Source organism: Acinonyx jubatus, chromosome B2 (assembly GCF_027475565.1).
Source record: "Acinonyx jubatus isolate Ajub_Pintada_27869175 chromosome B2, VMU_Ajub_asm_v1.0, whole genome shotgun sequence".
Classification (NCBI taxonomy): domain Eukaryota; kingdom Metazoa; phylum Chordata; class Mammalia; order Carnivora; family Felidae; genus Acinonyx; species Acinonyx jubatus.
The window spans coordinates 134,559,584-134,818,372 of record NC_069385.1 but is presented as its reverse complement, the minus strand read 5'-3'; the positions used below and the strand labels follow the sequence as shown (position 1 = coordinate 134,818,372).

The 258,789-nt window shown below is 44.4% G+C and overlaps 4 protein-coding genes and 1 long non-coding RNA gene across 23 annotated transcripts; 3 read left to right on the top strand and 2 right to left on the bottom strand.

The window, feature by feature from the left end:
* Positions 1-47,605: 47,605 nt before the first annotated feature.
* Positions 47,606-77,824, top strand: MCUR1 (mitochondrial calcium uniporter regulator 1). Of its 14 annotated transcripts, none has more exons than XM_027040325.2 (9): positions 47,610-48,188; positions 56,103-56,240; positions 59,704-59,807; positions 60,549-60,650; positions 62,157-62,198; positions 63,014-63,085; positions 67,090-67,143; positions 68,443-68,557; positions 76,987-77,824. In XM_027040325.2, the coding sequence occupies exons 1-9, from the start codon at positions 47,756-47,758 to the stop codon at positions 77,040-77,042; spliced, it is 1,116 nt and encodes a 371-aa protein (XP_026896126.1). In that variant the 5' UTR covers positions 47,610-47,755; the 3' UTR covers positions 77,043-77,824. The 14 variants fall into 14 exon arrangements, with proteins under 14 accessions (XP_026896131.1, XP_026896126.1, XP_026896127.1 ...); XM_027040326.2 differs by lacking the exon at positions 76,987-77,824 and adding an exon at positions 68,908-69,706; XM_027040327.2 differs by lacking the exon at positions 76,987-77,824 and adding an exon at positions 73,335-74,729 and having other exon boundaries at positions 47,611-48,188.
* Positions 77,825-118,595: 40,771 nt separating this feature from the next.
* RANBP9 (RAN binding protein 9) lies at positions 118,596-209,035 on the top strand. The gene is made up of 14 exons (XM_053223170.1): positions 118,596-119,449; positions 133,794-133,905; positions 171,283-171,335; positions 172,216-172,383; positions 176,612-176,634; positions 184,375-184,559; positions 187,223-187,335; positions 188,685-188,793; positions 191,291-191,481; positions 192,635-192,779; positions 196,083-196,204; positions 197,864-198,015; positions 204,561-204,672; positions 208,043-209,035. Exons 1-14 carry the CDS (start codon positions 118,867-118,869, stop codon positions 208,171-208,173), a joined length of 2,199 nt encoding a protein of 732 aa, XP_053079145.1. The 5' UTR covers positions 118,596-118,866; the 3' UTR covers positions 208,174-209,035.
* LOC128315692 (uncharacterized) lies at positions 176,641-184,083 on the top strand. The gene is made up of 2 exons (XR_008298736.1): positions 176,641-183,886; positions 183,942-184,083. It is a non-coding gene; the product is annotated as an uncharacterized LOC128315692 (long non-coding RNA).
* A 685-nt stretch (positions 209,036-209,720) lies between the features above and the next one.
* NOL7 (nucleolar protein 7) lies at positions 209,721-214,490 on the bottom strand. Its single transcript, XM_015071357.3, has 8 exons — positions 213,880-214,490; positions 213,725-213,785; positions 213,022-213,080; positions 211,342-211,373; positions 211,020-211,101; positions 210,328-210,449; positions 210,172-210,249; positions 209,721-209,898 (listed from the first exon to the last, which is right to left on the bottom strand). The coding sequence occupies exons 1-8, from the start codon at positions 214,143-214,145 to the stop codon at positions 209,822-209,824; spliced, it is 777 nt and encodes a 258-aa protein (XP_014926843.2). The 5' UTR covers positions 214,146-214,490; the 3' UTR covers positions 209,721-209,821.
* Positions 214,491-217,801: 3,311 nt separating this feature from the next.
* Positions 217,802-257,353, bottom strand: SIRT5 (sirtuin 5). 6 transcript variants are annotated; one of them, XM_015071373.3, is made up of 9 exons: positions 257,207-257,353; positions 250,960-251,109; positions 246,965-247,098; positions 239,787-240,012; positions 236,780-236,867; positions 235,388-235,441; positions 233,247-233,370; positions 231,068-231,183; positions 217,802-218,326 (listed from the first exon to the last, which is right to left on the bottom strand). In XM_015071373.3, the coding sequence occupies exons 2-9, from the start codon at positions 251,072-251,074 to the stop codon at positions 218,251-218,253; spliced, it is 933 nt and encodes a 310-aa protein (XP_014926859.1). In that variant the 5' UTR covers positions 251,075-251,109; positions 257,207-257,353; the 3' UTR covers positions 217,802-218,250. The 6 variants fall into 6 exon arrangements, with proteins under 6 accessions (XP_014926859.1, XP_026896120.1, XP_026896119.1 ...); XM_027040319.2 differs by lacking the exon at positions 257,207-257,353 and adding an exon at positions 256,845-256,982; XM_027040318.2 differs by lacking the exon at positions 257,207-257,353 and adding an exon at positions 256,493-256,625.
* Between the last annotated feature and the right edge of the window lie 1,436 nt (positions 257,354-258,789).

Genomic DNA, 258,789 nt, shown 5'->3' with positions numbered 1-258,789 from the left:
CAAGAGGGAAAGCAGGTACAGGGCAGATAAGTGTGACAGTCAGTGGCAGCACAGGTGGCGAGCCCTCTGTGACAATCTACGGATCAGGCTTTGGGCCACCAAGGAGGTAATTTTCCCAGTGGCTCTCGAGGCAACAAAGGAAGGGAGGTCATTCCAGGTGGAGGAAACCACAGACGCAAGGCTCCGAGATGCTAGCCAGCATATCGCGTTCCAAGACCTCGATTCGGTGTGGCCAGAACTCAGGGTGTTTGTGGGCTCGTGGCAGGAAATGATATTGGGACAGTAGCAAAGAGCAGAGTGTATGGAGCTGTGTAAGGAAAAGTCATTTTCTTTAGTAACACTAAAACCCAGGCTGGTAAAATCTAGCTCTGGAAAAACCTTTCCTGGTGAACAGGACCTCCCAGAGCCTAACTCTGCATCCTTCTGGATTTTCCTGCCCCCTCCACAATTTTTAACCCTCAATATTAACAGTCCTGGGGGACCTTTCTCCTTCCAGCTGAGGAGCTGGGACTTTATCCCCTAGGTGACCACCCACCCACCCCCCACCACACACACACACACACACACCCACACACACACTCTTAAATGCTTTCTGACGTTCTCTATGAGACTGCCTTCCAAAGACCTTAGCAAATATTACAGCTGAATGCGATTAATAATGAAGTGTATTAGAAGTTAAGAGGCCTGCTGGTCCCAGGCCAGGTTCCCATGGATGGATATCCAGTGTCGCCAAGGCCCGGCGCCATTGTTAGCCTCATCAATGACAGCTTGCCGGAGAAAGGCAGGGAGCCAGGAATCCTCTGAGGCGGCCTGCTGTGTGGGCTGTTGGAGACTGTGGAATCACAGGGGGCTTCAGTTAACTCATCTAACGGGAAAGACATTCATTAAAACAGTTTAATTTTAATAAAAACAAAACCCGTAGGCCGGGAGGGGTACTCGGTCCTTTCAGAAACTCACACTATAGAGCAAAGCCTGGGTGGACTTTTTTCTCTCCCGTTTGTTCTGGTCACTTGCCACGTTCCATCAACTCAATCTTTAAAATATTTACGTTTCAACTCCCCACCCCACCCCCACCCGGTTCTGCTCACTTTCCTTTCTATAACCCTAGTAAGGACTTTACTATATAGTATCTGAAATATCCCGATAGCGTCTTAACTGGTCACATGACCTCAGCCTCCCCCACCTTTCGTCGTCTCCCCCCGCCCCCCCCGCCCCGGTGTCGATGGCCTGAGCTTCCCAACACACTGCCGTGCTTTGCTCCTGAACATTCTGTAACTCCCGATTGCCTGTAGAATGACAGCCTTTCCCAACTCTTTTGCTCCCTGTAAGCTGGCACTAACTTATTTTTCCCATGGTGATGCCTAACTACATTGTTTGCATGCCACGGCTAAACTAAAATACAGTGTCTTTCCACAGTGACGAGTTTATTCTGCTCGGCGTGCCCTTTTGTCCCAAACTCCCCAGGTTCAAGGATTACCCACCCTTCAAAGCCCACATCAAATGCCCCCATCCCCATGAGGCAATCTCCCATCCTTTGGGTGGGATAGACTCTCCCGCCCGGGACCCCTCATAGCACGTGACCTTGTATCTCTCTTGTAGAACTTACTACCTTGCCTTTTGTGCTAGAGCGGTGTCTGCATTATGTCAGGAATAAAAACTCCCAAACCACAAAGTTTGGGGTCTCATCTTCAAATCCCATGGACTCCCTTGCGTTGGCACCCTCCCTCCTGACATGGTGTCGTGCCCGCCATTGAGAGTTTGTTGAATTCGCCAAGTACGTCACCAGGGGTCCAATCTCCTGGTCCAGGTGAAACATCCACTGGGGTCATTGCTGAGGCATCACACTTAGCTGCCAAGTGACGGTGCACGGGAAGGGTGTGTCTACCCATTCTGCTTTATATGGGAGGTGGTGGCTGCTTGTTTGGGGGTTGGGGGTGCAGGCAAACTGCAGAGCTGGCAATGTGTAAACTGTGGCCTGGAAATTAACTCATCCCATTGCTCTGACGGGGCCCTCGTTGGCACAAAAGCCCAGCTCTGGAGTTGCGATCTGAACCTCCTTTCCTGTGTCCCTAATTACTCACGCGGGCTTCTTTTGTTGGAGGTTTTTTTTTTCCTCTCTTGGACTTTTGCCCTGTTTAACGGCCCTGAGCACCCTTGCGCTTAGAAACACGTTTGTTTCAGCAGCTTTTACGCCAAAAGGGTTTTATAGGATCACTTTGTTGAAGCACACTTCTAATTTGGTTTTGTTTTCTCTTCAGGGGCTTTATTTGTAACACCGGGATGCGTGGGCACAAAATCGGATGATTAAAATGATGGCAGTCCCAGGGCGCCTGGGTGGCTCAGTCAGTTAAGTGTCAGACTTCGGCTCAGGTCATGATCTCACGGTCCATGAGTTCGAGCCCCGCGTCGGGCTCTGTGCTGACAGCTCAGAGCCTGGAGCCTGCTTCAGATTCTGTGTTTCCCTCTCTCTCTGCCCCTCCCCTGTTCCTGCTCTGTCTCTCTCTGTCTCAAAAATAAACATTAAAAAAAAATTTTTTTTTAAATGATGGCAGTCCCGGGGAGCAGAAAGCTAGCTCTCCCTCGGGGGACACTGGGACACATTCACTGCATGTACCCCGGATGGTTGTCTTGACTGTTCTCACACGGGTGGCAGCAAAACATTACATTATTCAAGCACCTGCGTCTTCGGCCATTTGGACAGCTATGACGGAAGGACCATAGACTGGATGGCACAAACAATAAATGTTCACTCCTCACTTCCTCACTCCTCTGGGAAGTCCAAGGTAGAGGTGGTAATGACTGCATCTTGGGGAGGGCCTGCTTCCTAGTGCATAGACGGCCGTCCTTTGGCTGTAACCTCAGATGGCAGAAGGGGAGATCTCTGCAGGGTCTCTTTTATAAGAGCACTAAATCCCATTCGGGCACCTGGGTGGCTCAGTCTGTTAAACATCTGACTTCAGCTCAGGCCATCCTCTCACAGTCCGTGGGTTCGAGCCCCTTCAGGGGAGCTCTGCTTCTCTCTCTCTCAGCCCCTCATGGGATTCTCCCTCTCTCTCTCAAAAAAAAAAAAAAAGAGAGAGAGAGAGAGAGAGAGCACTAAATGCCATTCATCAAGGTTCCACTGTCATGACCTCATCACCTCCCAAAGGCCCCACCTCCCAACACCATCATACTGGGGATTAGGCTCCAATATATGAATTTTAGCGGGACACAAACGTTCAGACCAAAATACCTTATATCAGGTAGGCTGCTTTCCACTGCAAGGAAAGATATAACTAAGCGTAGTCCAAATAACAGGTGTTCGTTTCACACGAGACATCTGCAGGAGGGCAGTTCTAATACCAACAAGGGACGGGCTCTTGTCGTCTTTCTGCTCTCCCCTCCCAGTAAGCCGGCAATAGCCCCTCTAAGAGCCACAGAAGCCACAGAAAGGCTGCCGTGGCTGCAAACTTCGTATCTTCACACAACTGCCTGCAAACAGGAAGAAGGGGGATGGGACAAAAGGCCTTTCTCATCATCTTTCCCAGAATTCCTTAGCAGCTCAAGTCTTCGTGCGCTGAACTCCGTCACATGCTCATCTCTGGGCCAATCACGGTTAGAAGGAAATTCTAAAGCCATCATTGATGTAGGCCAATGACCTCACGCCCTGCAGCCGGGCACATTGACAGGTGTACAAAGAAAGGGGGCTCCGAGAGGAAGAAAAGGGAGAGGTGGTGGTTAGGCTGACAAGCCACGGTCCCCGCCACGAGCTGCAGAATGCTGTCCATCTGGCTCCATGCCCCTAAGATGCTTTATAGACGGAAATCAGTACCGATGGACGTGCATGAAGGCCTTTCCGCATAGATTAATCCAAACGCAATCAAATAATAGTGATAACCTACTGTTCCTGCTATTTTTGCCATCATCATCGTCGCCGTCGTCATCAAAGGGACGAGGAAGGATAGCTGAATTGAAAAGAGCCCAGACGGTCTCCCTGATTTAAGCTGTGGCTCGCTTTATTATCCTGGACGCTCTCATTACGCAGTTACTGAAAACATTTATCTTGTGTTGACTTCAATTAAGCTGAAAGGCTCTCATTGTGCATTCTTTTCGCGTGCTTCGCTAAGTCAATAGTGGCTTATGTATAATGACCTAGAGGCTTATCCTGAGTTGCGGGGAAATGCCTCTCCATCTGTCCATCGCGGCGCGAGCTTTCATTCAAACGGAGTCACCCAACCTCTGTCACTTCCTGCTAGCCCGATGGCGGCCGCCCTATATCTTTTATCACTGCTTCCTAGGACGCTTCCTTGCATCCTTACTTTTTTTGTTGTTCTTTCTCACCCCAAAGTCACCTCATCTACTTTTCCATGGATTGCTCTTCCCCTCATGTCTGGCATTCACACATTCGCTGCCGTGTTCCTTTGAACGTGCTGCGCTCTACCCCTGCCCGTGGATATATAAGTTCCCCCGGGGGGGGGGGGGGCGGTGCGGTGGGTGACCTTCAGGGTCACAAATCGAATGTAGGGCTACAAATATCAGAGTGCTCTTTGAAACCGTGCTCCATTTTGACCCATTCAAGAGGCAGCGGTGGGGATGAACAGAGCACCTGAGCACTGGAGGGCCAGGGAACTGACAAGACAGCTCAGGCTCAAAGTAAACTCAGAAGAGCATGGGCCAAACTGGCCACCAGCACGGTAAAGAGGCAGGAGGGGCACAAAAGCTGTTGTAGGTCTGTTACAGGCGGCGGACTTAGGGAAATAAGAGGGTGATGCCTGCAAGATAGCTACGAAGAGGAACCACGGTGGGGAATTGGATCATCCACGAGTACAGAAAGCGTTCTGTCATACTCTAGGACTCTCAGCCACTTTAATAGAATGTCGGAGTTTGTCCCTGGTCCCCGTTGCCGGCCGCTAATGGCCCACTGCCTCCCTAGATTTAACAGAGAGGCAGAAGTGGAATCTGGAATACCTAATAGTTTCTCATATAAGAATCACTCTGACTTCGGGCAAGATCTTTCTGTAGATGTAGTCCCCCTGAAATCTTGTAATACATCATGAAAAACGAAACAGGCACTATTTCACGGGCACGCTGGCATATTATTTCGCTTTGCTTCTCATAAATTCCCAAATCCCCAACCAATTTCATCGCCTGTGCCTTCATTTTCTTCTTTCTAACACCCCTCCCCCGCCGTCTATGTGTTCTGACCTACCCTTCCTTCCAGATCCCAAAACAATAAAGTTTGGGGAAAACTGTCCTCCTGTGTTAGGGCCATGGCTCGGATACTGTCCTTGCTAACCCTTTTGCACCTGGATGAGGCCATGGAAAGTCCCAGGCAGGGAGCAGTAGGCGGAGCTTCCAAGCCAGGTCCACTCTAAGTGTGCCCTTTTTCCCCCAAAATATAATACGGGGCAGGGTTTAACGAGGTGATCACACAAAAAGAGTTCCTCTCTCAAAGGCAGAATTCTCATAATTAAGAGCAGATTTGGGTCCCTCTTAGTTCTACCCTAGAGATTCTAGTGCTGCCTCCCAAGAGCTAAGCAACCTTGGCCAAGACCCTTGACCCCCGGTATCTACAGTTAGGTGTCCCTAACTCTAAAATAGGGCAGATTAAAGTACCTACTTCACGAGGGTGTTGTGAGAATTAAAAGAATTAACATGTGCACAGTGCTTAGGAAAGTACCTGGCAAATACATTCTGCGTCATGAGAGGTAGCAGACTATGGGTTCTCTCTCTCTCCCTCTCTTTTTTTAATAGCTGTATTGAGATAGAATTCATATACATACGATTCACCCATTTCAACTATATAATTCCATACAGTATTTACAGAGTTGTGCAACCTTCGCCACAATCAACTGTAGAACTTTTTTATCACTCCATCCTCTTTAGCTATGACCTTTCTACCCCTGACATTCCACCCCAGCCCTAGGCAACCCCTAATCTACTTTCTGTGTCTATAGATTTGCCGTTTCTGTGCAGCTCACATACATGCAATCATTCAACATGGGGGGGGGGGGGTTGTGACTAGCTTCTTTCACTTGGCATAGTGTCCCCAAGATTTATCTACGTTGTAACATGTGTCAGTACTTCATTCCTTATAATTGTTGAATAATATTCCATGGTATGAATAGATCTACTCATCAGTTGGTGGACATTTGGGTTGTTCCCACACCAGGGCTACTATGAACACCGCTGCTCTAAACACCCATGTACAGCTTGTTGTGTGAACAAACATTGTCATTTCCCGTGGATGTAAATCTAGGACCCATCATCACTCTGTGGCTAATTATTCAAGGAACCACCAGACTGTTTTCCAAAGCAGCTGCACATTTTTCATTCCCACCGGTGGTGTGAATGAAGCACAACCTCACCAACGTGTGTTGTTTTCCGCCTTTTTGATTCTAGCCATCCTTCCGGGTGTGAGGCATCATCTCGTTGTGCTTTATGATCCGTATCTCCCTAAGAGCTAATGACGTTGAGCATCTTTGCCATTGATTCTTACAAAATATCTTGTGTTGGTGTTTCAGGAGACCTTATGCCACCAGAGATGTTCTGAGAGCAGATCTGTATCGTAGGTTCCCGTGAGAGTTTGAGAAGATCCAGGTCATCCAACTTGGCCCTTGCAAGATGACGGCACTGTCATGTTCTTAATGTTTTACGAATCAAGGGAAACTAGGAAAATAGGACAGTACATCTTGAGTTCACCAGGTTCCTATTTAGGTTCCGTTTTCGACCCAGCTCTCTTATATGTCTTCTTTCTTTCTTTTTTTTTTTTTTTAATGTTTATTTACTTATTTTGAGAGAAAGACAGAGGTGGGGGGAGGGACAGAGAGAGAGAGAGAGAGAGAGAGAGAGAGAATCCCAAGCAGGCTCCACGTGGAGCTCAACTCGGGGCTCGATTGCACAACCGTAGCCTCGTGACCTGAGCCAAAATCAAGAGGCGGCAGCTTAACTGACTAAACCGCCCAGGCGCCCCAGGCCTCTTTTATTTCTATGAAGACTTTTATTCCAGTGTCTTCCAAAGGCCCCAGTTACCATAATTTGGGCTGTCTCTAATTCTGCTACCTTGGTGTCTTTTTCCTGTGTCTAAGCCTTCCCATTTTATAAAGTCTTCAAGGATATGGAACAATTAGGTCTTTCATAACGCACGTGGAAGTAACCTATACATACTGAGCAAGGTCAAAGTCTTACCACTCCTCAAGAAGGAGTCTTCTTAGGGGCACCGCTGTGGCTCACTCGGTCGAGCATCCGACTCTTAGTTTCTGCTCAAGTCATAATCTCACAGTTCATGGGTTCAAGCCCTCCAGTGGGTTTGTGCTGGCAGCCAGCACAGGGCCTACTTAGGATGAGGAGCGGAGAGAGAATCCCAAGCAAGCTCCATGCTGTCAGCACGGAGCCCAATGCAGGGCTTGAACTCAGGAATGGTGAGATCATGACCTGAGCCAAAACCAAGAGTCAGACGCCGCTCATAATCTCTAATTTATGGAGTGCTTGTGAGTATTATATGAGATATTGTATGTAAAGTATTTGTGCTAGACAGATAAATAAGCACAGAATAGAAGAAAAAAAAATATATATATACATACCTATCAATCAGTTTATGCCTATTTTAAGTTATTCTGTCTAAAATCATCTGCAGGTAGGGGCACCTGGGTGGCTCAGTCGATTGGGCGACTGACTTCACTCAGGTCATGATGTCACAGATTGTGAGTTCGAGCCCCATGTCAGGCTCCGGGCTGACAGCTCAGAGCCTGGAGCCTGCTTCAGATTCTTCGTCTCCCTCTCTCTGCCCCTCTCCCGCTCACGTTCTGTCTCTCTCCTTCAAAAATAAACGTTAAAAAAAAAATTCTTTTTTTAATCATTTGCAGGCTGACTCTCCAACCTCGCGGGGCCGCTGGCGTATATCAGAACTTGCGGGCTGCCCCGGAATACGATTTGCAGGGAGTCTGGGAAAGGGGAGAGAGAGAGAGAGAGAGAGAGAGATGCCAGACCCATAGAGACCAAACGAACAAGGCTGAATTGCCAGAGGAACTTACGTTTCACGACACTTGAGTTGAACGAGCTGAGTTGAAGGAGAAGGCAGGATCAGGGAAACCCCGACTACTGCCCTCCCTGCGTGGCCTTGACAGTTCCTTCAGGGCTACTGGGATTCTTCCCTGAAGCCTCAGAAGAAGAATCAAAGCGGAACAAAGTTCTCTAGGTCTGAAGGGATGGGCCGCATCTCAGACAAGTAAATGAAGCGTCCTCCAGAGATGTGATCTGGAATGGGCTTCCACGTTTCTCCCTTCACTGTGGTTTGACTACACGTGGGCCTACCAGGGACTGGCTAGGGCTGGCGTGTTAGCAAAGTGATCACTTGCTGCCATCTATGGGTAGGACATTAAAAGTGACCGAAGGGGGGGGGGGGGCGCCTGGGTGACTGTTAAGCGTCCGACTTCAGCTCAGCTCATGAACTCCTAGTTCATGGGTTTGAGCCCCACATGGGGCTCTGTGCCGACAGCTCAGAGCCTGGAGCCTGCTTCAGATTCTGTGTCTCCCTCTCTCTCTGCCCCTCCCCCACTCATTCTCTCTCTCTCTCTCTCTCTCGCTCTCTCAAAAATAAACATTAAAAAAAAGAGTATGCATTCAAATGTCATTCTACAGAAAGTAGCAAAGAAGGGTTTTTTTGCTTATTCACTGATTTTCCTAAATGCAGAAATATAAGAGAAAAAAAAAAGATGTAGGATTTCTAACAACCCTACCACAAACATCTGCAAATCTGCCTAAGAACGGTGACTCACAGATGATGCTATTGGTTTGAAAAATGAATTGATTCTGATTCGTCTGGCCCACCCCAGCCTTTAACTGGGAGCAAATTTAAAAAAAAAACAGAGATCAGGGCGCCTGGGTGGCGCAGTCGGTTAAGCGTCCAACTTCAGCCAGGTCACGATCTCGCGGTCCGTGAGTTCGAGCCCCGCGTCAGGCTCTGGGCTGATGGCTCAGAGCCTGGAGCCTGTTTCCGATTCTGTGTCTCCCTCTCTCTCTGCCCCTCCCCCGTTCATGCTCTGTCTCTCTCTGTCCCAAAAATAAATAAATGTTAAAAAAAAAAAAAAAAACAGAGATCAAGTTAGGTTAAGGGATTTTTTTTTTTAATAGCAAAAACTGTCTCTGTTCTAACTAAAAAGAAGCCCATCAAAACCTATCATAGCAAAGGTCTATTTGTCATGGCAACCATTTTAAAATAGTACTTTCTCTCTGGAGCTGGAAACTTCTGCATACAGGGACAAGAAAACAGTTTTTAATGAGAAAAACTCAACTGTGTCCTGAAATATTTATACCAGCTTTGCCATTAGGTATAAAACATTTACCAGTTCTGCCTCCAAACACATCCTTGAAAAAGATAGACACTGTCATCTCTGATTCACCCAGAAAACAGAAACAAAAAAATAAGTTGTTTGGACTTACTTACCTGGTCTGCTAATTTTAGGCAAATTAAAAGTCCAGGGTAGGTGAACAGAACAGGAGAATAAGAAATGGCAACTTTTGTCGAAGAGATTGAGGCAGACACACTGAGCACACCGTTCTTTTTCTTTTTTTTTTAAATTTTTTTTAACATTTATTTATTTTTGAAAGACAGAGCACGAGTTGAGGAAGGGCAGGGAGAGAGAGGGAGACACAGAATCGAAAGCAGGCTCCAGGCTCTGAACTGTCAGCATAAAGCCCGACACGGGGCTCGAACTCATGAGCAGTGAGATCATGACCTGAGCCAAAGTTGGAGGCTTAACCCACTGAGCCACCCAGGTGCCCCGCTGTGCACACTATTCTTAAAGCACAGTCATATTTCTGGTTGATATTCCTATCTCCTAACTAGATGCGAGAACTTTCGAAGCAGAAATAGTATTTTATTTGTCCTTGCATATTCCAAAGCTATTCCTAGTGCCTGGAGTTAAGGCAAAAAATATTTATGGATATCTAGTCAATAAAAATTCATTTTGCAACTACCATGTACCAATCACTGTTCTAGATACTTATTAGATACTGGGTGTCTGGGTGGCTCAGTCAGTGAAGCGTCCGACTTCGGCTCAGTTCATGATCTTACGGTTCGTGAGTTCGAGCCACATCGAGCTCTGTGCTGACAGCTCGGAGCCTGGAGCCTGCTTCGGATTCTGTGTCTCCCTCTCTCTGCTCCTCCCCTGCTCGCACTCTGTCTCTATCTCTCTCAAGAATAAATAAACATGAAAAAATATTTGAAAAAAAAGAGAGAGAGAGGAATAGATACTTATTAGATACTTACTCGAGGCACTATCACAGGTAAAAGGAAACAAGGATGGATGGATTGTAGTGTGTTAAAAACTGGATGTTAACTTTAGCAATGCAAACAGTAGCTAAGGCAGGAGAAATAGTATCTTGCTGAATGAGTAAGTTCAGACAAGATCGTTTAATTTGTTAATATGTTTACCATAGTGTAGCATGCATTACTAAGATGTAACACATAAAGGCTAAATTTTGGTAGGGTGTATCGACTGCATTTGAGTAGATCAAGTGATTGCTTCCAGCTGAGGAAGGTAACATCACCTTCGGAGGAATGGGAATCAATTCTCATCTATTTTGTTTACAGCTGTATCTCTAGCACTTGGAACATTTCTCAGCACAGAAGTCTCAATAAATATCTATGAATGAATATTATTATCCTGCCCTTCTACTAGAGGCATTGTGTGGCATACTTGTGAAAACGAGAGATGGAATGATCCTCCCGAGGTTATTTAACAGGAAACTATTTGAATTCCAACTGCGATCCAAATGCTTGATTTGGATCCCAAGATCTGTCTTTAGACCAGACTGTGTTATGTGCACGAATCTCAGATTCCAGCCTTCTTGACACTAACAAATAAATACACACAAAGAAGCAAATATAGTGAACCCTCAGCCTCTTCACCTCTGAGACCATCTGAAGGGTTCCGTGATAATCGCTGAATTGCATAACCATCCAAACGAGATTGCTCTTCCGTCTGCGAAGGGCCATCAGAGCCCCCCGTGCAATGAATTTCAATTTAAGAAGCTTTATGTCCCGTCTGGAGCAAGAGGATTCACTCCTATTTAAGAGGAAAAGATCATTGTGATTTTAACCTGGTTTTAATGGGAATGACTCAATCCAAATTTTAAAATTTAAATGATGGTTAAATACTGCAAGTCTCAGCACACTGAGAGAGAAGGATCTTGGCAACAATTATTTTCCAAGTCACATTTTTCCAGCAGTCAATGCTCATTAAAAAGAAACCATGTATACGAGAGCTCTCACTACAGCATTGTTTGCAAGTGGAGACAACTTGAAACTAACCCAAATGTCTATCAAAGGAGATGACATAAAGAGATTGTGCTGTGTTCAGACCACGCAGCTATTAGAAAGAATGAAGGAAATGTGCATGTGTCAATGGCACGATATTTAACATCTATGAATAAATGAAGAAAAGCAAGTTGCAAAATGTCATGCATGTTTCCAATACTAACGGTAACAGCACCGGCTCAGCACAGAGTTAGACTCGGGGCTCGATCTCCCAGCTGGGAGATCAGGACCTGAGCCAGAATCAGGAGTTGGATGCTTAACCCACTGAGCCACCCAGACACCTTGGTATTCTGTTATTTGTGGCCCAAACTATTCCTAACAGTTTTGTGCCCCCCCAAAAGGGACCCATTATTATCAAAAGGAGCAATTCTGAATCTCTGTAAATTGATAAAAAAAAAAAAAGAGTCCAATGGTCCTGAACTGTACCTAAATCCTTTTGCCTTCAAAATATAAACGGATTAATGATTTTGGTATACGCATACCCAAAAAATCTGGAAGTATATGGAACAAAACATAGACAGTAATTATCCTAGGAAATAACATGATAGGATAATTTCATGTTCAACCTGATTTATTTCTGCATCGTGTAAAGTGTTTACAATCATCACATATTACTTCTCCAATTTACAAGGATTTCTGTGTCATTTTAAATATGAGCCGGTATAATAAATAAATTGCACATTAATAACCTGAAAGTTTCAAATGAAAGTTTGTGTGTCAGCTGAATGTGGTCCTTTAAGACAGTTCCTGTGTGCTATAAGCATTGTGTCATTTATATTCTTTAATCCACTAATAGTTAATATAGAAAGTCTTTATTCGTAAAGAGGATTCTATTGTAATAGCAGAAAAGTGGAAACACCCAAGTGGTTAACAGGAATAGTTAAATAAACCGCCACTCTCAATAAAATATTACGCAGCCATTTAATAAGAAGCATTAAGACCACGAAATAACATGAAATGCTCACGGTAATGATAATGGTACTAATATTAAGGGTAAGTGGCAAGACACAGAAGTATATATTCAAATGTGTGCAACAGGGCTCTGAATGAATGGAAAATAAAACAGAAATTTACCATCGCTAAGAATAACGTCGTTTCGATCGTGGCAGTCTCATTTATGTTTCTTCCTTACACCTTTTCGTATTTTCCAATTTTCTAGTTAACCACTTACATTTTTAAAAAAAATTTTTAAGCTTATTTATTTATTTTGAGAGAGAGCAGACGAGCACAAGTAGGGGAGGGGCAGAGAGAGGGGGAGAGAATCTCAAGCAGGCCCTGAACCGTCAGCACAGAGCCCAATGTGGGCTCTAACCCATGAACCGTGAGATCATGACCTGAGCCAAGATCAACAGTCAGATGCTTAACTGAATGAGCCACCCAGCCCACCCCCCCACAACCACTTACATTTATAATGGAAAATCATGCAATCTCTCCTGTCGATGGAATGTAGTAGAGAGCAACATTCTCATTACTGACCTGGTGTAGAAATTTATTCACATTTTTCTTTCACTCCACCCTCGGGTTCATTTTAAGGAAAAGAGAGTGCTAATCCTGCAGCTGCCCCTAACTTTCCCTGTGCTGTGGAGCGAACCACCAACCTCTTCACTCAACAGCTATAAAATTAGTCTACTTCACTAGGCTAAATGAGAATTCAAACAATTGATGAAAAATGAAATACCCACAAAAGGAGGTCTATTCTTCTCATGGTTAAGCTTGGCATCACAAGTGATCACCAGGGATTGATACAGGGATCCACAGGTCCACATCAGAAGAGTTGAGTTCGTCACGATTCAGATGCTTAAGCAGTGAATATTCTTTCTGCCAGTGACTTCATTTCTCCATTTTGCAATGTTCTCACTTGTCAAACTAGTGTGTTGAACTAGAGTCTAGATTTCAATCTTACAACTTTCCTAAAATAAAGGGAATAGAAAGTGCCTACTGTGCGCCAGGAACGTATTAGATAGTTACTATTACCTTCATCGGACATGTAAAGAAACAACATACAAAGGGGGTGAGAAAGTTGACCAAGGTGGTGACTGGGCTAAGGTTCAGTCCAGGCTGTTTGAATCCTTCTCTCGAAGATTCCGTAGGGCAGGGAAAAGCGAGGCTCCAGAGGGCTGAATGATTTGCCCAAGGTACTCAGCAGTTTAGCAAGGCAGACCCAGATCTCTTGACGCCGATTAAGAAATTTGCTCTGCCAATCTACCTTGCAGCCAAGGTAGCTTGAAAAACCAATTCTGGCCAAAGCTTTGTAAGAGACATCTCTCTGGGGGAGTAGGGATTATAAACCCAATGGTGGGCGATCCGTAAGAATGCCCTTCCCCCGCTTCCCCTTGTTTCCTGCCTTCAGAGGTAGTCACATCTGGAGCTGTTGTATTATCTGGCAAGCAGCAAGAAAAAGTAACAGGCTAGGGAGAGCAGAGCAGAATGATAGTACCAAGTGTCCTTGAAGACACGCTTGAGCCGTTTCACCAAACTTGGAAATGCTTGCCCCACAAACTTCTTGTTAAGTGAGATAATTACGTGTATCACAGCTTGAGCAACTATTTGTTAGTATTACATTATATTTTTTTTTTTGAGAGAGGGAGAGAGAGAGAGAGAGAGAGAGAGAGAGCATGAACTGAGGAGGGGCAGAGGGAGAGAGAGAATCTTAAGCAGGTTCCAGGCTCAGAGCAGAGCCCCAGTCGGGGCTCGATCTCGCAACTGGGAGATCAGGACCTGAGCCGGAATCAGGAGTTGGACGCTTGACCCACTGAGCCACCCAGGCACCTCAGTCTTATGTTATTTGTGGCCCAAACTATTCCTAACAGTTTTGTGCCCCCCAAAAGGGACCCGTTATTATCAAAAGGAGCACTTCTGAATCTCTGTAAATTGGTAAAAAGGAGTCCAACGGTCCTGAACTGTACCTAAGTCCTTTCGCCTTGAAAACATAAAGGGATTAATGATTTGGACTTTTCCAGGGTCAACAAGCCAGGTACTGTGCTAGACCCTTCATGTGGATTACCTACCTACAGTTCCCTTTCATTGCTCACACAGCAACACTGAAGAGCCTCTCAGGCAGAGAGTGACAAAAGCCTAGTGAGAAGAAATTTGCTCTGCGAAGCAATATATTTTAATAGTGCCTGTAGTGAAATATAATGTGAAGAGAGAACAGCCAAGAGTCTATGTAGTATAGTGACTAAGAATGCAACGGGCTATTCAAGTCTTTTCCTGTTGACCCTGCATTGACAATCAGCACCCAAAGGTAGGACAAAGAGCTGTCAGCACAGAGACCGAGGTGGGGCCCGAACCCACGAACCACGAGATCGTGACCTGAGCCGCAGTGGGACGCTCAACTGGCTGAGCCGGGACTTCCACTTTCTAAAGAGACCTGACCACAATTACATGTCTCTCTGACCTACTGAGGACACAGAACTGGTCCCTGCCACTCTCCACCACCCAGTGCCCCTCCCAAGAGGAGAGGGAATCTCTGAGTAGTCAGAAAGCAGTTTCATGGGAAGGAAGCTTTCTTCTTCACCATCATCCTGAAGCAAAGGGAGAGGATCCTCAAAAGACTCACTGGGATTGAGGGTACCTGCGAGAAAGGGTAGTAAAGAGCATCCCACTTTGGGGTCCAACATCTACATAGAGAAAGAATTTGTTGGTTAAAAATAATTGGGGAAGGGAGGGCACCTGGGTGGCCCAGTCGGTTAAGTGTCCCACTCTTGATTTCAGCTCGGGTCACGATCTCGCCATTCGCGAGATCGAGCCCCAAGTCTGGCTCTGTGCTGACAGCATGTAGCCTGCTTGGGATTCTCTCTCTCCTTCTCCCTCTGCCCTTCCCCCACTCGTGCTCGCTCTCGTGCTCTCTCTCTCTCTCAAAATAAACAAAACTTTAAACATAAACTTTATTTTTTAAAACAAATAAATAAAACAAAAATAAACTTAAAAAAAAATCATTGGAATCCATAGGGGCAACAGAAAGGATTTTTTAATATCAAACCTTCTTAAGGCAGTTATTAAATGATGCACACTATGAGATGAGAACCATATCCAATCTACTATATGGTTAATTTTACCGTTGTTATATATCACGAGTGTGAGTAACAGAGCAGTGCCTGGCTGTAAGCACAGATCCCTCCCTTTAGCAATTGGTAAAATGCACAGGAAGGCATTTCTTTGTTTATCCTCCACCCCTTTTTATTGGCACACTGGTTCCTACACTGTCCCCAGTGGTCTTAGATCATGGCCCTTATTACAAGTGGCAGAAAATTATCAAACTCCTGATAAAATTGGTAACTATTCAGACAGGATTGAAAATTTTCCCTCGCTTATAAAAGCACATATATTTATTACAGATAATTGGAGGAAATAAAAACAAACCAAAAAAAAAAAAAAACCTATAATACGGAATATGACAGGGAGCTTGGGTGGCTCAGTCCGTTAAGCATCTGACTTCAGCTCAGGTCATGAACTTCATGGTTCGTGAGCTGGAGTTCCCCATCGGGTGACATGAGCCCCACTTCAGGTGAGCCCCACTTCTCTCTCTCTCTCCCTCTCTCTCTCTCTGCCCCTTGCTCACTTGTGCCCTCTCTCTCTCTCAAAAAAGAAAAGAAAAAAAAAAGAATATGAGGTCACGTATAATCCTGCCACCCAGGTGAGGCCATTATTAACATTGTCTTGTATTTCCTGCAGGATTGCTTAGTGTGAGTGTTAGTGTGTGTGTGTGTGTGTGTGTGTGTGTGTGTGTGCATGCACACGTGTGTGTCTTAAGTAAAATTGGGATTTACTGTAAACAATTAACTAGTTTTTCTGTTACTGTTATATTATGAACATTTTCTCATGCGATGAACTATTCCTTAAAAATGTGACTCTTAACGACTATAAAGGATTTCACCGTAAAATTGATTTACATTTCTTTTAACCTTTTCCCTATCATTGAGAGTTGATCCATTTCCAATCCTTGGATATTCCAAATAAAGCTCCAACTGCATAGTGCTAAATTAAGATAATTGCAATAATGAGAGTGAGAAGGTAACGTGGAAAAAGACAGAAGCAGTGGGCCAGCCTGCCTCCCACCATTTGGCACAGCAAGGACACAGGAGTGCCCTTCCCCAGAAAGAAGTCAGCCATGAGCCTTTTTCTTATCAGGATCCACTAAACAAAAGAATCCAAACAGCAAAAAGCCTGGCCGTTCAGGCGGTGGCAGGAGCTAAGCAGAGGTACAAACAATCCGACCGGAGCCAACTCTCCAATGTCAGAGAATTGTTCAGTGGAGAGCCACCCCCCGCCCCCCCCCACCAGCTCTCAAAAACAAACAAATCGATTTTAAAATCCTTGAAGCCCAAGACAGCCAGCATTTGGACACAGCCATTCAGCTGGCCTCAAAGGCCAGTCCATGGGAGTCAGAAAAGCAGGGACCACGTTCTTTTGGTGCAATCTTTAGGATTTTTCTATATACAAGATCATGTCATTTTCAAACAGAGACACTTTTACTTCTTCCTTTCTGATCTGAACGACTTTTACCTCTTTTTCTTGCCTGATTGCCCTGGCTAGGACTTCCAGAACCACGTTGAATAGGAGCAGGGAGAGTGGACATCCTTGTCTTGTTTTCTATCTTAGAGTAAGAGTTCCGAACCTTTCACCATTAAATGCCATGTTGGCTTTGAGCTTTTCATATACAGCCTTTATTATGTTGAGGTATGTTTCTTCTATATCCAATTTGTTGAGCTTTTTTTTTTATTCGTGAAAGAATATTGAATACTGTCAAAGGTTTTTTCTGTATCTGTTGAGATAACTATATGATTTTTATTGTTCGTTCTCTTAAGTTGATGAATCATAATTATTGATTTGCATATGTTAAACCATCCTTGAATTGTAGGGATGAGTCCCGCTTGATAATGACGCATGATCCTTTTCATATGCTATTGGATTTAGTTTGCTAGTATTTTGTTGACAATCCTTGCATCTGTTTTCTTCAGGGATATGGCCTGTAGTTTTCTTTTCTTGTAGTGTCCTTATCTGGCTTTGTTAACATCATAATGCTGGCCCCATAAGAAGAGTTTGAGAGTATTCCCTCCTTTTCAATATTTTGGAAGAGTTTGAGAAGGATTGCTGTTCATTTTTCTTTAAATGTTTGGTAGAATTCACCAATGAAACAAGCTGGCCTGAGATCTTTTCCACTGGGAGGAGGATAGCTCTATCATTTAGGTGCTAGGTGATTAAGTGATTCAGGGTACTTTAGCTCGAACGATTCCTAAGCTTCACAATTTTTACTTCAATGAGTACACTTTGGCTAAAGTCTTATTTAGCACAGTTTGTCAATCCAAAGTTGAATTCAGAATTTAAATGTCTACAGGGCTACACAACTTCCTGGCACAGCGCATACAGGACCAGCTGTGACTGGCTAACAATTCATCACAAAATAGCTAACAGCCCTCCAAAATCCAAATATTCACCTGCAAGGCAAGCAGGAGGGCAGGTGCTAGAGATGCTAGAAGCTTCCATGACGACCCAAACAAACACTGGATCCAGGGTCCTCCTGGGCACGTAGTAAGAATTGTAATGTTTTCAAAGTTATGGATCGCTACGTTCTTCCAGGAACACTTGTCAGAAAAGTCCTCAAAGAGGGGCATCAATGTGGGTTTTGAATTCACAAAGCCGCTTCCGAAGTACTCTGAGCTTTTCTGCCATCTACAATGCAAGTGCTAGTCAGAGACGATCCCTCTTGTCATGAAAGAGTTGCCAAATTACCTGGGATTTCACACTCTGAGACTTAAAGACATACCAGCAGAAACATACATGTGCTGGGGCATCTGGGTGGCTCAGCTAGTGAAATGTCCGACTCGATTTTGGCTCAGGTCATGATCTCATGGTTTGTGAGTGCAGCGCAGAGCCTGCTTGGGATGCTCTCTCTCCCTCTCTGCCCTTCCCTGCTTGTATTTTCTCTCAAAAATAAATAAACTTTATTTAAAAAAAAAAAGAAATATACACATGCAATGGTAAGTACAGTAAAACCTTGGTTTGCGAGCATAATTCGTTCTGGAAACATGCTTGTAATCCAAAGCGCTCATATATCAAAATGAATTTCAAGAACCATTGGCTTAGTTGTGACCATGTGACGTTCAGCATCATGTACGACTCGTATGGCAAGACATGGCTCATTTATCAAGTTAACATTTATTAGAAATGTTTGTTCGTCTTGTGGAACACTCACAGAACAAGTTCCTCGCAGTCTAAGGTTTTCCTGTATTTGTATTTTCATTGGGTGAACAGGTCGGTAGTTCAAGAGTCAGTAAAATAGGTGGTCTGTCGGAAAGGAAGCTCAAAAGTTAAAATGGGTCCCACATATTGTGAGCAACGTTATAACTCGAAAATGAACCTAAAGAAATAGAAAGTGTGTTTGTAAAATAGGTCAGAGCAGTTGAAGCATCATCTTATATTCTTTGTTCTACAGTTTTTCTAAGGATTACACAAGTATTATTCTTCAGACTGGTAATACTATCACATCTTTTTTTTTTTTAATGTTTATTTATTTTTGAAGAAGAGAGACAGAGTGTGAGTGGGGGAGGGGCAGAGAGAGAGGGAGACACAGAATCCAAAGCAGGCTCCAGGCTCCGGGCCGTCAGCCCAGAGCCCAACACAGGGCTCGAACTCACAAACCGCGAGATCATGACCTGAGCCGAAGTTGGACGCGTAACCGACTGAGCCACCCAGGCGCCTCGTTTTTTGTTTTTTCGTTTCTTTTGTTTTTTTTACATCTTTCTTTATCAGTGGTGCGTATCATCAGGAGAGAAGTTTTGCAAGCGTACTTAGTTTGAGCAATGCCTAAGCAGAGATGTGAATTTGCGGTATATGCGGGCGGAATAAGTAGATATGTGTCCTGTAACTTGAGGGTCACAGAAATTCATATGTTGAAGTCCTAACTGCCAGTACCTTAGAATGTGACTGTGATTGGAGATGGGGCTTTAAAGAGGTGTTTAGCGTTAAATGAGGTCAGATATGAATGGGTTCTAATCCAAAAGGCCTGGTGTCCTTATCAGAAGAGGCAGAGATACCAGGAATGCACACACACACAGAAGAAAGGCCGGGTGAGGACACAGCTCTGAGAAGGCAGTCATCAACAAGCCAAGAAAAGAGACTTGGAAGAAACCGAACCTTCTAACACCTTGATCTTGGACTTTGAGCTTAAAGAACTGCAAGCAAATAAATTTCTGCTGTTTAAGATACCCGGTCTGTAGTATTTTCTTAGGGTAGCCCAAGCTAGCCAATACAGAAAGCCAGACTTCTTTCTGCCAAACAGCATCTCCATTCTGCCTGAAATTCCATCATCATAAATTCCTTTATATGAGCAGCAACTTATTTCATTTATTCACCAATCGTCATCACCATCATCACCATCATCATCATCACCATCATCACCATCATCATCATCACCATCACCTTGTCTCTGTCAGGCACAATGCTATGCACTAACAATACGATGGGCAGCACGTAAGACACGGCTCCTGCCCTCTTGAAGGATAATAGACAAAAGGGTGATTATAATAACGTGGTAAGTGCAATGATACAGGATGAACACGATCACGGAAGTGCAGATGCGGGGCACTTCATTAGACTGGGGTGGTCCGGGAGGGCTTCTAGAGGAGTAAGAGACATCAGGCTGAGTGGGGGAAGGAATAATCCAGGAATAAAGGTCAGGAAATGAGAATTGATGGTGTATCATTGCACAGCGAAAGGGTGGGAGGGGACACAGTGGTAAGAGAGGAACCTGAGGGGTGGGGGTAGAGAGTGATTGGGTCATCCAAGGAGTTTTCTGTGTGTGTGTTTTAAAATGCTTATTTATTTATTTATTTTGAGAGAGAGAGCAGGGGAGGGGCAGAGCAAGAGGAAGAGAGAGAATCCGAAGCAGGCTCACACACATACCCAGACTCCTACACAAACTCCCCATAGGTGCACACAGACGCCTCACATGCACACACAGCCGCTCTCACACACACATCCTCCCTGCTCACGAACAGACATGCTCATACACACACACGCACACACACACACATGCTCGGACGTCCACACGAGTATCCTCACATGCACACTCAGCCAGAAGGAGGAATTTCAAGGGCTTGCTAGCCAGAAGTAGCTGGACCGCTCAGAGCCTCAAAATCAGTTTTTTACTGTTTTCCATAACTACTATGAATTCAAGTGGGAAGCCAAGGAAACGCCTGTTACTATATAAACTATACTTGGAGAGAAAAAAAATTAGTGACCCAATCAGAATGCACCATCTCAATTTTTTTGAAAGAGAGAGAAAGAGTGAGTGCACACAAGTGGGGAAGGGTCAGAGAGAGAGAATCTCAAGCAGGCTTCACAATGAGCACAGAGCCTGACACGGGGCTGGATCCTGTGACCCTGGGATCATGACGTGAGCTGAAATCAGGAGTCGGACACACAATGGACTGAGCCACCCAGGCGCCCTGCATCATCTCAATTTTAATTTCCAACTAGCAAGGGTCCTGAACCTTTCTCTTTAAAAGTCTCTCCCACGACTAGCCAAACCACCGGCTCTCCCCAGCAGAGAATACATGATAATGCTATTTGTGCCGGGGTGAGGGGGGTGGGGTGGATCCTTCTGGGGCTCTGCTTAAAGGAGCAGTGAGCCAGAGCAATGAGCCAGCATTGCCCAGGAATCAGACTCAGTCTGCTCACTAGGGAGCTGATCCTGTAATACCTCTGGATAACAGGAAAAGTTTTTGAAAACAACATATTTTTATTTTATCACTGTAAATTGCTTCTTTGAAGTTGAGATCCTTTTTATGGTATAAGTAACTCTGTCGCCCCCAGAAATATTTATTGAGGGACTCTAAGTATTGTTCCCTGGGACTTTCTTCCATTCTGGAGCTTATATCCCATTGGAGGGGAGAAGGGGGAGGAGACAAAAATCAAATGAATATGAAAAATGTGCAGTAGGTCAGAGGGTGGTAAGTCCATGATAAAAACTTAGAAGAAAGGGTACAGATAAGTATCTCAGTTCTTCTGGGGTGGTTCTCCATCTTCTTGAGGTATATCTTTTAGAAATTCCCTGAACAAGGATCTGTTGGTGATAAATTCTCAGTGTTTATCAGAATTGTCTATATTTCAGCCTTCTTATTAAAGAATGGCTTTGCAGAGTATGTAGCTCTAGGTTGATAATTATTTTCCTCTAACACTTTCTTTATATTGTTTCCTTCTCCTCTGGCTAAACGCCTCCCCCGCTTCCCTCTTCCCCCCTCCCCCCCTCCCCACTCTTGGTTCCTCCCCTACCAGTCTAAATTTGTTCTTTGTTGTGTGATCCATGGTTTCTCTCCGGCTACTTTAAGAATTTTGTGTTGTCTTGGATGCTTTACAACTTTATTACCATATGTCTAGTTGCAGATTTCCTTTTATTTACCATTCCCAGAAATGTGTCTTCTCAATGATCCCGTTTTCAACTTTGTTAATGTATTCCTTTATTGTTTCTTCATTTTCCGTGTCATTGTTTTCCTCTTCTGAGTTTTGCTTCCTGAATTTTCAGCTTTTCTTTTTAAGATTAAAAATCTCTCATGAAATACCTCTTTAGTTATAGGCTTTCAGCTTAGTATTATTATTATCATTCCATGGTTAATATTTTTAAAATATCTATTGTGCTTTCTTCATTAATTCGTTGCGAGGTGTTTAGAAATGTATTATTTAACTTTCTAAATGTATGGAGTTTTTAGTTGTTCTTGTTGATTTCTAACTTAATTTCACTGTGCTCAGAAAACGTGACCTTTAGGCGCCTGGGTGGCTCAGTCGGTTAAACTCTGACTTTGGCTCAGGTCATGATCTCACTGTTTGTGGGTTCGAGCCCCACATTAGGATCTGTGCTGACAGCTCAGAGCCTGGAGCCTGCTTCGGATTCTGTGTCTAACCTCTCTCTCTGCCCCTCCCCCTCTCATGCTCTCTCTCTCTCTCTCTCTCTCTCTCTCAAAAATAAATAAACATTAAAAAAGAAAAAAAGAAAATGTGATCTTTGAAATTTGTCAAGATGGCCTTTATGGCCCCTTCATGGCCAATTTCTGTGTAAGTGTTCTTGTAAAAAATATTTCTATTCTCCAATTCATGGATGCAAGACTTTATAATGTGTCATAATATTGTTAGTAGTATTTTTGAAATCTTCCGTCCCTATTGATTTACTCTCTTTTGGTCTCCCAGAAGTGAAAGGGGTACATTAATATAGCTCCGTAGGCAGGCGGCTTTGTCCATTTCTCCTAATGGCTTTTTCCTTTGTGTATCAAAGGAAATGAAGCGCACACAACACGAATATTGTTATTTCTTTCCGGTAAATGTTTTATCATGATGAAGAGACCCTCTTTCGGTCTCGTAACCCTTTCTGCCTTAAAGTCTGGTTTTTGGACCAGCTGGCTAGGGCAGCTTTCCTTGCGTGAGTCCTGGAACCCAGCCTCTCCAAGTGCTGATTATACAATAGTTACTGTCCAACGGGGGTCCTTGAACGGACTCTTTAAAGATTCTCGGGACGCAGGGGTCTTGGTGGAGTGTTTCTTCTCGGTAACTGATCATGACTTTGCTCCCAGGAGCTCCGCCCAATTCCCCTCCCCCGCCCCGCCCCCCCCCCCCCCCCCCCCCGCCCAGCCCTAGGGGAGGGCGGGGAAAACGATTGAAAGCTAGTGGTTGTTGACAATGTTTCAGACCCTTCCGGGGATTTCAGATGCGCACATCCTAGTTTCACCTATCCTTGAAGTTGTGCCGCTTGGGCCTCCCGCCGTCCAGGTGTCCCCGCCCCGCCCCCACCGCCACGCCGCTGCACCTGCTCCTGTCCTCACCTGGTCCCGCCACGGTGAGCTGTGAGCCGCTGCGGCCATGGCCCTGGGAGCCGTGGGTGGGCCTCCAGTGCTCAGTGGCCTGTGCTCCGGGGACCACCAAGGGGTGGGACTCCGCACGGCAGTGCGGGGGACCTCCGTTGCCCCGGCGCTCAGAGCTCCTGCTCCAGGAGAGCAGTGCGGAGAATTCCTCCGTGGTGGTCGCTTCTCCTCGACAGTCCTTGCCCTTCCCGGTCGTTGGTGGTCCAGCCACCTACTTCACAGCCTCTTCATTCTCCTGGGACCCCAGAGCCTGGGGGGTAGATAATTAACCCTTGCCTGAGATGTGGCAGGCAGGTGAGCGCCCCCCTCCTCACCAGAAGGGCAGGGCAGGGGGAAGGGATTATTGCCATCATCAACTCCGATCCCCCGGAAGAAAAGCCACCTGCCCTCTCCTCCACCTCTTTATCTCTCTCTCTCTCTCTCTCTCTCACACACACACACACACACACACACACACCCAAGAAAAGAAGATGAACCAGTTTTCCTCTTTTTTCTCGACTTTGCCCCATCAGGACAAAGTCTCTGCCCACAGCTCTAGAGGCTGGAAGTCCCAGATCAAGGGGTCAATGGGTTCTTCTCCTTGCCGGTAAGTGGCCGCTTTCTCCCTGTGTCCTCTCACCGTCTGTCTTCTGTACACAAGCACCCCTTAGGCTGTGGCCACACTAAATACGTGCCAGCCATCTGTTGCCCATATTTAAGCCCCCTTCTCCCCCCGACTCACAAATATTGGTGTGAAGTTCCTTAACTGCTTCATATGGGTTCCATAAACCCGTTTCCAGTGGGTGGAGTGGAGTTTCCACTCCAACATGTGGGAGTTGGGGCTGGGGGGAGGGAGATAAACCCTTCTCTTACAACAGGAGTAGCTCCACTCATGCAAAGAGACTGAGCCACAAGTAGACAGCCGAGACTAAAATGTCCCTGGAATCACCCTCACCGGAAGTAAAGGGAAACCATGAAAGCAGGAGCCTGGGTGCCGGAGTTGGCTGAGCACCCAAGACCTCACCTTGGATTACGCGGGCTCACTGCACATTTTTCTGCCTGATAAGCATTAATGAGAGTTATCTCAGGAAGCATTCCACCAAAGTCAAACTCATAGCAGTTTGGCCCCCAGCGCGATTCCTCCTGGATATTTCTTCCCTACTTTTTGCTTCTTGCTGAACTTCGGGAGCAAAACAGAAGCTTGCCTGTCACACCCATCCCAACACCGTAGCTGAATAGGGTTTGTTTTCCGTGTATCCTCGTGGAGTCTCGTAAAGCACAATGAACGGCTGTGATGCCAATTCACTTCTGCACGGCGATGCATTTTCTAGCTCAATCCGTCTCGTGCTGTTTCTCTCACCCCTGCCAATAGCTACTGGCTTTTTTTACGCAGAGCCTCTCTCAGGCCACCGATCCCAAGTTGATTGGAATCCGCACACCCTCGTGCCAGTTGAAAGGGAAGGGATGCCTCGCATCTATTAGGATGGCTACCACCAAAAAAACTCGGAAAACAACTGGTGTTGACGAGGCTGTGGAGCGATTCGTGAGTTCGAGCCCCGCGTCAGGCTCTGGGCTGACAGCTCAGAGCCTGGCGCCTGCTTCGGATTCCGTGCCTCCCTCTCTGCCCCTCCCCCGTTCATGCTCTGTCTCTCTCTGTCCCAAAAATAAATAGACGCTAAAAAAAAATTAAAAAAAAAAAAGAAGAGAGGAGAAAACGGGGAGTTATTGTTCAGTGGTTACAGAGGGTCAGTTTTACAAGATGGGTAAGAGTGCTGGAAAGGGATAGTCGTGACGGCTGCAGGACAACGTTAATGCACTTAATGTCACCGAGTCGTACACTGAAACATGGTCATGGTGGCAGATTTTATGTTGTGTGTGTTTTTATCATAATGTTTCCACTGAGGAAAAAAAATCAATAATCGAAGATACACATTTTCAAATGGAGTATCTTTTAAAAGAGAAGGAATGAAGTCAAGGATGGGATTGGGGCCAGGAGAGGCAGCAGTATCTGTCAAGCTTTGTTATGTGGCTACAGTTAGAGGTTGCAAGTCAAATGACTTTTTTAGCCTGCAACAAATTACCCTTGTGGGAAGGGTTGTATCAAAACATCAATCACCCCTTTCACAGTTCCAAGGATGATACATCACCCAAGTTTGTCTCTCCTTTTCCTTTGCCTCTTTAAGCACACACATCGGCTTATCCAAACCCATTCACATTCCAATTCTATTACATCCCACTGGATGGCAGGTGCATGTAAACTGGTCAGAACAGGCCATTGTAACACGGAGAGTGAGAGGAAGATGTTTGACCAGCCATTTGTCAGTTGGGTCAAAACATTGCCTTAGAATTAAGAAACATGGTTTTTATGGCTTAGGAATATTTTCTTTCATTTTTTTAATTTTTTTAAGGTTTATTTATTTTTGAGAGAGAGAGTGTGCGTGATCAGGGGAGGAGCAGAGAGAGGGAGACACAGAATCCGAAGCTGGCTCCAGGCTCTGAGCTGTCAGCACAGAGCTCCGTGCAGGGCTTGAACTCACAAACCGTGAGATCGTGACCTGAGCTTGAAGACAACTTTCTGAGAAACTCATTAAACTCATTCTAAAGTCGTCCAAAAATTCATGAGCTGTAAGAATGGTATAATACACAGCAATGAAAAGTAATAAATTAGGACAATATATATTGATCTGAAGGTCTGTCCTAGGTATAATGCTAAGTGGGAAAAGAAAATCAAACTACAAAGTAATAAGACTAGTATGATTCCATTTTTGGAAAAGTCTCAATGCATATGGTATATAAATTATAATTTTTGACCATAGACAACATAGGGAATCTCAAACCTGAATTATAAACCCCTCTATAGCTAACTTCTTTAAAGTAATTAATATTGTCATAACTTTTTTAACCAACAAGAATTTTTTTTTAAGTTTTAATGTGGAAAAGTTTTCCGTGGAATATAATGTAGGCATCAAGCAACTTTTGGACTTATGACATAATATTAAGATGCAAAATAAAGTTACTAAATGCTTGAGCCACTTAGGAAAATAATTAAGTAGATAGATTAAAGAGCCTCTATATTTTCCTTGCCTTGCTTATACAACTCAAAATATTTTCAAAGAGTTCAACCAAATTTAGTGTGTAAATACAGCCAAATTTTCCAAAGACCTATTTTTTGGAGAGGGAAAAAAAAAAAAAACAGATACCAAGGAACCATTTCTTGATTTTGTTGTTTTGGAGGATGGTTCAACTTGCTAGAATTATATTAATTTTGGATACTGTGAGTTTCAGCGATCTGGAGCATTCAAAATGTCCTACCATAGGCAGGACTATGGTAGAATGAATACAATAAATGAAGTATATTAATAAATGAATAAAATAATTGAAGTAGAAGCAGACATAAGAGAATCTCAATTTCTTTACTAACAAGACAGTAAGCAAGGATCAGAAGTATGTAATTATTTTGGAATTATTCAAAATGCACGTGTTTTTTACCCACTTTGTCAATTCTTGAGATTTGCCTCAAATTTTTAAAAAGTTTTTATTTACTTATTTTTGAGAGAGAGCTGGCATGCACAATGGGGGGAGGGACAGAGTGAGGGGGAGAGAGGATCTGAAGCAGGCTGCGTGTGGGACAACAGAGAGCCCCATGTGGGGCTTGAACTCACAAACCGTGAGATCATGACCTGAGCTGAAGGCAGACATTTAACCAACTGAGCCACCCAGATGCCCTGAGATTTGCCTCAAATTTGAGCAAATTAGACTCTGTACTAAAAAAATTAAATTCTGAACAAATTGGTGGTCCCGTTACATCTGTAATTGCTATGTAATCATTTTTTTAAAAATCTCTGAATCAATAAAAGACTAAAAGTTCTCATGTTGTTTGGATTAACAGTAATACTTAAATTTTTTTTATTATATTGGCACAAGAACAGACACTCAGATCAATGGAACAGAATAGAGAACCCAGAAATGGACCCACAAACGTGTGGCCAACTAATCTTGGACAAAGTAGGGAAGAGTATCCGATGGAATAAAGACAGTCTCTTCAGCAAGTGGTGCTGGGAAAAGTGGACAGCGACATGAATGAACTTGGACCACTTTCTTACACCAGACACAAAAATAAACTCAAAATGGATGAAAGACCTCAATGTAAGACAGGAAGCCATCAAAATCCTTGAGGAGAAAGCAGGCAAAACCTCTTTGATCTTGGCCACAGCAATTTCTTACTCAACACATCTCTGGAGGTAAGGGAAACAAAAGCAAAAATGGAACTACTGGGACCTCATCAAAATAAAAAGCTTCTGCACAGCAAAGGAAACAATCAGCAAAACTAAAAGGCAACTGACAGAATGGGAGAAAATATTTGCAAATGACATACCAGGTAAAGGGTTAGTATCCAAAACCTACAAAGAACTTATCAAACTCAACACCCAAAAAACAAATAATCCAGTGATGAAATGGGCGAAAGACATGAATAGACACTTCCCCAAAGAAGACATCCAGATGGCCAACCGACACATGAAAAAATGCTCCACATCACTCATCATCGGGGAAATACAAATCAAAACCACAATGAGATACCACCTTACACCTGTCAGAATGGCTCACATGAACAACTCAGGCAACGACAGATGTTGGCGAGGATGCGGAGAGAGAGGATCTCTTTTGCTTTGCTGGTGGGAATGCAAGCTGGTGCAGCCACTCTGGAAAACAGGATGGAGGTTCCTCAAAAAACTAAAAATAGAACTACCCTACGACCCAGCAATGGCACTACTAGGCATTTATCCAAGGGATACAGGTGTGCTGTTTCGAAGGGACACATGCACCCCCATGTTTATAGCAGCACTATCAACAATAGCCAAAGTCTGGAAAGAGCCCAAATGTCCATCGATGGATGAACAGATGAAGAAGATGTGTGTGTATATATATATATACACACACACACACACACACACACACACACACACACACACAATGGAGTATTACTCAGCAATCAAAAAGAATGAAAGCTTGCCATTTGCAACGACGTGGATGGAACTGGAGGGTATTATGCTAAGTGAAATTAGTCAATCAGAGAAAGACAAAAATCATATGACTTCACTCATATGAGGACTTTAAGAGACAACACAGATGAACATAAGAGAAGGGCAACAAAAATAATATAAAAACAGGGAGGGGGACAAAACAAAAGAGACTCATAAATATGGAGAACAAACTGAGGGTTGCTGGAGGGGTTGTGGGAGGGGGGAATGGGTTAAATGGGTAAGGGTCATTAAGGAATCTGCTGAAATCATTGCTTCACTATATGCTAACTAATTTGGATATAAATTTTAAAAAATAAAAAATTAAATTAAATTAAAAAATGTTTATTATTTATTTTATAAATTATTTCTTATTACTTAAATACTAATGGGAAAATCTTACTGAGCATGAATGTAATAGCAATAATTTTACCTCAAAAATTATAATTAGTGGGGTTTTTTAATGTTTATTTATTTATTTTGAGAGAGAGAGAGATAGACCATGTGTGGGAGAGGGACAGAAAGAGAGAGGGAGAGACAGAATCTCACCTGACAACACAGAGCCCTGACACAGGACTTAATCTCACAAACCATGAGATCAAGAGCTGAGCCAAAATCAAGAGTTGGACACTTAATCAACCGAGCCACCCAGGCACCCCGATAACTGATGGCTTAATAAACTTTATGCTACCTAGAGATATCATATAATCAATTTTTTAAAATAAATGAATTTTATAATAACTATTAAGAAAGCAACATCTCCTGCCTAGAAATGGGGCATAAAATGTCAGTGTGTAAATAAACAAGGACCAGTTCTAAATCCTCCTTTGACAAGCTAGTGGTGCAGAAATGTGTATTAAAGTTAACATTATCCATAATTCCCTAAACCATACTCAAGATAGTGCTGATGACATATATATATCTCTACTCCAAGAAAATGGGTGGCAAGTCCAATGTGAGGAATTTAGATCAATACAAATGAAAAATCTTATAACTTAATAATTACCAATATAATTACACCTCCATGTAGCATTAATCAAAAGCAATATTTTCAGGGGCGCCTGGCTGGTCAGTCAAAAGAACATGCGACTCTCAGGGCGCCTGGGTGGCTCAGTTGGTTAAGCGTCTGACTTGGGCTCAGGTCATGATTTCATGGTTTGTGAGTTCAAGCCCCACGTCAGGGTCTGTGCTGACAGCCTGGAGTCTGCTTCAGATTTTGTCTCTCTCTCTGCTCCTCCCCGCCCCCACCCTCTCAAAAATTAACATAAGAGCATGTGACTCTTGATCTCGGAGTCATGAGTTTGAGCCCCACGTTGGAAATGGCGATTACGTAAACATTTTTTTAAAGAATATAAAATAGTGTGCTGTTAAGCTCTCCCAATTGCTTCAGTTTTAGATAAAAAGTTATCAAAACCCATCTACAAGTAAAGAAAACAGAATGCACTAGAGGAGCAGTTCTTACTCGGGAACTTGTTAAAAACACAAGTTCCTACCCACCCCATCCCTTGACCTGCCGAATCAGAGGGGAGTCGGGTCTGGCGATCTGTTTTTTTAACAAGCTCTCCAGTGATTTGGATGCATGCTACAATTGGGGAACCACTGGGCTAAAAAAAAAAACAATCCAAAATTATTTATTAAAAAACTATCCCATAGGACAATAGCCAAAAACAGCACTTCTCAGCATAGAAACCCGATGGTTGAAAAAAAATGAATAAATTGAATAAATTGTTGGTATTTTCCTAACGCCACACAATACCAAAAGCCGTTGTTGCGTTAGCAGAATACTGGCTTTAATTTGTTGTTTTCGGATTTGAAGTTTCAGAATTTGATCATGTAATGATGTATTCCATCAAATAACGCTATTTGTTTATTAGTAAAGTGATGTGCATATATTCAGTCAACCTAAGCTTGCTCAGCTGTGCAAGGGGTTGTGAGAGAATATTACTCAGCAATTGGAAATTACTTTGAGGACCCATTTAGCTAATCATGCTACTGACCAACTCTTCACCTCCTTTATTTATTTATTTTTTTAATTTTTTTTTCAACGTTTATTTATTTTTTTTGGGACAGAGAGAGACAGAGCATGAACGGGGGAGGGGCAGAGAGAGAGGGAGGCACAGAATCGGAAACAGGCTCCAGGCTCTGAGCCATCAGCCCAGAGCCTGACGCGGGGCTCGAACTCACGGACCGCGAGATCGTGACCTGGCTGAAGTCGGACGCTTAACCAACTGCGCCACCCAAGCGCCCCTCTTCACCTCCTTTAAACCAATGGTCACAACTCTCATACCCCAAGTGGAGGGATACCTCTTTTATGATTAATTGTAACAGCTAGCTAATGACCTCCTACAGCCAGGATTCTTTCATGCTCTCCAAATTTACCCTCGTTTTTTCAAGTTAGAGTTCCCTTCATGTGTTTTCTTTTTTTAATGTTTATTTATTTTTGAGAGAGAGAGAGGTCGAGCTTGAGCGGGGGTGAGGCAGAGAGAGAGGGAGACACAGAATCCGAAGCAGGCTCCAGGCTCCGAGCTGTCAGCACAGAGCCCCACGACGGGCTCGAACTCACAAACCGTGAGATCATGACCTGAGCCGAAGTCGGACGCTTAACGGACTGAGCCACCCAGGCACCCCTACAGATCTCTTGATTTGGACCAGAAAGACACCAGTAAAGTAGTGTCTCCAAAGTTGGAAGAAAATACTAGAACATGAATGATTGTAAAGAATAAGCACTGAAACCTTATTAATGTTTAGCATATGGCTTTGCTCTGCCCCAACTGGGCCCACAGGCGGTAAGATCACGTGCTGTATGTAGTAGGTAAGGGATCATGAAGGAAAAGTAGGATTTCTACCACAACAAGGATTTGTAGCAGCCTCATTCACTTTCAGAGAATTGCTGTGAATTACAGTTTACCCGTGCTAGGTAAGTCAAGTCAAGAATTATCTTATTCGAGGCGCCTGAGTGGCTCGGTCAGTTAAGCCTCCGACTCTTGGTGTCGGCTGGGGTCGTGCTATCACAGTTCATGAGTTCAAGCCCTGCATTGGGTTCTGCACTGACAGTGTGGAGCCTACTTAGAATTCTCCCTCTCTCCCTCTTTCTCTGCTCCTCCCCTGCTCTCATTCTCTCAAAATAAATCAACTTAAGAAAATTACAGTAAGTAAGCTGATCTTTACTTAAGAAGACATCTTTTGTTATGGATAGAATTTGTCATTCCTAAAACCCATGTGTGGGAAGTCCTAACCCCCCCATCTCTCAGGATGTCACCTTACTTGGAGGTAGGGTCTTTACAGAGGTAGCCAAGTCGAAGCGAGGCTATTGGTGTGGGCTGTAATCCAACACGACTGCCATGTGTATTACAAGAACTCTGGACATAGACAAACTCGCAGGGAAGACCATGTAAAGAAGGAGAAGGGAGAAACAGTCCTCTGCCAGCCAAAAAGAAAGGCATAGAATGGATTCTCCCTTACAGCCCCCAGAAGGAACCAACCCTACTGACATCTTGGCTTTAGCTCCAGGCTCCAGACTGTGAGACAACCAATTTCTTTTTATTTAAGCCACTCTGTCTGTGGTATTTTGCTACAGAAGCTTTAGCAAGCTGAAACACCCGCCCACAAGTAAACTTCAGATGAAAGATGCTACTCATGGGGCGCCTGGGGGGGCTCAGTCGGTTAAAGTGTTGGACTCTTGATTTCAGCTCAGGTCGTGATCCCACTGCTCATGAGTTCGAGCCCCGAGTCAGGCTCTGCACTGACAGCACGGAGCTTGCTTGGGATTCTCTCTCTGCCCTTCCTCTACTCACACGTGCACGTGCACTCTCTCTCTCTTTCTCTCAAAATAAATAAATAAACTTTAAAAATTAAAAAAAAAATGCTTTTTAAGACATTAGACCGGGGGCATAACAAGAAAATGACAGAGCTGTTGCTTCCCTTGCACACGGTCTTTATTAGTCATAATTTAAGGTAAAAATAATAATCTTCTAATCAGAGATGACCCCAAAAATGGCCCCTCAAGAAATCAGAATTACCAAAACAATAACAAGAAAGACTTAAAATATGGTTGTTGAAAATTTGGATGATGCTGAGTACTTAAACCTCCAAAACTTCTGAGTCTCCCTCTCCAGGAGAAGCAACCATCCTCCCCGCGTAATGAGGTTGACCCTACCTTGCCTGCTCTCCTGGCAACTGCCCTCCTGCCCCACTCCTCTATCGCACCCCCAAACCCACATGGAGTCGGGCCCCCCGTGCCCCTCGGGAGCCAATTAAGAAGACAGTTCCAGGAAAAACTGAGTCTCACAGCAAAAGGAAAGCCTGGCTTGTGGAGGTTCTGAACCCTTGGGGAGTGAGTGTGGACACAGATCCCCAAGAGACTTATCCTGAAAGGGAAGAGCTCAGTGCTGACGTCATCTATATGGTGACAATCCTTAGCTGCGATTCCTACGCATGATGCCTACAGTCTCTGCCGCTAGGAGGGACTCTCACTGCCTGCCCACGGGCCTGACTAAAACCTGAAGCCAGGGGCAGACTTGACCCAATGAAGCTGAGATGCCAGAAATTCCTCCCTATCACACTGAGGAAGGAACCCGAGGACCCAAGGAGATAGGAATGTGCAATGGATTTGTGCTCACCCGTCCCTGCTGGTGGCCCTCAGTGGGCCCAGAGGATGTGACTTTCATCAGAGCTTTGAGACACAGAAGAGTGAGAGATTGAGAGAGAGAGAGAGAGAGAGGGCCTATCTCCGTGGGAACCTTGATGGAGGCTGTCCTCTGTGTAACACGCATAAATTGAGAGAAGGGTCTGGATTTGGATTCCAGTTCCACACCTCACCAGCTTAGCAGACACTAAACGGCTCCAAGTCTCGGTTTGCTCATCTTTGTTTTTTTTATTTTTTATTTTCTTGAGAGAGACGGAGAGAGAAAGCAGGGGAGGTGCAGAGAGAGAGGGAGAGAGAGAGAAAATCCCAAGCAGGCTCTACGCCCAGCACAAAGCCCCATCTCAGGACCCCGGGATCACGACTGAGCCCGAATCAAGAGTCTGACGCTCAACTGACTCAGTCACGCAGGCGTACTCATCTTTCAACGGGGATAGTGAAACCCTTTGAGGGGGGTGTGTTGACAAATAGTCTCATTTGTTTTCATCAGATACGGTAAGACATGCAGACACAGAGATTATTGTAATGAAGAAAGAAGTTTATACTCACAGAGCCCTAGGAACAGGAGGTATGTCACGCAGGGACACATGGAGAAGCACCAGGGACAGTCAGGGGACAGAAGAGGGGTGAGAAGGGAGAGCATAGCTTAGGGCCTCTGTTGGGGTTTTCACAGGAAGGAGTGGGCAAGGCAGGGTACATATGCTGAGTAAGTTTGGGGCTGGGTAGTTTTTGGTTTTTTCCAAGTAAAACCAATACAATATTTTTAATTTATTTTTTAATATGATTTATTGTCAAGTTGGTTTCCATACAACACCCAGTGCTCATCCCAACAGGTACCCTCCTCCATGCCCATCACCCGCTTTCCCCTCTCCCCCACCCCCCATCCGCCCTCAGTTTATTCTCAGTATCCAAGAGTTTCTTGTGGTTTGCCTCCCTCCCTCTTCGTAACTTTTCTTTTTCCCCCTTCCCTTCCCACATGGTGGGACTGGATAGTTTGAATAATTTCAGCGGGCTCTGGGCTTTAGGAGTGGTCCTTAGTTGACCCATATCTAGCCCTGGAGTGATTTAGGGCAGGGAAAAATTGGCTTAGTGTTTGAGAATTTGATAAAGGAGATGGTTAGAGTGTTGTGGCACCGGTTGGTTTTTATATCCAAGGCAAGCTCGCAGGGGACTTATTTGCTACCTGTAGGAATTAGCTAGCCCTGGGAGGCCCAGGTTGAAGGCCCCACATGCCAGAGCATCAAGAACACGAAAACATAAAAAACCAAAAAACACGTAGTCAATACACAGGGCTACCATGAGATGGAAATGATGCAATCTTTGTAATGTCAAAGAAGAATATATTTTCTTTAAGACAACTAGAGACCAAATCCTGAGCTCGGAGGAGTCCCGTGTTTCTGTCTGGTCTCTGATCCTTGAACCACACAGGTTACTCTTACACTCAGAGGACGTGGCCTCCCTGCAGGCCCTTCTCAGCTCTTTCTTGGCTCTCTGAGGGGGACTTGGGACATTTCCCCATGCCTCTCACTCAGAAAGTCTTCCCTGGCCCTGTGCCGCATCCACTCCGTCCCTGTCACAGCTCATTGTCAGGAGAACCGGCAAGGCCGGCGTGCGGAGGGCACACAGGTGTCCTTCCTGCCCTTTAGAGACTGAATAGACAACCAGACAATGACCAGACCATTTAGAAAAGTCAGACTCTGACCCACAACCTGTAGCACCTGACCAGGAAACCGACCCCTTATCTACAGTGACCAGCCCCGGAAGCAGACCTTCCGGAAGTCGGACCGCACGCAACCTGGGGCAACAATCCGGGAAACCTAACAGTTAGCCCCAAATGGCCAGGACTCGTCTGATAACTGACGGCTTCGCGAAGGTTTGTCCCTGCTTCCAACTCAGGACCAATCAGAGATAACCAAATAGGTATCCCTTTCCAGTCACACAGGAAGCCCCCCCTTGTAGTTACCCTGCCTCCCGCCTCCCGGGGCCAACAGCTTCTGATGAGGACACACCTGAAGCGGATCCTTTTTCTTACTCTCAAGCTTTCTCATGTCCCTGCCTGCCTTTGAGTGTCTTTCAAAATGCAAGTCAGCAAGGCCGACTCTTTCGCTACAGCAAGCTCTGAATAAATCACCTCTGATTTCCTCATGAGGTTGGTCTTTTCCGTACCGCTGATCCCTAAACACATTCAGCTGTATTTCCACACAGCCTCCACCCGCCGGCACGGCAGAGCGGACCAGGAACAGGCTCGGAGCCCGCTCATCCACCTTTGGCCCTTCTTCCAGCTTCCAGACATCTTCAGTTCCTCTGGGGAGGGAAAAACAATATGGCACAGCCAACATTCCTCCACGTCTGCTGTTTTTAGGGTGAATACTATGCTCTGAATGCTTAAACGACAGGCATTCAAAAGCCCAAGACACTTTCAACGACTAACTCTGAGGCAATACTTAAAGGCTACTGTGAAACTCATAAAGCTGAAACTTGGCCCTTGTCTTTATATCGCGACTGTAACACCCCGAAGGAAGACAATTTAGAATTAACAGACTTAAGTGATAGAGCAATCAAGGGCGACGTTTGAGCCTTAACTGTATCCTAACGTGAGCCAACCAACTTTGAAAAATGTGGTCAGGTAACTGAGGACATATAAATGCTAACTGGATAATTGATGGCAGCAAAGAATTCATGCTATTTTTATCACGTATGGTAAGAGTGTTATGTGCGGGTTTTTAAAAAAGAATTATTTTCTTTTAGAAAACAGTGAAATAGGGGCGCCTGGGTGGCTCGGTTAATCAAGTGTCCCTCTTCGGCTCAGGTCACGATCTCACAGTTGGTGAGTTTGAGCCCCACGTCGGGCTCTGTGCAGACAGCTCAAAGCCTAGAGCCTGCTTCAGATCCTTTGTCTCCTTCTCTCTCTGTCCCTCCCCCTTCCCACTCTGTCTGTTTCTCTCTCTCAAAAATAAACAAACATTAAAAAAAATTATATGTTAATCATGCCGTTTTAACCTTGGGGCCTTGCTAACCCAGAGGGACTGCCCCTCCCAGGATTAGCCAAAACCTAGAGACAGTAAATGACTTGCCTGGGAGAGTGCCTTTCAAGTGCAAAGCAGCAATCCAGAGCTCACACATCCCACTACCTTCTTTATCAGACTCACTCCCTCAGGACCAGTATTCCCCTGTGGTAATAGCCCCAGGGCAGGTGCAGACAACTCAGGACAACCCTACCCCCAAAGCCCACTGAAATGATTCCAGGGAGCCAACCCTAAGCCTGCCTACCCTGCCTTCCTGTTCCTCCCCCATAGAAACCACCATAAAGGCTCTGGCCTACATCTTCCCCTCATTCCCTGCTTCCCCTGAATGGCATACCCTACCCTCTTGGAATCTGTGAATAGAACAAATTATCTTTTCAATGGCAGGCATCTCCTTATCAGGATGAACTCACCGTACTTGAATAATAATAAAACCTCCATTTTAAAACAGAAGTCTATTTTGAAACTCAAAAGCTAAGATCTACTTTTATTTTTCTTTATATTGCGACTGTAACAAGTCTTCCTTAAGGGACTGAATTCGGAATGTCCTGTAGCCCGAGCTGGGTGACACAAGCTGAGTAGAAAAAAAACCCCATATCAGCAATTATCCCATGATAATGATAATAATGATAATTATCTTAAGTGCAGAGTAAGCATCCAGGAAATATTGTTGATTACCCAAGTACGTTAAGTAAGCTTTTCTTCGTTAATAGATAAAAATAAATATGCTTTTATTTTCCTCTCCCCCCTGCCACTGATCAAGTGCCCCTAAGTATTTTTGACAGATTGAAATCCATTTTGATCTACTTACTGTTATATTTGTGGGATTCTTCTTCTATCCTCTATACATGGCTTCACTGATGTCTCAGAAGAGAAAATATTTAAACTATGCTTTTGTGAAAATATGTTTATCGAATTTGTGTCGTGCCATTTCTTCCAAAGGAGAAATATTCAAATAAGGAATATTTAAGTTCAAAATAGCTATTCAGATAGATTCATGCAAGATTATTGGTTTTGGAAATTTTTTTTAGCTCCAAAGCTGGCTGAAGAAAGCCATCCAGACATGTTCATTTAGAAATAAGACTTGTATGCTGGAATAAAGGCCTATGTTTACAGATTTAAATATGTACATTTATGTATAATTATGTGAAGTTATAAAGACAAAATATAAAAGTTGTACTGCTGTGATTAAGGAATCTTGCCAATTCCCTAGAAGTGAAAAAGAAAAAAAAGAATGTAAGCATCTTCACTGCATAAAATGTAAAGGGTGTATTAGTTTTCTAGGGCTGTTATAACAAGTACCGCTGAAGCCACAGAAATTAATTCTCTCACAGGTCCAGAGGCTAGAAGTTCAAAATCAAGGTGTTGGCAATGTTGGTAGCCCCCAGAAGCCTTGAGTAAGATCTGTTGCATGCATCTCTCCTAACTTCTAGTGGTTGCCCACAATCCTAAGTGTTCCTTGACTTACAGATATGTCGCTTCAATCTCTGACTTCCCTCCCTCGATGTGTCTTTATTAACATCACCTTCTCTGTGTCTCTCTGTGTCTCTGTGCATTGTGTTTTATGAAGACCCCAGTGATTGGATAAGGACCCACCCTAATCCAGTATGATCCCCTCTTAACCAATTATACCTGCAACGACCCTATTTCCAAATAAGGTCACATTCCAAGGTTCTGGGAAAACATGAATTTTGGGGAGACACTATTCAACCCAACATCAGGCAGAAATATAGATAAGTGAAAATACCTGGAATCACATTCCATAGCATGGAGATAGGGGCTAGGTCTATACCTGGAATACAGTATAAGATGTGGCATTTATCCGTATGATCTAAAATGAAATCAAATTTGGACTCAGATCCATAGCGTCCACTTTTCCACAATTCACCTGCTAAGGACCTCTTCCTCCCACCCTGTTTATCCTAATTTCCAGAAAAAGTAATGAATCATCATTTATGTGGTAGGAATGATACCCAAGCACCAAAGATAGAATGACGAACACAACGTGGCCCCTGACCTCATGGACCTTGCCCTCTAATGCAAGGATGGATGTTAAATTGTTACATATATGGTGGAGGTAACAAAATTGTTGATAAATTGTCATCACTCTGCATAGAGGAGATCCCCAAGACCATGGTCACTAGGAAGACTCATAGAACTCATCACATGGTTGTATTCATGGCTGATTTATTACATCAAAATGAATACCAAGTGCAATCAGCAGAGGAAAAAGGCACACGGGGTGAAGTACAGAGGAAACCAGGCACAGGCTTCCAAGGAATCCCTTTGGAATGACACAGGATATGCTTCATTCCCCTAGCGACAGGCTGTGACCACAGATGTGAAGTCTTGTCTACTGGGGAAGCTCATTAGAGACTCTGTGCCCAGGGTCTTTTTTTTTTTTTTTTAATGTGTATTTATTTATTTGGGGGAGAGAGTGCGTGAGCGAGGCAGGGACTGAGAGAGAATCCCAAACAGACTCCAAGCCATTAAGCGCACAGCCTGATGTGGGGCTCGATCCCACAAACTGTGAGATCATGATCTGAGCCGAGATCAAGAGTGAGTTACTCAACCAACTGAGCCACCCAGGAACCTCGCCCAGGTCTTTTTAGGGACTGATCATGTAGACAGACTCTGCTTGACATGTGCCAAAATTCCAGACACCCAGAAAGAAAGGAGGTGTTCAGCATAAGCCATATTGTTTATACAAACAGCTTAGGCACAGTGAGCTAGTCTTGTCACTTAGCAGTGAGATCCCTCCTGAGATCTAAGTTCCCAGACACCACCCAAGTACCAACCTAGTAAGCAGGACTTTCCAGGGACTATGGTTTAAGCTTGCTCTATTAACTCTTTTCTGCATACCCTGAGACACAGTGGGTCGTGTCCAGGGTCAGCCAAGCTCCCTAAAAGACCCGGATGCCACAGCCCATGGGATCTAAGAGGTCGTTGCCCTGGAGTCCCATCTATCCCACTATGCAGTCACCTTTATCCCTGACAGATTCCCTATTCTTACCTGGAAAAGGCAGCAATGAAAAAGGACAAAATGGAGTAGAAACAGGGAGCAAGGGACTCCTTGTTCTGAGTCCAGCCCAGTTTAGAGGAGCTAATGAATTAAGCAGAAAAGGTAATTGGGAGTGGAGTTGGAGGTGCTCCGGTAAGCCTGCTGGGTCTCTCCTGGGCCTTGCCATGGAGTTGATTTAGTGCACATGTCTCAGACAGGTAATCACGAGCTAGATGAGATGTATTGGTGGTTGTGTGATGATTGATTGTTTTCCTAATATATCATCTTTGAAACAACGTAGCAAAATGGGGCCGATGGCATTATGAGAAATTACACCTGGGACCTAACTATTAGGTCCAAATGGGGTTTGCCATCCTTGAATGTTATTTTGCCTGAGTTTCCAGATGGCAGTTGGGGCTATAGAAGAATTGGTAAATCCCTATGATTTAAAGGACTTGGCCCTGGTTAGGCAGGATTGTATGACCATCAGCCTAGGGCATCTCTGATGAGAAAACTGGGCACTGGGAAAGCCATGCTCACAAAATACGGTCATTCCTGATGGCTTCTGACCTCTTCACTAATATGGATTTTGTGCTTGCCACACTCACCTTAACATTTATACAGTGTATTGCTGGGTCTCATTCTTTCCAGAACTCAAACCCCATAGGTGGTGACACCAGGGCAGTCAGGATCTAGGTAAGCTCCCGGTTACAACTGGCGGAACCTGGAAGTGAATCAATACGCAGAGGCATTGAAATGACATTGATAAGCACTTGGAGGCAGCAGCGAGATTTCCAAGCTTGGTTTTTGTCAATTATCAGAATGAAAAGAAGTAGATTGTAGTATTATTCACTAAGGAGTCAAATGTGCGTGTGTGTGTGTGTGTGTGTGTGTGTGTGTGTGTGTGTGTGTGTATTTTCTTCCTCTGGCAATGTAAAGAAATCTCTCTTCCACTTGTAGAAGAACTGTGAGTTTCCTTCCAGCATTCATTCTCCCTTTCTTTCTGATAGTACTATAACCCCCAGGTTGTAGTGAGGTTAAGGCCACTCCAAATAAAGACTGTATTTCCCAGACTCTCTTTCAGCTAAGGTTGGCGCTTTAACGATGGTTTGGCCAATGGGATGTAAGCAGAAGTAATGTGTCCAACTTCCAGATCACATCCCTAAATGGAAGAGGCACACTCTCTCCTTCTTTTTCTGCCTACTTAGAATGCCAGAATGTTGGTCGTTTATCTTGGCAGATGAGAGCAACGCTCTAGGAGGAGTCAACCAGTTCAACACCACAGAGACACAGAACCCTATACTATTCAATCCCGTTTGTGGGTTTCTGTTTTACATTTATTTATTTTGGAGGGGGGGTGGGCAGAGAGAGAAGGAGACACAGAATGCAAAGCAGGCTCCAGGCTCCAAGCTGTCAGCACAGAGCCCGATGCGGGGCTCAAACTCAAGAACCGCGAGTTCATGACCTGAGCTGAAGTCGGACGCCTAAGTGACCGAGCCACTCGGGCGCCCCATGTGGGTTTCTGTTTTAGATACGGAACCTATACCCTAATAAGCCAATATAGCTAGTGTATGGGGCTTCTCAAGATGCCTTAACAAAATGCCATCGATGGAGTGGCTTAACGAACAGAAAAACAATTGCTTATACACGTGTTTTATATTTTGTTGGTAAGAAAGTATATTTGTCAAGTGTAAGGGAGGAAAAACTATTTTCCCTTCACCCATCTTCTTTTTTTAAGTCTATTTATTTATTTTGAGAGAGAGACAGTGTGTGTGAGTGCGCACACACACACACACACACACACACACACACGGATGAGGGGAAGAGAGAATGGGGAGAGAAAAACCCAAGCAGGCTCCACACCATCAGCACAGAGTCTGATGTGGGGCTTGAACTCAAACCATGAGATCACGACCTGAATCAAAGTGGTATGCTTAACCGACTGAGCCACCCAGGCACCCCTAAATTAATACATTTAATTTAATTTAATTTAATTTAATTTAATTTAATTTAATTTAATGTTCATTTATTTTTGAGAGAGAGACAGCACACAAGTGGGGGAGGGACAAAGAGAAAGATGAGGGGACACAGAATCCAAAGCAGGTTCCAGATTCCGAGCTGTCAGCACAGAATCCCACAGCGGGGCTCAAACTCACAAACCACGAGGTCATGACCTGAGGTGAAGTCGGACACTTGGTCAACTGAGCCACCCAGGTGCCCCCATCTTAAGTTCTTTGGTTGGAGTCCATCAGTTCAACTGCTAAAAGAAAAGATCTACAAGCGAAAACAGACAAGTTCATTCACAAGTACAGAGGGCACACACAGGAGTGGTCAGAGATGAGGAACACATAGGAGTGGTAGAACTTGGGCTTGTACAGCATCTTAGCAAAGAACAATTATTTTGGGGAGAAGTGGTAAGACAAGCAAAAAGCGCTTTGAGCTTCTAGGGGTAGCAACTTGTGAGAAGGCAAATCTAAGGGGCAGTAATGATTAATAAGGGTAGAAAAGGTTTATTATGTAGGTTCCTCTGATTCAACTTCTTGGCTGTTACTGATCTAGAGTTCCCTCTGGGGATTAACTTCTTTCTGGTAGAGAAAGGGGAGGGGACACCTTTACAGACCTATGTCCTATGTGTAGGCAAATAGGGGAAAAGCAGAGAACTTTTCTCGTATCGACTTCCTCTCAATTGCCTTCAGTTCGAAACAGTCCTTATGCCAAAGTGGCATATTTTGGGGTGGCATTTATTCTACTAGCCCTCACAAAAAAGGAGGTTGGAACATGTTTTATTTAACAGGGTCTTAGCTTGATTTATAACTTCTAAATATCTGGATATAGGGGTAATGGGTCTTCATTTGTTCTCTTGCTCTGGTCTCTACACATGTCAGAGGCAGACTACTTATAAAAGTAAGGAAGAGAATGGGTATAGCAAAGACTTAAATGATTCCCAAGAAGAAGGCTTGAGGTCATACAAGTAAATGCAGGAGGAGTAAAAACAGTAACAGTTATTCAAAAGAACAAAATAGATATGGAAAACAAAAGTGATTCAAAATATGGATAGTTATCCCTGAAATAGAAACTCAGCCAGGCACCTGGGTGACTCAGTCAGTTGAGTGCCTGACTTTGGCTCAGGTCATGATCTTGCGGTCTGTGGGTTCAAGCCCCGAGTTGGGATCTGTGCTGACAGCTCAGAGCCTAGAACTTCCTTCAGATTCTGTGTCTCCTTCTCTCTCTGCCCCCACCCCTCCACTCTCTGTCTCTCTCTCTCTCAAAAACAAACATTAAAAAAAATTTTTTTTTAAAAATAGAAACTCAGCCAAGGGATAGGAAAATTATCAAAAATATAGGGAAAAGAAAAGAGAAACTGGTTATGTCTCAACCTTTCCTTCAGTCCTCTAAGTTATCATCATATTGTTCAATGGCAATTGTGCTGTCACGTACCTTTCTTTTTTTTTAAGGTTTTATTTTATTTTATCAAAAAAAATTTTTTTAACATTTATTTATTTTTGAGAGACAGAGTGAGACAGAGTGCTAGCCGGGGAGAGGCAGAGAGGGTGGACACAGAACCCGAAGCAGGCTCCGGGCTGTGGGCCTTCAGCACAGAACCTGACGTGGGGCTCGAACTCACGAACTGCCAAATTAAGATCTGAGCCAAAGTGGGACGCTCAACCGACTGAGCCACCCAGGGGCCCCTAAGGTCTTATTTGATTAGTAATCTCTACACCCAGTGTGAGCCTCCAACCTACAACCTCAAGATGGAGAGTCATATGGTCTACCCTCTCAGCCACCCAGGACCCCTGTCATATACCTTTCTTACTCTACCTTACACATTAGTTTCTTATTGCTCCTCCCTCTTAACTTACTGTTTCCTACCTGATAATATTGTGAGAAGGGCTAATGTAGTTAATATTCTATGTAAAATAAGAACAAATGGGCACAGAATGAGTGTCCAAAGGCCTCTGCGTGGCATAAAGGGCTCAGGTTTGATGGGGGTAACTGACGATACTCAGAGTCACCCTCTGCTTTCGTTTTCAGGGCTATATGCTTCCACTCCAAAATGGCCAGAAATCTGGCTTCCCTAGAAGGGAAGAGGAAGGAAATAGCAAGGAGAACCCCTCTATTTCTGTCAAGTCCCTATCTCAGCACACATTAGAGCTTCTTTCACTGGGGTTTTTGCCTCTTAGGGAAGCACTAAGGAGAAGCATCTTCCCCTTTCCCCACCCCTGCAACCTACTCACACCCTTCTAACTGAAATGAGTTTCTTGTTAACTATGTAAAGTTAGGTCATTGTTTCGGGGCACCAGGGTGGCTCATTCAGTTAAGCGTCCGACTCTTGATCTCAGCTCAGGTGGTAACCTCACAGCTTGTGTCAACAAGCCCTGTGTTGGACTCTGCACTAACAGCACAAAGTCTGCTTGAGATTCTCTCTCTCTGCTTCTCTCTCTCTCTCTCTCTCTCAAAATAAATAAACATTTAAAAAAATAGTTAGGACATCATCTTTTTCTTTTACTTTTTAATCCATCCAAAAATGTCTGTCTTTTAATAGGTGTGCTTAGGCCACAGGCTGGCAAACAATGGTCCCTGGGCCATGTCCAGCCCAGCACCTGTTTTTGAAGAAGAAGAACATGTGATAGAGATTGTATGTGGCCCATAAAGTAAAAAATATTTACTATCTGGGGGGCCTGCGGGTGGCTCAGTCGGTTAAGCGTCCGACTTCAGCTCAGGTCACGATCTCGAGGCCCGTGAGTTCGAGCCCCGCGTTGGACTCTGGGCTGATGGCTCAGAGCCTGGAGCCTGCTTCGGATTCTGTGTCTCCCTCTCTCTCTGCTCCTCCCCCACTCACACCCTGTCTCTGTCTCAAAAATAAATAAACATTTAAAAAAAATTTTTTTAACTGAAGAGAAAAAAACTTTGTTGACCCCTGGTTTAGATCACTTACATTTAATGTGATTATTGATATGTTTAGACTTAGGTCTACCATTGTATTATTTGTGTTTAGTTTGTTCCCTTTGTTTTTTTTTTTTTAAATCTTCTCTTTCCCCTTTCCTGTCTCTTTTTGAGTTATTTGAACACTTTTTATTATGGCATTTTATCTATCGTGTATTTTAACTCTATCTCTTTGGATAATATATTTATGGGTTGCACTAGGCATTATAATATACATATTAACTTTTCTAAGTCTGTTTAGAATCTATTTAGAATTAATATCTAGCACTTGAACTGCAATGTAGAAACCTTACCATCATATAAATACATCATACATTACATATATTATATACATTACATCATATGTGTATAATAATGTACATATACAATATTTAATGGATATCCATACCCATAACCATTAACCATAAACACTGAAAACCCCACCAGACACTCATAATTTTTGCTTTCAACCATTAAACATATGCTAAAGAATAGAGGAGAAGAATAGTCGATTACATTTACCTAAATATTTACTATTTCTATTGCCCTTCTTTCATTCCTGATGTTACAAGCTTCCTTTTGGCATCATTTCCCTTCTACCTAATGAACTTCCTTTAGCAATTCTTTTTGAACAAATCTGCTGGCTAAAAAAAAAAAGAAAGAAAAGAAAAGAAAGAAAAAAATTGTCTTCGTTCTCTTTCATCTAAGAAGAGGTTTATTTCAACTTCATTCCTGATGGAATTTTTGCTGGATATAGAATTCTGGGTTGACAGGATAGGCTGGAAGGATGCCAAAGGGGGAAAAAAATATCCGTGAACTCAGCATCGGCTTGGTGGCACTTTGAATTTTTGCCTTCACTGACCCGTTTGCTACTATTTATTTTTCAGAGTCCTCAAATACCTGCTCTGTGCTTTGTGTCCAGATTTTATAGCTGCACTGAGTTGAAGAGATAGGGTGGGGTGTGCTAACTACATCCCCCCTGGAACCAGAATCCTCTCCTTTGTTATTCTTTGTTATTCTTCCATGAGGGAGAAGAGCTAATCTGAGTAGCAGCCGCTGATCTCCCCTGGTCAATGTTTACTGGTAAATGAGGTCATTACGGTAAAGGTCACACTTAACATGCTCAGCATCTTTGTTTTCTCTTTGACCTGTCATTCATGAGGCTCCTATTATTAGTCGGGATAGGAGACACAAACCCCGCCGTAGCTGGTTTAAACAAAAGCAGTTTGTCGGTTTTTAGAAATAAAAATTTCAGTTTCAGGTTAAGCTAGAACAAGACATTTCTCTTCATCTTGCCGGGCTGTTTTCTCCATAAAGGCTTCGGTCACAGGCCACGTGGTAACCCCAAGAGCTCAAGGTTTAAAACATCCTACACCTAGATATAGACAGAAAATAAGACCTTCTCCTTCCCAATAACTCTTGGAGAAATTCTAGTATCAAAGCTCATTGACTCTTAACTGGTGACATGCCCACGCCTATGGCCTGGAGAGAGGTTGGCCTACCCAAACCACATGGACTGAGCAGGGACCAGCGTCACCCCATGGAAAGCTGAGGTGCTGACACCAAACACAAGAAGGTGCTTTGGAAAGCAAGTAACATGTGTCCCTGCTTTATCTAAGGAAAAATCGTATCCAACCCGTAATTGGTACTGACATTTGCTAGGCTTCAACCCTATACCAGGCACTGTGCTAGGCACTTTACATATGCCACTGCATTTAATACTGACAATAACGGTTTTTAAAACAACATGGAAAGGTACTCTCAGGGGCGCCTGGGTGGTTCAGTGGGTTAAGCGTCAGACTCTTGCTTTCCGGCTCAGGTCATGATGTCATAGTCATGAGATCGAGCCCTGTGTCAGGCTCAGCACTGAGTGTGGAGCCTGCTTGGAATTCTCTCCCTCCCTCTCCCTCTCCCCCCCCCCCCACTTGCATTTTCTCTCTCTCTCTCTCTCTCACTCAAATAATTTTTTTTAATTTTTTTTTTAACGTTTATTTATTTTTGAGACAGAGAGAGACAGAGCATGAACGGGGGAGGGGCAGAGAGAGAGGGAGACACAGAATCGGAGGCAGGCTCCAGGCTCTGAGCCATCAGCCCAGAGCCCGACGCGGGGCTCGAACTCATGGACTCATGGACCGCGAGATCTTGACCTGAGCTGAAGTCGGACGCTTAACCGACTGAGCCACCCAGGCGCCCCGCAAATAATTTTTTTAAAGGTACTCTGGATATCATTATTCATCAGGAAAATGCACATTAAAATCACAATAAGATAGCATTCCATTAAGGACTGAAAATATGAAAAGTTGGCAAGGATATGGAACAACTGAAACTCATCTATTGCTGGTGAGAGTGTAAAGGGGTCTGATTACTCTGGAAAACATTTTGGCATTTTCTGTACAGTTAAATTACACTGAACATATGAATCATCAGTTTGACTCCTAGGTTCTTTCCCAAGAGGATGACGAAGATTTTGTCATTAACCAAACCCTACTCAGGTTCCACAGAACTGCTTTCCAACTAGGCCTGACTTTCAGACTTCCCTGTTCCTCTCTGTATGATCCAATTTCAGCAAAACTCCCGATAAATCAATTCAACCAGGACCTTCCATCCTCCATACCTGATCACCCTGATGGGCTGTCGGCAAGAATCCTGTTAGGTTGGTTTAGCCAGAATCCATCTTCTGATGTTTCCTATCCCCACCCTGCTCTGTGGCTATGAATTCCCGTCTGTCCCTGCTGTGTTTGAAGTTGACCCCAATCGCTCTCCCCCACGGCAAAATTCCACAGTAGTGCTCCCTAGACCTATCAAGATAGCCCCCCACCCTTGAATAAAGTTTTCCTTACTGTGCATTAACAAGTGTCATTGAATAACTTTTCTCCTTTAACAAGGGATAAATGCACATATCCACACAAAGATGTATATAAGAATGTTTATAACAGCCGTATTCATAATAGCCAAAAACTGGAAACAAACCACCACATGCTGTCAATTTATGAACATAAAGGCTGTTGATACACTTTGCTAAACTGCTTTCCCTACCAGTTCTACAAATGTGTAACTCCTACTAACTTCTTATGGAAGTGTCAACTTGCACCTTAACATTTTTAGTTATTTGTATTTTGATAGCTACTTAAACCTTCCTTCCACCTCTTTCAACGCCATATGCACTCTCTTCTCTCTTACCAGCACTTTGTAGCTCTTAAGGCTCATAAAACATGTTTTCCTTCCATCATGTATGTGGACGTGTGTAAGAAAACTCCTGGAGGACAAGGACAACTCATTTTTCTTTCTCTCTCCAAGCCTTGAGCTTTGTGCGTTTCATTCCTTCACTCAGGAAACACCGAGTTCACACAACAGACCGACCTGTAACCGAGACAGGTGCGCTAGGCATTCAAAAAGTTCACTGAACTGAACACCACTAGTGTCAGATATCCTACGCCAGTAGCTCTCCGTTAACATACAAACCCCACGTTTTAAATTCCCCAGATTGTGTACTAATCCGAAAACAAAAGCTCTGAAGTTTATCCTTTAAAATGTATTGACTAAGTAAGCGCCGCTCCCTCGGCCCTGTTAATTCCTTAACGTGCACACCACACGCTGGGGGACTTCGGCCAGAAAAAATGACCAGGGCAGCCTGGTGGTGCGGGGACTTTTCAAGGGATTCTGAAGGGCGCCAGGGTCATTAATTTCTTTGTAAGGACACCAGAACACTGAATATGCAAATCGTGGCAGCCCGGCAGGCAACCCAGATCCCGTAGCGCCCGCCGCCTCCACCCTACTGAGCTGGTCCGGGGCAAGTCACTCTCGCGGTGCCTGGGACCGTGCCCCGCCCCCGGCCCCGCCCCCCTGGCCCCGCCCCGCCTCGGCGCGCGTCCGGAGCCCGGCAGCCCGGCATCCCCGCAGCCCGGCAGGAAAGGGCGGGCCGAGGCCTCCGCCCACGCTCGCTCCTGGCGTCTGACACGGGCCGGCGCCGCGCGAGGGGCGACATGAGCGCGCGCCCGGGCCGGTGACCGCCGTGGCGATGGAGTGTGGCTTCGTCGCGGGCGGGAGGCCGAAGCGCCCTACGGGCCGCCGGCGGCTTCTGCTCTTCCTGCCTTCCGGCCGCTGCGGAAGCCCGGGCGGCCGCGGCGTCCCGGCGCGCCACTGCCTGTCCGCGCTGCCGGGGGCTTTGGGGGCGCTGCGGCCCCGCGCCCCGGCGGCCCGCGGCGGAGCGTCACGTGCCTCCCCGCTGCTCCTCCTCCTGCTCGTGCCCTCCCCGCGCCTGGCCGCAGCCGCCTCCCCGCGCCGGCCCCTCGCGGAGCGGGAGCGCTCGCGCCCGGGGCCCTCCGTGCCCCCGGCCGGTCGCGGCGGCGCTGGGAGGTGCCTGCGGGGCCTCGCCCCGGGCGTCGCCTCGGCCGCGGGCCTCCTCCACCTGTGCCGCGGCCGGGTGGCCCCCGTCGCTTCCTCCAGGAGAGGTGAGGGCCGCGCGGCCGCGGGATGCGGGGGCAGCTCTGGCTTTAACCTCCCGAGCTGGGGCAGGGGGGAGGCTCGGCCACCCACAGGTCGGGTCTGCCGAGGTCGCCGGGCTCCTCTGGGGCGTGGGGACGAAGGTCTGTGCGGTGCCCTGCCCTGGTGACCCGCGGTCGCCTGGCCTTGGCCAGCCGGGAAGAGCCGAATGACGCGGAGTCCCGGGCACCAGGTGTGTGGCGCGCTGTTGGCTCGGGCTGCGGGGAGGATCGCGCGCTGGGCGGGGAGCCGGTGCTCCGGGATGCGGGGAGCCGCCGCGTGGGCGCTGCTGACTCGTGCGTCCTGTCGCGCCTGGGGTGCGGGCGGCTGCGGGGGTCTGCGAAATTATTACCATTTTATTTCCGACTCTCATGGATTTTTTTTTTTTTTTAGATTTACTTATTTTTAAGAGAGACAGTGGGCGGGGGAGGGGCAGGGAGCGAGGGAGACAGAGAATCGGACGCAGGCTCCAGGCTCTGAGCTGTCAGCACAGAGCCCGACTCCCAAGGAACTCACAAACGGTGAGATCTGACCTGAGCCACCCAGGCGCCCCCCCCCCCCGTACCCCCCCTACTCTAACGGATTTATTAACTCCTTAACCACTAGTTGCCTGTTCTGTGTTTAGCACTTTTCTGGGTCCTTGGGATGTATCAATTGACAAAATCTCGGATCTTCACTCTAGCAGAGGAGATGATACGGCTTGATAGCTTTAATTTACACATACACATATAATTTACATATACGTACGTAAATACTGTAGGGGAAAAAAAAACAGAGGTGGTAAGGGTTAGAAGTGAGGGGGGCCTCCAGCTATGGATTTAAATGGGGTTATCAGAATAGGTTTCATTCAGAAAGTGGCATTTGATTAAATTCTGGAAGGTGAGGGCAGTCACTGCCCTGCATAAAGATTAGGGAAGTCTAAAAACAAGCTCAGTTTACTAGGCAGCAAATGGTTGATTATTAGATCCATCATTTGTGGTCATCTTTATTAATTAGCAAAGGGCAAAAATATCACTTTGGGTGGGCTATACGTATGAGTCGGTAGCCATCAGTAACTACACTGATGGGTGTTTGTTTGTTTGTTTATTTATTTATTTATTACGTTTTTCTCAGTAGAAATGCCCTGTGAATGTTGACCGCATCTAAAATTTGAGAATGCCTGTGGCTGGGGGAGAAACTGATTGGGAGAGGAAGAAAGTGAAGGGAGGAAGCTTTATGTATAAAGGGTGGAGAAAGTCGTGAACTCTGTCAGTGTCCTGCAGTAATTCTGAGTTAGAGATGGCTTTGGTCTTTATTTCAGTGCTTTTGCTGCTTGCTTGCTTGCTTGCTTGCTTTTCTTTTTTTTTTTTTTTTTTTGACAGGCTGGTAACTTGTGATTTATTTTCATTTCATAATTCAAGATGCTGGGGCAAAGGGGAAGAGCCTTTTCTCATCAGTTTTCTGAGAGTGTGTCAAGAAGGAGGTCCTATTGGGTTAGTCTCAAAGGATCTCATTCTTCACAGTGAGAACGGATGCCTAACTATAGGGAAACAGACAACACACACTTAAGGAGTGTGTGTGCCCATTAACTAGCAGCATAAGTTTTGGTCCTTTTTGCCTCCAGCCTCATGCTGTGTTCAGTACCAGAGCTACTGGAGACTTAAGGATGTTACGAATAAGAAGTTTGTGCCTGGCTTCCTCCTCTGTTCAAGGCCAACTTTGGGCTGCTTTTGTATGTATTTTTAATATCCTTTTGATAGCCTGATGGTCCCTCCAAAGAATTCCACATGACACTTTAGCATAGCTCCCTTTACTTGCTTCCTGGTTATTGGTAGGAGTTCCCAGTTCTTGGGCCTCACTGTGTTGCCACCATAAAGGAGAAAAAATGAGTCAGAGGTATTCCACATGCCAGAATATTGGTCGTCCTCAGGCTCTGCCCTTTGACAGAAGGCAGGACATGCAGCTTCTGTCAGCAGAGGTTGGCCTGCCAAGTGACAAGTGGCCAGTCCTTTTCTCCACTTTTCAGATGGCAGTACATATTTTGCGACCGAAATAAGTTGTTTTTGGACGAGAAAAAAAAATCTGCGGTATCGAAGTTTGGAATTAGCTCTTGCTTCGAAAGTAGTTGTGATAGTTTATTGTGTGTGTGTGTGTGTGAGAGAGAGAGAGAGAGAGAGAGAGAGAGGTTTTAAATCACACAAGTGATTATTTTTGTTGGTTAAACAAGAAATTCGATACTAGAAAACTCCATCACTCTTCACAAGCCCCCTCTAGACTCCAGTGTTTCCAACTTGCGACCCATGGGACAGTTCAGCACAGTTGAAAGATGGGTGGGGTAACCTCTAGAGAGCCCCGTAAGAGATTCGGTCATTCATTTGTCCACCCCCACTGTTTCTTGAGCTAGGTCTGTTCTGTGTCAGGCAGACATTCGGGGTCTTTTCTCACGGAGGCCACTTTTATCTCAGGACTGGACAGAAAGGATGAAAAAAGACCAGATTTAACTGAACAACTTAATGTAAAAAAGATCATTGGTGAAGAGGTGAAAGGAGTTGATTTCAAATTTTCTTTCTAGACAGTCTCATAATCCAGATCATAGAGTTCCCTTAAAAAATTTCTGGCGGTACCTGGGTGGCTCAGTCGGTTAAAGCATCCAACTCTTAATTTCCATTCAGGTTATGATCTCATGGTTCAGGAGATCGAGCCCCACGTCGGGCTCTGTGCTGACAGTGCAGAGCCTGCTTGGGATTCTTTCTCTCCCTCTCTCTCTGCCCCTCCCCTGCTCACACTCTCTGTCTCAAATAAATAAACATTAAAAGAAAAAAATTATTTCTGGCCTGCAGCATGCCAGGCCTTCTGCTAGATGCTAACAATGCGAACGTGACTAAGACTGGCTGCTCTTGGGATGTTTGGACTAATGGATGATACAGATGTGGGAATAATACAGGGAGTGCTGTGATCGAGCTGTCTGAACTGGGCTGAGAACGCAGATAAGGAGCAATCAAGGCTGCCCCCTGCCCTGGGTGGAACTAGCAGACAGAACCATACAGAGTAGTGTAATGCTCTGCCCGGAACTTAGTATGTGCTTAGCAGATTGTAAAATTAAATGAAAAAGCGTAAAAAGGTTTTGTAAAATTTACCAGTTGAAAAAGGGGGGCAGAGCAGACTTAAGGTTGGAGTACCAAGGTTATGTAGGTGCAGGAAACGGAATAGCTTAAGTGGCTGGAAAGAAAGCTGAAAGGGCAAGTGTGGGCTAAATTAGGACAGGCTCTGTATTTGTATGCTTTGCCAACGCCTTTTTTTTTTTTTTAAGTTTATTTATTTTGAGAGAGAGAAAAAAATACGAGTGGGGGAGGGGCAGAGAGAGAGGGGAATACAGCAGGCCCTGTGCTTACAGCAAAGAGCCCAATGCTCATGGGGCTCACACTCATGAACCATGAGATCATGACCTGGGCCGAAGTCGGACACTTAACCAACTGCACCATCCGGTTGCCCCTTGCCAAGGACCTAATACTGTAGCCTAACAGTTCTCTGAAAGTAAGGGCCTTTTTTTGTTTGTTTAACCCGTAAACTCACACATACATATGATAGCTGTTGCATTTTGTATTTCATCAGTCTGCAAACCGCGCTTGGTACAAAATGATTATTGGATTTCTTGTACCTGATCCCGACTGAGCCTCTTTCCAAGGTGGGAACCACTGCTGTAGCTTACAGACAAGCATCAGATCTGTAGGGTCCTGTCCACGCCACACTTTTGCTTACATGCAGTTTCCTTTGAAATGTTTGGAGGTGAAGGACTGACTATAGGAGCTGATTAGCTGAACTATCTTTCTAGTCACTTAGGGATCTTACTGAGAAAACCTTTGAACTCTGAGTAGTGACTGTTCTTTCTTCTACCACCCTTCTCCAAACCTGGCATCGTAGAAAAGCAAGGACAAATATGAGGCAATATTTTCATACAGCTATGTTTATTACATTTAAATGAAAAGGTTTTTTTTTTTAACTTTTTTAACATTTATTTATTTTTAAGAGACAGAGAGAGACAGAGCATGAGCAGGGGAGGGGTAGAAAGAGAGGGAGACACAGAATCCGAAGCAGGCTCCAGGCTCCAAACTATCAGCACAGAGCCCAACACGGGGCTCGAACTCCAACCGTGAGATCATGACCTGAGCCGAAGTCGGACACTCAACCAATGGAGTCACCCAGGCGCCCCTGAAAGGTTTTTTTTTATATTGTTCATCTCTTTTTTTTTTTTTCTTTTGCTGTCAAAGTGTCTTTTATAGTATGATTGTAATAGTAAGGAGCTATTATGTTTAAATGTCCTTTTTGACAGAATTACTCATTGGCATTGCAATTGTTACATATTTTTTAAAACTATTTTTATGGTTCATGAAATACAAAAGCCAGGGAACCTCAAAACAAGTTTACAAAATGGGTTGGATCTGTGGCTAAATGCACAGAAATTCGTAGAAAAGATAATATACAAATTGTTAGGACACCTGTCTCTAAAGATAGGCTTTTACAGAGACATCACAAAGAATGAAAACTATAGACCAATACCTCTTCTGGATAAAGACACAAAAATCCTCAGCAAAATACGCAACAAATCAAATCCAGCACTATGTAAGAAAGGAGTATACATCATGACAAAAGGGGATTCTGTCCCAGGAACAGCAGGTTCATTTAAGATCTGAAAATCAGTTCACGTACTGCACCGTATTAAAAAAATAAAGAAGAGAAACCACATGATCATCTCAAAAGACAAAGAATTTGACAACATTCAGCACCCCTTCAGATAAAAAGGTGAAAGGCATCTGTGAAAAACCCACAGCTAACATCATACTTAATAGTGAAAGACGAATACTTTCCCACCAAAGATCAGGAGCAAATCACCATCCATCCAACATTGTACTAGAAATTCTGACCCGGTCAAGACAAAAGGCATCCAGATAAGAAGTAAAACTATCACTCTTCATAGATGACATAAAATCTTATACATAGAAAACTCTAAGGAATTTGCTAAAAAAACCATTAGAGCTAATTAACCAGTTCAGCAAGATTGCAGGATACAAGATCAAAATGAAAAATGTGTAAAAAAAAAATCAGTTGCACTACTCTACACTAGAATGAACAATCTGAAAAAAATCTAAAAAACAATACCCTTTATAGTAGCATCAAAAAGAATAAAATACTTAGGGATAAATTTAACATAAAAACCCACAAAACTTATATTCCACATGGTTGAAAATCTGTGTTTAACTTCTGACTTCCTGAAACTTTAACTGGTAATAGCTTGGCCAGAAGCTTTACCTAATAGACAGTTGTGTATAATATAATATTTTGTCTATGACATGTGTTCTATTCCATATAATAGTGTAAGCTAGAGAAAAGAAAATGTTATTAAGGAAATCATAAAGATGGGGAAATACATTTACAGTACTGTACTATAAAAAATCTGTGTATAATCAGACCCATGTGGTTAAAACCTGTGTTCAAGTGTCAGCTCTTTTGTGAAACCTACATAACATTATTAAAAAATTAAAGACATAGGGGTGCCTGGGTGGCTCAGTTGGTTAAGCATCTGACTTTGGCTTAGGTCGTGATCTCACAGTGCGTGGGTCCGAGCCCTGCTTTGGGCTCTATGCTGACAACTCAAAGCCTAGAGCCTGCTTCAGATTCTATGTCTCCCTCTCTCTGCCCCTCTCCCACTCGCACTCTGTCTCTGTCTCAAAAATAAATAAACAGTAAAACCAAAAAAAAAAAAAAAAAAGAAATGGAAAGACATCCTATGTTCATGGATTGAATTTGTACTCCCCCAATTAATATACAGATTTAAAACAATCTCTCTCAAAGTTTCACGTGTCTTTGCAGAAATTGGTAAACTGATCCTAAAATTCATATGGAAATACAAGGGACTCAGAACAGCCAAAGCAATCTGGAAAAAGAACAAAACTAGACGACTCTTCCCTGATATAAAAACTTATACTACAGAGCTACAAGTAGTCAAGAAAATGTGGCATTGGTATAAGGACAAATATAAATCAGTGATATATAATGGAGAACCCAGAGATAAGCTGTTGTATTTTCAGCCAATTGATTTTTGACAAATTCCAAGATAATGCTGAAACAACTGGACATCCACACTCAAAAGAAGTTGAACCCTCATCTCACACCACGTAAAAGTTAAATGGATCAAAGACCTAAATATGAGAGCTGAAATTATAAAACTTTAGGAAAAAAATATAGGTGTAAATTTTTGTGTCCTGGAATTAGCCAGTGGTTTCTAAGATATGACACCAAAAACACAAGGAACAAAAAATAAATAAATTGGATTTCATTAAAATAAAAACCTATTGTGCTTCAAAAGTCACCGTCGATAAAGTGAAAGCCAGCCCACAGAATGGGAGAGAATATTTCCAAATCATATAAATGATAAGGAACTTTTTCTAAAATGTATAAAGAACTCTTAACAACCAACTCAATAATAAAAAGATAACCCAATTTTTTTTTAAATGGACATAGATGTTTCTCCAAGGAAGATATACAAATGGCCACTAAGCACATGAAAAGATGCTCAACATCAGGCATCAGGGAAGTGCAAATGAAAACTACAATGGACTATCCCTATGTTTATTGCAGCATTAGTTACAACAGCCGAATTACGGAAGCAGCCCAAGGGTCCATCGGCTGATGAATGGATAGAGAAGATGTGGTATAGATATACATTGGAATATTATTTAGTCATATAAAGGATAAAACCTTGCCATTTGCAAAGACATGGATAGAGCTAGAGAGTACAATGCTAAGCGAAATAAGTCCTATGATTTCACTCATATTTGGAATTTAAGAAACAAACGGGAAAAAAGGTGAGAGGGATAAGCCAAGAAACAGACTCTTAATCATAGAGAACAAATAAGTAAATACCATAGTTGAAGAGACATCTAAAGAAAATAATAATAAAATTGTAATGGGATACCACTTTTTACCCCCTAGGATGATTGTAATAATAATAAAAAAAAAATTTCACATATTGAGGATGTAGAGAAATTGTATCCGTCAGACACTGCTGTTGGGAATGAAAAATGGCATAGCCACTTTGGAAAATAGCCTGTCATAACCTCATAAGGTTAAACACAGTCACTATATGATGCAACAGTTTGAATCCTGGATATATACCCATGAGAACTGAAAACTGGTTCACACAAAATCTCATACACTAATGTTCCCAGCAGCATCATTCCTAATAGCCAGGAAGTAGAAACAACTCAAACGTCCTTCAACTGATGAGAGATAAGAAAAAAATTGGTATATTCGTGAAACACAATGTGATTCAGCAATAAAAAGGTATAAAAAGTGCATGTAATTACAAGGTGGGTGAACCTTGAAAACCTCACCTCAGTGAAGGAAACCAGTCACAAATACCACATCCCTTATGATCTCTTCCTATGAAATGCCCAGAGTAGGCAAATGCGTAGAGACAGAAAGTAGATAAGGGGTTGTGTGGGGGTCAGGGAGTAGGGAGATTGGGGCATGATAGCTAAAGGGTATAGGGTTTCTTTTTCGGATGATGGAAATGTTCTAGAGTTAACTGTGGAGAAGGTTGCAGAACTCTGTAATTACAGTAAAAATCGCATTGAACACTTGAAATGGGTGAATTGCATAGTATGTGAATTACATCTCAATAAAGCTGTTTAAAAAAAAGAGGGGTGCCTGGCTGGCTCATTCAGAAGAGTGCACGACTCTTGATCTTGGGGTTGTGGGTTTGAGCCCCACTTTAGGTGTAAAGATTACTTTTAAAAAATAAACGTAAAAAAAACCGGGTAGGCTTTTGAGGTATGCCATGTTCTTTCATGGCTTTCCTTTACCACCAGGTCCTGTTTTGAGCTTTATTGTCCTGTCCTTTCTAGAATTAAGCCTGTCTGCTGGAAGCCTGCAGCTGGAACACAGGAGAGATGTGGAGCACAAAAGGAGGGAGTTCACCTCTTGTGGGAACAGGAAGCTCTACTTCGACACCCATGCCTTAGTGTGTTTACTCGAAGAAAATGGTAATCCTTTTGTGCCAAGCTCAATGCCACAGAAAAAAAAAACACTGTAAAATATGACTTCTCATGATCTTATCTAATTTCTCATATTACTCTTTGACTTGTAAGTCTACAGGTAATCTTTTGGTTACTCTGTGTTTTTTAAGTTCTTATTTTTTGCTTAAGGACATTTTCGCTTCATTGGTACAGTTGAGACTTTTCCCACCCGTTTTCTCTCTGTCTGAGAGAAGTGTATTTTAAAAAAATTATTTTAATGTTTATTTATTTTTGAGAGAGAGAGAGAGAGACAGTGTGAGCAGGGGAGGGACAGAGAGAAAGGGAGACCCAGAATCCGAAGCAGGCTCCAGGCTCTGAGCTGTCAGCACAGAGCCTGACGTGGGGCTCGAACTCACAAACTGCGAGATCGTGACCTGAGCTGAAGTCGGACGCTTAACTGACCGAGCCACCCAGGTGCCCCAAGAAGTGTATTTTTTATAACATCATTCTAGAAGTACAGCGTTCTAGATAAAAATTTAGACACAAGTTAGCAAAAGTCAGGAATGGTTCCTGTGACAGCTGTCTGTAGCATAGAAGGGGTAGCTTTATTACTGTGCATGATGTGTGCTTTGAAGACTTTTATGAAATTAAAATTTTCCTGAGCAGCAATTGCTAATAATTCTAACTTGTGGTGTTTTTAAGTAGTCTAATATTTTCCCTTCTTGCTGTTCATTAACATGAAAGGTAGCTCTAACATATATGACATTTACTGAAAGTGCCTTCAGTACATAGGTAACATTCTCTTTTATTTTTTGTTATTATTTTTTAAATGTTTATTTTTGAGAGAGAGAGAGAGAGAGAGTGTAAGTGGAGGAGGGTCAGAGAGAGAGTGGGGACAGAGGATCTGAAGCGGGCTCCAGGCCCTGTGCTGACAGCTGTGAGCCCGATGTGGGGTTCGAACTCACAAACCATGAGATCGTGACCTGGGCTGCAGTCTGACACTTAACTAACTGAGCCACGCAGGCGCCCCACATTCTCTTTTTGTCTCATCTAGACGGACACACCAATTCTCATTCTCTGTACTGTGACCCTTTACTACACTGTGTGGCTGTTTCTCCGGGCTACCCTGTGCTTCACTTGCCCAGGACATGCGATGGTGTGAGTTCTGCTGTGCTTGGGCAGGGGAGTTAGAAGTTCTGGGTTCAAGCTCTGCCCGGGGCCCCGCTGCACAGCCAGGCAGCTCTGTCATTCTTCCCAGTTTCCATCTCTTCATCTCATCGGTAGCGTCAGCACAATAAGAATTCCGAAGATCCTTTTGAGAATTAAAGGAAATACTGTGTACTTGAACGCACTTTGGAGAAACGGTCAAGCACTGTATCATAATTTTCACCACTTTGCTTCTCAGAGTTGAAACATTAGGCCCTTCTTTCACCAAAGTGTCTTTCAGCTCAGAATTTGGAAAAGAAGAGCATAAGTGAGAAGAGGGGCATAAGAATTGTCTTGATAAGCAGAAGGCTTCCTACTTTTTCCTTTTTTGGATGGACCTCGTGTTCTTGCATTGAAAGTAACCCAACTTAAAAAGACACGTTCAAGATAATGGGGAGGTTTCGCTCCACACAGGTGCGTGGGGTTGGTGAGGAAGTGTCACAAATTTTGCTAAGTGGCAGGGTAGCTGCAGTGGCCTCGAGATGGCCTCAGAGCTACGTCCCGCTAACAGGTGCGGTTTACTTCCCCTCCCCCCGCATACAAGTCGATTTAGTTAGTTTTGATAAATAAAAATTGTTCATGTTCAAAGTGTCTTATTCCGATGGATGTACTTCCTGCTTTTCTTGTTTTCAAACCTTGACCCCTGAGTGTTTGCATCTCTCAAGACCGGTGTTGGGAGGTACCCACTGCAGTGTATGTAGGCCACGAGGCCTCTTAGAGGAGCGATATGGGTCCTCGATGCCGTAGGGTGAGGCCCAGAGGGACCCGTCCAGGAACACCCCACCCTCTGTCCTCTTCTCCGCGGCTGTGTCTCCTGCTTGAGAGAAGTTCCGTCCGTCTTGCAGCTTCCCTGACTCTGATGGCGTATTGGTCTGTCCTTCTCACAAAACATTGATTTGTACCTGGTAACCTGGCAGGTTTTTAGGCCTAACTTCTGCTTTTTCTTATCCCTTTCTCCTCCCACAGCTGGCTATAAATTATAAGGTTGTGCAGTTGGTCATCAGCATAAGTTCTCCGGTTTCTCTTTCTCTTTTACTCATCGCTGCCAAACTAATTATATTTAACTGGGAACCTGTCATAAAGTTTCAAAACTTGTGAGACGCATTTTCATTTTCAAAAAATGGGGAAGGCAGAAAAGAAACAACAAAAAAACTGTCTTGAATCCCAATACCCCAGAGCTAAACAGCATTAACATTTTGGTGGGTAACCTTTTAGATGATTTTTCTAAATGTGCATGACCCACGTGTTGAAAATTTGAGGATTTTGAGTAAAGTGAAGGGAGTAGGTCTTTGGAGGTCCTTTTTTGTTTCTTTCAAGTCTTTGCCTTTGGTTTTTAAAAATTTTACTCCCATGCTTCGTCTGATCCAAATTGTATCCGTTATAACTTTATTCAGAGTGCCTTTAATTACAATAATCAGTAGATTCTTCCGTAGTTCTTATGGCTGGAAGTGTTTAATAGAAAAAAAATTACTTTCCAGGGACTTGGTTTTAAGCATTTTTATTAGGATTTCCAATGTGAAATGTAAATTACCGTCTACAGTTATTGGAAACAGTAACACTGCTGAGTTGGATGTTTATATAATTTAATTCAGTATCATTTACTGAGTAGCACCTGGCCCCCTCTCCACAAGTAACCCAAGAGACTTGTAGAGGAAACATAAAAGAATGATTTTGTCTTTTTAACATCAAATAAATTAACAGCTGAATTACTAGTTATCTTTATATGGTCAGTGATTTGACGGATTTATGCAGGTTATAAAACAGTTGAACTTTCTTACTTAGGTAAATTATTCTTTACTAACATGTACATTTTAAAATTCAGGAAAACATGTCATTCTAGAAAATGTAGACGACACAGAGAAAAAGAAAAATTACCTAGGGTCTTTGTTAAATTACAAAAGCAGTAAACTGCATCTGTAATTTTGAGTCTTGCTTTCCTTCCCTTGACCCCACACTTCAGGCTTCCTCTTTGTCATGAGACATTCTCTGGAAACATGATTTTTGACAGCTGGGTGGGATGTTAGAGGACACCAGCCCAACCCTTTATCTTACTTGGGGAAATAGACTCCGATGTGTCCTGCTTGTCCAGAGTGACAGATACATCACAGCCCAGGCTCTGGTCTCCTCACCTCCTGCCACACTGGGCTTTCTGAATTCACTTTCTCCCTTTCTTTGCATTGTCTCCCTTTCTGTGAAGGGTTTTTTTCTGGGTTTGGTTTTGTTTTGTTTTGTTTTCTGACACACGGAGTCTCCAGAGTGTGACTGTCTGTGTGTGTTCGCTTAGGGTTTACCACCCAGCAGGCAGAAATCACTGTCTCTGCGTTGGTCAAGATCACCGATGCCAATATGGAGATCGTCTACAAGGATATGGTCACCAAGATGCAGCAGGTTAGTTGGGGCACTGTAGCAAATTTAAAGTCTGAAGCTGGGATGTTATTTGTGATATATATTTTTGGATAATATTCTATTGAAAAGCATATGGTACTTTTTTTTTAATTTCTTTTTTTAATGTTTATTATTTTGAGAGAGAGAGTCAGAGCACGAGCAGGGGAAGGGCAGAGAGAGGGAGACACGGAATCGGAAGCAGGCTCCAGGCTCCGAGGGGTCAGCACAGAGCCCGAAATGGGGCTCGAACTCACGAACCGTGAGATCGTGACCCGAGCCGAAGTCAGTCACCCAACCCACTGAGCCACCCAGGCACCTCTGAAAAGCATATGGTACTTTTAACCAGTAGTTGAGAGGCGAATGATTCCAGTGGCATAAAAGATATTTATTTGAAGCTCTTTTGTCCACTATTGTAGAATCGTGCTGGAAAACTCACTAGGCTTGAAAACAGACTGTTGCAGTCCACCAACCATACGCAACAAATGGCGATCTGGCCAGCACTGTGGCGGCGTGTTCGTGAGCCCCTGGCCCTCAGACTGCCACCCTTCTAACCGTGGCACGCTTGATGATGATACTGGACTTGGTCTTTACCGTTTTCCTTTCCTCATTAATAGAGCATGGCCTCGCTGCGCTGCTTTTCTCACGTCCGCGTTCTTCTGGTTTCTGGCAAAGATGATACCAGGTAGGAGGCGGACGTCCTAGGCCCGCCCAGGTTATTGATATGTTTTGTTTCTCTCTTCCTAGGAGATCACTGTTCAGCAAATCATGTCTCAGATTGCTAATGTGAAAAAAGATATGGTTATTTTGGAGAAGAGTGAATTTTCAGCCCTCAGAGCAGAAAATGAGGTAACACTGAAGAGCCCTTCATCCTTACAAAATAGTATCGAGACGTTGAGACCCAACACGCAGAGACAAAGTGCACGATAGACGTGTCTTCACCAGGTGCCCGCTACCAGTCAGGTCGAGAAGTAGAATGTTACTGGGACCCCAGAAATCTGCTGACCCCCACCCTGCTAGGAAACCACTAGCCTGGCCTGTGGCACCGTTGGCCAGTTTTGCCTTTTCCAGAACCTCATCCGGGGGGAGCATCCATTGTGGCTTGCAGCAGCAGGTTTTGCTCTTGTCCACTGTCTGTAGGGTCATGTGAATGTGCCACATTATTTTCCTGTGACGTACAGGAGATTGACCCCTGAACAACGTGGGTTGGAACTGAAGAGGTCCACTTACACAGTTCAGTGAATGTGTATCCTGTTCCTTAGGATTTTCTTTACAACATTTCCTGTTCTGGGGCACCTGGGGGGCTCAGTCTGTTCAACTTCCGACTTCAGCTCAGGTCATAATCTCACAGTTGGTGAGTTCGAGCCCCATGTCGGGCTCTGTGCTGACGGCTCAGAGCCTGGAGCCTGCTTCCAATTCTGTGTCTCTCTCTTTCTCTGCCCCTCCCCCTGCTCACACTGTTTCTCCCTCTCTCTCTCTCTCTCTTTCTCTCTTTCTCTCTTTCTCAAAAATAAACATTAAAAGATTTTTAATAACATTACCTTTTCAGTGGCTTACTTTATTGTAAGAAGATAGTATATAATACAGATAACGTGCAAAATATGTGTCATGTTATTGGTAAGGCTTCCAGTCAACAGTAGGCTATTAGTTAAGTTTTGGGGGAGTCAGAAGTTATATGCAGATTTTTAACTGTGTGCGGGTCAGCGCCCCTAACGCCTGCGTTGTTCAAGGGTCAAGTGCATATTAAAATTGTTTCCAAATTTGGGTTCTCTTGACCAAGTGGTGCTGTAAAGAATCCCGTGGTTTGTAAAGTGCGACCCGTGCTGTGTTTGCATCCTTCCTTTTGTTTTCAGTCCTCGTTAGAGTTCCGTAGAGGAAGTCCATTTATTACCGGTTCATCCTAGTCTTGTAAGAAGCCTTCTAGCAAAAGATTCCTTCTTTTGCTAGAAAATGGTAAAGTTTGAAACTCTCACACTTGTCCTTGAAATCAGCTTGTTTGAAGGCAGAATTCGTTCAAAGTTGAAGGAGGTATTAAAGAAAGCAGGGCCTCTGGAGGCAAACATGTATGTTGAAAACAATTGCATTATTGATTTTATGTAACTTTCGAAATGAATTAAAACTGATCTCAAGACAGGCACACGCGTGGTCTTACCCTCCTGGCCTGACAGATTTCTGCTGCGGGGGCTGTGCGGGTCACATTTCATTCTGAATGCGGCGAGGTTCGTGTTCAATGAGAAAAGAATCAGGAAAACTCATGCACATACGTGTCCTGATGTGTGTATTACCAAGTTTTGTGTATTTTTTTTCTAACCTTCTAAGTGTACCCTTGACTTTTTTTTTTTAATGTGTTTTTAGAAAATAAACCTCGAACTACATCGGTTAAAACAACAAGTAATGGTAAGATCCTCACTCCTGCTTTCTTGTTTGCACTTACATAAACGTAGTAATAAATATAATGTCAGAAGCCCTTTAATTCTATGTTAATTATTTGTGTAATATGTCTCAGAAGTACACATTGGAAGATTTAGCTAAGAACATAGTCACGGAATAAGTTAGCGATGTCTGTAACCAAATTCGTTAAGAAAATTGTGTTCTAGGATGAATCGGATGAATTAAGTCATTTTTAGGTTAAAAAAATTCTTAGGTAGCCACTTGGAACCTCTAGATCCTCTTAGAAGAGACTGGCCTTGGAGAATTACCTGTGGTTTTAAATGCTTACTGTGCCAGCCAGAAAAAAAATGATTTTTTTCTTTTTTAAGTGGAAAGGACATGGATGTTAAGGAAGAAAAGGTTCTGGTGAGTGTCAGAAAGAAGGCTTTATTTAAACCAGAATTTAGTATTTTCCTTCTTTGAGCCCAACTCTGCTTTCCAGAGTGGTCCAGGGAATGACTTTTGCCACGAATTCTGTAAAGAGATTACACTGGGAATCTTGAGGTTAAAGGCAACAGTAACCCCCCCTGGACTGACTTGATCATAAAAGGGGATTGTTTGTGTATACGACTGGGGACTCCCAAGACAAGGCTGAGTGCAGCCATGGCTTGGCCAGGGACGGTCCTTCTGTCTCCGTATCTCTGAGAGCCCCTGGCCCCACCCCGTGCCTCAGCCTGTTGGCTCAGGAGAGAACCAGCAGGGTCACCATTCTAGGCTTCGCACCCCAAGGTTCCCCTTTCTCACTGTGGACTTCTTTCTTTCTTTCTTTGCCCTCCTCCTAGGATGAAGTGGTCAAGGTCCGGACAGATACCAAACTAGAGTTCAATCTAGAAAAGAGCAGAGTGAAGGAACTGGTATGTCCTTTCTTTAAAAACCGAGTGCGAATTCATTTCTCCGCAGGATGCGTACTTGGTCAGGTCTGAGTTTATTTACAGCTCAGCAGTGCTGTCACACACTTACCCAGGTATTGTTGGTAGGCAGTTTTCGCTTTAATTCTGTTTTTGGCTTACAGCTTAAATTTGATGCTTTCCAAAATGGCATTAAAATGCAAATTTTGGAGGGATGCCTGGCTAGCTCAGTCCGTAGAGCCTGTGACTCTTGATCTCAGGGACACGAGTCCAGGCCCCACATTGTGTGTAGAGATTACTCAAAATCTTTAAAAAATCTTAAAAAAAAATTTTTTTTTAATTAAAATCTTGGTCAAATCAAGTTTGAATCTTATTTCAGAGAGACTAAATTATGTGTTACTTAAATGTTACCAAAGAAACCAAACTCAATCTCGCTCTATTTAATGTGACTTAAACCTCCACGGGTCCTGATTTCTCAAAAGTTAAGTTGATGATCTGTCTTGAATATTAAATTATTAATATCAAATTCTACACTGAAATTCAGGATTAAAAAAATATTTCCATGTAAGCTTTTTTTTTTAAGTTTATTTTTGAGAGAGACAGAGATGCAGAATCCAAAGCATAGTCTTTTTTTTTTTTTTTAATAAAGACATCTTAATGACTTTATTGCATTGTTTTGAAATACAAATTCTAAATGATTCTTTAAGTTATGTTAAATTGAAACTTTTAATTAGGAAAAGTAGTTGTATACATTTGTTACAAAAAAGATACTAGAGTAAGTAAGCCGACTAGTACTCATACAGCAATTTGTGGGATCACATACGGGGACCCAAGAAAACTGGAAATACAGTTCTGCTGCCCTTGCTTTTTTCAAACACGATGCAGATAAGTACTTTTTCCCCCCTCAGAACTTTCACAGTAATACTTTTTGAAAAGTTTATTATATTATAATCGACATATACAGCATTATATTCATTTCAGGCATACAAGATAATGATTTCATATTTGTATACATTGCAAAACCATCACCACTGTGAATCTAGTCACCATCTCTCACCATACATTGTTACAAAATTTTTTTCTTGCCATGAGAACTTTTACGATCTGTTCTCTTAGCGACTTTGAAATATACACTATAGTACAATTACCTGTAGTCACCATGCCTTACGTTACATCCCAGGACTTACAGTGTTTACGACTGTAAGTCTGTACCTTTTGACCCATTTCACCCACCCTGCAGCTCCCACCTGTGGCAGCCACTAATCTGGTCTCTGTATCTGTTAGCTCAGGTTTTGAGGGGTTTCTTTTTGGTTTGGGGGCAGTTTTTTAGATTCCACATGTAAGAGAGATCATACAGTATTTGTCTTTCTCTTATTTAATCACCCGAGGTCCATCCATGTTGTCCCCAATGGCAGGATTTCCTTCTTTTTATGGCTGAGTAATATTTCATACACACCCATATATACATATACACACACACCACGTTTTCTTTTTTTCTTTTTTCTTTTTTTTTGACGTTTATTTTTGAGAGAGAGAGATTGCACAGGTGGGAGAGAAGCAGAGAGAAAAAGAGGAAGACAGAATCTGAAGCAGGCTCCAGGCTCCAAGCTGTCAACACAGAGCCTGACGTGGGGCTTGAACCCGCGAACTGTGAGATTATGACCTGAGCCAAAGTCAGATGTTCAACCATCTGAGCCACCCAGGCGCCCCATACACACCACATTTTCTTCATTCACCCATCAGCGGACACTTACCTCTTCCACGTCTCAGTGATTGTACATAATGCTTCAGTGAATATGTTCTAATAAAGATACATGTTGAGTTGCCTCTGGCGATTTTTAAACCATCCATCTTCTTCAGGCTTTATTTCAATTTGATAGCAGTAGTTAGGTAGCGTCTTTATTCTTAGGATAATGAGAAATAGGGGGTGCAAAGCATTTTTCACAAACGGAACCGGATACACCTGTAGAAACTGAGTATGCACATTTGTCCATTGACTTCGTGTTTTTCACAGTCTGTAACCAAAATGTGCTGCAATGATAAATGAAGCCAGTACTAAAATGCAAATAGGTACTTAACTTTATTTTAGAACTGTGTCTGGATTTCAAGAGTTGAGCTGAGCCTTGTTGTCCAAAATAATTATTAGGCCCATGTCACCTGTCTTTCTTGTCTTAAAAAACACGTCTCAACCATGAAGATTAAATCACCTCCTCCCACTAAAATAGTTGACAATCATTAGCATACAATTAGTCTCTAGAAGAAGAGAAACTCTTTTAATTACATTTGTCCCTGTGGGTTATGTACCTAGCAGAAAATCTGAATGCACTTGATTTAGCCCATAGCTAACCAGGTGGGGAAGAAATACATCTAGGAGATGGGAAGGTATGGGATTGATAAACATGGGCTAAAGCCAGTGAATTTATGTGATTTATTAGCCCAGCTGAGAAATGGTTCTCAGTAATCCTTAACTTAGAAGACTCTGAAATGCAGGACAACCGTATATACTGTTTCGCAGCTGGCATGGATTCAGTGTGCATTGGGGAAGATGAGTTATTTGACCCTCCCTTTCCTCGTTTAATAAATTTATCATTCTGGGCCGCCTGAATGACTCAGTAGAGCATGCGACCCTTAATCTCAAGGTCATGAGTTTAAGCCCCACATTGGGCGTGGAGCCTACTTAAAAAATAATAGTAATAAAATTAAAGTTATAATGCTGATTCAAAGATATAACTGGTGGCACTTCCAGCCAGTTTCAAAAGCAGTACAGCCTATAAGCTGCTTTGGGGTGCAGGAAGATGGAATCCCATAGAAGTTATTCTAAAATCCATGGCCATGTCAAGATTTAGGCTTTTCTTTTCTGTTTAGTCAAGACTGACTTAGGGAAGACTGGAGCCCAAGGTTTGCAGAAAGATCCAGTCCACCCTGCCCTCTTGTGGTGATTTGATGCATAGCTCTTTCCTTTTCTGAAACCTTGACATACAAAGAGGCGATGAGCAGTCTTTGGTCCTAGGCTATTCCTTGATTTGGGGTTTTGGGTTTTGTTGGTTTTTGGTTTTTTTTTGTCTTCTTTTTCTTTCCTTTTCTTTCTTTTTTTTTTTTTTTTTTTTTTTTTCATTTCTGGGCATCACTGTTTTCATACTCTATCCCCCTGGTATTGCCCGGGGAACATTTTATAGCTAGAACGTTTCTAGATACTAGAGCATTGATTTTCTCTCCTATAACAATGTTAATTTAGTGACGAATTAAAAGCCAATTTTTCACTTAAATTATAGGTTTTCATTAACTCAGTTAAATCCTAATGCCCATTGCTAAGGTGGTATGTCTGAATTTGGTCTCAATGACAACAAAATTGCACTAAATCTTTGCATAAGCATTAATAGCCAAAGGCAAGATACCATTTTGATTCTGGGTAGTGCTAGTCTGTTCCTTTATTAACACTGGATTGTGACAACACCCAAGTGGGTTGTTGTTGTGTAATTAAAACCAACATGTGATGGTTTGTGCATTTCTTGTATCGATGTACTTAAATTGTATCTTTAGGCAGCATGTGCGTCACAGAATAATACTCTTTGAAACTGTTTTTCCCCCAACTTTATAAAACTCCTATCTTTGTCTAAGCCTCAGCTAGTGACCAATTGTGTAATTGTGAAGGGATTGCTCCCAAACTACATCCTTCCCCACTTTTTTCAACCCTCTCACAACCAAGAGGCATCTGACTCAGCAGCCATGCAGATTGGTCCCCTAGTGTGAGGGGCCTAATGACATCACAGCGAAGCGAGCACAGGAGCAGGGGAGAGAGGTAGGGGGTGACAGGGTGATGAAAGGAATCCAGATACTGGAGCAGTGAGTGGCTAGAAATCAGAAAGTTGAGCAAACGCATCTACAGGAGAGGGGCTAGCAGCAGAGGTGATCTCTAGTGTTCTGTGTTCTTGGAAGTACGGAGAATGCAGAAGGAGGAAAGGGAGAAAGGAATAAATCAGAATCTGACCTGGATTACATGTTTGTTTCAGTATTCGTTGAATGAAAGGAAGCTGCTGGAAATGAGGACAGAAATGGTGGCATTGGTAAGACATGAGACTGACTTTCCTTGATGGTTGTGTCCACCTTTGCTTCATCCCACGCATGGTTACTGTCATTCGTGATGTGTCATAGGGAGGATGCACGCAGGCTCAGCGTCCTAGGGGTTTTCTTTTCAGTACACATGAAATCACCACCTGAACCACTTCTAAGTGAACAGTTCGATGGCATTAGGTACATTCACATCATGACACAACCATCACTGCCGTCCATCTGCAGAACTCTTGACCACCTGTAGAACTGAAACCACCTGCTACACGCTAGGTCGCCATTCCCTTCTCCCCTGTTCTACTCTCTGTCTCTATGGATTTGACTACTCTGGGGACCTCATGGAAGTGGAGTCATACGGTGTTTGTCCTTTTGTGACTGGCTGGCTTATTTCACTCAGCACAATGCCCTTAAGTTCATCCGTGTTGTAGCACGTGTCAGAATTGCCCTCCTTTGTAAGGCTGAATAATATCCCATTATATGGACGTGCCACGTTTGGATTATCCTGTCCGTGGACACTTGGGTTGCTGCCGTCTTTTGGCCACTGTGAATAATGCCGCTATGAACGTGGTTGGACACGTACCTGTTGGAGTCCCTGCTTTCAGTTTTTGGGGTATGCACCCAGAAGTGTGGAGCATCCTGGGGATTTTTTTTTTTTTTTTTGCAGTTAATAGAATATTTGATTATCTTAATGAAAGTTTAAATCTCAGTGACTGAAGAATAAGGAGTGGAGATTTTTTATTTTGTTTTTGAACTTAGGGCACGCATTACTTTATTTCCCTCCTATGTTACTTGGGACCTCTGAAACTCACAAGACGCTTCCATCAGAGAATAGAATATTCCTCCAGAATATTTTCTACTCATCCAGGCATTTATTTCCTTACTCATTCCCTGAATTGTTAACCATAAGGAACTACAAGTGATCCTTGAACGATAGAGAGATTAGGGACTCTCCCATGCATCAGAACTCTGCATATAACTTGTGACTCCCCGAGCACTTCACCACCAATAGCCTCCTGTTGACCGGAAGCCTTCCCAGTAACATCAGTAGTCAGTACGTATTCTGTGTGTTGTATGTATTGTATACTGTATTCTTACAATAAAGTAACAGGAATATTAAAGGCCCTGATCAGTGCACATAGTGTGAAGATAGAAGAACAGAGAGCAAAGCCCAGGTCTCCTCAATCTTACCCCAGCTTTCTCTCCGACTGCACCCTGCTGGGGAGGGTCCCTAGGAGGGAGCCATGGGGACAGAGGTATCCCAGCTGGTCTAATGCTGTGACTCTCTGTTTTAAAAGCATGCCCAGCAAGATCGGGCTGTCACCCAGACCGACAGGAAGATAGACACTGAGGTCGCTGGCCTCAAAACCATGCTGGAGTCGCACAAGCTTGATAACATTAAATATTTAGCAGGTAAGCTATTTTGTGTCGAAGTCGTTCAGAACAGCTGAAAATACATAGAATTTAGAAAATAAGTCAAAGATGTGCACTTTGTTGATTCTAACACATTTTTTTCACATTTTAACGTCTCTGAAATTAGAAGGCACCTTACAGTTTGTAATAGATGGATCATCATACCGTAATTTGCCTTTTTTCCCCTTAGTAGCATAGTGACGTGCTTTACGATGGTCAGAATCTTAAATTTTGTAAGTTACTCTCATTGAACAGTCGTTACTTACTTGAAAACTTTTTTAGTGAAATTCAAGACAGAACATTTTATGGATGGAGTAAAAGGCTTTTGAACTGTGATCTCTCTGCTTCAGTTGGTCCCACTCCCTGTGAGGAGCTATTTTGGTTTTGTAATTTTTGAGCCCGAAGAGGAAATGAAGACTCACGTGTGAATATAATTAGCCATCTGTTGCAACTCCGATTTAACGTTTTGGATTAATCAGTATTTCAAGTTTCTAAAGCATTTAGAAGTGGAATTTTGTTCGTGAAGGTTTAAAGGGTGTGTCCCTGTAATATACATGTATTTTGTGACCACAGAATTTCTGTGATTCTCAGCTTTCATTAAAAAGTTTTGTTGAATATGGGATAATTTGTACTTTGAAGATGATGATTTGAAGGAGTGGAGGGGTTTTTTTTGTTTTTTGTTTAACGTTTTTATATTTATTTTTGAGAGCGTGCAAGGAGGGGAGAGGCAGAGAAAGGGGCGGGGGGCACAGAGGAGCCAAAGCAGGGTCCACACTGACAGGAGTGATCCCAATATGGGGCTCAAACTCACGAACCATGAGATCCTGACCCGAGCCAAAGGCAGACGCTCAAGCGCCTCAGCCACCCTGGTGCCCCAAGTAGTGGAGTGTTGTCGTGGGCAGGTGTCTCGTGGAATGTGGCACATTAGCAGACGATCTGAGTTTCTTGCGTTTGTTCATTGTTTTGCTTGGTGGGTAGGTGGATAAACAGCTGTGTTTTCTTAATGAAAAGTTGTTCCTTAAGTAACTGTTAACTAATACTATGTTCGATTTTTTTTTTTTTTTTCTTACAGGGTCTGTATTTACGTGCCTAACAGTAGCTCTGGGATTTTATCGCCTGTGGATGTAATAAAGTGTCTGTTTAAAGAAATCCTTATCGTTCTGCCTTAAGAAAACCGGACTGCTGTCCTTCCCCGCCCCCTCCCCCATTTCCAGATTTTAACCCTGGTTTCGATTTAACATGTATTATTTATTTTATGCAGAGTATGGACATATGACCAAGGAAAGGAGTCAAGAATTTCATAATTGTTCCTTTCGTCTTTTCTGTCTAGTTGGCTTTGTAACGCTGAGCGGTGGTGGACAAAGCGTGGGAGACCCCGCTCAGCTGGACCAGTGAACTTGGTCTAACCTGTGGGACATATCAACAGTAAATATTTGCGTAATTCTCCACAATTTTAAATCTTTTGTCAGAGGACGTGGGGGTCTCCGCGTCTTCACTAAGTGCTGAAGAATCACCGAAACTGAACCAAGAGCACCAAATCCTCTACCTGAGGACCCGGTCCTTCCCATCAGCCAGTCCCCACATTAGGGTAACTGTGTTTCAGGCCCAGTTGTTTGGGGTGTTAATGATTCCCCTCTCCTGTCCATCCAAAGCAGACTCTTCCTCTTCATTTCCATTGTCTTTGTTATTGTCATGGTTATTTTTTACGTGCCTTCCAGCTAGAAAATCTTGTTGCCTAACGAAGTTTTGTAATGGTACTGGGGACTCTCTTTTACCTCCCAGAGTGCTGGGTTTCTCTCCCACCCTCTCACTTAAGTCTCCATGATGTGAGAACCGTAAGGTAACTCCCATTTGTGGCATTGCCTACCTAGAAAATGCGCTAATTCTCGGCGTGGAAGTCTAGTTTGTGCAACACGGTCTCCTTCCTTCTGGTCTTCATCTGCTTTGCATGCAAGAGAACCACTCAGTTCTCCTTCTGCAGCAGTATCTAGATCTTTAGGTAGCAGATGCACTTTTTATACAAGTCTTTCTTTAATGAATATGCTTGGAAGTCAGAGAACCGTCATGCTGGCTCATCGTCCAAACCTGGGTCTATTCCTTTGGTTGTTCAAGACTTTCTTATACCTACCTTACCTCTGGTTTTTAAAACAAAGAAATGCCTACCGACAGGGTCCTTTTAGAGAAGCACGTTCTCATGTTATTTGAATGACTGATGTGGGAGAGGAGAAGCATTTTTAAAAGGAGGACACGGAGACCATGTTTTCCATCTCTCTCCACACGCGTGTGCACACGACCTGGTACGGTGGAGAAGACAAGTGTCGCTCAAACAGGTGGAATAAATCACCCACCATCACTGTTGGCAGACAAATTACCTTTGTCCTTTGGATGTCATTTCGAAACTTCCGGAAGTGTAAATCGTTGTCTTTTTTCAAAACATAGGTTTAGCACAGAGATTCTGAACTCCAAATAAGCATGAAAATCAAGTACTTTGGCATTGGTGGTATCAGTTTCAAAGTGAATGTAATGTAATTGTTTTCAGCTTGATCCAGAATTCTCTCAACTGCTCCATAAACTACCGTGGCAGTACGTTCTTCCCCTTTCAGGGACGGAGCCCCAGAAAATACTGCACATTTAGCAATTGCCTTAATTATTAAAGATTTAAGTAAATGACATCCCATTAAGACCACGTTTGCCACTACTTAATGTAGATACAACTTTCGTAATAAGAACTTGGAGAGAGGGCCTGGAGCGCAGACACTCCTCCAAAATTAAAAGAATCCCCAAGAGGCACAAGCACTGTAGGCAGTTACGTTTCAGAGCAAACAGTAACTCGTGTAGGTTAAAAACAAGTGAGGTGACCTTACTTCCCGGTAAAATATGTTTTTAAGTGGCATTCAGTGGGGTGACACTCTTTCATCTGCCAGAAAGTACTCCAAGTGCCATCCCCACTGTTTGCAGTAGTGGGCTGTGTCAGGCCCTGGATCCGGGGCCTTGGATTTTGCTCTGCCGTCATTTGCAGCACAGGACAGCCTCCCCATCCCCGCAACCTTGGGAACAACCAACTCGCCTTTGGGTGGCTCAGGTTGCGTGCGTCCGTGGAGGTTACAAGGGTTCGGGACCGTGTTCTCTTTGTTTGGTCAGAGGTCTTCTATGGGAAAAGCATATGGGCCAGAAATACAAGCATGCCCTCCCCTCTGCTGGCTGGCCCAGGCTTCTGAGAGCAGCGTGACGGTTCCCTGAACTAGCCTGGCTCAGAGGGATTCAGATCACTTGGGGATTTAGGCCTTCGCCTAATTTCTAATCTCAGAAGGGGGAGGATCCCCGGCCCAACTCGCAGGGAGCCCGTGTCCGGGCCCTGGGGAGTTAACCAGAGCTGAGAGCTGCCAACACGCCCCTGTGGGTACAGGTGCCTGAGCTATGCATGCCCAAGGCAGGGCATCGAACGGACAGGCTCCGTCTCCTTCGAGGCTGCCTCTGCATTCCTGCCTCCTCCCCCCTGCCCTGTTTTTTTTTTTGTTTTTTTTTTTTAAAGAACCTAAACTCCAAATCGACTCCTTTCCTGCTCCATTAGTAAGCAAAACCTGCCTGTCTGTACGGTTCTTTCCAGGAAATAGCAGTTTGGTCTCGGGGCCGTTCTTACCCCTTCGGCCGGTTTTCCAGCTTCGTCTCTAACAGAACCAAATCCAAATGTATTCATTTTTTCCCTCAAGTACGCCAAGGACCTCAGTTGAGAAGTCAAGTTCGAGAAGAAAGGCTTGACTCAAACCAGACATCTCGCTGGAATTTGTCTCGGGAACACTCTAAAAATAAACACCCTGAGCCACAGCGAGCATGTCCCTGCCTGGGTTGGCCCCGGCTCAGCTCGTGCCCTTCCCTTTGTAGCTGCCCTTAGTGACAGGAGCCTCGCTTCTGTGTCTCTCGGCCTCCTCCCCGTCCCCGCCTCTGCCTGTGCACTAACCATGTCAGCACCGGCCCAGCATTTCTCTTCCGCCCCACCATGCTCCGTCGAACCTGTCGCCGTCCTTTGCGAACGAATCTAGAACCCCCGTCTAGGAAACTTCGGCCTTAACGTACGTGTATCAGATTTGCAGCTTTTCTGACGCTGGAGCAAGAACGTGTTAAGCGGAAGCTATTCCTTCTGTATTCTCTGTGTTTGGGAACGTCGAGCCTTTCGTTGCGCTTCAATTTTGAAAATACCTGTCCTGCTGAAGATTTACACTCCCGTTCCTCTGATTGTAACCCAAATCATTTATTAACCTTTTCGTCACTCAAGCAAACACTCAATTCCATTTTATTGTAGAGTGGGCATAATATCTTTATTGTCTAAAGTAAGATATGTGATTGTTTCTGTGTGCCTACTTCTCATTCAGATTTTTCAATGAATGGAGAAGAACTAGAGCAGCCTGTGTCTGCACTGTATTTTAACTGTTACTCCCTCCAATTGTATAGGGTAATGGTGTATTACAAGAAAATCTAATACCCCCAAGATTGGGTTTGTATAGATGACAACCTGGGAAGTGCTTATTTGATTTACAAAATAAATTTTTTTATTATTCCAAAGAATCCGCATGCTTGTGTAAAACCCTTTACTTGTTTGAGGGGAAATGAGGTTTTCAAGCTCAAGTTTGAGAAGTATGAGTGTTAGGAATCCAAATCAGGCTAGCCTGAGCAAGAAGGAATCTGCCCTTTTAGCTCACAGGATCAAAGCTCAGGAGGGGCGAGACTCCAATGCCATCAGACCTCCTCTCTGCACCTCTTACCTCCCCTTTCTCTCCAGGTGGGCAAAACTCTCTCAGACCAGCTTCCTGGTGAAGAACCGGAAAGGCCCAGCACACGCCCCGAGGCTTGGTGATTGGAGAGCTCATTCCACTGGGACAAAGCCCGGAAGAACGTATCCAAAGCCTGCGGCCAAGGTGGCAGCCGAGCAGGAGGGTGCAGGGAGGGGTGCTGTGGTTCCTTGGGGCAGCTCCTTCCCTGGAGACCCGCTGGGCAAGCGTCCCAGCTCTGGAAGAGGGAGCTCTTCGCGAGTCACTGTGCAGGCAACCTTCAGTGTAACCGCGTCTGCATGCGAGGAAAGCAGACACCTTGGGAAAGCGGACCAGTGAAATAGCTGAGAAATTAATGTTAGGTACCTTTCATGGTCTCCAACCAGAAATCTACCAACGGTAGAGAGTCAAATAAACTGGACTTGAGGATGAGCCTTAAAGTTGCTAAAAAGCCTCCAATGATTTGCAGACTCGGCCTCCGTGTTTACAAAGCAGGTAAGGGGCGTCCATCCACCTGGTCCTGCTCTCACATGCACACAGTGCGGCAAAACGAAAGCCTTGGCTTTGCCTCCGGACTTTGATGTCCTCCAAAATAACGTTGCGTCGAAGGATGGCATTTTCCAGAAACAGCTTTCTTTCTGGAATCGAAGACTCCGCCTTTCCCCAGCCGAGCTCTGCCACGCATCGTACAGCCAGTGGCGTCTACCTTAATTCCGCAGCTTCCACGCGAGGGTCACAGACTGTGGGAGGCTGGGAGCTTTCGCAGGGGCCACCGCCACCCACAAGGATGTGGGCATCTGCACCTTAACGTCAACAGCTTTGGGTCGCCTCTTACATGTTACAAGTACGCGCACAACTATTTCTAGGCCAGCACTCTCAGGAGGAAGGAGTTGAGGCTGGGTTGGGTTTTTTTTAATGTTTATTCATTTTTGAGAGACAGAGAGAGACAGAGCATGAGTGGGGAAAGGGCAGAGAGAGGGAGACAGAATCCGAAGCAGGCTCCAGGCTCCGAGCTGTCAGCACAGAGCCCGACACGGGGCTCAAACTCACCGCAAGATCATGACCTGACCAGAAGTCAGATGCTCAACCGACCGAGCCACCCAGTTGCCCCGAGGCCTGGGTGTTTTATAAGGTCCTAATTTATATTTTTCTGTCCGTTTCATCCTCCCCGTCCCCTATCAGTTCATGATTTGGAAGCTTAGGATCGGCCCAGGGAGCTGCACTCCCAGTTGTAGCTCGGGCACTTCACTGTCTCTGGAAGATATTACGGTTCTTCCATGGCCACCTGAGAGCCCACGACGTCCGTCCTCCCAGGAGAGAAGAAACAGCTGCTGAGTGGCACCGTGTCCCTTACTGCACGAAAGCCAGCGTCTGTGCCCAACACGGAAGCATTTTTTTACTATTTCTTTTTTATAGTAGTTTGTGGTGTGTGAGCCTCACGTCATTCTGAGAGGCGGTGTCTCTGTGGTACCCGTGAAAAGGGGTGATGAGACGTCACGGAGAAAGGATGGAAACCTGCGGGACCAAGGTATTCAGCGAACCCATGAGAGCACTTACGAGTATTATTTTTTTACGTCGTAGCGATCGGGTGCTTTCAACGGCAAGTAACGTAAAACAAACAGTGGCTTATGCCAGATGACTTTTATAGCTTAATTGAGTCTAGAAATACAGGTGATCCTCAGGGTTGGGTTGGCATGTCAGTGTTGCCTTTGAGGATCCAGCTGTTCTCATCTTTGCATTCTTCCCTTCCTCTGTATGTTAGGCCTTCAGCTTCAGCCTTGGGGTTACGTGATCACAATATGGCTGCCACAGCTCCGGGCCTCATATCCGCAGGTGGCAGCATGCAGAACAAGAGAGAGAGCTCCAAAAGGGCTCTTCTCATAGGTGTCTCGCCTTTTAGTCAAGGCGAAAAGTGTTTTGCCTTTGCAGCCCTTCCGGTGGGAGGCGGACAAGGAAGAAGGAAGCTGGCAGTGGTTGTCGGCTTGGCATTCACAGCGTTGGTTAAGCGTGCGAGTGACACGGCCTGCACACTTAAAGAGAAGGAGATAATCGCTTCAAATGGACAAATTCACACGCAGACATATTTCTCAAAGCTCTTCCCCAATCTGCAGGGTTATAGATCCTCAGCTTTGCAGTATTATTTAGCAAAGCATGGCGTAACCCAGATACTGCTCCCTTCCCCTTAAAAAGAGCAGGGTAGGGGGGCCTGGGTGACTCAGTCAGTTGAGCGTCAGACTTTTGATTTCGGCTCGGGTCATGACCCCTGGGTCATGGGATCAAGCCCCACATCAGGCTCTGTGCTGAGCATGGGGCCTGCTGAAGGTTCTCTCTCTCCTCCGGCCCCTCTTCCCCACTGCTGTCTCTCTCTCTCTCTCAAAATTAGAGGGGCGCTTGAGTGGCTCAGTCAGTTGGACATCCAACTTCAGCTCAAGGCATGGTCTTGCGGCTCACGAGTTCCAGCCCCACGTCAGGCTCGTTGCTGTCAGCGTGGAACCCACGTCAGGTCCTATCTCCCTCTCTCTCTGTCCCTCCCCAGCTCCTGCTTTCTCTCTGTTTAAAAATAAATAAAAGCATTAAAAAAAAACCTTTTTTTTTAAGAAAGAAAAGTCCCTTGCATGTTAAAAAAAATTTAAATTAAAATTAGAAACAGAAAGATCAGGGTAGACTTCCAACAGGCATTGGACCCCTGGCGTCCTGAGGTTTATTTTTGCCTCGGTTGCCTTACGCTGCATGGCGAAGGCATGTGTCCCCCACTCCATTTGTCCTCCTCTGTTCCCAGCTTTCTGGCTTCTTCTTTTCTGACTCTCTCCTCTAAGAATAACTCAAAACACATATACTTGATCTGCAATTCGCAGGTTTGAGGGAAACATGTAAAAAAATCAGTCGACACCCGGTAGAAGTCAGGGTCGGCTATGGCACGCTTGGTGGCCATCAGGCTTGTTAAGGGGGTGGTGGACCCAGAAGGCATCGCCTTCTCCGCTGAATGTGGTGTCCTCTGTGGGATGCTGCAAATCACTGGCGTATCCAATCCCTTCACTCGGACCCTGGACAGGTGCCCCTGCAGAAAGTCTGCTTCCGAGGTGCGAGTACAATTAAGAAACAAGGTCAGCGTGCGTGAGAACCAAACAGCGGTTGAATGGAGCACGGCCGGTAACTTCCGAGTCTTCACCATTAATATTTATGCGAATGCCTCCCGTTGGTTATGAGCACTGCGCGTGCTAATAGACCAAAGAGTAGCAAGCCCTCAAAGGTTAAGAAAACTCTAAGGGAAAAAGTTTAAGGTTGAGAGAAGTCCATTAACTTCTTCCTGCCAATGAATAAACCCATGATTGTTTTGTTTTGTTTTAGCGGCAGAGGATCACGGTGTGGTTGCTCAACACCCGTTTTTCTAAGCAGATAATTTCAAAACCACTAATGCGATGAGTCAGGAGCCCTGGGTTCAGCTCCCCAGCTTGCCACTTGCCATGCTCCTGGGAAAACCATCTAAGCTTGCCAAGCCACGGTTCCCACATTTCTGCAGTAACAGCAGGAACAGTAACGAGAATGGGAATGATTATGGAGCATTTGTTTACCATATTCCAGGCACATTTCGAACGTCTTTCCGTGCTCGTTTAATCTTCATCACGTCCCTATGAAGTAAGCGCTGAAATAATCTCTTTACAGATGAGGAAATCAAGGCAGAGACCGTCGAAGTAATGTGCCCACCAGCGCCCAGCTAAGACGTGGTGACTCCAGGTTCAGACCCAAGCATTCTGACTCAAAGGAATACCTTTCCCTCGCCATCTCCCCAGAGTGCCAAGACACCAACACATACCAGGACAGGTTTATTTTTTAATGTTTTATTTTTGTTTTTAAATTTTTTAGTTTCTATTTGAGAGACGGAGAGAGAGTGACAGAGCACCAGCAGGGGAGGGGCAGAGAGCTGGAGACAGAATCCAAAGCAGGCTCCAAGCTGCGAGCCGTCAGCGCAGAGCCCGACGTGGGGCTCCAACTCACGAGCAGTCAGATCATGACCTGAGCCAAAGTCGAACGCATAACCGACTGAGCCACCCAGGTGCCCCCCATTGTTTTATTTATTTTTGAGAGAGAGCACACGTGAACGGGGGAAGGGCAGAGAGAGAAGGGGACAGAGGATCTGAAGCAGGTTCCACGCTGACAGCACAGAGCCCGGTGTAGGGCTCAGACCCACAAACCATGAGATCGTGACCTGAGCCGAAGTCGGACGCTCAACAGACTGAGCCACTCAGGCACCTGAGTCAGATGAATTTATTGAGAAAGATGTGGGGTCTTAGCAAAAAACAATAATTGCTTGAACAGCTAGGGTATAGATTGTAGAAGGTACGTACATAGATCATAGCAGGAATCCAGAAACTTCAAGGAAATGAGCATAAGCTGTGAAGGATTCTACTCTGCCTGCCCCTCGCATAAATCCCAGAGTGACTGTGAATGTTCCTCATTTTATTTGGGGGTTTTTGTATTAAAGGATTGATGTTGACATGAAGGCCACTGTCTAAGCCTTAGATTTATTCAAAGTTTAGGCCTTAAATAATTACTTACTATTTAGTTTAATGCCCTTTTTTTTGGTGGATCATTAAGTAGGGTATTTCATTTTTTTTTAAGTTTATTTATTTTGAGAGAGATGGCGGGGGCGGGGGGGGGGGTGCAGAGAGATAAGGAAAGAGAGAGTCCCAAGCAGGCTTTGCACCTGCAAAACCGACCTGGGGCTCAGACTCCTAAATCGTGAGATCATGACCTGAGCCGAAATCAAGAGTCAGACGCTCAACCGACTGAGCCACTCAGGAGCCCCATTTTAAGATTTTATTTTTAAGTAATCTCTACGCCCAGTGTGCAGCTCGAAACCATAACCCCAAGATCAAGAGTCGCACGCTCCCCTGACTGAGCCAGCCAGGCACCCCTAGAATATTTCGTTCTTAATCAACGAAGTCAACCATCTATCTGTAGCACTACGTGAGAAAAAATATATATATTATATAAAATATATAATACATACCATATATATATATATATATATATATATATATATATATATATTCAGTCACTTTTCAAAAGTTTTCCAGAAAGCCGGGCTACCCAAATCCTGACAGGGCCCTTGGAAGCATTCGCCTCTTTTCCAAATTCTGTTTCATTTGCACAAAACCCCTCTTGCCTGCTCTCAGCTTTCCATGGAAACTATGTATCTCCTGCTCTTCTCAAAGCTGGGCCTCAGATCTCAGAGAGATGAGAGGGAGAAGGGGCACACGGGAAGGGCACACTGGCTTTTCATCCCACCTTCTTGTGGGTTAAAAAAGTTACATTAAGAATAGGGGCACCTGGGTGGCTCCGTTGGTTAAGCAAAAGAAGGTCATGATCTCAGGGCTGGTGAGTTCCAGCCTCGCCTGGAGCTCTGTGCTGACAGCTCAGAGCCTGGAGCCTGCTTCCGATTCTGCGCCGCCCCCGCCCTTCCCAGCTCACACTGTGTCTCTGTATCTCTCGAAAATAAATAAACATTTTTTTAAAGTTATTTAAGCATAAAAGGTGTGCACACACACAGACATTTCACCGGAATAAGCAAATCCATAGAGACAGAACCTAGACTGGGAGTTGCCTAAGGCGGAGGGGTGGGGGTGGGGTGGAAAGGGTGAGTGCAAAGGGTACAAGGTTTCTTTTTGGGGTGATGCAAATGTTCTAAACATGGATTATGGTGATGGCTGCACAACTCTGTGAATATACGGAGGACACACTTTAAATCCGTAAATTGTATGTCGAACTCATTGAAACTGGTTTTTATTTTTAATTTTTTTTTTAACATTTATTTATTTTTGAGACAGAGAGAGACAGAGCGTGAGCAGGGGGAGGGGCAGAGAGAGAGGGAGACACAGAATCCGAAACAGGCTCTAGGCTCCAAGCGGTCAGCACAGAGCCCGACGCAGGGCTCGAACTCACGGACCGTGAGATCATGACCTGAGCCGAAGTCGGACGCCTAACCGACCAAGCCACCCAGGCGCCCCGAAACTGGTTTTGAGAAAAAACATGTCCATTCTACCCCTTCAACTTTCGGATGAAGAACCAAAGCCAGAAAATTGTGCAGTCTGCCACGTGGGTCACACGGCTGGTTACTGGAGATCCTCCCACTCTCAACCCCCCCCCCCCCCCCCCCCCCGCCACCCAGGGACCCCGCGGGGGCCAAGTCCTCCTGCGGTGCCCTCCCTGTGTGCCACATGACTCCTGATCAGTCTCCCAAGAAGATGCTTTGGTTACCGATAAATCCTAAATTAAGTTTTTTATTAAGGTTCAGTGATAACTAAAACGAACTAACCTAGGGCACCCCTCTACTTCAAGTGTTTTACAAGGGCAGAGCCGTCTCCTGGTCTGCACCGGGAGAGAAACCGAGCTTGTCCGTGGTGAGTGCGTTGGTCTCCCCGGGGCCGCACAGCAGGCACCCCCAGGGAGGGGTCGGGCCTTCTGGCCTCTCATCCCCAGGGGCCAGCGTCGTGCCTGGGGCAGCCCAGGCGGGCGGAGGCCACCCATCCTGAGCACAGGCCTTTCTTCCAGGGAGTGAGTCAGCCTGCGGCCTGAAGGGGGCGCTACGAATGGCCGGAAGGCCCAGAGGGTTAGCCATCCAAGGAGCCTAGACCCCCGCGCTCCGCAGAAAACTCCTCCCCCGGGACCTCCGCGGTGCTCTCCCCACGCCCCCGACTCCGAACTCGTGCCGACCGAGGTAGGCAAGTCAAGATTCCCCAGCCGTGACCGGTCTTCTCAGACTTCCAGTATCTTCTGAGACGGGACGTCCCGTTCTGCTCCTCCTGTCCCTTGTCTGAAACTAGGAGACTCTCTTCCTCCCCAGACCACAGTCCTGAGGCTACAGCACGTGAGTCCTGGGGCTCAGGGCACACAGGGCCCCAGTACCTGATGCTTGCGGAATGATAAAGGTTAGGGAAGAGGCCTCCCCCTGAAGGAGGCCTTAAAACTAAGGAGTCATTAAAACTAAGAGGGTTAGAGGCGCCTGGGTGGTTCAGTCCGTTGAGTATCCGGCTTCGTCTCAGGTCATGATCTTGCAGTTTGTGAGTTCGGGGCCACATCGGGCTCTCTGCTGTCAGTGCAGAGTCAGCTTCGGATCCTCTCCGCCTCTCTCTCTCAAAATAAATAAATAAACATTTTTTAAAAAAGTAAGACGGGTTTAGCAAGAAGGGGAACCAACTGTCTTTTTTTTTTTTTTTAATCTTGCTCATTCTCATTCACCACCAACGTGGCCCCGAATCTCCATCATTCTTTGTGACAACTTACCTCCTCCAGGAAGCCACCTGGATCGACCCCATTCTTCTTTCTCTGTGTTCCTCGCCATTCGCGTCCTGTGTCAAGGTTGGAAGCACAGCCTCCAGAGCCAGGCTGCTTCCCTTTGAATCCCTTGACGTTGGGGAAATGACCCCAGCTCTCAGTGCCTCAGGTTCCTTATCAGTAAAATAGGGATAATAATAGTACGCAAGTCATAGGGTCATTACGAGGATTAAATCGGTTTACGTGCATCGCCACCCAATGCCTAGAAACCGTTTTGGGAGTCGGTGCATTTTCTCATCTGCATTTCCTGCTTAGTGAACATGTGGACTTACAGTTGTTTCTAAGCGCTCCTGGAAGGACTGTCCCCTAACCGATGTCCTTTCCCAGTGATGAAACGACGCCGTGCACACAGCGGAGTGTTCACTAAACGCTTGCTCTCTGCTTCCCGGCGCAATCTGTTTCAAACGTAGAGAACATTCGCTGGAAATTTTGTCAAAGCGGATCTGCCCGTATTTTAAACCCCGGGTGATTGTTGGAGGCAAGAATCGTCGCCTTTTGTGTTTTCCCTTGGAAGTGTCCTTTGCAAGCTGCAGCCACCCTGGTACCTCGGAAGGGCCCCGAACTGGGCTTCAGGGTTACAGGTAAAAATTAGCCACCTCGCTCTCGCAGGGGGTGCCCGGAGATGCAGGGATGGGGCAGGAGTGGATGAAGCTGGCCTGCGATTGGGGACCACCGCGGAGGGGAATAGAGGCAACAACCTCCCCCCCCCCCCCCCGCCCCGCCATCAAATGTTGGCATCTCCGAAGGGCGCACAGAGCCTGGGGTTCCCCGAGGTTGTAAAAATCCCAAATCCATGTCACCGCATATGTCTTCTCTGCGAGGTCTGCTGCTGCTACATTTGAGCTGTGTTGACAACTGGAATCTTCCAGATTGTTCCTTTTGTGATTATAAACTGTCTTTGGAGTAGCGTGATGTGGGCGGATGCAGTTTATAGAACTACTTGGACCAATCAGCCTGTTCCCCAAAGGAACGCTTGTCTTACCCTCTCCCAGCGTCTTCCTTGCAAAACAACATAGCCTGATGATCTGTTTTGGGGGAAAGGAGAGGAGAAAGGACATCATTCAATTTAAGGACATGAGGAAATACCCGAGCACAGACCACACCTGAGTTGAATTGGGCAGGAATTCTCTTTTATGCGACCACCCCCCCCCCCCCCCGCCCTGGACCTTTCCCCCATTCCATGGTATCTCTTCTTCTGTGAGACGCCCACTGCCTTCGTGTATTCTCAGTGCCCCAACCCACCAAAAATAAACCCAGAAACCTCTCCCCTCGGGAAGAGAGCAAATCTCAGCCCTTCGTTATGAGGGTGGGCTTTGACAGCACAGAGACCTGGGTTCAAACCCCAGCCTTTCTGCTTCCTAGGGGTCTGAGCTCCTGCAAATCAGCCTGCCTGTCCCACATAAACCACAGATCATAACACTCACAGTGCTTTTAGCCACAAGTAACCAGAAAGCCAACCCAAATGGGTTTAACCAGTGAGGAAATCGATTGACCCCCATCCGGCCCTAATAATGGAAAGTTCCAAGGTGCAACAGGCTGACTGAACCCCGCTATCAGGGACCCAAGGTTCTTTCTGCTTCTCTGCGTTCCATCCTCGGGATCAGCCGCATCTTAAACCTGGCTCCCTTCACAGAGTGGCAGCCAGGGCAGAGGAAACCACCCCCTTGACCACAGGCTAATGACTAGCACGAAGGGAATGCTATGCACTGAGTGCCTCAGGCCTGGTTCCGTAAACCAGTTACTAGCAAGGCATGGACAGGATTACCATGGTTGGTATGCAGTGGTTGTCAAACTTGAGCGTACATCGGGGTGGCGGGAAGGACTTACAAAAACACAGATAACCGGGCCTCAGTGTCAGCGTTTCTGATTCTGTAGGTCAAGAGAAGAGCCTGAGACTTTGCCTTTCTAACAAGTTCTGGGGTGCCACAGAAGCCTCCAGATCACGCTCTGAAAACCACTAACGTAGTCAGATCAGGGGTACCCCTAGACTCGGGCCAAATGCCCCAGATTGCATGGTAAGGAAGGGGTGACATGGACGTTGGAGAATTAGCTGTGATACTCAGAATCTTGGAGAGTCAGTGTTTCAGTCATCTGTCGCTGAATAACAGACATCCCAAAACTTAGCAGCATGAAACACCAACTTATTATTATTTTCAATGGTTCTGTGGGTTGAGCGGTCTCGTCTGGGCAATTTTCACTTAGGGTCTCACATGCGTTTGTAATCAGATGTCAGTTGGGGGCCGAATCCTCTGAAAACTATGTTGAGCTGGCATGGAAATGGCTTCTTGGCTCCCATGTCTGGAATGTATATGGCTGGGATCGCTGAGGGCTGGCCAGCACCTGTGTCCCCTCCGCCACTCCACATGACTTGCTTGGGCTTCCTTACAACATGGCTTCCGGAGACTTGGATTTCTCATATGGCGATTGACTTTCCCCAGAATGACCATTCCAAGAGACCAAGGCAGGAGCTGTGAGGCTCCTCCCGATCTAGCCTCAGAGACCACACAGTATGCCTTCCTCCCCCCACCAAGCCCACCCCCCAATTCTACTGGTTACATGGGAGGCACAGAGCCAGCCCAGATTCAAAGGAAGGGCACCACACAAGGGCATGTATATATAGAGGCAGGATCACCGAGGGCTCATCCTGGGGACCAGCTACCACGGGAATTAAAGGAGATCATTCATGGAAAGTCTTGAGTATGAATATAGCATTTACCATCAATAAGAGTTCAGGAAATGAGCATTATAATAATTGCTGTTCCATGCAGGGGGTTCTGCTTATTACACTTTCTATGTTGTTGAGGAATTTAAGGCTTTCTCAACTAGGAAAGGATTTTCAGGCAGTAGCCAGCAGGTGAAGCAGTATTTTCTTGGAGTGTGATCCTTCCAGGTCTCCCGAACCAGACGTACAAAGTCACTATTTCCTTAACCAGGAGAAAGACTACACTCCCAAGTGTATCTGCTATATGATGGAAATGTTCCTTTTCTGTTGGCTTCCATGTGGTTTCTATTTTATTAAAGTTTATTTATTTATTTCAAGAGAGAGAGTGGGGGAGGAGCGGAGAGAGAGGGGAAGAGAGAGAATCCCAGGCAGGCTCCATGCGGCCAGCGCGGAGCCTAACGCAGGGCTCGAACTCACGAACCGTGAGATCACAACCTGAGCTGAAACCAAGAGTCGGTCGCTTAACTGGCTGAGCCACCCAGGTGCCCCAGGTTCCTATTTAAAAAAATTTTTTTAATGTTTATTTATTTTTGAGACAGAGACAGAGCATGAATGGGGGAGCATCAGAGAGAGAGGGAGACACAAAATCTGAAACAGGCTCCAGGCTCTGAGCTGTCAGCACAGAGCCCAACGCGGGGCTCGGACTCACGGACCGCGAGATCGTGACCTGAGCCGAAGTCGGACGCTTAACCGACTGGGCCACCCAGGCGCCCCTCCAGGCTCCTATTTTAGAATGCTGGCTTTCGATGAGAGATTTTTACCCAGACTCCTGTAGATTGGCTGACTTGACTAAAAATTATGACAGCTCTTGTGTTCTGTATCGGTACTTAGGTAAAACCTAGTCCTCCAGTGTCCCCGTTCCCATGTCACTTATGGAAAGTCACTAGGATGACAACGACTCAAGTCACTCTGTATCACTCCCACCAGCCGCCTCTATTCCGAAGCCAAACACGCCTTGCCAATTTGAGCGATTCTGAGCACGACTGAGTTTCAGAATGGCCTCAGAGAGAGGATGGGTTTTCTTATTTCTACCAAAGATGCACACATACGTCTTAGCTTTATACTTGCTGGTGCTTTTTTCCTTTCCTTTGGAGTGAGAGCGAGTTGGGGCTTTACTCAACCGCATGATGGAGAGAAACTTGAGGGGCTTTTGGCTTGTGTGTGTTAGGGGTGGGGAGGAGCTGGTTCATCCCAATCTGGACGAATCTACTGCTGCTGCGGAGGGAGAAGCACGGAGAGCTTCTAGAGTGTCTGTCTGTCGGCCAATGTACCCGAGCAGCCCTGCCAAGGTCTGATGTGTTTGGACTTGAGCTTGACGGGGAAGGTTGCACAAAGGCAAGTTCCTGGGATTTGTTCTGCCGTCTGAGTGGGCTGGGTGTTCTCACGGGGCTATTTCCGTACAAAAAGCTGTCTGGAACCATCTGAGAATCCACTCACCGCCGCGGTTTACTGGAATATACCTTCTAGTCACTCTGTTGCATCATTTCCCCTCCATTTTGTGCTTAAGAGGACGACTGCGTGTGTACATGTGGATGTCCGTGTGAGTGTGTGTGTTCCAAAGTTATGTTACCATGGAGAGTTATTTGGAAAAGCTTTCTTACCAACCGTTTCAGCCGAACGTATGAAAGTGCATTTCAAAAATCAAAGCTCCTCTTAATGTGCATAGACTCTGTTGGGAAGGACACGCAAAAAAAGTGGTAATCTTTGTTGCTGCTGGAGAAGGGAACTGGGGGGTCAGTGTGCTGAGGGAGGCTTAGTCTTCATTGTGTGCTAGTTAATTTTATTTTACCATGAGCATGTAATATTTTTTAAAAATGAACACTAGAGTTGTCGGGTTATTTTTTTTCTAATGTTTATTTTATTTTTGAGGGAGAGACAGAGCTTGCGCGAGCAGGGGAGGGGCAGAGAGAGAGGGCGAGAGAGAATCCAAGCTGGCTCCTCACTGCCAGCACAGAGCCTGACTCAGGGCCGGACCCCACGCACCGTGAGATCATGACCTGAGCCAAAGTCAACAGTCCGACGCTTACCTGACTGAGCCACCGAGGCGCCCCGAACGCAAGAGTTAAATGCCAAAGCTTCTCCTGGGAACCATTCGCTGGACTCAATCGTCCCTCTTGACTCCTGCACTCAGCTCCCCAAGAGGAAACTGGGAATCCTTGAGCCATCGTGGGCTGAATATGAAGAAGGAATCTGCCTTCTTGGACGCACACTGCACATTCTCCAGGACACCCTTCGCCTCTTTAGCCGTTGGAATGGATAAAGTATGTGGAGAGGGCACAATGTCTGTCAGATTCAATAATGACTTCGGACACATTCTGCCTGGCGGTATTCCAGAGAAAACACAGCGGGTGGTGAGTGGGGCAGCCCGCTGAGTGCAGGGTGCTAGGCATACCTGGAGTGACCTGCCAGGCCAGCACGAAACAGCTCGTCCAAGTTGTGCAGGGAAGCTCTGTACCTGGTCACATAGAGGAACACTGAACACCTTCATGATGTGTCTACCCACGTTTTGATTTCCTCACAGACGATGGCTCAGGCTTCAGAAGTTATGGCGACCTTACTGTGTATTTTTATATTCTCTTTGCTGAGCTAATGACCTGCTTCCAAGCCAAGAGTACAAATGGCAAGTGGACAGCCCAATATTTCCTCTCCCGTCCTCGCCCTACTGGCAGTCCATTAACATAACGCGTGTCCACACAGCCCCTCTCGTTGGCACCGTGCGTGCGGCTTGGGCTAGCCGAGTCGCACCAGATAGAGCCTGCTCATTGGAAAGCATTAGCCAACTCAAGAGGGAGGAAAAAAGAATAAAAAAGAAAAACACTGCCCATCATAAAAATAACTTGAGAATTGCGCAACCCGCCAGCATGGGTCATTTGTGTTGAACTTGCTTTCAGCGCTCTGTTAAAGGTACCACACCCTACCAGCGAAGAGATTACTCCCTTCCTTTCGAGCAGCAAAATAATGGGAACTAGAAAAGCTTCTGTGAATTTGGCAAGGCTTCGTATACACAGGTTTCCATGAGGTCGGGCAAGAGCCAGGATGGTGTTCGGTATATGTTAGTGCTCCCTGTTCATTAAAGGCTGCCTTTCGGAGCTAAAGCCATGGTTTTCTAGACGTGAGATTCTGCCCCGACCCGGTGCACTCGGCTGACGGTGTGGATTTTGCAGCGCAGGTTATTGTTGTCTTGTTTCAATATGCTTGAAATCATCATGGCACTTCACGGAGCGCTAATGTTTTCCCAAGGGAAATACTATGTTTTTGCACGCAGAGCTACCCAGACTCAGAGTTTCCTCCCGAGGACATTGTGCTATTCCACGGAACACAATAGGGCAGATGTTTCAGAGGATTTCAGTGCGGTCGGGAGAAGTTTGCTGACTGCCAGCTGCGTGCCAGACATTTTCATATGTCTTCACGTGTTGTTGACAGCCACCAAGCGAGGCTGATGTCGTTGTGCTTTCCCGGGTGGGGAAGCTAAAGCACAGAGGAATGAAGGACCAGCACAAGGGTGTCCCGCTGTAAGCGACAGCTGGGATGTACACCCAGACCCTCCTGGCCCCAACGCAAACACCCTTTCCTACGGCAGTGACACTGCCTTTCAATGCCCCCTTTGACACTGAAGATTAAGGTGTGGCCCAAAGTTTGGACATGGCTTTCAGGGAGGCTCTGCCAGACCACGGGTGGGACGTTGATGACAATGGGGACTTGGGCTTCCAGGGGGAGGTTCCAGTATTGAAGAGCACAAGGGCATCCAGAGAGCGAGAGGCGGGATTCCTGCTAATCAAATAGCAGATATCTAGGGACTAGACTGTAAGGGCAGGATCATATCTCCAGAAGGACTGACGAGGAGATGATGAGGCAGACCCTACATCGTGGAGGAGACGATGGGAGCCACGAAAACATCGACTCAGAATCAAAGGGATCAAAGGGGTCAAGATGGAGACCCACCATGCTGGACTTCAGTCCCAGAGGATGTAACAATGGCCAATGACTAGCATCAGACGGTCAGAGCACGACCAGCACCAGCCTGACTTGGTGCCGAGGCTCTACTAGGCGGCAGGGGCCGTGGGAGTAATAGTGGACAAAGTAGGTGGAGTCCCTGCCCTCGTGAGCTGGTGATGGGTGCCCGGGGTCTGTATTAGGGTGTACTCTTGGGTTCAACTTGTGGAAGGGAAGGGGGGAGGGAGCAAGACGGGCAGAAGACGAGCTGTCTCCGGCGGGGAGTTTTGAAGATAGGACGACCCTCCAGAGCCGCGCACCCTGGGGGAGGCGGCTGGGCCCTGGCCCCCCCCCCCCAGGTCATTGAGCCGTGGCTGCCCCTGGAAAGGGCTGGGGTGGGCAGCTCTCCTTCCCGGGGCGCCTGAAGGCTATCGACCAGCAGCACTACCTGCCATGAGCCCGTGATGGGAGCAAAGTGAGTAAGAGGGCGGTGGCAGAAAACGAGTTCGGAGAGGCGTCAGGGGGCCAGCTTGTGCGGACCTCGGGGACCTTCGTCCACCATTGGACGGGCTTTCGTTCCACCATTGGCGGTCTTGAGAAAGGCATGCCGAGCTCTAATTCACATTTTAACCTGATCGCTCCTGTAGCTAAGGGGAACAGACTGTGGAGAAGCAAAGGGGAAGGAGGAAGACTTGTGTGAGTCTGGAATTCAAAGGAAAGGTCCCAACTGAAACATGAATTTGGTAGCTTTCTTGATGCATTTATTTATTTATGTATTTATTTATTTGAGAGAGAGAGAGAGAGAGAGAGAGAGCACACGAGCAGGGGAAGGGAGCAGACAGGGAGAGAGAGAGAGAGAGAGAGAGAGAGAGAGAGGCTCCACACGCAACACAGAGCCTGATGTGGGGCTCGGTCCCACGACCCTGGGATCATGACCTGAGCCGAAATCAAGACTCCAACGCTCAACCGACCGAGCCACCCAGGTGCCCCTTTCGTGATGCATTTAAAGCCACGTGACCCCAGCTACCCCTTGGGAGTGAATGCAGAGAGTGGAGAGAAGAAGTCTGAGGATTGAGTTCCAGAAGATTCTGCTGGCTGGGGGCCGGAGATAGGAGGAGGACTCAGCAAAGAGAGACAAGCGAGGCTGCAGGAACTGCGTGAGGGAGCAGCGGTCCCGAGGCCAAGTAAAGAAAAGGTTCCACCTCGGAGAAGAATCAGCTGCTGAGAGGTCGAGCAGGAGAGAAGGAGCAGGACCCGTTAGACCCGGCGAGCGCCCTGGACAAGAGCAGTTTCAGATGCTCTTGGTGGTGGTGGGGTGAAAGCCTGATTGAACTGCCTTCAAGAGATAACAGGCGGAGGGGAATTGGACACAACCAGTACAAACAACTTTCTGAAGAGTTCTGTTAGAGGAGCAGAGAGGGGCGCACGGGGGGCTCAGTCAGTTGAGCGTCCAACTCCTGGTTTCCGCTCGGGTCATGATCTCGTGGTTCGTGGGTTCCCTGCTGACAGCATGGAGCCTGCTCAGGATTCTCTCTCCCTTTCCCTCTGCCCTTCCCCTGCCCATGCTCTCTCTCTCTCTCAAAAAAATAAAAATAAATTTTAAAAGGAAAGAAAGAGAAGCAGAGAAATGGGGCAGTAGCATGGATGCCTTCAGGGTCAGGAGAAGGCCAGTGAGCCTCGGGTCCCCCGAAAACAGTTCCGGAGTCTGGGCCGGGTGGAATCCGTGGGTGAGCACCCAGAGGCCCACCTGAAGGCTGGAGATTACAGGGTTTGGGGCTGAGGAGGCCATGCAAATCCTGATGTGATGAGTAGAGGGAAGGAGAACAGAGCATTTCAGATGTGCCTTTTTCTACACTGTCCTCCTACGGACGCTGAGAAGTTGGATATGGATTGAACTTTTGGAAAACTTGGTCTTGTTTTAACTACTTGGGGGAAATTACTTAGAGGAAACCAGTGGTGATTTTTTAAAAATGCTGAAAAAATGTTTAGTATTTTTGGGGGAGAGACAGAGTGTAAGCGGGGGAGGGGCAGAGAGAGAGAGAGAGAGAGAGAGAGAGGCCCAGAATCTGAAGCAGGCTCCGGGCTCTGAGCTGTCAGCACAGAGCCCGACACAGGGCTTGAACCCATGATCCGTGAGATCGTGTCCCGAGCCGAAGTTGGATGCTTAACCGACTGAGCCACCCAGGCGCCCCAGCAGTGATTTCTTCGTGTGGGAGATCCTCTCCGAGTATAACCGTGTTATGAGAATTTCCATGTATCAGTTTTTCCAAAAACCGGGTACACCTATAATCGCACTTTGGGTTCTTGGCTACATCGAGGATGAAACTGAATGTAATTATATCACATTTTCTTCAAAGGCTCTTAAAAAAAAAAAAAAACTGAGGCTGTCACAATAGGACTGTGAGATTATAGAATAGCATGCAGTTGTTGTTTTTTTTAATTTTTTTTTCAACGTTTATTTATTTTTGGGACAGAGAGAGACAGAGCATGAACGGGGGAGGGGCAGAGAGAGAGGGAGACACAGAATCGGAAGCAGGCTCCAGGCTACGAGCCATCAGCCCAGAGCCTGACGCGGGGCTCGAGCTCACGGACCGCGAGATCGTGACCTGGCTGAAGTCGGACGCTTAACCGACTGCGCCACCCAGGCACCCCTAGTTTTTAAAAACTAAAACAGGGAGCAAGAAAGTTACTTTCCAGATGCCACAGAGTAAGCCTGGCCAAGCCTGGCAGGGGGACAAGAAAACAGCACTTCTGGGCCAGGCCCGTTGTCCTCAGGACCCAAGGGAGATCGGTAGGCATCAGGAGCCACAAGGCTTTAGGGAGGGCTTTAAAAGTTAAAGGACCAGCATCTGATACGAACAGGACCCTGGATAGCAGCACGGGGCAGGGGGACAGAAATTCCCGCCTTGGAAAGGCTGCAGGGCAGGGAAGGGGTAACAGCTCGGGCTCACACTGAGGAGGTGCCCAGCCTGTGTTTGGAGATTCAAGGCTGCAAGGTGTCCCCATGAAGACGCCTCGAAGACGAGCAGGCCCCCTCGGGGCCTTTGCTGTGTGGTCTCTCTGCTTGGAGGACTCGGCCCTCTCCGCCATCCCCAGCCGACTCTTACACAACCTTGAGATCTATCTCATCTGAAACCTGTCGAAGTTTCCTGACTCCCTTCCCCCAACTTTCTTTTGTTTCTTTTCTCGTGCAGCTGCGGTCCCCTGGCTTCCCCTTCGTTGCTAGGTGTTGGTGCACCTGCTGCCCTGCTTCTCTCACTCCCCACCCCCTACCCGGGCTCTGATTTCCTGGTTCTCCTTGGATTAAAAGCAAGCCCAACCCACCCCACCCCCCGGCCCCAACCAGTCTGTTCACACAGTGCTTTCTCCAGCTGCTCTCCTCTGGTTCAGGCTGCCCACGTGAGGTCAGTCCCGCCTGTTTTATGGGACAGGGCTTTTCAGCAAGAGCCATATCCAGCTCTTGAAGAGACGCCCTCCTGCTCGCTAGTCATGCTGGGGAAAATGTTCCGCTCTCCTGACCAAATAGTGACTACCAAAGGTTTTCCTGCAGATACATATTCTGGATAATCACCGAGCACCACTTTGATTCCCATAGAATTCGCCGAGACTTCCCATGGCTGCATGGAGATCTTCCTGTGGAGGATTTCAGGAACCCTGTTTTTGTTTTTTGTTTTTTAATGTTTTATTTATTCTTGAGATAGAGAGACAGAGCATGAGCGGGGGAGGAGCAGAGCAAGAGAGGGACACAGAATCCGAAGCAGGCTCCAGGCTCTGAGCCATCAGCACAGAGCCCGACGCGGGGCTCGAGCTCACGGACCGTTAGATGACCTGAGCCCAAGTCGGACGCTCAACCGACTGAGCCACCCAGGCGCCCCTCAGGAACCCTGTTTTGATGAGGTTCTTTCTAAAGCACCGGCAGAGAACGAATATAGGAGAGGACTCCATAGTCACACATCATTCACTATTTCAGATATTCAGATGGAAAGGGGAGGACCCCGGATGCTAAGGTGTCCCCGTTCTGAGGCTTCATGCTTTCCCTGTGTGTGATCAGGACAAGATAACAGGCGGTGTACCTTCGTGAGTGTGCCCTTCGTGAGACACCAAGCAAGGGCCCCCAGCTTCCCCTGGGCTCTACACTTCTGTCACGTTTTCCTTCTCCCAAAGACAAATGTGGCTTAGACACTTCAGACCCTACTCACCAAAGACTTTCTGTGGCTTTGGGTTATGGTCCTGAGGCTGCTTCCTGGAATGCCAAGGAACCCTAGATTGCCCTTACCCACCAAGCCCTCAAGCCCCTGTTTGCTCCCGGGCTCAAAAATGCCAGCTTCCCTCAAGCCATCCTTCGTTTCCTCTTCGAGAACAATACCAGCCACAGGTATAAAAACTGGTGAGGATGCCCTTGCTGTTCCTGGGGAATTAAGACGTCTGACCCTTGCCTCTGTGGATACAAATTAGACAAATCTTAACCTCTGGTATTCATACACATCTGAGAAAGGACTGCGATCCAGATATATTTCTTTAAAAACTCCTACAAATCGATAAGGAGGCAGACATCCAATTTTTTTTTAATGGGCAAAAGATTTAAGCAAACATCTCAGAAAAGGAGATACACAATTAGCAAATGAAAAATGCCCAACATTTCTATTTACCGGAGAAAGAAAATTAAAGCCACAATAAGATACCACTACACATCCCCCCCTGAAATGGCTACAGTTTTAAAAACTGACACCACCAAATGTCGGCCAGGACGTAGAGCGACCGAACTCTCACACAAGCTCTGGTGGAAAACAAAACAGCACATCCGAGTTGGAAGACCGTTTGGCCATTTTTCACAAAGCTGCCCTAACCACACGACCCAGCAAGTCTACTCCTGCTTGGTTTTTCTTACCCAAGAGAATTGAAAATATATGTCCGCCCAAGGGCTTGTGCCTGAGCGTTTATAGAAGCTTGGTGCGTAATAGCAAGGCAAGACGAAGTCGTGCATAACCAAAATGTCTATGCCAGCAAGTGACTAGATAAACAAATTTTGGTCAAGTCACATAACAGAACACCTCTCAGCAATGAAAGGGAACAAATTGGTCGTGTCCATGACGTGGGTGAATTTCAGAAACACGACACTCGGGGAAAGAAACCAAATACCCAAGAACATATACTGTGTGATGCCATTTTTATGAAATTCTAGAAACGCGGAAAAAACCTATAATGACAAAAACGTTCTCAACCTCATACACAATAAAAAAAAAAAAAGCAAAACCACAATGAGGTGTGGTTTTGTTTTGTTTTTTTTTAATCTGCAGGGCTGCAAAAATATGTGCTTTGAGCAAAGTACAAATCTAGATTAAAGGTCAGTGACAGAGTTTGGGGACTGACTGCAAAGGACCACGAGAGAACATTTTGCGGCGACAGAAATGTTCTATGTTTTGATTAGGGAGTGACTACCCAAGAGGACACGTTTGTCAATATCCCACAAAATGTGCACTTAAAATGGGGATTTTTATTGTATATAAATTATACTTCATCCAAGGGGATAGGGGGTTACCACTTAATAGGTACAGAGTTCCAGCTGGGGATAGCGGGGAAGTTCTGCTTTTTCATGGCGGTGATGGATGTCATTTTTAATGTAAATTTTATTTTATTATTTAAAAATTTCTCTTAATGTTTATTTATTTTTGAGAGAGAGAGAGTCAGAGTGTGAGTAGGGAGCGGCAGAGAGAGAGGGAGACACAGGATCCGAAGCAGGCTCCAGGCTGCGAGCTGTGGGCACAGAGCCCGACGCGGGGCTCGAACCCACGCCCCGTGAGATTATGCCCTGAGCCCAGGTCGGACGCTCGACCGCCTGAGCCACCCAGGCGCCCCTCTTCATGTAAACTTTTAAACAGTGTGAACATACGTAATGCCACAGGACCATACGCTTGAAAATGGTTGCAATGGTGATTTTTTTGCATTGTGTGTGTTTCACCGCAATAAAAGAATTCTGCCTCGTTAATGTCAATTTTACAAAAACGGAAGAGGGTGTTTCAAAGAGCAGCCTGGAAGTGCGCTGTCTGGAAATGGATATGTAAAGTCTGGAAGAGTCTTACAGGACCTACTGGGTGCTAGCCGGATGTGAGATGCCCCTGGGCCGTCGGAGAAGATGGTGGAGGCGGCCATGGGGCAGAAAAAGAACTGAGATGCAAAGCCAGACCTGTAGCTCCTGCTGGGCTCCCTGTGTGGCCGGAGAGTGTCGCTTGTCCTTCTTCAGCTTGGGCCGCCTCCCCCATAAGGCGTGGGGGCTGGGCTGGCTTGTGCCCAACGTCCGGCCTGGGGCTGACGCTGTTTTTATAGCCACTAGGGATTTCCTCCCCCTACAGAAGGGGAGATCCATAGCTTAAGTCACACAGACCTAAACGTGTGCTTTAAAGAAGTGAGCAGTATTCACATTCATAATCATAATTACGATTACATAACATTATACAACAATTATTGTTTGTCTTAAAGAAGTCGTGCCAGCTTTTTTTTCCCAATTAACTTTTACTAAGCACTCGCGTTTTGTGTCCAGGCCTCTCCCTCCGCGCCCTCCCTCCTTTTCGTTCTCTCTCTCTCTCTCTCTCTCTCTCTCTTTCTTTGTCCCTCCCTCCCCCACCCCACCCCTCAGGGCCCTCCCTCCCTTTCTGTCTTTTCCCTTCTTGTGACTCAAAAACCTGCCTATCAACACTCCCCCAAACCTGTTCTACAAAGGTCACGGTGACCTACTTCCTCATTGCTCATTCCAAAACACTCTTAAACCTTCATCCTTCCTGAGCTCTTGGCCAAGCTTGACACTGTGGGTCCCTCCCAGCTGAGAGAACTCGGGACCTGTCAGAGCTGCCCCATCCTGCCGCGCGCGTCCCCAGCCTCCTCTTTTTTTCTCTTTACCCCTTCCGGGACCTGCAGACGTTTTCCTTTCTGCCGAGGGCCAGATAGCAAATACTTCAGGCCTAGCAGGCCATAAGCTCTCTATGGCACATTTCCTGGTTTTGGATTGTTAGTTGGTGTCTCAAAACCCTTTAGAATGTCAAAGCCATGCACCTGTCGCATGGGGTGCCCGCCACCCTGCGTGGGTTTCTGCCCACTGCCCCCACTCCAGCACCCACCTGTAACCCCGTGGCCTCACGTGACAGCCTAGGAGTTCCATCTTTTCCCAAGACGGGGAAGGGGGTTAAGGATGCCCCATTTTCTGCACTCCAAGAAAGCTGGTGGCTGCAGGAGAAAGGGCAAGGTCAAAGGGCCTGCACAGGTGATTCACAAAATAACAACTGTTGATGGCTTTGAAGCATATTAACGTTCTCAACCTCAAACACGATGAAAGAAAGGCAAAGTGAAACCACGACGAGATGTGCATTTTTTGATCCTGTACAACAACACAAATGAAAGAGTAATCACGAACTGTAAGATCATGACCTGAGCTGAAGTCGGACACTCAATGACTGAGCCACCCAGGGGCCCCAAGCATCATCCTTTCGGGTGGGTGATTTAGCCACGCATCGATCAAAATACAAAATGCACTTATCTTTTGACCCAAGAGGTCCATTTATACATAGTTGCGTGCAAAGGCAGGCTGGAGGGTGTGCTTGTGGTATGTCACTGCCTGTATAAACGGGGCAGGGGTAACGCATGCGTATACGATACGTTGAGATGTTAGAGCTCGGCAGAAAGCAGAAAGCTGGGAGTCAAGGGTGGAGGAGGAACAAACCTTTGCACTGTGTATCTTTTTGTATCATTAGAGTATTTTTATCTTATGCATACAGTATTTTCACCAAAATGAGCCATAATTGCATGATGGATGGATGGATGGATGGATGGATGGATAGGAAGGGAATATCTTATAAACAAAGACAGAGGAATCGTTGAGGTAGAAGGGACCTTAAGGTCATCTACACCAATGCCATCATCTGTTGATGAAGACGCTGAGTGCCGAGCAGGTCTGTGACTCTTCCGAGAGCTACTGTTGCTGACTGAACTAGAACTTGAGCCCAGGCTGCTAGTTCTCGGTCCAGCACTGGTCCCTTTAGCTACAACACACTGCATCCCATCTCTTAGATGACACTTTGATGCAGGAAATCTAGCTACATAATTTGAACTTGAGGAAGAAATAACAATATTTATAAAATTGATCATTTGCAACGTATCTTCATGGGGAAGAAAGGGCCCGTTCTTGTATTTTAAAATTGCCAAAGTATTAGACACTTTGGCATCTATAGAACTGGTAGAAAATTTAAATAATGCACACATGTCTAGGGTTGTTTCCACAACAAACATTCCACCCCTCCCCTGTCATGTGGCAGCCACAAGTGATTTGCATAGGATCAACCCCACTCTCAGCTGCAGGGGACACCCTCATTGATCTAAGCAGGATTCTTTGCCATAGTGGTTTATTTAGAGAATATAGGCCCAAGCCAATTAGCACTTGCCATTCCTCTGGCCCCAGGGGTTCGTTCAGGGTTGATCCAACTGGTATTGAACCTGAAGACTTTTGCTGAGAATTAGGAGACAAGAACACATCTCTGCTTCCAGGTACTGTGGGGATGCATATGTGACGTTTGGACCTGCTGCAGCCTTTTTGCCACCATGAGGGAATCTTGTTTATGAATGCAGCAGACACAACTGAAAGCAGAGTACAAAGATGGAAAGAAACCAACTCCTTGAAGACGTTATTAAGTTACCAAATCACACCAATCCTGGCCTTGTTAAGCCATCAAATCACACCAGACCTCCGAATTTTCCAGAGGCCTGAGTAAATATTCCCCTGTAGTATTTAAGTTAATTGGAGTTAGGCTTTCTGTTACTTATGAAGTGAAGAGACCTGAATGATACATGTTTGTTTTTTTTTTCCAACGTTTTTTATTTATTTTTGGGACAGAGAGAGACAGAGCATGAACGGGGGAGGGGCAGAGAGAGAGGGAGACACAGAATCGGAAACAGGCTCCAGGTTCCGAGCCATCAGCCCAGAGCCTGACGCGGGGCTCGAACTCACGGACCGCGAGATCGTGACCTGGCTGAAGTCGGACGCTTAACCGACTGCGCCACCCAGGCGCCCCAGTGAATGATACATGTTTAAAGGAGTCCCCCTAATTCCACATTTAAGGAATAACTAGCATAAACAACCTGTTGTATGTCCTTTTTCTCAAACTGCTCTGCGGGGGCGGCTTGTCGCAGCAGGATATGTCCCTTACCCACCCCCCCCCCCCACACACGCGCGTGCGCGCTCACACATATAGTTGGTTTAAAAAAAATCCATTTTATTGCTCATGCTATTTTACAACTTGCTTTTTTTCTACTCAATAAAATGACGCGAGAAGTTTCCCTACCTGTACAAACCAAACTACCTGTTTGCTGCAGGGTATCCCATGGTATGGCTGTAACACGTATCAAGACGTCTTTCTAATTTTAGAACCTTAGGTTTAGACTCTATAGCACAATAATGCATCCTCATGCAGGTGTGAGGCACGTTAAAGAGAGTGACTTCATGTGTGGGCTCTGGAATCAGATTGCCTGGATGTAAATCCTGGTTTCGCTAGTTACTCACTGTGAAAACTTACTTTCTCTCAACCTCAGTTTCTCGGAAAATGGAGGTGATTGTAGGTCATCTTGTGAAGCAAAGGAAATTGTTCATGTAACGCGCTTGGCATGGGATCTGGCATGCAGTAGGTGCTCACGTAAGGCTAGCTGTTGTCATTGTCACCGGAATGAATCTCTACAATTGCGCTTTCTGGACACAAGCTTAGTTACCTTTTAAATTGTGATAGATGCTGCCAGTTGCACTCCAGAAATAAATCAAGTTCTCCTTTCTCCCACAGTGCCTTTCACCCCCACCTTGACCAACACTAAATCTTTTTCTTCTTTTTCTTTTAATTTTTGTTTTTACATGTATTTATTTTTGAAAGACAGAGACAGAGCATGAGCTGGGGGGGGGGGGGGACAGAGAGAGAAGGAGACACAGGACCCGAGGCAGGCTCCAGGCTCCGAGCTGTCGGCACAGAGCGCGAGGCTGGGCTCGAATTCACGAACTGTGAGATCATGACCTGAGTGCAAGTCAGACGCTTAACCGACTGAGCCACCCAGGCGGCCCCGCACTGGGTATTTTTCATTTTTGTCAATCCGGTGAGCAAAAAAGTTATTCATTGCTGTTTTAATTTGCACGTCTTGATCAGTAGCAAGCCCTTTCATTGTTTATCAGCCATTTGCATTAATACATGAATTGCTTGCGTATTTAGGATACTAAACCTTAGTCTACTATGCACGATATAAATATTTTATTCTGGTCTGTCCTATGTCTTTTAATATCTTTGGTTTCTTAGAAGTTTATTGTTTTTAAGTTTATTCGGAGAGAGAGAGACACACACACACACACAGCATGAGTAGGGGAGAGGCAGAGAGAGAGAGAGAGAGAGAGAGAGAGAATCCCAAGCAGGCTCCACACTGCCAGTGCAGAGCCCGATGCAGGGCTCGAACTCACCAAACAGTGAGATCATGATCTGAGCCAAAACCAAGAGTTGGACCCTCAACCGACTGGGCCACCCAGGCGCCCCAGAAGTTTATATTTTTTATGTAGTCAAATCTGTCCTTTTTTTTTTTTTTTCTTATGGCTTGTGGATTGTGTCTTTTTAGGAAGGTTTTTACTTAGAATTTTTGATACGCATTTGGCTTTTCTATTTAGAGCAGGATAGCATTAGCTTTGGGATTTTTTTTTTTCCTGGAGAAGATTGGGCCTCTTGGACATTATTATAAACTATTAATTCCTTGGTCTGAGAGAGGCCGTTCAGGACACCCAACCTACAGCAGGCTTTCTGAGCTGAGCAAGGGGGTCTCTGGCCTTCAGTTAGTTTAATATTTACTGAGCACGGTGGTGAGCGGTGGCATCCCAGAATGGTACAGGATATAGAAATGATATAGTTCCTGCCCTGGAGGTGCCTCCAGGGTGATGGAGGAAAGGGGCATAGAAGCAGATCACTTCAGTCTTTCTCCCATGCTGATCAACAGTCCTCGCCACCCTCACAAAACATTTAAATACAAGCAGTGATACGGACGCTATTGCTTCACTTAGTGTTACGGAATTCTTCAAAAAAAAAAAAATGGGGGGCACCTGGGTGGCTCAGTCGGTTGAGCATCCAACTTCGGCTCAGGGCATGATCTCACGGTCCGTGAGTTCGAGCCCCGCGTCGGGCTCTGGGCTGACGGCTCAGAGCCTGGAGCCTGTTTCCGATCCTGTGTCTCCCTCTCTCTCTGACCCTCCCCCGTTCATGCTCTGTCTCTCTCTGTCTCAAAAATAAATAAAAACATTACAAAAAAATTAAAAAAAAATGGTTCCAAGAAATTATGATCTAAGATTCCACAACGAGCAAAGCATCACCTTGTACGAGACCCAAATGCAAAAGGCAGGGGTAGGGGAGGCCACGTGAACAAGGATCAGGTCCTCGGACTCTCAGCTGGGCTGTGCAGGGGACATGCCACATGACTCAGAGAACTCCCTACACCTTTGGGCTTGGTTCTTTCCCGGTTGGCTTTTAGGGTCTTGGGGTGAGAGGCGTTTGGGGAAAAGGAGGGCGAGGAAAGGCAGAGGTGCGTAAGGGTTGTTTTGCTGTTGTTTCATTTTGGTTTTAAAATCAAACCTTTAGATGGAAACCCTTCAGATGAAACTTACACTTGGTTTTTACAAAGCGCTTTGCAATCCACTCCAGCCTCATCGTGACTCTCTTCCGCATATGGCCCTGTGCTCTCTAGTCTCTGCAGGGCCTTTGGACATGCCTCGCTGGCCTTCCTCCCATTTCTACTTCGCTCACTGGGATGATTTGTGTCGTAACTTCCAGTACCTCGGAAGGGGACCTTATCTGGAGATAGGGCACTGCCCGTGTCATTAGTTAAATTAGGATGAGGTCATACTGGAGTGGGGTGGCCCCTAAGCCACGAGGACTCAGTCCTTATGGAAAGGGAGAAATTTGGACACAGAGCCGTGAGGAGAGGGCCACGGGAAGACAGAAGTCACAAGCGACGAAAATAACCAGAGACTGCCTGTAAACCCCCTGAAGCTAGGAGAGACGCGATGCAAAGTGAAAAAACCTGGCTTACAAACTGTCTTCACATGTAATCACTTGAATTAATTTGGATGCCGTTGACATAATGGTAATTTTGTAGACATTCAATTATATATGCATTTGATATTGATATTGTCATTCCCTTTCGATATTTTGGTCATGATACTTTTTTTTCCCCAGAACTCAAACATTTTCATCGCTCCCGAGAAAGCTTGCAGGCCTGAAGCTCCTGCTTGTGGAACCCAGCGAACACCCCTTAACATCTGGAGCTTGTTTCAGCCACAGAATCTGGCACCTGCTGGGTAACTGTTATTCCCTTGTGTTTTTCTTTTTCTTTTCTTTTTATTTTTGTTATGTTTATTTGTTTTTGAGAGAGAGAGAGAGAGAGCGTGAGCAGGGGAGGGGCAGAGAGAGAGGGAGGCACAGAATCCGAAGCAGGCTCCAGGCTCTGAGCTGTCAGCACAGAGCCCGACACAGGGCTTGAACTCATGAACCACAAGATCATGACCTGAGCCAAAGTCAGGCACCTAACTGACTGAGCCACCCAGGCGCCCCTGCCCTATGTTTTTCTTAAAAGGCTATAAATTCCTCGAGTACCAATCTCTACCTTATTTCTCTTTGTGACTATGTCTAACACGCGGCTTCTGTCCAGCAAGACTCATTTAATGAACAAATAAGCGATTATGTTTACAAATTCCATTTTTAAAACTTAGTGGGGCAGCAATTAGTGTTTCTACTTTATTATTTTTTTAATATTTATTTGTGGGGGGCGGGGCAGAGAGAAAGGGAGAGAGAGAGAATCCCACACAGGCTCCACATGTCAGCATAGAGCCCAATGCCGGACTCGATCTCACGAACCACAAGATCATGACTTGAGCCGACATCAAGAGTCAGGATGCTCAACCAACTGAGCCACCCAGATGCCTCTCGTGTTTCTATCTGAAAGCTCAAATGCAAGGAATAGCTAAACATGAAACAAAGAAAAACCCAGGACATTTTTTTTTTATAGTTGAGGATATTTACATATGAGGACATTATGAGGACAAAGCCACATTTTATATCGTGAGGACAAAACCATTGTCATTTTGTTATTCCTAAGGGATAGGAGCGGAGGCTAACTGTTGGTAAGTAATCTAAGTGCAGTTGCAACTCTTGGCTTTTCTTGGTTCCAGGAGATGAGTCTTGTCTTGGGTTCAACTCAAGGGTTTAGAGCAGGTGCTAGAGAGAAAATTCCAGGCAGGAGAAAACAATGGGCCGACATCATAGGGGTGGGAATGAGTGCCCTCTGGCAAGAAGCGGGCATGTGGGGAAGAGGAAGACAAAGAAGAAAACGCTGACAGTTGTCTCTGGAATAATAATGATGCTGCTACCGAGACCATAGGCAGGCAGGCAAGCAGGTGTTTGCTGGGCGTTTTCTAGTGCCCAAACCAGTGGGGAGTGCTTGCGGGCCTGGGTCCTTCTACCCTCCTGACGGCTATCATTCTGCCCACTACACTGATAAAGAAACTGAGGTTTAAAGGGGTTAATCTGAGGTGAGGGGGAAGGTCCTACAGTTGGTGATGGCAGAACTGGGATTGAGAGCCCCTGTGGCCCCAGGACCTGACTCCTCCGAACGACCCCGCCTCTGTGTCCATCCATATGTTGTGTGCCCCTGGAGGGCAGAAGTTTTGTTTCCTTCTTGTATGATGGGTGGGTTTTCTGGATTTTCTTAATGGGAGAATATATTAATCACTTACCAAACCAGGGATTTTGATTGAGGAAAGCACGTTATACTCTCCAAGCTCATTTCTCCTGTTGTGCCGTGCAATATTTATTTGAGGGCAATAATCCCTTGAATCAAGACCTATTCTGGGGGCACCTGGGTGACTCAGTGGGTTAAGTGTCTGACTCTTGATTTCGGCTCAGGTCATGATCTCACGGTTCATGAGTTCAAGCCCCGCATAGGGCTCCATGCCGACAGAGTGGAGCCTGCTTGGGATTCTCATTTTCCCCTCTCTCTGCCCCTCCCCTGCTCTCTCGCTCTCTCTCTCTCTCTCTCTCTCTCAAAATAAAGAAACATTAAAAAAAAAGACCTATTCTGTTAAAATCATCGAATACTTAAACAGTGTTTCTTCGGCACTTGGCACAATTTCACTTGATCCGTGTCTGTCAGCTCATGGAATCCTCTCCAGAACCCTCCAAGCAGGTCAGCAGCCCACAACCATGCAGGCTGTGACCGGTGCCCCCAACCCTACACAGCTCTCAGCCTGCACAACCTGTGGTGACCCTGCCTATAACCCTTTATATACCCATTTTACAGGTGAAGAAACTGAGGCATGGAGATGTTCAGAGAAACTTTCTTAGTTCAGGGTTTAATCAAACTCACGCTAATTACAGAATACTCTATTCAAAGCTTGATAAGATAAAAATGCATTGGTCAACCCAATTGCGAGGTGGGGGGAGTGTGGAATGGGGGTAGAATTTACATGACGTGGCAAGTGTATAAGAGAATCATTTCTAAGAAATTAGATCTCGTGCATTAAATTACATCAAACCAACTAAAGTACTACCAGAAGTCGAGCCAGAAAGCAATCATGTCCCCCTAACGAATCCCGACGTCTCATTTGCAGTCAAGAACCGTTACGGTACTAAAATTCTTAAAACTGAAAAAGAGGCTGGGCTGGCTTTATTCAGTCAATTAAGCATGCCCCCTTACGAGCCTATTAACTAGCTAGACATTTATTTGCTAAACAATTTCTTAAATTTCTCCAAGACTTCACCATATTCCAAAAAGAACACAATTGCCTCTCAGAATTGAGTTCAACTTGGTAAGGTTTCACTATACTTTTACTTTACTCAGTTAAAGACTGAGTTTGGAAGGTCACAGGCAAGAGTTTCAAGAGAAAAACGTTTCTAAACTGACAAAATAACTCTTAAGCCAATAAGATAGGATGGAACCTGGTTTGTGGCCAATTTAATACAGATTTTTGTGTGTGCCTAGTTTCTAGAATAAACTGCTCCGTTAAAAAAAACAACAACAAAGTCCACAGAATTCTAAGTAAAGTTTACCTATGCATATATTAACATTTATTATTGTTATCAAACAGGCACTAAGTGTTGCCTGTGAGTGGTTAGACGCCAGTCCCCTGAGGCTCCGACGTGCCCAAGAACCCTTCATGGATCTCGGTGCCTTGCAGATCTGATCCATTAGGTCTGGGGTGGGGTCTGTGAACCCGCATATTTAAAATCTCCCAGGTGAAGACGATGCTGAAGAGTCTAGAACTCAGACTTTGGGAGCCAGATAGTTGGAGCTGGGTCCAAATTCTAACTCTGCCACTTCTTAGATCTGTGTCCTGGGGCGAGGCAACTCACCTCTCTGCGCCTTAGTTTCCTCATCTGCAAAATGGGGCGATGACAACCGTATATACATCATAGGGGTGTGGCAAAAGTCAGATGATCCAGTAAGAGTAAAGCAGAAAAACACGACTGGCATTTATGCTACATGTGTGGTTTACAACTTGCTTTTTGTACTGGGCATCTTTTTACATCAGTAGAATAATAATAGGCTCATCTTTTTACATCTTTTTAACCCATTCTTCCTAACAGTTATATGGTATTTCATGATTGGATGTATCTTGATTTGCTTCATTCCAATGGATTTTTTCCGCCTATTTTTAAAATTGTGGTCAAATATACCTGACAAAATCGACCATTTTAACCATTTTTCAGTGGACATTTCAGGGGTATGAGGTGCAGTCACACGATTGTGCAGCCATCACCACCATCCATGTCCAGAACATTCCATCATCCTACGCCGAAATCCCATATCCATTATCTCCATGATCTCTGGCACCTGACAATCTCTAGTCTACTTTCTCTCTCTATGAAGTTGCCTAATCTAGGTTCCTCACTTAAGTGGAATCATACAATATCTGTCCTTTTGTGTCTCCCGTGGATTTTGAAGGGCAAAAATCTTGCAGTTTGTCCTCTGAATCCTGAGATCTCTGAGCTTCAGGTCATCCCCCTCCACAGCCCAAGCAGGAATTAGGTCAGAGCCGCTGAACTTCTGTGACGTGCAGCCAGCCTCTGGAGGCTTCTGGCTCGGCAACGAACAAAACTCATCGTCACCTTTCTTCTCTCAGGGTCTACCTTGGGCCAGAAAGGTACTGAAGACCGCAGAGTGTCCCGTGGGGTTGGGAACATGCCCTCCGTTTTGCAGACGCAGAAACGGAAGGTCAGAGAGGCTCCCTGACCCGTCTGTTGCAAGTCGGGGCTGTTTAGGGACAGAAGTGGGTTATAGGTAGGTCTGACTCCACCGTTCGAGCCCTTTCCCACCACGTACCCAGCCCGGCAAGTGAAAAAGCAATTGTTGGTGGTGTTGTTCAACAACCGTCTGATTAAATGCAGGTGGAACTTAAACGAAGCAAGCCCGATAACTGAACACGCAGATGTTTAGCCAAAATAACTGGAGGTAGTGGCTCACCGAAAGAATTCGACGCAGAACGTCTCTTGAGCATAAATAAGCTGCCCAGCTTCCCAGGTGGGGAACGTTTCCAACAGGTGTTGAGTTGGCCAGTCGATTTACACCCTCTGCTGCTGTCCAGCTTCCTTTCCGTGGGGTCTCTTCCTAATCCTGAGAGTATGTCGATTTCGAATGGTAGTCTAGTCGCTCAAAGGGCAAGGGCAAGGGCAACCTCAACGGGCCGTTCCTTACAGGGCTAACCCGGGTCCTCAGACGCTGCCGCCTTTCCCTTCAGTGTTTCAGGAGAACCAAGAAGCCTCAGAGGCAACCACTGTGGTCCCTGCCACACATAAGGACCTCAAAATGCTCCTTCGATCTCCTCAGCTAGCCCCCTGGCCAACGAAATGGGCCAGCGGTGCAGGTGTGTGTATCCGATTGCTTTCTAGAACGAGACTCAAATGTTCCGCTTAAGAAAAGAAAAAACACACCTAATTTTAAGTTTGGTGGGAAAACCCTCTACCAGTGGCCAGAACCACGGCATCTAAAAATAGCATCTCTATCTCCTCCGAGGTGTCTCTTGTCCCTTGTTTTTGCCAAGAAGAAAGAGCGCTGTTTACGTGTCGCCGCACCCTCTTCACGTGCTCCCAGCTGGGGATCCTCTTCACCAGGCTCACATGTTGCTCTGGCAGCCTGCACGCATTCTTTCGTGCTTCCACCCCTTAAAGGAGCCGTGTCCAGCCGAGCGGATCTGGGACTGTCAGCCCAGCGGCGGCGGTGAGGGGCGTACCGCGTGTTGGGATCGCATGAGCTTCCGCTTTGGGGCTGTGTCGCCTCGCTGGGTCTTAGATCAGGGCGATTAGCGAAGGCTTGATGATGCACCACCCCACGATGCACACCCCAAAGCCAGCCACTGGGGTACCTTTCATTGTGCACCCCAGCACGCAAAAAATAAAAAATAAATAAAAACCCACAAATAGATAACAGTAATACCCACGAGGACTCTTGGAAGGGGTACTGGTCAGAAGGCCAAGATTTGCCAGGTCTGATGCTTTTTAGTGACTTTGGTCAAGCTAGCGAACCTTCTGTGATGATGGCTAACATCTACTCCCTCCACAGTTACTAGGGGTTTTATTATCGGACAGACCCTCTGAGTTATGTGATAAATAAGCTTGAAATTTCAGTCACCTGTAGCTGCATCCACTGAGTAGCTCCGAAGGATCTACAAGAAGCAACCCCCTTAAACAACGGGGCCGTGACACAACAGACTGAGGGTACACGTCCCACTCGGAAATTGATCTTACTGCTTTCTTTCGCAGCCGAGGAAGCCGCCTTTCTTAACTCAGACTCTGTATCAGAAGAACATCTCACCCTTTGCTCCCTCTCTTCAACTGGTTCGTGAATATAACTGGGCATCCGCGTTCAGGGAGACTCCTCTAAACTGTGGGGCTTGTGTTACGTACAGGATCCAGAAAAACAGGGGTGTAAATAAGCAATGCCTCGGCCTTTATATGGATGTCACTGGCCATCCATTTGGAGTCGGGGAGATACAACGCACATGGCTTCTGGGGCCCGCGTATTCTGGAGAATTGTGGTTACTGTATGCGCTAAGTTATAATTCAGTCCATGTTTATTGAACGTTTCAACGCTGAGCGTGCCTTCTACTCAAGACACTGAACTAAACAAGAGGATAAGAGATGAACCACCTAGTGGCTGCTTTTCGAGGTAAGTTCCCATCTGTCCCCCTCCAGCCCAGTTTCTTTTTTTTAATTTTCATAATGTCGATTTTTTAGAGAAAGAGACACAGAGAGACGCAGAGCTAGCAGGGAAGGAGCAGAGAGAGAGGGAGACACAGAATCTGAAGCAGGCTCCAGGCTTCGAACTGCCAGCACAGAGCCCGATGTGGGGCTTGACCCCACGAACCGCGAGATCGTGACCTGAGCCACAGTCGGACACTCAACCGACCGAGCCACCCAGGCGCCCCTCCAGCCTGATTTCATGTGCCTACACAGAGTGGCTGCTTTCAATCACTCACCAAGCATGTGCTAGGCACAGTGAAGTACATCTTTAAGGAACTCACTCTCTAGTTCGGGAGAAAAGACACGTGTACATGAAAGAGCTAGCGATCAATACGAGGTCCTATAGAATCAAGCGTTAGAATGTGGTGACAAAGACGTGAGTATGGGTTGGAATTTTAAAAGGGGATAAAATGGCTGGAATCCAGTTAGTGAGGGTCTTTGTGGAAGAAGGAAGCTTGGGAGTTGGCCCTCGAGTGAAGAATTGAACTAATGCAAAGGACAGAAAAGTGAGCCTTGCAGACTGGAAAACAGACGAGCTCGAACAAAGCACAGAAGTAGAATGAGAGAGCTGTGCCTGCTTGTTTCTCTTTGTCCTTTTCTTGCTGCCGCTTCGCCCATTAGAGCTCCTTCCACTCCAGCTAATAGGCTGCAAATTTATAGAAGAGTCACTTGCGTCTTACGCCATCCGTTCAGGGAATGTTTTGTACCTACTCTCCCAACTTTGGAAGGAGGGGAGGATGAACTGCATTTCACGAGGAAAAAAATGGAATCATGAAAGGGAGATGTGCTCTTCTCCTTCCTTTCCCTTCCCTTTCATCCCAGATGGTTCAGACCTGAAGCGTTGGAGGGGGCGGGACATCCATGGTGCGGGGGGAGAGGGTTAGCGGTGGTGTGTCAGATCTTAAGCAAGGTGAAGAGGGCCAGCATGCAAAGGGGAGGTAGGGCCTCTGAGGGTGAGAGGGCATCCACATACAGGGTGGCTCCATGTGTGCGTCAGGGTGTGAGCACGATGACGGAGGCATCCTCACGTGAGGGCAGCCGGACACAGGATATCGGGGCCCGAGTAGAGAGGAAAGCATCTGTAATGGAGAAGGAGTGGCAGAAGACGTAAGGAACGGATCAGATATATAGAGGTTTCTCACCGTCGGGAAAAGAGAGTTACAGATACGGAAAGGAAGAAAACGAAAATGAACGGTGTGATGTTACATTGGAAGTAGGTGAAATAGTATGAAGCATGGCTTGCAGGACAGAATAGGTAGATGGATAGACTAGATGGATGGACGGACAGAGCGATAGATGGAAATATAAACAAAGACGTGCATATGCATATACGTACTGTGGCAGGTGGACGACAAGATAGCCCCCTTGCCTCTATCACTTAATAAGGTGATCGTAGTAGCAAGCTCTTAAGATAATCCCCAGTGATCCACACTTCCTGGTATTCATGCCTTTGTGTAATTCCCTCCCCTTAAGTGTGGCAGGACCTATGACCTGCTTCTAACCAATTCAATACGGCAAATAGGATGTCGTTCCTGTGCTTATGTTACGTAAGATTGTAATGCCCGTCTTGCTTGGAGACTCTCTCTCCCTTGCTGGCTTTGATGAGGCAAGCGGCTGTGTTTTCAGTGGTTCTGTAGAGAAGCCCACAGGGCAAGGAACTGAGGGCAACCTCCAGCCAACAGCCACTGGGAAACTGAGGCTCTCTGCCACCACATGAGCTGAGAAGGGGGTCCTTCCCCAACCGAACCTGCAGATAAGATCACAACCCCAAACAGACATTTCGTGACACCCTTAAGCAAAGGAGTTGGCTAATCCATGCCAGGATTCCTGACCTCAGAAACTGTGAGATAATAACTGGGTGTTGGTTTAAGTTGCTAAGTTTGTGAAATTTGTTACGCAGCAATCGATAACTAGTTATGTGTAGTGCATGTACCTTAGCTTTCACTGAGAAGGCTTAAGGACAACAGCACTCCAATAGCAATACATATACCTAGTGCCCAGATTTTCTTCCAACGTCATTTCCAACTACAAGGAACCATGGCTTCTTGGAGAAATGGCTCATTCCAAGGCTGTAGTGTGGAAGGTACAAGACGAGTCTGGAGCATCATCTTGTGCTGGAGAGTAAGAAAATGCTCAAAGAATGACAGAGATGTGTCAAAAGGACCCACTAGCCAAACCACGGGTACTTTGAGCATCAAAATAAATGATAATAGTGGTGATTTATGAACCGATTGAATAAATAGGAAGTCATGTGTTGATAGATACATAAATAACTTTGTGAATTAAAAGTTTGATAAGGAATGAGACATTTAGTTCATTTATTTTTTATTTTTTTTATTGCTGAGTGATGTTCCATGGTATGGATATACTACCTTTGATTTATCTGTTCATCCATTGATGGGCATCTGGGTTGTTTCTACCTTCTGGCTATATTATGAATAATGCTGTATGCATACCTGTGTACAGACTTTTGTGTGGACATGTTTTCATTCCTCTTGGGTGTATACATAGCAGTAGAATCGCTGGGTCATATGGTAACTCTATGCGTAACTAACCTTTTGGGGAACCACCATACTGTTTTTCACAGGGGCCGCCCCATTTTACATTCCCGCCAGCAGGGTGTGAGGGTTCTGACTTCTCCACGTTCTTGCCAACACTGGCTGTACACTTACTACATGTAATCTGGGCATCGTAATCAAGCTGTGAAAAACTTCCTTCTGAGAATGGAAACCACGAGGTGCTCGTAAAGACCTGGAATCGAAGATTTTGAAACTAGCCCGTGTGTAGCACTGGGAAGTACTTAAGGAGAACATACTGGATGTGGGGCATTATAACAGGAAGTGGGCTCTTTGAAGGGGTTTCTCCTGCTTGTGTTAAGTAAATGGGGCACCTGTGACTCAGATTTCCCTGGCAAGCCGGGAAGTGTATCAGGCTCTTTAGATCTCGTTCTACAGGCAGGGTAGCGTGACTGAAAAAACTAATGTCCCCAATCACCGATGGTAGGTAGGTGGAGGCAAATAACAACACTTTTTGGCTTCTCAGTGAACCAGGCAGATGGGAGACGGCAGAGCACATCCAGGACATCTATAATTGGCCCCGAATGTCTGGCTCTGAGCTCAGGGTTGCCTTTAGGCCACTAACTGGTGACCCACTAACCAGATCTGACCCACAGAGAGATGTTTTGCCTGGCCCGTGTACTGTTTCAAACATTACGATTCGAATTTCTTTACACTCTCCATCTGTGACAGTCCCCACGGCTCCGTATGGTTTTAAACCTAACCTGGGTGACTCTTCTACATGATCCGTCTGGCTCCTGGAGGTATCTGGATGTGCACATCCTGTTTAGATGGTGCCTGAGTCATATGGTTAAAGCCTGGGTAAGTCATTGAGTAAAATATCACTGCCGTCATCACAAAGCAAACAGTCACGTCTCTACAGTGCATCATCAGCAAGAAGTAGTTATTAAGCAGAAAATTGTGCAACACGCGACATAGAGAACAAAAAATAGATGTGACCTGTGTCTACCAGGACCTTACAGACTAAAATAAACCACTCGGACACAGACGGACATTCATGCGGCCAACAGAGAGTGGAAAAAGGCATGCAGGCCACGAAAATAAACACGGTGTGAGGTCAGCACTGAGCGTGGCAGCACAAACTCACAACTGTGCGGTTGCTCCCACAGGCATCCTAAAAACAGATTTCTCTACAAAACACACTCTTCTTAGATCATTCCTACTGAAAGTTGAAAGTGTTTGCTGATGAGGTCTTCCTCATAGGATTTGCAAGACGTGAATTTCCAGCCTTTCGGGAATGCAAACATGCTTGTTTGTTTGCTTTCTTTCAGCGAGTTCTCTTCTGGCAGGTGTATTCGTTGCAATGATCACCCGTGGGGCACCTGGGAGACTCAGCCGGTGAAGTGTCTGACTCTTGATTTTGGCCCAGGTCGTGATCTCACGGTCCGTGAGTTCGAGTCCCATGTCGGGCTCTGCACTGACAGTGCAGAGCCTGCTTGGGATTCTCTCCTTCCCTCTCTCTCTCTGCCCCTTCCCTACTCATGCATGCGCTCTCTCGCTCTCTCTCTCTCTCTCTCAACAAATAAATAAACATTAAAAAAATGTGGGGCGCCTGGGTGGCTCAGTATGTTAAGTGTCTGACTTTGGCTCAGGTCACGATGTCACGGTTCATGGGTTCGAGCCCCATGTCGGGCTCTGTGCTGACCGCTCGGAGCCTGGAGCCTGCTTCCGATTCTGTGTCTCCCTCTCTCTCTCTGTCCCTCCCTGGCTCATGCTCTGTCTCTCTCTTTCAAAAATAAAATAAACATTAAAAAAAGAAAAGAAATGATCAGTCGTGTGATTAGAAATGTAGCTTGGAGCAGAGCACACACATCCCTAAATGCGATTACTACCCTGACCAGTATCTATCACCAGCCGGTTCACCCATCTCAGGCTGCTGGGAGCACTAGCTGCCAGTGGTTCACGTTACATCCTTCTCCAGAGAACTGCCCTTGCCTGAAGGGAGTCTCCTAGCCCAGAGATGCCAGGATGTTATGCTCCCCCAGGGAGGGAGGTGGTCAGCTAATGAGGGCTGAATACAAGTTATAAAAGTCCTGGACTCTTGCCCGAGATGGGGCAATCCTGCAGCATCGCACACACTTCAGAGCTCCCTGTGGGGTCAGGCAGAAGCCAGACTTCGCTGGACACTCATCTTTGCCTGGCTTCTTCCCCTGCCCTCTCCTGCTCCCCTTATTCTCTCACAGATGTCACTTGAGAGCACTGTCTCAAAAACCACGTGCATCGGAAATCCCATCTCACCGAACAGAGAGAAAAGAGACTAACATAAGAATAGACTCTTAGATATAAAGAACAGACTGGTGGTTACCAGAGGGGAGGTGGGGGGACCATCGGTGAAATAAAGGGGATTAAGAATACACTTATCATGGGGCGCCTGGGTGGCTCGGTCGGTTGGGCATCTGACTTCAGCTCAGGTCATGATCCCACAGTTCGTGAGTTCGAGCCCCACATCCGGCTCTGTGCTGACGGCTCAGAGCCTGGAGCCTGCTTCGGATTCTGTGTCTCCCTCTCTCTCTGCCCCTCCCCTGCTCGCTCTCTGTCTCTCAACAATATATAAATGTTAAAAAAAAAAAATTAAAAAAAAAAGAATACACTTATCATGATGAGCAGTGAGTAGTATATAGAATCGCTGAATCACTACATTGCACATACACCTGAACTAATAGAACACTGTACGTTAATTATACTGGGATTAAAAAAATAAATAAAAAACAAAGAAACCCCATCTCAGGTTCAGCTTCTAGGAAACGTGAAATAGGACAACTGACCTGTCCTACAAAGTTATCCTTATGGGGTCAGATTTTTCAAGAGTCGTTAAAGCATGATACACATGACATTAGGCATCTCATGGTTAAAAAGTAACAGCTCTGAGCTGGGGCAGCCAAGGTGACCCTCTAATAGTGTCCTCAAGGCCGTTTTACGGCATTTATGCTTCTGACCCATGGAAGAGCCATTTCAGTTCATACCCCAGCCATAAAATTACTTTTCCATCAAACCAAAGTGCTTATAACCCCTTCCTTTACTGGAACTCAGAACCCGGAGAGAGAGGAGAGAGACAGAGAGAGAGAGAAATGAGGCTAAGCTATAAAATTATGAAGACAAGTAGTGAGCTTAGATTTGCCTTCTGGAGATAGACAATTAACATGACACGTGAGCTCTGAATCGTATGGCAAAGTACATTCCAGTAGGAAGCACTGCAATTTTGATGGGGGAAATGTGTTAATGGATCACTCTGGCTTCCACAGCACCCGGTATACTTAATCTTCTTAACGACTTGGTACAACTTTTCCCCCCAGAACCTAATAAGTTTGAAGTATATGTGTGCATGAGTTTCCTAGGCTGCTGTAACAAATGACTGCAAACTTGGCGTCTTAAAGCAAAAGAAGTTTATGGGGCGCCTGGGTGTCTCAGTTGGTTAAGTGTCTGACTCTTGATCTCGGCTCAGATCAGGATCTCACAGTTCGTGAGTTCAAGTCCCGCATGGGGCTCTACGCGGGCAGCACGGAGCCTGCTTGGGGTTCTCTCACCCTTTCTCTCTGCCCCTCCCCTACTCGTGCTGTCTCTCTCTCTCTCTCTGTCTCGCAAAATAAATAAAAATTAAAAAAAAAAAAAAACAAAAACAACCCAGAGTTTATTCTCCTATAGTTCTGGAGGCCAGAAGTCCAGAGATCAAGGCACGGACAGGGCTGTACTCTGTCCATCTCTGTAAGGGAAGATCCAGGCTTTGCCTGGTGGATGTTGGCATTCCCTTTCCCCTCCTCCGTCTTCACATGGCCTTCTGACTGTGTGCGTCTTCTCCTCATGGGTCTGTCTGAAATCTCCCTCTGCCTCTCTCACAAGGACATTTGCCATTGGATTTAGGGCCCTCCATAATAATCCAGGCATTACTTCATTACGTCCTTAATCATATCTGCAAAGAGCCTCTTTCCAAATAAGGTCACGTTCACAGGTTCACAGATGGACATCTTTTGGGGTGCTATGTTGGGGTCAACTACAGAGTGTGTGTTTGTGTGTGCACAGCCGCACCAAGATAGAGAGGGCCGTGCACCGTTGAGGAATCTAACCAGGGCAGCACTTACGCACCGTACTCAACTCTGAACGCCCACAGTCTCGGCTCTTTAGAAGCAGCCCGGAAGACTCTTGACGAAATTCAGGTTCATAATTTTGCCCAGCACAGATTGCATCACATGTGCGATGAGGTGAGAGCACTACATGGAAATAGGAACTTGGTCATTGAGTAGTCACCCAACACCCACATGTTAGTGCAGCTTTTCTGTGCTCTAACCATGTCGATGATTCTCATTATGCTTAGTGTGTTTTATAGGGTGGCATGCTATGCTACGGTGGGATTTGGAGTGTAAGGATTTAGAAAGGTCTTTGATCTTTTAAGAATGCTGAAGGTCATGGTGCGCCCGGGTGGTTCAGTTGGTGAAGCGTCTGACTTTGGCTCAGGTCATGATCTCACAGTTTGTGGGTTCGAGCCCCGCGTCGGGCTCTGTGTTGACAGCTCGGAGCCTGGAGCCTGCTTCGGATTCTGCGTCTCCCTCTCTCTCTGTCCCTCCCCTGCTCACACTGTTTCTCTGTCTCTCTCTCTCAAAAAAAAAAACAACAAAAAAAAAACAAAAAAAACCCAAAAGACAAAAAACCAAGCATTTAAAAAAAATGCTGAAGATCAATTGTCTATGGGAAATTTTCGGATAGTGGCACAAAGCATATGTCAGGGGCTCAGACAGTTGGTGACAGCAGGAGACAGGCCAGTAATTCCCAGCTAAGGCCACTCCTTTAAATAACTGCTATCTATTTATATAAGTTAAATATTTGTAAAGTAAACTGATTTCAGCTGAGGCAGAAAACTACTAAAGAAGTATTTGAAACCGTTTACGCTGCTTTTTAAAATACAGATGTTCTATAAAATATTTTAAAAAACGAAAAAGGAAAAAGGGGGCTCCTGGTTGGCTCAGTTGGTAGAGCGTGCGACTCTTGATCTCAGGGTTGTAAGCTCGAGCCCCACAATGGGTGTAGAGATTACTTAAAAATAAAACCCTTAGGGGTGCCTGGGTGGCTCGGTAGGTTGAGTGTCTGACTTTGGCTCAGGCCATGATCTCACGGTTCCTGAGTTCGAGCCCCACACTGGGTCTCTGCCATCAGCCTGTCAGTGCAGAGCCTACTTCGGATCCTCTGTCTCCCCCTGTCTCTCTGTCCCTCCCCTGCTTGTGCTCTCTCTCTCTCTCTCTCTCTCAAAAAATAAATACAACATTAAAAAAGAAATCTTTTGAGAAAATACAGATGTTCTGACATCTTTGAAATATTATGATTTTAAAAAGCCTCACATATTGCCTGGCATATTTTTCCTCGCATATCATTAAAGGCACTTCAGGAAAACAAACAAAAAAGTTTAAGAAATTAATTACTGAGCATAAAGTGATATACAGCCGTGATGAAGGAAACAGTGAATTGCAAAATAAATTGCCTCACTAAATTACTTTCTTCTTGTATTTAGATTGCAAATTACACCTTGCACCTTCTTTGAGGGCCATTACAATAAAAAAAAATATGTGCATTAATTATGTCTGTGTGGTAACCTAGGTACAAAGAAACTTGGATCGAAGAATTAATTCATTTTACTGACAACAATGGGTTGGCTGGAGAATTACTTTTCCTGGGATATTAGAAAAATAGCCATAGTGCTTTCTGTCTCTATTACAGCACTTTTCCTACTCAACCTGAAAAATTGGTTATGTAAAAGCAATGTTCTTTCGCACACAACGACAAACTCCTCGAAGTCAAGGACACACCTCCCCTCTCCTTTGCTAGAAATGCCCATGTGCTGCTTAGCGCTGTGTATTGTATGTAATAGATACCCAATAAATGATGGCTGCAATGCAGCCCATATCCCAGGAAGATAGGGGGCTAACCCACAGTTGCAGGCAAGTTATAGACCTCAGGGATGTTTGGCACTTTGGGGAACTATCTACCATTGCCCTTTGAGGACCCATCTTTCTTTCTTTCTTTTATTTTTTCCTCGCCTATTTTTTCTGTTTTTGTCTTTTGTCTTCCTTTCACCTGTCTCTTTCCTCCTAACTATTTGCCAAACTCCAGATGTTGAGATTTAAACCCCCAATGTGATGGAATTTGGAGGTGGGGCATTCGGGACATCATTATGTCACGAGGGTGGAGCCCACGTGAATGGGACCAGGTGCCCTTATAAAAAAGATCCCAGAGCACTCCCTAGCCCTTTCGGCCAGGTGAGGACGCACAGAGAAGATAGCCGTCTATGAACCAGGAAGAGGACCCTGGCCAGCCACTAAATCTTCAGGTGCTTTGATCTTGGACTTCCCCGTCTCCAGAACTGTGATCAGTAGACGTTGGGTGTTTATAGGCCACCTGGTCTGTGGTATTTTATTCTAGGACCCCAAACGGACCAAACCAGCATGCCTTGGGCTGCCTGCATGATCTAGCATCCAATAGGCTTTTCCTAGGCTCGCAGGTGCATTGTCTGGACCTCAGGGAAATTCTGGGGCAGGCTTCTCATTTTATGATTCCATCAAGAACCTGATCGCCCCTACTCAATAGCACTGAGGGAGACGGTGCAGAGGAAGTAAGTTCCAGATCAGAGCTTTACAGCAAGTTTTGCTCCCTGCTGATATGCCACCTTGCATGTGCTTTTGTGGCACTACCAGGAAATAGAGGGGACGCAGAAATCAACACGGAGGGAAGAGATGCGAGTTTTGACAAAGGAAGGAGGAGCTCCGGGAGACTAGAAAAAGTAGAAGGAAAAATTAAGAGGGAACTCAGATTGATAATAGATTAACTTCTGAGCTCAGCTTCTCTGAGCCAAAATTGCAATTTTTGTTCAAATCCTTCTAGAACCGATTAATAAAACATGTAGTTTCCTCTACATTTAATAACTTTTGGGTTTTCACATTTGTGTTATTAATGAACACTGAATTGTAACTGTTCTAGTCATGCATGAATATGAAATGGTGCATTTGTGTTATTCCAAGTGATTTTGCGGACCCTTTTCACCCCGAACCCTCAGCCGTAGGAATCCTACCTCTGGGTTTGCGATCATAGCCAGCACCACCTTCCTGGCCTGGCCAAGACAGCATACAAATCCTCCTCATATTAGGTTTTGTCTACCTCGCCTTGGACTCTGAAGTCTCTGTTCATCCCCTAGAATCATCCCCTCCCCTTGAATGCGGGCTGCACCTAGTGACCTAGAGTGACTTATGTACTTAGCGACTTACTTTGAAAAAACAGATCATGGCAAAAATGATGGGGTGGAACTTCTGTGATTAGGTAGGTTACAAAAGACTGACTTCTGTCTTGCTGCTCTCTGCTTTCTTGGCTTGCACACTTTGATGACACAAGCTGTTTTATTGGAGAGGCCCATGGGCCAAGTTACTGAGGGCCACTTCTGGCCAATAGCCAGCAGGGAACTGAGGCTCTTTAGTCCAATGGCCTCAAGGAACTGAATCCTGCCATCAACCAGGTGGGTGAGCTTAGGAGTAGAGCCTTTCCCAGTCAAACCTTGGGATGAGGGTCGCCCAGCTGACACCTTGACTGCCCCTGAGAGACTCTCACGCAGAGGACTCTGTTAAGTTGGGCCAGATTCCTGACCCACTAAAACTATGTTATATGTTGTTACTTTAAGCCGCTAACTTTGTGGGTAATTTGCCAAGCAGCAGTAGATAACCAGTACAGACCCTGAAGCCATACTCTGGATCACGGCATACTTGGCCGTCACATTTTCCAGTACCTAGAAGGATACTGTCACGGATATTTCCTGAAACTGGCTGGCCAGTGTCTGACCCTCTTTCCTAGTCCTGGGAAATCTTTAACTCTGGGCATCAGTGGCCCTTTTTCCACTAGGGCAGTGTGTTCTAACGTTTTTCATGTCATGCCAGGCATAGAAAATGAATACGAGAGGCGCCTGGGTGGTTCAGGCGGTTGAGCGTCCGACTTTGGCTCAGGTCACGATCTCACAGCTCGTGAGTTCGAGCCCCGTGACGGCTCAGAGCCTAGAGCCTGCTTCCGATTCTGCGTCTCCCTCTCTCCATCCCTTGCTTGCTCACACTCTGTCTCTGTCTCAATAATAAACATTTAACATTTTTTTTAAAAAAAGAAAATGAATATGAGGTGTAAAGTACTCCATGAATGCATGAGGCTGCTCAAGGCCGGGAAAGACCAGCTCTGTGGGCTCCAGGCGTTCAAGGGCTACCCTCTATAACCCACCCATAGAATAAGCTGGGAATCTCTGCTCACAGGGAGCCCCTGGTATGATCATGCCACCTAGGCTTTGCCAACTTTGAAATTTGAGTGAGTGATGAGCAGATTGGAGGTCAGAGAGATGAGAGTCCAGGCAGTGGAGGTGGCATCTGATGGTGGCTGCTGTGACCAGTGGTGGGGCCCTGGCCTGACTACCTTTGGCCTTTGTTTTCAGGCTTGTGTCAATTCTGAGAACCATCCGATATCTTTCCAGTAAATTCTTTCTGCTTAAGAGAGCCGAACTGGCTCCCTCAGCAGAGAGACCCACATCAATATTATTGCCATACATGGCAAAGGCTGAAAACAGGGGCCAAACGTGGTGGACAAGTTCAAGGCTAATGGATTTTTACCACATATACCTCTATGTACAAGCCGAATGTTTTCATAATTAAAATTGACTTTTAATCATGTATGATAATTACCCATTACAGAAACATCTTGTGATTTTTTTTTTTTTTTCCTTCAACTCTTTTTGGTAACAATTGGGTCCGGGTATGATTATTGGGTAGTCATTTCCCACGTAGCACATCATAATCTCTTTTCCAGGTCTTCAAAACCATATTTTTAAGGGGCCATATATTTATTTCGCACTATGCCCGTGCAAGAGGCCTGGAGGGAGGTCTGAAACTGGGCCCTTAAAGTGCATTGGCTTGGAAAAAGTCATCAAACAATAGGTTACAATGATCAGAAATTTTCATTAAAGAACCAGAGGGCATCAAGTTGTCTGGGTAATTGAGGGAGAAATTAGACTTGAATGACTTTATTCGTTCTGGCCAGACATTAGGGGCCTTCAATTAAATCACCATTTACCTACCCTCTTCAAGACAAAATAAATACTTCTCTATTCAGCAAACTATTCGTTCCTTGCATATTTGGACAAACAATTACCACCACAATATCTTTGCAAGCAAACAAAATACCAGAATTTACATCATGTCGTTTACACGTGTTGAGATGGATTTTGCCAGCTAAGGAAAGGATAACCCAAACAAAGGGAAGCGAGGAAAACAAAATAGTAATGCTAGGATGGGTCAGAGAGCAACACTTGGCAAGTTGTGCCAAATTAGTCGACCAAGCAAAGCACTCTATTGGGAATTGCAAAGTAGGAAGTCCTATTTTTGACTCTGCTGACCTCGGTGAATATTTCCTTGTTTTAAAAATGTGCATAATTCTTTGCTACCTAACAAAGAGGCCTGTTATGAAAATTAACGAGTCTATAAAATGTTTTGACGTCTCTAGAAGCCCTTTCTAAATCCACACTATAATCTTGTATTCATGTAGTTTGTGTTCCTGCTCTTTGTAGATATGCCAGTCTTTATTAGTATTCCTGTGCCACCTTCTACCACTCCAAGTTCACTTTAAGTCCTCATAAAATTAATTAATCAAATGACCACTATTTTAAGTGGGAGACTTTGCCTTCAGAAATGGTTTCCAGTCCCCACATGCTAAACGCTGAGGTATTAAGTCCCGTGCAGAATAAAGAGCAAGTAGGTTCACGGAGAGGGAGGCGGCGGACAGGGACCTCGCCCCGTCCGGGGCAAGCTCGGCCGGCAGAGCCCGGGCAGCCCGTGGGCAGTCTCGGGACTGCTCACCTCGGGGACCCAGCGGGGCCCCCAGAGCCCGAGCCTCTCCGTTCGTCCCGGGAGCCCGCGGGCCGGGCTCGCGGCGGCCCCAGCCGGGCTCGATTACTTTCGCCTGGGCGAGAAGCAGCACCGCCGCTCCAGCGGGAACCCTACGGGGGGGGTGGGGGGGGGGAGGTGGGGCGACGACAACAAAAAGAAGTAAAGTAGGAGGAGATTCTCCCGGGAGGGCCGGGGCGGAGGGGGGGGGGGAGGCGGCGGGCTCGTGGGAGGAGGCAGGGACCGGCAGAGGGACCCCGCGCCGGTAGCCCCGCGCCCCGCCGGGGAGAAGCGCTCCGCCGCCCCCGCCGCGCGCCTCGCCGCCCCCCCCGCCTCCCACTCCCGCGGCCCGCGCGCCGGGACCCCCGCGAGCCCGCCCCTCGCCGCCCGCGCTCCCCCCGCCCCTCGCGCCTCCGTCCCCGCCCCCTCGCCCAGCGCCGCCCGCGCGCAGCGTCTCGCGCCGGCCCGGCCCGCCCGCCGGGAAACAGCCGCGAGAGCAGCGGCCGCGGCGGCCGCCACCGCGCCTTCTGCGCCCGCGCTCACGCTTCGCCCCCGCCCTCGGCGCCGCGTCCCGGGCCCGCGCCCCGGCCAACGTTCTCTCGGGGCCTCCCCCGGCCCGCCGCCCGCTCCCCCGTCTCCGAGCCCCCCAACCGCCGAGCTCTTCCCTCGGCGCGCGGCCCGCCGCCTGCTTCCGGGGCGGGCGGACTGGGCGCCTGGTGCCGGCGGCCGCAGCGACAGCGCCCCCGGGAAGCAGAGGAGGAAGGAGAGAAGAGGTGGAGGTGGCCGCAGGCTGAGTCGCGGCCGGGATGTCCGGGCAGCCGCCGCCGCCACCGCCGCCGCCGCAACAACAACAGCAGCAGCAGCTGCCGCCGCCACCGCCGGCGGCCGTGGCCCCCGTCTCCGGAGTCGTCCTGCCGGCGCCCCCGGCCGTCAGCGCCGGCTCCTCTCCGGCCGGCTCGCCCGGCGGCGGCGCGGGCGGCGGCGGCGGCTTGGGGGCCGCGGCGGCCGCCCTGCTCCTCCACCCGCCGCCGCCGCCGCCGCCCCCCGCCACCGCGGCCCCGCCGCCGCCGCCGCCGCCCCCGCCGCCGCCGCCCGCCTCGGCGGCCGCCCCCACCAGCGCGCCCCCCGCGCCCCCGGGCCTCGCCGCGGGCCCCGGCCCGGCCGGAGGCGGCCCGGCCGCAGCCCTGGCGGCGGGCAGCAGCGCCGCGGCCCCCTTCCCGCACGGGGACTCGGCCCTGAACGAGCAGGAGAAGGAGCTGCAGCGGCGGCTGAAGCGCCTCTACCCGGCGGTGGACGAGCAGGAGACGCCGCTGCCGCGATCCTGGAGCCCGAAGGACAAGTTCAGCTACATCGGCCTCTCTCAGAACAACCTGCGGGTGCACTACAAAGGTACTGGGCGTGTGTCGTCGTGCGGTGGGAGTGGGGCCGCTGACCCGACGTGTCCTGCCGCCGCCGCAGCCGACTCTCGACCCGCCCCCGGGCCCTCCGAGGTGACTCGCCGCCCGTTCGCGGCTGCGAGGGTGGGACCGGGGTCGCGGGGAACGGGCGAGATTGTTGGGCAAGGCAGGTGAGTAGCGTGTCCCTAGGTGTAATGGAGCCGGTGATCCTAGGCCAGGAGTGGGACACCTTGAGGGAATCCAGGATGACAGGACATAACTCGCTTTCCGATTTCCCTTGAAGAGAAATCTTAGGGCTTGGGTGGAGGAATCCACGGACCCGGAGTTGGGTTACATTGTTCTCCAAGTGGTGGTGATGGGGTCAGGCGTTCTCTTCTTACGTGGGGGGGGGGGGGGGGTGGACAGGCACGATCCTGAGGTATGATTTCTAATTAAGGGAGATCAGGGATATATAGGGGGAGGGGTAATCAGTGGAGGATTTTGTCCAAAATTAGGCCAGAGCTTGTCTACAGGGACAAAAGGGCAAGGGCCCCAAGTTTGCCATCAGTGTTTCTTACTCAGAGCAACTGGGAGGGGAAGAGGTGAAGCTCAAAAGTAGGTGTTTTCTTAGGGGAGTAGAAACCTACCACTAGTGATTGGAAATGCCCTATATTTATGTGCTCGTGTTATATGAAGTCTAATTGAAAACGGATATTTAAAAATGTTATATAGCATTTTAAAGAAAACGGCTTTACGTTTTACACCTGCAGTTAAAAAAAAAAAAAAAAACAACAGCAGCCTTAGGCTTGTCCCCTCCTCCCTTACCTATCTGTTAAAACAAAGCTTTAAGCAGATCAGTTTTATATGAAATTATCAATTGCTCTGACAATTCTTGAAACGTAGCAGCCTAAACGAATAGCATGCGTCAAGTTTACTTGTCGGGAGAAAACAAAACCTAACGTGTGTCTGTCTGGAAGCAAATCCAGTTTTTAGGCCCCAAACCTGAAGCAAGAGCTTTTACATTTCAAAGCAGCCTCGTTTTGATTGGCTACAAAGGAAGGGGCTTCATCAGATCCTAGTGACAGGGGATGTAGAGGGTATAAACAGTTTTTGTGGATAAATTCCTGAAGTACACAGGACTAAAATGGGAGAAGAACCTTGATAAATAAGTTACTGTTTGATCAGAAAGGAGAATGGCGGCAGAAATCTAGCAAATGGTTTGGCTGGAAAGAATCACGCACAAAAATAGGCCTTGTTGCACATTCCTTCTTTTTCTCCATAGATCCACAGAAGTACTTTCCGTTTTAAATATTATGTTCCTTATTCTAAATGGCTGGAAACGACCTTTGCTTTCTTTTTAAGTTAGGACATTTCGTTAATGCTCTGTGAAGGCTGTTATTTAATTTTGCGTTTTAATTCGTGTGAGCCGTGCTGTGCTGTGAAGTGTTTACTTCTGATCTGGCTACCGGAAAGCTTTTTGTTAGACTTGACAAAACTTTATCTTAAATTTCTGGTTGATGGTTAATAGTTAGCTTATAAAATCAGAGGCAAGCGATATGGAAAATTATTGAACAAAGAATCCTACCTTTCTTGAGTCCCGCAGTCATTTGTGATTTTAGGCATGTTCCAGGACAGGGCCTCAGTTTCTTCCTCTGAGAGTTGAGTGAGTTGAGCTGGATGGTAAGGAAATTTCCAGCTCCGAATTTCCATGAGATCTAGGATTTCTGATTAGAGTCTCTTTAGCACTGTAACATGCCTCGATTAGTTTTACTGACTCCTTTTACGTAAAATTGATGATTTGGGTCAGAGAAAAGTGCATGCTTGTGTGAAATTGGTTGGAGTTTGGAATATTTATGATACTGCTGTCTCCCATTATTTTTCCTGTTGGCCTCTTATTACTTTTTTGTTGTGTAATACTAAGATTCACTTTCTGGAAACTTCACTCTTTTATAAACACAAGGCATTATTTCTGGAAGAACAGATTTTGTTGTTTGTCATCTTTTTTCTTTTCTGTCTCTCTCTCCCCTTTGTCTCTCCCTTCCCCCTTGTCACAGTCTCCCCCCCCCCCCCCCCCACTGCCTCTTCCTCTTGTCTTGTTATTTTAATGTGTGTGAGGTTTTGTGTTGTTTTTTTTTTTTTCCTGTTGTTTTTCTGTGTGCCTTCTGAGTGGACCACACCAAAGTACTGGGCAACTCTGTCCCAGTAAGAAGGGAAGGGAGCAAAGGGGGAGTGTCATAGGTATGGAGGATAAAATATTGAAGTCACCAAATTGGAAGAGTGAGTTTTATTTGACATATCATTGGGCTGCTTTGATTTGGACCGAAGCATTTTTCGCACCCTTTTAGCATGAAAACCACTGTTGATAAAATATTTTTGCATGTAATGGAATTTGAAAAGATGGGTGTTATTTTCCAGAAGGATAAGGATTTTTCTTACCTTTGAAATAGAAATACGTTGGCTTCTTTTGCTCTGAACCATGCTCAGTTTTTAAGATGTTATTCTTCTGAGTCGGAATTACTGTTTTGGAAGCCATATGGTTCCTTAAATGATTTGAAGGGATTCATGTTAAACAATGCCAGACATGCAGACAAAGTTGATCGGATTGCAGTGGAATAGCAGGGTGTGTGTACTGTGTGGTAAAATTTTAAAAAAGACCCTTTGCTTAGCAGTCACACACCAACTGGCGAAACACTCAGGCATAGCCCCTTTTATTTTTAAAACTCTCGTCAGCCTTGAATAAGTACGAATGTGACAAGCTTAGACTCCCTTATAATGAGAACTTTATTCCAACTTAAAGCATTTTAATGCATATGACAATTGGATTCAATTAGTCCTAAATGCTTCAGTTACAGATTGCATTTTTATATTTGTGAAGTTATCCCATTTGGATACTTTACAAAGCTTTTTAATACACACAAGTGTCTTAGTCGACTTGGACAAGGTAGTGGAATTCTCAATTTCAGATCTGAGAGAGTGGCAGCACCTGGAGGCTAGGTGTTCCCAATCACAAGTAAGCCAGGCCTGGAAACTAGTTTTCACCAGCTCTAAATTTAGTGCTCTTTCCAACCCTCCAGTATTGCCTCTTTCAATATGTATGAGTTTTAGTTATCTCTAGTAGATATAATCCAGTGATCACATTTAGAACTTTTTGAGGACCAGTTGACGTTAAAAGTACTTCCTCCAGGGAAAAAAAAAACGTGGTCTGGAACACACTAATGCCTTGGAAAAGTCCAGATGCTTTGATTATAGCAATTTATGGCAGCTTAGAAAAAAGGCAGGATAAGTGAAAGTTGGAAATGATAGGTAGCTATGAACTAGTGAATTGCTCTTTTTGATTGAGGCATTATTAACAGCATCTAATGAAATAGCTTGACTTTCTGGTGTGCCTCCTATCCCTCTCAGTATCCCTGGTCATCAGGCCTTTGACACTTCTGAAATTTAATTACTCACTGAATTCTTTTGTGCTTCTTCAGGCTGAAGAAATATCTTTATGATATTTGCTTGCCTACCAATACGAATGTCTTTCAGGACTTATGGGGATGATAGAAAAATGTTCCCTAATATCAAAGAATTAAAAAACCAAGCTGAGCTTTTCCCAGGGATCTCTTTGCCAGTATTAGGGAAACTGAGCTTTACAAATGGTAGTTGAGGGGCGCTTGGGTGTCTCAGTCAGTTAAGCGTCCGACTTCGGCTCAGGTCATGATCTCACGGTTCATAAGTTCGAGCCCCACGTCGGGCTCTGTGCTGACAGCTCGGAGCCTGGAGCCTGCTTCAGATTCTGTGTCTTCCTCTCTCTCTGCTCCTCCCCTGCTCTCTCTCTTTCTCTCTCTCTCTCTCTCAAAAATAAACATTAAAACAATTTTTTAAAAATGGTAGTTTATAACTACAACAATTAAGTGAACCTAATAATCACACTCATAGAAAAGTAGTAGTAATGGCATTCATTGAGCAGTTCCTATGGTGCAGATATTCTGCTAGACAGTTTGTGTTTATGCCCTGCTCTCTGTTCATTCATTTATTCAACAAGCTTTTATTTATTTATTTATTAAAAAAATTTTTTTTAACATTTATTTATTATTGAGAGACAGAGAGAGACAGAGCACGAGCAGGGGAGGGGCAGAGAGAGAGGGAGACACAGAATCCCAAGCAGGCTCCAGGCTCTGAATGGTCAGCACAGAGCCTGACGCAGGGCTCGAACTCACACTGTGAGATCATGACCTGAGCCGAAGTAGGATGCCCAACCAACAAGCTTTTAAGTGAATGTTTACTTTGTACCAAGTTCTAGGCACTCCAAGGTGATAAGATAATGTCTTTGAAAGCACGTGTAAAACACTCAAGGGTAGTATGGGAAGTGCTAGAGTCCTGCGGAAGAGTGGAGGGGCATCGACCCCTGGCTGATACTGGGAGTGATAAAGTTGGTGAGTCAGGGACAGCTTTTGGGAGGCATGAGGCCAGTGGTCAGTCTGGAAAGATGAGGAAAATAGGAGAAGGGGCGTTAGGAGTGAAAATGCATAACTAAGAGCCCAGAGGAGAGAGTTACCCTGTATGTTCGGATTGACCAGCAGGTTTGGTTTGTTGGAATTGAAGAGTGTGTGACAAGTAGCAGCTGGGAAAAGATCATGAGAGGCCTTTGGAATATTTTACCAAGCTTAGATCTTCTTCTCTAGGACATGAGGAATCTTCAAAGGATTTTTTTTTTTAATTTTTTCTTTTAATATCTTTGAGAGAGAGAGAGAAAGAGAGAAAATGAAAGTGTGGGGGAGGCGGGGCAGAGAGGGAGACACAGAATGCGAAGCAGGCTCCAGGCCCCGAGCTGTCAGCACAGAGCCTGATGCGGGGCTCAAACACACGAACTGTGAGATCCGGACCTGGGCTGAAGTCAGACCTTTACCCGACTGAGCCACCCAGGTGCCCTTCAAGGGACTTTATTTATTTATTTTTTTAATGTTTTATTTATTTTTGAGACAGAGCGTGAGCACGGGAGGGGCAGAGAGAGAGACACAGAATCGGAAGCAGACTCCAGGCTCCGAGCTGTCAGCACAGAGCCCGACGCGGGGCTCGAAATCATGAACCGTGAGATCATGACCCGAGCCGAAGTCGGACGCTTAACCGACTGAGCCACCCAGGCGCCCCAAGGTGCCCTTCAAAGGACTTTAACTAGGAAGTGACTGGCTCATATTTTCATTTTTGTCATACAACCAATTGGAAGATAGATTTAAGGAGTACAGGGCTGAAAAGAGCAAATTCATTTAGATGATTGTTTGGCAGACAGACCATAAGAAAGGCCTAGAACTTGGTCAGTGGTAGGATGGAAGAAAACCAGATTGGTGATATGTTTTAGAGTAACACTGATAGGAAGTGATGGAATGATGGAGACAGAAATCAAGGGTGACACTTGGGTTCCTAGCTCTGTTAGGTTCTTGCAAAGAACCAGGAATCAAATAATGATTGCAAGGAAGTATTGCAGTGTATTTGGAGATAAGTAGGACTGGGAATCTTAGTCATATGATCTGACTTCATGGCAACCAGCAGAACCCAGAGACACCTTACAAAGAGAGCAGGAACAGATCTTCTGGAGTTAAGGTGGCTCCAAGTCACTGCAGTGGCTGGAGTTCATGACTTTTCGTTTTATTCCAGTGCCAAAGAGACTCAGCTACAGTTTCTAGTTTCTGGTTGTTTTCTTCTCTTTTCCCTGCTGACTGGTTTATCCTTTCCTTCCTATTTCAGATTCCTGAGGGACTTAGCAGATTGGCTTAGCTAATTGCCATCATTCTTAGTTGGGCGCAGCTTTTCGTTGTGTGCTGTGGTGTGAATGGGTGGCCTTCACGTCAGGTGCTAACCTGTGTTGAGTCAGCTGTAGAGGTGAGAGGGTACTGATGAAATACAGAACACCCTCCGGGCATAAGGAGAGTCGGGGCCCCACTTGCCGTAGGGATGGTGTCTGAGGCCCTTTCTCCTAGGAAGGGTGGACGCACACGGTAACTGACCTGAGCTTGGGAGAGAGGTCTAGGTCGTGACTGATCTGGGAGTCACCTCTAGGTGGTGGTTGAAACCCAGAGAGGGAGCAGATAAAGTGAAAACAGTGGGCTAAAGATGGAACCCTGAGCAATACCAACATTAAAAGACCGGGTGGAGTCCAAGAAGGAATAGGTGAGAGGTACCTGAACAGGGCAGAGTGTGGTGTCCCAGAAGCCGAGCAGAGGACTATGAGAAATGAGGAAGTGACCTCAAGTGTCAGGTGCAACAGACAGGCTCAGTGAGACAGGCAAAGTTTTCCACTGGATTTGGAAATTAGATCATTGTGACCTGAGGAGAGCAGTTTGAATTTAGTGTTGGGGGGCGACGATCAGAGTAAATAGTAGGGACCAAGCAGAGGGGATAGTGAATATAGATTACTCTTGAGAAAATAAGTGAAGAAACCTGGAGGAGGATGGAGGTTAAGGCAGGATTTTTTGTTGTTGTTGTTTAAATGGTGGATGGTGGAGTTACATCGTGCCTGGTGATTAGTGTCTAACACCAGCATAGAAGATGAAAATCCACATAATCAAAATTATCCCTGAACACTCCATTGGAAGGTACTGTGTTCGAGACTATTGTATCATTTCCAAGTAAGTCTCGTTTTTGCTTGGCGGTGTGGGTAAAACTGAAGTGACGTGAAGTTGGATGAGAGCGTGGCGTTAGTCGAATGTACGGAGTCCCAGTAAATGTCATGTCCAAATTTAATGGACCTTTTGACAAAGTTACTGTCAATGGTACTTGCTTTTATTACCTTAAAAAAAAAAAAAGTTCATTATACTTACTACCAACCCCAGTGCATTACTGACCATGATGTGGCACCGAAGCACGGGGAATTCTGGGGACACCGCCTTTACAGATTGAGAGGAAGGAGAGTGACGAGGGGAAGGGGGAAGAAGAGCTTGGGAGGCTGACGCCGCTGGGCTGCGGGAAGGAGGGCGGTTCTGGAGCACAGCGCAGTCCCGAAGAAGAGAGGACATCCCACTCCCCTGAGACTCCCCCGATGGGGGGGAGAGGTGAGGATTGCTGTGGACGCCAACCAGTTTGTAATAGGAGAGTGGGGACGAGAACATGACCGTGCACTTAGCAGAGTCCCAGTGTACGAAAAAGGAGGCGAGGCGATTTGCTCGCCTCGGTAAAGTGGGTGGTGACCTTAAAGTGGGTGATGAGAATGTGGACCGGCCATCGAGGGGAAGGGGGCACAGGCCAACTAAAGCTTTCTCAGTACACCGTAGACAGCGGTGGGAGAGCCCAGCCGACGTCATTCCTTCATAGTGGTGGCTGTGTGTGAGGTTGTTGGACTTGACTTGGTAGAGGCCAACTGCCCCCGGCAGGAGGAGGGAAGTGGATTATAATATTGATCTAAGGCTGTGGTTTTGCTGGTTGCCTGTGGCGGAAGGATAGGCGTGGGAGAGAAATCAACGATATTTGAGAGCTTTTGAGTGATTACCACGTAGCCCGTCCCGGAAGAGGAGAGATGGGGCGGAGCAGAGCACAGCGGGGGGAGCAGGGCTCAGGGAACGGGAGTTGGGAGTTCCCGTTGATCCCTTGATGTTGAAGAGGAGTGTGGACCAGGAATGTTTAGGAAGGGGAGAGCAGAGGGAGTTGTGTCCTAGAGGAAGATACAGGCATTGCAGCTACTGTGCCAAAATTGTGTTCCTGGAAAAACCTTAGGTTTTCCACAAAATTGGGCACTGAAGGTAACGGGGCTTATGGGAAAAATAGGGCTGGGGCAGACTACTTGAAACCTGTGGAACTTTGTAACCAGAGCCCCACAAAAATAACGGCCTACTAAAACAGAAGCCCGGTTAAATTTCTGCTGGCGTTTGTGTCTGGCATCACAGGCTGCAGCCTGGAGCCCTTGGGTTTGGGCTTCCTTCTTAGAGAGGTAAGCGGTTGACAGCCGTCCGATCAAAAATAAAAATCTGATTCAGGGTTTAGCTCTTTTCAAATCCCCGCCCCCCCCCCCCCCCCCCTTCCAAACAAAGGAAGAACATACAAACTCGAGCTGTTAGGATGGCTGAAGTCCAAAGAAAACCTGACAATGCCAGTTGCTGGTGAGGACGCAAGAGCAACGGGGGCTTGCGTCCTGCCGGCCGGGAGCGCGAAGTGATGCGGCCGCTCTGCACAGCGTTGGGTGGTGTCTAACAAAGCTAAATGTAGCTTCACCAGCAGTTGAGCTCCTACCCAGCTGACTTGAAAACTTGGCCCACACAGAAAGCCGCATGTGAACGTTCGAGCGACTTCTCCCATAATTGCCCCAAAGGGGAAGCAGCCAAGAGGTCTTTGAGGAGGTGAATGGGTGAACTGTGGTACATCCATACAATAGAATGTTATTCAGTGATGAAAAGAAATGAGCTGTCCTTCCGAGCAAAGGCACATATGGATCTGAAATTCGTATTGCTAAGTGAAAGAGGCCAGTCTGAAAAGATTACGTGCTGTATGATTTCACTTACCTGACCTTCTGGAAAAGGCAGAAGTAAAGAGATAGTAAAAAGATAAGTAAGTGGTTGTCAGGGGTGTGAGGGGAGGGGAGTGGGGGGCTGGGCAAAGCACAGGGGGTTTCTAGGGCGGTGAAAGCACGTTACGGTAACGGTGGACACATCTCGCTGTGTATTTATCAAACCCACAGAACTTTACGGCCATAAAGAGTGCACTTTAATGTCTGTACATTTCAAAAAAAAAATGTATTAGGAGAGGGGGGAAATCCCAGGATAAAACGCAGAATGTGACAAACCGGTCTAACTGTATTACAAATCCATGGAATAGCCTTGGAGAAGAGGGGGAAAGGAGCTGCCCCAGGTAACTTTGGAAACCGATCGTCTGTAAACGTAAAGGTAAAAGAAACTACAAAAGCACTGAACTTTTACTGATCAAGTTGTGTCCCGTGGGGATATGGATTAACAATTCAGACGCTATTATACATGTACTGGAACTGCACAGTTAAATGGATGGCGGACGGTGGGAGCTAAGTTTCTTACTGTTGGGGTGGAATTTTACAGATGAGCAGAGAGAGAAGGTTGGAATGATCTGTGTGGTAATAAACTTGGAGACCTCAGCGTGACCTCATGTTTGGTTTAATACAAACACAGATGATTACATATAGAAACGTAGATACATGCAGGGTGTGTGTGTGTATGTGTGCATATGTATACATGTACGCATGTACATGTAAGGGTTTAGTATACATCCATATATTTCCCTGCTCTTGTCAACGAGCAAGCCTAAAAGCAGTGACACCCCAGTAACAAGGAGCACACCTGGTAGCTCAATCTTGGGTTCTGATGCTATTTGCCAGTGAAAGGAGCGAGCCCCAGGGCTCCTTGGAGAATGGCTGATTCTAGGACTAGGGTGGGAAAATACACAAGATGAGCCGCCAGAGTCTTCTAGGGCCAGAAAATAGCAAACAGCAAGAAGCGACATAATGGAGGTATGTCAGGGGAGCCAAACGAAAAAGCTCCCAGAGCCTGGGCAGTTTGAGCAGCAAAACAAAGTAGTAGTGAATTATAACACAGAGTATAAAGTAAATATGCAAGAGACGCATGAGTCCATACCGATATAAACAAAGAGGGAGTATCTTCGTACTTTTTGATCAGTGTCGCGCTTGGATTTTTCCCCAGATGGCTTAATGCCGTTGCAGGTGTAGCTGTTCCTGAGGCCACTGAACACTGGACACCGTAGGAATGCACTTGTAGAGGGCCCCAGGTTTTTTGACTTAAGAGTTTTTTGCATGTTGCTAGGCTTTGCTCTTTAATTCATTATTGTACTGGGAAAAGCTGTGTTATGAACTAAATGACTTCTTTATTGTGCTGACATCATTCCTGTATTTATCAAGTACGTGTGAGCTAATTTGTATTCAAGAAACGTGTTTTGTAGCAGAACACACGTCGTTAGAATTTACTGTTTCTGAGGCGGAATAGTTTCAGGTGCTGTCAGAATCCAGAGTGTGGCTCCAGGAAGGAATGATTGGAGTTAGAGTAGGAGGAGGTCAGTGGAAGTAAAGAGGCCCGGGAATTAAAATGTGAGAACAATAAGATAATCACGAGTAAGTGTGGAGCGTGTAAGTGTATGGGACGAACACGTGTTGCTAGGAGGGCACAGAAGAAGGAGGTTAGACCCAGTCAGGCTAGAGGAAGAGTAATTGAGGAAGAAAACGTTGAGCGGAGAGCTAAGGGGTGAGCTGCTGTAACTAGGTGAGGAGGAAGGGGAGAGCTTTCCAGTTAGGGGGAATGGTTTGGGTGAAGACTGGTCAGGCCAGTGTGGCCGGTGCTGGAAGGCGGTGGAAAGTGCTGGGGGGGGGGGGGGGCGGGCCAGATCGACAGAGTTTTCAGGCAGTGGTGTGTATCTTTTTCCTGGCTGAACGGGAGGCTGGTGAGAAGGAGTGTTAGCGGTGTGAGGGGATAGTGGCACTAGGAAGACTGATTGATATTTCCCGAAAGGCAGTTGACTGCACGTTGGGAGAGCGGAGGGGGGTGAGAGGTGGGCTTAATTCAAAACTTTGTCCTTGTAGTTAAAAGGAATCGACAGGTTGTGAAATGAAAGAGCTAACCTTACGGTTTTGAAGCAGTAACTGTACTTTGTCTCTGAATCCTATAGAAAACACGTGACGCAGAAGACTTTGTGGGTTTAAAAGTTTATCCTTTCGTAGTGTGAAGTAGTGTTGTCTGGTCACGACAGAATTTAAGGTAACAAGCTTCCTGCCGATGAGCAATTACTAGAAATAGGCCCTTCGCTATTGATATTACGAGTCTTACCTAGGAGACAGTACGACTCCTTTAGTCTGACATCGCAACTTTTGCCTAGGTCTTTCCATTGAAGTTTAATTTAATTTAAAAATGAGACCAAAACTTTTAACATTTAAGGAATTTTTCTACAGCGTCTAAATAGAACATAATATAATAGAACCTGGAAGATTGATGATTGTGTAGTTTACAGTTATTTTTGTATAAGAGGAAAATGTAGGGCATTTAAAAAAATTTTTTTTAACGTTTATTTATTTTTGAGACAGAGAGAGAGAGACAGAGCATGAACGGGGGAGGGGCAGAGAGAGAGGGAGACGCAGAATTGGAAGCAGGCTCCAGGCTCTGAGCCACCAGCCCAGAGCCCAACGCGGGGCTCGAACTCACGGACCACAAGATCGTGACCTGACCTGAAGTCGGACACTTAACCAACTGAGCCACCCAGGCGCCCCAGGGCATTTTAATTCATATATGGATTTAACACACGACTCTACTAATTAGGGGCAAGTTATACAACCTCTGTAAGAGTTTCTCTATTTTTACTTTATGTATGTATGTATGTATGTATGTATGTATGTATGTTTTCGGGGTGGGGGCTGAGAGGGGAGAGAGAGAATCCCAAGCAGGCTTCGTGCTGTCAGCATGTGACAGTGTGGGGCTGGGTCTCATGAACCGTGAGGCCATGACCTGAGCTGAAATCAGGAGTCAGGTGCTCAACTGACTGAGCCACCCAGGTGCCCCACAGTTTCTCCATTTTTAAAGTGAGGTTAAATGATACCTGTTTCACAGATGTTGAAGGAGAAAATCTATACCAAAGCACCTAATTCTTTGGGAGGTTGTTCACCCTCAAATACTAATTTTCTTTCTCTTTTCCCATAGAAGTAGCAAGAATAGGAGCTAGGAATACAAGTGAAGTGATCCCAGGATGCTCATTGAACCCTTCCTGTGGGTTCGGAGCTCACACTGGATCAGACCTCTTGAATTTAAATCCCAGCACAAATCCTGGTCTGGAATTCTCACACAGCAGTATGATCTTGGGCGAGTTTCTTCATCTTCCCTTAATTTCCTCAACTGTGAAATGATAATAAATAGTACCTACTTCAGAAGTTGTTTTGAACACTAAACGAGTGAACAAAGATGGTACTCTTTGAGAAGTGCCTGTCACATAACACTAAATGTATGTTGACTATTGTCATTTATTATCATCATCATCATCATTATTTTTTAAGTTTATTGTGAGACACAGCAGGAGCAGGGGAGGGGCAGAGAGAGAGGGAGAGAGAGGATCCCAAGCAGTCTCCACAGTGTCAGCACAGAGCCCGATATGGAGCTCAAACTCCAGGACCGTGAGATCATGACCTGAGCCGCAACCAAGAGTGTGATTGCTTAACCGACTGAGTCCCTGATTATTATTATTAAATATATACCTTGCGACTACTTTATCCCTCAAAGTTTTGGTCACTTCTCTTCCAGAAAACCAAAACTAAAAGTAAAAGTTGATTCAGGACTCCAGGGTTAATCAGGGTAGGGTTTCTTTAGATTTTTTTTTTTTAACTGTCTGAATTTTAAAAGTTCATTTAGTTCACCCTACCATTTCCCAGGCAACTCAATTATTTGAACACATTCTTACTGAAAAACAAGTTTTGCTGAAACCATAATTTATTAAATGTCTCTTTAAGAATTGACTGGTATTCTACAGATTGATGTGTTTTGTTTTGTTTTGTTTTCCTTCTGCCTAGCTCGATGTAAATCTATTAGCTAACATATGTTAAAGCAGTTTTAGGGGCTTCCATTTTTATCTTCCTCACCAATTTTATCACCTCTCAGTGGTCACCACTTTCGCCCATAACGTACATACTTAAGAGCTCTGTGGACACAGGTTTTCATGGTAACAGGAGTGTCTGAGATCACTCAGTTTCTTTTGGGCCATGTGAACACATGCTAGTTTGCTTTGCTAGTGTAAGCTTACCTGTTTAATGATGTAATTTGATTAAGGTGTATGTATGGTAAGGGAAGCTGTCTCATTGGTGCATGAGGGTTATTGTATAGCTAAGAGAGAATTTTCTGTTTGAAGAAGACATTTAGTTTTGAAACATGGTACATTTGAGAACGGGAAGTTTGCAACCCATGAAGGTCATATTATAGTGTGACTAAAGGGTAATGACCTAAGTTTGTACTGGGGGAAACATATTTAACACCGAAAAAGAATTTAGAGTGTTGTTTCTCAGTCCTTTTGGGGATTGTGGAGAATTGTTTCACTCTTGAGTACTTTCTGCCATCAACTTATGTTTTTCTTCTTGTGTGATTTTTTGGGCATATCTTGCTCAGTTGATTTTGTTCACATGCTAGCTTTAGGCTAATTTGTGTCTTGGGCAAGGGACAGGGGAGGCGATTGTGAGGGAAGGAAATCCTCCTGGATTAGAATTGAGGAATTGCTATTTTAAAAAGTTTAAAAGCCATTAGCTAACAGATTCCCTAAAGATTTCAGCAGTGGTATGGTGTTAGATTCCTTTCTTTAAAAAGAGAGAAAGAAAATACAACTAGAGTTTAGATATACTTCTCAGTAGGCTGTAACTGACCAAAGAAATTTTATGGATCAGACTTTGTATAGAATGAATGGTAAGAGTATGTCAAAGAACAGACTTGTAAATTCTTTTTTTTTTCTTTTTAATGTTTATTTAGAGAGAGAGGACGCATGTGTGCACACATGAAGTGGGGAGCCAGGTAGCGGCAGAGAGAAAATCCCAAGCAGGCTCTCTACGCTCAGTGTGGAGCCCCACACAGGGCTTCATCTCATGACCCATGAGATCATGACCTGAGCTGAAATCAGGAGATCACCCAGGTGCCCAAAACTTGTAAATTCTTCAAATAAGAAAGCTGCTCTGCCAAGTCCAATCTAATTATATAAAACTTCACTTAAAACTAATACTCTGTGAGGGGCTCCTGGGTGGCTCAGTCGGTTAAGTGTCCGACTTCGGCTCAGGTCACGATCTCGCAGTCCATGAGTGTGAGCCCTGCATCGAGCTCTGTGCTGACAGCTAAGAGCATGGAACCTACTTCAGATTGTGTCTCCCTCCCTCTCTGCCCCTCCCCTGCTCATGTTCTGTGTGTGTCTCTCTCTCAATCTGTCTCTCTCTCGTCTCTCAAAAATAAACAAACATTAAAAAAAAAAAAGAATTTAAATAAAATAATACTTTATGATATAGATGCTTCTGGTTTAAAAAATAGACCACTTGACAAAAGAGTGGGAATAGTATAAATTATATGCAATTTGGATCTAATAAAATTTCATCTTTTTCAAATGCAGCCTTTTTTTCTCTTAAAATATAGTCTACCCTAAAATATTTAGTTTGGTAGGTTCTATGTATTCAGATTCTTAAAGTGTATTAAATCTAGTAATAGTGTGAAAAGTCCCGGGGCTAACTTGGGCTGTTTTGCATATTGCTTTGCGATAGTAAATGTTTCACTAAGTCTTTATATGTACTGATGGGAGCAGAAACGTATATATCGTTCTAAAAACTGTATTTTTCCTGAATTGCTTAAGATTTTTGTTGAATATCTCATTTGAGGTGTTTTTCTCCCCCCTTCCTGTGTCCTGTGCAGGTCATGGTAAAACCCCCAAAGATGCAGCGTCTGTTCGTGCCACGCACCCAATACCAGCAGCCTGTGGGATCTATTATTTTGAAGTAAAAATTGTCAGTAAGGGAAGAGATGGGTAAGTGTAAATTTTGGTGGGATGAACTGTTGGCTGTTCTTGCATAATTATTTTGCCTTGATTTATAATAATTGTGATGTAACTGGAAAACGGGGATCTTGGAAGTTTTGGTAATCGGTCAAGTAGGATCTGAACGTTCCACTGTAGCAGGTTGGATGTAGTTCTAGTTCTGTTTAAATACTGGTTGAAGCTAATACCTGAGTTGGTGAAATAACAAAGTTTCTCTGGTGGGTTTGTCATTAAGTTGGAGAATTGGAATTAAACGACAGAGAGACAGTGACTCATTTTCCATGCCTTGCCTTACACTGCCTTTGTCTGAATTCTGTTGAGAATTTAAATCTTCCCAGAGCTAGTTATCCAAGGCCGAACGGTGATTCATAGGTATTTTATGGGGGTTAGGAGTTTAACTTTTGGGTTTAGATCAGGGAAGTGTATGTTTATATGCTCTCAGCTGGAGGTGATTGGCAGGGATTAGGATGTGGTGGAACGGCCTCCAAATGAGAACTCCCCGTAGATCCTGGAGGCAACTTTGATAGCATTGCTTTTCAACTTGGGATCAGTGTGTTCTGTGTGTGTATACATTAGAGTCACTTACGGCACTATTGGAAACGTAGTAGCTTGGGCCTTATCCTAAAAGTTCCTAAATCACTATTTTCAGAAGCAGAGCTTAGGCAAGATGGGCATTCTGAGTAAGCTTTGCAGGAAATTTTGGTGCCTATCTCTGATTAAGAACTAATTACCTTGAATCATTGGATCTATCCTCTGGTATTTCCGGATAACTTCATTGTGGTACCAGAGGTCCCTTTAAAAAAAAAAAAAGAATTTTTTTTTTTAATGTTTATTTTTGAGAGAGAGAGAGCACGAGTAGGGAAGGGGCAGAGAGAGAGGGCGACACAGGATCTGAAGCAGGCTCCAGGCTCTGAGCTGTCAACACAGAACCCGATGCTGGGCTTGAACTCAGGAACTGTGAGATTGTGACCTGAGTTGAAGTCAGACGCTCAACCTATTTAGCCACCCAGGCACCGCCCCCCCCCCCCAATTTTTTTAAGTGTATTTCTTTATTTTGAGAGAGAGAGAAAGCACAAGCGGGGGAGGGGCCCAGAAATCCTTTAAAGCATCCAGAGTCATTTGTCCGACTACCAAGATAAACTTGCTAAGTTGACCTGTATTTGAAGTGAATCATTTAACCTCTTAGTGCTTCTTATGTGTTTAACTGACAAAATAAGTATGTTTAATAGATTATTCCTCTTTATTTGTGGAATAATTTCATTGTCAACAATATGGGAAGTAGAAAGTGAAACTTTGGAATTCATGATAACTTCTTATTTAACTGCCTCAGTTTCCCCAGGGTGATCAGGGCAAAGATAAAATCAGAGAAGCCACAGATAAAGTGGTTGAGAGACCCCAGATCGAAATAGGCACATGATTATAATCATTTTTTACTCAGCTGCTGCATACTCAGTAAGCCAATTGTGTTTTTACTTCAGATTATACCATCAACCTCATTAATGCTGGTGTCGCTCACAGTGATTCCCAGGATTCTCTTTACCTTTTCTTTTTATTTTTTTTTATAATTTTTTTTAACATTTATTTATTATTGAGAGACAGAGAGACACAGAATGGGAGCAGGGGAGGGGCAGAAAGAGGGGGAGACACAGAATCCCAAGCAGGCTCCAGGCTCTGAGCTGTCAGCACAGGGCCCAACACGGGGCTCAAATTCATGAGCTGTGAGATCACGACCTGAGCTGAAGTCGGTCGCCTGACCGATTGACCCACCCAGGCGCCCTTCTCTTTACCTTTTCATTCTCCATATTCTGTCTCTTTGCATGATCTTGACCTTATATTTTCATGGCTGCAAGTGCCCTGACGAGTCTCAACTTTAAAGCTGCCCCTCATGTTTTTTTTCCCTCGAGCCCCAGCCCCATATATCTGACCCGGTGTTTGCATGTGAGTGTCCCACACACGTTCCAGGTTAGCTTGGTCAGTGGTGTCACTCGTGCTGGAAACTTGAGAACTTCCTGACTCTTAACTGACTCTGTGCATCTCTACGGCCTCCGCCTTAAGTCAGCTTCCCTCGTTTGTCCCCTAAATTACCGAGGTGGCTGGTTCACCGGTCTTACTTCAGTCTGTGACTGTTGTCAGTGTTCTTTCAGACACAGTTGTGCCTGTCCCCTTTGGGAGATTGTTTGGTGAGCTTGTTGCTTGGAGGATAAAATCTAAAACTTCTTAGCAGGGTCCTTCGTGGTGTGACTTAACTCCTTTTGTAGTTTTTCAGTCTCATCTCTTTGCTGCTGGGATCCTCATTCATTTTTTTTCCTCTCTTTTTAAAATTAGGTGATTTTTACATGTAGTAAAATTGATCATTTTTAGTGTGCACGTCTGTGAATTTTGACAGGTGTGGATAGTCGTGTACCCACCACCACAGTCAATATACAAGTGGCCTTAGAATGACACAGGTTTGACCTGCATGGGTGTACTTTATGCGCGGACATTTTTTATAACTGCAGTATAGTACTGTAAATATACTTTCTCTTAACGATTTTTTTTTTAAGTTTATTTGAGAGAGAAAGCATGAGCGGGGGAGGGGCAGAAGGAAAAGAGAGATTCCCAAGCAGGCTGCGCACCACCAGCGCGGAGCCCGATGCGCGGCTCAAACTCGCAAACCGTGAGATCGTGACCTGAGCTAAAGTCAGACATTTTACCGACTGAGCCACCCAGGCTCCTTCTTATGATTTTCTTTTTCTTCCCTCTTAGGCTTTTCTTAATAACATTTTCTTTCCTCTAGTGTACTTTATTGTAAGAATACAACATATCATACATATACAACATACAAAATATGTGTTAACTGTTTATGTAATCGGTAAGGCTTTCAGGCTACAGCAGGCCGTTACTAGTTAAGTTTTGGACATGTCAAAAGTTACACAGGATTTTCAACTGTGTGGCGGCAGGGGGGGTGGAGGGGGTGGGAGGTTGGTGTTCCAAGGCCACCATAGTTCAAGGATCAGTGATAAAACCATTCCTCCCCCCACCCCGATTCCTTCCTACCCCTTTGTAGACAATTTTTCCCCATCGCCAGCCCCCTGGCAACCACTGATTGATCTTCTGTCTCTCTCGTTTTGCTTTTTCTAGAATGGCATATAAATGGAATCATCGTATGTAGCCTTCTAATTCTGGCATCTTTCACTTAGCATGGTGCATTTGAGATTCATCCCTGTTGTTGCATATACTGGTAGAGCAGTCCTTTTATTGCTGATTGTATGGTTGAGCCAGCCACAGTTTGCTTATCCACTTCTCAGTTGAAGGACATCTGGGTTGCTGCCGTTTTTGGCAATTAGGAATATAGCCGCTGTCAACATTTATGTATAGGTTTTTGTGCAAACTTGAGTTTTCATTTCAGTTGGGTAAATATGTAGGAGTGAGATTGCCGGACCGTGTGTTAGGTGCACTTTTAACTTTATGAGAAACTGCCGAGTTGTTTTTGCAAGGCGGCTGTACTAGTTGGTGTTCCCAGCGGCAGTGTATGAGAGTTCCTGGTGCCTTGCGCCCTCAGGAGCACTCGGTATTGTCAGGTTTTTTTTTTTTATTTCAAATTTGTAGCCGTTGTAATAGGTATCTGGTAGTTTCTTGTTGTGGTTTTGATTGGCACTTCCCTAATGACTAATGTTGTTAAAGGATCTTGAGTTCTTATCTGACCCCCCCTTTAACAAACTCCAAAATTACTTGATTTTGATTTTAATCATCTGCCAACCACTGTGGAAGTGGTTAAGAAACGACTTACAAACACACTTAAAAATCCTGAATGACGGCGAAACTAAGTGGAAAGTTTCATAGGGCAGTTTTCATTTTGTCATTCACGCCAGTTAAATTCAAGGTCCTTCTACCTCATCTCTTTTCTGAGCACTGTAAGCTGTACCTGGGGCATCCAGTTAATCTCCATTTCCACCTAATGCAAGCTTAGGTGTGGAGAAATTAGTCCCAGAAAGTAGAAAGTAGGATACGAAACAGAGTGGAGTCAATGTGAAATGACCCCAAAGAGGGATGGAACAAACTGTTTGTTTTTTTTTAATGTTTATTTACTTTTGAGAGACAGAGGGAGTGTGAGTGGGGGAGGGGCAGAGAGAGGGGGGACAGAGGATCCGCGGTGGGCTCCACGTTGTCAGCACAGAGCCCTACGTGGGGCTTGAACTCATGCACCGTGAGATCATGACCTGACCCAAAGTCCAGACACTTAACTGACTGGGCCACCCAGGTACCCGACAAGGACCTGTTTGTAATCAGAATCAGCATCTGTGAAAAATGCATTGGGTAGATAGCAGTGTAGTACTATAGTTTGCTGTGCATGTGGCCAAATATTTCTAGCTCTGTCTGCAGACTCTTCCTTTCTTTTTTTTTTTTCATAATTTTTTTTGTTAATGTTTGCTTAATTTTGAGAGAGAGAAACAGAGCATGAGCAGGGGAGGGGCAGAGAGGGAGGGAGACACAGAATCAGAAGCAGGCCCCAAGCTCTGAGCTGTCAGCACAGAGCCTGACGCGGGGCTCGAACTCAGGAACTATGAGATCGTGATCTCAGCTGAAGCCAGACACTTAACCCACTGAGCCACCCAGGGGCCCCTCTTTCCTTCCTTCTTACATTCACCTTCTCTTGTCTCTTTACCATTTGCCCGGCTTAACTAATTACTCTTCAACCCTAGTTTAAAGATTCCTTTTTCGTGGTACTTTCTCCTCCCCCAAATAGGATTATGCCTTTAATAATCTTCATTTACCTTTTGGCCAGACTGTAATTATAATATCCATACTGTTTCACTTCCTACCAGTGGTATAAACTGCAGAATCAAGGGTAAGGGACTATTTTATGTTTCTGTCACTCTAGTACTAGTAACTAATTTGTAGCCAGCATTCATATAAATGAATGAGAAACAGTACTTACCTCTTCTTCTTGGACAGATCTGTTGTATCTTTGGGCAGATCTTAGTTATCTTTCTGGTGCACTTTTTGAACAAAATTCTAGGTCTAACTCCATGTTTTTGGCAGGGAAGCATGATTCCTTTATGAAGGAAAGCAAGTGGTATTGCTAACTGGGCAAGTAGTGTCTTTCTGGAGATGCATTTAACTGTATCAAGAGAACTAAAAATTCCTAAAATCCCAGCATCTTTGTAAAGATGGACCAGAAAGAGCAGCTGTTACTTTTCATTTGCAGTGATATGTGCTCATCTGAGAGTTTATTATATTTGAAATTTAATTTTCTTTTAAACTGTGTTTTTCCACGATTAGAGCAGGCAAATAAATATTTAGATCCAAGACCTTGTCTTAAGATAAATTGATAAATGCAGCATGTTTTCTCATGACATAGAATGAGTTGAGTATGAATTACCTCTTAATTTATATGTGATATGCATCATTTCTGGGTCTGCCTTGGAAAATTAGGAATATGACTGTGATAATTGTTACTTGTACTTTATTGCCTAAGGAATAAGGCTTGAAGGAAGCCTTTTATTGAGTGAAAGAAATAATATATTTTGGTTTTTGCCTTAGATTTTCATTTAAACATTTTGTGTATGGCCAGGAAAATAAGCTTATTTATTGGGACACAAGAGCCTAAGTTTTGTAGTTAATTTAAAAATAAATTTTGAAAAAAAAAAAAAATTTTGAATACATTTTGTAACAAAAGATTAAATCACCTGTCACCTGCATAGCTTTTTTTAGGAGTTATATAACTTTAATATATTTAAATAAACTTTAAACATATTTAAGGCTATATATTTACTTTGTGGTCTTGTTAATGATTGTTGACTCTCGAGATGAATTTCTCAAAGCTGTGTCTCATGAATGTACATTCAGTGCAGGAATTTCATTCAAGTTTTAGATTATCCATACTAATACAGGCAGTGAACATCCAGTCAGTTTTAAATGTGAGAAGTGATCCATTTTTTATTTGAGTATTTGTAGAATTATAATTTATTATGAGTGGTATTTTTAGCTTTTCAAACGAAATATTGATGCCATTCTGCCAGTGGTTCAAGAGAAGCCAGCAGGTGATCCAGTCTCTGTTCTGTTCCTAAATTCTTCTGCTGATAAGAAAGTGCAGTCCTTAGAGTGTTCCTTCTATGCTCGCTGACTTTCTGGATTATTTCTTGGGAGTGAGGAGAAGAAATAAGTCCTCTCTTCCCATTTAGTTTTAAACGGCTTTAAAAAGTCTTTCCTTCTGTTTTCGATGGGTGATAAGCAGCAAATGGAAACACAGATGGAAAAAGTGAACAAAGGCATCAAGTGACATATTTATTAACTTAGCAAATATATATTGACCACGTGTGACATGTGATGTGTCGTCAGGCATTGTCAGCGGCTGAATATAAAAATGAAAGTATTTTATTCATCTCTGTCTTGTCCATAGTTTCTAGAGGACGCTGAGTGAACTAAATGTGGGTCCTTGCCCTCAAAGAATAGTAAATTCATTGGAGAGTACAGTGGGGCAGGGGAAGCGGCAGACATAGACAGATCACTCTACGTTAAGATACACTACTCACTTGAAGAGCAAGAGAGTATATGGGAGAACGGAGGAGACAGTGATTAATTCTAGCTCAAGGAGACAGATTTATAAAGAAGGTAGTATGGGTAGGCTTTACAAAATGAGTAAGAGTTGAAGACGCTCTTTTGGGGAAAAATGCTCCCGACTGTGATAGTGGCGGGACTAGTTTCATTGGAGGAGTGGAGCCGTATGGTATCTTTGGCCGAGGTATGTGGCTCAGTATTGCTGGAGACTTAAGGGATCATAGGGAAGAGTTCCCAGAAGCGAAAATGGCAATAGAGAGCACTGGGGACAGTTCTCACGTGGAAGGTAGTAGGGAGCCTGCAGTCTTTGTAGTAGGGCAGTGATAGCGATACTGTTTCGAAAGGCAGTGCTACCTGGGTGGGGTACGTTGGATATGGTGTGCGGTGGCAGCGTGAAAGGTGGCTACGGTTGGAGTTCGGTTATGAGGCTCGTGCCTTGGGATGGATTATGTTAGCGCTTTAAAAAAACAATGGAGGGGGGCGCCTGGGTGGCTCAGATAGCCGGGCATCCCACTTCAGCTCAGGTCGTGATCTCACGGTTCGTGAGTTTGAGCCCTGTATCAGGCTTGCTGCTCTCAGGGCACAGCCCGCTTTGGATCCTCTGTCCCCCGCCCCCACCATCTCTCCCACGCACCCGCTCGCGATCTCTCTCAAAAATAAACATGGAAAAAAATAGAGGGACAGGTGGTGGTTTAATTTTTGGCGTACTTATGTGCTAGGAACCTGGGGTTTATAAAGACGAACGGGGTCCCTGCCCTCCAGAGGTTCGCAGGTAAGAAGGGACACGGACAGGTCAGTGAGTTGTTAAATATAGTATAAAATATATGTAGTAATGGAGGAAGTGACCAACTCTATCAGAGGATAGGGTGGGGAGCTGCTATAGACAGCTTGCTTATAGTTACGGAAGAGGAAGGTTAAATCTAAGTCTCTCACTGTCCCTTAGCCCTCATTTACCCTCCTTAGACTAATTGCCTGGAGATTCCCCCCCCCCCCCCCCAAGTCTATGAGCAGAGCTTTTAAAGACATAGCTGTTTTATGGGGGGCTTGGGTGGCTTAGTAGGTTGAATGTCTGACTTCGGCTCAGGTCATGATCTCACAGTTCCTGAGTTTGAGCCCCACTCAGGTTCTCTGTTGTCCGCACAGAGCCTCCTTCAGATCCTCTGTCCGCCTCTCTCTTTGCCCCTCCCCACTCACTCTCTTTCTCTCTCAAAAATAAATAATATTTAAAAAAAAAAGATGAATAGCTGTTTTAGAAACTGATAAGTGACTTTTGCCAAGAAGTACAGTGTACTTTGGGATCGGACAGACGGAGATTCGAACGTTGGGTCTGCGCATGTACTTTTGGATGAACTCTGTTGCCTCATCTGTAAAATGGAAATAAGAGTGCCAGCCTCAGAGGATTAGTGACTCGTTGAAAACACTTACTAGAGTGCCTGGTGCACATGCTTGATGCTGCTGTCGCTGGTGGAGAAAGAGCAGCCCCAGGTTTTGTGGGAGGATTGTGTGCAGAGGTGATCTCACATGGACTTCCAGTGCTTATGTGCGTGGCCCTTGGTCATTTAGTGTTAGTTTTAAGCAAGGGAATGATAGCGCTTGGCTTTGCATTTTACGGAGGTTACTCTGATGGTGATACAGAGAGGAGATCTGAGACTGATATGGACGGGACCATTTGGGCTATTGTGATTTTAAATCGAGGGCTTAATCTGTCCTGGAATGTGTCCTGGAGTTGGTGAGAACCTAGACAGATGTGGTTAGCTATTAGGACACGGAAAAGACAAAAACAACCTTAACTGAGAGAAGGAGGTGGCAAGGGTGGGTTTTGAGAGAGAGAGAGAGAGAGAGTTGAGGACACCTTCCAGGTTTCTGGTGACTAAACAAAATAAATACCGGAGGGAAGCTGAGCTTTCAGGTTGCAGATTGGAGCAGCATCTGAACTGCTGTGGGCCAGCCAGATGACTAACGGTAAAGCGGTGGGTTTTTCCGAGGGAGAGCAGAGCTACGGGTGGATTCTGGAGTCCTCAGAATGTACGTTGTTAAAGCCGTAGGGATCGATGTGATCACCCACGTACGTGGCGTAAAGAAAGGCTGGCGATGGGGGCGCCTGGGTGGCTCAGTCGGTTGAGCGTCCGACTTCGGTTCAGGTCACGATCTCGCGGTCTGTGAGTTCGAGCGCCGCGTCGGGCTCTGGGCTGGTGGCTCGGAGCCTGGAGCTTGCTTCCGATTCTGTGTCTCCCTCTCTCTCTGCCCCTCCCCCGTTCATGCTCTGTCTCTCTCTGTCCCAAAAATAAATAAACGTTAAAAAAAAAAAATTAAAAAAAAAAAGGCTGGCGATGGACACTTGAAACGCCACGTTTCTTGGATATATGTATGTATATATACATATATATCTCCTATATATACGGGAGGAAAGAAATCAACTTGAAGAGCCCAGGAAGGAATGGTCAGAGGGAAGGGAGATGGGAGACCGTGTTGTGTCAGAAGCCAAGAAGGTCCGTAAAAAGGAGAACTGAAGTGCCCACTGGCTTGAAACAGTTTCCTTGAAGTCAGGACAGAGGCGGGCGCAGTAGGTCAGAGCTCCGAGTTCCGGAGGTGGGGAACGGAAACCACGGAGCCTGCAGACTCCAGGGCCGTGTTGCTGTCGTGGGAAACCATCCTGTCTCCATTCAGCAAAGTAATACGCAGCTAATTGAAAGATTCAGAGAGCACAGAAGAAAAATGAGGAAGAAAATTATAATCGTGTATAATTGCTATTAACAATCCAGCTTGTTTCCTTCTAGTTTTTTTAAGATAATGCTCTCTCATATTTGAAATACGATTGTTCTCTACTTACAGATTTTTGCGTCCTGTTTTATTGGCTTACTTGTTTGTATTTATTATTACATATTTTTTACACAGTGACAAGCATTTTCCTAGAAGATTAAAAGCCCTGAGCATCTTTTTTCTTTTTCCTTTGCTTTTTGGCTGCAATGTAGTTTGTCATACCTATATTAAGGCACATCTGTAGCTGTTCTCTTGTTATTTTAGTGAACTCCTTTGACTGTTATAAATAATTTTTAAGCAAGGAATCTATCTCTGTTTCCTAGGGAAAGATTTCTTGAAGTAGAATTATTGGACCAAAGGAAAAGATACACACGTTTTTGAGACTTGTGATACAGTAGCCAAATGACTCTCCAGGAAGAGGAGTCCAGCTCCCTTTTAGGTGGGAGAGACTTAGTTATAGAAATCAGTTGATGAGGAGGAGTCCCTGCTGAGTCCAAAGAAGGATCGAGGGAGTGAATTCCTTTGCTAAGTGGATGGAGTTGGGGGTTTTAAATAAATTAGGAACATGGGATGGAATTTGAAATTGATTGAAACGTATATATCTCTACTTTGGGAAGCCTTTCTTGACAGCCTTTCTTCCTCCCCACTAGGTTAGGCTCCTGTTGCCTGTTCTCATGGCACTTTGTGCTGCCCTTCCGAGCATTTTCTCATGTTTATAATTGTTTTTTTAAGGTCTGTCTTCCCTGTGAGAGTGTCTGCTCCATGAGAGCACAGACTTTTTGTCTATGTGTTGTCCCCCCACATACTTTATCAGTAAACAGTCACTGATCAGAGAAGTAAACGTATTGAGGAACTCTTGAGATTTAAAACCAGGAATCTGTGGGGCGCCTGGGTTGCTCTGTTGGTTAAGCATCTGACTTTGGCTCATTTCATTTCACAGTTCTGTGGGTTCGAGCCCTGTGTTGGGCTCTGTGCTGACAGCTCAGAGCCTAGAGCCTGCTTTGAATTCTGTATCTCCCTCTCTCTGCGCCTCCCCTGCTTGTGTGCGCACGCTCTCTCTCTCACAAATAAACATTAAAAAATAATAATAAAACCAGGAATTTGTTGTGACAGCAGTTTACATACTCACTACCGTTTTCCTCTATGTTCTTAGCTGATTAGGGAGGAAAGTTGAATTGCATGATTGATGCAGGTTGGGAAATGATTGGGTGAATTGGAAGAATAGTTGCAGTAGATTGTGGTTACTGGTGAGGGAATAATTAAACAGCCAGTTTTTGGGGTACCTGACTGGCTCAGTTGGAGCATGTGACTCTTGATCTCAGAGTTGAGAGTTCAGGCCCCACTTTGGGCACGAAGCCTACCTAAACTAAACTAAAATAAGCCAGTTTTAGTTCATGCTGGGTAGTGAAGAAATGAAATGAGTAAGGAACTGATAAACTCCAACAAAATTAAAGAGATGTATAGATTGCTGTCTATAGTGGGGTTTAAGAAGAAATTTGGTAGGACTTGTGAGCTGGAATTGCTAAAGAGGCAGGTTGGATGTAGCAGTGAAGAACAACTTCCATGAAGAGAAAGCAGAAGGGATTTGGGGTCCGTTCTGCTCACTCCCGTTTTCTCCACAAAATCGGTGCTGGACGAGTATGTTGACCAAGTGGAGGTAGATAGGGATGTCTTTTCTTCCATATCCCCCCAGCTCTGCCTTGTGCAGAGGGTAGGTATGTATTTAGAATGGATGGAGTGATTTTACCTGCCTTGTGAAAGGATCAGAGATTTTGGGAGCTGTGTTTGTGGTGGGGAGGACAGTGTTTAACAAAGGACCTGGGGAATATGGGAAAAGTGACCTAGAGATACAGCACCATTGTGTTTCTCAAATTATTCGTTTTGGGTTTTTTTTTTAATTTTGGTTTATATATTTGGTTTATATATTTTATATTTATATATTTATATATTCGGTTTATATATATTTATTAATATATGTATATTTATAAATTTGGTTTATATATTTGGTTTATATATTTTAGAGAGAGAGACAGAATGCAAGCAGGGGAGGGGCAGAGAGAGAGGGAGACACAGAATCGGAAGCAGACTGCAGGTCCTGAGTTGTTAGCACAGAGCCTGATGCGGGGCTTGAGCCCACGAACCATGAGATCATGACCTGAGCCGAAGTCAGACGCTCAACCGACTGAGCCACCCAGGGGCCCCATCTCAAATTATTCTTGAGTTACTATCTTCAGTGTAATGAGTCTCAAATCGTCCTTACCCCCTACTCCCATCAGTGATTTTATACCCAGCAAATGCATATGGATTTTTTCAAGAGTCTTTTTTCTTTTTTTTGAGGTATAAGGTAACACGTTCTTAATGTAAAAGAAGTCAGACAAATTCTGTGAAGTAGAAAACAGCATAACTGTTTTAAAAAGGATCTGCAGTCTCACCACCCGTACGTACTAAAGTGCAGTTGACATTTTGTGGTGTTCTCCAGGACTTTTTGTCTCTATTCAAACAAATTTTAACATTACTCTAAAAAAAAGACTTGGGATGTATTTGAAGAATGAAACATATTATTCTTGTGTGTAGCACTACTTACATTTTCACGTTAGGATGAGTTCAGTGAAAAATCCAGAGAGAAAAACCTCTCTCTAAGAATGTCTTGAAAATACCCATAATCTTTCAATACAACTGCAAGGTTGCATAGCTTTGTCATAATGAAGATCTTACTTGAGGTCGCACTTCACTTTTTCAGAACGAGAAGACCGGTTTGTAAGCAGTTTGTTTATGGTGACCTCAGATAGCGTGCTTGCTGTTCGCCGACAGCTAGAATCATTTAGGTGAAATTAAACGAATTTCAAAATAAGGAGAAAGTGGTCTGTTGGTCCTCGACCTTTTGCCTCTTTGTGGCTGACCTGGCGGTTCGGGTGGGCTGTTGAGGAGGAGAAGTCGAAGTGTTTGAAGCGATCACAGAGCAGTCCTTGTTCTCGGATGGAAGCCTGGGCTGGTTGCACGTTGAGCTTCATCCCGGTCTTTGTCTCTTGGCGATTCGGACAGCGCGCGTTCTAAGCGTTTTCCTCCCCAACGTTTTCAGACACACGCAAGAGTTCAGGGAATACCCGTGTACACAGCACCTAGATTTTAGGGTTGGGACTGATGCATTTGCTTTACCACAGGTCTGTCTAGCCATCATCAGTCCGTCTTATTTAGTGCATTTCAAAGTAAACTGCAGTTTTCAGATCAGTTTTACTTGCATTTTCTAATTTTATACTTGTATCTCTTTTTTTCTTAATCTGAAAATCTTTGCTTCCTACGTTACTGACATTCTTTTCATTTGTCTCATACTACAACATAGCTACATATTTCTTTTTAATTTTTTTTAATGTTTATTTTTGAGAGAGAGTGCACGCGGGTGAGGAGCAGAGGGAGACGGATACACAGAATCTGAAGCAGGCTCCAGGATCTGAGTGAACAGAACAGAGCAGAGCCGGACATGGGGCTCAAACTCACGAACCGTGAGATCATGACCTGAGCTGAAGTGGGACACTTAACCGACTGAGCCACCCAGGCTCCCCCATAGCTATATATTTCTAAATTAAAATACCAGTATCGTTACTAAAAAGAATATTACTCTATGATGTGTTTTTAGTTGTTTGTTTTTTAGAATATATCCTACTAGGGATAGATATTCAAAATACTGCGCTCTAAAGTCCCTTGAAGTAACTCTTTTCTTTGTGTTACTACAACTAACTTGACATTATTAGTTTCATTTATTTAAGTTTTTTAGGTTTTTAGGGGTTTCTTTCTTTTTGTTTTCTGTAATTATGTAAAACATTTAAACATTTGCATTGTTCCAAAATTAAAACTGTACAAGAAGGTACATCACAGAAGTTTCACTTTAATGGGTCATCTTCCCCATGCCTACAAGTAATCATTTTTATTAGTTCTTGGTTTACCTTTCCATTATTTCTTTTGAAAATACACTTGACCCTTGAACAGTACAGGGCACTAGGGCTGCTAACTCTCCATGCAGTTGCAAGTACATAATTTTGTTTGTTTTTTACCTGATCAAAAGTTACTTTTCGCCTGGAATGTTTGATACATTTGGAGATGACATTTTTTTTTTTTCTTGGGTGTATACTTGACTCCTGTTATGTTAGTTTCAGGTATAGACTCTGTACCTTTGGCTGTGCCCCCCACAAGCCTAGCTACCATCTTTCACCCAGCTATGCTATTGCAACATTGACTCTATTCCCTATTTCTTACCTTTCATCCCGGTGACTTATGTAACTGGAAGGCTGTAACTCCCAATCTTCTTCACTCATTTTGCCCATCCCTCTGCCCCTCTGCCCTCTGCCCTCTGGCACCCATCAGTTTTTTCCTCTGTATTTATGGGTCTGTTTCTGCTTTTTGTTTGTGTGTTCATTTGCTTTTTTTTTTTTTGTCTGTTTTGTTTTGTTTTTTAGATTCTACATATAAATGAAAGGGTATTTGTCTTTGGCTTATTTCACTTAGCACAATACCTGCTAGGTTCACCCATGTTGCCAAACGGCAAGGTCTCATTTTTTTTTTTTTTAAATGGCTGAGTAATATTCCACTGTTGTATCCATTCCGTGTGTGTGTATCATATTTTCTTTGCCCGTTCATCTGCCAGCGGACATTTAGGTTGCTTCGGTATCTTGGTCCATGTAAATAATGCTGCAGTTAACATACGTGTGCATGCATCTATTTGGATTAGCGTTTTTGTTTTTCTTTGGTAAATATCCATCCGTAACTGGGATTATTGGATCACATGGTATTTCTGTTTTTAATTTTTTGAGGAACCTCCATACTGTTTTCCACAATGTCTGTACCAATTTGCATTCCCACCAACAGTGTATGAGTGTTCCATTTTATCTGCATCCTCACCAGTACCTGTTATGTCTTTTTGGTTTTAGCCATTTAGACAGGTGTAAAACGATATCTTACTGTGGTTTTGGTGTGCGTTTCCCTGATGATGAGTGTTGTCGAGCGTCTTTTCTTGTGTCTGTTGGGACATCTGTAGGTCTTCTTTGGGAAAATGGCTGTTTAGGTCCTCTGCCCAGTTTTTAATTGGATTGTTACCCCCACCCCCACCGGTGAGTTGTATAAGTTCCTTATATATATTTTTTGAATATTAACCTCTTATCAGATACATTATTTACAGATATCTTCTCCCACTCAGTAGATTGCCCTTTGATTCTGTTGGTGGTTTTCTTTACTATGCAAAAGCCTTTAAGTTTAGTGTAGTCCCAACAGTTTAATTTTGCTTTTGTTTCCCTTGTCTGAGGAGACCTGTCTAGAAAATGTTGCTAAGGCCAATGTCCGAGATTTTTGCCTCTGTTTTCTTCTAGGAGTGTTAAGGTTTCAGGTCTTGCATTTAGGTCTTAACCCATTTTGAATTTATTTTACTTTTTGGTATTAGAAAGTGGTCCACTTTCATTCTTTTGCATGTAGGTGTCCAGTTTTCCCAGCACCATTTAATGGAGAAACTATTTTTCCCCATCGTATATTCTTGCCTCCTTTGTCATAGATTAATTGACAATATAAACATGAGTTTGTTTCTGAACCCTGTATTCTGTTTCATTATCTTGTGTCTGGTTTTGTGCCACCATACTGTTTTGGTTACTATCTTTTGTAGTGTGTCTTGAAATCTGGGATTACGATACCTCTAGCTTTGTCCTTCTTTCTCAACATTGCTTTGACTATTTAGGGTCTTTTGTAGTTCCATACAAATTTTAGTACTCTTTACTTGTGTGAAATTGCTGTTGGTATTTTGATAGAGATTACATTGAATCTACAGATTGCTTTGGGTAGTATGGACATTTTAACAATATTAGTTCTTTGAATCCATGAGCATGAGCTGTCTTTCCATTTGTTTGTATCATCTTTCTTTCATCAGTGTTTTAGAGTTTTCAAGAGTATAGGTCTTTCACTTCTTTGGTTAAGTTTATTCCTAGATATTTTATTTTTTGATACACTTGTAATTTGAATTTTCTTATTTCTCTGTTACTTTTTTATTAGTGTCTAGAGACAACCGATGGCTGTGTGTTAATTTTGTATCCTTCAACTTTACTCAATTCTTAGAGTTTTTAGGGCTTTTCTATGGATTAGTGTCATGTCATCTGCAAATAGTGACAGTATAACTTCTTTCTTGCTAATTTGGATGCCTTTTATTTTTTATTTTTTTGTGTGTGATTGCTTTGACCAGGTCATCCAGGACTGTGTTGAATAAGCGTGGCTACACTGGCCATCTTTGTCTTGTTCTTGATCTTACAGAAAAGTACTCAGTTTTTCACCATTGAAAATGATGTTAGCTCTGGGTTTTTCGTATATGGTCTTTCTTAATGTTGGTATATCCTCTCCCTGAACTCACTTTGTTGACAGTTCTTACCATAAACACGTTGAATTATGGCAGGTACTTTTTCTGCTTTTATTGAGAGGATCGTATGGTTTGCGTCCTTTCTCTTGTTAACGTCGTGTGTCGTGTTGGCTTGTGTATGTTGAGCCGTCTTTGTTGCATCCCTGGCATGAATCCCACTTGATCATGGTGAACGATGCCTTTAATGCATTGCTAAATGTGGCTTGCTGATACTTTGTTGAGGAAATTTGCATCTGTGTTCATCGGGGATATTGGCCTGTAGCTTTCTTTTTTTGGTAGTATCTTTGTCTGGCCTTTGGTATCAGAGTCATGCTGGCCGTGTAGAACGTATTTGGAAACTTTCCTTCCTCTTCTAGGTTTTGGAATAGTTTGAGGAAAATAGGCACCAAGTCTTTAAATGTTTTGTAGAATTCACCTATGAATCCATCTGGTCTTGGACTTTGGTGTGCTGAGGGTTTTTTGATTACTGATTTAATTTTGTTACCAGTAACTACTCTGTTCAGATTTCCTGTTTCTTCCTGATTCAGTTTTGGAAGATGGTATGTTTCTAGGAATTGATTGATTTTTTTATAGGTTGTCCAGTTTGTTGGCATATTGTTTTTTGCAGTACTCTCTTAATAATCCTTTATATTTCTGTAGTGTTGGTTGTTACTTCTCTTTCATTTCTGATTTTATTTGATTCCTTCCTCTTTTTCTTGATGAGACTGCCTGGAAGTTTATCAATTTTGTTTTTCTTTTCAGAGAACCAGCTCTTGGTTTCTTTGATCTTTTCTAGTGTGCATGTGTGTGTGTGTGTGTGTGTGTGTATTTTATTTCTGCTCTTCTGATCTTTATTACTTCCTTTCTTATACTAACTTCGGGCTTTGTTCTTTTTCTAGTTCCTTTGGGTGTAAGGTTAGATTGAGATTTTTTGTTTGTTTGTTTCTTAAGGTCGGCCAGTATCACTATAAATTTCCCTCTTTGAATTGCTTTTGCTGCGTCCCAGAGATTTTGGTCTGTTGGGTTCCCATTTTTGTTTCACGTGTCTCCATGTATGTTTTTTATTGCTTCTCTGGTTTCTTTGTTGACCCATTTGTTGTTTAGTAGCATGTTATTTAGCCCCCATGTGTTTGTGTATTTTCCAGTGTTTTTCTTGTGATTGATTTCTGGTTTCATACTGCCATGGTTGGAAAAGATGCATAATATGATTTCAGTATTTTTAAATGTATAGAGACTGTTTTGTGGCCTACCATGGGCTTTATCCTGGAGAATGTTCGATGTGTACTTGAAAAGAATGTGTATTCTGTTGTGTTTGGATGGAAGGTTCTGTATCTATCTAAGTCCATCCTAGTCAATGTGTTACTCAAAGACACTGTTTTCTTACTGATTTTCGGTCTGGATGATCTTTTAGTGTAAGTGGGGTGTTAAAGTGGACTATTATATTGTCCATTTCACCCTTTTTATTCTGTTAACATTTGCTTTATGTATTTAGGTGCTTCAATGTTGGGTGCATAGATATTTACAAGTGTTAACATCCTCTTATTGGATTGATACCATTTTTAATAAGTAGTATCCTTCTTTGTCACTTATCACGGTCTTCGTTTTATTTTTTTCTTAATTTTTTAATGTTTATTGATTTTTGAGAGAAAGAGACAGAGCATGAGTGGGGGAGGGGCAGACAGAGAGGGAGACACAGAATCTGAAGAGGCTTCAGCCTCTGAGCTGTCAGCACAGAGCCTGACATGGGGCTTGAACCCACGAACTGGGAGATCCTGAGCCGAAGTCAGTTGCTTAACTGACTGAGCCACCCAGGCGCCCCCACAGTCTTTGTTTTAAAGTCTGTTTTGTCTGATAGAAGTATTGCTACCCCTGCTTTTCTGTGTATAACTTTTGGCTCCCCAGAAACTTAACTACTAATAGCCTACTGTTGACCAGATATGTTACCAGTAACATAAACAGTTGATTGGCATATATTTTGTATCTCTATTATATGTTGTATTTATGCACTAAAGGAAACTAGAGAAAAGGAAATGTTAAGAAAATCATAAGGAAGAGAAAATACACTTACAGTATTATAATATAAAAAATCCACGTATAAGTGGATCCATGCAGTTCAAACACTTGTTGTTCAAGGGTCAGCTGTATAACCGAATGTGCCTTAGAACACTCTGAACAAATACCACAAATAAATGGTGACAGCAGTTGCTTCTAGATAGAGGAAGTGGTTAGCTGGAGATAGGAGTGAAAGGAAGCTTGAAACATTTTTGTCACTTCTGAATTTTGTTTTTTATGATACCTATTTTCATTGCTCTCTTTTGGGGGGAAGATTATGTAGTTTTACATTTAGAAAGTTACTTTTATGCTAATACCTCTAGTGCCTTCCTTTAAAGAGACTCTCTTTTGTGAGCAATAATGAAATCAGCCAGTAACCTCTTCTTCACTTTACCTCTCTCTTCCCTACTATCTTTTGTTGTTGTTTTTTGGCATTTAAAAATGTATTACTGATTTGCATGCAGTAAAATCCACTTTTTGGAAAGGGTATATATGGTTCTGTGAGTTTTGACAAATTCATAAAATCATGTAACAACCATTATAATCAAGATACAGAACTCTTCCCCACCTCCCTAAATTCCATCTTACTGCCCCTTTATAATCAAATCTTCCTCCCACCCCTAATTTTTGGCAACCACTGATGTGTTTTCTATGCCTATAATTTTTTTGTATTTGAAACCAGAATGTCTTATAAATGTTACCCTTTGAGTATGACTTTGTTTTCAGTTAGCATGATGCATTTGAGATTCATGTAGGTAGTCCAATGTATGTCAATAGTTCATTCTTTTTTTTTGGCAGACTCCTCCATTTTGTTAGTTTCATTGTATCTACATGTTGTAAAAGCACATAATATGTTTGCATCCACAGCTGTGTTACCTCATCTTTTAGTGTTAGTTAAAAATTCAGTGTTTAGTAATTCAGTACCAGACCTAATGCCAAAGCTTCTCTTAGGGGTTTTTGGTTTTCGGTTTGTTTGTTTGTTTTTTTTTTCCCGGTTGTCTGAAGATAATTCTTTACTAGAGAACTCAGGAAGAGCTCGTGGGAACAATATTATTTTTAAGTCCTTTTTGGTTCGAAACTGTGACCATTACACTCATTTTATTTGAAGATTTGACTCGATATAAAATCGCTGGCTTATTATTTTCTTGAGCTCCACAGTCTTGGATGTGCAGCATCATTGTCACAGTCTTAGGCCATCTTTTTTTCCTTATGAGAAAATTGGTCTTTCACTCGGATGGCCAAAAGATTTTTCTTTGAAGAGCCAGTACTGAATATATCTTGGTGTTAACCTTCCTGTATGGCCTTAAATAATAATTTCAAGCCCTCTTTCGTTTCAGAAAGGTTTAGTGTATGATGATTTTCATTCAGTACTTGTCCTGTTCCATTACATAAGTTTCTTTTTTAAGGACACCAGTCAAGAGGGTGTGTTGGATCTTCTTTGCCTGACTTCTATATCATTTGCTCACAAAACCTTTTACTTTCCTTCTTTGTTTATTTAGAAAATTTCTCTGTTCCATCTTTTTCTTTTTTTTTCTTTTTCAAAGATGTTTTGTTTATTGTTGAGAGAGAGAGAGAGCACAAGCTGGGGAAGGGCAGAGAGAGGGGGAGACACAGCATCTGAAGCAGGCTCCAGGCTCCAGGCTGTCAGCACGGAACTCAATGCAGAGCTTGAACCCACAAATTGCGAGATCGTGACCTGAGCCGAAGTTGGACGGTTAACTGACTGAGCCACCCAGGTTCTCTTGTTCCATCTTTATCTATGCGGACTGTTCACTCTTGTGTTCTGTTTAGTTTGTCTTCATTTCTGATGCAGTTTTTTTCTTCTAATTCTTACATGATGCAGGTAAAAACACTATTCTACTTATGTTTATTAAAAATTGGGGACTTCCTATTAAAAAGTCTTAAAGATCCAATGTAAATTTTAAGTTCTAACGCGTGTGAAGAGAAATGTTATTGCTGAAAAACCGTAAAATACACCACAGTCTGTGTAGTTTTGTAGGTATACCTCGCTTGGTACAATGGATAGTACCTGTAAAGTTCGTAAGATTGAAATGTGAAGCCATTTCTTTTTCTTTAAAGATTTTAAGTAATCTCTGCAGCCAACATGGGGCTCGAACTCACAACCGCTGAGGTCAGGTGTTGCATGCTCTACTGACTGAGCCAACCAAGTGCCCCAGATGTGAAGCAATTTCTTATTAACTTATTGGCTTGATTTGGAATTGCTGCTATTTATTGTTTGTTTATTGTTTATCTATCAATTTTGTAGGGACATGCTGAAAAATAAGAATTTTATGTATGGAGTACAATAGAAAGAATTGATTTTGTTAGCCAAAGATTTCACTTTATTAGAGTCATAATTTAGTGTCTATGAGGGGAAAAGATCTCTTTTATACCTAAAATGTGATAAATTATTTTCCTTACTCTCTGTTTAACACTATGACAGGCTACTTTCAAAAGTCAGGAAACCAAGTTACATTTCGTTGTTGTAATTAATTAACTACAGATGAGATTCTTTGACAAAGAATTATTAGAGGAACTCTGAAACTAGTATTCTGCTTTTGTGGGTCATTGAGTTGGATTGTCTTAATTATTACTTAAAAGGCAGGATCAGTGAATACTTGAAGGCCACTCTTTAAGGTATTGTTTTTATAGCTCTTTTAGAGGTAATGGGAGAAATCTGCATCTCGAAGTTTGATGTATATTATGGTGGACTTTCCAGAGGCAAGTAGTAGAGCCTGTTAAGTTTGTTTTTCATGACCCTTCTGCTTTAGGAGGAATGGGGAAAGGGCAGTGCAGTGTAGAGAGAGATCGGTAGCTGCTTTGCTGTCAGTGGAGAATCAGAATTGGAACAACATTTTGCGTCACAGGGTGCGCTAGGTTTGAATAGTAATATTAAGGATAATTATTTCCATTTTCTTCAGTTAAATTTCTTACCTCAGTCCTATTCTCTCAGATAGTCATCTGGTGATTAGTACTTAATTTGTAATATTTTAGATACGCATGATCTTGAATTACCTTCGTATAGTAGCAGTGGCTGTTCTAAGAACGCACATGTTGGATACGATGGTAAAGGTGTCACAGCTGCAGGAGGAGACCAGAACAAGGCTTGCGAAGAAGTTTATGACACTCACAGGTCCTAGAGAGGGGAGGTCCCCAGGAGAAATACCGGGTTGTGGTCAGGGGGCAGAAGACAGGAGTAAGGGGAAGGCGTAGGCCAGAGCCTTTTTTGGGGTTTCCAAGGGAAACGATGCAACAGTTTAGGAGAGGCTCGTTTGAATGATTTTGGTGGGCTTTGGGCCGTTTTGGTGGTCTCCAGTTTTCTGGTGCCTGGCGCTGGGGAGATTTAGGTCAGGGGACGGATTGACGTGAAAATGAGATAACGAGATGGGCCGCAGACCGGGTATTGGCTGGTTTGTGTGTGGGAGACGTGCCCCGGGCCAAGTCTTTTGCCGTCTTCTCCTTGGCCAGCAAGCTCCTTAAGATGTTCAAGACCTCATATAGAATACGGTGAAAAGCATGACTATTTTAGTGGCCAAGTGAAGTTTCGTGTTTTTCCTCATAATTTCTGATGTGTTCATAATCTTTCAGGACCGGAGCTCCCTAGACAGTTGCTTTATTTTTCTTTGTTTGCTTTCTTATAAGTTTTTAACTGATTTGGTTAGTAATTGTTTTTGTTTGTCTGGTTTTGGTTTTGGTTTTGGTTTTGGTTTTTTTTAACCCTGAAGCATGCATTTCTTAAAAACCTGATTGAAATATTTTCACGGGAGCATGTGCAACTTTTGATGAAATCTTGTGGTTTAATTTTACAGCACTATATGAGTCACCAGTTGGGTATATGTCTGCAGTTTACTTTTAACAGTTGAAAGTAGTTAGATGTTTTCTTTCACATAAAGAAGAAATGGATGTTATATTCATATTTTTTACACATGTTTTAGATTGGTACTTGTGAGTTGCAGATAAGTGTCCTGAGTTTCTGTATAGAAGGAGATATACATATACCAGTATATCTTGAAGCAGTAATTACTCTCTTTTGGTGTTCTTAAAGTAAGAGTTTTTTCTTTAAGTTTATTTGTTTTGAGAGAGAGAAAGCATGAGCATAAGCGGAGGAGGGGCAGAGAGAGAATCCCAAGCAGGATCCATGCTGTCAACGTGGAGCCCAGCGTGGGGCTTGATCCCACAAACTGTAAGATCATGACTTGAGCCGAAATCAAGTGTTGGATGCTTAACCAACTCAGCCACCCAGGTGCCCTTAAGAGTCTTATTTTACTATATTCATTATGCCTTCAGACAGATATAAGACATTCTAGTTCAAAAGATATTAAGTAATTTTCAAGTCTTGTGAGGCCAAAAGATCCCTTTTGTACCTAGAGTAACATGAAAAAACTATTCAGAATTTGAAATTTTAAAATTCAGCATCAAACAAGGAATTTGCTTGGTTACCATTATACCCACTAGATGAATGCTTAATGAAGAGCTAACATTTAGTGTAATTTGAAATTTTCTGTATTCCTGAGATTTATGAACACTTTTGTTAAGAAATCACAGTGATTTTTGTTAAGAATCACATTGATAAGATTGCTGTTGGTTTCGAACAAGGCGGTGGTTACATGAATTATTGTAATTAAATTAATATTAAATCTTAATTAAGATTAAATTAAAAGCTAACTCCAGCCCACATGACAGAAACATCCAGTTCACCAGTCTTTTTGAGAACTGCCAAAAGTTGAATTGTTTCACTCAAAAGGGCCATAGTTGCCCTTTTGGAAAACACTATCCCTGTACAGTTCCAGCAGATGTGCACACTGGTTCACAACAGGCTTTCCTCCTCCATTATTGTCTGATATCTTCACATTTTATTACATTTTTTTATGGCAGCATTTGCAGTAATCACATGGATTTGTTTCTTTGTAAGGTGTTGGGGAGTCCAGCAGGGCCTGGCCGCAGTTTGCTGACTTGTCAGGTACAGGGCCGTCTCTTCCTCCAGCCATCACGTTGCAGCGTGCAGGATCCTGGGGGGACCTGCGTGAGATGGGGACTTGTGTGCCGCCTATTTGGAATGTATGCATGTAAAATGATTTATTGTCCTTTATTGTTACCCATGGAGGAGAACGCTGGCTTTCAAATTACCCATTTTTTTGTTACAGTACTTCCTTTTTTAAAATTTATTTTTAGTTAATGTACAGTAAAACTTTTTTTTGTTTGTACAGTTCTCTGAGTTGTGACAAATTCATGGAGTCCTGCAGCCACTACCACAGCCAAGATATAAAACAATTCCATCACTCCCTGAACTTCTTCCCTAAAAGGGAATGATCACTAATCTTCCCTACACTGGTGACTCCTAAGAGCCACTGAACCATTCTCCTCCCTTCATGGTTTTCTTTTTGAAAAATATGGATGGAATTGTGTCATATGTAATCTTTGAGACTGACTGATTTCATTTAGCATAGTGCCTTCAAGATTAATCCACACTGATGCCTGTACCAATTCTTTGTTGCTTTTTCTTACTGAGTAGTGTTCCACTGTAAGGGTGCCCCACAATGTATTCATCCGTTCACAGTATGAAGGACTTTGTTTGGAGTACAGCTGCAGAGAGTATCTGCAAATAGATTTCTTCTTTCACAATATTTTTAAGCACATTCTGTGTTAAGCATAATTCTATATTATGTATGTTGGAATATCACTCCTAACTTGTTTGCCCTTTGTATTGGGTTATGGTGTTTTTCTCCCTAAATGTACCTTCGGGTTTTTGGCCAGTTTTAGGAAATTTTTAGAAATTTAGAAAATCTGTACAGAAAAATTAAGCAGATACTACAAAGAATTCCTGTTTATACCCCTCACTCCCCTGGCTTCTCCCATTAACATCTTGCATGAATGTGGTACTTTTGTTCTAGTTGACAAACCAGGATTGATAGGTTATTACTAACTACAGTCCGTAGATTACATTGGGGTTTACTCTTTGTTGTACAGTTCTGTGTGGTTTGGCAAATGCATAATATCTTGTATCCACCTTTACGGTATCCTACAGAATAGTTTCACTGCCCTAAAAATCCCCTCTGGTTCCACCTGTTTGTCCCTCCCCTCTCTGCCCCCCATCTCCAAACTTCCCGGCAACTGCTGATCTTTTTACTGTCTCCATAATTTTACCTTTTCTCGAGGGTTATAATTGGAATCATACAGTATGTAGCCGTTTCATACTGACTTCTTTCACTTAGCACGCATTTAAGATTCTTCCATGTCTTTCATGGCTTGATAGGTTATTTCTTTCTATCACTGAATGATACTCCATTGTACGGATGTATCACCGTTTGTTTACCTGTTTACCTAATGAGGGACATCTTGGTTACTTCCAGTTTTTGACAGTTTGAACAAAGCTGCCGACACATGCAGGTTTTTGTTTGGACATAAGTTTTCAGCTTATTTGGGTAAAAATACCTAGGAGCACGATTGCTGGAGCAGAAGGTGGTCTGTCTTGGTGAATGTTCTTGTGAGCGTGAGAAGAGTGGGTATTCTGCTGTTAATGGATAAAGTATTGTGTATAAATGTCAATGAAAACCAGTTGATTGATGATGTTTTTGAGTTTGACTACATGCTTGCTTCTTTTCTGTGTCTGCCGGTTACTAATGCATGTTTGTTGACGTCTCTAGTTGTAATAGTGGATTTAACTATTTTTCCTTGGAGTTCCATCAGTTTTTGCCATACATCTTGTGATGTTTTGTTACTGGTGCCTAAACATTAAGGATTATTATATCTTCAAGAATTGGTTCTTTATTGTTATGAAATGCTCTTTAGTTCTGATAGTTTTCCTTGTTAAATCTGCTTCGAAATTAATATAGCTAGTCCTGCTTTCTTTTGATTGGTATTAGCACGGTATGCCTTTCTCTGTCCCTTTACTTTCCATCTATGTGTGTACCTATACTTAATGTGGGTTTCTTGTAGATGCTATATACTTTGGCTTGTTTCCTTATCCAAACTGGCAGTTTTCTTAATTGATATATTTCGACCTCTCACATTGAAACTGACTGTTGTAGCTGGATTAGTGTCAGTGCTATTTGTACTTGTCTTCTGTTCATTGCGTTTGTTCCTTGTTGCCTTTATTCAAAAGAAAAATCTGCTTTCTTCCTCCTCCGGTTTTAATTGAGCATTTTTTTATGATTGCATTTTCTCTCCTAGTTGCCTCAGAGTTTGCAGTAGTCATTTTCATGAGTATAAGTCCATTTTCGAAAAACACTTTACCATTTTACAGGTAGTACAGGTTCTTTATTACACTATAACCACTTCCTCCCTCCCATCTCATATAATACTGCTCTCACTCATTTCACTTGTCCATAAACTGTAATTACCCAATTTATTGTCTCTGTTTTTATTTCCAACAGTTAAAATCAATTCAGAATGAGAAGAATGCAAGGTTTTATCATATCTTCATTTATTTCTTGCCTGATTCTCTCTTTATGTGGATCTGAGTTTCTCCCCAATACTTTTTCCTTCTCTCCGAAGAACTTTTAATATTTTTTGCAAGGCAAGTCTGTTGGCAGTTCTTGGGAGTTTTTGATTGTCTAATAAAGTATTTGTCCTTAACCTTTTAAGGATAATTTTGCTGGACATCGAATTTTAGGGGAATAGTTTTTTTCTTTCAGCGTTCAGGTATGTCACTACAGTCTCTTCTTGCTTGCGTGGTTTCTGAGAATAAGTCAACATGTAATTCTTATCCTTTTTCCTTATAGGTGAGGTTTTGTTTTGTTGTGCCCTTAGTTTATTTCAAGATTTTCTTTTTTGACTTTCTGAAATTTGAATATAAGCCTGGGTGTTGATGTTTTGGTATTTATCTTGTTTAGTGTTCTGTAACCTTTCTGGAATTTTGGTTTCATGCTGGTCATGAATTTTGGAAAAATTCCCAGCCATTATTACTTCAAATACTCGTTTCTTTCCTCTTCTTTTGGTATCCCCATTATGTGTGTGTTACACCTTTTATATTGGTCCTGCAGTTCTTGTATGTTCTGTTCTGATCTTTTTATTCCTTTTTTTTCTCTTGGCATTTCAGTTTGGGAAGTTCTTAATAACATATCCTTAAGCTCACTGCTGGCTTTCTCAGTTGTGTTTGGTCGAATGATGAACGCATCAAGAGCACTGTTTGTAATAATGTTTTTAACTTCTAGCATTAAAAAAATATTTCTTATAGCCTACAGCCTATTAATCACAGCTATCTTAAATTCTTAGTTTGAAAATTCCCAAATCTCTGCCTTGCCTGAGTTTGATTGTGATACTTGCTTTATTTCTCCAGATTGTATTTTTCTTGCTATTTAACATGCAGTGTGATTTTGTTGTTGTTGTTGAGAATGTTACATGATTTATTGGGTAATAGAAATTTAGGTAAATAGATCTTTATGTGATGTTTTATACCATGGCTAGGAGTCAAGTTGTGTTTAATGTTTCCTTGGTGTATGTATTGTTTGACTGTGTCAGGGGCTTCATTTTTCTCTGGTTTCCTTGTTTTTGTTGTCACTCTTATTTGGGGTTTCCCTAGAAACTCCTTAAATAGAGTCTGTGTCTTGCACCTCTGTCAGTTGTAATTGACTGTTACAGTGTTACACTAGAGCCTTGCTGATGTGGTGATAAGGTACCAGGGAAAGGCAGCGGTCTGTGATTTAATGACTAAATCTCAGTTGTTATAGTGGACTAGTGTCCCTTTCCTGTGAATTTCAGAAGAATTTTAGTCTTTTTTTTTTTTTTTTTAATCCCTTCTCTTCAGTCAGGAAGGCTAACAAGAACTGGCGTTGTCTAAATGCTCTTTTTCTAATTCAAATAAGGTTCTGATAAAGTAGTTTCTCTTGAAGGCAGGTCTTTGTTAAAGGGGACACACTGCTCTGGGTGTTATCTCTGAATGGTTACTTTTCCCCTTCCCGTGGACAGAACTGAAGAGCTCTTCTTGCTCCTGGGTGATAACCTGGTGACAAGGTAAAACTCATCCAAGTGTGGAGGCTTCTGGAAGACTGGGCCATTAGCAGTTTTAAAGCTTCAAGCTAGTTTATACTCTGCCTTCAGGAATTCCTGGTTACCTTTTAGTTTTTGAAAATTTGTTTTGAGAGAGAGAGAGAGAGAGAGAGAGAGAGAGAGAGAGAGAGTGTGTGTGTGTGTGTGTGTGTGTGTGTGTGTGTGTGTGTGTGTGTGTGTTGAGGAGAGGAGAGAGAGAATCCCGAGCAGGCTCTGTGCTGTCAGTGAAGAGCCGGAAGTGGGGCTCGATCTCAGAAACCATGAGATCATGACCTGAGCTGAAATCAGGAGTCAGACAAACTTAACCAACTGAGCCACCCAGGTGGTATTCGTACCAGTTACCGTCTTCAGAGACTCCTGCTCATGGTAAGCTCTGATTCTCTGTAATCACACAGCGTCGTAGCCTTTTTATTTGTTCACCTTTTTTTTCTTGTTGTGCGGAAGGGAGTGACAAGTTCCAAGCTCTTTACATATTCCCGCCGCAAACAAAAGTCCTCTCGTTTATGTTTTAATGAGAATCTTACTGAGACATTATTCATAGTTATAAAAATTCACCCTTAAAAGCATGAAGTTAGGTAGTTTTTAGCATATTCACGGAATTGTGCAGTCCTCACCACTGTTTAATTTTAGAACATTTTCATGGCGCGAAAAGAAATCCTGTACTCCTCAGCAGTCCCTTCTCCTGATCATAGGCAACCACTTGCCTATTTTGTTTCCACGGATTTACCTACACCCTGGGCGTTTCATATAAATGGAATCATACAACACGTGACCTTTGTTTCTGGCTTATTTATCTTAACATAATGTTTTCAGAGTTGATTTCTGCTGTGGCATTTGTCAGTATTCCATTCCTTTTTCTTGCCAAATAATATTCCATTATAAGGATATGTCACATTGTGTTTATTCATCAGTAGGTGTTTATTCATCATTTCTGGCTATTTGGAATGATGCTGTTATGAACATTTGTGTCATGTTTCTGTGTGGATATGTTTTTGTTTCTCCTGGGTAGATAACCAGGAGTTGAATTGCTGGGTCAGAAAGAAACTCAATGATCCCCATTTCAAGAAACTTCCAGACAGTTTTCCAAAGTGACTGCACTGTTTTACCTTGTCACCAACTGTGAAAGTTCTAAACGCTCATTCACGATTCTAGTGTATTCTTGATTCTCGTCCTCGTGGGGTGTGTCAAGTGAGATCTCATAATGATTTCGATTTGCATTTCCTTAATGACTAGTGATATGGAGCATCACTTCATGTACTTATTGGCTATTTGTATATTTTCATTGGAGAAATGTCTGTTCAGGTCCTCTGGCCATATTTTAGTTGGGTTTTCTTTTTATTGCTGAGTTGTAAGAGTTGTTTGTGTGTTCTGAATACAAGTCCCTGACAGCTTATTTGCATATATCTTATCCTGTTTTAAATTCCTTAACAATATTCTTCAAAGCACAAAAGTTTTATATTTTTATGAAGTCCCGTTTATCTTTTTGTGGTTGTTACTTGTGTTTTGGTATAATATCTAAGAAACTATTGCCTAATCCGAGGTTATGAAGATTTACTCTGGTGTTTTTGTCTAAGAGTTTTTATGTTCTCTAATTCATTTTGAGTTACATTTTATATATGGTGTCGAGGTATGGCTGTGTTTTCATTCTTTTGCCTAGATGCATCTAGTCCCTGCATCAGTTGTGGAAAGACTATTGTGTCTTTTCCATCCAATTTCCATTAAATCAAAGACTTGTTTTTTCCATGAAATTGTCTTCTCTCTCTTATCCTAATCACTTGGCCATAAACATAAGGGTTAATTTCTAAACTCTCAGTTCTGTTGCATTAATACATATGTCTGTTCTTAAGCCAGTAATAATACACTGTCCTAAGTACTGTAACTTTATAGCGAGTTCTAACACTGAAGTGTGAGTCCATCAAGTTTTTTTGTTTTGTTTTGTTTTTCCAGATAGATCAGTCCTCCTGGGCCCTGTTGCATTTCCATATGAATTTCAGGATCAGTTTCTCCATTTCTGCTGAAAAGCAAGTTAGAATTTTGATAAGGATTGCCTTGAATCTCTAGATTAATTAGCCATCTTACCAGTATTTACAGTATTCTTTCAATCCGTGAATGTGGGTGTCTTTCCATTTATTTAGATGTTCTTTAATTTCTTTCAATAACGTTTTGTAGTTTTTGCCATCTTACCAGTATTGCCATCTTACCAGTATTTACAGTATTCTTTCAATCCGTGAATGTGGGTGTCTTTCCATTTATTTAGATGTTCTTTAATTTCTTTCAATAACGTTTTGTAGTTTTTGGCGTTCAAGTCTTGCACTTTTTTGTTAATTTTATTTCTAGATATTCTTTGATTCTGTTGTAAATGAAATTGTTTTCTTAAATTTATTTTCAAATTGTTGCTAGAGAGTAGAAATAAAACTGATTTTTGCATATCGAACTTGTATCCTGCAGTATTACTGAACTTGTGTAATAGTTTTTTGGTAAGGATTCTGAGGATTTTTTATGTATAAAATTGTGTTGTATGTGACTAGGGTATGTTTCTTCCTAACTTTACAATACGGATGTCTTTTCTTTTTCTTGCCTTATTGCCCAAGCTAGAACCTCCAGTCCTGTGTCGAATAGAAAGGGTAAAAGGGGTTATCCTTTTCTTGTTCCTGATTTTAAGGGGAAAGCATTTAGCCTTTTACCATTAAGTACGATGTTAGCTGTGGATTTTTTGTAATAGATACTTTTTACCGGGTTAGGAGGTTCCCTTTTATTCCTGACTTGTTGAGTGTTTTTGTAAAGAAGGGATGTTGGATTTTGTCTAATTCTTTTTCTGTGTCAGGGATCAAGTTGTTTTTATTCTCTATTCTGCAAGTATGGTGTATTACATTGATTATGTTTCGAAGCCAACCTGCATTTCTAGGATAAATTTCTCTTGTTCATGATGTACAGTCCTTTTCTGTGTGTTGCCAAATTTGGTTTCCTAGTCGAAGATTTGAGCATCTATATTTGTAAAGGATATTTTCTCTTGTTTTCTTGTGGTATCTGCTTGATTTTGACAACAGGGTAACATTGGCCCTGTAGAATTAGTTAGAAACTGTTACAAATTTGCAGGGAGGAGTCTGAGGATTGGTGATCAGTTTTCTTTATGTTTGGTAGAATTCACCAGTGAGGCCATCTGAGCATGGGCTTTTCTTTGTGGCAAGTTTTAAGATTGCTATTCAGTTTTGGTAGTTTATGACTTTTTAGGGATTTGTCCATTTTAAATAGTTTCCGTAGTATGTTGCTATATAGTTTTTCACAGTATTTTCTTATAATTCTTTTTATTTCCTTAAAATCTTTTGTTACTTTGGTAGTAATTACTGCTCTTTTGTTGCTGCTTTTGTTGAGTCTTTTTCTTTCGTAGTAGAACCACCTTTTGGATTCAGTGATTCTGTTGCTTTTCTGGTCTTTTTTGTATTTATTTCTGCTCTAATCTTTTAATCCCATTGCTTGCTTGGGTTTGTTAGTTTTGGGGGGTTTTTGTTTTGTTTTAATTTTCTAGTTTCTCAGTGTAGAAAAGTTGGATTATTCATTAGATCTATTTCTTTTTTTTTTTTTCAAGATTTTATTTTTAAGTAAACTCTACACCCAACAAGGAGCTTGAACTTACAACCCCAAGATAAGAGTCGTGCACTCTACCAACTGAGCCAGCCAGATGCCCTGAGATATTTCTTTTTTTAAAATATAGGAAACTGCAGCTATAAATTTCCTTCCAAGTACTACGTTAGATGCATCCCATAAGTTTTGGTGTATTATGTTTTCATTTTCCTTCATTTCTAAGTATTTTCTAATTTCCATTGTGGTTTCTTTGTGAATTTTTAGAAATGTGTTTAGCTTCCACATATTTGTGTACATTCCAATTTTTATTGTATTTATGAGTTCTTTAAATTTTTTTAGCGTTCATTTATTTATTGAGAGAGAGAGAGAGAGAGAGAGAGCGCGCGTGCGCACGTGTGTGCACTGGGGAGGAACAGAGGGAGAGAGAATCCCAAGCAGCCTCGGTGCTGTCGGTGCAGAGCTGACACGGGGCTCGATCTCATGAAAGGTGAGATCGTAACCTGAGCCAAAATCAAGATTCAGACACTTAACCAACTGAGCTACCTAGTACCCCATGTTTGTGATTTCTAATTTAATTTCTTTGTGGTTGGAGAATATGCTGTGTATGATTTCAATTATTTTAAATTTACAGGGGCTTGTTTTAGGGCCTGGAGATTCTTCTGTGTGCTCTTGAGAAGCATGTCTCACCATGGTTGGTGGAGAGTTCTATAGATGTCTGTTGGTTCTGGTTGGTTTACAGTTGTGTTCAAGTTTGCATTTCCTTTGATCCTCTGATTGTTGTTGATCCTCTGATCCTCTGATTGTTCCATCCATCATTCAAAGTGAGTTATTGAAATTTTCAGCCATTATTGTGACTTGTGTATTTCTTTTAATTCTTGGAGTCTTCACTTTAAATAGGGCTCTCTTGGTAGGTTTGTATTTGTGTATAATTGTTACGTTTTCTTGATGTATTGACCCTTTTATCATGATAAAATGTATCCTTTTGTTCCTAGTAGCAGCTTTTGTCTTAAGGTCTATTTTGTCTGGTATTAGTAATAGATTACTTAATTTCTTGTTTGATTACTATTTAGTATGTCTTTTTTCCTTCCTTTTATTTTCATCTTGTGTGTTCAAATCTAAAGTGTTCCCCGCAGACAATATGTCATTGTTTGTTTGTTTTTTTAATGAGAAACACTGTTCTATGAGTCTCTACCTCTTAATTGGATGACTTTATCCATTTGTGTTTCTTATCATTGCTGATAACGTCGGACTTAAGTCTGCCATTTTGATATTTATTACATGTGTTGTATCTTTTTGTTTCTGTGTTCTTCCATTATTGCTTTTGTGTGAATTAGATGTTTTCTAGTATACCTCTCAATTTCATTGTGGTTTCTTTTCTGTAGTTTCTGAGTTATTTTCTTAGTGGTTGCTCTGGAGGATTACTCAGATAATACCTTAACATAAAAATATAATTTGGATTAATACCAACTTAATTCCCATAGTATGTTAAATTTTGCTTCCTAATATATCTAATTTCTTCCTTCTTTTCACTGTTATTGTCTTAAAATTTTATCTGTATGCAATTTAAACCTAAAGAGTTATAGTTATTGCTTTTATGTTTTTTATGTAGGAGAAGAGATTTAGAAACAACCATTCATACCTTCTTTTGTATTTACCTATGTAGTTATCTGTATTGATGTCCTTGCTTTGTATGGATTTGAGTTAGTCTCTAGTTTCCTTTCTTTTATCCCTTATCATTTCTTATGCAGGTTTGTTAGTGACAAGCTTCCAGTTTTTGTTTATTTTGGAATATCTCAGTTTCTCTGTTTTTGAAACATAGTTTTGCTCTATATAGAATTCTTGCTTTACAGAGTTTGCTTTTTCAGCATTGCCAAACGTCATCCCACTGCCTCTGGCTTCCATGGTCTCTGATGAGAAGTCTGTTGTGTGTCTAATGAGTTAAGTAGCATTAACTAAACAAAGCAAGAATGGTGCCATTCTTGTGGAGTGAGTGACAAAAATGTGGGAAGAGGTAAACGGGCTTTAAAAGTTTTGTGTTACATTGTCATCATGTAATAAATATACTAATTCAGTCAAGAATATGTGTGTTAAAGATGCATTTCTTAACACATGGTGTTCATTGATACACTATCAAAACATACAGCAGAAAGCTAGTAACAAAGGGTAAATATAGAAAAATACAAAGAACGTAGAAAAGGATGAATGGAGAGAACAGATGGGAAATTAACAAGCTAATTGACTTAAACCTTAAACCTATAGTAGGAATATAAACTAATCTTCTTAGTCTCTGTTATTTGATATTTGGTGCAACCATTATTTTTAAAATGTTAATAACTATAATTTGAAATTGATATATTGATCTGAAAAATTTTTATAGCCATTTCCTTTGCTAAACACAGAGTATCACAATAATAAGTTTCTTATTCATTGGAGCTCCTGGGTGGCTCAGGCAGTTAAACATCTGACTTTGGCTCAGGTCATGATCTCACAATTTGTGAGTTTGAGCCCCACATGGGGCTCTGTGCTGACTGACAGCTCAGAGCGTGGAGTCTGCTTCAGATTCTGTGTCTCCCTCTCTCTCTCTCTCTCTCTGCCCCTCCCCCCTCATGTTCTGTCTCTCTCAAAAATAAATATTATTAAAAAATAATAAAAAATAAATTTCTTGTTCATGTACTTTAAAAATCTTGACACTCCCTCATTGCTGTGTAATTCGAACTTGCTTTTATATGTCCTGCCATACCTCAAACATCTACCAACTCTGTTGGTTCACTGCCTGTTACAAGCCACACCCATCCACATCTGCTGTTACAGATTTGCCCGCCAAAGAACTTTCCTTCCACCACTTCACAATAAACCACAAGCTACAGTCCTGTGCCACCCACTTCCCCAAGTGAACTTCAAGTCTTTTGCAGTGCAGGATGCTATATTTATTGTTGTGTTTATGTATTTTAATCGATTTAGCTTGTGTAAAAATTTTTTTTTGAAAAAAAATTTTTTAATTGGGTTCTTCTCTTTTTTAAATGTGTTACTGCTAGAGTTTTGGAATGCCATGCTCTTACCCCATTTTTTCCCATAAGCCCTGTGGTTTTTATTGCATGATTTTGTATAGTGCAGTGAATTTAAGGAACTTAAATGTGATAATATAATGAGATCCCCTCCCCCAGTTTCTGCATTTATAGGTATTTTACTGTGAAATAAAATTTTCTTATTTTCATGTGAGAAATGCACGAGTATGCAGCTCAGTGTTCCTGTGACAGTAATAGGTTTTGGGTTTTTTTTTGTTTTTTCTGGCTGCTTTCACTATTTCACTTTGATCTTAGTTTTCAGCAGTTTGGCTTGTGACTTGTGCATAGGTGTGCTTTTCTTTGTGTTTAACCTGTATTTAACCTGTTGATTATTGAATCTATAAATGCTTTTCCCAGATTTGGGAGATTTTTCTCAGATTTTTAAACCCATTTTCTCTTTCTCCTTGTGGGAATCGGGTTACATGTATGTTAGACCTTTGGATACTGCCTTAGGCAACTCTTTTTTCTCCTCATTTTTTCTCTCTGTTCTTCAGATCGCTCTGTCTTCGTGTTTACTTAACTCATTTTGTCATTTCCAGTGTGCCGTTACGTATGTAAGTGCTTATTTCAGGTATTTTTCAGCTCTAGAATTTTTGGGTTTTTTTTTTTTTTATTGTTTCTTCTTCTTTGTTGAAATGATTACAAGCATATTTCCCTTTACGTCCTTGAGCCTTGTAACAAGAGTTGCTTTAAATTCTTTATATTTTAATTTCAACCACTCCATCATCTTAGGGTCATTCTGTTTTTTGTTTCTTTTCTCTTGAATATGGGTCATGTTTTCCTGTGTCTTTATATGTAAGGTACCGTTAATTATATTCTAGCGTGTTAGGTATGGATTATAGAATTTTAAAATAATAGTATTTTGAGGAATTATTTTTAGTTACATATATCATCATTTTTTGTGCTGATTATTGTTTCTTTGACCCTTGCATTTCTTCTGTTGTTGTTTGTTTGTTTTTTTTTTTTTTTTACTTTTTCACTTTCTGATAAAGCATATTTTGAAGTAGTTCTTTTGTGAGGGTCTGTGGATAGTAAAACTGTTAGCTTTTTAGTGTCTTTAAATACCTTATGTTGCCCTCATTTTCAGTGCAACTTGATCTGGGCATTAAGTTCTAGGTTCTTTACCTTAAGTTCTAGACTGTTCTTTAGTGCTTTGTGCCATTGTTTATTGCCATCAACTGCCGCTGGGGCAAATCTGCTGTCAGTCTAATGGTCTTTTCTTGGAGGGACATAAGCTGCATCTTCCCTGTGGAAGCTTTTAGGATTAAGTGTTACCGATATTCTGTAGTGTGTCCACGTGCGGGTTTATTTTTATCTTCTTCAGTGTGTATGCGCTTTCAATTCAACAATAATAGTTTTCAGTTGTGGAAAATTAGCCACCTATCTTAATAAACACTGATGTTCTGCTTTAATTTTCCGTGCTAATGGCTCCTTTTTCCTTTTACGTATCCTAAATGTCCTTTTTAAATTGTTCCCTCTGTCTTAATTGTCCACTTATTTGTGTCATCTAGAATGAATTCTTGTTGCAGTTGTATTTATTTCCTTGGCCTATGTTTGGTATATCCTATAGAGTTTTGCTTTTGTAGTCTCATTTTGATTAGAAAATTTAAAGTTTCTCTTCATTTTGTGCATCTTTTTCTATCCTGATTTTCTCCTTATGATAGTTTGTACTTTCTAACCCCTGGGCCCCCAAACAAAAGCAGGGAGAAGAGTCTTCCAGGTCTCTCTTCAGGGGGATTGGCAGCCTGGCAGATTCGGTCCCTGATCATTCAACAGATTTGTTCAGGTTTAGTCAGGAGGCTACTGCTAGCCTTATCTAGGCCACAGTGTCCAGTAGGCTTAAGCCAAGGCAACAAGTGGTATCAGTATTTTCTTCTCTTCCTTTCAGGAGCGGAAGCCTGTTCCAGTCTTTGGTCTTAAGCAGTGAGCACGGCTGATGTGCCTCCTGGGGAGCATTTTTAGTCGTCGTTTTCCCAGAAGGGGAAACTCGTAGCCATTAATGGGTGCTCCTAGACCCAGAACCTTGCAGGTCTGCCGTCGTGTCCCTGCTCACAGCTTCGTGTTTCTTCTCAAACACTTAAGTCTTGTACTTTATTAAGTCTTTTATTTCTCCCAATACTTACATTGCATGTAAAATATGTGCAATACTCTCAAAATCATTCTAGTTTTGAAAATCCATTGGGAATCTTTCTTAGATCTTATTACATGTATATATTAATTTTAGAAACATAGTCTTTTTTTGTACTGTCAGGCTATCCAAATACATAGTATATCCACGTATTTATAGCTTTTATTTTAGTATATTGTTTTCATGCCGTGGGACTCCTGTTTTACGATTTCTGTAGTTTTGTGACTGTATATTTACACACACCACTTTTTTTTCTCTGGTTACTACTAAAAGAGAAATGTAAATGTTGGTCTCATATCTAGTCACTTTGCCAAAATAATTATAGTTGACCTCTGAACAACATGGGTTTGAAACTGCATGGGTACACTTATATGCAGATATTTTTCAATAAATGCAGCACAGTAGATGTATTTTTTCTTCCTTATGATTTCCTTGACATTTTCTTTCTTTAGACACTTAACAACTGTATTGTAAGAGTACGGTGTATAATGCACATAGCATACAAAATATGTGTCAGCTGACCGTTCATGTTATTGATAAGGCTTCTCTGGTCCATAGCAGACAATTAGTTAGGGAGAATCAAGTTATACTTGGATATTTGACTGCATGGGGGTCAGTATTGCAACCCCCTGCATTGTTCAAGGGTCAACTGTAATTCTAAAAGCTTTTAGTAGACTCTGTGGTTTTCTATGTATATAATCATAGCGACTACAGGTAAAGATTATATCTTTTAATATATTATACTAGTTTTTTTTATTATTTTTATTAAATCATCTGAAAACTTCAAAACAGTGTTTAACAGTTGTAGACAACTCCATGTCCTGATTTTAATGGAAATGGCTTCAGGGTTTACTGTTGAATATCTTCCTGTATTAGAGTTGGGCGGGGGGTGGGGGGGGGAGAAGTGTGTCATATTTTAGTTTCCTTATACTCTTATTTTGCTTGAGTTTTTATTAGAAATGTAGCTGAAATTGGTCAAATGACATTTTATTTTAATGTTTATTTTTGAGAGAGAGCAGGAGCCGGTGAGGTGCAGAGAATGAGGGAGTGGTGGGGGAAGGGGTGGGACATACAGATTTTGAAGCAGGCTCCAGGCTCTGAGCTGTCAGCACAGAGCCCAACGCAGGGCTTGAACTTACCAACCGTGAGATCATGACCTGAGCCGAAGTCGGATGCTTAACCGACTGAGCCACCCAAGGCATCCTGTCAAATGCCATTTTAAATCCTGGTGCAATCATAGTCAATTAGCCTTTTAACAAACTGGATTCTGTTTACTGTTTTATTTAGTTGTTGGGTTTTTTTGTGTCCATATTTACAGGTGTATTGCTTTATACTTTTCCACTTTTCTCCTGTCTTTATAGGTTTTATTAATATTTCATAAGCTTTTAAAAATGCTTTTAAATGTACTTTTATTAAATATTTCAGATGTTTTTATGTGAATTTGACATCCTTTTTTTTCTAAATCTGTATCTGTGTTCCTTTTTTTTGTGGTCTAGATCTTTACTGTGTCTTTTCAGAAATATATTTGTTTCCTAATTATTGTTTTCTTTTTCTTCCACAAGTCCCCCTACACTTTTTATTAGAAGTCTTAATCCTAAATATTTGTGTGGATAAGTTGAAAGGTTTTTCTAGTTGTTAGTAGAGTGCATAATTATTTCTAATAGTTGGGGTGTCTTTATGAATGAATACTGTAGGAATTTACTGTGAATCTGGGTTTTATTGTGCTTAAATTGTCCTTTTTGCTATTTAATGAATTGTAATAACTTTTGTAGCTGTCCTAGGAGTTTCAACTTGGGCTGGGTTCTGGTGTTTCAGGGTGTTGGGTAATTTTTTTACATATATGGTTATAATAACATGCTTTTCTCCCCCCTCCCCCCTTTTTTTAACAGTTACATGGGAATTGGTCTTTCTGCTCAAGGTGTGAACATGAATAGACTACCAGGTACTTGTGATTGAATTATAGTACTGTCTTACAACTACTTCTTTCTGGTTAAATTTGAAGTAATAATTTGAAATCGTTAAATACTGATTTTTCTGTGTTTTTAATCACGTGTATTACGAGTTCAAAGTGGAAGCCGAGAGGTTTTAAAAAATTCAAATTTTATGTTATTTAGCAAAACTTACGTGTACTATGCATGTTTTTTGTTTTTTGGTTTTTTGGTTTTTTTGCTTGTTTTGTTTTGGTATTTTAACTTCCAGTATATAGCCATATCAACTACTTTAACTATTTTCATGTGATTGGTTGGTTCTCTTTGCTACCCAGCACAATCCTGGCTTTTAACCTGTTGTCATTTGTTTAATGTTCTGGGAATGTAGGCTAATAGGAAAAGTAAACTAAGGAAGGTGTGAAAGTGATTCTTGGATTATATTTTCTGGTATCCCACTTACCAATGTTAAAAAATTAATTTGGGGGGAAACTTTTTGAAAATAGAAAAATCTTTTATACTAAATGCTGTGTGTGTGTGTGTGTGTGTGTGTGTGTGTGTGTGTGTGTGTGTGTGTAAGCCAAATCAAAGCAAAATTCTTTTGGTCTGTTAGCAAAGGAAATATGCACGGAAAATGTGATTTTTTTTTTTAATGGTAGGAGTCGTGTTTAACGCATGTTTTAGTCTTCTGTGTGGCATATTTTCCTTAGTGTTGTGAGCAGTATTTTAATGTAGAAATCATGTGGTGTAATTGTTGAGAATTTAAATGTACATTTGGGAATTTATCTTTGTGCTCTTGTTTGTTGTACCATTCTTGCTTGTCGTAATCTTAGTGAATAGCTCTCGTACAGAGGAACCTGACTTTTCATTGTAAATGTGCTGGAACTTTCTCTTTAGGCTGGGATAAACATTCATATGGTTATCATGGGGATGATGGACATTCATTTTGTTCTTCTGGAACGGGACAACCTTATGGACCAACTTTTACGACTGGTGATGTCATTGGCTGTTGTGTTAACCTTATCAACAATACCTGCTTCTACACCAAGAATGGACATAGTTTAGGTACTAAGATAATGTATTGCATGTAAAATAACCGAATATTGTGATTATTGTACTTATAGCATGGTAGTCACATTTATTATGTAGTTCTCTATTATAAATAGTTGCCCGTGGACATTATTTCTTTGTTCCTTACAGGTGGAGGTTGAGGAAACGGTGAAAATTTGTATTCTGTGAAGGCCACATTGTATCACATGTACGGGAATAACTGTGAAAATAATCCCCGGGGCTCACGTGTTTATTCTAGTAATAGAAGTAAATGCTAAGTGTTCTCTGCTTTGCTTTGAGTAAAACACTTCGTAGCATGACTGAAGTCTCTAGGTAACAGGTGCTAAGGGGAAGAGAAGGGCTGTCAGTTGGTAGTGTTGTATGGGGGAATAATGAAGGAAAAGGTTGGTACTATCAAGCAAACCAAAGGCCGTGACCTACTGAAAGGTCAAGCCTGCTAACAGTGTGATGACTGCAGGATGATGGCTACAAGTTAGTTCTGCAGAAAGGAGCAGAACTGAAAGGAAAAAAATAACAGGATTTCTACGGATAAAAGACAGATGGCAAATACACAATAAACAGGTTAATGGAAACACGAAGAAGCCTGTCCATTGTAAGACGAGTAGGAAATTAGGCTTTTTTAGTTGCGTATTCACCCACAGCACTTCAAATTCCGAATCGTATGCGGTTGTTATACTCGCTTTTCTTAGAAGTCTTTTTGCTTTCGTTTTTATACAGAAAGTATAAGGAAAGAATGGTAAGACTGATGCTTTCACAAATAAAATGGTTTCACATTATTTGAAAAATCCTTGGCTCAAAGCAAATTATTTCTGATGAGGTAAAGCGTAAGGAAGCAAAAAGTAATAAGTAGCTTCAGAAGGCAGAAATTTCAGTTGGCTCATAAACAGTATTGAAAAATTAGACTGCAAATAGTGTCCGTAGGCAAATAAGAGATGTTCTTTGATAGAACACAAAAGCTGTTGTGTCTTTCGTTTCATCGTGGGAAATTCTAAGTGTTTTGCTATGTTGGTAATAGCTATTTCTTTCTAGTGTCTCAGCATCTTCGTGGTATGCAGTTAATGTCTTCACATTTATACATGGCTTCAATCTTTTCCTTCCAATTTTTAATATTGATCCTGAAGCCCTGTGTTACCTGACTAAAAGGTCATTCCAAGTCCATACTAGACCCTTATATGGTCCTTGGTACAGGAACGTTGATTCAGGACGCCAGGCAAAATGTGCGTGTTTAAGGTTGGGTTGCTGTGGCCAGCCAGTTTCCAGAAGGATGCAGCCTCTTCAGCTTCTTTGTTAATAACTGCTTTGGCTCTGACTTATCAAAGCAGTTAACTGGGATGGTCTCAGTGGCCTTGCTCACGTCAGATAATTTGGTCTTAAGTTAGGAGAAATCTGCTTTGAGGTATGACTTTCGATTCAAAGATGCAAAGGAAGACATGTTTTTAAAACTTTATTCCAGAGAAAAAAATTCTATTTTGGGCAGTGGAAAGATCATAGGTGATGTGCCAGTTTCCTGTTCGAGTTTCACAAACATTTATGTTGAGGTTTTCTCTTGAATAAGAAACAGTTTTTAAAATGTGAGATGCTTTTTAGGAAAAGGGTACTTCAGTGATGGGATCACATTCTAATTTTAAGTAAATTTGAGACATTTGTCATGATTCGTTTCTAAAAGTAATGGTTATTAGGCCCACAGAGAGGCAGTATAAGAGCGATTGAAATGGGTTCTTTCGTTGCCTGCGTTTGTCTCCTGGCTTAGGCCTTGTGACCTTAGCAGGTTAGTATTTGTGTGCCTCAATTTGTAAAACAGGATTACTGTAATACCCACCTTTTTTTGGTTGTTCAAGTCGACTGAAATGACGCATGCGAAGTTCTGAGGTGATTGCCTGGCACATAGTGAGGATGCACTAAATGTTGTTTATTATCATTGTTTGCCAGGGTCTGGGCTAGATGCTGGAAGTCCATTGGTAAAAAATGACTCCTCTAGGACAGAGGTCAGCAGACCATGGCTCATGGTCCAGATTGGTCTCCTGTCCTTTTTTTTTTTTTTAAGTAAAGTTTCATTGGAACATAGCCACACCCATTCATTTGTGTAATGTGTATGGTTGCTTTCCCTGTTTCGGTGGCAGAATTGAGCAGTTGTGACAGAGGCCATACGGCCTGGAGAGCAGAACATACGTACTGTCTTTACAGAAGTGTGCTTACGTAACTTTGATCCGAATACTGGCATCTAGAAAATAAAATGTTATTTCCACAGTGTCGTTGTGTACTTCCTGGAGTGGATAATTTCTACCCCAAAGCTGATACGTCTTTAGTTTCTGTTTCGTGAAGGTTTTCAAAACTGGATATTTACTGATCATAGAAATAGAAATGGAGAAGTTTTTATTTGAGGAAATAGGTAAAGGAGAAACAGTTCGGTATGCAGGTTAACTTAATTGGGAAAGTTTTTTACTTGTTTTATTGAATATTATCAACTGAAGATCACTTTTTGGAAAACCTCTCGCCAAGTCACAAAATGAGAAATATTAAAAAAGTGTCTTCTGTGTGAAATTTCAATAATTATACTAGTGACAGTGGCATCTTCCTGTGGTCTGGATGTGTACAGGTTGTGGTAGCTGGGTTTGGCCACGTTCAAAATGTTCATGTGTGGAATTGGGTTTTTCCATTCGAGTTTTTGGTAAAGACTGAAGATTTCGGTAATAACAAAAAGGAACTTTTGCTGAAACTATAAAAGTAGACAGTCTTTGCTATAATAGACATCTTTGAGGAAAATAATTTATCAGGCTGCTAATTTATGGCAAATGGTAAAGATATGAATGGCAACTAAAATATTCTCTGATGTTTTCCGTATCCTGTTTAGTTTTCTGAAAATTTTAGAATAAATTTTCATATTTGGCCTGTAGTCCCTTTGCTTTCCATTTATTAATGAAGCCAAAAATGATCAGGATGTTTTACAGGGGACTTGGGGGAACCTCCAGCTTTGTTTGCCTTTTGACAAGCCAACATGAATTTACTAGTTTTTAAAAGTCATAAAAATAAGACTTTGACTACAAAACACTATTTCTACACATTTACTAAAAGCCATCGAGTAGAGATGTATATAGTCTTTCTGTTTTATTACTTTAATATCAGATAATTGTGTTTTCTGATGGTATAGCACAATTACAGAGCCATAAAACCTCACGTGGGGAGAGACCATAAAGATAATTTAACAGAAACGCCCTCAATTTTTAGATGATGATCAGTCCCAGAGAGGTCATGGTATTGGTGTGGGTTTTTGTTTTGTTTTGGTTTGGTTTGGTTTGGGTTTTTTTTGCTTTGTTTTAATGTGTATTTAGACTGGAAGAACTGAGATTAACTGACTAGCCAACAACATCTCCTCCTCCTTCTCTAGAGCTCATTTTTTTAAACCTATCAGTGAGACCCTACAGAAATGTTTGGTTTATTTATTATTTTATTTTCCGCCGAGTAACGTATTTAAATACCTGAAGAGAGATTATTAAGTCATCACTTCGGGATGCCAGTAGACTTACTCCAGTGACGTCACGTTATTCAAGTATATTTGGAACATGACTATGTTCAAATTACTGCCAGGACATTCATGAGAAGTTCTCAACCGTGTAAATCTTGATTCTTTGAATGGGGAATTGACTTTTGTCACAGAATAGTCAAGTTATTTAAGAATGTACTTTCATGGGAAACGTTTTTTTTTTAAGGAAACACAAATACTGTATTTTGCATTGTTCACTTTTCTTTTTCTTGGGAACAAAAGAAATCTCCGCGCCCCTCCCCTCCCCCCTCGAATTACTGAAAAACGAAACTCAGGTGAGGAAGATTAAGTGATGAGACTGCATAGAGCAGCTTGGGTGTTGGTCAAAAATCAGATGTCACTGTCATGCAACCAGTATTCTTGCAAGGGTCCTCACATAGCCTAGGAGATATATCTAAAACCATTTTTCAAAATGGTACCCCATAAACAAACTTGGTGTGTGACTAAGAAGGATGTGGACTTTGAGAGGAGATAGCATTCACTCCAACCTCTGTTGGTGTTATTGAGAAAAATGCTGGTCTCATTATTTTATATTTAGCCTTTAAATTTTTCCTTTCCTTCCTTTGCCATTCCTTCCCTTGTTTTCAGTTATAAATTCAGTTCAGCTTTGTCACTGTTGTCTGCCTTTGAAAAACCATTTCTAATGCCACTTTTTTTGGTTTTTGTTTGTTTGTTTTTTAGGTATTGCTTTCACCGACCTACCGGTAAGACATAATTTCTTTTACAAGCAGTCTTGCATTTTTAATTAAAAGAATTTAAACTAGTATTAAGCATGTGTGGAATTCAGTCTTACTGATAATTATTAATTTTAGAATATCATGCGTAGAATAGAGATCCTTTCTGTAGCCACCGCTGTTGTGCACTTTAGAAATTAAACTCCCAAGTTGCTCTGGGTGCCACGGCACAAGGGAACTTTGTTGTAGCTAAAAAAAAATAAATCAGGATTGATTCTTAGACTACACCTTGTAATGTCACTGCATTCACTTGGTATCCCTGAACTTTTCAGCAGGTGGCTGTGCCACAGATCTGGTCATTTATTAATGCAGTTGTATATTGAGTGCCTGCTGGTGACAGGTTCTGTGCTTGGGATACGTCATTCATCAAAACAGGTGGAGGTCTCTGTCTTGAAGTATTCACGCTGGGGAATAGAGAATAAACAATTCATTAAAAAACAAGTAAATTATAACCTATTTTAAGTACCTTTTAAAGAAAGAAAACGTGGGCGTAGCAAAGACAGAAGAGGAGCTGTACGGTTTGCTCACCTTTGCTCAGGATAAGTCTCGAGCAGAGACTTGTGGCGAAGTGAGGGAGTCAACTGAATGGGTATGTAGAGAAGGGCACAGGCAGAGGGCACAGTCAGGGGAGCCGTACTGAGGCAGGAGCACAGAGAGTGCTAGGTGAGTCAGAGGTCATGGTGGGAGAGGACGAGCTAGATCACAGAGGCCTTGAGAGCCATTGTAGGGACTCGGCGTTTACTGTGAGTGAAAGGCAGAGACCCTGCAGGGTTTGAGGTATAACTTAAGTTTTAAAGGGTCACTGACTGCTGGTTGAGACCTAGACAGGGACAGGGAGGAAGGGTAGAAGCAAGCAGACCTGTGAGGAGGCCATTGAGAAATTGAGGCAGGAGGTGATGGTGACTCCCCTCATTAGAGATGTGAGAACTGGTGTGATTCTAGATACATTGTCGAGTCAGAGGCTGTCCATTGTCATGTGCATCATGTATATATCACACTACAGTAAGGGAAAAAAACCTAACAAACAACGACACGATGCTTTCTTGTCACTTAGAATTTTTATTTTGTATTTATTGAATTATCTCTTAGCGTATTTAAATAGAGGCTTTTAATCCATATCACTCATTGCACACTTAAAAACAATAAGATATGCAATATAGATTGATTGAGGTATTCCCCAAACTTAATGTCAAGAGTCCAACCTTTGAAATCACTTTTTTAGAGTTGACATCTGGTTGTCTACATGATGGGGGCTTCTGGGCCATCAAGAACATTTCTTAAGAGCTGTCCATTACGTCTCTGGCATTTTCTTCTAAGCTCCTGGTGCCATTGTGCAGGCTCTGATGACAGCCCTTTTTAATATTACCAAAAGGTACTAACCAGAGGTTTTCTGACAACAGTCAGGACTCTGATACTTCTTTCTTTGTTGGTCCATTCATGACTTGTTGACTAAAATTGCAGTTATCCATGTTTCACCAGGAAAAACATTGTTTTAACAAATTCACACTCTTGTGGGCACAGCGACAGCTGCCTGACCAGACACATGTAAGGTGCCACTGATGATAAGACACGTTCCAGTTTCCGAGAAGTTTTGAGAAAAGTGGCAGGAGAATCAGAGGCAGAGAATAGTCATCTGACCTGTAGATTATTAATATTCCTGAAGAAAATTTTAGGGGAGGAAAAAAAACCCAGAAAGAAATCGAAGTTATAATAGAAAACAACTCTGCTAAGCCAAGGAGAATTTGGAGTCTAAAATCAACATGCTCGCCAGGAAGCATTATTTAATAATAAACAGTGATGGAACAGGTGTTTCTTTTTTTTTTAAATTTTTTTTTTAATGTTTTATTTTTGAGACAGGGAGAGACAGAGCATGAACAGGGGAGGGGCAGAGAGAGAGGGAGACACAGAATCGGAAACAGGCTCCAGGCTCTGAGCCGTCAGCCCAGAGCCCGACGCGGGGCTCGAACTCACGGACCGCGAGATCATGACCTGAGCCAAAGTCGGCCGCTTAACCGACTGAGCCACCCAGGCGCCCCAAGGTGTTTCTTTTTTTGAAAAAACATGTCATCTTGGGGTTTTGTCTTGTGTTTGTTCCAAAGTAAGTTCCAGGTAAAGAGTTAAATTAAAAAACAGAAATCAATATGATTGAACAAAACCCCAACTGAGAGCCAGAGGCAAGAGAATTTTCTGATGGATTGGATGTGAACGTATGAGAAAGAGGATAGGACTTGGAGATTCTTGGCCCGAGGAACGGAAAGGATGGCGATGTCACTTACTGATAGAGGGCTGTGTGTAAGGGAAGCAGGCTTTGAGTGGGGGTAGATCTGGCGTTCAGTTTTGGAAAAGTGAAATGGACTTGCCGGGTATACAGCATTCGAGAGCATGATCTGAGCTGGAGACGAAAACTTGGGAGTCTTTGGCATTTCAGTATGTAAATTTAAAGTCACGAGACTGTGACGTCAACAAGGGAGTGTGTGTAGGCAGAGAAGAAGGGGCATGCATGTTTGGGAGAAGAGATGGGAGCAGCAAAGGGAGATTGAGACGGAGCAATGGGTGAGGTAGGAGGAAGACTTAAAGCGAGTGTGTCCACAAAGCCACGTGAAGAAAAACCTCTCTAGAAGGAAGGAGTTAGCAGCTGTGTCAGATGTCCGTGTGATAGATCCCATAAGCTAAGGACTGAGAATTGACCGGCGGATTTAAGCAGAGTGGAGGTCGCTGGTGACTTTGACGAAGTTTCAGCCGACTGAGTGACGGGGAAATCCTCATTGGAAAGGGTTTAAGAGAGAATAGGAGGAGGGGAATCACCGAGTACGGACAACCTGGTGGAGAATTTGACTGCACTAGGGAGGAAACAAGTGGGCTGTCGTGGCTGGTGGCAGAAGTGGGAGCAGTGAAAGATTTTTTGATTTACTAGGATGTTTATTTGCTGGTGAGAATGATTCAGGAACAGCCAAACAAGTTAACATAAAGGGAGAGGTACACCGTGAGTGGACAAGTTGGGGATCACATGACTCGTGGAGGGGAGGCTTCAGAGAAGAGCATCTGTGGAGGGGCCTGGGGTGGGGTGCAGCTGTGGATGCTGGCACGCAGGTCGGTGTGGCTCAGAACCATCGCAGAGGCTTCGGGCAACACTTGAGTTTCATCTGCAGTTGGCCAAAGGGTTTAGCTGGTTGGGTGTTTGGGGGCGTTTTTTCCTCTTTTTGTGACCCAAAGTAAGTAGAACCAACTTGTCGGAACAAGCAGATGTTTTATGAGCTCTTGTTCCTCACTTTCATGAGTGGTGACAATTTGGAAAAGACTCGCCGGTTGTAGACATGTTGACTATTTTTGTGTTGCCTTCTGGTTATTTTTGTCCCATTTTAGAATCACTGGTTATGTTTCTTGCCTCGTCTATAATTAACTGGTGGTAACTTTTTACCAACAGCGGGTAAAGTGGTAGTTAGGGTAGTGTTACAAGTTTTGTTTTGTTTTGTTTTGTTTTGTTTTGTTTCAATATAGTGGTTCTGAGAGCTTTTTATTCTTAGGATTCTGAGATCTGCTGGGACTTCCACATGCAGCACAGCATTCCATTCCACTCCTTGAAAAGGAAAGGAAAAGTGAATCTTTCCCCTAAGGGCCCCACCAAAGAAGTGTTTCTGTGTTCTCTACCTGTGATCTCTCACTGGCCAGCTGTAGCATTAAATCCTGGTAGAGAGTGTATTTACAGGAAAAAAAAGTTGAGACTATATGCCATTTATCACGGAACCTAGGGTGTTTACATGGCTCTGAAAACCCTACATTACATCTTTTCCAGAATAATCTTTCTTCCCCAGCTCACCTCCCCAGTTGGAGAAATATCCATCTATAAACTAATTCACTTTGGGATTACATAAATTCTTTCTTTTTTGTTATAGAAGCTGTCCTCATTTAAAATGATGCTATTTTCCAGCTCTTTAGGCTGATTTGAAATCTACTTTTTATAGATAACATTATTCTTTTCATTTCTTTTCATTTCATTTCTTTTCATTAGAAAACATCTTTAGAACGAGATTATGCTACTGAATTTGATTTTGTGTGTGTATTTAGTTTTTGAATATTATTTTTAATATCTTTAATAGGTTAATAGAAATTATGAGATCTATGTTTCTCTTCATAGAGACTTATTTTCATTTTTGTCTGATTCTACATGAGAAGGGGTGATCTTTTTTTTTTTTTAATTTATTAAGTTTCCTAGAAAACATTGTTTTACATAAATCCACAACCTAGATTCATGCCGTATCACGGAAGAACCTTGAAAGCATTTTGCTAAATGAGCGAAGACGGTCACAAAAGACCACATATTGTATGAATCCTGTTTGTGTGAAACGTCCAGAATGGGCAGCTGCATAGGGTCAGAAAGTAGACGAGTGGCGGTCAGGGGTTACAGGATGGGGAGCAGGAGGTGACTGCTAGTGATAAAAATGTCATAAAATTAAGTAGTGATGATGGTTGCACAGCTCAGTGACCATACTGAAAACTGTTGTGTTGCTATATTCTGTTTCTAGAAACCTGTAGTCCAGCAAGTTAGTCTATTAGATTTTTTTTTTTTTATAATGTATAGTTTAGCCACTTAAGCCATTCCTTTCTCCTCAATTCTTCAGGTTTGAAGTTGAGTAAGTGGTATAAAAAATACTGTTACTTTTCATTGAATCCAACTGACTTTACCACTTCTAGTTTTTTATCACGTCCTGATTACAGAAGTAATACACAGTGTTAAGTATTTGAATAATAAATGTTTGTAAATACAGAAAGGTACAAAAGAGAAGTTTCTCGAAATTCCTGCCTGTTTAGACATGATGGCTGCATTGAATATATATCCTTCCAGGTCTGTTTCTGAATTTAGGTTAGCCAGTATGTCCATTATTTAAATGTTTACAGCAGAGGTGAGGTCATAGTTTATGTACTAGTCTCTAGCTTGCTTTTCTGCATTTAGGAATATAACATCTTTCTGTGTCAGCATACAAATTTTTTACTCTTGTTTTTTGCTTGCTTTTGATATCTTATTGTATGATGCGCTACCACAATTTCTGAGATGCACATATTTTCATATTTTGACACTTATTTTTTTAAGTTTGTTTCTTTTTGAGAGGGAGAATGAGTGGGGGAGGGGCAGAGAGAGAGAATCCCAAGTAGGCTCCACACGTCAACGCAGAGTCCAGTGTGGGGCTCGAGCTCACGAACCTGTGAGATCATGACCTGAGCCGAAGTCAGATGCTTAACTGACTGAGCCACCCAGGCACCCTTCTGTTTTGACTTTTATAAAATGTGGGTGCATCTTAGAATCTGTGGCCTGCCACATTTAATTGGAAGTATTTTTTCTTAGACGTAAAATGATGGTATGTCTTACAATTATTGGAGTCTGAGTTTCGATGAATGTGGTATGTAATACCACTTGTGAATGGACATTCTTTTTAATATTTTTCCATTAAAATAATGCGTCAGGGCATTATGTTTGTTTCTCTGTAGGATTTAATTCTTACAAGTGAAATTGCTCTGTCAGTTTTAATAGATTTTGCCAAATTTCTTTCTTAAAAGATGATATCCATTTACATTGCTGTGCACAGTGGATGAGAGGGTTTACTGTCTCAACCTTCATCAACATTGGGTATTCTTAGCTTTTAAAATCTTAATCTAATGTGCAAAAAATTCTTCTTGTTTTAATTTGTATCTTAGGAAGGCCAGTGAGGTTAAGTGTCTCTTCATATTTTCATTGTTATTTTACATTTCTTCTGCAAATTGCGCGTATAGCTGTCACCACTTTAAAAACAATTGAGTTGGCCTTTTAATCTTTGTCCTGTATCTTGAGAATATTGTTTACATTGGGAATGTTGATTCTTACATGTGTAGCAGATTTTTTTCCCCATAAAGTCTATTGTCTTGACGTTTATGGCATGTTTTGTCATAGGGAAGTCTTAATCTGTGTTATGGCACAGTTTTATCAGAGTGTTTCTGAATGTTGATTTTCTTTTCTAGTGTTGATATGATTATTTTCCCGAGTTCGCCAGGAAAATTTAGATTAGCACACCCTTTTTAAAGCGTCTCTGGGCAGTGCTGAATGTCAGAATCACATTCTGCTTGACAAATGGGATTGCCTTTCACTCTGTTGTTGCCTGTATGAACAGTCTTTGGCTTTATATACTTTTGTTTTAAGGTATGTCAAAGTTTGGTTCTGGAGTTCAGTGGAAAGAATCGTGTGCCAAAAGTGGAGAGGCTTGCGTCCCTTCTTTTATGTGTCTCATTCAGAGATGTGTGCTGCCACTCCCTGGGTCTCAGTTTTCTGGGGGGTGAAATGAGAGGGCTGGAACAAGTATCTCCCTTATCTCTGGCTTAAAATTGTAAACACTTGCTAGTTTGGTTGATCTGGAATGCGGGCATTTGCGTACATCGCATCACCATTTATTTCCTGAATCCAGTGCAATTCTGTTACTCAGTATTTTGACACAGTATTCCATTTGTTTCTGATTTTGGTTGCTTGATCATCGATGAGTTGTTGTTAAATACATCCTCTCAGCTTTTTGCTGTGAAATATATCTAAGCATCTCATATTTACGTCCAATTATCCGCTCTTAAATCTTTACCCAATTTTGTAGTGAAAATATTTGTGATAACCATTAAAGCAAAGAAATGAGGCATAAATACAGAGAATAAAGATGAAGTAAGCCTTGGAGTTAAAACTAAAGTAAAACTAAACGTGGATTTGTTGTCAGATTAATCTGTGTTCCAGTCCCTCCTGTGTCGTGATGCATACCATGAGCAAGTTAATTTACCCCAAACCTCACTTTCTTTATCTTTGTAATGCAAATAATAATGATTTCACAGGATTATTATTGCGCTTAAACCCTGCTATTTAGTAGACATTCAGTAATTCATCCGCCCTTTAGGTATAACAACTAGTGATAGACCCAAAAGGATTCCTGTATTTTTTGCATACTCGAAGCTATTAAACTTGATTGTTTAGCTTCAGAATCTTGGAATAGATCTAAATGCATTTCTCTGTGAATTTGATTATTGAAATCCCTTTCCGCTCTCGAAACGTGTGCATTTGAGTCTTTTATTTTTATACACAGACCCCACTCTTAATGGCACTGTGTGTTTTACTTATAATTAAGTTCTTACCACCGTCCCTTTATAATGGCATGCCAAATGCACAGAGAAATGAAATCAGTAAACTTAAAGTGGCGCCTGCCCAGATAGAGTTGTACTAGTAACTAGTAGTAACTAGTACAACTAGTACTACTAGTACAACTAGTAGTAAGTAGTAACTAGTCTTCTCATGAAGTCTCTAGAAAATGCATCAGACATATCATATATGAAAGCATAAATCTGAATTAATGTGTTTACACTTGAATTAACGTGTAACTAGTATGTGACATGTTCTTAAGAGCAAGACTTATGTTTTTGCTTATTAGAAGTATAATGCCACACCGTCTCTGAATAAAACAGGTGGTTTAGGTGGCTTTAGACTTTTTCTTGATGATTAGATTATAGGAAGTGCTACTTTTTGTCGAGCATATGGTCTCACCTAGATTATTTGCTTACTTTTATTTGTCTTTAGCTAATTTTCTTTCTCTGCTGGTTTTGGTTGAGATTTTAAACTATTCAAGAAGTAAAATTCTGAAAGGTAGCATTTGAAAGAATGACTGAGTCTTTAAAACAGTTAGATAGATGCTAGTGAAATGTGTTGTCTTACAGCCAAATTTATATCCCACCGTGGGGCTCCAAACACCAGGAGAAGTCGTGGATGCCAATTTCGGGCAGCATCCTTTCGTGTTTGATATAGAAGACTATATGCGAGAGTGGAGAACCAAAATCCAGGCACAGATAGACCGGTTTCCTATTGGAGATCGGGAAGGCGAATGGCAGACCATGATACAAAAGTAAGTGAGGAAGTTTGAATGGACGTTATTCAAAAATATATATATATTTTTATGAAACATTCTTCTAGTATGAAAGAATATTTATTGAAGCATTTTAATCTAATTTCTATCCTAATAATTTTAGTGTATCATTGATTACATTTAAGTCTCTATAAATAAAGTAATTTACTTTTCTTAAACAATTAAAACTAATTTTTATATATCCTAATAATTTTAATGTAGTGATGATATTTTAATCTCTATAAAAAGTAATTCACTCTGCTTAAGCGATTAAAAATAATTTCGTATCTGGTCTTACTGATTTGGAGGACAAAATACAGTGACACTAGATAGCTTGGGTTCATTCATTTGCTATCCTTAGTAATAGGATTTAACGATTTCCATAGGCTACTTGATTCTGTTGTTAATAGTGCCAACGCAAAAGACAAATTCAGGAAGATAATTTAGGTTGTATAATTCATGGTTTTGGACATGAACTTGGCTGTGTCCAGTTCGCATATTTATGGGGCTAAAAAAAAAAATAATCCAGTTAAAATAATGGTATAGTTAATGTACTGGAATACACATTTGGGATGTACATTTTGTATTTCAAGTTTTGACTAAATTTTTCCAGTGTGTGGGTTACTCTGTCAGAATAATACCAGCTACTTTTGCTTACTAGGATTCCTGTTGTGCTAAATATTTACTATTTTTCGTGGAGATTCAGGGAGGCTATAATTGCCTCTGTTCTAAATAGGAAAATCTGACCAAAAGCATTCTGTGGCAGGAATTCTTAAGAATCACTAATTATTTTTAATGTAATTTACTTTTATATGTTCTCATTAGACATTTAAGAGGAAGCAAAAAGAATGAAGATCAAAGAGTTAAGAATATGGAGTGAGGATTCCTAAATGCAGGATTAATACTTAGGATTTAGGATGATACAGAATGGGTAGCAGCAAACAATGGGTGTCAGTAAAAGTACTCTAAACTGAACAACCTTTATCTTAACTCCTTTATGAAAAAATAGAATTTCATTATGGAAGTCAGCAGGAAAATGCAAGTCCTGTGACAGTCAACTTTGTAGACTATACCTTTGTGAAAAGGCTAGAGATGACACCTGGGTGTCAGTAGCACTAAACAGTAGTTCTGAAAGCTTGAAATGGTACAGACTTAAAAACTAAGTACCAGTGAATTTAAATAGTCATTTTCACTGCTGTCCTCTCACCCAAGAAAATAGCAAAGGCTTGGAGATACCATCTATCCGACAGTGTGTCTTAAATGTCTGTGTAATTGCTTTGAACAGTTGTAAACTTAAAGATACAATAAAATTTTGTGTGTGTGTTTTTTGGAGGAGATAGTGATTGGAAGACATGATGGTAATTTGGAAAACATGCTTCTTCCTTGGAGCCGTTATCATCTGGTATCACAGAAGCTCTCCACTGGTAGTCTTTGCCGGCACACTTGACCCAGCAGTGAAGTCTGGCTGAACGTCTCGTGGTCACCATGAGTTAGAGCTCAGATAGGTTGCTGTCCCGGGGTCACCTCCCTTTCATGCTTTAAAAATGGGTGCCGCTGAGCATCCTTGAAGGGGAGTAGTAGAGGAAACCTTGTTTATCTTAATTCTGTGGTCAGAGTCCAGTGAGGACCCTCACCGCCACCACGTCCTTTACAAAAGTGACACTCACCATGACCTCCTAGGGGGTCCATTTAAAACAGTTCTTCCCTACCCTTTTAAATTAATTTGACCAATTGGATGAAATAAAATGAAAAATCTTGTTTCTTGGAGATTTGCCCCTCTGCTCCCCAGTCCCTCCTTCCGGAACCACAGCTTCCTTCCCCATTTTGATAGGGCCTCAGTAGTGCCAGATGGAGGCAGGTTTAGGAGTTGAATACTTGGATATATTGGTTATTTGGGTTAATATTCTTGAGTCGAGTTTTTGTAACCTTTTGTGATTAGATGTAAATGTGTTTTGACCGCTTGATGGCCTTTTAAAAAGTACACTTGTTCTTTGGAAGTATGGCACTTCCACGTAAATCACAGCTGAGTCAGTTTTTTGTGTGTGCAGTCATACTAATAGATTTAGATTAGAAGGGCAATTTCTCATTGATTAGTAGAATCGCCCTCAGAGACTTCGTTCTGGAAGATTCTCAGGTTCACCTTAGCGTTTCTTGTGTTCGCCTCCTGTGACCCCATCTCTTGTAACTGAGGAGCACAGAAAGGAGTCGAGCTCCACACGACACAAAGAGTTAATCTGTTATTTAAAAATTACTGTATTTTATAAAATGCTGACACTTCACTGGGATAAGCCATGCAATAAAGATGAAACCGAAATTACGGTTAGTGGGATTGAATATAAGGATGGGAATAGTAGGAAAGGCCCCGGGGATAACGGGGAGCCAAGAATCAAGAGCTGTATAATGTCCTTGCCTGTCTAGTGGTAGTTACTCCTAGGGAGAGCACTCTTCACATGGGATTTGCAGCTGCCTTGTTGGAAATATGACATGAATAGAACAAAATGATTTTTTTTTTTTTAACTTTAAAGTTGAGGTTCTTAAAGCCTGGTTTCAAGGGAATAGGTTGGTTTTGTAACATCAGAGTAGATCTTGTTTTATATAACTTTGTAGTATGAAGCCTGTATTCTCTTGACTAAAAGATGTGTGTTTCTTCTTTTTATTTTAAGAATGGTTTCATCTTATTTAGTCCACCATGGGTACTGTGCCACAGCAGAGGCCTTTGCCAGATCTACAGACCAGACCGTTCTAGAAGAATTAGCTTCCATTAAGAATAGACAAAGTAAGGACCCTGTGGTGCATGGATAACACTTGTTTTCAGATTATAGGTTTGGTTATATCAATTTTTAGAAATTTTATTTTTTAAACTAAGATCTTTTCAAATATATTAACTTAAAATGGATGCCTCTGAAATTTATTTTCACTGACATTTTTGAAGACCACCTTAAAAAACACTCACGTAAGACTGGGTTAGCGTTCCGGATGTAGAAAGAATTTTGGAGAAAGTTTTATAAGGAATGTTTACCATTTTTTCTTAAAAAATGTTTGCTTTAGCTTTTAGGAAGTAAACATTAAGCAAAAAAAAAAAATTTTTTTTTTTTTTTTGTAGTTGGTAAAGTAATCCCATGATTAGAGACTAGCAGAGATAATACGTACAAAGCAATGTAAACCTTTGCATTCAAATCGCTCGCTAACCTTAAGGTAGTATTGGTCTTCCGTTGTACTGCCCGGGTCCCGGTGCTGTGGCCAGAGCTGTCGGCCCGGGCTACCAGGGGGGCACGTCAGTGTGTCGCTCCCACAGTTAGCCTCCTAAGTGACAGTGGTGCAGCTAAGTCCACCAGGGAGGGGGTGGCTTGACGAGACCCTAGGCATCGAAACAACGTGATGGGTGAAAGCGATGTTTTTATAGGTCGCGCTGCTATAAGAACACTTACTCCATTGTGTTGTCACCAACTGTAGGCTTGTCTGTCTTTCTCGCTGTGTTTAAGCTCTGGCAAACCGGAGACGATCACTTTTTTTGTGTGCCCATCATGTAATTGAACAGCTTACCTGACAGCGGGGAACACTCAGTGAATGTTGAATTCAGACTTTACTCCAAGGCTACCCATTCTCTCAGTACTGGATTCAAAAGGTTATCATGTTTGATAAGGCATTTTGAATATTACCTCTTTAATGTTTGCTGTGGTCTTTAAAAAAAAAAACACAACACTCTACTGAGATATGATTGGCATATTAGATAGAAGCTGACGTATTTAGTGTGTAAGTTGAAGAGTTGGGGCTTAAGGATTCCGTGAAGCCAGCACCACACTGTATGCCGTAAACACGTCCCTGCTTTTAATCTTCGTGTTTAAGACTTCAGTAATGCTTCACAGATGTTTTTCTGTATTACTTGTATATTAATTCATGATTTTTAGAAATAGTTTATGAAAGTACTTGTTTTTCTAATTTTTTAATGTGTCTGAAATTGTTCCTTGATTGCCTGATAGAAACTATGATTTAAAACAAAAAAAGAAATGGAAGTTAATCACCGTAATTTAAATACTTTTTTTGACTAACTCTTTTTTTGACGGTCCACTAAGTTTATGTTTCTACTCTTAAAAAATTAATCTTTTGCCTTCTTTTTCTAAATAGGAATTCAGAAATTGGTGTTAGCAGGAAGAATGGGAGAAGCCATTGAAACAACACAACAGTTATACCCAAGTTTACTTGAAAGAAATCCTAATCTCCTTTTCACATTAAAGTGAGTTTGTTTAACAAAACGTTATTGTGTGTGTGTGTGTGTGTGTGTGTGTGTGTGTGTTATGTATAATCAGAATTGTTTTCATGTTTTAATAGTTTTTGTTTCACCTCGTGTCAGGTATTTACATAGAATTCTGTGATACAGCACGTCTCCATAACAGTTTGTAAAAAACACTTTTGTGGTAGGATTATAAGCAGATGGCATCTCTTGCTATGTTCCTGCTCTTCTATGGTGCTAGCTATCTGTTTAAAAATGTTAAAATTGTAGTTAGAAGGTGGATATCTGTTTTTCTTCCTGCAGAGTACCTTATTGTAAGTCTGTGTCATTTTGAAAGCTGTGGTAAAATATACGTAACATTTGCCATTTTTGCACATGCACTTCTGTAGTATTTTTGTTTTAAGTTTATTTTGAGAGAGCACGCACGTGCACCAGTGGGGGTGGGGGGCAGAAGGAGTGGGGGAGAGAGAATCCCAAGCAGGCTCCGCCCTGTCAGTGCAGAGCCCGACGCAGGGCTCGTGTTCACGAACTGTGAGATCATGACCTGAGCCAGAATCGAAAGCCCAGCGCTCAACCGTCGGAGCCACCCAGGCACCCCGTGCTCTTGCGTAGTATTAAGTGGAGTCACATTGCTCTGATCGTCACCCATCATCCACCTCTAGAACTTTTTTCATTCTCCCAAATGGAAACTTGAAGTCCCCATTTCTCCCTTCCCTGCCTCCCAGCAACCACCATTTTACTTTCTGTTTCTGTGAATTTAAATTCGGCTGCTCTGGGCGCCTTAGATAAAAGACAGCGTAACAGTGTCTGTTCCTGTAACTGGCTCATTTCTCCCAGCGTATTGTCCTCAAAACCCATCCATGTTATATAGCATGTGTCAGTTTCCCTCCTTTTGAAGCTGAACAATTGATAGACATTTGGGTCGCTTCCACTTTGGTTCTTGTGAATAACGCTGCTGTGAACAGGGGTGGTGTATGAATATCTGTGTGGGGTCCCTGCTTCCAGCTCTTTGGGGTATATACCCAGAAGTGGGATTGTTGAACCTGTGGTAAATCTGTTTCACTTTTGGAGGAGATTAATCCTTAGAGCTCTGTAGCCCTGCACCATTTTACAGCCTCAGCCAGTGGTATGCAAGAGTCCTGGTGTCCCCACATCTTGCCGACACTTCGTTTCTGCAGCTTTTGTTTCAATAGCCATCATAATTTGGCGTTTCTTTCTTATTGGTGTTATGAATCTTTGTTATTTTAAAATTCAGGTGTTATGAAGCCTAATATTTCAACTCTCTAAGTACCAGACGCCCTTTGTGTTTGTTTTTCTTTTTTTTGAGAGAGAGAGTGAGCCGGTGGCGGGGGCGGGGGGGGGGCAGAGGGAGAGAGAGAATTCCAAGCAGGCTCTGTGCCCAGCACAGAGCCCGACCTTTGCAGGCTTCGATCCCATGACCCTGAGATCATGACCTGAGCCAAAATCAAGAGTCGGACATTTAACCGACTGAGCCACCCAGGCGCCCCACCAGAAACCCTTCCTTTGTAAGCCAGTGTCAGAATGGTTTTGCTTAAGAGTAAAATTTTAAGTGTGGCACATTTTGGTTAAGAGGTTGCAGATGGGAGTTGCAGTCAGGAAGGGCGTGGAGCAAGGCGCTTCATCTACGTGATGTGTACACGAAAGCTGTACACGAAAGCGTATCGTGTTCTTGCACGCCATCGGACTTGCTGCCAAATGCAAATATTATTTGATTAAACTATTTTTAGCTTCAAAAATGAAGTCTTCTGATTTTAAGCTATGGATTCCTTCATTTTCTTAGTGAATCTTTTTTTTTTAAAATTTTTTAATGTCTGTTTAGTTTAGAGAGAGTGCAAGCAGGAGAGGGGCAGAGAAAGAGGGAGACACAGAATCGGAAGCAGGCTCCAGGCTCCGAGCTGTCAGCACAGAGCCCGACGCGGGGCTCAAACTCACAGACCATGAGATCATGACCTGAGCTGAAGTCGGACACTTAACCGACTGAACCACCCAGACGTCCTTCTTAGTAAATCTTAATTAAAGGAGAGATAGTGTGTTTTGCTTTATACTCTGGTTTTTCCGGAAATTTTTAAATTATTCTAAGCAGCACAGTGTATGAAACTACATGTAGTGTTTTTAGCACACTATCTAAAGACCACACTTACGGATAGATACAAGTCCATAAGGTATTTCCTTTCAGAGATCTGTTGTTGCTACTAAATAAACTGCTCTTTGAAAATGACCTAAGTAGGGGCGCCTGGGTGGCTCAGTCAGTTGAGCGTCCGGCTTCGGCTCAGGTCATGATCTCGTGGTCTGTGAGTTCGAGCCCTGTGTCGGGCTCTGTGCTGACAGCTCGGAGCCTGGAGCCTGCTGCGGATTCTGTGTCTCCCTCTCCCTCTGCCCCTCCCCTGCTTGTGTTCTGTCTCTCTCTGTCTTTCAAAAATGAATAAACATAAAAAAAATTTGAAAATGACCTAAGTAAATTTGTCTCTTATCTTTCTAGAGTGCGTCAGTTTATAGAAATGGTGAATGGTACAGATAGTGAAGTACGATGTCTGGGAGGCCGGAGTCCAAAATCTCAGGACAGTTACCCTGTCAGCCCTCGACCTTTCAGTAGCCCGAGCATGAGCCCCAGTCACGGATCGAGCATCCACAGCTTAGCACCAGGCAAAGGAAGCAGCGCCCATTTTTCTGGTGAGACTCAGTCTTACGATGTTACTTTGAAGTGTTTGCCCTTCTTTGTAGTTTTGAACCAAAATGAAAATTTTTTGAAACGTGGACATTTCCACATAGCTGTTTTGCACACGCACATACTTGACCTCAGCGCTGCTCTGGAAGGAAAATTGTAAGTGGATCGGACTCGTGTGTTTTTAGTACCAGAAGGTAACTTGAAGCAGAGCTGTTTCTGAGAATGGATTATTAGCAGATCTTCATAAGCAAAAGTCGACATTCGAGCTGTCTCTAGAAAGTAAATCAGTAGATATTTGGTAAAGGTAAAAGGTAACCCATGTGTTCTAATCCCATATAAATGTGAAGGCGGTGCCGTGGCCGTGGCGGCTTCGGCCACCGACCCCCACGCTAGCTGGGCTGGCTGCTTTCTCTTTCTTTCCCCACCGGGCCTCTGCTCTGTCTGCTTCATTTTCTCATGTCCCTCTCTGGGCTCACCGGTCATAGTCTCTCAGGCTTTTGGTGTTCTAGGAACTAAAATTCTCTCCTTTCCTGCCTTCGAGGACATCACTTCTACAGGTTTATTTCCAGCCTTCCTTAGTCTTCCTCTGCTGGTCTCTCTCATTCTGTTCTTCCCAACGTGTTCTCTTTCCTCTGTACATTTAACCTTCTAAAGCAAAAGTCACATCCTCTTTCCTTTCATAGAGTAACACCTTTGCTCTTCCTCAGTCGGCATGCACCTTTCTACATTACCACCTCTCGGTTTATTTACATCGCCATCCTGTGCACTGCATGTGATTCTCACGTTTGTACCCTTCGCCACCTCCCCTCTTGAATTTCATACATTCACTCGGGCCCAGACGACTTCTTGGCCTCAGTGTATTCGTGCATTAAATGGGAGCGATGAGAACACAGGCCTCATGGGGGAGCTTGGGGGATTAAATAAGATCCATAATTAAGCCTTCAGTAAATGTTAGAGGAGATGATAATTACAGCCCACAATTAATATCCGTCTGTCCTTTCAAAGAAGTTATGTTTCTTGTTTAAGCAATGCATGGACTCTGCCACGTTAGAAAAGTTTTAAATGCAAGATCAGAATATGGGCATATAGTCGTTACAACTGACCAGTAAGTTGGTGTTTGTTTCTGTTTTCATGCCTCTTTTTCTTGTTTTTCCCCAGGTTTTGAAAGTTGTAGTAATGGTGTGATCTCAAATAAAGCACATCAATCCTATTGCCATAGTAAACACCAGTCATCCAACTTGAATGTACCAGAACTGAACAGTATAAACATGTCACGATCACAGCAAGTTAATAACTTCACCAGGTGTGTGGTCTCCCTAGCTTTTACATTACTATAAGCAGCCTAATTATTAGCGTCGTCATTTTTAACCATTTGGAGAACTTGAATTAGATCGTCCATAGGGGGTGTGGGTGCTCCCAGGTCCTCAGAGAACAAAAGGGTGAGGAGTGAGTCCCAGACTCTCTGGGATCCCGGGGGCCGGCAGCCTCTTTTCCTCTGCTCCTTCGTCATGCTCCGCATCCCCGTTTCCCTCTGCCGGGCTGTAAGCATACACACTGGACTCCTTGCCTCTGGGCTTCCTGTGGGCAGCGGCCTGTACATGTGGTCACGTAATGCTGTGCCTGTATTTCCAGGTTAAGTCCCAGTCGTTCATTTACTCTGTAGAAGTAACGTAGGGTACGTTTACAACCGTCTTTTTCTCTGTGGGTTTTTTTTGTGTAGATGTGCATCAGGTTTTCTGAATTCCAGGTAACTAACTTGACAAAGAATCTTTTTTGAAAGCCTGACTTTAGGGGGTGGGGCTTGCTTGTAGCAGCAGAGGGACCTTCGGCCATTTAGTAAGCGTACCATGAGCCCAGTGCGAGGACCCGTCGGATGTCAGACATTCTGCCGGGCCTGGTCTCCGGCTTCAGAGAGCTGGGAGAGAAGAGATGTGTGTGTCACCGTCCTGTCACATATATTCGGGTTGAATATTCACGAACCTCGAGGTTCACGAAATGTAATCGTTTGAATACGAGTTCTTACGAAATCAGCCTGCCCAGATCATCTAGTATCTGAATTCACTTTGGTTCAGGACTAGTGGCATGATAAAAAAATAATACACATGAAAAATGATGTGTAGATTTTATCAACTTGAGGTTGGTTTGGTCTTACAACATGAATTGTTATAATGTTCACCAGTGCAAAACTTTCTCACTGAAGGAGAAAGGATGGGATCTGACTTTTGACATGGGAAATAGGATTCTGGAGAAAGGCGTATGTGTGAGAATCAGTATTGCAAATCAGGAGAGTAATGAGAGTATCAAGATGATCTGTCCCAAGCGCCAGCCTGCCGAAGCAATGGCTTGTGATGTATACAGGTCATAATGGCGGTCCACAAACGTGGTAGGAGAAGAGTAGGAAAAAACGCCGTCTTGTACGGAGGGGATTTGGGTTGTCTTCCACGGTAGAAATGACATAGTGACATAGAGGACTGTGTCGTGCTGAAAATTCTGTATGGAATATGGGTGCGTGCGTGCGTATGTGCTTTATATATAGCATGTTAGCACTTTGTTCTTGGTAGAGGCTTCTGCCATTGTTTGTGGCAGGACTGGGGGCAATTCGGGCAGTTTGTGGGGTTTTGTCTGAAATACCTCCTCATGGCAGAGCAGTTGCCAAAGAGACCTGTTGTTACCTGCGTTCAGGGAAGCAAGCTCACCGGAAGGGTTTGGCGACAGCATCTTCTGTGTGCCGCACGGACCAAGAAAGTGAGCTTGTGAAGTGCCCGGAACTGTTACACGGTAGCAGTTACTTTGTAGTTGCTGAAGGCTTTCCTTACAGCCCTACTGCGAAGTAGCGAGGGTGGTACTAACTATTAAAACATTGTACAGATGGAGAGCCAAAACCAGAAAAGTAAGCGATACTTTGTTGTTGTCAACAATACACGTCAATAATTCGTGGCTAGTAAGTTGCAGAACAGTGACTGCGTCCCAGGAATCCTGACTTCCAGTCGTGTGCTTTTTCTGTCAGCACCCCCCTCCCCTGCTGCCCCATCTGCAACACTGCTCCCTCCGCCCTCCCTCATCCCCTCCTCTCAGCCGGCTGTAAAACTGAGTTCACTTGTCACTTTCCAGGATGATTTCCTTGTTTCATCCCCAGCAAAGGTGGTGGCTCCCTCCCAGTGGGTCCTCTATTGGCCCCTGGAGGGCGGAGGCCGTCTCATTGTAACCTTAGCCCGCAACACACAGTGTGGGCTCAGGGGCTCTTAAGTGTGTGTTGAATGAAAGAATCCCTCCCAAATACCGAATTGAATTGTCAAAAAAAAAAGAAAGAAAGAAAGAAACAAGTGTTAGTATATTAAGATCATTAAGAGCTATGATCTCAACAATTTGCATTACATTAAACATTATTTTTTAAAGTTTGATTTTTCTTCTCATTGTCAAAGCTCATCAAGATATAGTCAGCGAGCTTTTCTGCCTGATGGAGTCATCCTGGGGCCCTTGCCCCCTCCTTCCTAGATCTGTGTCTTTTTGCCTTACACGTCTCACCGATGGAAGCAGTGCTCTCACACGCACACACTCAAACTCACGCACTCACCCCGAGGTGCTACCAGCGGTTACGTCTGGTGGTGTGTGTGCAGAGCGCGTTTTGCTTGTCTGCGTTCAGTGTTGGTTTTTTTCCTACGAATGAATATAGGTTGCTTTTTTAATGAGAAAAGTGTATTTTCATTTAAATATTTCCTACACTGTCATCACGCGTTCCTTCTGGGCCGTGTAATCCCTGCCTGGATCTTCACTGGAGAAGTCTTCAAGAGGAGGCATTTGTCGTTTGTAGAGCGAGTGCGCGCGCCCACAAGTTCAGTGTGTGTCCAGACACAGTTACTGGCACGGGGCTGTTCTTCAGTAAATGTGACCTGAGGGAAAATGAGGAGCAACCTAAATACCCAAAATCACATTTTTAAAATGAGGATTTAGCAGTGCTTTTTAGATTCCGTAGCCAGCGAGAAAGCCTGCGAGAGAAAAATCACGGTGGGGGCTGGCCGGGGTGTGAGAGGGCGAGCCAGAGTGGTCTTCCAGATCACCGTTCACCTTGGTGGGAGGCTGTGTTTCTGAGTGGTGAGGACGGATGCCACCCCGTCCAGGCCATTTAAAGAAAACCTCGTTCTAGAAGGGATGAAGATGAGGGCACGAGAAAGGTGAAGTGGGATCGGGGAATGGTTTGTTTCGACGGGGTAGTTTTCCCCTTTTTTGCCCTGACTGCTCGAAATGCATGCGGTGTGAGGCTGGGGCACCCGGGGGCAAGAGCTGATGAACACAGAACCAAGTGCAGATCTGACCTGGAAACACGGTGAGACGTATGTGAAAAGGAGTTTGTCCATACGGATATAGAGTCAGGAAACCGCTGCATTTCAGGACGCACGCTGTTTTCCTCCTTCCAGGAGTACGACTTTGTTGCGAGTCGGCTACCTACTGGCTTTGAAGACATTCAGGATAGAACCAAATACCTTGTTTTTGCAGACTGTGTTGCCCTATGAAGTCAGTCTATGAGGAGGCTAGGAGTAGGAATTTATTGCAAACTACGCTGCGAGGATGTGATTTCTAAAGTTAGGTGTTTCTTCTTTATTTCCAGTAATGATGTGGATATGGAGACAGAGCACTACTCCAATGGGGTTGGAGAGACTTCATCCAACGGCTTCCTAAATGGTAGCTCTAAACATGACCACGAAATGGAAGACTGTGACACCGAAATGGGTCTGCAGTGATATTTCTTACGTTTTTAATAAAAAATGGTGACTACAAGGTTATGCTTTTACTTGTATTGATTCACAGCTGATGAGCATAAATCACGTTTAGCGATGTATGTGCCATGGGATTTGACAAGAGCACATATCCCGTAAACTGCCTCGTGAGCGCGGGCTGCTGCAGGGTGCGGTGCTTTCCAGTGCCTTCTGAAGTTAAGTTCCAGCCGGTTTTCTGTGCCGGACTGTCTTCGGCTCAACTTGGTGCTGGCGTTGATGCAGCCGTACTCTTACTAGCGTACTCTTACTAGCGTACTCTTTTAGGACACTTGGGATTGGGGAAATGAACGTTTTTACACTGGCTTCAGTATAGCCAGTGAAGGCCAAATGGGTACAGCTGATTTTATAAATTCAAATCAATTTCTTAAGTTCATTTAATGTGAATATCTGTGACTATGCATAGTTCAGTGCCTGGCACATAGTAGGTGCTTCAGTATGACCCCCCCCCTTCCCTCTCCCTCCCCCAGGCCCCCCCAAAGTTATGTGGCTGAAAGGTACATTAGCACACAGTTTTGTTTTGTTGGTAACTTGCATAGTAAATTGTACCATAATGTTAAACCATCAGCAAACTTTCCCATCGATTGGAGAATGAAAATGATTGGAGCTTAAAAATTCTTTTTTGCCTGAATTCGATGGCAACGTTAGGTTTCTGAGTATTTGGGAGTTAAAGGGTCCTTATTGAGGACTGTTGTTGAGGATTATGTGTTCAGTGTAAAATCCATTTTTCCAGCAAGGGGTATAGTTGAGAAGGCAGCCTAGTTTTCTTCTATCAGATACCAGCACCCTCAACATTCAGAGTATAATCAGAGCATGGTGATTGAGAGTTCTGGAGCCAGATGACCTGGATTTGAATTCTGCAACTGCCATTTACAAGCTGTGTGACCTTGCTCAAGTTACTTAAGAGCACAGTGCCTCAGTTTCTTCATCTGTAAAATGGGTGTGGTAATAATAGCAACCGCCTCATAGGCCACTGTGAAGCTTAAAAGGGCTAATTTGTGAAAAGCTAGTAGGCATAAAGGAAGTGCTTAGTAAATGTTAAGGATCGTCATCGTTAGAATTTATATGTTATTAGGGATTCATACAGTTACATTATTGATCAGCGGTTATTGTCAACCAAGATATATACTAAACAATTATTTTCTCAAAGTGTGTAATTAATCCTGCGATTCCCTGGTGTCTTCTGTGTTTTTATTGGAGTCTTTTAGCTTTTCACCTGGAGGAGTCCTTTTTTTCCGTCTCTGCTCTGTGTCAGTCAGAGTAGCTGGAGTGGCAGTGCTGTTTTCTCCTTAATGCTGCTTAATGTAGTTTTAGAGAACTGTGTTTAACGTCTTCTACACTTTTCCCTGATATGCCAGGGGCATCCTAAATGGAGGCGATTTCGGCGGACTTTGACCTGCGTGCTGGAGAGGAGAGCCTAGATTCTTGAGACCTAAAGTATACCTTTTAGCTGCAATGTTTCCTATTAAGTGAAAAAGAAAACCGCATATTTACATAAACTATTAGGTAGTAATTACTAAATGAAACGTACAAAATGTTGTAAGCAACTGATGTTCATTTCTCCCTGGCACTCCATTTAATGAGAAAGTAAAATACCCGTTTGTTTTGCTTACAGAAGTTGATTCGAGTCAGTTAAGACGCCAGTTGTGTGGAGGAAGTCAAGCCGCCATAGAAAGAATGATTCACTTTGGAAGAGAGCTACAAGCCATGAGTGAACAGCTGAGGAGAGAATGTGGCAAGAACACAGCAAATAAAAAAATGTTGAAGGTAGATTTGTTTGTCCTTGAAAAATTGTTGATGTGTCAGAGGAACTAAAATTTAATTTTGTAAAGCACTGAGCGCTAGGAATTCTTGTTGGGCTTCAGGTGAAAAGAATGGATTCAGGGCACCTGGGTGGCTCAGCTAAGCATCCGACTCTTTATCTCAGCTCAGCTCTTGATCTCAGGGTCGTGAGTTCAAGCCCCGCGTTGGACTCTGTGCTGGGCATGAAGGCTACTTAAAAAAATAAATCAGTAAAGGTAGGGATTCAATCCCAGTTCTGCCGCCTGTCAGCATTTTATGCCCTTTGTCGACTTACTGTAATTTTCTTAGCTGTAAAATTGGCAGACTTATTAGGAGACATGTGAGTTTGCTGATAAAACTATAAGTTTGCGATATTTTTATTTCCATAAACATTGCTCAGGGCTGCAGCAGATTGAACGTGTACTACGTGGCTTTCATTTTGACAGTGATTGCTGAGGCACTTTCACAACCCCAGATAGATAAAATACCTTTTCAGATCTCTTCTGGATTGATGCGCATGACAGATGGTAAGATGGCTAGGACTTCAGCGGTTTAGTACGGTGGTCACAAGTTTGCGTGTCAGTTGCGGATGGAGTTCTTCCCTCCCTTAAGTCGCCGTTGCTGTTAGTTGTAGAGATGTTAAGACTCCAAGAGGGTTTTTTTTTTGTACTCGCGTAAGTCCCAACAGCCCTGTAAGTCTATGACATGTTAGCCTAGCTGTTGCATTTTTTTTGTAATCCTGCATCAGCTTGGGCTCAGAGGTGATTCGTTAGCAACATTTTCTCCTGCGTGTTTAAAAGGAGAGACGCGTGTGCTGTGGCCCTGAGGCCGATGCTGGGGTGCAGTGGCAGGAGCAAGGCTTCTGCCAGCCCTTCCTGACCCAAACTGAGCCTCAGCGCCACAGTCAGCACCACCTAGCAGCACCAAACGCGGCCTAAAAGCGGCCAAAACCCAAACAGCTACCTGCACCGGAGCCTCCGTACGGTGCCTGTGTAGACGGAACACCACCTGCTCAGCCTAGGATGGTGGGTGAAGGAACCACCCACGTACATCGCCAGTTGCGGCGTGCGGTCTTGTAGCGTCGGGGGCAGCGGTGTATTTGCTCTGCGCGGTGCTTCACCCGCTGGATCGCACAACTGCGGTTTCTGGTGGCGACCCTGAGCTATCCCCAAAAAGAAAAAAAAAAGGAAGTTAATTATGATTTTTATGCTAAATAAAATTGGTGGAATATGTAATTTAAACAGTTTTTCATTCAAAATGTCAAATCGCTTGGTGGGACCGCAAACTGGCGCAGCCACTGTGAAAACGGTTTGGAGATCTCCCAAAAAATTAAAAATAGAATTACCATGTGATTCAGCAATTCCCCTCCTGGGTGTTTACCCAAAGAATATGAAAACAGTAATCCTGAAAGATCCATGCACCCCTGTGTTTATAGCAGCAGCATTGTCTACAACAGCCAAATTAGGGAAGCAGCCCGTGTCCACCAACCGGTGAATGGATAAAGAAGTGGGAGACACACACACACACACACACACACACACACACACACACACACACGAATGTTCCTCCGCCATAAAAAAGAACGAAATCTTGTCATTTGTGACAACGTGGATGGACTTCGTATTCTGCTAAGTGAAATAAGTTGGAGAAAGACAAATACCACACAATTTCACACATATGTGGAATTTAAGAAATAAAGAAAACTGACCAGAAAAAGACTCTTAACTCTAGAGAACACACTGCTGGTTGCCAGAGGGGAGGTGGCTGGGGAATGGGTGAAACAGGTGGTGGGGATTGAGGAGCACTGGGTAATGTGTAGAATTGTTGAATCACCATATTGTGCACCTGAAACTATTCTAACGCCGTGTGTTAATTATACTGAAGTTTAAAAAAAAACAATAAATTAAAGCCAGACACTCACCTATTAGGAGTATGGCTGCCCACGTTTGCCCTGTAAGGTGAAGAATTCCTTGAGGTCAGACTAGGCCTTTACTTAACTCCGCCCCCTTTAAATAGACCCAGTGCGCATGGCACCTCGCTATTCATGAATGTTTATCAGGAGTTTTGTTTATATGGGTTCTGTTTATTGATACTTACCATACTAGAAATTAAAACAAATGATTAATCTCCTGACCAATAATCCTGGACCCATTGAATGTTTTTACGAAAAATAACTTCCAGAAACTTTGGAAGAATGGCATCGCTTTACATTTGCCAGGCTTAATGGAGGGGAAGTTGGATTCTCGTCCCTACCTGTGCACTCGATGTGCTGTGCTGTCACTGTCACCGGCCCCGTGGCCCCTGGAAACCCCGCTGTGTGGCCAGGAGAGAATGAGAGTGAGGGTGAGGCGAGAGAGAGTTTTCTCAGTTTTATTACGAAAACAGTGTTGACGTTCCGGGACCTCCTGCAAGGATCTTAGATTGAACCCGTGTTTCTGGACTGTACTTTGAGAACTGCTGTTTTAGGGGATATTTGGGGATACGGAATGTTTCTAAGAATTCATGTGCTTTTTTACGCTAGGTCATCTTGACTGTTTTCTTGTTAAAACTTTATGCTAATTGTGCATGATGAAGGAATGTGATTTATGTAGTGCCTTTCAGAATGTAAGATTTCACTTAATCAGCTCACTGTCTTTGATGCTGATGTGCATAAGCTGAGAAAATGGCATTGATGTGGCCTCTTCTCAAAGATAGTCCTTGATTATATATTGAATTATGTGAAGATGTAATTCATCTTCCTCATCTAAAGAGTGTGGATGGCTTTGATTTTGCACTTCTGACTTCTAAGCACATGCCAGCTACTACTTTAAGAGACTTTCTTAATATTCTGAACTCCTTCCTTCCCATTCCCCAAACTTACCTTGATCCACGTGGGGACAAGATGACTGACTGATCCAAGTTACAAGTCCCCGAAGAACAGCTGGAGGATTTGAGGACAACATGAAGAGGTGGTTTTTTTTTTTTTGTCATCGTTGAGAAGGTTTAGAAATCATCCCCTTTCATTTTTCATTTCAGGGCACGTGTGATTGTAGTGGGTAATTTTTATCTTTAATTTTGTGTGGATCCGCGTAAGCATCTGAATCACACAGGCATCTGTAGAGAGAAAGATTCCTTTAAATGTGAAGCTAAGAGTTCCCTAAATGCTTTACTGTCTTCTGCTTCCCAGGGTCCTGGGGAGCAGGCCTCGTGCAGAGCCTGGGGTGGCCCGTGTGCGGTAAAAATGGGTGGGAGGGGCAGGGCGCCCTGCAGCGCCCGTTTCCCTTGACCTTTCCCAGTTCTCTGTCTTCCTTTCCTCTTCTCCTGTTCTCTGTTCCTCACCTCCCTACGCCTGCCAGTGGCTTGTCAGACAGCTACCTGAGTTTGTTCAGGAGCTGCGTCCTGAGGCTCTGGCCGGAGGGACCGTGGAGTCGCACACGAAGCAGCAGCCCCGGCTGGCAATTGAAGCCAAAACAGAACGACTTAAGACCAGCCCTGTTTAGAAACTGCTGCAGACTTTAAGCCAACTACAAGTACAGTTTGAGACTCCTACCTAAATGACGTCACGTTTGCCTCAGAAGTTATTCCCACTGAGATCTGTTTGTTTTTAAGTGAAAAGTAACCCACAATCCCACGCCTCAGAGTTTCAGTTTTGTGCCTTAAATCCCCCGTGTGTATATTTTACATAGTAAGTATACCATTTTGTGGTGTTGTCATTGTCCTAAAAATGTACTCCCAGTTTCTGTGCATTCGTTCTTTTCAAATGGCTACATGCTACTCTCTTGAGTTGCTGTGTCAGTTCATTTAAGCGTTGCTTTATTCAATTTTTTGCTTTTATTCAGATGCTTTAGTGAATGCCTTTATACATGCGTCTTTGTTCCTTAAAATTACAACACGGGATAGAGTCCTGGAAAGAGAATGATTGAGTCAAAGCTTGGGATTATTGTGGCTTTTCCTATATATTGCTATACTGTTTTCCAGAAACCTTCCCCCAGCTTACAGCAGTAGTAAAGGAAAGTGCCAGAAGTACTCCTGTGTTAGTCTGTTTTAGTGACTTCAAGCTCAGACCTTAAAATCGCTTGTTTGCATTTCTTTGGTCACCACCATCAGTTAGGTTTTACTGCAGGATTTAAAACATTAATGTTGCTGCCCTGATTTCACTCCCTTTGGAAAGGAAAATTGTAGATATTCAGGGAACCTGGTGGCATAAGCCTTTTTTTTTTTTTCTTGTTCTTCTTCTTTTAAGGTTTTATTAGTTTTCTTGCTTATAGCTTCACCTGACTTCCAAGCCCGTTCCATTGTGCTGCGATGGGATCCTGCTGAAGTCAAGTCTTACCCACATCAGTCCTCCATTTAAAGCTCCATTGTTGTATTGGAAAAAAAAAAATTTAAGCCTTTGGGGACATTTTAGGATCTAACCCCCCTTACCTCTGGCTCCGTCCGTGCCTTTCTTTCTCTCAGCCTGTTTCCACGTAGTTTGGGTCTCTCTGGGACTGTGACATGTGACACAAAATACTGCATGTTCATAAGCAGTACCCTGTCCATTGTTTATTTACATGTCTGACTTCGCCGTAAGACCACGTGGGTTCTTGGCACAATGACTAGGTCCTGGTGATTGCTCTCTGTGTCCTCAGGGTCTGGCAGCTGTGTGCAATAATACTCAATTGTTTTGAAAGTATTAGAGCTAAATTTTAGACTTTCTTCATCTTGATATTTAGATTGGCAGTTAAAAGAAGCTGCATCTTACTAAAAGAGGTTCTGTACTAACTGTGTGCCCTTAAGCTCTCACTGCCTCAGTTTGCTTCTCTGTAAGATGGGCATAACAGTGTCCGTCTCCTAAGGTTATTGTGAGGATAAAATGAGATTCTCCACGTTAGGGCTCGAAACATTGCTTCACCCGGTATTAGTGCACGATAAATTATTACCATCATTACCTTTTTTTCCATGAGGTTTTGGTGAAATACTAGAAGAAGGTGTTAACAGAAGAACAGTCTGCCTTGAGATCTGGGACCACAACCTTTCTCGTTTTTGGTTGCGTGTCCAGATGTATAGACCCAAGAGGACGGTTTTGTGCTTAGAGGTTTTTAGGTACCAGTTGTTCCTTGAACACTTCTTCGGTATACTTCAGGTAGCTTTCTGTAGCATGGGGATGGTACCTCACTAGGTGGCTGTGGGGTAAATTAAGTCTTGAGCGAAGATCAGTGGCTAGAGTTAGCTTCCCAGGATACAGGACGTTAATACTCTTTCCATCAGTAAATTCGGATGGCGGGGGTGGGGGAGCCAGGAAATAGAACGGGGTGGCTCGGTGCGATGCACTGGAAGAAGCAGGTCCTGTGATGGGCGGGTGTGTGAAGCTGCTTCCCTGTTCCCAGCGTCTGTGAGTAGCTGCAGGGGACTCAAAATAGTGTAAGAAAGAAATCTTCCTTTCAGAGACCTTTCATTATAAAAACTGGGGCGAACCATCTACCACCCATGAAATATTCAGCAGCGGAAGGAAGACCGTGGACCAGCCGCACACGTTTTCTTTGAGAGGCACGTGTATTCCCCGCCCGGTAGCCTCAGGCCACGCGGCTCCGGCTGTGTGGACAGCCCTCCTCCGGGCTCCCCCGTGTGCAGGCTGCGTGGGGTGAGAAAGGGCCAGAGCACAGCTGACCGGCAAGCCCGGCCTCCGAGGCCGCTCTGAGCAGCGGTGAGTTGAGCGGAGGAACGTCCGGGCAGCTGGACCTGGGATCCTTTCCTTCAGAAAGTCCAGTCTCCCACGTGTCCGTAATCCTCATTTTGAAAGTGGCACTGACCGAATTCATTGACGCTTTCCTAAGCACTGTCCTACGTAGGCCTTCTGAATCGGGGAAGGCGTCCTGTCATTCGCCTCTCTCGGGAACACCGCCCCGGATTAGGGCATGGACTTTGGGCAAAAGAGGACGACCTCCTGTACCGAGAGGTTAGAACGAACGGACGCTGCCAGTGTCCCGGAGCGGTTAGTGCTTACTGACTGAGAGTCACTGACTGAGAAGACCGCTTGTCCGTCCCTTTAGGAAGGGTGTCTCGAGGATGGTTGGAACCACTGAATGTTCCTGAAGGGCAGCCAGCTTACCTTGTTGGTCCTGAGGTTGAGAAAATGACATCCAGGGAGATGGATCTCGGCCCCACATCTGTTTAAGAAAATAAATAGGCTCTGTCCTTTTAATGTCAGATTCATACCAGTGGTGATAAATTATAGAGCATCTGAATGTTTTTGTCTTCCTCTTTAATTAGCCCGTTCCACCAGAATTTAATTTTGCCGTTGTGTATGTGTTGTAGGGATGGGGGAAGATTCAGATTCAGATTGGCTGTTTACAGTAAAGAAGGAAGACCCATTAGGCTTTGTTGTATAATCTTGTTAAAAATATATATATATAGCCTCATCATCATTGGGGTAAATGGGTTTGAGTGTTACCGTAGCCTTGTGCCGGAAAGCTGTGTATTTATTTTACTCGTCTCTCAACTTTGTAGCCGTGGGGAGGACGGTAGCTGAAGCATTTGAATTGAAAACCAAACTGCTGTGTTTTCAACAGGATGCATTCAGTTTACTCGCTTACTCGGATCCTTGGAACAGCCCGGTTGGAAATCAGCTTGACCCAATTCAGAGAGAACCTGTGTGCTCAGCCCTTAACAGTGCAATACTAGGTGAGTGAAGCGTCACTGCAGCCAGAGTGTCTGCATATTTGAGACGGGATTCGTATTTTGGTAAACTCTTCACGTAGAAACCATTTCTGCATTTTAAAAAGGGTAAACTTACTTCAAAATAGAGAAACCTTCCCCTCCACCCTCTCAATTCCAAAATTAAATGGATTCAAATAGAATAATACAAAAAAAACCACAACGGTATATTGGGATCATACCCCGGGAAGTCTGGAAGATGGAAGTCTGTGTGTGCATGTTGTGTAAGCATTTTTGGGCTGAGCCACACACACCGCAGCTTCCGCTGTGCTTAAGATACGGACACGAGGGACTTCCGGGTGACGTGTGACTGCCCTGCCAGCACCAGCCCTTGGAGTGGCACCGTATTTGCAGGAAAGTTCAGCATATTCAGCCGTATTATGCCCTTACCGGATAAAAAGCGAGGGGCGGGGGAAGAGAGCGGCAGTTTCGGTAGTGAGACTTCGCTAGAGGCGAGCACGGAGGGAGACCGGTTTGCCCTTCCCCTGGTCGGTTGCTGTCCCTGTAAGCAACTCACTACAGAGTATGCTTACAGGACTCATGTCCCGAACAAATACTTTTTCTGTGAATGCTATAACATTCTGTGCATTTATGTATAAACCGTACAGGGCGGTTTACGTGAAACTATGATCTTCTCTCGGAGATTCTTTTCAAAGGTAACTTAAAGAAGAGTGGCTTTTGACCTGACTTTACAGGCTAAATCCCCAGGTAAAATGAGGCTCCCACTCCTGCTCGGCCCTGTTACGGTTGGGAGCTTTATAGCAACACGTTTCAGACCATTTCAGGTGCGCGAGAGCATCGCCACGAAGAGCGAGCAGGGAGACCTGCAGCGGGCCAGGGACCGTATGGCTAGAATGTGAAGGGAGCAAGTGTTCCTACATGAGCCTTATCTGCTCTTACAAAGTTCATTACAGTTGACGCTCGAACCGAGTGGGGGTTGGGACACCAACCCCCCAGCACAAAAATCCGCGTGTAACTTTTGACTCCCCTAAAACTTAACCGCTGCTGGCGGGAAGCCCTGCCAAGAACAGGAGCCCTTGATAGACACAGATCTGGTATGTGACGCGTGTTGTGTTCTGGATGCTTACAATAAAGCTGGAGGTGAAGAAAACCGGAAGGGAAGAGCCGGCTACATCCCTGTACCGTATCAAAAACCGCAGCTGGAAGCGGGTCTGTGTAGTTCAAACTGGTGTTTCTCAGGGTTCGAACTGTGAATTCTTTGTGTTAAAGTAGAACAGTGGGGGGGGGGGGTTGCAATAACGGTAAGAAAAAAAAAAGCGTCTTTGGTGGGGTTTCTATAAATTTAGAATCTGTATATAATAAATCACGTGAATTTTCTCTGGTTAACGTGTTGTATTCTCTTTGGTTATATGAAATCCACTTAGCTCTATTGGTAAAAACGGAACTCAGTAGTAATGCTGAGATTGTAGGGCAAATTATGGTTTACTCTAATGGTCTTTTTGAAATCACAGCCTTCATATTTAAGGATCAGATTTGTGAAGAATATTTGAAGTAACCAGTTTTCTTGGAATAGTTTATGTCGAGTTCTTTAAGGTAATTCAGTGATTAAATATGAAATTTTGTAGGGCCATTAAAGATCTGTGTACTCTCACTGTGCTACCTGGTAGATAGGTTCAGCTGTACCTAGTGCTTAAATTTATATTCATAGGATTCCTGCAAAATTAATGACAGGCTTATTAATATAAATTACTGTAGATGAATATGTGAATATTTATAAATACCATGCTATTTTATGTAGTACCATCTGTAATTAGTGCTTAAAGTTGTTACATATTAATTGTATGTTAGTTCTTGTCAGTTCCAGATCCAAAAAGAATTTAAAGGTGCTTATAACCACATGCCTCCTGATGCTTATCTTCCAGCAAGGTTACTTCCCTGTGAACCATCAGACATTTTGGAAAAAAAAAGCTTCCTTTTCCATTTTTTATTCCTTTTCATGTTGATTTTGTGTAAAACTGAAATTGTTCTGGACTCAAGACAGAACTATAAAGTCCGTCCTGCTTAGAGCTGGCAAAAACTGTAGCACCATCAAAGTGTAGCTAAACAGTGTCTCGCCAAAGAATAGCCAGGACTTTATTAATCCTAACCCACAGACCCCTTTTCAAACCATACTTTCTCACTGATCTGTGTACCTTTTCTTACAGATTTCCATTCTTAAATTCTTGATCCTATTTTGTGTTCTTTTGTACCTTTAAATCCTGAATTTGCTTCCTTTATTTTTTGGTGCCATTCTTTACGGAACTTTCTCCCACCCCATTGCAACCTTGGAATCAAAAGTAGAATTAAATTGGGGCACCTGGTGGCTCAGTCGTTTGAGCGTCCAACTCCTTGATTTCAGCTCAGGTCATGATCCCAGGGTCGTGGGGTCGTGCCCTGTGTCAGGCTCTGGGCTGAGCGTGGCGCCTGCTTCAGATCCTCTCTCTCTGCCTCTGCCCCCTCCCCCACTCACGTGCATGCGCTCTCCCTCTAAAATAATAAAAATAGGATAGTATGGAGTGTGGCCTTACCTGCCAGTATCATGGTCTTTGCCCTTTGTTGTCCGCTATGCCTACAAAGGACTGAGGAGTGATTTTATTAATTGGGAATCTAATCAACTTAAAACTTGGACATCTCCACCCAGGGAGAGATCTTTAGGAACTTGGCCAGTTTCACCAGTAGTTCATTTTTTCATTTCTGGCACAGAACTTGAAGTCTTGCAGACTTCTGGTATGTAGGACACGGAGAACAAATTTATCGGCAATTTAAAAAATATTTGATCTACCAACCGTAAGTCAACTCCCTCCAACGTTGTAGGGTGGTTTTGCTTTTGTCTTGCCTCACGGCCACCGTCACCATTTGCTCCCTAGAAGCCCAAGCAACATTCACCAATATGCCTTGGAGACAATTAGCCTCTGGTGGGTTCTATCCCCAGAAGGGGAGGAGTTTATCGGTGAAACTTTTACTTTAAGCCTGAGGCCTTTTCCGGTTAGGTCAAGTGACTTAAGTCAAAGAGAAATACTAAATAGTCCTTACTCCCCACTGTAAGTATCAGGTAAGACCGGACCTCTTTCCCATCATAGTTAATGTGGAAGTTTTTAAGTGTCGAATTCTGCAAGAATTTTCCTTCAGAGTCGAATACTCAGTACCCATAGCACCTAGTCTGAGTAGCAGGGCCAAGACGTTAATGACTGGCTTAGAAATGACCATTGCTAGTGAGGTAATTAAGAACAGTATAGGCAGGGGTACGTTTTCAAGTAATGCAGTATTTTCCCCGTTGAGAAGTTTTTGGGAAATGTCTTGCTAATTGCTGTTTCCATTTTTAATCATTTTTCCTCAGAAACCCACAATCTGCCAAAGCAACCTCCACTCGCCCTAGCAATGGGCCAGGCCACACAATGTCTAGGACTGATGGCTCGGTCAGGAATCGGATCCTGTGCGTTTGCCACAGTGGAAGACTACCTACACTAGCTATGCATTTAAGGAGCTCACGTGTACATTGTGGCATATAGTCAACCTGGAAGTAGACCAGCTCTGCTGATTTGAAATTTAGATTTTTTAATTATGTACTGGGGACAGGTTTTTGTCGCTTTACATTGCTTCCTAGTTTACAGCATGATGCAAATGATTTTCTAACTTGGTGTTAGGAGAAATTATTTTCCATCTTTAACCTCTTAGTTGTCTAAGAGTTCAATATTACTGAATTTCAGACGTTCAAATTGATCATCACAAATCCTTTAAAACAATTACCTAAAAGAAACCAAAAAATCCTGCCGCCTTTGTTTGGGGGAGAGGGGGGAAGGAAACGGAACCAGTTGTGTTTGTGTTAGCATGTGGGTGATGTAAACTTCAATTTGGGAGATGCTCTGACCCCCGCTCCCATATAAGCATTCAATCAGTGTAACTTGCAAAACGCATAAACATCCGACAGTTTGAATTTATAGTGTTGATGGAAGAAATCATTTTTAATGTGTACTGTAAAACTTGAAATACTCAGGAGCTGAGTGAATATGTTTGTTGCTACTTACAATCCCGACCTGTTAGTCCCAGTAGTTTTGTTTTAACATGGTCTTTTTCAACTTTGTTTCCTGTTTAACTACAGACGACTTCTGTTGTAGACTCACAAGTTTAACTGTTGTATTATAACAGTATTACATGTCAACAGTGTGGTTATGACCTTTATTTATATAAAAACCAAATATTTAGTCAATTTACCGTGTCTTAATTTAATCTTTGTACACCTTCCATTTTTAAGTGCTTAAATGAGTACTATATTGCAATAAAAATGTAGTGATATAATTAACCAGCCATTAAAAATTTACTATTACAGATACTAGAGTGTCAATTGAATTTATATATTAGGTGCCTGCACGCTTCTAATGCAGAATTAGAGCAATCCTCTAAATCTGAGTTCTGCAACGCAAGACTGCCTTCGGCTTACTGGCCTCCCTAGAGTAGGGTCAGGCCTGATGCTGTGGGTGCTGCCGCGAGAAAACAGGCAATTCATCTCCTGTTTCTGTAACTACAGTAGGAACGATGGCACGTGGCCTGCCACCAAAGCACACCCGCCCAACCTGGTTAGAAGTAACACTTAACCAGGATCACCAAATCCTCCGGCTAATGAACTCTGCACGGAGGCTTCCATCTTCCTCGAGAAGAAATACTTACTGCACTGAGATACTGAGCTTTCAGGTACTTCCTTCCTGTTCCATAGCCTGGGAAACAAATGCCCCTCAGAGCACCAAAACCTCTGCGAGACCAAGGCAGCTGAGAGCTGCAGCTGAAAACACCCCAGGGCCCACTTCTCTCGCCCTGCTGTGCACCCAACACCGCAGGTGGAAGACGAGCTTTCAATTAAATGCGCAAACGCTCATAAAAAAGGGAAACCGTTCTTTTGAACCGGTTTGTCTTCCAACGTCGTTCTCAGAAACTACGAGGCAGGACTGTCCTGAAGGATGAGAGGTGATGGGGTACTTCCCCCCAACAGACCTACGAGTTTTGCAGTAACCCTTCAAAACTCTTTATAAATCATTTATTAGATCTTTTTAAGAGCATTTTCTAACCCAAATAACTGAGTCCTACACATACAAGTTCTCATCCTTCATTTACTTCATTTGATTTACTTCTTAGAAGTTTTCATCTTTCTGACCATCCACCGTCTTTTAAACCTCTTCGCATTTTGTCTTTTCTGAGTTCCTAGAATAGAAAATTTTATACAGTAAGAATATTGGATACGAAATTCGCAAGAAACAATTCCAAAGTTTTCAAGATTCTATGAATGTAAACACTAATCAAATTGTACAGTAGATACACCACGCTGAGCTATGTTTTAGAAGCAACTTCAAGATATTAATACACAAGCCATTGTAAGGAAAAAACGGATATCTCACGATTATTTAAGTATTTACTACCTCCTTAGAAGAAAGTGTGCAATATATAAAAAGCTGAGGGAGCGGAGCTGGATCTTACCCCAAGCATTATTCAGAAACTGGGCTGCAGCCTTTTTCACTGGTAACCTCTTATGTTCAAGAGACAGGAACTTATTTACTAGAAAAGAGAATTATCTATCACTTCTTTGTTTAATTTGCAGTAAAAAGTGAGACAGACGGTCTGTAAAGAAATTACCAGTAGTTCTGTTGGTTCCTGGACCATATAAAGAATTCTGTACAAAGGCTTCTGCTGCCTGCTGTCTTGAATCTCGCAGATCTTGACCTTTTAGCCTTAGAGCCAAGTAGCTTTTATCCTGGCTGGTGACAAACACAAAAGGTCAAAATGAGCAAATCTGAGAACATGCGGAGTTTGAAAATAAAAAGTGTTTTGTTAGCTGCTTAAAGTGAAAAGGGGAGCCCGGGTGGCTCGGTTGGTTGAGTGTCTGGCTTTGGCTCGGGTCATGATCTCACCGCTCGTGAGTTCGAGCCCCGCGTCGGGCTCCGTGCTGACGGCTCGGAGCCTGGAGCCTGCTTCGGATTCTGTCTCCCTCTCTCTCTTCCCCTAACCCACTCACATTCTGTCTCTGTCTCTCTCTCAAAAATAAACATTAAAAAAAAGAAAAAATTAAAAAAACCCCAAAATCCTAATTTTCTGTAAGTGCAGATCGTGAATAAAATGACATCACTGGGCTATTTTACTACACACAAATAGACTAACGTTTCCATTTTAGGAGGCAGAGGTCTTATTTTTATGCAAATATCAGAACTGGTTTTCCCATAGAGAAGGTAATCTGAAACTACTATAATGAAACGATTTTCCCCCCACAAGCCAATACTCTCTCTCAGGTCAGCTTCACATTCTCTGAAAAGAAGAAAGACCCTCCTTACCCGACAGACTGTACTTTTTGTACTTTAGCTTTCTTGGAATCACTTCCTTTGTCACAGTCTTCATTTTCCTTCTGCAAATTCGCTAAAAAATTGAGTTTATATATGTAAAACAAAGCAGGAACATTTACTGGACTGTACTTTAAACATCCACTAGTACCAATCTGGGTGCAATCTTTATTTGTAAGAAATAGAGACAACGGGCCAAGCTACGCTTGGCCGGGCCTATTCCCACACTCTCTCCGGGCCAAACATTTGGCTGCAAATATCTGCAAATGTACCCGACACTTACAAGAGAAGTTATTTAAATGAGAATAGTTCATACCTTCTTTCAACTTTCCTGATGATTTCTTGATGCTAAGGAAGAACAATAAAAACACTGATTGGTAAGGCAGATAGCAACGATGACCCCACTGGTTAACACAATTTCATCTGCTTTTACAAAGATCTCCCCTTTGCATTACCACCACCCTCGGTTTTTACTCAGGATCGTTCATCAGTTTTGGAAGCAAAAGCCCTCCCCAGGGCACTGCTACCAATTCCCAAACTAGTAATACGCTAGGGAGGGAGTATCTTCTCAGAAGTGAAGATCTCAAAGCCTATGAGCAAACTTCAGCAGAAGCAGATTGCTGTGGTTAACAGTAAAGTGAAAGACTTCAGGAAAAACGAGTTCTGTAATACAGTATTCAAAATACAAAGTGAAAACGTGGTAAGACCGCCTCCTTTTACTCGGAGGAATCACAAAGGGTTAATTCAGCAGTTCAGACACAAAGACAAGGATGGAGACCAGGACTAGCCTGGAAGAGCAGTGGTCTAACGAGAGGCCAATGTGAACTGACAAAACACAACAGGAGACTCCCATGTGGAAACACCAGCACAGGAGAAAAGCTACACTAAGGATCTGAGGTTGGTTTTTAAGGAGGAAAGGGGAATGTGCCCCAGGTAACAATTGTTAGTATGTTTCCTGGTAGTGTTTACAGAACTTGAATAGCTCTTTGGAAAAGCCTTTTACTGAAAATTTTGAGAACCGCTGGCCTAGGCAAGAAATACAGGACTAGGGGTGTCTGGGTGGCTGTCCACTAAGCGAGCGGCTCAGGTCATGATCCCAGGGTCGTGGGATTGAGTCCCAGCTCGGGCTCCTGAGATTCTCTCTCTCCCTTTCCCTCCCCCTCCCCTCCCCTGTCTGCACGCTCTCTTAAATATTAAAAAAAGAAAAAAACTACAGGACTAAACTTCTGAACTTAATAAAGCAGTCAGGAGAGGCCAGGAGAATATGAAAAAATTGCCGAGTATCTGGCAGTCTAAATTTATTAAGGTTTGATTTCGAGGGCTGGAGGAGGCCGAGAACTACTGCACTGGCCTTTACACATTCGGCACAGGGCACAGCTGCTAAATGAGAGGAATGAAACAGAAGCCGGGGAGCGGCCAAGGCAAGCTGTCGAGGGACAAGAGGAGCCTCAGAGCCTGCGGATGTGCCTGCTACTCCACTAGCCGATACAGTTCAAGACATCATTTTACTCACCACCGTCTCCCCTGCCCTTAGTACAATGACAGGAGCACAACCGTCCCCTGACTGAACACACTGGAATCAGTAACTCGGAGGCTAGAGTTTGCTGTGGGAATGAACACAAAGTGGTGGGGCACCTGGGTGGTTCATCCGACCTCGGCTCAGGTCACGATCTCGCGGTCCGTGGGTTCGAGCCTCGCGTCGGGCTCTGTGCTGACCACTCGGAGCCTGCTTCGGATTCTGCGTCTCCCTCTCTCTCTGCCCCTCCCCCGCTTGCTCTCTCAAAAATAAACATCAAATTTTTTTTTAAAAAGTGGCAGAAGACTGAAAAGTGGAGTTAATTCCCTCCACCTTTCCCACCAAATCCAACCACCTACTGTGTAGCTTTCTGTCTTATTCTCTTTATTATTATGTGGATTCAAACAAACGTGTGTACCCGTATAAGCATCCAAAGACAGGTGTCTAAGCAAGGCGTATATAACAAGATCTATTACTTACTTAGTCTGTCCGGCTGTAGTTAACTTCTCTAGAATGTTATCCGGAAGGAGTTTCCTTTTCTTAGATTAAAACATTTAAAAGTTAATCAGAGGTGAGATACATGACACACCCTGGGCTGCTTCTCAAGTTTCTGGCTCTAAGGACACAGCTTTACACCTAGAGCAAGAAATGAATTAGGCTGAACCCTCCCTGCCCCTGCGATCTCTACGCTGTGGAAGGAGTGGGCCCAGGAAGCTCAGAACCTGTAACGCATTCTTGGGAAGACTGAGCCAAGACTGGGAAGGCTGGCCCCTGTATTCCACCCCAGAGGTCACTGTTCTGCGATGAGCGCAGTCAAGTCACGTCCCTCTGAGCGGGCTGTCTGTGGCCAATCTGCCAAACGTCAGACAGCAAAGCAAAGATACTCCAGGTACAGCCTTCACTTTGCAAAGTACCTCAGCAACCCAATTTCGGGTAAAGAAACGACCTCCGCGAGACTAAACCACCAGGCTCGTCACGGTGAGCTGGTACAAGGGGGAGAACCCCATGATCTCAAACTCCCGCCTCTTCCCACTCCCATTTTCAATCGGTGGACAGCAAAGAGCACGAGCGCCTTGGCTTTCGCCGCTGTCCCCAGAAATATTAGCGACTCTCCCTGCCAAACCTGGGAATTCTGCCCCGGCCGGGGTGCCTTTGAAACGGAGACGCCTCCCCAGCCTCTAACCTTTTGTTCGATGAACAGCTCCTCGCGTCGCTTCCTCTTCTCCTTCAGGAGCGTTTTGTCCCTGAGAGAAAGAGTGACAAGTCAGTGCGGGGCGACACGCGCGGGCCGGGGTGGGGGGGAGGGCGGCTTCTCCCGGCCGGCTGCGGGCTCCGAACCTGCGCACCGACTCCCGAACCCGCCGCTCCTCCTCTCGTGCTTCCGCCTGGGCGCTGGCGAAAGTCAGCTCCTCCGGGGCCTCGTCGTCTTCCTCGTCGTCCCCTTCCTCGTCGTCTTCCTCCAGCGGCTCCGCGGCCGCGCCGCTGCTGGGCTGCCCGAGCAACAGGCCGTGCTCCGCCTCCTCCTCCTCCTCGGAGGCGGGCTGGCCCTCGTCCACCATCGCCGACGGCGGGACGCGGGACGCGCGCGGCCGCAGCTGCACCATGGCCCACACAGCGCCCGGCCGTCCGGCCTCTGACCCGGAAGCAACGCGCAAGCGCCGCGTGACGCAAAGAAAGAGCGACGCGAGTTAGGCCGCCCCCTGCAGGTGCAGATGCGAAGACGGCCGCGCGCCAGCAGAGGCGCAGGCGCAGAAGGAGGAAGGGCGTGGCCTAAAGAGAGCCGGCTGTGTTTCTTTCGTCTCTGTATGTAGGATGTTTTCCTCGCCTGGGATCCCACCTGGATTCCTCTCCGCCCCGCAGCAGTGGCTCGCGCTCCGGCTGCGAGAGCGGGCAGGGATGGGGCTCGTTTCCAGGAGGGGAAGAGCCATCGTGAGACGTCCTCCGCTGGGAGGCTGGCAGAAGGATTGGCTGGCTCCCCCCCCCCCCCCCACCTCCGGTCCAGTGGCCAGCTATGCCAGCCAGTGCCCAGAAACCTGTGACCGCAAGCCCCGGCGGCCCTAACCTACCACGGGGATCCGCTTGGTCCTGTTAATCTGAAAAAATAACACTGCCGGTTGTTTTACCAGCGAAAAATGGGTTTGTTCAGGAATCGTAGAGAGTTGCAACCTCCGACAAACAGGCGGTAGGCAAAACCACAGCAAGTACCCCCAAAGCGTGGATCGCTCTTTATAAAGGAAAGGGAACCTTTGGGTGGGGCTGTTACAAACTAAAAGGCCATTGGAGTAAACTGGGAGTTCAAACTAACAGTGGCTTCTCATTGGGCGAGTTGTCACGCTGTCATTGGCTGGGCTGTTGCTGGGGGAAGACGAAAGCCTTTCTCCCTCCTGTAAAGCAGCATACACCTGCCAGGTCCACTGTTGGATTTGCAAGTAAGGGCAAGTGGTAGAGCGTGAGACCGCCCTTGCCCAACTTCCCAGCTCCATTTTAGTGAGGTTTCTCTTTATTAATTTTCACAGTCTAATTAATCAGTATTTGTAGAGTCAGCTCCTTTCACTCCCTGCACCCCAAAGAAGTGGCATTTCGAAGGGAAGAATTGTAGCAATAGGACCTCCATGCCTTCCAGTCCTTCTGTCGCCGACAGGAACAAGTTGACAGATGCAGGTTTCAATCAATCCTCAGCACCGAACATGTGCTTGGCAACCTCAGCCACCAGGCTCCCCTGACCACCTGCCCTCTGGACTGTCCACACCTCTGTTCATCGTTGTTCGTCAACACCACTTCTGACAGCTGATCATCGGGCACCCCTATTAGGATGTAAGCAATGTGAGAATAGGGTCCTGGTCTGGTTCCCTGCTTTAACCCCAGGAGCCTTGAACAGTGGCGGGTGGTCGCAAATCCTGAATCTGGTAGAAGAATAACTTCACCGTTACTTAGTGAATGCAACCCGAGTGTTGTTTATATTCTCCGCCTCCGGGTATATTTTGTCTCTTGGCACACAGGGCCCTTCCTGATCTCTGGGCTTATCTTCTCCCACCCATTGCACAGCACTAAGTGATTGGTCACTCTCTGAACAAACCAAGCTGTTTCACACTTGCTATGCATTTGTACACGCTGTTTCCTTTTCTGATACTCCTCCACGTGGAACTATTTATACTTCAAACATTGCCACCAAGGCTGACCCTCTTAGATTTTTGTTTTAACGTTTATTTATTTTTGAGGCAGACAGAGACAGAGCATCAACGGGGGAGGGTCAGAGAGAGAGGGAGACACAGAATCCAAAGCAGGCTCCAGGCTCTGAGCTGTCAGCACAGAGCCCCACGCGGGGCTCGAACCCACGAACCACGAGATCATGACCTGAGCCGAAGTCGCAGGCTTAACCGACTGAGCCACCCAGGCACCCCAAGGCTGACTTCCTCTTAAAGTGCCTTAATATCTACCCTATCCCCTCTCCACCCATCTCTAATTGCATTCTTCCCTGAATCTTGGGCATATTACTTCACTGTAGTTGCCACACTGTAAAATAGTTTACGTAACAGTTGTCCCAACCATTCTGTGAACTCCTGGAGGGGTAAGGTCCATATCTTGCCGATCATCTTATTTCCAGTGTCTATCATATGGGAGCCATTCAGTAAACATTAAATTGAATTAAATAATGCTACCTCACAAACATTTTGTATTTTCAACTCTTTCTTTCCATCTTCTCTAACAAAACCAAAACGTGAACAAAAATGAAAAAACACGAATCAAACTAAGAACTAAAACTAAAAAAAGCCACTGGTGCCAAAGGCCCAGGATGAGAAGAGTTGCAAAGAACAGTTCCGAAATACGTGGGCTTTCGTCAGATAGAAATTACAGGTTAAAAATGTAATCAGACTCGCGGGGCATGCCTGAGTGGCTCAGTCAGTTAAGTGTCTGACTTTGGCTCAGGTCACGAGCTCATGGTTCATGGTTTCGAGCCCTGCATCAGGTTCTGCGCTGGTGGCGTGGAGCCTGGTTGGGATTCTCCCTCCCTCCCTCTCTGTCCCTCCCCCACTTGCACATGTGCGCACTCTCTCTCTCTCGCAAAAAAACTTGAAAAAATATATATAATCAGACTCACTGAGACAGTATGCTGACTTCTGACATCGCTAACCCTCGGAAAATGTATGCATTTAACTTTGAGAAGCCCAACAACAAAACTATTAAAAGTGAATGATGAAAAGTGGGAATCGAGCCCTCAAGATGCTTGGCCAGTCTTTCAGACTCCTTGTAGGTTATGAACACCCCTCTTGCCCAAGCAAAGAACCTCTGGGATTTATGAAAAGCTATGACTTGCAAATGCAGTACAAAGTTTTATGTGACCGTGTCTTGTCTATTTCTACGAAAGCCAACAGTGTAACATTAGATGCGGTTTTGTAAGGGGCTGAGGCAACGTGGCCCAAGTGTGTGATCACCCAGGGAACCCACCTCATCTAAGGGACCCAGGTAGGGCTGACCTCCCTCCACTGTTTCCTAAAGACCACTCTTCCCGGTCCGGCCAGACAGCAGGCATTCCGGGACCTTGGGTGTGGCGTTAGATGGTGAGGCTTGAGCAGGAGCTGTATTTTTACTACTTTACTCCAAGGTAGAATGGGCATAATTTTTTTAAAGTCCACAGGAAAAAAAAAAAAAAGCTTCAGAATTCAGTGTCTGGGAAAGCTTGGTGGGCTTTTCCACCTTACACAGACCATTTGCTTCTGTGTTTATGTTATTGAGAAACAGCGATCACGTCCCCCTTTCCTCCTTGGCTGCTAAGAAGGCCAGCGCTCAACTTTAGGCAGCTGTGTTTGCCCTTGGAGTCCATATATTTGCATCATTTATTTTTTTTTTAATCTGGATTTTCTATCTTTTTAGAAAAATTTTTTAACATTTTTTATCTTATTTGTTTTTGAGAGACAGAGACAAAGCCTGAGCAGGGAAGGGGTAGACAGGGAGGAAGACACAGAATCTGAAGCAGGCTCCAGGCTCTGAGCTGTCAGCACAGAGCCCGACGCAGGGTTCGAACTCATGAATTGCGAGACCATGACCTGAGCCGAAGTCAGACGCTCAACCGACTAAGCCACCCAAGTGCCCCCTGATTTTCTGTCTTGTGCTACTTTTCTCTTCCTTCCTTGCATGACTTCTTGTTGTAGGGTTACCCCACGCACTGTGAGGTAAGACAGACAAACGAGGAAAACACCGAAAAGGAAAATCCCCCAACAAAGACATCTCTTGGGGTAGCATCTTTATACAATAAATCACCTACCGTAGAGAGTGAGTTTATTTTCCACCAAAACTTGACAAAAATTAGAAATACCAAGGTTTGACCCCTCTACTCCTATCTTTGCCCAGATAGCAACAATAAAATCAGCACAACTGCTTCTTTAAAAGAAAATCTAATCACAAAAATATCCCCTTCCAATAACCAACCAAACACATCAGAGATATCTTGTGTTTAAGTTCACACAAAATAACATTGCATCAACTCCACTGTTCATTGACTTCTCCCTCTAACCACGTTTGCGTGGTTCCTTCTAAATTGTTCCTTCTAAATTGCCATCACTTATCATCAGGTGGGATTCCAGCCAGGGAATCGGAGGTTATTTCTAGATTTTCTAACATTTAGCTCACCATCCCCATGATTGTTTCGCCTCTGTTTGTGGCCCGGTACTTAGTTAGATGTGCCACAATTTCTTCTTTCCCCGGGGCCAATTAAGACACATTTTCAGTTTCATGAGGAGCAAGGGCTTCAGGAAGAGTGGTACCGCAAGGCCCCTGGAAGTGAAACCTGAAACAGGACAAATACAGCAGAGTTAGGAGCAAAATGAACATACGACTTCAGCTGCTCACACACTGCGTGGTTGTATCCAAAGTAAAATCCCAAATCTCACAAATACGGTATTGTGAACTTTGTCCCCACTCTTGGCAAACTAGCTTCTGACAATTCTAGATGTAGACATTTCATTACAGGTCGGCCACAGAAATCAAGGGGATTTAGTTAGGAAAGGAACAGCCTAGAATTCAGGTGCCATAAACACGAATTTTATTTTAAGGGGTAGGGGAGACATAATTGTAAAGTGCATTTTATGACCGTATTGCCAACCTCATAACTGAAACTTGAGTTTTACAAAATCTATATACTACATTAAAAGAGCATTTTCGTGCACTAAAGACAAGAGAAGGGCGCCTGGGGGGCTCAGTTGGTTAAGCTTCCAACTTCGGCTCAGGTTATGACCTCACGGTTTGTGAGTTTGAGCCCCGCGTCGGGCTTGTGCTGACAGCTCGGAACCTGGAGCCCGCTTCGGATTCTGTGTCTCCCTCTCTCTCTGCCCCTCCCCTGCTCACGCTCTGTCTCAAACAAACAAACATAAAAAAAAAAAAAAAAAAAAAAAAGACTAAAGAAAAATAACCTCATGGACCACACAGACCATGAACATTTTAGCTGAACAGGCCCCTCAAGCGATCCACTGGACTTCACGACTAACTGACGTATATACAGTCAGAAAGGAGAAAGAAACAAACATAAAGAGCAAACAGCAGGGACAAAGAAGAAAAATTAATGATTTCGGCTTCCTTTGAGGAAAAACACAAAAAATAAGCCCAACTCTGAATGCAGGATTAGGAGAATCCTGTAAAAGTAGGATTTTCTAGTATGTTAATAAGCAAGCCAACTGAGCACAACTAAAAATGGAAAAAGCACATGTTCCATGTAATTCAGCATTCATGCTGCATTTTTTAAAAATTGTTTAAAATGTTTACTTATTTATTTAGAGAGAGAGGGACAGAGAGACAGACAAGAGAGGGGCAGAGAGAGAGAGAGAGAGAGAAAATCCCGAGCAGGCTCCATGCTGCCAGCGCAGAACCCAACGCAGGGCTCGATCTCCCAAATTGTGAGATGACGACGTGAGCTGAAACCAAGAGTTGGATGACTGAGCCACCCATGCGCCCCATATCGTTTATTGCTGACACAACACAAATTGTGGACGCCTTAGACCTCAAACAGTCTTGTCTCTGGACAGAGTGACGCTAACGGATGTCCCCACCCAGGGACACCTCCACTCCTTCCGGCCACCTACAGTACGTTGAACACTGGCTGCCAGAAAGCTCCTCACCTGCACGGTTGAAGCCCCTTGAGGACCTTCCAAAAATGCCAGCCAGGCACGGAGAACTTATAGGGAATCCCCACAGCCTCAACGTGCACACGTTTTCCTTCCTGAGAAAGTGGCCTTTCACCTGCCCCTTGCCCCGTTCAGTTTAGAAGGAACACTTTCCAAGAGCAAGCCGAGCCCCTCACCCGCCTGGAGCCTTCCCACGATGCCTTATCACAGAACGTGCAAACTTTCGAGGGGCCAGATAAAGGGGCGTTTGAAATGTTGGTGTGCATCTCAGAAAACAAACGGTTTCCGGAGACGGGGTGACGACACATCCTTAGGCAAGTAGGGGCCACTCCGTTCCTGTCTTCGATAAAACCGGATAGAGCATCTGGCCCGATAGGGCCGTCGACAAGATCACTAAATGCGATTCAGTAAAAGTGTGCCCTCCCAGCCCTCAGACTAGAGAGAACAAGAGACGCAGAGAAAGCCAAGTGCAAAGAGAAAACGGTATTTTTTCCCAGGAGGAGCTGCAAAGGATCCTGACAACCCCCCTTCTCTGCGTGACTGCTGCTTTGTTGTTGTTGTTGTTACTCAGGGAGGAACTTTGTTCTCTAAAATCATAAACTGCCCGAAACTGCTGTTGGAAATGACAGCGGTAAAGGGTAAGTATGCTCAGAGGATCTAAGTCACCGTGCCACTGACCAGCAGCCTTGACTTCCAATCCCGGAGCAGACCTTCAGATAAAGGGCATCCGGACACAGCCTTCCACGTCTACCTTCACTTTGCAGGCTCCAGGGAAACAGGACCCTGTGCCCACGCTGCCCGCCAGACTGCACCTGACCCCCTTCCACACAGCCCTGCTTGCCGTTCCGTCTCCCCAAAACAGCTTTATTTAAATTTCACCTAAGCTCTACCCTCCCTCCAAATCCTGTAGTCACGGCACCTTTTCCTTCGCATGGGGACATGCACCATGTCCCCCTGGGATGCGGTCTCCCTCATTTGCAGAGAACCAGTAAACTTGATCTGACTACAGATTTGTTTCTGGTGACTGCCGGTGGATTGGGCAGGAGCAACATAAACTGTCTCCTTCTAACACTTAGCCGGGGACACGGGAACTAATCCAAAAAGTTCGTGGCCCATGCATCTATTAAGAGATGCGTTTTGGGGCACCCGGGTGGCTCAGTCAGTTAAGCATCCGACTCCGGCTCAGGTCATGAGCTCACAATTCGTGAGTTCGAGCCCCGCGTCGGGCTCTGTGCTGACAGCTCAGAGCCTGGAGCCGGCTTCAGATTCTATGTCTCCTTCTCTCTGACCCTGCCCCACTCCTGCTCTGTCTCTCTCTGTCTCTCAAAAATAAATAAAACATTAAAAGATGCGTTTCCAATAAAATTTCACTTTTATGGAATTATTAGTCAAAATTTATTATTTATGTGTTGTTTTCAACAGCTATACCACAAATTGTTGTAGCGATGATTCAATCTGGAGAAATTTTTCAATAGGACAGTCTTTAAGTTTTAAGGAAACGGAAAATAAAAGATTCATATCATATTGTGCTACAGAAATAGAGTAGTTAACAAAAAATATTTTTAAGCATAAAAATATATTACATTAATATGAATTTATATAGTGAAAGAACGGAAATAAAAGTTCATCCCGTCTCGGCCTTTTGGCTAAGATCAAGTGTGGAAATAAAAGTTCAAAGAGAAGAAGAAAAAACGTGAAGGCTGTGGAAAAAGGGGGCAACCTGAGCATCTCAGTCAGCGAAGCATCTGACCTTGATTATGGCTCAGGTCATGATCTCACGGTTCATGAGATCGAGCCCCACTTTGGGCTCTATGCTGACAGAAGGGAGCCTGCCTGGGATTCTCTCTCTCGCTTTCTCTCTGCTCCCCCCGCCCCCCACCCTGCCGCTCATACTCTTTCGCTCTCTCTCTCTCTCAAGAAAAAAAAATTTTAAAGGAAAGGGCTTGTATATCTATTTTGTAAATAGATGACGGTGAGTATCAAGCAGTTGTGACACTTGAGACTGGATACATTTAAAATCATGAAGGGGCGCCTGGGTGGCTCAGTTGGTTAAGTGACTGACTTTGGCTCAAGTCATGGTCTCGCAGCTCGTGAGTTCCAGCCCCGCGTCGGGCTCTGGTGCTGACAGCTCGGAGCCTGGAGCCTTCTTCGGATTCCGTGTCTCCCTCTCTCTCTCTGTCCCTCCCCCTCTCTCTGTCTCTATCTCTGTCTCTCTCTCAAAAATACATAAGCATTACAAAAATAAAAAATAAAACCATGATAATGGCGGATTTGCTTATAATGCATTTTTATTATAAAATTTCAGTATTTTATTTCTAATACACCTAGAATCACATGGTTTTCAACTCCAGTAAAACCTTGGTTTGCGAGCATAATTCGTTCTGGAAAGATGCTTGTAATGCAAAGCACTCGTATATCAAAGTGAATCTCAAGAACCATTGGCTCAGTTGCGATCATGTGACGTTCGGCTTCACCTACTACTCCTGTTGCGAGACATTGCTCGTTCATCAAGTTAACGTTTATTAGAAATGTTTGCTCGTTTTGCAGAACGCTGGCAGAACAAGTTACTCGCAATCCAGGGTTTTACTGCATTCCGATACAGAATGTTAGATGTCAAGTTTAAAAAAAATACAAAAGTGCTTGAAGACTTGTGTTGTAGCAGCCCCGTGCACCACCCCGCCTCCCCCCCCAGCAGTGGGCGACCAGGTCCACTGTGTTTGTTCTGGAATCTGTTCATGCCACTTCTAACGGTTACTGTGATTACTACTTCAAGTAAAAATTGTGTAATAAATCCCCAAAATATAGTTGTGAAGAGAGGGTTATTCCTAGGAAAATTTGTTGTTAGGCTTTGGAAAGGCACGGCAGGTCACTGAAAGTAATTCTGTTAAATTAGCATAGGTGGCAAAGACTAGGGAGGAAGCCTGCTTCACAAATTTCTTTTCTGTTAGTTCTGTAATTTCTTTTCTGTTAGTTTTCCCCTTCTAAAAAGGAAAAAAAAAAAAAAGGCAGAAAAATACCTAAACCAGAGGCTGTAATCCAGTGTCTTCCAAGACTCCCTGATGAGAACAGTCACCTGGGCTGCTGGTCAAATAAACAAATAGTCCTCTCGCCCCAGAAAGTCTGATTCAGAAAGTCTAGACCAGAGCCTTGGGATCGGACTGTTTTTTGGTGGTCTGTTTTGTTTTACAAAATAAGGGTTAGGGTGACTTAAGAAAAAAAAATTTTTTAATGTTTTTATTTATTTTTGAGAGAGAGAGACAGAATGTGAGCAGGGGAGGGGCAGAGAGAGAGAGGGAGACACAGAATCTGAAGCAGGCTCCAGGCTCTGAGCTGTCAGCACCAAGCCCGGCACGGGGCTCGAACTCACGAACCACGAGATCATGACCTGAGCCGAAGTCAGATGCTTAAACAACTGAGCCACCCATGCGCCCGATTTTTTTTTTAATGTTTATTTATTTTTGAGAGAGACAGAGGCAGAATGCGAGTGGGTTAGGGGCAGAGAGAGATGAAAACACAGAATCCAAAGCAGACTCCAGGCTCCGAGCTGTCAGCACAGAGCCCGACGCGGGGCTCGAACCCATGAGTTGTGAGATCATGACCTGAGCCGAAGTCGGACGCTCCACCGACTGAGCCATCCAGGCGCCCCAAGGGTTAGGGTGATTTTTATCTGCAGGGGCTTGGGGGGGGGGCGGGGGCCGCTGGGAGGATTAAGAGCATGATTCATGCAAGAAAGGCAACTGCATGATCAGCAGGTCCCTGCTCAGAGAAATGGCCTCCAGCTCCATCAAGCAAAGCGAAACCAACCAAATGAATGCACAGTGTTTTGCTCTAAATGAAAATATTTTTAATTCAATAAAATTAAATCTCGTTAGGTATCTTTAAGTATGCTTTATTAAGGCATATATGTGTGCCTTTTAAATTGTTCTTACTCTCAGTGACTTTTTGATGAACAGACCAACAAGGAGCCGAACTGCCTGAACCAAGCTTAGGGCCCTTCCTACCCACCCTCAGTGCAGCCAGGGGGAGCACTGGACTTCCTACCCACTGTGGCCAACCGTAATTTAAAAGTATACTCTTTATACTCTTGCTGAGCAAATACATAATTAAAGCAATTTAGAAAACCGGTTTCAAAAAAACCACTTTTTTTTTTTTAACATTTATTCATTTTTGAGAGTGAGACAGAGCACGAGCAGGGGAGGGACAGAGAGAGAGGGAGACACAGAATCCATAGCAGGCTGAGCTGTCAGCATAGAGCCCGACGTGGGGCTCGATCTCACGGACTGCGAGATCGTGACCTGAGCTGAAGTCGGACGCTCCACCGACTGAGCCACCCAGGCGCCCTTATAAAACCATTTTCTAGGGGCGCCTGGGTGGCTCAGTCGGTAAAGCGTCCGACTTCGGCTCAGGTCACGATCTCGCGGTCCGTGAGTTCGAGCCCCGCGTCGGGCTCGGTGCTGACGGCTCAGAGCCTGGAGCCTGCTTCGGATTCTGTGCCTCCCCCTCCCTCTCTGCCCCTCCCATGCTCGTGCTCTGTCTCTGTCTCTCGATATTAAATGTTAAAAAAAAAACCAAAACATTTTCTAGCTAAGAACTCAGACTTATAAACTGTACTGGCAGTTTGCTTTCTTTCTCCCCTCCCCTCGCCCCCCCAAAACAAGTTCCTTCCTGACCTTCCTGACCACCTCTTCGCCCTCCCTCCCCCTACTCCGGCCACACTGACCTCAGTGCTGGTCCTCACACCTCCCAGGCGTGCTTTGTCCTGGGGTGGGGGGGGGGGGCTCTGCTCCAGGTGGTCCTGTGTCTGGAAAGCTCTTAGCCAGACAGTCCCCTCAGCTCACTCTCTCATCGCCTCCGAGCCCGTGCAGATGTCTTCTCAGTGCGGCCTGCCCCGACTACCCAGCTGAATCCTGCAACCTGTCTGCTCCATTCCAATTCGACTTTTGCTTTCTGCCACAGCCTCCAGCCCAGCTGCTCACCGGCTACAGTCTTTGCACATTTATTCTGCTTTACTGCTTACCGTCTGCCTCCACCATGAGAGGGTCATGTTCACACAAGAGATTTTTTTGCTTGGTGTCCTGACGTATCCCGGCCTGAGCCCCTAGGGCCGTGTCTAGGGCATTATAGGTGCTTAGTAAATGAACACCTGTGGACTTCAACTAAATTCCAAAGTTTAGAGAAATTCCAAGATGAACAACATGGTGATCACAGGGCACGGGGGTGGGGGGAGAGGACCAGGGCACTTGGACGGCCCAACGCATCAGCCTCCTGACAAGCAAACCTCATTTCTGCTTCAGCAAGTGCACAGACCCTCACGTGCCAAGGACCCCGGCGCTGAGTGAACAGCCAAGAACCCAGAAGCCGAAGCTGAAAGTGGCTCATGTCTACACTAACCGTAATGGCTTGTCAGAAATCATCCGCGACCACCAGCGGGGATGGGACCAATGACAAAAACAAAACCGGAACTGATGAACACCTTGAGGACATTAATACATTTCAGTGGGAGGCAAATTCTGTGACTCTGTCTCTACGTGAGAATTGGGGCAAAGAATCTAATCGACGCGTGCTCGGTCTAAGACGTCCTGTGAGATCCACGTTGAAAGTGTGGCCCGCGTTCCTGCCCCGCCTATTTGGGCAATAAGGAAAATTAGGCTAAAAGGAGACATTATCCCAGCTTTTGTTTCTCTCATTCACCTACAGTAGTTGTTGGCAAAGCCTTTCTCTGTGAAGAGCCACAGAAGGCATATTTTAGGCCAGACGGTCTCTGTTGCAACGACCCAGTTCTGTTGCTGTAAACACAGGGCCACGGCCGAGTGCCAATAAAACTTTATTTACAAACACAGATGGCCGGTGAATTTGGCCTATGGGAGGCAGTTTGCGGAGCACCGACCCAGAGTCAAATCCAACCAAAATCTATCACGCGTGAGCTGTTAAGAGAAAATCCTGCCCTTGTCGAGCTGTGTGTTCAAACACTCGATCGCCCCAGCCCTGGTTCCCCGTTTGAAAAGCTGAGAAGGGGTGAGAAGGTCACCTACGTCTCTCCCAAATGCCACCTTTGAGGACTCCTAGATAAAAGCACGACTGTCTTCGCCCGTCAGCTACACCCATCTGGGAAAATTCCCAGACTTGGTGGTACAACCAGCCTCAGCTGCCAGAGGGACGAACGAACAGCAGGCGGTTCTTGTGGTAGGTGCTGGTCACTGGGTAGCTTGTCAGACTTGGTCAAGGCTTCCAAGATTTTGGCCGAGACGGAGCAGCAGCGGAACCGGGTCTGTCGTGTTAGGAGGCCCCGCTTATGCAATGATATCATGATACGCCACGATTCTCTTCTCAACCTGCAGGGACAACTGGCAGGTTCAATTTCCTCTCACACGAAGACACACACAATGCCTGCCAGTCCCTGCCGGTCAGTCCGGGGCATGAAAGGTAGAGGCCAGCCCTTGGCTTGTGCAAACACTCTCCTTTTATTGTCTTCTTTTCTCCCCCACCCCCGCCATCTGCATTTTGTTACTTTCCTACCATGATGGTTTTGTTTTCAGTCTTTATACTTCTTAGAGGTGAGCTGGAGATCATAGGACTGAAAATAAACCACATTAGAAGAAAGGGACTAGGGACGGAGCTCACTTCCTCCTGCAGAAAGTTTATCCCAGGGCACCCGGCTGGCTCAGTGGGGTAAGGTCTTGATTTGGGCTCAGGTCATGATCTCGCAATTCGTGGGATCAAGCCCCGAGTCAGGCTCCTTGCTGATGGCGCAGAGCCTGCTTGGGATTCTCTCTCATCCTCTCTCTGCCCTTCCCCACCCCCACCTCAAAAAAATAAATAAATTTTTTAAAAAAAGAAGGAAACAAAGTTTGTCCTTTCCCATTCTTGGAAAATACTGATGTTCTTTTTTTTTTTTTTTAATGTTTATTTATTTTTGAGAGAGAGAGAGAGAGAGAGAGACAGAATGCGAGTGGGGGAGGGGCAGAGAGAGGGAGACAGAGAATCTGAAGCAGGCTCCAGGCTCCGAGCTGTCGGCACAGAGCCCGACGCGGGACTTGAACTGGTGAACCGTGAGGTCATGACCGGAGCCGAATTTGGACACCTAAGCCACCGAGCCACCCTGATGTTCTTTCGAGCAGACAAGAGGCCTGAGCTGCCTGCTCCGACATTTCTTAGAATGCTGCAGGCTAGTACAGCTGCTACCTGTGTATGCCACAACGTGTGTTAGAGGTCCAATGTCTACTTTTCGGGGCATACATTAGAAGATAACTTAATTCTGAGCAGCATAGCTTAACTGAGATATCCCTCACGTATAAGCTGTTTAAAACATATAATTTAAGGGGCGCCTGGGTGGCTCAGTCGGTTAAGCATCTGACTTCGGCTCAGGTCACGATCTTGCGGTCTGCGAGTTCGAGCCCCGTGTCAGGCTCTGGGCTGATGGCTCAGAGCCTGGAGCCTGCTTCCCATTCTGTGTCTCCCTCTCTCTGCCCCTCCCCCATTCATGCTCTGTCTCTCTCTGTCTCAAAAATAAACGTTAAAAAAAAATTAAAAAAAAAACATATAATGTGGTTTTTTTTTTTTCAGTATATTCACAGAATTATATGACCATCACCACAATCCACATTAGACAACTTTTTCTCATCCCAAAAGGAAACGTGTCTCCATTTATAGTTACTTCTCATTCTTCCCTGCCCTAACCCTAGACAACCACTCATCGACCTCCAGTCTCGGTTGATTTCTAGGTATCTCATATAAACAGAATCATATGATGTGTGGTCTTGTGTGTCTGGCTTCTTTCACCCACTAGAATGTTTCAAAGGTCATTCATGTTGTAACACAGATCAGCATTTCATTTCTTTTCATGGCTGCATAATATTCCCTGATATGTATGTACCAAATTATGTTTCTCCACTAATCAGTTGAGGACCGGAAGGACATTTGGATTATTCTTGCTTTTTCTTTTTTTTTAAATTTATTTTGGGAGAGACAGAGACAGCACGAGTGGGAGACGGGCAGAGAGAGGGGGAGACTGAGAATCCCAGGCTGGCTCTGTGCTGTCAGCACAGAGCCTGACGTAGTGTTCAAACTCATGAAACCATGAGATCATGACCTGAGCCAAAACCAAGAGCTGAATGCTTAACCGAGTGAGTCACCGAGGTACCCCTTTTTTCCCTAATGTTTATTTACTTTTGAGAGAGAGAGCGCGAGAACAGGGGAGGGGCAGAGAGAGAGGGAGGCAGAGGATCTGAAGCAGGCTCTGCTCTGACAGCACAGAGCCCAATGCAGGGCTTAAACCCACAAACTATGAGATCATGACCTGAGCCGAAATTGGACGCTTAACCGACTGAGCCACCCAGGCGCCCCAGTAGATGTATGTTTTCATTTCTCTCGGCTATCTACCTAAGAGAATTGCTGGATCATATGTTCACTCTGTATATAACCTTTCGAGGAACTGCCAGACTGGTTTCTGAAGCAGGTGCACTATTGTCCATTTCTACCGGCAACAGGTGAGAGGTCCACTTTCTTCAACACCTGTTACTTTATTATATATATATATATATATATATATATATATATATATATATACACACTTTGTATTATTATACCCATGCTAGTGGTTGTTAAGTGGTATCTCATGGTGGTTTTAATTTGCATTTCCCTAATTTTAATGATGTTCAGCATATTTCAATATGCTTATCGGCCATGTGTACATATTTGGAGAAACGTCTACTCAAATCTTTGGTCCATTTCTAAATTGGACTGTTTGTCTTTTTATTATTGAATTGTGAGAGCTCTTTATATATGCTGGATGCAAGTCCCATATCAAATATTAGACCTGCAAATATTCTCTCCCATTCTGTAGGTTGTCTTTTTCACTTTGCGGATGGGGTCCATTGAAGTACAGAGGTTTTTAATCTTGATGGAGTCCAATTTATCCATTTTTTTTAAAAAGTTTATTTATTTATTTATTCTGACAGAGGAGAGAAAGAGAGGCAAGGAGAGAGGGAGAAAGAGAATCCCAAGCAGGCTCCACACTATCAGCACAGAGCCCAACGTGGGGCAATGCAGGGCTCAAACTCATGAACCGTGAGATCATGACCTGAGCCAAAACGAAGAGTTGGATGTTTGACTGAGCCACCCAGGCGCCCCTGATTTATCCATCTTTCTTGTGTTACTTGTGCTTTTGAAGTCATATCACGGAGGCTTTGACTAACTCGAGGTCAAAAAGACTTACTCCTATATTTTCATTTAAGTATTTTACATTTTTAGCTTTTATGTTTAGGTCTCTGACCCATTTGGGCTAATTTTTGCAGGTGGTGTGATGAAAGAGTCCCAGTCCCTTCTTTTGCAGGTGGCTCTCCAGCTATTCCAGCACCACTTGTTAAAAAGACTGTCCTTTCCTTGAGTTGTCTTCATACCCTTTCCAGAAATCGGTTGGCCATACGCTGACTGGACTCTCGATTCTTTTCCGTGAACCTACGTGTATTTCTGGACTCGCGATTCTGTCCCGCTAACCTACGTGTATTTCTGGACTCGCGATTCTGTCCCGCTAACCTATGTGCCCATCTGCAGGCCAGCGCCACGCGGTCTGCGTAACTGTAACTTCATGGTAACTTTCCAAACTGCAAAGTGTGAGTTTTTCAACTTCATTCTTTTTGTTTCGGCTATTCTGGGTCCCTTGCATTTCTGTATGAATTTTGGGACCAACTTGCTAATTTTAGCAAACAGGCCAGCAGCAATTTCGATAGAGACTAGCGGTATCTGTAATCAGGGTGGGAAGCACTGCCAGAGTAACAATATTAACTTGTCTGGTCCATGAACATGAATGTCCTTCCACATATTCTCATCTTCTATATTTCTTCCCCTGGGGAGTTTTCAAAGAATCAGTTTTATAATCGAAGGCAGTTTTTTAAAGGGACGTCTTCCTCGTTCCTACCACTTATGCACAAATGAAGAGGTGGACTGAGGACACAAACCGTAGCCGATTAAAAAGACGTGGAGGAAACTAGATTCGGCCAAGTCACCTGAAGACGGTCACACAGTCTGTGGCACATTTTTATCCCAGTGAAGACTCAGAATGCTGGTTCTCACCGTGGCTGCACATTAGAATCATCTGGGAAGCTGATAAAAATCACGATGCCTAGGCTACACCTCAGGCCAATTACATCAGAACCTCCTGGGTGGTACCCACATGTTGGTATTTTTTTTTTTTAATTTTTTTAACGTTTATTTATTTTTGAGACAGAGACAGAATGCAAGTGGGTTGGGGCAGAGAGAGAGGGAGGCACAGAATCTGAAGCACGCTCCAGGCTCCGAGCTGTCAGCACAGAGCCTGACGCGGGGCTCGAACTCACAAACTGTGAGATCATGACCGGAGATGAAATTGGACGCTCAACCAACTGAGCCACCCAGGCACCCCCGTCGGTATTTTTAAAATATGTTGTTGAGGTGAAAACTGCTGAAGTAATGATAAGAAGTTTCAGGGGCGCCTGGGTGGCTCGGTCAGTTAAGCGTCTGACTTCGGCTCAGGTCATGATCTCGCAGTTCGTGGGTTCGAGCCCCGCGTCGGGCTCTTTGCTGATGGAGCCTGCTTCAGATTCTGTCTCCCTCTCTCTCTGCCCCTTCCCCATTCATTCTCTCTCTCTCTCTCAAAATAAATAAACATTAAACACTTAAAAAAAAAGAGAAGTTTCAGTGAAGTTTTCCATTTGTTCATATTTCTTTAAGAGTTTTTCATGTTCTACCTTATTCTAGAAAGGAGTTAAGGAGACTGATAAAAATGTATAAACTAAGGGAAGACACAACAGCCAGGGTGAACAAAGAAAGCAAAAGGAAGGTGAGGACAAAACAGAACCCCCAAAACGCATACTCTGATGGTCTCCACTTTCCACAGTGTGGGAGAAGGGATCAGTATCGTGGCATGGCCCCAAGTACTGATATTGAGGATATGTGGCAACTTGGCAATTATTTGGCAATGAGACCAAAGAGGAGCTCACCCAGGACGCCACGCAGTGAGAACAGAGTGATGAGGGTGTACGGGCATCTCCCCGGCTGTGCTGGGTATTCAACTCGCCTACACCGAAATGCCATTACTAAATCTCACATAAACACACGAATGACAGCAAAGCCTAGGGAATCAAAGAACTTTCAAAACGCTAATCAAAGAAGAACTTTCAAAATGTGAACCCCAAAAGCCCTAAGGCAAATTCCCTGTAAAAAGACATAGCTACCTTGGTCTACAGTGAAGATTTTGTTCTTCCGTCAAAGCAATGACCGACCAAATCAGAAAACATATACTCTGTGTGTCTCCATCTCTCTCTCTCTCTCTCTCTCTCTCTCTTTTTTTTCTAATTAGAACCAAAGGTGACATCTGTTTAGATAAAGTGTCTAAATGTGCTCAGCACCGTCCATCTCCCACCTGGTCCCTGTACCTGAATCTGTTCGTGGCTGGGGTGGTTTCCATGTTGAATTCGGCCACTGGCACTCCGCGGGCAGACACCTGGGGGGCAAACATGGCGGCAGGATAAACCACGGAGGAAGTTCCCACCTACAAAGCAAACAAATGGAAAAGGACAAATGACCACGCTACGGGGAGAGGAAACATTCTTCCAGAAAACCTTATGCAAACCCAGGCCAGTTTAGGGTTGCAAGATGTGAGGAAAGCTAGCTGGATGAAACAGATGGAGAGCTTCCAAGGGACAGATGGGGAGTTAAGAGGCATCCTGTCGGCTGATCACTAGAAGAATGTGCTAGGGAAAAGGGAGCACAAACGGAGAGAACAGCAGATCAAGGGCTCGGTTTTGTCTCTGCTCTGTGAAGTAATGCCAATAATCCATGTTCGTTTTTTTCTTTTCTTTTTTAACATTAGAAAACGCAAAGAAAAAATATACTCACGTTATTCATACTCCCGCTACCCTGTGATAACCACTGTTATACATCCTTTCAGGTTCTTCCCCATAGATACATACGTTTAAGTGTGCTTTACAAGAATGGAAAGGCCAGAACATGTTGTACAAACCAGGTTTTCTCATTTAAGCACTGGTGATGAACAGACACTGAAACATTGGGGTGCACTCAATAAATACTGGCTGAATGAATGTGTACCCATGAGAAAGTGCTTCTGCTTTTAAAGATGTGTTAAGAAAACTCTGAAATATGCACACCCTCTGTCTAATTCATTCCATTTCTAGGAAATACGTCCCAAGGAAATGATTTGAAGAGTATGCGAGGAGTTATGTCTAAGAATAGTCACTACAGGGACGCCTGGGTGGCTCAGTCGGTTAAGTGTCTGACTTCGGCTCAGGTCATGATCTCGCAGTTCGTGAGTTCGAGCCCTGCATCGGGCTCCGTGCTGACAGCTCGGAGTCTGGAGCCTGCTTCAGATCCTGCCCCTCCCCCACTCACGCTCTCTCTGTCTCTCAAAAATGAGTAAGTGTTAAAAAAAAATTAACAACAGGGGCGCCTGGGTGGCTCAGTCGGCTGAGCGTCCGAGTTCGGCTCAGGTCATGATCTCGCAGTTCGTGGGTTCGAGCCCCGCATCAGGCTCTGTGCTGATGGCTCAGAGCCTGGAGCCTGCTTCGGATTCTGTGTCTCCCTCTCTCCCTGCCCCTTCCCCACTCATGCTCTGTCTCTCTCTGTCTCTCAAAAATGAATAAACGTTAAAAAAAGAATTTTTTTTTAAATTAACAACAAAAAAAGAATATTCACTACAGCATTATTTAAAATATCAAAATGTGAAATGGCCTAAATGTCCAACAATGGAGGATTGGTTAAATACATCCTTGTATATCCATGCAACAGAACACCATGCCGCCAATGAAAAGATGATACAGATTTGTGGATGTACTGACACAGAATATGCCCGGTGAATCACTACATGAATAAAGTTGTTTCAAAGCAGAAAATACAGTATGAACCCACTTTTGAATTTTTAACCATATGTATACATCTGCACAATAAAAGGTCTAGACCAGGAGTAGGGAAATGTTTTTCTGGAAAGGGCCATATAGTAATATTTTTAGGATTTATAAGCCATACAGTCTCCATCACAAATAGTCAACTCTGCCATTGGAGTGTGAAAGCAGCCATACACGATACGTAGAAGAATGGGCATGGTTGTGTTCCAATAAAACTTTATTTACAAAAACAAGTGGCAGCCTAGATCTGGCCCACCGGCCAGTTTCTCACCTCTGATCTAGGAAAAAATACACTAAAATGAACTGTGGCTATTTTTGGATGGTAGACTCATTGGTGATTTCTAATTTCCTCCTTATAATTTTACACTTTTTTGTGTTTTCTCAAACGTAATAATGAACATGTATTACTTTCAAAATCAGAACCAATAACATGCTCTTTTCATTATTTTTGGCAGGAGGGGAGTGTCTTTGCAAAGCCCAAGACACGATCTTCCGCAGTTTCACATTTACGATCAATTCGTATTCGTTGTTTCTTAATTCTTCTGTAGGGTACAAAACCTCTCAACACACACAGTAGGAAGAGGAGGAAGGAAAGGGAAGAGAGAGGGAAGGAAGGAAACATAAAACACAACAAACTCCACCCCAGTCCTGGTGTTCCGGAAAATCTCAAGGATCAGGGGAGGGCATGACTTACCACTAGACATAAGTCACAGAGGGTCAGCTCTCTGTCAACCTCCTCCAGAATGGCAGGATCCAGGTTTTCGCCAAACCACACCACGTGGGGTCGCAGCAGGCCCTCGCACCCCGCCTCTTCACACCTGTGGGAACATTATCCTTCACCCAACCCCAACACCTGCCCTGCCAGATCTGCCCCACTGGATCAGAGGAAGGCTAGGGGCTACCCCAAATCAAGTCTGTCGCCCTCTTCCTTGTTATCCTCTCTCCCTCCCCTTCCAGACCATGTGAGCTTATTCTGAATATTCAGGCCCTTCTAAAGCTTTCACTTTGTCCGGATGCACTGGGCTGATATGTTGACAGCTGTGTTTCAGACAACCTTACCATTCTCTTTCTAAACCGTGTTAAAAAAGAGAGACCACAGGCCCAAAATGGAGTCCCATGGGCTAAGCCCCATATCAGCAAACCAAGACTTAGTACCTAACCTAGCTGTATATCCAGTCTCTCCAGGGCCTGTGGTCTTTAACCAGTCAATCTGGAGCCACTTGGTCAGCACTAGTGGGGTAACCCGCCTGAAACACCCCTTGGGTCCCCAGAAGGAAGGTGACCTTGCCTGAAACAATTCCCTCTTTGCCCGAAGAACTTCCTCGCCCTGCCTCTTCCACCTATAAACGTCTTCCATTGTGCGCAGCTCCTTGGAGCTTCTGTCTGCTACGTGGGGTGCTGTCCGATCCATGAATCTCGGATGAAGCCAACTGATCGACATGGACTCGGCTGGATGTGGGGTTTTAACCACAGCTTTCCCTTTCCCAGCTACGCCATCACACTCTTCGGCATGGCAGCCGGGAGGAACCAGGCTCAGCCCTGCCTCGAACACACCAGCCACCTGCTAGTCGCATCTGTGTCCCCCTTTCACTTTCCCTCAGATTCACCTTTCTCTTGCCCTGGGCACGGCCAAGTTCGCCATCTTCCTCTTCTTCCACTCCCCACTGCCTGTGGGTCATCTTACGTAGACCTTCTACAACAACCTCCCAAACCTCACTTTCATCATAAATAATCTTCTCAAGAACTGCCCACGATTCCCTATTGTTTTAGATCAAACTTTAGGATTCATTAATAAAAACCCTTATTAAGAATAATAAATAGGGCTCTGGGGCGCCTGGGTGGCTCAGTCGGTTGAGCACCCAGCTCTTGATTTCAGCTCAGGTAGGTCATCATCTCAGGGCCATGACATCGAGCCCCGCGTCAGGCTCCACACTCGAGCCCCGCGTCAGGCTCCACACTAAGAGCACAGAGCCTGCTTGGGATCCTCTTTCTCCCTCTCTTTCTGCCCCTCCCCCACTCACTCTCATCCTTTCTCTGTCTTCTCAAAATAAGTAAATAAAACACTTAAATTAAAAAACGTTGAAAAGAATAACAAATAGGGTTCTGTGGTTAAATAAACTAGTGAAATATTCACAAATTGTAACTATTCTTTAAAGAACAGTGTACTCTGGTGTATTAAATGCTCTGAGAAGTCCTGCAGTAAAGCAAACATACTTCAAATTTGTTTTACTCTACGGTTTCCATATTTATTTGAACACATAACATCATTTCTTAAGTAACGTCCATCAACATCACATGGGTCAAGTGTTCTAAGAACACTTTGGGAAATGCCGTTGTAACGTCTGCTTTTGAAAAACCGACACAAAAATGGTTCTCTAGGGCTTTTCTTATTTTTTTTTTTTATCTGCAAAAATCCTGTTTGGTCCTATAATTTCACTTTTGCAAGACCTTTTACTGCCTCCTTTGCCCTGGGCTAATAACACACAACAAGGAGGAGAATGAAGATGATACCAGCTAACATTTTCATAAGACGTCCGCCTCTACGCTTCGTAAGCACCAGGTAAGCAGTTGGGGCATAACAGCTCCAGAAACTTTCCAGGCCTCAAATTATCCCACCACAGTGCAAAGCAAAAAGGGACAGTGCAAAGCAAAAAAGGGACAGGAAGGGAGTGGTTCTCCTCGCCCTGGGGTGGTTCACCTTCAACCTTTGGCCCCTGTCCATCTGCATTTGTGCACTTAAGAGGCATCTCAGCAAATGAACTTAGATTTTGATTGTTTTTTTTTTTTTTTATTTCCATCTGGAAAACCAAGTATGGATCAGAGATTTTTACCCACCGGGGAAGTTTCTCCACTGGGATTCTGGCATCCTGAGCTTCAGGTTCTGGAGCCCTGGAGTAAGTGATGTTAGTAAAGAATCAATGACATTGGTATAATCAAAGAACAGAGAGAAAACATAACGTAAGTCTGTATATTCGCCTGGCGGTATACAGCTCCCAAACTCATAGTTAATACAAGCTGACTTAGAAGGGTACTGGAAGGGCAGACACCACACAGTTAACAACCAGTGATTTTATGTCAGAAAAGGGAATTTGCATGTGGGGAAGGGGCAGAGCCACCAGGATGTTAAGGGGGAGCTTCCTGATATGCACTGTATCCATCATCATTGGAATCTTCTGCGAGGATACTGGATTCATATATTACCTATATAATTTATCCTGATTTAAAATGGCCAGGTAAGGGGCATCTGGGTGGCTCAGTTGGTGAAGCGTCCAACTTCAGCTCAGGTCATGATCTTAAGGCTTGTGAGTTCGAGCCCCGTATCAGGCTCTGTGCTGACAGCTCAGAGCCTGGAGCCTGCTTTGGATTCTGTGTCTCCCTCTCTCTGCCCCTCCCCTGCTCACACCTCTGTCTCTCTCTCTCAAAAGTAAATAAACATTAAAAACATTTTAAAAAAAATTTTTTAAATGGCCAGGTAGGGGCGCCTGGGTGGCTCAGTCGGTTAAGCGGCCGACTTCGGCTCAGGTCATGATCTCAGAGTCCGTGAGTTTGAGCCCCGCGTCGGGCTCTGTGCTGACGGCTCAGAGCCTGGAGCCTGTTTCAAATTCTGTGTCTCCCTCTCTCTGACCCTCCCCTGTTCATGCTCTGTCTCTCCCTGTCTCAAAAATAAATAAAAAACGTTAAAAAAGAAAATTAAAAAATAAATAAATAAGTAAATAAATGGCCAGGTAAATTTTTTCTCAATATTTCGAGTCTACTCTTATTTTTTTCCCTAGTTATAACAGTACATGCTCATCACAGAAATGTTAGAAAAACTCCAGAAAGATATAAAGAACTAATCAAAATTACCCATAACCCCACTATTCTTGATAATCGCTGTTAATATTTTGTTGTCTTTTCTTTTGGTCTGTTATCTCTATATACCAGGTATACCCACATGGGGTGTGCGTGTGTTTGTATGAGTGTGTGTGTGTGTGTGTGTGTGTGCACGTGCATGTGTTTAAATATGAAGTTTGGATCGTATTAGATAAGAGTTAGGTCCTGTGGTTTTCACTTAGCATTGTAAATTTTGAGCAAAATAGTTCTTTTATCCTATGGCTGTACTGTAATCTAGTCTCATTTCTTCTAACTATCCACAGGAATCTTAGGCTACTGTTCAATTTCCTTCCGTCTATGTTCAACTTAAAAGAGAAAACAAAGTACGCTCATTCCGTAGAGCAGTGTCATTACCCTTTTCCCAATAAAGCTGGACAAATGGGACTCTTGTAATTCTCCACCACAACTCCACAAGAGGTACATCGGGTTTTAAATAAGCTACCTGAAAAACACAAGTTAAACAAGACCGGAATTTAGCATAATTAGAAGGAATTGTCTCCATGTCTAAAGGGGTACAACAGAATTTAGTTTTTATTCGTTCATTTCAACAAACGGGCCTGCCCTAGGTGTCAAGGGAAATCCAAAGGCACGCCGTTCTACTGAGCCACGGACATCTGCCTCCTGGATTTTGTAATCTGGAAGGGAGAGAGACAGATAAAACGACCTACAGCATGATTAAGGAGCTCTCAAATGATCCTGATGTTGAGGCGGACTTGAAGGTGGTCAGTAGGGTACATGAAGCCAGTGTAAACCCAAGGGCGTGGTTTACTAGGTACATGACTGACGAAGGCTCAAAACGTTGGATGTATTGGCAAAATCCTACCGTCGACTCAACAAATCTTGAGTCTTTCTACAAAAGCAGCTCAGTAAATACATGAGCAACTAACAAATGAAGCAAGTAATTGTTAAAACTAGCAACCCATTTATTGAGCGAAAGCAACGACGGTGACCACGATTCACTAAATGTTCACCACGTGCCAGAGTGGACGTCCACTGCTCCATTCTGCCCAGTATTCCTTCCTCGGGGAGCCATCTCTCCTCTATCCTGAGTGGGTGGAGCTGTCAATCCCATCCCCAAATACAAGCTTAGGCTCACGCCCCCGACTGGTCCAATCACGGTACCGTAATCCTCTGGCAATGGCCTTCGGTCACAGGGAGGTATGTGACCCAAGCAAGGTGCCCAGAGCGGCCAACAGCTCCCTTCACTGGCCTGGCGCACGGAGGCAGACCGCATGCACGGGGAGAAGTGAGGTTTTATTCAAAGAGTCAACAAAGCTGGGGTGGGGGGCAGAGCAAGAAGGGACTGTTGCTCACGACATCAGCTCCAACCCGGGACTCCCGGGTTCTGTGAGACAACATCCCTACTTTGTCAGTTTCGGCAAGGCCGTTCTCCCCCACGTTAGTATCTCTGAAATCGCATGTGTCCTACGACCGCTACCCGGCGGGAGGACGGATGTGAGGCGGCCGTCAGAGCCTGTTACAGGAGAACAGAGCCCGTTACAGGCCGTCAGAGCTGGCACACCTGTTACAGGAGAACGATGATGGCTGAAATGTGTGGGGACATGGCTGTTATTCCCCAGGGACTGCTGGGGCAAGGGCCAGCCCTGGATGTTTCAGCCCACAAACCAGCAAAGGGCCATTTGGGGGAAGAAAACGAGTTCGGGTTGTTGTCTAGAACATTCCCCCCGACACCTGTTGGTGTCAATCCAGGAAGGCCCAATATCAGACTTCCAGGATGTGTGTCAGCAGCTTGGAGGGGAACCGGGAGACGAGCGGGGAGCAGCCTTTTAGGAAATGCGTGGAAAACACGCCTGGAAAACGCTGACGCCTTGGGGTCATTCAGAAGTGATTCGAAAGAGTCGGAACGTGAGAAGTATCTTAACCACTTTATTTCACTCATTTTCATATGTGCATTTTTATATTTCACTGTTTCTTATATGTGCAAGGGTGATACAGTTTCTAAAGATCTGTGTCTATGTAAGTTTTAGTAGGCCATTTCGGTAAGTGCAAAATAACAATGCTCAGGGATAATAAAATATGATGGCTTAGGCAGACTATTTCCTTTGCGAGGGTCACACTGAAAACACGATACATGTTAAAAATTGGTGGCATCTTTAGTTTGATGAAAGAAGGGGCTTTCTTTTTTTTTTTTTTACCTAAATCAGAATTTTTTTTGAATGTTTATTTTTGAGAGAGAGAGAGAGAGAGGCAGAGAGAGAGAGAGAAAGACACAGAGTGTGAGCAGGGAAGGGGCAGAGAGAGAAGGGAGACCCAGAATCCAAAGCAGGCTCCGGGCTCTGAATGGTCAGCACAGAGCCCAACGCAGGGCTTGAACTCATGAACTGTGAGATCATCAACTGAGCCGAAGTTGGCTGCTCAACCAACTGAGCCACCCAGGCGCACCTGTTTTTACCTAAATTAGAAGAGAGTTCTTATCGCTTGCAACCCCGTAAGTCCCAACTAATAATATGTACATATCGTCTTATTTAATCCTTCAAACAACCAAGACAGGTGTTAACACCCCCATCTGACACATTTATACATGGCAAGAGACACCGCCTGCATTCTGATAGTGTAAAGAAACCAGAGGAGCCACATGGACAGTGGCCCAGACCCAGCAGGAGAAGGTGCCAACAAGACACTGGGTCAGCAAGTGGCTGACTATGGCTGGGGCACAAAAGAGGGACGGGACCCAAGTGAACAGTGCTCAGTTTCCGTTATCCCAGGCAAAAATAGGCAACTTCACTGCATACCCAAGGAAACCAGCCACATTCCCCCCTGGGTCACCACTGCTGGAAATTGCACAATTAGCAATGCGTTGCTTGGGATGGAAGTTTTGCAGACTCTTAAATACAAATGCCCTTGGGATTATGCTCTTGTATGAATGAATGTGAAACTATATGAGTTTACGAGATTTTTGGTGAGCTCAAAGGCGGGAGAGGATTAAAGAGGACGTGAGGGAGACGGTGTCATCAAGGGCAGAGGGAAGCCAGCGGGACGTAAGACAAACTCCACAGGTGTCACAAACCTGGCGGGCTTGGTCACTGATCTGTTGAGAGCTGGGCAGAGGCTCAGCCTCAGGGGACAGGCCAGCTGGGGAGGCGGGGAAAGGAAACGGCCACCCCCAGGAATGCCAGAGTCTTCCCGGGCGGCTCCTGCCAAAGCCGTAAGTTGTTCGATGGCCCATACTTCCCTCTTCCCACCAGCCTCCCTAGGCACTCACGTCTCTGCCGTGTGACCCACACACCAGACGCCTGGGTGTCCTGTCAAAGTGCAGACTGTGGTTCGGTGGGTCCAGGTGGGAAATGGCAGGACACGTGTTTTGAAGTCTGGTTCCCCTCCCCACGCGAGGGCGCCTCACCGTGGATTTCCAGAAGGTTCTTGGTGCCAGCCTTGCGGTGCAGCTCATCGATGTTTTGAGTGATGACCACAAGCCGGCGGCCCTGCCCACGCAGCCGGGCCTCACATTCAGCGATGGCGAGGTGCCCGGGGTTCGGTTCCTTGCTCAGCATCACCTCCCGCCGGTAGTGGTAGAACTCCCACACCAGGGATGGGTTTCGCGCAAAGGCCTGAGGGGTGGCCAGGTCCTGGGGGTGAGACAGGAGACACGAGTCAGAGAAGGAAGGGTGCACTAAGGCTCTGGAACGTGGAGGCAGGCGGCTTCCGGGGGGAGCGAGCTGGAACACATCCGCCTTAGGCCCACGCGGTGTGGCGGACGGGGCACAGGGGCCTGGGCGCCAGCCTCCGTCCTAATCCTGGGACCAACAAGGGGCCTTGAAGAAACTGCTTTTCATTTCCCCACTTCCAAGGCAGGGATAATGCAACCTGTCCCATTTTCCACTCGAGTAAATTATGACCAGGAAGCAAAGCAATATTATGCAAGAAAGTAATTCAGGTTGAATCTACTCTTTTCATGGAGTCCCAAAACATATGAGGTCCCTTTCACTGATGCAGGAAAAAAAGTGAAATACAAAATGCCCGATTGATCATGGCCACAGTTGACAAACTCAGTTTTTTATAACTATAATTATGGCTCCGCACACACACACAACTACACACAGAAAGAACAGGGGCGCCTCGGGGGCTCAGTTGGTCAAGCATCTGATGGTTGGTTTCGGCTCAGGTCACCATCTCATGATCGCAGGTTCATGAGCTCGAGCCCTGCATCGGGCTCTGGGCTGACAATGCAGGGCCTGCTTGGGATTCTCTCCTTCTCTCTCTTCCTCCCTCATTCTCCCACTCTCACTCTCCAAATAAATAAACTTCAAAAAAAAAAAAAACAAAACAGTGCACATATTAACAGAATATATAAAAATATATTTTTAAAGTACGATTCCTCTTCTAGGAGAGAAAAGTCTCATCTACCGTGAAAGAGAGAAGGGTAGTCGTTGTCTGGGGCTGCGAGCCTATGAGGAAAGGGCAAAAGGGAGCCTCTGGCAATGACCGGAACATTCTAGATCTTCATTGCGGTGGTGGTGGTGGTGGTGTTCTGCCTTTCGTTTTACCTTCGAAGGTCACTCTTCCACCTGCTAATAGTGTCAGCCTTCACTTGGGGAGTGAATGGGGAACAAACATCTACGCCGTGCATCATCGACATCCACCCTGTACTTCCCCACAAACCCTGAGCTGTTTTGACACTTCTGACTATCCTCTCCTCTCAAAGCACCCCCCGAGACCCTCCGAGCCCCCCCACCCCCTGCCTCTCTGCTTCAGCGGCTGCTTTCTGAGCCTCCACTTTCTCCCGGGACCCTAATGGCCCTCTGCCCTCCTTCCCCCACTCCTTCATCCTTAAGGCAACGATCCCCACAGCTACAGCCACAGGCTCACCTGGAGGGCAGCAGAGAGGTGACAGAACATCCTGAACATCTGCCAGCCGGGGGCATGTGATAGGGCAGGAAAGGCAGCTTCATCAGCCCTTCATTTAACAAGAAACTACCTACGAAATGTGGAATTCGTGCACTGAAGCAACTATGCACGATGGCCTCCATTCACCCAACGGAAGTCTATCAAGCACTCACGTGTGCCAGAGTTCCGGGAGCTGGGGATAGAGCAATGCGTAAAACAGACGGGGGTGCCTGGGGGGCTCAGTCGGTTCAGCGTCTGATTTCAGCTCAGGTCATGATCTCAAGGTTCGTGAGTTTGAGCCCCCTGCGTTGGGCTCTCTGCTGTCAGCGGGGAGCCTGCTTCCGAGCCTCTGTCTCCACCCACCACTGCCCCCCACCCTGTGTTCTCTAGCTCTCTGCCCCTCCCCCACTCACACTCTCCCTCTCTCTCTCTCTCAAAATAAATAAATAAATAAATAAACGTTAAAAAAAAAAAAAAAAAAAAAGGGCAGACAAAACTTCCTGCCCTCCAAAACTTGGGATTTCCTGAGCCAGGGGGAGAGCAGGAGGCTGACTGCAAAAGGCCTGAAGTTATATTCCGGGCCCATGATCATGGTCATGGCTACGCTACGGGACACACTTGCCAAAACTCATTAAATGGCACGCTTTCAAACTGGTGAATTTTATTGTATGTACAGTTGACCCCTGAACAATGTGGGGTAAAGGGCAGCGACCTCTGTGCAGTAAAAAATCTTGCGTGTAACTTTTGATTCCCCCAAACTTAACTACTAACAGCCTACTGGTGACTGGAAGCCTTACTGATAAAATAAACAGGCAATTAACACACATTCTGCATGTTATGTGTATTGCATAATGTATTCTTACAAGAAGGTATGCTAGAAAAAAGAAAATGCTATTAAGAAAATCCTAAGGGAGAGCAAATACATTTACAGTACTGTACGTATCGATACCCAAAGTACATTGTCCATTCACAACGTGAATCACCTGTCAGTATCTACAGCAATATTCTTATATATGATACAAAACACTGTAGATGCTCTACATATTACTAACGGTAGACATCAAAAAATAAAAGAGGGGCACTGGGGCGGCTCAGTTGGTTAAGGCATCAGACTCTTGGTCTGAGCTCAGGTCATGATCTCATGGTCCTGAGATGGAGCCCTACACTGGACTCCATGCTGGGTGTGAAGCCTGCTTGAGATTCTCTCCCCTTCCCCCGCTCGTGTGCGCACACACACTCTCTCTCTCTCTCTCTCTCTCAAAATGAATAAACATTAAAAAACACGTAAAAGGCAATGTGAAAAGTTCGTATTTATTCACACATAACACAATTCATACGTCAGTAATGAAGCAGCAGCAATGACTGAAATGGATACGATTGCTCCGCGGTAGCTAGCCCATACGCTGGGTGAGTAGTTATAACATCTTTACGGCATACGGTATCACAATCATATTCATAACACAGTGTTAGAAACACTTAACTTTAAAAAAAAAAAAACCACTTGCCTGTGGCGATAGGTTGATACACGGTTTCTCAAATTGTAAGAGACGCTCACTGTAGTGTACTGTAATTCTTTGAAAGCAACGTTCGAGAACCGTGAGAAAACTAACACCTTATGAACCTCATGTTAACTATCACTCACTTTATGCCTCCGTACGGGTGGGCGATGCACTTCCGTGCAGGTGAACACAGGAAGCCGTACACGATGAATTCTTGGGTGATAATGGGGATGACACAAGACACCTCCTATGGTCTGAGCCCTACGGTTATGAGGTTCTCACACGAAGACACACGCATGCACGATGGGCCGGCTTATCAACTGTGTGGCGCCAGGATTATTTATTATTCACTAAGTGGAAGCGGGTCATCATAAAGTGTCCATCCTCATTGCCTTCCAGAAGGCTGGGGCGGGGGAGGAGGATGGGGTGGGGGGTCTTGCTGTCCCAGTGGCATCAGGGGAGGGAGCGGTGCGGGAGGTGGAAGGGGAGGCTGGAGAGGCAGGCACACTGGGTGTGAGTTCATAGAAATACATCGTAATCTCTGCCCAACTTTTTTGCCTTTTCATTTCTCTCAAAATGGTTCCATACGGAACCAATTCTTCCTCCACCATCCGCTTTAGGGACAGTACCCAAGTCCGTCTTGTAAAAGAAGTCAAGGGGCGCCTGGGTAGCTCAGCTGGTAGAGCGTCCAACTCGTGATCTCAGCTCAGGTCATGGTCTCATGGTTGGTGAGTTCAAGTCCCACATCCGGCTCGGTGCTGATGGCGCTGAGCCTGCTTGGGATCCTCCCTCTCCCTTTCTCCGCCCCTCCCCAAGTTGTGTTCTCTCTCTTTCTCTCTCTCAAAACAAATAAACTTAAAGCAATTTTTTAAAAAGCAGTCTTGAATCATCGGAACGCTTTTGCCAGACTGTCTAACATCAGTTTATCTCCTGTGCTGCTTTTGCATCTTCTTCCTCACTGTCTGGCACTGGTTCCGAGGCTCTCATCTCCATCACGTCGACTCCTGTGGGTGCCTCTGGCGTGTGTCTGTTAGCGCTCGAATTTCTCCAAGATCCAGATCTTAAAACCCTTTATTTCCCTCCCGCCCCTCCGCCATTTTTGCCAGACCCATAATCCTTCTCATGGTTTCCCCGAGGGGCTGTGTGATAAATCCCAAGAAGTCACACACAACGTCTGGACTTTTCTCCAACAGGAATTTATTGTTTCGGGCTTGGTGGCTCTCGCGGCTTTTTTCTGTAACGACGATGGCACCTTCACTGGTGAAATCCTTCCAGACTTCTGTGACGCTCTCTGTTGGGGTTCCCTTCCACAGCGTTGACAATCCTTTCCATAGGACACCGTGTGTAGTGAGCATTAAAGGTCCTTCTGACCCCTGATCTAGAGGCTAAATTAGAGACGCTGTGTTTGGAGGTGAGGAGATCAGTTTGAAGCCTTCGGTGTTGAACTCACAGGGTTCTGGGACGGGGTACCGTCTGAAATCAAAGATACTTCACCAGGGACCCACCCAGAAAAAGGATTCTTGGTGTCCAGGCCTTCTTCTTGTACAAGATAAAGACAGGAAAATATTTATATTCTCCCTTCAGAACTTGGGGGTTAACGGCTCTCTAGAGAAGGGCTGTCTGATCAGAAACCCGACTGCGTTTATACAAAACCATAGAGTTAGCTTATCCCTTCTGGCCTTAAATCCTGGCGATCACTTCTCTTTCTTACTAGTAAATGTTTTTTGTAGCATTTTTTCCCCTAGAATAGGGCACTTTTGTCTATGTTAAAAACCTGTTTGGGCAGACATCCTTTCTCCTCAATGATTCTCTTAACAGCATCTGGGAACTTGTCTGCTGCCTCTTGGTTGACAGAAGCTGCTTCCGTTAATTTATTTTTGAGAGAGAGACAGAATGTGAGTGGGGAGGGGCAGAGAGAGAGGGAGACAGAATCCAAAGCCGACTCCAGGCTCCGAGCTGTCAGCACAGAGCCTGACGCAGGGCTCGAACTCACGAACCCTGAGATCATGATGTAGGCCCAAGGTGGATGCTCAACCGAGCCACCCAGGCACCCCGACCTTGGCATTTTTTAAAGCCAAACCTCTTTCTGAGGTTATCAAACCATCTCCTGCACTAAAGTCTCCAGCTTTAGGTCCTTTGCTTTCTTTGTGCTATAAGTTGTCATAAAATGATGTCACTTTCTCCCGAATCAGCTTAGTCCACAGGTATGCCTTTCTTACGGCAATCCTGAAACCGTATAGAAGCTGTGTTTTCGTTTTTGTTTTTTTTTTAATGTTTATGTATTTATTTTTGAGAGCGAGCAAGCACGAGCGGGTGAGGGGCAGAGAGAGGGGGAGAGAGAGAGAGAATCCGAAGCAGGCTTCGCACTGTCAGCGTGGAGCCCGATGGCGGGGCTCAAACCCACAAACTGTGAGATCATGACCTAGCTGAGATCAAGAGTCAGAGGCTTAACTGACTGAGCCACCCAGGCGCCCTAAAGCTACATTTTCAATACGAGATACAAACATATTTCATCCAAAGTGCAAGGTTTTTGCGTCTGCTGGTATAGCTACAGCAATGGCTTCATGATTTATTTTTTCTTTTCTTTAAAAATTTTTTAATGTTTTATTTACTTTTGATACAGGGAGAGACAGAGCATGAGTGGGGGAGGGGCAGAGAGAGAGAGAGAGAGACCCAAGCAGGCTCCGTGCCGTCGGTGCAGAGCCCAACAGGGGGCTCGAATCCACAAACTGTGAGATCGTGAGCTGAGCCAAAATCAAGAGTTGATCACTTAACCAACTGGGCCACCCAGACATCCTGTGTCACACCATATTTTAAGCAGATACTCGCAACGCGTGAGCTCACGGCAGCAGCCACAGGAGGTGGCTATGAAATCACTACAGAGGTATCGTGTGCACTGCAGTTAGTTTTACGTAGTTATGATTTAACACTGTATCTTCACATGTGTTTACGTTGCTCTAGACTACGAATGGCACCATACAGGCTCTGCATTTGCATGCCTAAGTTCTGGCAAATTTAACTTTTTGCAATAAATTTGCATGGTAGTAAATGATAAAAGACAGACTAGAACCCACATGTATTTTATGCATTCACGACATGCCTAACTTTGTCTTCGATTTTTAGAAATTTCTAGAAATTTCGGGGCTCATGTGAGAGTTTTTTCAAACTGTCGCAAATCTCTAAAAAGTTTACCACTATGTATAAAAAAAATCTGCACGTAGGTGGATCTGCACAATTCAAATCTGTGTGGTTTGAGGGTCATCTGTATATTATACCATAATACAAGTCTGTTTTTAAAAAGTCCGTGCCCATAGAGTTTCCATTCTAATGGCCTTCGTATAAAGTTTTTTTTTTTAATGTTTTTATTTATTTTCGAGACAGAGAGAGACAGAGCATGAACGGGGGAGGGGCAGAGAGAGAGGGAGACACAGAATCGGAAGCAGGCTCCAGGCTCCGAGCCGTCAGCCCAGAGGCCAACACAGGGCTCGAACTCACGGACCACGAGATCGTGACCTGAGCTGAAGTCAGACGCTTAACCGACTGAGCCACCCAGGCGCCCCCGTATAAAGTTTTTAAACGTCAAGCACTAAGCCTTCAAAACTGCAACTTTGGTTTCAAACATGAAAGTTCACAGGAACTTTAAAAATTTGTAATACTTGGGGTGCCTCGGTGGCTCAGTCAGTTAAGCATCTGACTCTTGGTTTCAGCTCAAGTCATGATCTCACGGCTTGTGAGTTCCAGCCCCACGTCGGGTTATGAACTGACAGTGCGGAGCCTGCTTTGGATTCTCTCTCTCCCCTTCTTTCCTTGCCCCTCCCCCACTCGTGCTGCCTCTGTCTCTCTCAAAATAAATAAATACACTTAAGAACTGTGTTAATACTTAATTTCAAGATCTATAGAAAAGTAATGAGCTATGCTTAGCACGACTTTTCTGATTCCACTTTAAGTTAGAGAAGAAATCGAAATTGTTACACGAATAAATGCGATCTGTACATATCTAGAAAGTAAGGAAAGTGGCTGCTTTGCTTATGCCTGAGACCCTAATCATACAGACTTTGTGTTGAGGCCAAAACGAATAAGGACAAGAGTCATGGTCAATTTCGAATCTTTTTTCCCTCTGGGCCAGGCATCAGGCTCTGAGTCAAACTGTGCTTCCTTCAGTAGAACCTCTCGGTATTCTGGAAACATCACTCACCTGAGCTTGCCATGTTCTCCAATAGCCCCCAGCTCCTCTGAAGGTCGGAACCCCACTCTCAGCACTAACGCCAGCCCCCGAAATGATGACTATGTGCTTTGCTTTTGCAAAGAACTTCCGAAAATCAGCCATACCTAAAGAGAGCATAAAATCTTTATAAATCCACCGTACCATTTGGACATTTATATTCTGTATCAATCGTTCATATTTTGACTTGACCTTGCGTGAAATTATATTTTAGGACACCCAAATAAAAATCATTCCGATGCCACGAAGATGCCACCTGTGTGGCCTGATGTGAGACCGTATAGAGTCTTAAGAAAGAAGCAGGAACAGGAGCCTGGGTGGCTCAGCCGGTTGAGCGTCCGACTCTTGATTTTGGCTCAGGGCAGGATCTCACGGGTTCGTGGGTTCCAGCCCTGCATCAGGCTCTGCATTGTCTACTCGGATTCTCTCTCTCCTTCTCTCTCTCTCTGCCCCTCCCCCACAGGCATGCTCTGTCTCTCTCCAAGTAGATAAACTTAAGGAAAAAAAAAGTAGGGGCTTCAGGCACATGACACTGGCTTCCGATCTCAGCTCTGCCTCCCATCCATCCACCTGTGAGATCCGATGCAAACAAGTGGCCTCTGCGGCCCTAGCTGTTTGATGTGCACAGTACTGCCTTCCCCAGAGCAGGCTCTCGCAGGGGTTTTTAGCAGCTAATGGATGGGACGCATCCTCCTTCCTAACAGTAAAAACAAGCTAGTGTAGGAGGGTTCACCTCAGGCCCACTGGACCCCTTCCTCCCCAAATCCCCTTCCCTTTGGGGATCTTGCTAATTGCAGCGTCCCCTCGGCATCATTACAAGCTGAGGGTGAGGCTCCCTCCCCTGTGAACAGATGCTCAGCTCCAAACCTGGACAACGTTCTTTACAACTCAAGCAACAGTTGGATCTCTCAGCAAGACATCACCAGGGACTTGGGGTCACAAAAAGCAGGCGAACCCGGAGCATAACCGGAGAGCAGGTCACAGACTACAGCTGGCTCGCTGTCTGGGATGGGGGGCCTTGTTCTGCACCTCCAGGCCTTCTCCCTCTGCAGCTCTGACCAACAGAGGCAGCAGCAACCGTCCTTCAGTGAGGGCGCACCACGCCCCAGGCTCCGCACCAAGCACCGTGCGTGGACCACAAGGGAGAGTCCGCCCTTGCAATAATGTCCTCGTCCCTGGTTAAGAATGACTTGGTGACGCCATTGAGTGGTGCTGGGGCCCCCGGAGGCCGGGCCCAAGCAGTGCAGAGCTGAGCACAAGCTGTCAGGAGAAGAGAAACTCCCCCTTCTGCCCTCCCGCTGGAGAGGCAAAAGCCGGACCAACACTGCTTGTGGCCCCTTGACACTGACGTCTTCTGGGAGTGGCTAACCTGGGCTCCTGCTCTGCAGATTCTCGCAAAAGAGCAGACGAGTTCTTCAGCGGATGCAGACAGAAGGTTTTCTGGTCTCCTGCTGGAGGCAGTGGTGACCAAGGTTGACCCCTGGACGGGATGAGCATCCCCTGAGAGATGGCGCCCATGACAGGAGGATGGGAGAAAGGATAGCAGGATGGGGGCGGAGAGACAATGAACTTAGACATGAAAGGAATGTGACTTCATTCTGTGCCCCAGCTGGGAAGACAGATCCTGCTGGTTTCTCATACATCCACGACGCCTCCCTTTCAAGCCCAGAGTCACCTCCACGCCTGGCCCAGGGTGAGAATCTCAATAAAGACCCAACCTGCCCTCCCCGTCCCTTCCTCTCTGGCTGCTGGTAAGAATGCACAGGGAGTGAAAACAGACTCTCAGAAGCAAAGACGCATAGGCTCACTACTCCCTCTCCTACCACATTCCCGAAGCTTCTCCGGGACCACGTTTCTGGCAGCACAAAGCTCAAAGGACTGAACATGGTGCTGGCACACTGTTCCTGGGGTATAACCAGCCCAACCACTTGCCAACCACACCAAAGCTCAGCCCACGCTCACGTCCCTTTCGGAGATAGACCACCGTAAGAAATGAAGCCCACTAAAGCTGACCAACCAGGAGAAAAGGAACCCCGTCTGGGTAGATTCGGGTTTGCAGTCTGATCTAATCCCCTGAAAGAACAAGATGCTTCATAAGAAAACGGGCAAGTATTTTACTCGGGGCCATTTGTGCGACTCCTGGGTTCAAACCCTACAAAGATCCTCAAGGACTTCAAAGTTCGCCCATAAAACTTTCCCCAGCCCTAAGAGTCTTTTTCACCTGAAATGTAAACTCTTGTCATCCCACTGATGAAAAGATCCCAGGTCCAAGTGACTCCTTTAAAAGGTCCCACTTTAAAAGCAATGTCTAGAAACAAAAAGGGCAACTTAGGTTTGGTTCTTGGAAAACAGGATGTAAGATATAATACTGTTAATGTGGTGCGAAATCCTAAAAGAAGAAAAAGGAGGAGGAGAAAAGAAAAGAAAAAAGAAAAGAAAAGAAGAGAAGAGAAGAGAAGAGAAGAGGAGAGAAGAGGAAAGAAGAGGAAAGAAGAGAAGAGAAGAGAAGAGAAGAGAAGAGAAGAGAAGAGAAGAGAAGAGAAGAGAAGAGAAGAACATTTCCTAACTACCACAGGAAAACACAGCAGGACACTTTGCACTTCCAAACCCAGACGGCCCGCTCTGGGCAGAAGCCAGGCACAACCGTGGGTCTCACTACAGCCTCTAGCAGCCTGCCCTGTTCTCCACAGCCAGGAGCACCAAGGGATTGGGTTTTTCTTTTTTTTTTTATTTCTGAGGGTGGGCAAACAGAAGCAGGGGCCGTTATGCCTGAGCACACTTGCAGGATTAGAAAAATCCAGAAGTTGAAAATGAGGCAAAAAGAGGTCAGCTTGGCCTTTCAATGCCACCCTGGATTCAGCACTCTTGAACAGGCTCATCCAAGGTCCTTTTAGTATATAAATCTGTTAGACTCTATCTTCCCTGCAGACAAATCCTACCTCGGGGCGCCTGGGTGGCTCACTTGGTTAAGCGTCCAACTCTTGATTTCAACTCAGGCCATGATCTCACAGTTCATGAGATGGAGCCCCACATCGGGCTCTGTGCTGCCATCACGGAGCCTGCCTGTAACTCTCTCCCTCTCTCTCTCTCTCTCTCTCTCTCTCTCTCTGTCTGCCCCTCCCCAGCTTGCTCTCTCTCTCAAAATAAATAAGTAAACTTAAAAAAAAGTCGTTATCAAGGGGTGCCTGGGTGGCTGAGTCGGTTGAGTGTCCGACTTCCGCTCAGGTCATGATCTCATGGTTCGTGGGTTTGAGCCCCGCATCAGGCTCTGTGCCGACAGCTGGGAGCCTGGAGCCTGCTTGGGATTCTGTGTCTCCCTCTCTCTCTGCCCCTCCCCCACACGCACTCTCCCTCTCTCTCTCTCTCTCTCTCTCTCTCTCAAAAATACACATTAAAAAAAAATTTTTTTTTTAATCTCTGAAGTAGAAAATCTACTCCACATTACCCTGTAGGACAGTCTCCTGCTTTCCCCTCCTGCTGAGAGGTGAGGATTTTAAAGTACAAATCAGGGCACCCGGGTGGCTCAGTTAGTTGAGCATATGACTTCAGCTCAAGTCACGATCTCACAGTTTGTGGGTTTGAGCCCCACGTCGGGCTTTGCGCTGACAGCTGGGAGCCTGCTTAGGATTCTCTCTGTCTCTCTCTCTCTGCCTCTCCCCTCCCCTCTCTCTCAAAAATAAACATTTAAAAACAATTTAAATGCAAATCCTATGTGAGAAGCTTGAATGCAAACATTCTGGGAGAAGCAATAAAATGTCTTCAGTGGGCTTGCACTTGACCTACTAAGCGATGATCCCAGATCCTGACCTGCAGGGGGCTTGCCTGAGGGCAGGAGCGCAGTGTGGCTTTCTCCAAAATCTTGCCCAGCACCCACTCCACTACAGACATTACCCCCTCAAAGTGCAGGAACGTTCAGGTACTTTAAATTCCACCGGAGAGAAAGGAGTGGCAGGCTGAGAAAGACCTACTTGAACTTGGTCGAGCCATCGTCGGGCAAATCCGGGTTCGGGTGGAGACGGGAGACTTCAGTCCACTACACAGCCAGGAGAGTAATCGACAGGGGACAATCTGAAGAGGCGGCATCAGGTTTTCTTTGTAGTCCCAACTCCAGAGATGGGCTTCAGAAAAAAAACACAGACACAAACAGAAACAGTCAACTTCTATCTCTACACGTGTATACGAAAGTAAGAAGGCCCTTGACAAAAACCATTAGTAACAGACCTTGAGGGGAATGTATCCTCTAAAGCAACGGTTTTCAGGCTGTGTTTTCAAGCTGTTCCAGGTGCCCTGGAGCAGTGGCTCTCAAAGACGGGTCCCCAGACCAGCAGCAGCACCTGAGATCTTACTAGAAATTGCAAAGTCAGGGGCTCCACCGCAGATCCACTGATTCAGAAACTTGGCAGGTGGGGCCCCCGTCTGTCTCCAAGTGATTCTGATGAATGTTCAGGTTTGAGAACCTCTGCCCTAGAGGCTTGGGAAGGGGTAAGATGTGAGAATTCATTCAGAAAACAAGTTCTTCTGCTTTTTAAAACGTATGAAAAGGTAAGAAAAAGGAGTGTCTTCTCAACTTTGGGTCAAAAGACAGTTTCTACGAGAAGGTAAACTCTAACTGAGAACAGAACGAGGCAGGGAAGACACATACTATGACAACGAATGGGATCAAGAGGACATCAGGTCAAAGGAACTTGTGACTTAAAGCACAGTCAGTAAAGTCTTATCCATCCCTGAGGAAACATATAAAAGGGAAACAGACACAGAGCAAGACAATATTTAGATCAATGACATCAAAAGGGTAGTTGGCAGGGCTGACTTCTAGCTAGAGGGCAAACTGTTGGACAGACTCAGAATGAAAAAGTCTGTAGATCCAGAAAATAGAAAAAGAACACATTTACCAAAACTTCATAATCCCTTTGGAAGGCAACCTATCAAGATTACAGACGCTGGGAAGGCAAGCTGGTACAGCCACTCAGGAAAACAGTCTGGAGGTTCCTCAAAAAACTAAAACCTTACAACCCAGCAATTGCACTACTAGGCATTTCTGCACGGGATGCAGGTGTGCTGTTTCGAAGGGACACATGCACCCCGATGTTTATAGCAGCACTATCAACAACAGCCAAAGGATGGAAAGAGCCCGAATGTCCAATGGATGAATGGATAAAGAAGATGTGGTATATAGATACAATGGAGTATTACTCGGCAATCAGAAAGAATGAAATCTTGCCATTTGCAACGACGTGGATGGAACCGGAGGGTATTATGCTAAGCGAAATCAGTCAGTCAGAGAAAGACAAAAATCATATGACTTCACTCACATGAGGACTTTAAGAGACAAAACAGATGAACATAAGGGAAGGGAAACAAAAATAACATAAAAACAGGGAGGGGGACAAAGCATAAGAGACTCATAAATATGGAGAACCAAGAGGGTTACTGGAGGGGGTGTAGGAGGGGGGATGGGCTAAACGGGTCAGGGGCACTAAGGAATCTACTCCTGAAATCATGATTGCACTATATGCTAATTTGGATGTAAATTTTAAAAAATAAAAGATAAAATATAAAAAAAAAAAGATTACAAGTGCATTTTTCCCTTTGCCCTAGCAATCCCAAGTGAGGAAATTTGTAAAACAGTGAGACTGGCCCACATCCAAAATGACGAATCTGTAGGGTTGTTCTTTAGTTCAGTTTGACTAACAGCAGGAGACTGGAAACAACCTAACTGTCCACCTATGGGGGATGAGTTCAGTAAACACAATGGCACAGTCACAACATGCAGCTTGACAAAAAAGAAGGTACATACGATTCTACCAATATGACATTTTGGAAGGGACAAAACTATGGGGACAGAAAATATGTCATGGTCACCTGAGCAGGGAGGAGTGAATACACAAAGGGGCACAAGGGGATTTTGGGGGGTGATGGAATTGTCCTACAAGTTGATTATGGTGGCGGTTACGATTGTTGTCTGTCAAAACCCACAGAACACTACACGAAAAAGGGTTCATTTTCCTGTATGTGAACTATAAAATAGTTTAAAAATAAAAGTAATGGGTATAGGGTTTCAGTTTTGTAAGATAAAGAGAGTTCTGGAGATTGGTTATGTAACAACGTGAATGTACTTACTTAACACTATTGAACTGTACCCTTAAAAATGGCCAAGATGCTAAATGTTATGTGTCGTTTCCTATAATTTTTTTTTAAAAAAACAAATGGAGGCGCCTGGGGGGCTCAGTCGGCTGAACGTCCGACTTCAGCTTAGGTCATGATCTCACAGTCTGTGAGTTCGAGCTCCACGTCAGGCTCTGTGCTGACAGCTTGGAGCCTGGAGCCTGCTTCGGATTCTGTGTCTCCCTCTCTCTCTCTGCTCCTCCCCTGCTCATGCTCGGTCTCTCTGTGTCTCAAAAGTAAATTAAAACATTTTAAAAAATTTAAAAAACACACAAATGAACCAAGTGATCACAGGTGATTTGCTGGCTGATTCCGTATTTAGAAGCAGACAGCTCCCTGACTTCAGAGTGAGGGCCGGTATCAGCGGAGCAGAGGATGTTCGGAGAGGTTAAAAATAAATGTCTGGAAGATGAGGCTCAAAACTCTGTTAGTGCCAAATCAGACTATTTAATTCCACAACTCAGTCCGGTATGCAGATGTCCCATGTTAAAAAAAAAAAAAAAAAAAGAATAAAGACATTGTCTCTAACCTTTTTTTTTTTTTTTTTAACGTAAGCACTATACCCAATGTGGGGCTTGAATTCACAACCTGGGTTCAACAGTTGGATGCTCTACCGACTGACCCAACCAGATGCCCCAAGACAGCCTCTCTAACCTGGAGAGACATCTCCAGAATATAAATACCGTTTTGTAAAAGAAAGGGGATAGGAGGTACCATAGTACTACGGGACCACAGTACTCGTTGGCATTTGCGTTAAAAACGTGGAAGAGGGGCGCCTGGGTGGCGCAGTCGGTTAAGCGTCCGACTTCAGCCAGGTCACGATCTCGCGGTCCGTGAGTTCGAGCCCCGCGTCGGGCTCTGGGCTGATGGCTCAGAGCCTGGAGCCTGTTTCCGATTCTGTGTCTCCCTCTCTCTCTGCCCCTCCCCCGTTCATGCTCTGTCTCTCTCTGTCCCAAAAATAAATAAACGTTGAAAAAAAAAATTTAAAAAAAAAAAGTCACTAGGAATTTGAGGCGCCCGGGGGGTTTAGTCGGTTAAACGTCCAACCGTGGGTTTCGGCTTGCTTCACGATCTCACGGTTGGTGGAACCGGGTCCTGTGTCGGGAGGGCTCTGTGCTGACCGTGGGGAGCCTGCTTGGGATTCTCTCTCTTTCTCAAAGTAAATAAACATTGTTAAAAGTCATTAAGCATTGTAAAGAATTTAAGGAAATAAGATCCAAGCAACAGAGGCATCAACCTAAAGCAGCTGGGGATACTGCTTTGTCCGTAGCTCTTTTGCACAAGGGTCTCAATGATGAGTCTTCTACTAAATAGCTATGAAATGAAAACAAATCTTTTTTTCCCCCTATTTTTTCTTAAAAAAAAATGTTTATTCATTTTGAGAGAGAAATAGAGAGAGCCCGAGTGAGCAGGGGAGGGTCGGAAGGGGAGAATCTTGATTTCTGCTCAGGTCATGATCCCAGAGTCCTGGGATCCAGTCCCGGGTTGAGTTCCACATGGAACGTGGAGCTTGCTTGGGATTCTCTCTCTCTCTCTCTCTCTCTCTCTCTCAAATAATAATCATCATAAAGTAGAAAAAAGTTTTACTTGATCATATTTCAATATTTCCAAAAATCACTAGTTTCTATTTTCTTTGCCCAGGAAATGCAATCAGCAAGTACTTCTTGGGAAGATAGCTTTAGTTCTTAGGTGAATTATGCCAAATGTCCCCCCCACATATATATGCATGTATACATACACTCAAGGACTATAATACAATTAAAATACTTTCTAAACATCTATATTCTTTGTATTGCAAATCTTTTATCGTACTAACTTATCAATTTATTAGTAAAGTCTAAGTTTTCCTTTTTTTAAATGTTTATTTTGAGAGGGAGAGAACTAGCAGGCGAGGGACAGAGAAAGTGGGAGAGAGTATCCGAAGCTGATAGCGCAGAACCTGACATGGGGCTCGAACTCACAAACCGTGAGATCATGACCTGAGCCAAAATCAAGAGTCGGACGCTTAGCCAACTGAGCCATCCAGGCGTCTCAGAATGCAAGTTTTTCATTGTCTATCTGAAGTAGTCAATCAGTGAGATAATTTCTGGTCTCACAAAACCCACTCCGCTTCCTGTTTTACTGGTGAACATCTCACATGATGTTTTTAATAAGTGGAGGAACCATTTTGCTAAGTTTTCCGTTAATTTAAAAGATGTTCTGCAAATCTTTCAGTGAATGTACAGACTAGAGATTAAATACAGCAGTGCCACCTGAAATTTACTTCCAAGATTGGAAATGCTCAGAACACAAGGCTATTTTCAAGATACTCCCACAAAGTATTTATTGGAAACATCTTCTGTGCCAACATTTATCTGCTTTTCGGGGGGGGGGGGGTGCTGGTCGGAGTGGTTTACCTTCTACAAGCTTACGACCCTGTTCAAGTGTAAAAGCAAATTCCTCTAAGCAGCACAGGCCACGGCCGGCCGTGCTGAGTCGGAGAATGAAGAACTCCATTACTCTGCCTTTTATCTGCAGGGTGGGAGACAGACCACAGGGGAGAAAATAAACTAACTCATCAAACAGTCATTGGGAGCTTTCTGGGTGCAGGACTGGTTCCCCAAACACTGACATTCCTCTGGGTGAATGGCAGTTCCCTGTTTAACCAGACTTTTGAAATCACCTACTGAATTAGAAGAAAAGAACAACGTCTCTCTGTTCCCTGTGTATTTTTCAATGCTGAAAAATACTATAAATGAAAGGCTCCATCAGGAAGTCAAGAGAAAAACACTGATTTAAAATACGTAAGTATATTGCAAAGGAACTGCAAAAACCAACACAAATAATTTCTGAAACCCTAGGAGTTAAGTGCAATGTACCAGTCCCCACTAGCACACTTATTCCCTCACCCCTCTACCAACTGCTCTTGTCAAGGCCACCAGTGACCTCCATCCACCTTGCTAAACCCAATGGTCGTCCGGATCCTCCTACTTGGCCACGTCCAGCCTCTGACCCATTTGATCACTTCTACAGGAAACATTTGCTTCTTCTGGTTTCCAGGCACCACACTTTCCAGATTTTCCTCCTACCTCTCTGGGTCTCCCATCCGCCCCTCCAATGTCCAACGGGCACTCCCACCTCACACAGCCCCGCCTGAGCTCCAGAACCTTCCCCACACCTTCTCCGCGCAAAGCCTTAAGGCATCGGCTCCTTGAACCTGACCTCTCCCTTTCACATCTCACACCCCAGTCTGGCCCAGGCCACCATCATCGGCGACCCGGGCTGCTGCAGTGGCCACACTGGCTCCACTCGGAGCCCCCCTGCGGCTCCCCCTACAGAGGGGCCCGCCAGGCCCACCTGATCCGGCCGAGTGACTTTGAACCTCGCTTCCTGCCCCCTCCCTCGTCTCTCGGGCGGCAGGTGCCCGCGAGCTGTGCCACCACCGGGCTCGGGGCTTCGCACGGGCCGCGGCCCCGCCCGGGGAGCCTCCTGGGGTCCTCCCGCAGAAGCGAGCTCCGCTCCCCTCCCCCTCGCCCTCCCACCCGTCGTGGGCCCCGGAAGAGGGGAGCGCGCATGCGCCCGCCGGCACCGCCCCCCGGCCCGCCACGGCCGGGGGAGCTTCGAATCCGCTCCGGTCGGTGCTGGGTTGGGACCCCCGGCGGGGAGCGGAGGACGGGCCGCCGAGCCCGCAGGCCGCGCGGAGACGCACCTGCCGGAGGCGGGAACGGCGGCGGCGGCGGCGGCCCTGACGCGGGGGGCGGGCTGTGGAGGCCGCGGGGCGGGCCGGCCACCTGCCCCGCTGCAGCGGCCCCTGCCGGACACCCAGCCTGGCCGCGCTCGCGAACGGCGGGGGCCACCCCCGCTCCTGTCTGTCCGCCAGCAACCGCGGAGCGGAGCAGGGGGCGGTGTCTTGCCGCGTCTTTGCGCGCTTCCCCGATGTGTTGTGAATTACTACCTGCTTTCCTCCGGCCGGATCACACAGCTTCCGGACAGAGCACTTCAAACACTAGAAAACGCAATCTCCAAAGATGGTTAGTCGGGTTTCCGGGCGGCGACCCCTGAGATTTTTACCTGGGTGTCCCAAGGAAACAGTTTGAGGGTCTCTAGGGCAGTGTGTCCCAAATGGCTCCACGTGTCTGATTGCCCTTAAAATCGCCCAGGTTTCTTCCTTTTGATTCAGGCTGACCACCAGCACTAGCCTTCCTGCAGAACTGCCTACGCGTGTGCCCGTGGATCTGAACCGGAAGTGGCCTGAGAACCTGGGTGCAAAAAACGTTACCTTGACATTTGTTTTCTGGTGTCAGACCTCAACCACTTCCTAGTTTGGCTGGAAATTCAGCCCACTTTGGAAGCCTCTCTTGCTCCTGTAGGCTCTTGCAGCCCCTCAGGGGCTTAGGGAATCCAAGGATATGGGAGGAGGGCCTCACATCTAACTATTTCCCTCCCCCCCCCCCCCCCCCCGCTCCCTCTCCACGTGTATGTGGCACTTACTTTGTGACGGACACTTGTAAGCGCTTAATATACCTTAGCCAGTTTCTTTTTTTTTTTTTAGTTTATTTATTTTGAGACAGAGAGAATGCATGGGAGGGGCAGAGAGAGAGGAAGAGAGCGAGAACTCCAAGCAGGCTCTGTGCTGCCAAATACAGAACCGGTCACAGGGCTTGAACTCACGAACTGTGAGATGGCTGACCTCAGCCAAAACCAAGAGCCAGGATGCTTAACCTACTGAGGCGCCCAGCCTTAACCAGTTTAAATCTTCCCTGTTATCCCTACTTCACTGGTGGGGAAACGGAAACCCAGGGAAGTGATGCCCGAGGCAGAAAAGCTGTTGATAGAGCTAAGATTCGAACCTAAGTGCTTTAGCTCCAGATACAAAGGTCGGGGCTTCCACACACACTTTCTCTTATTACAGTGTTGTTCCATGGTTTCGTGTGCCAGTGAGATTAGCCTTTGAGTGTTCATCCTTTCCTACATTCAGATACTGGGTGCAGGGAGCTGGGGTGGGGGGGGCGGGGTGCAGTGCCCCTCACTGCAACCTTTCATGGTTTCAAGGCCCAACATGTAGCCCTCTGCCTCCGCCCACATGTTCACCCACCTCTGGGGCGTGGCCGTCCGTCAAGGTCCAGGAGTCTCCTCCCTACAGCAACCCTCCCTACCAACCCCTCAACGCCATCCCTTCTTCCAGACTTGGATGAGCTGACTGTTCCTCCTAAAGCATCATTAGCTACCGTCCTTGCCATCGTTCAAGCAACTCCCGCTGAATCTCCCGATGGCCTTGTTCTTTTCAAAACAAAGACTGTCCCCTCTTCCTGAAATGTTCTTTCCCTATTCCCTCAAGAGTAACTCCTCTCAACCTTCCCGGCTCCCCTCAATCGTAACTTCCTCAAGGAAGCCTTCTCTGACCCCAGCTCTCCGCCCCCCCCCCCCATGTGTGAGATCCCTTGTTCCTGATCCAGACTCTTCCAGCAATTATCCCAGTGAAGGTTTCAAATGCACTGCTGTTTATTGGATTCCATTGTCTCCCCTCCCCCAGTCTGTAAGCATCCCTGAAGATGACCTTTTTGTCTTTCTTTGCTCACAGTGGTGTTTCCAGTGCCTCGCAGGGCCTGACAGTGGATACTCAATTTATTAATTCAATTAATATGTGTCACACG

Bases quoted from the DNA above. Each gene is read 5' to 3' on its own strand.
- MCUR1 (XM_027040323.2), top strand. From the start codon at position 47,756: ATGGAGTGTGGCTTCGTCGCGGGCGGGAGGCCGAAGCGCCCTACGGGC. The intron at 62,199-63,013 runs GTAAGATCCTCA...CCCTCCTCCTAG, and splicing joins GGTTAAAACAACAAGTAATG to GATGAAGTGGTCAAGGTCCG. The intron at 68,558-69,887 runs GTAAGCTATTTT...TTTTCTGTCTAG, and splicing joins TAACATTAAATATTTAGCAG to TTGGCTTTGTAACGCTGAGC.
- RANBP9 (XM_053223170.1), top strand. From the start codon at position 118,867: ATGTCCGGGCAGCCGCCGCCGCCACCGCCGCCGCCGCAACAACAACAG. The intron at 172,384-176,611 runs GTACTAAGATAA...TTTGTTTTTTAG, and splicing joins CAAGAATGGACATAGTTTAG to GTATTGCTTTCACCGACCTA. The intron at 188,794-191,290 runs GTGAGTTTGTTT...TTATCTTTCTAG, and splicing joins AATCTCCTTTTCACATTAAA to AGTGCGTCAGTTTATAGAAA.
- NOL7 (XM_015071357.3), bottom strand. From the start codon at position 214,145: ATGGTGCAGCTGCGGCCGCGCGCGTCCCGCGTCCCGCCGTCGGCGATG. The intron at 210,450-211,019 runs GTAAGGAGGGTC...GTTTGTCACCAG, and splicing joins CAAAAAGTACAGTCTGTCGG to CCAGGATAAAAGCTACTTGG. The intron at 210,250-210,327 runs GTAATTTCTTTA...TCTCTTTTCTAG, and splicing joins AGGAACCAACAGAACTACTG to TAAATAAGTTCCTGTCTCTT.
- SIRT5 (XM_015071373.3), bottom strand. From the start codon at position 251,074: ATGCCGCCTCTTCAGATTGTCCCCTGTCGATTACTCTCCTGGCTGTGT. The intron at 240,013-246,964 runs GTGAGTGATGTT...TCTCACCCCCAG, and splicing joins GGAGAACATGGCAAGCTCAG to GACCTGGCCACCCCTCAGGC. The intron at 231,184-233,246 runs GTAAGTCATGCC...TTTGCTTTGTAG, and splicing joins TCTGTGACTTATGTCTAGTG to GTGGGAACTTCCTCCGTGGT.